Source organism: Xyrauchen texanus, chromosome 8 (assembly GCF_025860055.1).
Source record: "Xyrauchen texanus isolate HMW12.3.18 chromosome 8, RBS_HiC_50CHRs, whole genome shotgun sequence".
NCBI lineage: Eukaryota > Metazoa > Chordata > Actinopteri > Cypriniformes > Catostomidae > Xyrauchen > Xyrauchen texanus.
This window is the reverse complement of record NC_068283.1, coordinates 18,964,065-19,252,422: the sequence shown is the minus strand read 5'-3', so window position 1 is coordinate 19,252,422 and position 288,358 is coordinate 18,964,065. Positions and strand designations below refer to the sequence as shown.

The 288,358-nt window shown below is 38.6% G+C and overlaps 4 protein-coding genes across 11 annotated transcripts; 2 read left to right on the top strand and 2 right to left on the bottom strand.

The window, feature by feature from the left end:
• Positions 1–46,657: 46,657 nt before the first annotated feature.
• LOC127647333 (voltage-dependent T-type calcium channel subunit alpha-1H-like) lies at positions 46,658–161,837 on the top strand. Of its 4 annotated transcripts, XM_052131508.1 has the most exons (35): positions 46,658–46,703; positions 84,803–84,904; positions 88,249–88,382; positions 88,721–88,818; positions 94,618–94,777; positions 96,043–96,358; positions 102,044–102,136; positions 102,244–103,018; positions 115,367–115,722; positions 132,514–132,665; positions 133,470–133,655; positions 133,958–134,075; positions 136,689–136,844; positions 138,761–138,848; positions 139,873–140,078; positions 141,164–141,311; positions 141,399–141,541; positions 143,573–143,673; positions 143,758–143,875; positions 144,724–144,792; positions 144,879–145,063; positions 146,313–146,439; positions 146,661–146,786; positions 147,010–147,099; positions 147,829–148,042; positions 150,614–150,765; positions 151,028–151,137; positions 152,039–152,172; positions 153,242–153,312; positions 153,616–153,694; positions 154,274–154,395; positions 154,519–154,824; positions 156,309–156,477; positions 156,870–157,027; positions 157,113–161,837. In XM_052131508.1, exons 2-35 carry the CDS (start codon positions 84,812–84,814, stop codon positions 158,091–158,093), a joined length of 6,534 nt encoding a protein of 2,177 aa, XP_051987468.1. In that variant the 5' UTR covers positions 46,658–46,703; positions 84,803–84,811; the 3' UTR covers positions 158,094–161,837. The 4 variants fall into 4 exon arrangements, with proteins under 4 accessions (XP_051987468.1, XP_051987467.1, XP_051987465.1 ...); XM_052131507.1 differs by having other exon boundaries at positions 141,164–141,541; positions 147,829–148,021; XM_052131505.1 differs by lacking the exon at positions 46,658–46,703 and having other exon boundaries at positions 84,772–84,904; positions 141,164–141,541.
• A 3,340-nt stretch (positions 161,838–165,177) lies between these two features.
• On the top strand, positions 165,178–171,990 carry ccdc97 (coiled-coil domain containing 97). Of its 2 annotated transcripts, none has more exons than XM_052131515.1 (6): positions 165,178–165,506; positions 166,117–166,287; positions 166,385–166,712; positions 169,294–169,533; positions 171,081–171,204; positions 171,445–171,990. In XM_052131515.1, exons 1-6 carry the CDS (start codon positions 165,402–165,404, stop codon positions 171,566–171,568), a joined length of 1,092 nt encoding a protein of 363 aa, XP_051987475.1. In that variant the 5' UTR covers positions 165,178–165,401; the 3' UTR covers positions 171,569–171,990. The 2 variants fall into 2 exon arrangements, with proteins under 2 accessions (XP_051987475.1, XP_051987474.1); XM_052131514.1 differs by having other exon boundaries at positions 166,114–166,287; positions 171,445–171,984.
• A 2,839-nt stretch (positions 171,991–174,829) lies between these two features.
• Positions 174,830–231,279, bottom strand: LOC127647334 (lethal(2) giant larvae protein homolog 1-like). 4 transcript variants are annotated; one of them, XM_052131510.1, is made up of 23 exons: positions 231,060–231,279; positions 228,224–228,321; positions 202,478–202,559; positions 202,196–202,326; positions 200,527–200,670; positions 195,362–195,524; positions 194,489–194,624; positions 193,107–193,161; positions 192,862–193,016; positions 190,298–190,518; positions 189,791–189,858; positions 189,447–189,600; positions 187,814–187,918; positions 186,919–187,211; positions 186,498–186,651; positions 184,588–184,729; positions 181,479–181,762; positions 180,165–180,429; positions 179,946–180,060; positions 178,998–179,077; positions 178,507–178,630; positions 178,121–178,222; positions 174,830–176,364 (listed from the first exon to the last, which is right to left on the bottom strand). In XM_052131510.1, exons 1-22 carry the CDS (start codon positions 231,138–231,140, stop codon positions 178,144–178,146), a joined length of 3,129 nt encoding a protein of 1,042 aa, XP_051987470.1. In that variant the 5' UTR covers positions 231,141–231,279; the 3' UTR covers positions 174,830–176,364; positions 178,121–178,143. The 4 variants fall into 4 exon arrangements, with proteins under 4 accessions (XP_051987470.1, XP_051987472.1, XP_051987471.1 ...); XM_052131512.1 differs by having other exon boundaries at positions 178,998–179,074; XM_052131511.1 differs by having other exon boundaries at positions 190,298–190,515.
• Positions 231,280–234,961: 3,682 nt separating this feature from the next.
• Positions 234,962–287,963, bottom strand: LOC127647758 (unconventional myosin-XV-like). Its single transcript, XM_052132206.1, has 65 exons — positions 287,881–287,963; positions 287,586–287,649; positions 287,247–287,356; positions 287,043–287,117; positions 286,331–286,421; positions 279,242–279,345; positions 279,030–279,093; positions 278,504–278,617; positions 278,211–278,372; positions 278,010–278,123; positions 274,553–274,611; positions 270,887–271,010; positions 270,684–270,779; positions 270,455–270,586; positions 270,228–270,353; positions 270,042–270,119; positions 269,788–269,942; positions 267,770–267,815; positions 267,550–267,674; positions 267,298–267,415; positions 266,918–267,093; positions 266,702–266,786; positions 266,564–266,617; positions 266,402–266,483; positions 262,340–262,470; positions 262,099–262,194; positions 261,773–262,008; positions 260,070–260,248; positions 257,544–257,616; positions 256,549–256,740; positions 254,674–254,780; positions 254,474–254,556; positions 254,238–254,241; positions 253,722–253,847; positions 252,358–252,558; positions 252,161–252,225; positions 251,971–252,081; positions 251,335–251,410; positions 251,104–251,245; positions 250,788–250,878; positions 250,210–250,348; positions 249,971–250,086; positions 249,791–249,850; positions 248,908–248,983; positions 248,695–248,810; positions 248,255–248,373; positions 247,775–247,916; positions 247,570–247,681; positions 246,990–247,064; positions 246,216–246,421; positions 245,978–246,120; positions 243,088–243,160; positions 241,951–242,023; positions 241,762–241,835; positions 241,558–241,640; positions 241,337–241,467; positions 240,846–240,940; positions 240,696–240,773; positions 240,493–240,589; positions 240,220–240,380; positions 239,938–240,071; positions 236,466–236,599; positions 236,250–236,383; positions 235,301–235,441; positions 234,962–235,119 (listed from the first exon to the last, which is right to left on the bottom strand). Exons 1-65 carry the CDS (start codon positions 287,961–287,963, stop codon positions 235,018–235,020), a joined length of 7,164 nt encoding a protein of 2,387 aa, XP_051988166.1. The 3' UTR covers positions 234,962–235,017.
• Positions 287,964–288,358: the final 395 nt, after the last annotated feature.

Sequence of the window (288,358 nt, the reverse complement as noted above, 5' to 3'; positions counted from 1 at the left end):
GACAGACATTTAAATGTAGTGGTGTATTCTGATGAAATAATAATTTTGCAAGTACTTAATAAGTACTTAATTATCAGCATTGGATTAGTTACTCAAAAAGTAATCCACTATAAATTAATAATTACTCTAAAAAAATGTATCGGATTCATTTATTAATTACTGCTTTAAATAAGTAATCACATTGCTAATTTCTTTACTTTTAAATGACATTCTACAAATTAAAAAGTTTGTTTTTCCCCTTAATGATTTCAAAATAATGTCTGTATTTCCTCCTTGTTCATTGTCACATGCAAGTCACACACACAGCACTACTTGCAATGACTCGTTCTCTCTTACAATGACTCTTTGGAAGTGCACGGCCTTCAGATATGCAAACAGAAGTACACATGAACATTTACATTTATGCATTTGGCAGATGCATTTATCCAAAGCAATTCACGGTGTATTTATTACAGGGACAATCCCTCTGGAGCAACCTGGAGTTAAGTGCCTTGCTCAAGGACACAATGGTGGTGGCTGTGGGGATCGAACCAGCGACCTTCTGATCAACAGTTATGTGATTTAGCCCACTACACCACAACCACTCCACATAATTCATGTTCCCCAACTGTCGCTCACTCGACGTTGTGTCAATTGTAGTGACACAAGGGGTCTTTCTTGACAGCCTCATGTACCTCTGGATTTGAGAAAAGGCCAATGAAAAATTGGCAGACAGAATTTGCATGTCCCGCTCCCAGACATATGGGTATAAAGGGAAGCGGACGTGCGTCTGTCAGTCAGATTTTTTCTACGGAGCCGAGCGGTTGTGCAGCAGCAAGCTGAGTTTCACTACTGCTCCATTCACCTGTACCAGAGCATTGCTGTTGGATCTACAGCATTTCCAGTGGCTTTCTGCACGCTGTATAGTTCAAGCCCCTGGGCACTACTCTAAAAAGAGAAGTATTTTCCCCCTCTAAAAGAGAGTATTTTCCATTCTTAAAAGAGTAATACACAGCAGGCGTTGAACGTCCTTTTCTGTGTAGTTCCTGGATACGGTCGATATCTCTCCAAATCTGATGGTCATAGATGCTGCCTCATGTGTCTGAGCTGCGATCTCACCGAGGCAGCATTTGTGGATGGTGCATGTACTCACTGTAAGAATATGACCATGGCGGATTCGTCCAGTACTCCCCTCCAAAGCCTGTAGGATGATGTCATCTTTGACCTTGAAAGCCTACAGCGCCACTAGTAAGGCCGCCTCCGCCCTGCATGCCATGGTGCTCCTGCAAGTTCACCAAGCCAAGGCACTTAAAGATCTGCACTCGGGTAGTCCTGACCCCGACGTGCTGCAGGAACTGCGATCTGCCACCGACCTTGCTCTCAGAGCCACGAAGGTCACAGCACAGGCACTCTGGCAGGTGATGGCCACCTTCGTGGTCCAGGAACGTCACCTGTGGCTAAACCTGGTTGAGATGCGCAACATTGAAAATCCCCTGGGCTGTGGTACCCACATTGTCAATAAAAGAGCGATTTTCTCACTTCCCGGTTCAGAGCATCTCTTTTCTCGGCATGGAGTTAGACTCAGTCCCAATGACAGCGTGCCTCATGAACAAGCGTGGCCAGTCGGTGCTAAAGTGCCTCGCTATCTTCGAGCCCAGCGCAGTGGTTCCTCTAAAACAGTTCCAGAGGCTCCTGGGGCATATGGAACCCTTAGCCGTGGTCACGTCGCTCGGGTTGATGCATATGAGACCGCTTCAGCACTGGCTTCATACTCGAGTCCCGAGATGGGCATGGCGCCACGGCATGTACTGTGTGTTAATCACCCCTTACTGCTGGCAGACTTTCAACCCTTGGGCAGACCTCTGTTTTCTGCAGACAGGAGTCCCCCTACAGCAGGAGTCCAGATGTGTTGTGGTCACCGTGTGCAACGAGCAAGCAGCAGCTGTTTCCTGGAGAGGCCCCCTGCTGTGTTGGCACATCAACTACCTAGAGTTGCTGGCTGTATTCCTTGCTCTGCGGAGGTATCTCCCACTGATTTAGGGCAAGCACGTCTTGATCCGTTCAGACAGCACCACGACGGTAGCGTGCATAAATCGCCATGGCAGCGTGCACTCTTGTCATATGTCATAACTCGTCCACCATTTCCTCCTTTGGAGTCAGCAGCGACTAAGGTCGTTGTACGCCACTCATATCCCGGGCAACCTCAACATGGCAGTGGACGCGTTTTATAGCATATAGCGTTTATTCTCTATGAAGAGAAACATAGAGAGAGAAAAGGCCGCAGCTGGCCAGCTTGCTCCCATGATAGTCATGTTGCTGCTGGAAACCTAAGAACTGCATATGACACTTTTTTAGGGCGTTGGGGAGGGTTACGTGCAGCCGATACAGTTGCTTCTAGCATGAAGCAACTTTCTTGCACCTCTGTCAGCAGCTCACATATCACGGTTTAGCGCATGGCGTTTTTAAAATGGGACCCCTTGTGTCACTACAATCGATACAACGTCAAGTGAGTGACAGAAGAGGAACATCATTTGGGTCATCTAGCATACAACATACACTGTTGTAACCTCCGTTCCCTGATGGAGGGAACGAGACGTTGTGTCCCCCTTGCCTCGACACTAGACCTGCCACTGTAAACGGCCGGACCTTACTCTCGGCTCCTCAGTGCAAAAACCTGACTTACAGAAGCACGTCCGCTTCCCTTTATACCTGTATGTCCGGGGGTGGGACATGCAAATTCTGTCTGCCAGTTTTTAATTGGCCTTTTCTCAAATCCAGGGGTATGCGAGGCTCTCAAGAAACAACGTCTCGTTCCCTCCATCAGGGAACGGAGGTTACAACAGTACCCATGACGTTTTGAATGTGTTCTTAAAAGATAATTGTATTTAAGAAATGCCTAACTCAAGTATTGAATTTAAAAGTAATTAACTAAACTGAAAGTCAGTAACTGTAATCTGCCTAAAATAATTAAAAATGTAATGTACACTGGTTTTTTTACTTAAAAGGAATTAGATTACAGTTAAAAAAAATACATTTACATTTACATTTATGCATTTGGTAGACGCTTTTATCCAAAGCGACTTACACTGCACTTATTACAGGGACAATCCCCCTGGAGCAACCTGGAGTTAAGTGCCTTGCTCAAGGACACAATGGTGGTGGCTGTAGAACCACCAACCTTCTGCTTACTAGTTCAGTGCTTTAGCCCACTACACCACCACTCACAAAATACATTTTATTACTGATAATACCGTTCATTTTTATTATGTTTGTCAGGTTCCCGATCACTTTGACAGCTGGAATCACTGATAAGTGAATAGTGCCATTGGTTGAACCAATCAAGTTCTTTATTGTCATGTACACAGATAAACTGGTACTGTACATTATCCTGTACAATGCAATTACACTATGTAATGTCTGTGCACACAAATATGGATTATGAGGTAGTGTAGTAGTGTATAATGAGCAAAAAGTGCAACGTGCAATGTATATGCATAATCCTTGTAGTCAACAAGTCAAAAATGCATACTTAATCCTCATAGTGCAACAATAAAACCATCTAACCAATTGTTAAATGAGTAATTAGTACAACATTAGGCCCATGGCTAAGTCTTAATGATAATAGTCTTAATTGTGGTGAAATCAGTGCAAAGTCAAACCTCAAAACCTCAAATAAATGGACATGTATCCCCCTACATTTCCAAGCAATTAAACCCTCCATTCCCATATGGTATGCATCCTCCACATACAGCATTAACTGAGCATGACAAGTACATAGCAGTGCCAGTGAATCAAATCCGCTCACACTATCAGTTGTTCTTGATGTTAGGGTATAAATATGCTGGTGTTGTATTTTTTCCCCTCATCAGTTCAGAGATCCTCTAATCCAGATGGAAATGATGATGTACAATTCATTTTGTGCATGACATGTGATTCCACATTTGCATTTTTTATTTCAGAACAAGGGAGATGTGTGATATTCATGTATTACCACTCATACAGTGGCTTTAGTTTCAATGTGCTCTGCCTGTGCCCAGGATTCTTAGCACCTTGCTTGAAGCCTTTGGCTACTTCCAACCACCACTGACTGTGCGTGTCATATTATGTAAGGTCACAGCATAGAACTGAGAGTGTAGTGGCACTAGCTCCAACTAGCACAGTGACGCGGGCTCCAACTTGTAATTATTTTACGGTCTGCCATTTTTAAAAGGTCTGTAAGTAAATGCAATTTGAATCCATCTAAATGCATCTTCTGACAGGTCTTCAGTACAAGTTATTAAGTATACAGCACCAACAGCTGCTTAAATGTACTGAGAGTGGCAGTTTCATCTTGAGTCAACTCAGGCTCATGAAGAAATAGCAATTTGTTATTTCGATACAAATTCACAGTTTTTCCATGATCTTAAAGGGGAACGTAAGGAGAAAGTAATTTGTTCATTTTAAAGCATAAAACACATGAAGAAATAAAATTTACTTTTGAATAATATGTTTTAAATCACGTACACATAATTTGAATACTCAAGTCATGTCAGTAGCCTAAAATGTTTTTTTAAAATTATTTTAAATAAAACCTTTTTCTTTTGCATAATGCCGCATCCACCCCACTCAGTCTCAGCATAAGTCCGACATGACTGCCAGATCGACCAGTGCAACATATGCAACATATTACTGAGTGCACCCCAAGAAATCACTTGAAAATTGCAGTTCCCCTTCTGTCACTCACTCAACGTTGTGTCGATGTAGTGACATTAGGGTCGCCCTTGGGAGCCCCAAACACCTCTGATCACTGAGAAAAGGCCAATGGGAATTGGTGAGTGGAATTTGCATGCCACTCCCCCAGACATACGGGTACAAAAGGAGCTGGATTGCAACCTCTCATTCAGTTTTCCTTTCGGAACCGAGCGATTGTGTTCAATGAGCTGAATCACTCTGCCGATCCATTCACCTCTGTATCCAGTGAAGCCAGGGCCGGCCCGACCCAATAAACAAACTAAACATTTGTTTAGGGCCCCGTGATTGGTTCGGGAAACATAGTATGTTTCATTTCGTATATTTTTTCTAAATTAACTAGAATTTTCTAGAAACCTGTAGGGCCCCATACACAATTTTTGTTTAGGGCCCCCAAAACCCTAGGTCTGGCCCTGTGTGAAGCTTTTGGATTTATGGTGCATTGCAGTCCCCCTCTTGCACCGGCGTTGTGCAGAGAACACCCTTGGGTGCTTCAGCAGATAAAAGAGTATAATCTTTCCTCATAAAGAGTATATTTCCTTACTAAATGAGTGGCACTTACGAAAGTGTCTTTTTCAAGATGCCTTTTGTTTGTGTATTATTCCTGGTTGCAGTCGCTATCTCTCCGCTTCTGACGGCCACGACCGCTGTCTCACGTGTCTGGGCGCTACCCACCCGGAGACATCTTTCATGGATGGTTCATGTCCTCATTGCAAGAACATGACCATGGCAATGTTGCAGTCACGGCTTTCTTTCGTCAGAGGGAAAGCCACCCCAGAGGCTCCCCGCCTCGGTCCTTCTACCTACGGGTAGGAGGAAGAGTCGGATAGCATTGGGGGTGATTTGGGGACTTCAATGGGAGCTTCTCTGCTGGGAAACCCCCCATAGACCTCCCATTCCCCAGAACGGTCGTATGCCCTGGTCTTTTGGAAACTAGCTGCTATTGGGCTACATTCAGATCAGTTTTGTAATGGCAGAGGTCCTCCAGTGTGTCATAAATGAAGGGAGAGAGAGATGGTGTTAACAGGGCCCTGTGCTTCACAAGCCTCTATCCCCAGCACACCCACGCACTGTCTTCTCATATCTGACAGGAAATGGCTTCTCTTACTGTGATAAAAAATCCATCTCTCTCTCTCTCTCTCTTTCTCTCTCTATTTTCCGTTCACTTGCTGATTTTCTTTCCTTCTGCAACAAACCATGGAAAGACTGTAAATAAACTAAGCAATTCTGTTTTCCAAAGGAAGCAATCGATTTTTTTATCCATTTTAAAACATTATTTATTACTAAAAGGATCGTTTTTCCAAAAATGACAATTCTGGCATTATTTACTCACCTTTATGTTGTTTTAAACCTATATAGCTTTCTTCACTATTCACTGCCTCAGTCACTATTTGCTTTCATTACATAGATTTTTCTGTACATTGAAAGTGAATGGTGACTTAGGCTGATATTTGACATGAGGGTGAGAAAATTATGTCAACATTTTCTTTTTTGAGTGAACTATAATTTTAAAGCATTTTGTTTGAGCAGAAGAACATGTCATTTTTCTAGTGCATATGTTGCAATAGAAGGCTAAATCACATATGCATTCTCAGTTTTGCTAAAAATAAAAGATGAATTTCACATGGTAGACGGGAAGGAAGGAAGAACCTTTAAGCATTTCAGCAAATGCTGCACTCACGTGCAGCTGAAACTGCAGGGGTGGGAATGAGCGTGGAGGGGCTGCCTGACCCATTTTGGGTCTGATTGGTGTAGAACAAAAAGTCAGGGCCAGCAGTGCACACAGAGCAGAGGAATGTTTTGCTGTGGAAGAGCTGCTAACTCTTGTTTATTTCTATTCGTCTTCAAGACACTCTTGTCTCACATTTCATCACAGTAAAATTAAATATTTAACCTATGACATTTTCTTGCTGGTGCAACAAGAATGTGTTATTTCATGACATTTTTACATTTCCCATTGTGAGTTCTCATATGCACATTACCTGCATGCTGAAGAACTGTTAGCAGCAGATGTCAAATGCTTAAATGTGTAGGTGGGTTGTTGACAGATGGTCTGCGCAATGCCAGAGACATTTCTCAAACATTCCCAAGATAAAATCTTAAAGACAACAGTCGTAACTGTAATGTGTCAATAGTGCACATGTAAGGTTTAATATTGGGTTTTTTCCTAAAGAGAAAGTTCACCAAAAATTACAATTCTTTCATTAGCCTACTCTGTTTAATCACCCTCATGTTGTTCAAAAACCATTAGGGATGGGCAGATCAATCCTAAAGTATTGATACTTCAGATACTGATATCGTAAGGAGAGAGGACATCTATCATATAGATGTAGCCGGTGGGTTGCAAATAACCACACAAAACTTTTTTGGGGGGTTTTATTTGACGGAAGTTCAAAAAACAAAACAAAAACAGCAGTCGATGAGGATTGTTTTAAAAAGAAGAAAATAAAGCATAAAGAAAATGCAAAAAAATAAATACAAAAATGAAATAAGGTACAATTAAATATGGTAGAGGCTAATGTCAAATCCACTGCCCTAATCACTTCCTAGTTATCCCCACCAGTATGTCATTCCCTCATTTAGTTCCCTGTGTATATATACCTTGAACAGTCCATTACCCATATGCTTCAGCATACATCACATTAATACATGTGTAACAAAGTTCAATGGAAAGAATCGGCTAGACAATATAAATAATCTTTTAATAAAACAAAAAGACACAAACATATGAAGGGCAGCTGCTGTAATTCTCTCTCTCTCGAACTGCCGCCTTCGGTCACATTTATCCTTCTCGATGTCACAGTTTGTCTCCTCAAAGACTCTTGTTTTGAAGTTTTCTCCTGCACTACATTTCCCAGAATCCACTGCCCTAATCACTTCCTCAGTATCCCCATTCCCTCATTAGGTTCGCTGTGTGTATATATATATACCTTCTAGTTTTGATCATTAGTTGTCGGTCCTTGAACGGTAATGTTTGAACTGTAATGTTAGAATAGTAATGTTTGATTTGTGATGTTTGAATGGATATGTTTGTGAACACGTTAGTGTCCAATACAGTGAATGTCCTACTCCTGGGTTTGTAATTAAAAGATTCAAAGACTCTACTCCTGCGTCTCCTCTACTACTCCTTGGGCACCAAATGTTACAGAAGGATTGAACCAATAAACACAGAAGAATACGGATTCACTTGCCAACGTCTTCCTCTCCTACTAAGCCTCAATTCAAGCACCTCACTTAGCATGGAGCCAACAGTTTTATTTTTGGAGCTTTTCAGGCTGGATCTTCCCCTGCTGGAATACTCAGCCAGGTTCCTTCACCCCTCAGCTACTACAGACTTTTCCGTTGAGTACCTCAAACCCATTTATGGTTTGGGATTAAACTTTAACCATACAACAGCACCTCCTGAGGTGGGGAATCTCTCCCTGGTGGAGTATGTTGCCTCCATTGGCTCCTCCCTCAGCCCTGCCCTCTGTGTCTTCTGTGGCTCCGCCCACTTCCCCCAGAGATTCCTCCTCCAGAGGTTCCACTTCCTGACCTAGTCCTTGCCCTGCGGCCAACTCCCAGGCCTCCTGACCCAGTCCTTGCCCTGCGGCCAACTTCCAGGCCTCCTGACCCAGTCCTTGCTCTGTGGCCTCCTCCAGACCCAGTCCCTGCCCTGTGGCCGCCTCCCAGGACTCCAGTCCCAGTCCTTGTTCTGTGGCCGCCTCCCAGGCCTCCAGATCCAGTCCCGGCCCTGTGGCCACCTCCCAGGCCTCCAGACCCAGTCCCTGCCCTGTGTCTGCCTCCAGATCCATTCCAAGCCCAGAAACTGCCCCCTAGGCTCCCAGATCATCCTCCTGGGATACTCCTTCTGCGTTTTCCTACCGTCATCCGTCTTGGGGCACCATAAGTCACCTTTTATAGGAGTTTATATCAACTTTATATCACAGTTTGTCTTCACACATATAATACAATTTATAAGAATTTTGTCCAAAATTTGACTAAGAATTCTCTAACAGTGAACAAAACTGGGAGCTCTCCTTCTCAATGCATGCTCTCACCTCTCTAACATGAGAGAGTGCTGAAAAGCAGGTGTCTCAAAACTCCAGTGTCACAAAACATTTTGAACTACATTTGAACTACGTAATTTATGACTAGAGTTCAATTACATGAAATTTCTTAATTTTTCTACATAGATACTATTCTTTTTTTTGGTGATTTTATTATTTATTTACCATGAAAACTATTGCATGTCATAAGATTCAAAGTGAAAAATAATGTACTTTTTAAGCAAACAGTTTGTAAAGCAGTCAATGGAAAGGAGGAGGCGAGAACTGGCTTGACAATATTAATAATATTTTAATGATAAACTTAAAAAGACACAAACACACACATGACGGACATGTCTGTAAACTATCTCTCTCTCCCGCACAATCCTCCGCAGTCGGCCTTTATCCCTCTCGGAGGCTTGATTAGTCTGATAAGTGACCAGGTGTGTATAATCACGACCCGGCCCCACCCTCCGCCCTGCCACACAGTTGTATACGATTGGATCTATTTCCTTTCTGCTCATCTTAAGGCACAGAAATGCTCATAAACAGAAGCTGTCGCAGACAACGCTCCGTCACAGTGCTTGTTTGTTGTAAATTCATTTAAATTAAAAAGTATTAAAAGATTAAAAATGTTGAGTTGATAATAAATGACCAAAATAAATGTGTGATAATATGCAGTTTAGACTTAAAATATAAAATATAAAAGAATGGCTTTTAAGTATAAGGATAAATGGCTAAAATTACCCATTTGTCCATACAAAAAAAAAAAAGGCATTTTTATCTGCGACATTGGCCTTAATCGTACTACGTATCTGATCAGAAAGAAAATATGTGGTATCACTCATCCCTAAAACCCTGTCTATCTTCCATGTAACATCTGGAAAGAGATCTTAGGCAGATTGTGAAGGACTAGCAGCCTCAGTCACCATTCACTGAAAGTGAATGGTGACCATGTTGTCATAGAACCATCTGGTTAACTTAGCTTTGTTTGTTTCCTGGATACGGTAATGCTGAAAAAACATTGATTTCCTTTGTCAGCTGTAAACACACCTACCTGTATTTCCAACACCCATCAATTGCATGGAACCCAAGTAAACACATATCACACCATTTACGGCATGGTATTACGTATCTACACCCACATCAACATTTGTATATATTCCTAAATGGATAATATTACCTGTGAAAAGGAAAGGTATATCAAGGACAAAAGTTGCTAAGCAACTTTGGTTCACATTTCCTGCTTTGCCGTACAGTCACAATTTAGCAGGCAACCTGGCTGTGTATTACTGCACCTTTCCTACCCGTAAACGAAGCTCTAACTGCTCTTAAACTCTCAACGACATTAAAGCTCTGTTCACCACACCACTTCACACTCTCTTATGCCCACAGAATCAGACAGCACTCTGCTGAGTATCAGCTAGATTTTCTACTTAAATAGGCAATATAAAATAACTATGGAATGCACTGTACTGCAAAAGTTTGATTTGCAACTTTTGAGTTGACCCATTGACATGAAAGGAGTCGCTATGGTGATACTGTATTCCCATGATCCTCTGTGGAGATATGCAGACGCATACTTCGGTGAATACTAATTAAACCAAAGTGAAGAATATTACACTTGAGTAGTGGTGCAGTGACAAGCAACTACTCATGGTGACAGCATAATGTTGATCACATGATAGACAGGCCAATAAACAAGGATTGCTAATTGCATTCTGGGTCATGAGGTTCTCTGGACTCCAATGCTTGCCTTTAAAGAGACTGGTTACCTTCCTATCTGTATGATTGAGGGCTGACCTCTTCCTTTTCCAATAACAGTCTGTTATGAGAGGTCACATGGCAGAATTGCACAAACTCTAGTTTACTGTTTCTTTAATGGACACAGATGTTACTTGAGGACACAGATTTGAGACTGAATATCATTATGTAACAATAAACAAAATGTTGCTAAACCATCCATCCATCCATCCATCGTCAACCGCTTATCCTGTGTACAGGGTCGCGGGGGGCTGGAGCCTATCCCAGCTAACATTGGGCGAAAGGCGGGGAACACCCTGGACAGGTCGCCAGTCCATCGCAGGTTGCTAAACCAAACTTTTTAAAATAAATTACTATAAATCCAGCCGGATCTCATGAAAATGACATGAACGTTAGAACATTTTTGCAAAATGATATTGTGTGGTTCCTTAAAGGGATAGTTCACCCAGAAAATTATCTCATCATTTACTTTCCCTCATGCCATCCCAGATGTGTAAGACTGTCTTTATTCTGGTGAACACAAACGAAGATTATTCGTTGAATATTTCAGCTCTGTTGGTCCATACAATGCAAGTGAATGGGTACCAAATCTTTATGGATCTTTTCTAAAAAAAAAAAGGTTATACGCCTATTTATTTTGCTATTATGACCTATCATGATTATATGATTAGCTGCATTTTATTGTTTGAAATTAGCATATTTTTATTTTTTTTGTGCTGTTCTTTACCCTGTCTGAATATACCCAAGACCAATTTTTGCCGCACAACCCACCCGTTGACAACCAGTGCTCTGAATCGATGCCTTAAATGTATCCTGCTTTAACTCATCTGAGCTCTCAACATAAAAACGTGAAAATTATGCACTCATGACTATCAATAAAACCGAAAATTTGACTGAGATGGCACTCTGAAATTGACACATCATAACAGATCATATCAGATGGGTCATAGTTTGAAATGGGGAGATTCATCAAAATGTAGCTGTGAAACTGTGTAAACAGAAATGCCTACCGCATTGTTTTGACAGCATTTTGCATTATCAAGAATTTCAATAGCACATCATAAATGATCCATTTGTTGAACCTGTCAAAACTATTCTTGCAGATAATACAGTAAGATAAAAGCTGTCACTAAATTAACAGCATGAATACTCTCATGTTCCACAGGCGTGAACAGAATGGTGTGTTTACATAAAGAATTGCTTGTTTTCTCACTGCACAAGGCCAGTGTCTCTCAAACCGTCCTTTCTGTGCCGACTTCTCGTACTCTGTGAAATCTCCAACTTGAGACAGCTCATGAAGACACAACAGTTCACAGTATCCCTCCCTCAAATCAACAAGTGGCATAGTGCACACGTACAAGCAGGAAACCAAGGTGTCATTCTGAGGGTTTATAGTAAGATAGGAAGACAAGGTATTTATCATCTGCTGTATGCTGCAATAACCTTGGTGATCATCCTCTGAGGAGGCTCATATAGGCCACGCTTGAGCTCCCTGTAATGTCGATTGTTGGACGCTCTTGGGCATGTGTCCCACAAACAGGGGCAGTCCACTGAGTCAACAGCTGATACACCAACCGCTTGACCAGATGCCTGCTTAGCTCTGCCAACATAACAGATGCATTTAGTACATATGATTATTGTCACTGCTTTGCTGTGAACGTGGCACTTCAGGAATGGGTGTCAAAACAAAAACTTTAGGATACACTGGGTGGATAAATTAGGAATTGAGATATTTCAAAGCAGTGTTTTTCGATTATTGTTTATTTTTAGAACTTTTAAAAATGATGTGTATAATATTTTTGATGTTAAAACCACTTTTTATTATCCTGGTTTAATATGCAGAGACAACCATAATTAAGTAATTAATATGTTGATTGCCCTAAAAACCTAAACACCAATGCTATGATTTGGGGGCAGGCGGAGTAATCAGGAAAAAAGTTATTATTTTTTGCAATTCCATTTGAAGATGCCAGTGGTGCAGAAATTACACGTTTCTAAATGTCCTTGTACTTGCTACTACATTGATAAATATTGATGTGTTTCTAGCTTTTCCCATCATGTTATGCTGTGGTTTCTGACAATATAATCATCTAGAGTCACTATCACATTATTGCAATCATATTGCATCACTCAGTCGAGTAGATTTCCTTTACTGCTTAGACCGTGTGTGATATTTTCACATGTTAAGCACAGGACTGGAAAAAATCATGAGTGCCCCCTCGAAAGGTTTGCAGTTCTCCTTAGACGTTCATGTCGCACATCAGTTCTTGCCATTAGCACACACTGATGCTGGCAGGTGTAAGTATGTACAATCCGTAGGTATATGTTGCAGACCACAGTGTTAAGTCTCTTCAGGGCAGTGGCGGCTGCTGGTCTTTCAAAGAGGGGAAGCTCATTTTCGGCCTACATTATAAACTTATTTACCCTATTTTTTGCACTTAGGTGTTGATCTGCCCTGCTGTTTAATTCTAATTTTTTCCTCGTAAGGAAGACTTTCAAATGGCTTCGCCAAAATCAGGTCGATAATATTAGCACCGTCTGCCATCGTGCGCAGTTTCACCCGTACGACGCTAGCCTAGCCTACTGTATGAATGAATGAATGAACGAACGAACGAACGAACGAACGAACGCTCTAAAACAAAATATATTAAACTTGGTAAAACTGAAACAAGGAATGTGGTGTATAATTGTGTGAAATGTATTATGCAAATTGACTAGCAATTTCGCCAAACAAATATAAAGAAATAGGTTGCAGCAGTTCGTCTTTCGACTACACTTGAGAAATCCGCGATGGGACTGAGCGCGAAATAGCTTCAGTGACTTCTTATAGTACAGATTCTCTGTCAATCAAAAGGAGATGCAGTCTTTCGACAGATCCTCCAATCATCACGCGGAAGCCCGGAGTCCGGGCCAGCCCACTCCTCATTCACCCCCAGAGACGCTGAGCGTCCGTGGGCGGGACATAATCGCAGCATGTATCCAATGACCGTCTATTTTCGGAGCACTGAAAAAAAATGTTCAGAGCAGCCCCGTTGAAGTCAATGGACGCTCGGCTTCAACAGGGAAATGCACTGACGCTACGGGAATGTATGAGAAGTAAATCGAGTCAGCCTACCTGCTATATGTAATGTAGCTGATTCTGAACGAACTCGTCTTCGAGATGAACGTGTTCTAACGCATTTTTAGTCAATAAATTGTTTACACAATAGTACATATTTGACCATTATTTTTTTGACATTATAGGGGAAGCTGAGCTTCCCTTGCAGTCTTAAAGAAATCCCCACTGCTTCAGGGGACATGGCTTTCTGGAAGAGTAGGTGGGGTGAATACCCTTACAAATGAGACCTTTTGCATTGAATTGTTTAAGCCAAGTGCCACAGGAGCAAAGCATCACGTAGAAGCCCTGCTGGAAAATTCTGCTTAAACTGATGCATGTTTCAAAAGCTGTGTTTTGAAACATGGTAGCTGGTTTCTGGCTGGCCTAAGCTGGTGATTAGCTGGAACAAGCTGCTCATTACCTGGTCCAAGCTGCTCAATTGTTGGTCAAAGCTGATAATTAGGTGGTCCAAGCTGGTCATTAGTTTGTCCAAGCAGGACTTTAGCTGGTCATTAAGTGGTCCAAGATGGTCATTTGTTGATTCAAGTTGGTCATTAGCTGGACCAAGCTGCTCATTAAGTGGTCCAAGATGGTCATTAGCTGGTCTAAAATGGTCATTAAGTGGTCCAAGTTGGTCATTAGTTGGACCAAGCTGGTCATTTGCTGGTTCAAGCTGGTCATTACGTGATCCAAGATGGTTATTAGCTGGTCTAAGATCATCATTAGCTGGTACAAGCTGGTCATTATGTGGTCCAAGATGCTCATTAGCTGGTCTAAGATGGTCATTAGCTGGTCTAAGAAGGTCATTAAGTGGTCCAAGGTGGTCATTAGCTGGTCATTAAGTGGTCCAAGATGGTCATCAGCTAATCTAAGATTGTCATTAGCTGGTCTAAGCAGCTGGTAATTTAGTGGTCCAAGATGGTCATTAGCTGGTCTAAGATGGTCATTAAGTGGTCCAAGATGGTCATTAGCTGGTCTAAGATCATCATTAGCTGGTCTAAGCTTTTCATTAATTGGTCCAAGATGATGATTAGCTGGTATAAGCTGTTCATTAGCTGGTTCAAGTTGGTCATAAATTGGTCCATGATGGCGATTAGCTGGTCTAGATCATCATTAGTTGGTCCAAGCTGGACATTAAGTGGTTCAAGTTGGTCATTAGCTGATCTAAGATCATCATTAGATTGTCAGAGTTGGTCATTAGCTGATTCAAGTTGGTCATTAGCTGGACCAAGCTGGTCATTAAGTGGTCAGAGACGGACATTAGCTGGTCTAAAATCGTCATTAGCTGGTCTAAGCAGCTGGTCATTAAGTGATCCAATATGGTCATTAGCTGGTCTAAGATGGTCATTAGCTGGTCTAAACTGGCCATTAATTGGCCCAAGATGTCGATTAGCTGTCTGAGCTGTTCATTAGCTGTAGTAAGCTGGTCATTAAGTGGTCCAAGTTGGTCATTATCTGGACCAAGCTGATCATTAGCTGGTCCAAGACGGTCATTAGCTGGTCTAAGATCGTCATTAGCTGGTCCAAGCTGATCATTAAGTGGTCCAAGCTGGTCATTAGCTGGTCTAAGATCGTCAGTAGCTGGTCTAAGCAGCTGCTTATTTAGTGGTCCAAGATGGTCATTAGCTGGTCTAAGCTGGTCATTATTTGGTCCAAGATGGCGATTAGCTGGTTCATGTTGGTCATTAGCTGGTGTAAACTTGTCATTAGGTGATCAAAATGGGTCATTAGCTGGTCCAAGCTGATCATTAATTAGTAAATGGTTTGTTGCTGGTTCAAGATGGTCTACCAGCTTTATGGATCCTTTTTACCTTGCAAAGTTAGATGCCAGGACATATAATTTGTGATGCTACAATGTGGTCACTCTGATGGACATACAGTATTGTGCAAAAGTTTTAGGCTATTGTGAAAAAAAAATATCCATGTACATTGAAAAATCCATGAATATTTTTTATTTATCAATTAACTTTATACAAAGTGCAGTAAACATAAAAATGCTAAATCAATATTTAGTGTGCCCATTCTATGCTTTTAAAACACTACCAATTCTCTCAAGTCTTTCAAGGTTGTTGGCAGACAGGTTATTCCAAGCATCTTGGAGAACCTGCCACAGTTCTACGGTATCTATTTAGTCTCAATTGCTTCTGTCTCTTCATGTAATCGCAGACTGACCAAATGATGTTGAGATCTGGGCTCTGTGGGGGCAATACCATCTGTTGTATGAATTTTCCATTCTATTCCATTTGAAAAATTAATGTTTGGAAATTTAAAATTTATATTTCCTATTGATACACTAAAACAGTAGATACTGTATAAAATAACCATCTTAAAACCATTGTTTTTGTTTTAACAAAGAACATATCCAAACAGTGTGGGGTGATGCTAACCCTTACGAAAAATCCAAAGTTCTGACAAATGTGCCGAAAATATTCTGTAAACTTGCTGCATGTTTCCCACTCATTATTTTTTTTTTTACATGCAAATGAACTTCTGCTTCACAACAAATGTTTGCTAGAAGTTTGCAGCTCTTCACCGGTAGTGGTTTACCTGTAGAAAACCTTTGGCGACTATGAAAAGTTTGCTGCAAAGCTTATTTGCATGTGAAAATAATGACTGGCAAGTTTGACAGAACTGTACATTTTTGTCCAAGTGTGTGATATTTGGAGCTGGGAGTCTGCAGCATAAATCACTGCATCTCTTTGTCAGAATATGACCTGAGCATTAAATTATCTTGTAAATTGTTGAAAGGAAGTATAGTGCTGTCCTTCCTCATCACATAGACAATAGACTCGGGCCCAATCCAGTAAACAGCCATCACTTGCCACAGTCGCTTTCAGCTTGCTCACTGGGGTTATTAATACAATTATTATTTAATTACTTTTTTTAAACACGATAAACAATCGTATTTTATCTAATTACACAATGATGATTCATCAACATTATAGACATTACAGTTTTATCGTCTGTTAATGCTTGATCTTCTATAAAGCTGCTTTGAAACGTGTGTTGTGAAAGGCGCTCTACAAATAAAATTGACTTGACTTGACTTGACTTAATCTAAATGGAAACTTTATGTATCCTATTTACTTTTAGTTCCCAGACTATTAAAAGGACATTTATTGACAAATAAAATTTATATAACATTATATTAAATGAATTTTAATAAGCTAGCTATCTCCTACCTCCCTAATGAAAAAGGCTTTTTGAAAATGTATGAACTACACTAGTCAAACCATCACAAAATCATGAATATACACCAAAAACAAAAAATTTTTTTTAATGAAATTGTATTAACTTTACCATAGCAATCTTTACCAACTACCTAGAAACAAATGAGTTACCTTAGCATTGGCAAATTGACAAGCTTGAGTTGTCACAAACTAAAGCCATTTGACCAGCACAGTTAAGCATGGTAAGCTAAACTTCAAGAGATCCGGGCCGAGATCGGTTTGTAATCGTGCTGAACCATGCTCATGTGGATGTGCTACTGAAACCATTCCTCACCATGCTCAGAACCGTTCAGCTCATTGGTGGAAAAGCTTCTAATCGTTCGACCAATAGTATAATGGAGGGATGAGGACAGCTGTTTGTACAACCAATGAAAGAAGGGGGGAGTTTTCTGTAATCTGTTTGAAGAGTGATTATTTGGTGCCACTAGTGCAGCAGAAATTCCACCCTTCAGGTTTAAAGGGGTCATATCGAGTTTTGAGCTTTGAAAATTTAATTTGTTGGAAACAAGCATCAACAAATTACTTGCTCTGAACTTTCGCAACTTTGTGACGTTAAACATGGCTCAAATAAGCTCCTCAATGACTATACATATTTGGTGTTCAGAAACTTTGCTCGCCTAGTCACGGTAAGGTAATAAGGATTCAGTAGGATAGAATATTTCAGATTGTCACAATGTAATACAGGCATGGCAAAGAGGATGTCATTGATGGATGAGGTAGTTAAAAAATATGTTGGACACGAAAGCAAACTTTCAGCCGTTGTGTGACCACCAGAGCACAGCAATCAGCACTGTTTAATTACTTTAACAGTATTTCCTTAACTATAATAATTCATAGCAAACAGTTTTATCCATCTCTGTTTGACCTGACTAGTTGTGATTGACCATCATTTCTGTTGTTTTTTGTATGGAAGACATTATTGTGCCCTTCACATTATGTTTAGCCAACACCTCAGGAAGACATAGTTAGACCAGTCTGACTCCATCCATTTATTAAGCATATGTTTTTACAAAGAATGCCCCACTGGTGGTCTCAAAGCTTTCCATCTGCTCATCACAAGTACCGATTTGCAACTGCTGTCCAACCCAGGCATGACTAACTGCTGTGACAGAGGAAAGAGGTGACTCATGTGTATCCTGACAACTAAGTCTTGCAGTGATAAAGCGAGTGATCCTCTGTTGATAATTTATCCATATTAAATTTAAATGTGTTTTGCCCCTTCATATACACAAATCCATGTAAGATTGATCAGGGAGGTATGACGAAACAATTCATTCAAGCCAGGTACGTTGCTTATATTCACAGGGCCAAGGGCATATTTTGATTTAAGATTTAAACGATTTCCAAAATAAAAATTCTAATTGGATTAGCCATGTTAAACCTTTGTAAAACTATAAATCAACACCTGTAACTGCACATTCTAAATGTGTCAGGTAGCCATATTGCTAGCACAACAGCCTGCAGTTACACTAAATAATTTTTTTTTATTCATTAATAAGTAATAACAAATGCATTTTGCCACTTTTACCATTGCTTTATAAAAGTAAGAAGCCAGCCATCTATGCGCAATACAGAGAATTTACAGAGAAATGTTGGGGGGGACAATAAACATAACAATTCTCAAGAGCAATTTTTGAAGGGGACTTCCAAGGTTTTTTTTGTTGTTGCCCGTTTGCATTTGTATTATTTTATTTCTTAAACAATTATTTTAAGAATATATCATTATATTATTTACAATACACATATTTTAATGATTTTAGGGGGGGACGATTTCCGCCTATGATGCAGTAACATGTTCAATAGAGCACTCCTCAATACCGGGCTCTGGGAGGACCACCCCACATTAGGATAACTGATTCCAGGCCCTTCTACCTCTTGATGACAGTTTTTGATTTAGTTCCATCATAAGAGTGGGTAATAGCTTGTGTAATACACAGTTTCACAGCTTCTTATCATTTTCAAACAGCTTCCCTAGAGTTCAGCAGAAAGATTTATCATAGCTTTCATGGTGCCCAGAACAGAATCTAAAAAAATCACAAATAGGCTTTATGAGGTGTATAAATATGCCTCTGCTGAGAAACATTTAGCCTTTGCCCCTACTGTTCTTAGGGGAAATTAGGTGCTATTGTCAAAAACCAAGAGATTGAAGCACACTGTTCTTATTTGTAAAAATTGCATCATGTCAAGTCCACCAAAAGCAAGAAAATCATCCTGTTAAATTGGAACCCTGCTGGATCTTTTGAGCTGCCAGCTTTAACGTCAACAAAGAGAAGATAAATAAGTATGTTTACAAGACTATTAAGAGTGTGGGTGGAGTGGAACTCACTTTGTCAAAAGAGCCTTGACATGCTTGAATAGAAAAGGGCCCCATCCTAATAAAAATGTTACATGCTTGACTTTATGCACCTGTTGGCAATGTATATAACCTGTTTATTGGAAGGGGATGTTCACATACTTATGGCCATGTGGTGTTTTACTTTAAGATGTCACCAGTAAGATCTTGGAAGGCCACTGTATTTTATAAAACCATACGGACTATGGAATGTGTGATCATTTAAATTGTGACTACATATTGCTAACGGGGGACGGTTGCTCGGTAGATGAAAATCGATTTTAGACTCAGTCTTTGCCTATTTTTCTAACCTGTTCTTCTAGCCACAGCTTGTTACAGAATCAGTAATGGCCATTCTCATTAGCAATGTTTTTCTACCCAGGGAAGTATGAAAAGTGCCTGCCAAGCTTGAAATAAATCATTCTGTCCACAGATGTTGGCATTATGTCTTTATTGATGATATTACGTCTGGCAGATCAGAGATCTCTTTCAGTAATGGTAGATTAAAGCATTCAGGACAATCAAAACAACAGAAAATCTGCATGACCTCTATTTTCAGATTCACACACTGCATAGATATTTTTGTCTTTTTATTTATGTCCTCAGTATTATCTGTGCTTCCTGTATTGCTAGAGTTAAACAGGCTCTGGACAATAGACCACATTCAGATAACCACAGTGAGGGAAAAGAAATGGGGCACAATGTCCATAGCAGTTCATAGAGGAGCCAGGTGTGAGAAACAAGCATCGCCAGATCAACCTTCTTGTGAGCAAGAACAGTTGTTTTTATTTGGCTACTGGTTTCCATTCAGTCAATGGGTTTTATTACATCCTATCATCTCAGTTTTTCCTTATATGAAAATTAAATGATTCAGATGTATTCTTAGGTAACGGGAGGCGATAAGCTCAAACTGGCTTCCGCGTTATGCTGAACAGGCCATGACTGGTTTAAGAGGGCCGCAAAATGGCGCTGTGAGACGCTGAAGATGACAGCGACAACTTTAGTGCATGCGTATCATTACTAACTCATTATTAACTAGCCATGAATCCATGACTTGTTAATACATTATCATGTCATGACTTTATTTGGTGGGGCACATCATTATTAACTCATTGATTACTGCTCATGAACTATCATCAACTGCTGGCTTGTTAATTAATCAACATGTCATGTCTTTACTTTTTTGGGGCACAACATTTTAAACTTACTATCAACTACATGTACTACACTAGTATTCATCCCAGTTAAATCACATATTGTTAAGCATCTTTTGGTTTGACATGAGGTAAATGCTGAGATGTGGTCATGGCCTAGATATGGATAACAAATGAACTGAGTTATAGGACCCACAGTGGTAGGGTGAGTATGAAGGTAAATGAATGGAGACTCACACAGAATGGGTTGAGATCAATTATGATTAATAATAATAATTATTGGTGGCAATCGTTAAAGGACAAGTTCACCTAAAATTTTAAATTCTCTCATCATTTACTCACCCTCATGCCATTCCAGATGTGTATGACTCTTTTTTTCTTCTGTAGAACATAAACAAAAATTTTTATAAGAATATCTCAGCTCTATAGGTCCATAAAATGGCGAATGGTGACCAAAATGTTTAAGCTCTAAAAGCACATAAATGCAGCATAAAAGTAGGCTAATCCATTTGATTGTAGTGGTTTAATCCATGTCTTATAAACTTGTCCAGTTGGTTTTCGGTGAGATCAGACCAAACTCCTTTTTCACAATACATTTCCTTGGCCATCATTATTTCAAACTCAATTACACTCCTTGCACCATATGGCACTCTGTGCATGTGTCAAGCACTATAAAGTGTAATTGAGTTTGAAATAAAGATTGTGCCTTAAGACCGCAATGGCAAGATGTACAGTAAAAAATGAGTTAGATTTATTTTATGCTGTTTTATGTTCTTTTTGGAACTTCAAAAATATGGTCTCCATTCACTTTCATCATTCATTGTATTCTTCTAAAAATCTTCATTTGTGATCTGCAGATGAAACAAAGACATACACATCTGGAATGGCATGAGGGTGAGTAAAAGATGGGAGAAGGTCTAGGTTACTATTGTAACCCCTGTTCCCTGATGGAGGGAACAAGGCGTTCTCTCGAATTAAGCCACACTAGGGGTCTTTCTTGAAGGCCTCGGTTACCTCTGAACTTGAGAATAGGCCAATGAGAAATTGGCAGACAGAATTTGCATGTCCCTCCCCTGGACATACGGGTATAAAAGCAGGGAATCTGTCCATTCAGAAAATGGCGCCGTGGTAGATCCTACCTAGCGAGTGAGGAGATGCTACAAACACAGCAACCGGGGGGCAGAGGGGACTGCCCAAGGGGGACCGTTCCGCGGAAAATACACATAGGGGGATTTATCCATGATGGCCAAACCCTGTGGAGCATTTATTCCAGTACAGAGTAGTTAGTACCCGTATTGGGTCTGGTCAGGAATTCCTCAGCTGAATTTGCGGACCAGATGGCTAGGGAAGAAAGACATCCAGGGAGCACGATTTTAGTGGACTCTCCTGGGAGAAGGTTAGGGTTAGGGTTACTGCTCGAAGAGTGTGCTCAAACTCGCAAGGGGGCGGACACGGCCTGGGTCTGATAGGCCAGCCATGGTGTTGACGACTCAATGGGCAACCTCTGTTGGAGTCAATGCCCCTTTCCACTGTCTGCCACAGCAAACAAAGAGCTGCCCAGAACATCTCAAGCTCTGCATGCAGTCCACATAGGTATGCAAAGCACACACTGGAGTCATAGGACCCTTGGGCACGTAGCCTAGTCAAGGTCTTAGGATGACGTGAGCATCTGCCAGGCAACTCCAGGCAAGTGTCACTGACAGAGAACGCTGCTCCCAAACCCTCTTGATGGAAGTGAGCGCAATCAGGAGGGCCGTCTTCAAGGAAAGGGCTCTAAGCTTGACTGACTCTAGCGGCTCGAAGAGGGGTCTCTGACGGCCCGAAAGTACTATGGAGAGGCATGGCCTGGGAGAGTTCAGCCTCCAGGCACCTCTAAGGAACCTGATGATCAGGGTATGCTTCCCTAAGGACTTGCCGTCCACTGCATTGATGTGACCCGGCATGGCAGCTACATAGACCTTCAAGGTGGAGGGGACAGCCTCCCCTCCTGCCTCTCCTGCAGAGCACTGACCCAACTGCGCATCTATGCAGGTCTTCAGATCGGGAAGAACACCAATTTGTGAACAAGTGCCACTTCAGGGTGTAAAGCTTGATCTTGCTTGGTTGATCATGTCTACGACAGCAGGTGGTAGGCCACTTGGATCTTCCATAGCCCGTCCGAGGGCCAGACATGGAGGTTCTAGACTCACTGGGGGAAATGCGCATTTTATTCAGCCCCCAGGGCCAGCTGTGTCCAGCTGTGTGCCAGCACATTTGTCCCGATGGAAGCCTCCGTTAGGGAGTACCGGAGTGGGCAGTGGGAGGTCTCTTGGAAAGCAAACAGGTCCACCTGTGCCATGCCGAACCGGTCCAAAATTAGCTGGACCACCTGGGAGTGGAGCCTCCACTCTCCGCTGAGCGTGCCTTGTCGCGACAGCGCATCCGCTGCCGTGTTGAGGCCCCCCGGGATATGAGTGGCGTGCAGTGACCTGACTCCAAAGGAGGAGATGGCGGGCGAGTAGTGATATGTGACGAGAGCGTACAGCACCTTGGCGATTTTTGTACGCCACCGTCGTGGTGCTGTCTGAACGGATCAAGACGTGCTTGCCCTGGATCAGCAGGAGAGACCTCCACAGGGCAAGAAGGACAGGCAACAACTCTAGGCAGTTGATGTGCCAACGTAGGTGCAGTTCTGTCCAGGAGCCAGCGTCTGTGTGCCTATTGCACACCGCGCCCCAACCCAGTTTGCAGGCATCTGTGGTGACCAAGACGCATCTGGACACCTACTGTAGGGGTACACCTGCTGTCTGGTGGCAGAAAGAGATAAACACACGTTATGAAGCCAGTGCTGAATCAGTCTCACACGCATCAACCCAGCGTGGCCACTGCTGAGGATGTCATCTAACCCAGGAGCCTCTGGAACTGCCACAGTGGAACCACTGTGCCTTGTCTGAGCGAATTTAGGCAGTTCAGCACCAGCTGCGTGCACTCGCTTGTGAGGTGCGCTGTCCTTAACACTGAGTCTAACTCCAGATGCACTGGAACTGGGGAGAGCTTGCTCTTTTCCCATTTGACCTGAAGCCCTAGACGGCTGAGGTGCCTGAGCACCTGGTCCCTGTGGGTGCACAGAGACTCTCGAGAGTGAGCTAGAATCAGCCAGTCGTTGAGGAAATCGAGTATGCGGATGCCCACTTCCCTTAGGGCAATGGCTACATTTAAGTGCCTAAAGGAACCAACTGTGACAAAACACCTGATTGAACAGTGTGATATAGGTGCTACTTGAGTACTTTCTAGCTGAGGAACATGTGATACGTCTGTACAGAAGAAAGTCTTTGAAATACAGGTGAAACTCGAAAAATTTGAATATCGTGCAAAAGTTCATTAATTTCAGTAATTCAACTTAAAAGGTGAAACTAATATATTATATAGACTCATTACAAGCAAAGTAAGATATTTCAAGCCTTTATTTGATATAATTTTGATGATTATGGCTTACAGCTTATGAAAACCCCAAATTCAGAATCTCAGAAAATTTGAATATTACATGAAATCAATAAAAAAAGGATTTTAAATACAGAAATGTCGGCCCTCTGAAAAGTATAATCATGCATATGTACTCAGTACTTGGTTTGGGCCCTTTTGCATTAATTACTGCCTCAATGCGGCGTGGCATGGATGCTATCAGCCTGTGGCACTGCTGAGGTGTTATGGAAGACCAAGATGCTTCAATAGCGGCCTTTAGCTCTTCTGCATTGTTTGGTCTCATGTCTCTCATCTTTCTCTTGGCAATGCCCCATAGATTCTCTATGGGGTTCAGGTCAGGCGAGTTTGCTGGCCAATCAAGCACAGTAATACCATGGTCATTGAACCAGGTTTTGGTACTTTTGGCAGTGTGGGCAGGTGCCAAGTCCTGCTGGAAAATGAAGTCAGCATCTCCATAAAGCTTGTCTGCTGAAGGAAGCATGAAGTGCTCTAAAATGTCCCGGTAGACGGCTGCGTTGACTCTGGACTTAATAAAGCACAGTGGACCAACACCAGCCGATGACATGGCTCCCCAAACCAACACAGACTGTGGAAACTTCACACTGGACTTCAAGCATCTTGGATTGTGTGCCTCTCCATTCTTCCTCCAGACTCTGGGACCTTGGTTTCCAAATGAGATGCAAAATTTGCTCTCATCAGAAAAGAGGACTTTGGACCACTGAGCAACAGACCAGTTCTTTTTTCTTTAGCCCAGGTAAGACATTTGACATTTGAAGCCCATGTCCAGGACCCGTCTGTGTGTGGTGGCTCTTGATGCAGTAACTCCAGCCTCAGTCCACTCCTTGTGAATCTCCCCACACATTTGAATGGCCTTTTCCTGACAATCCTCTCCAGGCTACGGTCATCCCTGCTGCTTGTGCACCTTTTTCTTCCACACTTTTCCCTTCCACTTAACTTTCTATTAATGTGCTTTGATACAGCACTTTGAGAACATCCAACTTCTTTTGCAATTACCTTTTGAGGCTTTCCCTCCTTGTGGAGGGTGTCAATGATGGTTTTCTGCACAACTGTCAGGTCAGCAGTCTTCCCCATGATTGTGAATTCAACTGAACCAGACTGAGAGACCATTTAAAGGCTCAGGAACCCTTTGCACGTGTTTTGGATTAATTAGCTGATTAGAGTGTGACACTTTGAGCCTACAATACTGAACCTTTTCACAATATTCTAATTTTCTGAGATTCTGAATTTGGGGTTTTCATAAGCTGTAAGCCATAATCATCAAAATTATATCAAATAAAGGCTTGAAATATCTTACTTTGCTTGTAATGAGTCTATATAATATATTAGTTTCACCTTTTAAGTTGAATTACTGAAATTAATGAACTTTTGCACGATATTCTAATTTTTCGAGTTTCACCTGTATGTACAATTGAACAAATAGAACATCTGGATTCTTTCTCACTTTAAAAAAATCTTGAATAGAAAAAGAGATCTATTATAGTATTGGATAATGTTTGCAAACATTGGTTGTGGTACAGTAAAAATAGTTAAAAGTGAAATGTGTAATTTCTGCACCACTACTATCAGAATTGTAAAAATAAATGCTGCTTTCAAATGCTGGTTTCTGGCACACTCCCCATTCTTCTATTGGCCGGTCAGGCAGATAGCCCCGCCCTAAACTCACACCATTGGTTGAACCAATGTTTCTGTGTCAGGCTGATTAGGATGCAAATAAACAGAGCAACTTGTAGTGGTCTGTGCATATTAAACTTGGATAGAACAATACATTATTGTAGCAGAATCAGATGAGTAAAGAATATGAGTAAGAGTATGAGTATTTTAACAATACAAAAAGTGTATTAAAAAGTCAAAATGTTGTTTATTTCTATATTATTAAACATAAGCCTATTGCCCACAGTCCACAGCCATCTATTTTGGAAAAACAGTCAGGGCTGTTTTCACAGGATGCATTCTTGTGTTCCTGGGCTATTTCTGTTTATTTACACGTATCAGACGGACACTTTTGGAGCATTTCACTGTGATTGTGTCACGTTTCCTGGTTTTCAATAGCTCTAAAATTCATTGTTATGGAATTTAAGCTCAGAGGGAATGATTAATTGTGATACTTTGTTAACTTGTTTTTTTTTTTATTTTATATAATGAATCACATTGAATTAACACATTAAATCAGCAGACTTAACCAAAAAATATTTTGAAAATAAATTCCAAAAAGCACAGTTGCAGAGGGCTTACATTTACTCAAACAATGAAAGAAGGGATGGAATGTGGAAGCACAGAGACGTGAGATAGGACTGCCCCCCTAGTCTGCCCATTTTACCAAAGTCCACGGTTTGTTCCTGGCAGGCAGCAGATGTCCTAACCCTGCCCCCACCCTAATCTTAACCAAATGTTGCCTACAATGCAGAGTAGCCTGCCAGGAACAATGGATGGCACCTTTCTCCCATTGCTCTCTAGTCTCAGCCTCAGACGGCACGCCCATGGACCGCACACAGTCCGTGCTAACCTTTGACTTTACTGTTTAAGTCAAAGGTCTGGCTACGTGAGACTAGTGCCCAACCAGAATGATTGACATGTCGATAGTGCTGCTTGCATTTCCCCTGTCAGTCAGCACAAGTCTTAGAATGTCACTCCACAGATATTGAAGTAGCTTTAGTTGATACATCACAACTGTTGGAAGCTCACAATCTGTTGCGATCCCTTGGCCCCATCAACAATCACCGGTGTAATTTAAGACACACCTGTTTGGGTACTTGTTGATAGATCTTTTGTCTTTATCCTCTCCAATTAATGCAGTGATGGTTTGGAGTTAGATGCAGCTGAGCATGTCATTAATGCCTATTAATCTATTGATCTTTTGTCTTTATCCTCTCGAATTAATGCAGTGTTGGTTTAGAGTGAGATGCAGCTCAGCATGCCATTAATGCCTATTAATCTATCTATCTATCTATCTATCTATCTATCTATCTATCTATCTATCTATCTATCTATCTATCTATCTGTCTGTCTGTCTGTCTGTCTGTCTGTCTGTCTGTCTGTCTGTCTGTCTGTCTGTCTGTCTGTTTGTCTCTCTGTCTGTGTGTCTGTCAGCAACATTGGCTCAACCAATGACGTGAGTTTGGGGTGGGACTATCTATTTTTTCAGACCAATGGCAGACGTAGGGAGTGTTTAGAAAACCTTTTTGGTCATTATTGTTGAAATTCCATTTGGTGGCACAGAAATTTCACTCTGCACCTATAAAAAGATTATGCCATAACTTAATAATATAATGCCTTAAATAGAAAAATGCAAATAGTTTGATGGGAATATAAAACATAAACAAATGTTGTTTTCATAGCTGAATAGTTGCAAGATTTTGGAATTGTAAAAGGGACAGCTCAACCCAAAATGCAAATTCTGTATTTGTTTTCCCCTGAACACATCGATGTTGTTCCAATGTGTGACTTTCTTTCTTACATGGTTTCTTTCCTAACATCACTTTTACATACAAAAAGAGATGTTAGGCAGTATGATAGTCTCAGTCACTATTTCATTTACCTTATATGTTTGGAACAAAATGAGGATGAATAAATGATTAATAAAAATGTTTAGGTGAACTATCCTTTTAACTGGCAGATAAAATTATGCATAGGCTATGATGTTGATATATTGTGAAATCTTTGAATTTCAGCAGTGACAGAGCTAATGTGATAAGTCCTATTCTACCTCATGTTTTTGAAATCATGTTTTGCTGTACTCATTTCCAAGATAAGTTGAGTGTGGAAGGAAAGAATGTAGACTTGCCCACTGCCTCTCAATAATGCATTTAGTCCATATATATTTCACAGCTGTTGTACAGCACATGTGCGATCTAAATCCAGCAAAACCCCAGTGCTGCTGTCGGTGGGGACCATATGCTTACCCCAAGCTTAAGGGGTCAATTTCTCCAGAGCATTGTATTGATTATCTCAGGGACATAATTGATCTATTGGAAGAGGCTTTTTTCAAAATGACAGTTCATTTGCTGAGCGTTTCAGATACCATGGGAACAGTGAAACTGTAAGCTGTAAAAACGCCTTTCTTAAAGCTTTTGCAAGACATACTGAGAGTTAAAGAATGTCTAACTTTTGGAGGCAATTTTAAATTCACACTGCAAAAATAGCCTGTTATTCAAAAACGGGGAAATAATACAGAGATTATTTGTGATATTGTGTAGAAATATACAGTATAAATGTGTAAAATTCTAAACATTTGTTCACCTTTAAGCGCAAAGTCATGTTTGACATCTTAAAGCCACTCACATGAGAAGAAGAAAATAAAAAACAACAACTGCGAAATTCTCATTCAATCTCAGTAATGATATACTATAACCTACAATTCTGTTTTTTTAAAAATTTATATTTGCAATAATTTTCTACTATTATATTATTTTGCAAGATTTTAGTTATATTATAAGATATGTAAGTGTATAGTTTACAGTCTCTTTTATTTCTACACTTTTTTTTACTTTTTAACGAAGGTGTATGTTTACATTTAAAAGACTTTCCTCCATAACCATCTTATGATGGCGAGTCATAACGGAACTCCTTTGATGACACGAGTGTCCAGAAAATTGCCATGTGAGTGAGCAGAACAGATACATATGTCTAGTTGAAAAGACAGCTACTTAACGCGGCATGTTTTAAGGATATCTAAGGATATTACATATTTAGAATAGTGATAAAATAGTATTTTAAGTAATGCGGGTAAAGCCTGTGAGTTCGTGTCTCAAATGAAGCATCACGTGCACGCGCTATCCGCGCGCTGGAAGTTTGGCGTGTCACATCAAGGGAGAATCCCGACCAACATAGATGCGCCAAATCTTTCCTTTGGATAATTGCTTTTCTGAGATGTTCAGAGATGTTTTGGGATAAATCCTTGGATATTTTTTCATTTTAAAGACAATTAAAGGACTTCCGCATCGTTCAGAGGCAGAAACTGAATTTGAAAGAAACAAATGGATCTCAACGAGTATCAGTCCCTCTCCACAACGGATTTTTCGGAGGTACACTGAAAGTAAAGGAGATGCTTATGGGAACCTCTAATTCCTTATCTAAAAGGTAACTTGTTTATATATATTTTTTGTATAACCTTGGACAGTTTAAAAGTTGTGTTTAAAATATATTTTTGATGGAACATGGTTTTAATATTAATAGGCTAATGTACGCAGATGTATTGCCTGTTTTGCGCACAGTTTTTCTTTGTAATCTAAAAATTATTTTAATCAAAACGTTCACGCAAGTCGATTCATACTTAGTCTACTTTGCCTATAAACCAAAAAAAAAAAAAAAACTGTGATGAAACATGATACTTTCTATTTAATGTATTTGACAAGCGCATCTGACAGTAGAAAACCGTGTCAATAAACTAGGTTATCCTTTATTTCACACACACACACACACACACACACACACACACACACACACACACACACACACACACACACACACACACACACACACGTTGGTCTACCTATCATTATGAGGCCTTTCCATAGACATAATGATTTTTATATTGTACAAACTATAGATTATATCCCCTATAAAACATAAACACAACCCCTAACCCTCACAAAAAACTTCTTGAAAATGAAACTTTCTGCATTTTTAAATTTTCAATAAAAATATTTTAAGCTATTTAAATTATGGGGACACTAGAAATGTCCTCATAAACCACCTTTATAGCATAATACCCTTGTAATTACTATTTTGTAACCTAAAAAATTGTCCTCGTAAACCACGTAAACATGCCCACACACACACACACACACACACACACACACACACACACACACACACACACACACACACACACAAACATTGTCTGCTTGACTTATTTATTTGTAATCTGTAGGATACCATTGTCAGACGCTTTATCATGACTGATGGCGAGGGGAGAGAACACTTTCATTACTTGGAGAGAGGAGAGGTAAGAGTTCCCATCTCTGTGCTGTACCGGGTGCCCGGTCACAGTGAAGAGATCGGGGATGAGGAGGGAAAGAGCAGCACACGGATCCCCGTCCCTGAGAGCACTCAGGCACAGGGGTCCGGGGCCCGGGACCCCACACCGGAGTTGGTCTCTGATGAGGAGGAGCAGCCACCATATCCTGCGCTCGCGCCCGTGGTGTTCTTCTGCATCAAACAGACCACTCGTCCACGGAGCTGGTGTCTCAGGATGGTTTGCAACCCATATCCTTACTGGTCCCTGGTTTCTGATGAAAAATATATTTTGATGTGTTTCTTAAAGATTAGCAATATGGTGCTGAATGGGGCATTGATCACAACCGATAATCAATAAATTCCTTTACTGACTGCAAAAAAATGGTCCCAAAAAATTCACCCAAAAATGAAGATTGTCTCATCATTGACGCACCCTCATGCCATCCTAGATGTGTAGGCTATGCCTTTTTTTCTTTTGCCGAACACCTCATGTGATATAACATTGTTGGAAACGAACACTATGTGTGCAATATTAGATATTTATTGACTTTCTTTCTTCTGCTGAACACAAATGAAGATTTTTAGAAGAATATTACAGCTCTGTATGTTTTGAATCTCCAAAAAGCACATAAAGGCAGATATGATGGTGTGGGTAAGAAACAGATAGATATTTAAAACCTTTTTTATTATAAATCTCCACTCTTACGTTCACATCCACATTCTTCGACTTTTGTTTTTGGCGATTCGCATTCTTCATGCATATCGCCACCTTCTGGTCAAAGGTGGAGATTTATAGTAAAAAAAGACTTAAATATTGATTTTCATCTCATTTCATTTTATACAACTTCTTTAATCCAGCAGTTCCGTTTGGGCACAAAATTAAAACAACAGACAAGACAAACAATAACATCTATATAATTAAAAAATGTAGTAACATGATTATCTGAAAATTGCAATACTTTCTACATTAAGGATCTGTATAATGGGTAAACTGGATAAATGGGTCAATAAAATTGTAAATACGTGACCGTTTCAAAATAACACAGTTCTCAATTCCAAATGGCTATCACAAAGTTACATTTAGATTCGGCTGAGTACAGGCCTTCTGATTTACCATATTTAATAAACGGATAGCACCCTGAACCTGTAGCCTATGCTTTTTGGATCTTTAAAGGTCTGATCACCATTCATTTGCATTGTATGGATCAACAGAGGTGAAATATTGTTCTAAAAATCTTTGATTGTGCTCTGCAGAATAAAGAAAGTCATACACATCTGTGGTGAGTATAGGGTGAGGATAAGTAAATGATGAGAGAATTTTAATTTTTGGGTGACCGTTTAAATTAAAGTTATTTACTAATAAGGGAAAAAGAAAGACCACACAGGCTAAATAAAAACAATTTTTTTGGACCTGACATACTTTGGTCTCAATTAAAACGTAGGTGTCTGCTGCATGGCTGGCTGGTTGCCATGGCAGCTTGCTGCTTCCTGCATATTTTGACAGGAAACTTCAACAAATAAGAGCTGATCTCCTTCTCCCACCGGTATAGGCTTCCCAAAGACACGTCCTCTTGGCATTGTTGCAATTAAGAGCAGTAATTTATAAATTACTTCATTAGCTTTAGAGGCAGCTGAAGCTCAGTGCCAAGTCTCTTTAGAAGTGAATCACAAAATGTTGCATGCACTTTAGATGTTACTTCATGATCTATACAGAGATAATATTAAACTAGCCTATTTGCCTATGATTCTCTATTTTTTTGATAATGGACTAGACTTGTTGTATTTTTTGCAATTTCCTCCATTTTGTGGTTTGCTTTGGGCTGCTTAGTCATAAAGCAAATTGCACTTAGTGAAATAGCATTCCTGTTGGGTTGTTGTGGTTTTCATATTACATTTATGATGGCCACATTGTGGTTTGAGCTTTGTGTATTTTATCACGTACAGATTGGCAAGGCAATCTGTACGTGATATATTTATCTGTACAGATTGACAGCTGTAAAGAGAGCAATTGACCCGTGATTAATGTACATACCCTTAATGTGTTTGTGTTTTTCTCATGTAATTCTGCTTGTACATGGAGAGAACATGTTCCACTCTGTGGAACATTTGGAGGATGTGGAAAACCTCAGTACAATTTGTATTAATTGCCTTGCACTTTTGCTGCTGTGTTGTGTGCAGTTTGCACTTTGCTTTCAAGTCTCCATTTAATGGGTTTTTCAGATTTATTTTTATTTTTTTATCTTGGAACACTTTTGTGCTCATAAATGACCACTTTTATTGCTTAAATGTCTCTTGGAGTCAACATTGTAATCACCAATGCACTAAGCATGCTGTTCTGTGGGCAACATTAGAGAAATGGTAGTATGCATCATTGCATCATCCTGTTGATTATTTAGACGAATGTACTGAACAACTGAAATTGAAATGTCGAGTGCATCAGCCATTTCTCAACCGTCATCAAAGAAGACAAAATGTAATTAAAAAAACAGCTAGTTATTCATTTTATCACTATTCATAAGCGAGTGTCATTCATATTCCTTTATCTCCCTTGATTAGTCATACCTGAGCTTTCCTGCCCTTAGGCAAGTGTTGCAAGTGCCATAACACCTATTTAATGAGGTGATGATGATTAATGTGTGCTATGATATTTTGTAGAAATCAATGGTAGAACTGGGACAGTGTGTACATTATTGTGGATTGTGGATGTTGTAGTTGCATTAATTAAACATGATGACATCTTTTATTATTGTTATTATTATTAGCAGCAGCAGCACACAAATTGCTGATCTTTAATGTATCTTTTTACATTTGCAGTGGTAAATAAGGAGATTATTTTATTTTCTGTTACACATTCTCTGTTCTGACTTTGGCTTTTTTTAAAAAAAAAAAAAAAAAAAGAATAGTCCAGCCTAAATAGATCAAAATAAATTCTTTCATTTTCTTAAAACTCAAAAAAGGGGGTTGCAATCCCTTTCACAAGTTTTCCATTAAGTTATAATTGTGTTTTACAAGAATAGAAGGGTTAGAGATGTCTAAAATAATTGGATGTGACGCTAGCTATAGAGCTTGTGCTTAATGTTCATGTTGCCATGTCTGCTATGTGAGGATCCTATTGCGATGTACATCTGGACCACAATGTTGCCATGTGTATGTCTTGACCTAACCTGTCATGATGCGCAATGCCTTGAGTAAAGACATGTTATGATCTTAACTGGGAAAGAATGTTTTGCTGTGTGCAATTGGGTGGAAAATTGAGTTTGTTTTTATTAGTTTCTGTGTTTATGCAGAAATATTAACAATTTGAAGTGGGATTTTACTGTTGTGATTTGAATAATCTCAGATTTTACTGGAGTTTCAACATTGTACAAGGTGCAGATTAGCAGTGAAACCTGGAAATATTTTCCTGTACACTGGCTCTAAGCAAGCTTGTCTCAATAAAGGTTTTATCTCATCTGCTCAGCACAACTTCTCAAAATTAAATGGAAGCATGTATTCACGGTGTAGATCACTCAGTTTAATGGTGAATCTTTGAACTGTGGGATAGGTCATGGGTTGTGCATCACACAAAAGCAAAGAAAGTCTGTGCTGGCAGTCTGTTCTGAGATGCAGAGAAAGGGTGAGAGACAGAGAGAGAGAGAGAGAGAGAGAGAGAGAGAGATTGCAGTCTCTCAGCATGTTCTTGTGGTTAATAACCCACACAGGGCACAGAAGAGACATGAACAAATGCATATAGCTTCATTTTGTACAGTAGCAGTCTGTCAGTGGAGGCAAGAAAAGCTGAGCCTCCTCAAAAACTCATTGAAAATGAACTCTATTGGTCAAATTATCAGTTGTTAATCTACTTACTTACTGATGTGGATATTCAGATGCAAATTATGTAAAATAATGCATTTTTTTCTTTCATGTACCCCAGATGACAGCTTATAGGCTCATCTCATTAGTAATGACCATTCAGAATAGATATTCAAGCGACCCAACGTGATTTGCTTTCATATAAAAATGTGCCCAAAAAGGCAAAAGAGAAGCATACATTATCAAGCATTATCAGAGGTAGATAAACCTTCTGGTTAGTATCTGTATCTTGTATACACATTGTGTTGAATGGATGAAATCAGAGCAAAGGTTTGGATATCTGATGTTGTTGAAGACTGTCCGTGCACGTGACAGAAATTTACGAACTGTTTCCAAACTGTTGCATGCACACGTTGCATGGGTTAGGTAGACTGTAAACGTTGATATGTGTTTAAGCTTTCATACTGATTCTCAGGGGTGGTAAAAGTTCTAACTGGACTTTTTATGGTGGTCTGTGCCTGTGCCTAGATAATGATAATGTGTCTGAGCCTCAGGTTTAATAAAAAAGAATGACAGAGCCAGCCTATTGTGTCAAACCGATTTGGGGGTTTGTTGTGTAGACTATACTTGTAAGTTTACAAATGTTAAATGATACAGCAGATGGCAGCCTGTTCCCCAAAGCTTTTTGAATGGTTTCCTATTTTTGGGTCAAGATGACCAATATTGTCAGCTCTAGACTGCTGTTATAATGTTGCTTGATGAAATGTCAGTCTTTCATGTGGTTTAGAGCTTTTGTATTGTCGAAGAGACATTTACTGAGCAGGAAAAAGTGTATCTTAGCAACCATTTTCTGCATTGATATGTGTGTAGAATTTGATTTTGTAAACAAAGTAAGCTGCAAAATTGCAGGGATGTTAAGCATCCATACTTTTAGACATTTTGGAAAGTTTGCACCCAACACAGTTTGGAAAGGTAATCATTATATTTTATTTAAAAGTTTATTTAAGTTCTACGACTCAAAATCTTCTATTGTGCTCATTCACTCAACAGCTGGTAATGAATATCATACGTGTCTCCAAGGTGTTGTTGGTCACAGTTGTTATTGATTTGGTCACATAAGGCGGTGGCATAGTGGGCTAAAGCACATAACGGGTAATCAGAAGGTTGCTTGTTCGATCCCAACAGCCACCACCGTTGTGTCTTTGAGCAAGGCACTTAACTCCAGGTTGCTCCGGGGGGATTGTCCCTGTAATAAGTGCACTGTAAGTCACTTTGGATAAAAGCGTCTGCCAAATGCGTAAATGTAAATGTAAATAAGGTGTTGTACAATAGACTTGTGTGATTTATTCTCAACTGTTGGTTATGAACAAAAGACAGAAAAGCAAAAGGCATAATTGAAAATTTAAGTGACCATCTAGTTTGAAGCCTGCCATGGACTGATCCCTCTGGTGAACCTCAAATCCACCTGGCTCTAAGATGTGTTTATATGAGGTGAGAACAGAAAGGATGGGAATTGAGTGGCTGGTGGGAGGTGGCTTTTGAGGGAGCGGCAGCCAGCTGGAAACCACTGAATTTGAGGGAGAGGGATATTTTCTCAAAGGGCCAACAGTTGCATGGAAAAATGTTCACATCCATGAAAATAAAAAGAAAGCCTTAAAGAGAAAATTCACACAAAAATGAAAATTCTCTCATTATTTAAAATCTGAAGGGCCATACCTGTATGTGAGTTCTTGCAGTGCAGTCACTTAAAATCCTTGTTTATATAACATTTACATTGCCTGTTGTCACAGGAGCCCCTATTGAAGCATCAATTCCCAAATCCAAGCCTGCTGGAAAGTTGCTTCACTATTGTGTTGATTCAGCTGCCATCACACACTTTGTGAATTTAGACCACACATAAATGACTGTGTTAAATGCTCATGATTATGTGTTGCTAGAAGTTTAAAATGGAGCATTTAGAGCAGTGGTTCTCAAACTTTTTTTGACAAATGCCCCCCTACTTCATTACCTTACTTCAGTTTTGTAATTATAAACAGTAGACCTACTATAAACACATGTAAAAACAAAAAATACAAAATATTAATATTTATAAGTTGTAAAAAATTTTTTTTATATTCCCTCACTCCCCTAATGTAGCCTATTACAAATGTAATAGGGCTGAAGTAATGATATGATAAAATGTATTATCAGTCTATTTTTGCCTAAAGTACAGTTAATGTTACTATAGTAAATTCAAGGGTGGTGATGTAGAATTCTGTGCCGAATTCGAATGGTTTCCGATTCTTTCTCTGATTACCTTGCTTCTCACTGATTCTCACAAAACAGCGAGTTTAAGTGCTTGAGCTTTTAGAGCTTTGCACTCACGCTGCTCTGTCCATTGAGTCGTATCCATCTACAGAACCATACAGGTGCATTAGGCAAGGTTGTGCCTCCGCCTGTGTATTTGACACTGTTCAACCAGATACCTCAGATGCCTCGCTAGACTTCAAAATCAGATGAACCGTGGTACAAATGCATACCAACCCATATAATTGAGAACAAACTGATATACACCAAGTCTAGATAAACGTTTTAATGCAAAAAAGGAACTTGACGATAGATTCCATTATTATGACTGATAAACAAATCGCTGTGTAGCATGAGCTTCCCCGTGCTGTGAGTCTCTGTGGTGTCATGCACAGTGAGCCACATGATAAGATGCATGGATTCACTTTCTGGCCACACCTAAAGATGAGTTTGGTAATGCTGCTCTCATATTTTCACTCATCTACCTTTGTTTGTCAGTGGATTTCAGTCTGTATTATATTCTTTATGCCTTCTTTTTTATATTAAGAGATTTTGTAAAGGATATTATCTTGACTTGTTGTCAAGCTATGAAATTGAGATTCATTTTTAAAGATGCCTGTGTATATTTTGTAGTCAATAGAATAATATTATGCTCCGATAAACCTTTACCGGCAGAGATTTCAAAGAGAAGAGTGTGAAAATTAGTCCATACCCATATTTCCTGTTGTGATGAAATTTCTGGGCATCTGATATTATTTCCTCTGGTCTTATTCACAAATTGAATTATTAACGAACACTGCACTGCTTATTTGAAGGAATGGTTCGCTTAGGAGCTCAACCTTTTGGCACACATTAGAGGGGATAGAAAGTCTAATGTGATTCAGAGCTTATCTTGCATTTGCTGTCAGACAGATTTCATTTTTGCCCCTCCAATTTTTTAAATCAACATTTTGGTAACACTTTACAATAAAGTTTTTTATGTTAACATTATGCATCCTGAACTAACATTGAATAATAATATATAAAAATTTATAAATACTGTATATTGTTCATTGTAAGTTCATGCTATTTAGTCATAGTGCATTAAATAATGCTAACATATACAACTTTTAATGTTAAAAATGTATTAGTATATGTAGAATGGTGGATCAAAAGACACTAATAAAAAATATTGACATGTATTATATTATAATAAATTGTAATAGATTTATTATATCATATAATACATATACTATATATATTATCTGAATAAACAGTTCTGCCAAGTAATATAGTTCAGTATCTAGTATCTTAACAACAGGCTAGAAACATAGCAACCTGACACATTAAAATAGAATGTGCAGTCACAGGTGTGTGCTTATACTAATTTAAAATGGCTTTAAACGTGACTTATCAGATCAGGAGAGTTAGAACTATTTGTTTGTAGGTTAATGTATACAACCTTAGTAGAAAATGTTACCAACACTTTGAAATGCCAGGTTCACAATTGTTTAAATATAGTGTTTTCTTGCTCATATTTGAAAAGGCTCAGTGATTTCATAGTAAGATGCAAACTATGAATAATGTTCTTTGTTGGGCACCGTTCCCCACCTCTTCACACCTGCATCAACCATTCTTGTTGTTTTATGTGAGCCATAGCTCCTGCCTGGCTGTCAATCATATGAGTTCGTGCTCTGCATTCTCTGAGCACGATACAAGCACAGAGTGCTGATGAATAAATAAAAACTGCATTGCAAAAACTGGTGCTAACAGCAAGGTCTTTGTCTGTCACAATAAGGTTGTCATGACAATGTTGACTGTCAGTTAATATGGGGCCTATGAGGCATATTCTCTGAACAGAATCATATTTAGCTGCATGACAGCAAAACAACAATAGTTCCATTCATAGATCCATTTTAAATCGTGGCGCATTCACCATCTACCATCATGACAGAAAATAAAGTTTGGGAAATTTAAGGCATCCCATTTGAGTTAAAACTTTTCAGAAGGTGGACTGGTTATGAGCAGTATTTGTATATATTTGTATTTGTTTGTGCTAGGAATGAAGTATTGGATAGTTTCATAAAAGGTAAGTGGGGAGGGGCCTTAGGGCAGCACTTTCAATGCATTATAGTATATGGGATTTCTCTGGGGAGAAGCACTTACTAGGAACTACCTTGTTGCCAGGCAACAGTCGAGCTCATGCCTGACACTTCAAGATCAGAGTACAGCACCCCTTCCAAAAGCATGGGCTTTGCTGAGTCAATACAATACATTATTAATGATCTGGGTTATGAGATGTTGTAGAGATGGGGGTAAAGGGGAATTGGTGTGGGAGATGAGAGAGTGCAAATTTAAAATTCCATTTGGAACCATTTTTATACCAGGCGACTTTTACTGTATTCCTTTGTTTCGATCAGACAAACAATAAACTGCAGTAGATCCGTCAAATTTGAAGTCTTAAAGGCTCAAAAAGGAGTCAAGAGTGTTGTTTTGTACTTCAGTTTTAGTATTGATGTGATAATGTAATGTCAGACGTTTTACTCTAAAACAAACTCTATTTCATCTGCCTGATGTGTTGATGGTGAAGCCTAGTGGAGCTAATAACCATAAAACTGCAGCTTCAGATCCCAAAAGAAATGCTCATTGAGTTAGATGATCATTGTTACCTTGTGCAAGGCACTTAACCCAAGTGTGCTCCAAGGGGACTGTCTCTCTCAACTTTAATGTGATATCACAGGAACAAATTCCAGCTATTGTGGTCTTGTGGCAATAAAAACATGTAGTTGTTTACACATGATATTAACATCCATTTTCAGTACACAGGTTACACAGCCCTTAAAAAATTATACTTGCAAGGCAGTTGAAAATGCACATCAAGATGACCACATCGCATTTGTAGTATAAATGGTCATCCATCCTGATATTTTCCCAGACAGCATTGAAGTACAATTTACTCTCTGGTCAATCAGACATTGTGCTAAACAAGGATTTGAAATATTGCCCATTATGCTTCACAAAACATCCTCAGTCACATGCAATGACAGACAATTCATAGATTAACAAGTCTTAATTTAATGCAGGTACTCAATTAAAATAAACAATGAGCATTTTTTGTGTGCAAATGAGCAAACTTTTGTGGCGAGATTGAAAATCTGTTAAGTAATATGTGAGAGCAACGGTCTGCCGTTTTTTTATATACTGACATAGTGATTGATGTAAAATATGTAGTCATAAAATCAAAGACCCTTCCCTTGATTAAATTCTATCACAAGTGGTCTCAGGAGATGCATTTGTTATGACAATGTGTCTCAGCTGACCACTTGTGATCAGATAACCCAAGATGGATGTTAATCACAGGCTTAAACTGGGCCTTTGGTTTTTAAGTCTTCTGCAATCCAAAATGTTGTTAAAGTACAATAAATTATTGCTTTGCTTGTTTTACATTCCTTTGCAAATCAAGTAGCTATGCTGCTTTAGTAAAATGAATTAAAAATGTTTAGCTCCGGTGTGTACTTAGCCAGAATGTTGGCTCACCGGATTTGAAATGTAAGGACAGCACTTATGCAGGGTAGGCTGTCCCACAGAGAGACTTGTGACACCTGGCATTGTGTGGTAACTCATTGGTGTTTAAATTGCCATTTAAAAGTGCATTAGCTAATGTCAATGATGTAATGAAAATAAATGTGATACTTATTGCCCTTCTAGTAGGTCAGATGGAGCTTAATTATCACTGAATTAAAGAGCTTTCATGTGCCGGCTCAGTCCACCATATTCTACTTTTTGAAATAGTTTGTAAAACAAAACAGCAATTATACCATAAATGGCTTATTTTAGCCAGAGTAGCTTCCAACTCTTTGTAGATGTGTTTGAACAGGCAGCAATGCGGTCATCTTATCTGTAGAGACAACTGAGAGAGCAACATTGATGTATCGCATAGGGATGAGGTATGAACATACATTAGCTTAACTGACAGGACGCCTACTCTTATGCCCTGATCTTGTTTGTTCCAGTTCATTGCCCTGGAGTCAGTTCAGTGCTAACAATTCCTGTCTTGACCTTGCACCACCCATATCTCTGTTTACAGAGAGAGATGGCCAAAGTTAATGATCTGCTTTTAAATGCAACAAGGAAGACATCACCATTTTACTTACAGCTAAAGGCATGTTCTAAAACCTAGTGATCTGCCTCAGTGTGTACACAGGAAGCTGCCTTCTGAGAAAGTATCCTAATAGTGATGGAAACTCATAATTGACTAAACTGGAACACTCTTAATGTGCAGTTAAACTCTGTTCAGCATACACATAGTACTTCAGACAGTAGACTAGAGTTGCAATGTATGAGATTTTCACGGTATGATAACCATCTCTGAAAATATCACGTTTTCAAGGTATCACGGTATACGGTATTACACAATTACTATTATTAGTGAAAACAGAAGGGTTATTTTATTTATTTATTTATTTTTGAGCAAACACTTTATTATAATTGTAACTTGAAACCATTTATTTTATTGAAGTATGTGTTACACTTTTAAGAATGATGCGGTGTCCACTCTTGGTACATATGTGTAAAAATAAATAAATAGAAAAAATAAGAAAGCTAACAGAATTATAAACATGATAAAAAAATATAATGTAACTATAACATGTTATATAACTAAAGCATGTTAGTTTTCATGTTATCATAGCATGTTAAATGAAAAATAACATCAGCTGTGTGAGCTTTTGAAGTATTGTCCTATGATTATTAACAATTAACATATACTGTATGTGCGTGACAGCACAGCCAGACTGCTCATGTCTGTACCTTTAACTCAGTGGTTCTCAACTGGTTTTGCTTCAGGATGCAGATTTTACATAGAACATCAAGTGGTGACCTGCCATAGATTAAACATAACCTGTATTTAATGTATCCTGGATTGCATTTCCTTTTATGTTACATAGTTTTGTTCATGGATTTCCAGTACAAGGACATGCATCATGTGATATTATTTTTGTTGTTGATGTCAACATGTACAGGAAGTTGTCTATCCCCCTTTTAAAAATTGAAGAGCATATTTACTTATATGAGCCCATTATTATCCTGTTTGTTAACTAATATTACATATTTATACACATATTACACAGAAGGAAAGGCTCCTCATTACCATGGTTAGGTCAGTGTGCTAGTCTTAAATAATAGTAATAATAATAATAAATTAATGTATTTATGAAAAATAAATACTAGCTGAAACACATCTTGAAACTTTAACTACAACTGCCACTGTTGATATAAAATGAGGTCTAATAGATTCTACCTTAAGATTATTTCATATGAAACTATAACATTTTGTCAAAATATTTATAGTTTCTTTTACTCATGTAAAATACTGAAACAAATTTGTAAAGGTGATGTGTGTAATTATTAATATTTTTAACTATTTTGGTAAAGGGGCCACATCGGGCAGTAAGTAGTGCATGGGGGGCCACATTGTATTCCTTTTGAGATACAATGTTCTGCATTGATTTGGTTTTTGTATCTTTTAAGCCCAGAAATATTTGTGTACTCAATTTTCTGAAGTGTATCTGTAACTAGTGAGACTATTCTGCAATTGCCTAAAGTATTGTATTGCTCTACAAAGATAGATACTTTTCTATCAGGCATTAAAAAAACTGAATAAAGGCTTATAAATGTATTTTACCACCTCTACTTCCCTGTTAATTTATTATTCAGTTTTAATAATAATAAAAAAAAAGAAATTTATAGAACTTTTAATGTTTGTCGCAAAGCTGCCGAGTTTACTTATTTTTTTTCTAAAACTTTACCCGTTTACATGCTAAAAGGGTCATGATGCGGGTCTCCTCGATGGATTGACTTTCAGCAAACAACTGAATAACACAGGCTGCATGACTATGATAAATGATTACTGCAAGAGTTAGAGTAACATACAGGCGTGAAGGGACTTCAACATTTCTAAATTGCCCAAATAAAAAATAAATTTACATATTCGTCTCTTGCTTGCTTTTGCTTGCATGTCAATGATTATCCCTCCATGTGTCAATGATGCCGAGATCTACTTTTATATTAATTTAATCACTGAGAATGTTTACCTGCAAAATTAGTAGCACCAAACATCACAAGCAGCCTCAAGAATGGACACAGAGTAGCCGTATAACACTTTTCCTTGAGCAGAATATTGCACTACAGATGGCTAAATTTGTTCAAAGGGGAAAGCCAGATAGAAATAGCGCACTCGCATGCATGGTTGCCAGATTGCACAAAATAAGTATAACAGGCCGAATATTTCCAATTTCCGCAAGTATAAATCTCAAACTGGGGGTGTTTCGTCACTTATCTGGCAACCCTGAGCATGTTAAATGCTTGTGGAGATGTGTTAGGTCCCAATGCAAGTTAACGGAAATATTCAATGAAAAATAAAAACGCTTTTACGATAAATGAGCCGCGGGCCACATTAAACCATGCGGAGGGCCTGATCTGGCCCGCAGGCCGTATGCTGCCCATGTCTGCTTTAGCTGTTTGCGAGATTATCATTAAATCTATGTCGGCAGTCCTAAATAGTCTTATCACTTGGGCGGCCGCCGAAATATTTTCAATGGGAGAACCATGGCATTGTTCTTTCCCTGCTGAATAGACCAGTTGAGAAACACTGCTTTAACTCACACTGCACACTCAAATATTTGTTAAAATAGTAAAAAAAAAATGATAATAGTTTTACTAAAAGGAGTGATGTAACTAACTTAACTTAATTTTTCAGTAGAGTGACAGTAGCTTGGCTCGTTTCACAATAGTGTAGCTTTTTCAGTTTCACTAAACAGTATATTTGTCACATTTGAATGCACACACAGTAGTGTGGCTGAGGTAGTAATCAAACATGCTCACTAATCATCCCCTCTCATAGGTACCGCTGGGAAATCCAAATCATTTAATTAATTGGTTCTTATAGAGAGTTCATGTAAATTAACTGGTTAAAATAAACTTTTCACTTATACCTCGTTTTGGGAACTCCATTTGATTGTAGTCAATTAGAGTTTGAAGTTTCTTATTTTTTTAAATGAAATATTTTGTTAATTGGTGCTGTTTATTTCAATACTTCGATTAAGTTATTTAAAATATCTAAAACAGATATTAGATAATAGAAAATAGATAAAACAAATACAATGATTTTTAGTTTTATTTGTTTACATTTAATGTACTTTTATGTCCAATTTAATGTTCTCACCCTAATTGTTTTATGTTACCAAATTATACATGACAAACTATATGTTTAAAAATATTGTCTTCGATAAATAGCCTCATTGTTGTTGCCTCACTGTTTTTAAGAATTTGTGTTATTGAATATTATGCCACAATTCTGTCGATTGTGCATAATTTGTATTGAACCTGGAGTAGTCCTTTAAGAATAAGACATGACAGCATTTTATTTCAGAGTAGGTTCACTGTATTATATCAGTTACACATGACGTCAGAGCAGTGGACGTTTGTTAACCTGATTATGAGTGGTTTAACGAAAATATCCTGTGAAGCCATTTCATAATTCATCCTAGCGATGTGAGTAACGAAAATGTCCTATGGCAGCGAGAGCTATTTTTATACAGCTGTCATATTTGCTCGCATTTGAGGATGTACTTGCTGTACCTCACTGGACTCTTCCTTGCTATTAGTAGAACTATCTCTGTTTGAGTCTGTAGCCCGTCACCTTCACATGGCATAGCCAACCATCATTAGAAACAATAACCTGAAAACGATGTATAAATAGCACACATAAGGCCTATTTATAATTACACAAGTTAATGACTTATGGGAGATACTTTGTAGGGTCTATGAAACTGATTTATTGTGGTTGATTTTAGAATGAAGGGTGGCATACGGCGCTAAAGGGCCACACAGGTAGCAGATGGACAAACCTCAGTTGGCACCCTTCCTTGATGGCCCTATAACGTAATTCACAAGGTTTACAGTGGGACCACCCCAGTGGCTTCAGAAAACAGATCGTAGCAGCTCAGGCAGCATGTTTGCAGTTGCTCGTGTCAGGGCTGTTTTTACGCACGTGTGTTTGTTGTTTACCACCGAGCACGACTGGGTGTTTGTGTGACCGGCAGGATTCAGTTCCTAATTAGGTAAATTATCGGAGCGTGCTAGTGTGTAATGAATGTGTAATGCCAAGGTATCAGGAAATAAATCTTCCTGTGTTTTAAATGATGCATTCCTTTTGTCTGTACTGAGTGCAGAGTGTTAGTGTTTGTAAGCATTCCTCCCCCAAGCACTCTGGCAAAGACCTATACAGACTGACCAAATGGAGCCGACTGCACCGGCAGACCTGCAGTCCAAAAAAGGATAACGGACCTCAAAGGGATAGCTCACCCAAAAATTAAAAATCTGTGATAATTTATTTAACTGATCTCACCCTAATGGAAACCCACTGACATCTCCTATTGTGCTCCTTCCTGTGGAACACAATAGGAGATATTTGGCAGAATGACATCCTCAGTCACCATTCAATTTCACTGTATGGACAAAAGATGCAATGAATGTGAAAGGTGACTAAGACTGTCTTTCTTAACAGAATTAACATTTTTGGCCAGACTATCCCTTTAAGGCGAAACAAATATTCATCAACTCTTGTTAATGTATGATCTGCATACATGTAACAATCACATGACTGGTGAAATATGACATGCTCTCATTTTCTTTTAACGGCCCTCAATTTAAGCCCACTCATCTCTAGAGAACTCTCAAGTTTAGAATGCATGTCATGCTCAGTTTAAACTTGCATAATTGAAAGGAGTCAGCTCTCGGCCAGCGCTTGAAACTTATGAAAGACTATGAGTGAAGACAGAGGAACATTCCCACTGTGTTTATATCCTGTGAATTACAGTTTGTTAATGTTCACTGTGAAGAATATCTCTGTTATGACCCAATATTTATAGATTTGTATTGTCTTACATGAACAAGAGTAACAAGGCATTAAAATATTGGATCAAGTGCAGGGAGGTATTGTATAGGGTGACAAATAAGATAATTTATCTTTACACACTTTTGAATGGCCTCTCCTTTCAGTTTGATTACCTTGTAATGGAATCCTTAAAAAAAAAAAAAAAAAAAGAGAACCCTGAATGATGGTTCAGAGTTGCTGTGACGGCTGGATCCTGGCCCAGAACGGGCCCATGATATTCCTGGATTGCTCTGAACACAGGCTTTATAGATTATTCCCAGTACTTCTGTCATTAAAGTAATCTCGGGAGCAGACATGCTTCACAGTGAAGAGGAAAAACAGTGTTAGAGGCCTGTGCAGAAGGACCCAGCAGACCGTTTTTTGTGAAACAAATGTGTGTAATTTTTCTCTGTGCAATAGGGCCAAGTTGTGAGTAAAAGTGTGCAGAACGACGTTGGTAGACGTAACAGGTGTAAACAAGGCCAAAGATGGCTTGTTTTTGTTGATTCTGTCGACTTTGATCCTAAAACACCTAAATTGGGGTTGTAGCATTGAAGGAGAATCCAGTCTATTCTGGGATGACCTGTTCTCCAGATGCAAAGCAGTGAGTCAGTTGTCTTCAGAAAGCACTAGGAAGCACTTTCTGTTCTTTCTGGTGGTTACTGAGTTCCCGTGGTGAACTCGGAACAATTACATTTTGGTAAGTAATGGACTTCAAAAATGACTTTCAAAATGCTCTTATTCAAACATTGGGATACATGATAATGGGAATTCCTTATGGAGACTGGGCAGAATGCTTGTATCCATGTTTGGTCCAAAGCATCATGTGCAGCACTCCGCTTAATGTCAGCTCTCATATCCAGAATGCTGCCAACTGCGTAAGTTTAGAGCTGATTTAAATAGCACAGTCAGTTGCAGGAAGGATATTCTTTGTGTCAACTTGTGGTAGACTTACACATGCAGTGAACCCAAAAAGTTTTTGGACACTTAATCCGAGTCCTTTCGACTTAGACTGAACTCTTTATTATGCTAAAGAAAATGTTGACTTAGTGCAAAAAAATAAAAATAAAAAAGAACGCTGGTCTCTTGAGAGATGTTGATGTCCTTTTAACTTGACACAGTGTCCTAAATAGCAGAACTCTTACACGAGATGCTAAAAAACCAGTGATATGCTGTTTACATCAGACACGAGCGGCGCATTGTGTTGCATCATAATCATAGCTTTCCCATTATTATCAATAACGCTGTCCACACTGGCAATGTCCATTGCGGCACCAATAGTAAACATAAGTCCCGTTCAATTTTGTGCTGTACGCGCTATTGCTACACCTAACAACAAGACAAATAAAGGCTTTAAAATATTTGCTACAACACGTCTGGTGTAGACAGCCTCAAGCTGTTATGTTGCTTTGCGTCAACAGTGTAGACGGTGTGAGGTTTTGTGCCATGGTCAAAGATGTCTGTCAAGTGCATGTTTATATAGAGTGGTGGTGGCGTAGTGGCTAAAGCACAGGGCTGTTAATCAGAAGGTTGCAGGTTCTAACCCCACGGCCACCACCATTGTGTCCTTGAGCAAGGCACTTAACTCCAGGTTGCTCCGGGGGGATTGTCCCTGTAATAAGTGCACTGTAAGTCACTTTGGATAAAAGCGTCTGCCAAATGCATAAATGTAAATGTAAATATAGAAAAATTCTTGAAAAACACCATAGACAGACACAAAAATTAATTCAGGATGAACAGCCTCTTACTGTAGATGGCTTAGTTACTTACTAATTTTTAACCAGTAATGAACAAAAGGAATGGCTGGAAATCCCTAGAAACTCCTCATTTAGAAATAATCATGTGCAGTGCAGTGGAACATCTGAGCAGCACCATACCTCCTGCCGTGGAAATGTATTTCAGTGGCCAGACTCTGCTGACTCTTATAGCTTCCTTCTCTCAAATCTCTATTTCATGCTCAGGTAAACTTAAGCATTTATTTTGTGTTGGTTAGGGCCAGTTGGGTAATGAACACATATAACATAATTTGAACTCTTGACATTGTTTAGGAGATGTTTATAATTGTTTGTGTTTTGCTACAAAGTTGTTTTGTTGTAAAGAGCCGCAATACATTAAATGAAGTACACATGTTTGTTTTAACTTCCTTGCTCAAGAGGTAGTTTGATTAAACTTGGTTAATTTATGCAGTGTTTTGTGTTTCAATGGATTGGAAGTGCCAGGCAGTGAACTATGTGAGCACTCTTTAATGCCTATGTGACTATGTTTTGAAATATGGCTTGAAAGTCCTTTAGTTATGTGTACCTTTCACTACAATGTCAGATGGCTCTTCTGGTGACTGCTTCCTGCTGCACTTTAAAGGGCTTAAGAGGAGCACTCTATAGGAATTCTCATTTGTCATTTTACTCTCATTTTCATTGTTTAGTTGCCCGTTGAGTGGAGTTAAAGCATTGGAAGCTCTTGATTTAAAGTGTCTATACTCTCCGAGGACATTAAAGTTGAAGAGTTTTATGAATTCCTATGCTCTGAAAACATTCTGCTCAAGCTCACATTTAGAAAGAACAATGGAAAGAGAAATGTTTTAAATATTTTATAAAAAATAATAATAATTATGTCCCAAATACTGTACTGTCAGAGATCCCTGAAACAGATGCTATGAAATATCACACCTGTCTCTGTAACAGCCCTATAGCCTCTGTAAACAGCTGGGGGGAAAATGGTGGTCTGTGGACAGATTTTTTGTTACCCAGTGAAAAGATGATGCACTTTCTGCCTTTGCGTTTGTTTGAGAGTTGTTCCTTTGTCATGTGAGAACGCTATTTTGCTTCTGTTGCTTTTGACAACTAGCGTTCTAGTACCTGTACAAGATGTGTAATTATTTGGGTTTGCTGTCATCAAATTGCATACTTATTTTTCTTACCTTTGAAATTAAAGTCTTGCTCCATTTCTTATTTCAACTGTCTTCAAGCGTGTAGTATGTTTGTGTGTGTGTTTTGGAAAAGGGGTGTATCCAATTCAACAGCTTAGTCTCGTGGAAGATCCAGAATGGCTAACATTGCATACAGCACCTTTAATAGGTATCGTTTGTTTGTTTGTTTGTTTTTATTTGATATTTAAAAATGTCAGTTATACTTAAAACAATATCAGTTTACATTAGATTACCACAGAGTAAAATTGCATAACATTTTAAGTTTTGGTGAATGCATCTTGAAGATAAGTATGTTCTGTCTTATCCCCTAAAAGCTATTTTACCCCTGTATAATGTAATGTTTGAGCACTTTTGTGGGGATTATGTTGAACTAAGAAAAGTATTTTAAAGGGAATATTATATACTTTAGCAGTATTTTATTTATTTCCACCTGGAATCCATTTATAATATTAGTGAAGGCTTCTTGCACCAAAAAATTTCATAATTTAGTTTCACATGGCTATTTTCCACCCTTCAATTTCACCTTGGAATTAAAGGTTCTGTAACTTTTTTTTTTTTTGTTATGGAATGATATGCAGAAAAATTATTACCTAAAATATATCACTGAAATTTGTGTCCTGAGATAAAAGACTGGTCTCTGTGACAGCACTTAACTGCCCACAGCCACATTCTTTGATTAGCCAATCAGAAGACATGGGCAACATGACCTAAACCTTATATCACAGGATCACTATGATAACACATGATATAGTTAAAAAAAAAATAATAAAATGGTTTATATATTAAATAAACATATTGTAATGCCTATTTTTGAAAAGTCCAGTCATTGAATTAAATACTGTATAAATGAAAACTACACCCTCTTATATAATTTTCTCTTTATTTTGAACTTGACAAACAGAGAAAAAAAAATTATTGGTTGCATTCAAAAAGTTGTAATCAGCCTTACCACAATGCTAACTTTCACATTTCAATCTGATGTTGTTGAATAGTATTAATATTAGAAAACACTTCATTAATGGTTTAAGTTATCTCTGTAGACAATATTTGAATATCTGAAAGCAAAGCTGGTTTGTTTTCTAATATTGAGCATCATTCAGACTGAATTTTATTTAGGGTGATGATGTATAGTTTAAAAAATCGGCATGACAGATGACACAATTCTTAGCGCATGCACATTTGTTTAGCTTTTTTCCTCGTCAGTGTTGGTTAGAATGTCAGACTCTCTCGCCTTTTAAGTTGTTTGAATTCCTCCATAGCGCTTTAAGGTAAGAGCTCAAAACTCAAATTCAAATGGGCCACACAAGCTTTGAAGTTTGTGCCAAAATAGAGAGAAACCAGGTTCAGTAGCACAAGTGTCCAATTAAATGAATCTTGTAGAAGTTCCAGAACAGCTAAAATTGCTTACAGCACCATTAAGCTGTCTGTTATTGGTACCGTAACTTTATGACTTTGAAATGTCTTCTGCATGCCGGCATATATCACTTCTTAATTCATCAAGGTGGACCAAGTTACAGAATACTGATTAGGTGTCAATATGCAAATGTGGGTGGTCATATGTTATTATGCTCAAAGTTATGATGCCAATACATGACGATTTCTGAATGACTCCAGTGCAGCATAGTTTTTCCAAATGGCTTGAGGAGTAGAGTTCTATGTGTTGTAAATATTAGAATATGTCTGCATAATACCGTGACCTGTTTTCTATGAAGTGGCCACTTTAAATAATGCAATAATGATGTGTGCGGTAATGCAGTTGGCATGTCTAGCTCGGAGTCCCTTACTGTATGTGTGGAGTGCGGGAGGCCTGTGTATCTTACATCTGCTGCTCTGACAGGCTTGTCATGGTATGGACACCAGCAGTTCTAATGGTGATGGGGGAATTCTCTGCACCTCTGAAACCTTTAAAGTAAGCTGCTTTAATTGGACCCAAGGTGGGCGTAGCCTGAGTTGCCCTGATTCAAGCATCTGAATCTGGCACCACTGCCATGGGGCTCGTAACCAAGGCAACGTTTGGATAAAAGTCAGGGATGGAGCTCACATATACATAGAGAATGATTTTCAGCCATGATAGCTACGAGTTCTCCATCTGTGTAAGTGGTTTAGCTGGAGGCCATTTGAGAAGTTCACCTGGGCTCGTGTACAATTACTCAGACAGTTGAGAGCATCTTGAATGCACTTGCGTGTGTCACCGCGTCTGCTATGGATGAATGCCAGAGAAGAGCCTGTAATGACTCAACTCTCGGTGGATCGCAGACTCCAGATCAGCCACGTTTTACTTGGCTAAAAAAAAAAAAAAAAAGCCAAGAGGCAAGCCTTTCTCTATTTGTTCTGGAAGCACTCACTCTTAGAATTAAATATACAGTACATAGACGACTTCTCAAGAGCTGTATCGTTTTAGCTCCTAAAGGGATGACCTTTGGATGAGGCCTTGTATCTTCCTCACAGCATCCTCAAATTGTCTACATCCTTTTGTAACAGAGTAAAATCAACAACCTGGCCTTACAGAATCAAGTTAGTTACTAAACCTACTAAACTACATTTTTGCTAAATAATTTTTACATGGCTTTTTAGAATTGCGGTACTTTCCTGGTGAAACAAACACTAAATGAGGCCTTTCACGCAAATTACAAGTAAAATTATCAGATTATCAGTTAATAAACACTTATTTTTCACCCTGTTCCTCAATACACAATACTGTCCTATGACAGTAAGACAGTTTTAGGTTGCATTTTATTTTACAGTACGTGTACTTTCAGTATACTTACAGTGTTCTTACCCAAGAAAGTACTGAGTAATATTAGGTAACTTTATGTACTTAATTTGGGTTAAGGTAAGGGTTGGGATTAGGTTTATGGTTAGTAACTAGTAATTACTGTAGTTGTTGTAATTATATAGTACTTCAATGTAAAACAGTACTGCAAAATAAAGTGCTATTTTATTATAGTGCATAGCTTGTAAGGCAATACATTATTTTATATGGTTATATTATATAACCAACTATATTTTCAAGCTTGTTCAAGTACAAGTAAATTACACAGTTGTTCATCTAACAGAGCATTGCACTTATGATGCGAAGGTTTGGTGTATGAGTCCCGCTGAGCACACAAATTGCAGGTGAGCTGAAACAAAAGGGCACAAACAAAAAATTATGCAGGTTGCTTCAGAAATTTTATTTTTCATCTCACATTAACTTTTTCTGACACTATCGGTTAGGTTTGAGTTTCAGGTTTAGGGTAGGGAGGTAGGTTTTGTTGATTTAAAACTCGATAGAGCAGTAACCAAATAAAAGTATCTGTTTGGGAAAAATGTAACACTTTTATCGCCATACAGTGGGCATTTCAACTTGGAACTGCCGTGAAGGAACATTATTTTTTTTAGATGTGTAAGGAACCACATACTGTAACAACATTTTGCAAAAATGTCACCACAGTCACGAACCTTTCATGAGATCATGCTGAAAATTAAAGGGAAAGTTCACCCAAAAGTGAAAATTCTGTTATCATTTACTCACCATCATTTCATTCCAACCCATATGACTTTCTTCCCTTTGTGGAACATAGGGAGATATAAGGCAGAATGTTAGCCTTAGTCACTATTCACTTTCATTACATAATTTTTTCCATACAATGAAAGTGAATGGTGACTTTTGAGTCGAGTTTTATGTTTTAAATAGTTTTTCACATTCAATTAAATAAAGCAGCTGGTGTGAGGACTAGCAACACATGTTTTATAGGGTCACATGTTTGCAATGGTTCTCTGTAAAAAACAAAATGGACGGTTCGCCACCCACGGTTCGGGTCAGTTCAGTTCAGGTAAGTTCACCTCAGGTTTAATTATGCATCTGGAGCACAAGTTTTGGTCAAGAAAACAAAGCATCAAACAGACAGGCACAGTTACAACCTCCGCTAATGTGCCCGAATGGATATGCTCCACCTGTGTTTCACATGGATCAACTTGACATCGCTGTTCTGCAAGCATTGTGTGTAGTTGAAAATGGCAAGTTGAGAAAACGAAATGCGGATAGAGAAGCCCCTTGCGTTTCTCCTTTCTGTGAATTTTTTTTTGCAGTTAATTACAGCAGTGGTGGTTAAAAGACGTTTCCAAAACGGGCACTGTTTTCAGACATCACTCGACATGAGTGCTGTATACTGGTAATATAAGCAGGCACTCAGTGCTAATTCGGACAGACATGAAACAATAACTAAAGCATATGAGGTGTTCATGTGGGATTTCCATGTATGATTAAAATACTCAAGCAGCATTATCAAAACATCCCTTCTTGTATGGATTCTAATACAGAGGTTATTCCTTTTATAGTGATATACAGCTTTCGAATATTGAAAATGTTGAGATGAGTTTGAAATGCACTTTATTTTGATGCATGTAGTATTAGTGCAGGTATTAAGTTAAAATGTTGATTTAGTAAATAGAGAAAATGTTTGTTTTTTTAGTTAAATACCCTGGCAAAAATGAACCATGGTTTTACTATAGTAATATTGTAGTAACATGACTGTTGTCACAAGGATTTTCTGAGCAGAAATCATGGTTTTGATACAATTAACATCATGGTTACTGTTGTAACCTCCGTTCCCGAGCGAGCAAATGCCAGACAGGTTTTCACTGAGGAGCCGAGAATACGGTTAAGGCACATTACATTGGTAGGGATAGTGACGTGGCAAGGGGAACACACAGACAGAGAACGCTTGCAGGTCCCCAACCCTCTTGATCGAAGCAAGCACGATCAGGAGGGCCTTCTTCAAGGAGAGGGCTTTGAGCTTGACTGAATCAAGTGGCTCGAAGAGGGTCTCTGAAGGCCCGAGAGGACCACTGAGAGATCCCAGGAGGGGAACAGGCTTGGCCGGAAAGGGTCCGGGCGCCTCTTAAGGAACCTGATAATCAAGTCATGCTGACTAAGGGACTTGCCGTCTACTGCGTCGTGGTGGACTGCGATAGCAGCGCCACACACCTTCAAGATGGAGGGGGACAGCCTCCCCTCCAGCCACTCCTGCTGGAATGAAGCACTGACCAAACTCTGCACCTCTGTGGGTCTTCAGATCTGGAAGAACACCAATTTGCGAACAGACGCCACTTGAGGGCGTAAAGTTGCCTGGTAGAGGGAGCGCTGGCTTGGTTGATTGTGTCTACAACTGCAGGTGGTAGACCACTTAAGTCTTCCGCATCCCGTCCAGTGGCCAGACATGGAGATTCCAGAGGTCTGGACATGGGTGCCAGAGGGTGCCCCGTCCCTGACAAATAAGGTCCTTCCTCAGGGGGATTTGCCATGGAGGTGCTGTCGCGAGGAGCGTGAGATCCGAGAACCAGGTCTGGGTGGGCCAATAAGGAGCCACCAAGGTGACCTGTTCCTTGTCCTCCCTGACCTTGCACAGCATCGGTGCAAGAAGGCTCACTGGGGGAAATGCCCCCTTGACTTGTGTCAAGTTGTGGAAAATTGACACAAACTCGTCAGCTCATCATGCACTTCCGGGAAGAAAGGTACCACGGGGGGCGTGGCTATGAGCGGCGCCCTGGCCCGCGGAACCGATCGAGTAGCCATGAAGGGGGGGCGGAGGTTTCCAGTCCACCTCGCGCTCACAGCGGGCCAAGAAAGCCCGAGGCTCAGACTGGGCGAGCGGACCCGAAGGTGGCAGCCCAGGCGCGTTATCAGCACCAGACGCCGCTGTGACGCTCTCCGATGCAGCGGTGAAATCGTCATCCAATTCCGGGAGCTCGAAGGAGAATGCCGTCTGGCCGCAAAGCGAGCCGCATTCATCCCGAGCTCGTACATAAGCAAGCATGCCGGGGATCGGGTGGTTCCAGGGGTTTTACCCGGTGAAACCGAGCCCGTCGTCATCCCCAAATCGCCTTCTATGCCAGCCGGGTCGTCCTCAATCCTGTGGGAAGAAGGAACGACGCGGGGGGTGGCTGAAGTGGCTTTCTCTCGTGAGAAAAGAAAGCCGCGTCCGTAATGTTGCCATGGCTATGTTATCACACTGAGAACATAACCATTCAGAAAACGCTGTCTGCATGTGCTCGCACACAAGGCTTTTATGACCATCAGAAGTGGAGAGAAATCGACCGCACCCAGGAACTACACAGTGGCAGAAGGGCATCTTTAAAAAGACGCTTGCTTGTGTATGTTGCTCTTTTACCAGAATCAAACCAGAAAGTAAACTCTTTCAGAGAAGTCAACTCTTTTATAAGAGAAGCGCTGTCGAAGCGCCCAGGGGCAGAGGCTGCACGGCGTGCAGAGAGGAGAAAGCCGCTGGAATGTGGCATCAGATCCAACAGCAAGCTCTCTCGCAGAGGTGGGTGAAGCAATCGTGTGTCACACAGCTCGCTGATCACACAACCGTTCGGCTCCAAAGAAAAAATCTGTCTGGCATTCACTCGTCCGCTCCCTTTATACCCGTATGTCCGGGGCGGGGCATGCAAATTGTGACTGCCAACTTGACATTGGTCTTTTCTCAAGTTCAAGTTCAGAGGTATGTGAGGCTCTCAGAAGAGACCCCTTGTGTCACAACAATCGACACAACATCGAGTGAGTGACAGAAGGGGAACCATAGATTTATAACAGCAATACTGTAATTTCTATATAGTAACCATGATTTTAATATTTATTGTAACCATGACAGTAACCATGTTTATATTGTGTTTACTATGATTTTACTACAAATGCCATGTTTAAACTATGGTTACTGTTGTAAAACAACGATTGTTATTTAAGTGCAAACCTGTTGAAGTGCATACCAAATAGATTATTCTTTGGATTTGGCAGTAATGTAATTTTTTATTTTTTTTTAAAAAGCAAATACTGAACCATACCGAAACGTGACCCTTAAACCGTGATACAAAAATTTCGAGAAATTCAAACCGTTACATCCCTAATGTTTGAGGTGTCTGGCAAATTTATTATTTATTTATTGTAGTTTTTTTGAGATTTGGAGCAGAGAAATTTAATATTTGACTATACAGAAAATATATTTTGCAGTAAAAAAAAAAATAGTATTTATTGTAAATCTGCTCTCATATCCCAGTTTGATTGCAGATAGGAATGATTTTGTGAGTTATGGAGCAGAGAATTCATCATACATATTAAAAATGTAACTTGGTCTGCTTAGTAAATGTAAAACTCAGAACTGTCTGGTGTTATTTCTCATGCATGACCACAAGGAAAGGGTTGCACTTGGAGAACAACTTGAACACTATGTTTGAGAGGACGGGAACAAGAAGTGAGAAAATATCACTTTCTGAGAAGTATGGGGGAAGCTCTAAAATGTTAAATCCAGTTGACAGAGGGAGATACCTCTGTGAATGGATCCAGCAGCATCTATTAACACCGTCTGAACCTATGGCTGTGCTCAGTGACTGATAAGGTTTTATGAATCTGAGAATGAAGCAGTTCTGTGTGTGAAGATGTGTGATAGACCCCATGATGGCATGAGAGATCATGATTATGAAAAAAACACAAATCCATTCTGCCCCATTTGACTTAATGGAGACATACAGTTTCTTTACAGAACATAACACTTTATCAGTGTTAAAACTAAATATATTTGCTTGAGAAGCAAAATGTTTTATTTTTCTTGATAAATTCCTATATTGGCAATTTTTGTTTTAGTTATAAACCTCTTTGAATTTTGTTTAATTATTTCTGCTTAAAACACAACAAAACTATTTGCCAATGGGGAAAGAAAAATTTACTTTATTCAAGATATATTGGCTGAAAGCAAATTTTGTGTGTGTGCAATTTTGCTTTTCAAGTAAATGTATCTTGAATTAAGGTAAATCTGTAGCACTCTGTTTATGCACCATTTTGAACATTTGTCCTTTCTGTATTACATATTTATGGTTTCTGGATTTTCATTAAGACACAAAAGGGAGCAACAAACAAATGCAATCAAGTGGCAATGATTACATCAGCAAAAATCTATTAAGTTTTGAATACTGTTGTACAGTCTTATTGCCAGATACTATGATTATCAGCCTATGGCCTGTGCATTTAATGGTATGGAAACTGTTTTACACTGCTGCCTGCATAAGGGCTTGAAGGAAGTAAAATTATTTGAAATGTATTTATTGGTGCTGAATGATCCCAAACTGCATCAGTGCACATAATGTCATTATACTAAAATGTGTATGTAATAGCATAGCCTAGGAGAAGCATTTTTATTTTTGAAATAGAATGAAGGGCTGATTTTTTGAAAGGTTGATTGTGTTTAGTTTTTGTTTTGTAGGTGTGCAGAAACGTGTCTGCTCTGATTAATCCCAAACTGTTTGGGGCATTCTGACAGAACTGACCTTTCAATGTACTACACTGATGTTTTGTGCTGCTGGAAGTCTGTTTGTTTGGGTGGGATGGTGGGTTTTAAAGAGAGAAAATGTAAATGCTGTCACTTAAATATTGATGTTCTAGCTGTGGCAGCTGAAATTAGGGAGGGGTGTTCTGTCTAGACATTCCTCATGCTTTTAGACTACTGTGCATGCTTATATAGCTTTGAGTACAGCATTAGTTCACCCAAAACTGAAAGTTCTCTCATCATTTGCACACCCTCATGCCATCCCAGATGTGTATGACTTTCTTTCTTCTGCAGAACACAAATGAAGATTTTTAGAAAAATATCTCCATTTAATACAATTGAATGGGGACCAAAACTTTGAAGCTCCAAAAAGAAGATCAAGTCAGCCTAAACATAATCCATCAAACTCCAGTGGTTAAACTCATGTCTTCTGAAGCAATCCAGTTGGTTTTGAGTGAAAACAGACCAAAATGTAACTTCTTCTTCACTGTACATCTTGACAGCAGTCTCCTTGACAATCATGATTTCAAGCTCACTTACACCTCCTATTGTCACCAGAACTGGACTGGTAATCTGGCATGCCAGGCAATTTCCCCGTGGGCCAACTCACTTTGGGGCTGATCGGGGTGGACTGGCCATCAGGAGAACCAAGTGGGTCTTTGGGTTGGCCGCGAAACTGGCCGAATGTGCCGCGATAGGCTAAAATGAGCCACCGCGTTATACACAACGGACCACAAAACAGCGCCGTGAAATGCAGAAAAGGCCCGAGCTGGACAGGCTAGTCGACGGCCACAGGGAACAGGACAGGCTCGTCAACGGCAACAGGGAACACGACAGGCTCGTTGACAGCTGGCCTGTTCTTACTCCTCTGTTTATGGGTCATAAGAGGACTGGGGATTGGGCTTGAAATCATGATCGTGCCTAGAGCAAAAGCAAGGTGGGCAGTAAAAAAGGAGTTTCATTTTTGTTTGTTTTCACCCAAAACCAACTGGATAATTTCAGCAGACATTGATTAGCCTAGTTTTATGGATAACATTTAAGCTGCCTCTATCTCCTTTTTTGGAGCTGCAAAGTTTTGTTCCCCATTCACTTGCATTGTATGGATCTACAGAGATACTTTTCTAAAAATCTTAATTTGTGTTCTTCAGAAGAAAGAAAGTCATACACATCTGGGATGGCATGGGGGTGAGTAAATGATGAGAGCATTTTCATTTTCAGTTGAACTATCCCTTTAACTGAGAACTGCCCCAGTGCTGCACACACACACAAAATCAAACAGCACAGACACATCATCAGAGCATGTCCTGACACAATGCATCTGCTCTGGGAACATTAGTGCTCAGTGATGCTTTACAGTTTATGCAAGGACATTTCCATTCCAACACAGTAAACAATGCAGTCTTTAAGCTTGCACAGCAACAGATATATAATATTTTTGCAAAATAATAATAATTTGTAGTGGGCACTTTCCAAAAATACAGTATACTTTGGTTTCCTGTGACTTTTTAAAGCATTAGAGGCCCATATCTCATGTTTTTGTTGCAAGACTGATCAAACTGTAAATTCGGCAACAATAGGTTAAAGGTAGTGCTTATTAAATCTATCTATGCTTGCCAAAATTCACATCACTGACCCCATTATATGAAGCTGAAAATGTTGTTGAATGTATAGCCATGGATGAGCTCAAGTTTCTGGATGAAATGTCCACAGAGTGGTGGCAAAAGTGAGTAGTAATATAATATAGTAATATAGCCAACAGGAATTAAGATTTTATTAACTCTACCCCCTTACTCAAACTCTAACCCTAAACTTAACCATCAGTGGTGTAAACATTTAATTTATGTGGGAAAATGCAACCTCTGTATCATGCTCACCATTGTTTATGTGAACTTAATTACTTCCTGATTCCAGTGGGACCAGAATCTGTGTCTCAGAGGTAACGCAGGAGTATTCACGCCTTGATGCAAAAAATGTCTGATGAGATATGGGGCTTGTCAGTAATTACTAGGAGTGTAACGCTTTGAATTTCTCACAGTTCTATTTGTATCACGGTTTAAGGGTCACGGTTTCATTACAGTTCAGAATTTCCTTTGTTAAAAAAAATATATATATATATTACTGCCAAATCCAAAGAATAATCTATTTGGTATGCACTTCAACAGGTTTGCCCTTAAATAACAATTGTTGTTTTACAACAGTAACCATAGTTTAATCATGGCATTTGTAGTAAAATCATAGTAAACACAATATAAACATGGTTACTGTCATGTTACAATAAATATTAAAATCATGGTTACTATATAGAAATTACAGTATTACTGTTATAAATCCATGGTTAATTGTATCAAAACCATAATTTCTGCTCAGAAAATCCTTGTGACAGCAGTCATGTTACTACAATATTACTATAGTAAAACCATGGTTCATTTTTGCCAGGTTCTTTAACAAAAAAACAAACATTTTCTCTATTTACTAAATCAACATTTTAACTTAATACCTGCACTAATACCCTACATGCATCAAATTAAAGTGCACTTCAAACTCATCTCAACATTTTCAATATTCGAAAGCTGTATATCACTATAAAAGGAATAACCTCTGTATTAGAATCCATACAAGAAGGGATGTTTTGATAATGCTGCTTGAGTATTTTAATCATACATGGAAATCCCACATGAGCACCTCATATGCTTTAGTTATTGTTTCATGTCTGTCTGTGTGCCTGCTTAAAAATTGGAAGGGAGTACGTGCAGTTTTGGCTCACCTGCATCTTAATGACATTAATCAAAGTTTTGACATGATAGATTACAGCCACATTAGGAAACAGTAAGAACTTGCGTGCGCATTTTAAATAAACCCTCACGCGCATTATTGATATATATTACCAGTATATGGCACTCTTAAATATCAAACAAATGAAGAAAAAAAATTATTTAGTTAATGGGAAACCTATCATTACAACAAACCAACATTTGGTCAGTCCAATTCTAGTTAGATACAACCCTGTTACCCATTCTGGTGTTTTTTTTTTTTTTTTTTTATATTAATTTAAATGTTTGTTTAATGTTTATTGCCAAAAAAACAAAAAAAAGTAAAATGACACAAATAAAGATTTTAAACAAACTGTATTTAGACATGTCATTAATTTAGGTAATTCATTGCAAACTAATATTGCAAACCTCCTATAAAACTAATATTTTGTTTGACCTGATCCAGAATGCTTTAAAAAAAATATTTTTTAAAAATATATTTTTAGGCCCTATTTTGTACACTTTTCATGGAAAGTGCCAGTGAGTACCATTGAGCAGCTTTTGAATAAGAATGTAGTTAAAAGCCATAGAGGAAAAGAGATGAGCATGGTTAGTGCAGATTTACATGCCACATTTACGCTGTCCTCTCTACCCGGTCTGAGCTGCTCTTTGTTGGAGCAGCGTTAAATAACTGCGGGCCAGATCTCCACAGGTGATCCTCTGTAGATCTGAGGTCCTGCGCATGGTGCCGCTGAGTGTGGAGGTGGCACGATGCACCGTCGCTATGCCTCACACCCATAATTAACCTTGCAAAACGAATGACCAAACTTGACCACCCATACTATTTTGTGTGGGTTTTGTTGGATGCAGTGGCTAAAGGTTGTTTTACAAGTAATTTCTAATTGGCTGCAGAAATCATAGTGCTAGCATTACATAATGTCTGTCACTGTGTAGTTGCTACTGAAGACGACCGTCTATCAGAATTTGAGATTAGATTGTGATGAGTAGTGAGCCCCATCCATTTACATTTACATTGGTTTTATACATTCATTCATTTCCATAAGCCACAGAGAATACTTGCTGAATTGTGCGTATGATGAACTGTTGTACAAAAACTTATTGTACAGGATACATTTTAATCTATTCAGTGAGAGTATATCTGTCTACCCTAAAGCTTTCATGCACAAGAGGTCTTCTTAAGCTACAATGCAAATCAAAACTCTTGCATGAGTCAATCCACAAGAATATGTTAATGGAAATCCTTAAGCACCTCTTGTAGGGTGTTAAATAAATGTTTTGTGACAGCTCCGATGAGTTATAAGGCGCTGGAGAAGAGGTGGCTTTTCTGATTGCATGAGTGGCCTTGCACATAAACATGGGTCAATCCATCAAATGAGGTTTGAAGATCTGCTGTGATGGACATTTGGAATCCTGTCGAGAGAGTAATCAGACAAATAGTGCCTGGGGAAACCATGTCCATCTGAATGCATTACAGTGTCTGTCTTTGTGTTGAGCTGCAGGATATGACCTGTGTGTACTGGCCTCTGGTACAAAAAAGAAAGTGTCGAAACACAGACCACTGAACATGGCACATATTTACAGCTATTGTATGTTCTGATTCATCAGTGGATAAAAAGGGATAATTAAATCATGATCTTGCCCACTGTTGTCAAATAAAGAATGACAAACAATACTATCAATAAGAAACTGTGCACATTTAGTTGGTAAATTGCAATAATATAATGACAATCAGTCAAATGTTAATTACTCAGGACAAGGTGTTACAAATGCTACTACTGCATATTACGATTTCCAAAAATGTCTAACGATATTAATCTGAAAAATAAAAATACTACTGAAGATTTACATTAGTCAAAATAGAAAATAGTGTAATAGCCTACAAATTAACATATTGCTTTATTGGCTAACATATTGTTTACTTATTGTAACTTATTACGCTGCTTTATTGATTACTTTATTCTGATTTTGCCTGATTCTGCATCCTGACATCAAATATTTTGGTATAATGACCACTAAATTGTTTAACCTCCTGAGACCCGCGCGCGACATGCATTGCTGTGTGCATTTTACCTTTTTGATTTGTTACTAGTAGCTCCTAACAAACATGCTTAAAAAATTATCTTAAAGAGCAAATCGTTTTCTAAAAACTGATGTCCTCATATGGGGTCAGCGGGCCTAAGTTGTGAAATTTTGAATAATACTAAGCTATAGAAAGTATGATTTTTTTTTAAATCTTTTAATCATATAATTTATTATGTTTCCAGGCATTTTGGTTATTTATGTTTTTGAGACATTGCAGATATTACAGCTGATTTTCTGTAAAGCTGCTTTGGAACAATGTTATTGGGAAAGCACAAATAAAATAAAAAAAATGTTGACTCTTATGTTACAATGTTTTTTTCTACTTTGTTAAACAAAATCTCAATGTTCTCTCTTTGCACTGTTAAACAAACAAGTAATAGCCAGTGGTGAAGCATTTTACCAATAAGAAATTAGCATATATATAATTCTAATTCAAAATAATGGCCAGATTCGTCCAATCACTGCCAACCATGTTAAAATAAAGTACTAATTACCATTGTCCCATGTCTACCAACCATGTGGAGCGGTCCAAACATCATCTACAGCCTGAAACTGAACTTTTGGTCGGATGTTAGGAGTGAATGCACCTAGGTTCGTAGGAAATCTATAGGATGCCCCCCTTGCTCTCTATTTAGGGACTAACTTAACCTCTTTTAAGCTAGTTTAATGTCTCTTGCATTATTCTGTGGTCTTCTTCTTCTCACATAATTTAAATAAATAAATTGAAATTAAACTCAAATCGATAATTTATGTCGGTTTACTTAATTATTTGCAGAATAATGTACAGTCTAAGTGGGATAATGTACAGTCATCATCATGAAATAAACATTTCATTCATTAGTTGGGGCTTATTTTGTTATGACTGGCTGACTTCACATTATTTCTTCCATATAACATATTTTTAAGATTTTATGGCTCCAGAGTTGATCCCATTTTTTGTGAAGACATCAGATGATAGCAATTTATCTAATCATATTTTTAGATATAAGCACTTTTAGCACTTGAAAGCCCTGCTGAACAAGTTTAGAATTAAGTTGCAAGCATCAAAGTAAAAGACAGACATGTGACTGCTGACAAGCTCTGCATAAACAATGATATTCTGTTAGCTTTGCCTTTTAAGTCTTTATCTCATCAGAATTTCGACAGTTAATCTCAGCATTTTCTGGTCAGTCTTTTTTCTTTGTTTTCGAAGAATGCATAAAATGTCTCATTTAACATCACAACAAATGATGTAATAATGTAATAAAGGGCTGTATCATCACCCTCCAGTCCACAACTGAGAAGTTCTGTGCCATCAGGAAAATGTGTGTATGTCTGAATATACATACATTTACAAACGCATAAAAGCATCTTCCCATCATGACACATTTGTGTCCAGTATACAGCAATGTAATATGACAGACGAGGCCATGAGAAAGTTAAAAGCTTTGCGCATTAATCACAGGGACGTGCCACATTCTACATTTTCACCTTTGCACTGACTCCATATTTTCATATTAACACATCATATTGCTTCTTGTTGGTGAAACAAACTACCTAAGATAAAGAGGTTGAGGAAAGAGACAGAGAAATGAAACACATATATACTGGAGGCTATGTGAGTGCAAATATTTGATAAAGGCCATAAGTTATTTATTAATCTTGTTTCACTGCTGTCTAGAACCCACATCATTCAGAAGCTCATTAAAGCAGAGCCGTGGTGCTGCAATAAGTTTATGGAAAAAGAGACAGTAGATAGTCCACCCACTGAACCAAACCCACCCGAGATCAGTGGTGTAGGTTTCATTTGAGCATGTGGGGCCCAGCCCTGCTTATGGTTGTTGTTGTGGGGGGCACCACTGGTTGTTGTTGTGGCTGACTTTGTGCTTTCAGCAATATGATTTGTGACCAAAGAAAAAAAATGCTTTTTAACTACTGTGGCAGAACGACCCGCCCCCTCTTCATCGTCACAATGGGAGTTGGGCAAGAGAAGAGAAGAGGTACACAATTAATAAGCCTCATTGGTGCAGTGTTGATGAGGCACACCTGAATTGGATAGAGCCTCATCTGCGCTGCTATAAAAATGCAGAGTGCGCTTCTTCTTGGGAAACCAGCATCTATCCCCTTGTGTGCACACACTGGCATGCTCTCAAATGTAAATGTAAATGTGCGCTGTGATGCGTTTCTTTTTTTTTCCAGCACCTTGTGGCATTAGCGTTGTATTCTGTTGTTGTACTATAGGTCTAGCTGCTTTTAAACACAAGAATGTGTCCCATGTGACTAGCCTCTAAGATCATTATCTTTCATTTTATTTAATTTTATATAATACATTTTTAGAAAAGATGATTCTCTCAGTTCAGGGGAGTGCCCAAGTGGGGGTATCATTTTATCAGCTCCATTTGAAACTCAACCTATTTCGGGCACCAGTCTCCCTCAGCAGTCCGCAGAGCCTGAAAGGGTAGTACTCCGGGTGATGATGTGTTTTTTTTTTTTTTAAAGCCAACGGCAGCTCCTCTGCCCTCTCTTCTTCTGGTGTGGCTTACAGCTGGAAATGACCTCAGAAAGCTACTTATCCCGACAGGCATGATGAGGAAGATGGTGAGATACTGCCTGGGTCATCAAGGCAGAGCTGTACAGAGAATGTCTATTAGACATTAGGCTATTAGACACTCCAAGGGTTTCACTGTTATGAAACGGACCGTTCAGATTCAGAACCAGATTCAAAGTCATAGTAAAATTACTATAAATTCACACCTGTGGCTGCACATTCTATGTTAATGTGCTAGTTGCTGTGTTGCCCGGCAACCGCAAACCACCCACTCAAAAAATATTTCAGCCTACTTTTAAGATTTAAGCATTTAAATTCTATGAGAAATTTCCATGAACATGAATTTAATAATCTTTAAATGTTATTAATACTTATTACATAATTAGATCACTAAATAATTCTTTAAGAATTAACTAATTAATTAGTTGATTAATAATTTAATAAGTAACTGTAGTGAACTTGGTGGAAGAATAGTGTATTCCAATTATACATTTTAAATAACATTAAAGGATTGTTCCTGGTTTACTACAAGCTCAGTTGACAGCTTCTGTGTCATAATGTTGATTACTACTAAAAAAAAAAAACTATAACGCAGCACTTACAATGGAAGTGAACATGGCCAGTCCATACATGTTAAATACAATTTTAGAACTTTGTTGTCATGTAACAGGGTAGCACTTGTAAAATCATGTTAACACATAGGTTTGAGTGTTGTGGCTCTAATTTTGAAGCAGTGTGTATATTCACATTGATGGACTGTCCCCATTCACTTCCAATGTAAGTGCCTTACTGTAACCATGATTTTTGCTCTTCTTTTTTTAAAATAAACAAGGGATTCGTCAAAGTATTTTTGTGGTAATCACAATTATGCTACAAATACTGACGATAAAGATGAACTTGTATATAAGCCTGGAATATTCCTTTAAACAACACTAATTAATATTGACTAACACTAATTAATATTAATGTCTAAGAATGCCCCATACCTGTGGTGAAATCATATTAAGGCTCTATTTAAAATGGCTAATTGCTTTATTTGACCTCTTTAGCTTAATATTTTCTGCTGTACATGCATGTGAATGTGTGTGTGCTCCCTGAGGATCAAGTGAGGGGATTTGTTGGCTTATTAAGTATTAGGTATTTAGGTCTCTAGAAGGAGATGTATCTTTGCTAAGTCAGAGGCTGGGGCAGTACATTAAGGGAAGTAAATCATTGCAAATTACATTCTTAAAGCTTTAAAGCAAAGGGGAAATGAAGGAGAACGTTTTGGCAGATTCCAGAGCTCCAGAGTTTTATTATCTGCAAGAGTACAATCATAGATCTGGAAACCATTTTGAGGGGAGAACTTTTAGAGAGTATGGAAGAGTGCTGTAAAATGACAGCACCTGCCAAACGTTTCTCCTGGGCAATCAGCTTATGTGTGCATCAACTGGAAGAGAAACCCCAAGCTATGCTTTATGATTAATACATTTGGAGCCGCTGTAAACGGTTATCCTCTTTTCCTTTGGGGACTGAGGTACATACAATATGACTGAACGACAAAATAAAAAAAGGGTCTGACTGTTTCCTGAAGCCACAGACTTTGATTAACTGTCAGGGTGATAAAATACACAGAGGAGCTTTCAAACAGCTCAAAAGATACGTGGGTGTTTTAACGGATTGTGGAAACGTAATTTCTCATTCAAGCAGATGCACAGTCACAAATCTCCATGGCAACCAGGAGTCTATTTGTGTGATGATGTGAATGTGATTCCCATCCTGTGCACTAGTGGAAGTCAGAGAACTTGCAGCAGTAACATAGCTCTGGGCCAATCAGATTCTGAGCACTGGATGCAGTGGACTGACCATATTACTGAGAGAGTCTGTTTAAATATTTACACAATAATCATTATCCAGTTTCTCACAGTTATGGAGAAAGGTGCACTTTGTTTTAAAGAGCAGCGCTTGTTGTATATGCATGACTTTTTGCCTTTTGCAAAGACCATTACTGCAGGGTGGATGTTAATAGAGCCAGAACTTTTGTTTTATAATGAGGGGTTGGTGGAGGTGCAGAACATAGATTTAGTTCTTGCTTTGAGTACACAGGGTGCTGGCAGTTTTTCTGATAACCAGCATGAAAGACCACTTACAACCAATTTTACTTTCATAATCTGACATATTTCCAGGGGATACTCAACAGGAAATTCTGTGTGCATCTAAGTCAGCTCCCTAGTTCAGTATTCAGGGCATATTTCAATCGCAAAATCGTTCCAATGCATTGAAACCCGCAAAAACCAGGGAGCATCATTCCTCACTATGTTCCTTTACTGGAAACGTTGCCATGTCATCTGAAGTCTTTTAAGTTGTTAGAAGATGAGCACAAGTGTAAAACTATTAAGTCAAAGCCTTATTTTCTCTTTAAAAGAGATATTGTTTGTAATATTTTTCATCCATAATGACCATAAAATGGAAACAGATACTGATTTACAATATAGGGATCTAGGAATCTGATTGAGATCGATGCACCACCAGTTATTTTTATTTATGTATTTTTTTATTTAGTATGATCTCCTTCTTCTGAAAGTGAAGCACCTCGGTTTACTGACCAGTTGTTGAAGAAGAAACTAAAAATGTATTGAAAAATGCTTCAGACTGTTTTATACCCTATTCATGGAAAGTGCTACATTTGTTATTGCAGTTTACTTGCAGTTTGAAGCACAGTATACATATAGTCAGGGATGGGAGGTTTGCTTTTGAAATGTATTCCACTATAAATTACAGAATACATGCTGTAAAATGTAATTTGTAATGTATTCCATTAGATTACTCAAGGTAAGTAACATATTCTAAATAATTTGGATTACTTCTTCAGCACTGCTAGATTTTTTTCATTTGTTTTAACTATAAAAACTCTGCCAGTACAGTAATACAAAATACACATGTTAAAATACATTCACTGAAAAACCTAAATCTTATGCAGTGTTGCATAAGAAATTATGATCCAATGTGAATTTTGTTGATATAAACATATGATTGTGTCTGGTAACATGTGCATGTAAATTGGCTAAAAATAGCATTTTAGCTTAGTGTAAAGCTGACAATTTACACAAGATATATTTCTATTTCTTCTGCTCCAAACTTACTTCAAACTTACTTCACTGTCTGCTTGTATGAATGTAACACATCATAAGAAAGTGTTTCACTGCTGCTCAAATGCACTTTGGATCACATCATTTATGTCACGTTCCTGTGTTGTCTGCCCCGTGTTTTCTGTTTCACATGCCACTTTTCACATTCCATGTCACGTTTTCCTTGTTGTCCGCCCCGTGTTTCACTGTCTGTGTAATAAAACTACATTTCCCATGGTTCCCGGCCCTCATCACCACTGCCACAGCGTTATTGCCTGAATATCGTTTGTTATCTTCCTGTGTCGCTGTATTTAACCCTGTTTGTTTCTCCATTCCCCTGTCGGTCTTTAATTTTTGTGGATGCTTGTTTCCGTGTTCTCAGTCATTGTTTCTCCTACCTGTTTAACCCATCGAATGTCTTCCGTGTTGTTTTGCTTTATTTTCCCCATCGCGGGTATTTCCTTTGCTCCTGTTTTGTCTGTTTCTATTTTTTGGTTCAATAAAGACCACTGCAACTAGATCCTCGCCCCTTGTCTGCCTTCACCTACATTCGTGACAATTTATATGTATAAATGTTTTCCATCTGAAAGGACTAAATATTAAATGAAACAAATGACAATAAAATGCAAAGTAATCTTTCAGTAATCAAAATACATTAAATTGTAGCTGTAGTGGAATACAGTTACTTATATTTTGTATTTTAAATATGTAATCCTGTTACATGTATTCCGTTACTTTCCAACCCTGGATATTAGGAAAGTACCATAGCCCATATGAAACCACTCTTGATAACTCTCAGCACTGACTATGTTTACATGGGCAGAAAGTGGCCCATTGTGAGAAAGCATGATATCCGAGGAAGACTTTGCTATTTTATTCTCTGTTTGTTTCACTTTATTTCCAGATATTCCCAAGTTGAGGCTGTTTATTTCCTTAACTTTCTATTGCGACCTGCAACAGAATTGAGATATAATAGTGGGGTTTCCCCAACAAACAACATACGCAAATATGAGGGACAGTCGATATTTTACATTGGTGTGTATAAATGGTCACAGCATATAGTGTATTTGCTTTTCTCCCTATACTTCTAGAAATTTTGAATTCTTTCCGCTGTGTTGTCTTGTTGTAGGGCTCTATCCTATGACGATTGTTATCCGCTCTGTTCCACACACATGCGTACTCCTCAAAAATGTGTACTCATAAAGTGTATTTGCTTTCCCCCCCTATACTTCAATGTTGAATCCTTTCCGCTGTGTTGTCTTGTTGTAGGGCTCTTTCCTATGACGATTGTTATCCGCTCTGTTCCACGCACATGCGTACTCATCAAGAACTGGCTATAATGCTGCCATGCCTATTTACATGACCACATAAGCCACGTTCTCCGGGAGAAATCCAGGTGTGTTAAACCACTTTCTCTTAATCCCTTAAGCAGCATAAACAAAATTTTGTTCACATGATGTTTTAGTATGCTGCTTTTCTGCTTTCTTAAAGGAATATGCAGGGTTCAATTTGGCCCATCCCTCCTTTTCTTTAAAAACAAATTAAAAATCAATTTTACAGTGAGTCACTTACAATGGAAGTGAATGTCGACAATTTTTTGAGGGTTTAAAGGCAGTAATTTGAAGCTTGTTATATTATAAAAGCACTATTAGTAATTCTTCTATTAAAACTCATGTATTATTTGAGCTGTAAAGTTGTTTAAATTGTCATTTTTACAGTCATTTAAGAGTTTTAGGGTTTGTTGACATTACATTGTCATGGCAATGAAGTTTGTTGACTTTACATCATCATGGCAAAGAAGTTTCTAAAATTGTCTAACTTTACACAGAAAAGGTTAGTACGTGATTTTATCACAGTAAAATCATGTTTACACACATATTGTTTATGTCTTGTGGCTTTCCAAAATTTGTATTTTTAACCTTCAGAAATTGGCCACATTCACTTCCATTGTAAGTGCCTCACTGTAACACTGATTTTTGCTTTTTTTTAAACAAAAGGAAGGGCAAGTCAAAATTAATTTTGTGGTAATCAAATGCTGTCGACTGAGCTTAACTTGTACTGAACCCATAATATTCCTTTAAGAGCCTGTAAAAGGTCAATATTTAAATAGGGCTGTGGTGGTTCTTCCATCTGTGTTGTTTTAGACACAGCTTTTTGAATACAGTGTTGACAGATGAACAGTGTGAAGGACATTAGACAGCCAAGCACTCAGGGTGCAGAAGATTATAGGCCTGTTATGTGAAATTGCAGCGTTGATGAAATCAAATGCTATTGTTTACACTGTATAGATGTAATTTGATGATTTAATTATTAATGTATGCAAGCTGTGGGGCATTCATATGAAAATAGAATAAATAACTACTGAAGCTGAAGAATACTGCCAGCAGGAATGATGTGGACTTTTTAGACAAAACACAGAATATAAAACTTTGTCTGCTTGTAGAATTTTGCCTGCAATGTGAGACACAGTATCGTTTATATCTCTGTATGCCTAATGGATACTGTAAAGTGGTTTAAACAAGCAGATGTTCAACTAATACTTTTGCTCTAGCAGTATTGATTGACACAAGTAAGAGATGAAGTCATTGTGATGCCTCTTAAAGGTGTTAAACTGTCTATCTTAATCCAATATTAGGCAGGATAGGTTTGTGGGGCGGGCAAGCAGCTGAAACACTTTGGCATGGGCCCTTAGGCAGACAAATGTATTTCTGTGGAGACAGCCAAAGTGGAAACAAATTTGATTATATCTTTCTGTTCTCCTTCTTCTCTCCATCCCCCTCCTATTTATATATTTTCTTCTCTTTTATAAAAGGGGGTAATTTCAACCACATTTACTACTCATTTACTAAGCTAATATTTCTGAAGAATTTCAAGGCAATAGGTAAAAGTGCAGAAAAGTAAGGCAGACCAAAGGATTTTTTTTTAGGCACAAAACGGTTGGCTAATCACAGCTTGTAATCACAGAGTGCCTTTGTCATCATAGTGATTATGTTTGTCAAATAACTTCAAATGAACTGGATTTTATTATGGCTAATCTTGTACCCAAAGGGATGATTTTAGGTTTAGCTGAAATAGTAGAGGATTTGACGATTGAATATGACTGAATTAAAAGTGAATTCTTGAATTTGTCTTTTATGAGATCGTGTGATGTCATTACCAAAGTAATCTTGCCATTTAAACCTGACATTGCAGAGATATATTTTAATTCAACATGGTGATTAACCTTACCAACAGGGCGGTTTAACAAAATGTAGCCGGTGGGTTGAAAATAATCACCGTGCTATCATAGTGACTGAATCCAACTTCATCCTGGGAAAAAAGATGTTCTGCACTGGGGCGAGCTTGTTCTTTTCCCAGCTGACCCAAAGCCCCAAATGGCTGAGCAACAGGTTCCTGTGCGCACAACATAAATCTCGAGAGTGAGCTCGAATCAGCCAATCGTCAAGATAATTGTGGATGCGGACACCCAATTCCCTTCCACTTACCCACTCATTGGCCGGGCACAGGTGCACTGCAATCGCCTGCTTCATCCGAGGTACCTCTATGTACCCTCTGGCCGCCCCACCATCGAGGGTAGTGAGAGCGGAAGACCCCAAGAAATGGGACCGGGCAGTAAAAAGTGCCCACCATGACTCTGTGAGCTCCTCATGCACTTCTGGGAAGAAAGGAACTGGGCCAGACCAGGGCTGTGTGCGATGCTCTGAGCCCAGGAACCAATAACAGGCGCAAATGCTCAGGGTGGGGTGGAGGGTTCCACTCCAACCCGACGCCTGCGGCGGCTGGGAAGTATGGCTGTTAGCCCTGTGGCGGCCTCTGACTTGGCACGCTCTCCGATGCAGTGATCGATACCTCATCGCGAGCCCCGAATGAGACATTAATTCCACTCTAAGGTGAGCCGCCTGACTCATCCATGAACACGACTGTTGGAAACGAGCGTGCTGGGGGAATGGAAGGTCCCCGGGGATTCACCTAGCGGAAATGCTCCCATTAAATCGCCCCCAGTGCTAACCGCCACGGCCTTGTGCATGTAAGCAGAAGGACCAGGACAGGGAGTGACTGCAGTGGCTTTCGCTCTATAAAAGAAAGAAATACGCGATCGCAACATTGCCATGGTCATGTTCTTGCAGTGAGAACATGAGCCACTGACTGTGGCCGATACACATGAGACAGCGATCATGGCTGTCAGAGGATGAAAGACACCGACCGCAACTAGAAACTGCATGTAGACAGAAAGACATTTTTAAAAAGACGCTCTCCGTCTGTGCTTACTCTTTTAGAGAAAATATCCTCTTTTATTTCTCTCAAGTGTGGCTGCTGAAGCCATATATATATATATATATATATATATATATATATATATATATATATAATGCTTGTAGTGCTGCTTTGGCTCACATCTTATTCTTTTAGATTTTGTTTCATATAGCGGCTGTCATACAGAGAAACAGTAAATGTAAATTATATTTGCTAATGCAATTAAGTGATTTTGTGCAAAGACATAAACAACAGCATTGCTGTCTCTTTCTTTTTAATAGGTAACTGAGACTAGTAGTCTAGGTGGGCTGGATCTCAGATGCTGATCTAGGACTGTGTAAAGTGTCAGTCTGTGATTCCACTCTCTGCTCCTTAATACATAATTTCTCTGTTGGTGTGTCACACCGCAGATGGTCTGTCCCATCAACAACTGTTCCTGTTGTTTCTAAGCAACCAGAAAAGCTTTTTGTCATGAGAAATCTAATCAGTGTAATCAAAAAGAAGTGTCTCCATGTATTCTGTGCTGAACATTATACATTATTTGTTGCCTTATAAGTGTTATACTGTGCTAATCACCACCTGTCCACTTTCAGTCCCCATTAATTGGTAATGTTCTATAACCTTTTCTTGTCACAATAGAGCACAACAGTGACCGGACACTTTTTGATTGCCCTTGGATGTATTTATTTATTTTATAATTTTCTCCATAAGGATTTCAAAATGTCCTCAGTAAAGTGATATAAGCCATGAACCAAAAACAGGTCTGCCACAGCAATTCTAAAGAACAGAACACAACTGTGCACAATCACCAAACTTACAAAACTGTCTGAAGAGTTTATAGTCGAAGTATAGTCGAAAAATAGATGCATTTCTACGCCCGGCCTTACTAATTTTTTTAGCCTAAGTAGGCTACTCAATCAAACTGAGAGAGAAAACGTAATCAGTTATTGGCTTAACTGACAGCGTTTATGAATGAATGGAACTCCTATGCGAACTGGTTTCAGGACAGTTTGAAGAGCAGCTTATTTTCATCCTACCTCTGTATGCAGGCTCCGATGGCAGCATTTTCCAGTTTTTGGATGCAGCCATAGTCAGAGGAGGCTGAAGGCAGCCACACTGTATCCTATCCTAACTAGCGATGACGAGCGACAGTATTCTGTCGTTCGCTTGGTTTCTATTTTTTGGAATAGTGCTGTTAACTGTCACCAGTCCCAACATTTTCTCATAACAGTATATTGAAGCCAGCATATCATGACAGTTACAAACTATTTTATTTTGGCTGAGAATGCCACACCTACCAAATGTTTCCCTGAGGTATCGCTCTCTTTAGATGGAGAACAGGTGACAGACATTCCCGCCTAGTCTATCTCTTTGCTTGATTGAATACTCTGGTTAAAAAATATACGGCTGTGCATATCAATGCATCTATACTTGGACTGGAAACTCTTCAGACATAATTTGTTAGTTCTGTTCTCTGGTTTGTGTGCAGCTGTGCTGTTTTTTGTTCTTTAGTATCACTGTGGCGGACCTGTTTTTAGATAAACACAATGCGTTTTCACTTGAATGCCCCATTTCGCCAGCGGGCTGTGTGAACTACTGGTCTCATGAACGAGCAGAGGAAAGCAATGGTCGGTCAACAGTTTCACAAAATAATCCATTCGATTCTGATTGTTTGATTTTTTCACCCCAAAACTTATCGGATGTTTTCATAACAATCATGAGTCTCATGGAATAATTTATTACACTTCTGAATTATAATTTTGTACTTTATTATACTTTTATATTTCCTGTTTGAAGAGATGCCATATGATGCATCACTGAGCACAACATTTTTTCACAATTTATCCTTTTGTTATAAGAAAAAGAAAGAAAGAAATTTGTGTTGGTTATAACAACACAGGTGTGAGTAAATTGAAGTTGAAAAATCAGTCTAATGCATTATTTTGTGAAACTGTTGACTGACCATTGCTCTCCTCTGCGCATCCATGTGACTGCACGAGACCAGTAATTCACGGAGCCCACTGGCGAAATGGGGCATTCAAGCAAAAACTTGTTTTGGCTATCTAAAAACAGGTCCGCCTATTCTGTCCTTCGCTTGGTTTCTATTTTTTTGCATAGTGCTGTTAACTACCACCAGTCCAAAAACTTCATAACATTATATATTCTCATAAACAGCATACAGGTTGTATACAGTATCCAGTATCCACTGAGTAAAAGTAAAGATACCTACATGGAAATGGACTCAAGTTAAAGTTAAAATAGCTCATGCGAAAATAACTTAAAATAACTGAAATTAAATGTACTTAAGTATCAAAAGTACAAGTAAATTGCATAAACAGAACAGTTAATAAAACCCATGGCAACTTATTTGATTGGTGGTGCTCATCATTTACTCACCCTCATGCCTTCCCAGATGTGTATGACTTTCTTTCATCTCCAGAACACATACAAAGAGTTTTAGAAGAATATTTCAGCTCTGTAGGTCAATTCAATGCAAGTGAATGGTAGCCAGACATTTCAAGCTACAAAAGCAAATTAAGGGAGCATAAAATTATCCATGCTACTACAGTGGTTAAATCTATGTCCTCTGAAGCAATTCAGTTGGTTTTGGGTGAAAACAAACCAAATTATAAAAAATGTTCACTGTATATCTTGCCATTACAATCAATAGGCATGATCTTGATTTCAAGCTTGATTTCACCTTCTAGTGCTTGACGCATGCGCAGAGCCCTAAGTGGCGCTATAAGAACTGCAGTCGAGCTTGAAATCCTGATCGCCAAGGAAACTGTTAATGACAAGGTTTATAGTAAAAAAAAGAAGTTATATTTTGGTCTATTCTCACCCAAAACCAATTGGATCTGTTCAGAAGAGTGTTATGGATTACACTTATGCAGCATTTAAGTGCTTTTTGGAGCTTCAAAGTTCTGGCCACCATTCACTTACATTGAATTAACCTACATAACAGCTTGTGATAATCTTTTTTTATTTTTGTTCTGCTGAAAAACAATTAAAGTCATACACATTTTGGATCGAATGAGGGTGACAATTTTTAAACGAACTATCCCTTTAATGGCACATTCAAGTTGCATCAGAATTATCATATTTATGGGATGAGTGTAAATGAAAACCACAGTCCATAAAAATTGGAACACTGAAGGAGAGAATTGAGAACAGAGACTTGTGGGGGTGGGCAATTTTCATTTGGGCCAATAAAGCAACCACCCAGCAACCACCCAGAACACCCTGGCAACTGCATAGCAATGTGCTGGAACACAGTAAAATGAGCTTAACAACAGCATAGCAACAACCTGACAACCACCTGCAAAAAACACACCAGAAAGCAATAGCATAGTTACAACTTGGCAACCGCATACTGTAGCAATGTGCCTTGCAGCAGAAATCACTTTGACAACTGCATAGCATGCCCAAGCAACCATCCAGAAAACATTAGTTAAATATGCTACAGTATAAATTTTCTCTTCAAAATGTAGTTAAGTGAAAGTAAAATTCCAAATAAATATTTATACTCAAGTAAAGTACAAATGAAAAACTGTACTTAATTAGTATTTGTAGTTTGCTACTAAACACCGCTGGCAGCATCTCAGCTCCGAGACGCAGTAGAGGAGCGCCACACAAGACTTGTTTAATTGCTGCTGGACGTCCGCTCTTAACAGTTGTAGGTTTGGCAGAGAGGACTTTAGTGAAGCCAGTGGTTGACTTGAGGGTCTGCAACTCCAGGTGCATCACTATTCCTGGATAGCTCAGGGCTCTCGCACACGTGCGACTTTCGCCTTGGCCTGGTCTCGATCGTTATAAATGACGTGAATCCACACATGATGTATATAGGTGTGGAGCAGCACATATCCTAAGGGTATGTAGCTGATAGCTTCAGCATTGTCCATAACAATTTCAACTCTCTATTTGAAAAGTGAAGAATGTGAACCTTTTGTGAGTAAAATTCCCTAATTCTCTGAATTATGCTGCATTAATATGAATGCTTTGCCAAAAGTGTTGTCACAGAACTCATCATAGATTGTATGCATGATTCAACCATCAAAATTTTTATCTTCTTTTGAGAAAAGAAGATTATTTTTTTTTTGCAATACAATTTTGTAAATGCTGGACATAAGTCAGTGTAATTGATTTTGAAAAAACTGAAAATGTTATTGAAATAATGCATAGATGCTGTGGAAATTGATCTGTTGTCATCCATACAGATAAGTCTTTTATTTAGTCTGAGACGTTTTGAAGTTGTTGTCAAGGTTTGCATTTTATGCACCCTGCCGACAGCCAAATGTTTAGTGGCAACAGTAGCTAAAATGTGTTACACATTTTTAAAAGATTCCTGTAATTGTTTAAAGGACCTGTGCATGGAAATGCAATAAGACGTGCTGTTAATTGGGATATATTTCATTTTACCACACCATGACACCACTGAACTTTATTGAATTAAAAAATAAAGCTTAGGCAAACTTGCAAAAAAAAACCATGCATTTATGAATGCGATGCATGCTGAGATATTTTAAGTCACACTAGTTGTAGAAAAACTTTTTAAAGTTTTTTGTGTCACTTTACAATATTAGGGTGACTTTGCCTGTCAATCAAGCTTTGTGACCTCTATTCTCTGCACTTAACATCTTGAGATTCTAGTTCACCAATGATTGACAGTTTGAATTTGTCTTTGCTCCAGGGACTCTTTCTCCTTATTGTTCCTGCAGATGAAAGTGTTTAACAGCAGCATGTTGTGGTGGCTTTAGAAGTGATGATAGTCTGGACGTGATCAGCAGGTTGTCTAGCAGGACAGCTGCTTTGGTGCTGTTTTGAGATCCACTTGATCTGTTTGTGGGGTGTTGGGGGAATTCAACAATGTAAAAATGATAAATGTGTCGTCTCTTGAAACTGCGTACTACAAACGTTTTGCTTATGGATTTTGATAATTAAAAACCACTTTGCTTGTGGAATCTGGTAGTTTATCATACTTCCTGCTCTAAAGGCCAGCTTAGATCAGCATGAATTTACATGCTGGTCTCTCTAACTCTGATGGTTTACCAGCATGTTTTTTCTGGTGAATTTCTTGCTAACCAGGGTACATCTTTGCAAATAAGATGGTTAAAAAGCCTGGTGGAGACACCAGCAGACCAGCATTACATACAGGGACCAACATCCAAAACACAGCAATTACTTGGAGAAATGTATGAGAAAATGTTATGAAATATTTTAAGAAACTGCATTTAGTAGTGAGTGCAATGTTGGAAATACCTTGATATATTTGAGAAAGCTTACAAAATGATGTCAAGATTGTGATGTTTAATGGATCATGAGTTTTAATTCAGTTCAGTTAAATGTATAAATAAATATTGTTTCGAAGGTGCTTTATAGAAATGTATTTTGTACAATTTTTGTACTGTGATAGGTCACCACTTAATGTCCAATGTAAAATCTGGGTCAAGCAAAACCAATAAAACATTACTTTAGACCATAAGTTGAAGTCTCTCTGTGCAATCTCTGTCTCGAACAACAATGATATTAAATGTCACTCCCTGGGGGTCTGGATCTTCTGACCCTACAGGAGAATGTTATTACAGATTGCCTTGATTAAATTTGCTCTCTGCTAATGAACTTGAAACAGAGAGGAGCATCATGGTAAAAGTTATGTGCACTGTTGCATTGTGATGAGCTGGCTGAATCACAAGAACCCAGTCACCCTCATGTTAGTGATGTGCATTAGTCTAGGTGGCAGGCTGTGACAGTACTTCAGGCTTACTCAACGTGATAGCTTCATTAATCCTGCTCTCCTAAACCTGCAACAAGCAAATAATCCAATTGTTTGCACTGCAGTGACAGTGAGCAGTGAGACTTGCAGCTTTTGTTACCCCCAGTTCTTTTTTTGGAGATTGTCTTGATGCTGCCATGTCCAGGTGAATCCAATGCTTAGAGAAAATAAATTTTTCATCTTGAAGGGTTTTACAGAAAAAGGGGGAGCTCTGGCTGAAACGTTAGTTTTACACAATATTTGCATTATCTAAAACCTAGAACAGGGAACTTCACCCTTCTTCAGGGCAAGGCCCCCTGGTTGAGAGAGAAACAGGTGAGAGAAGGGACCCCCTGTTAAATATTTGTATCTAGAATGTGTAAATAAAGACCTCTGTTAATGATGTGTTATTACTATTGCTTGGACCAGCAACTTCCATTTGTGCTTAATTAAAATGAATAGCATGGCAAAGATTAATTTTAATAATAATTAAATAATATTAAATGATTTACAATGCTTAAACAAAAATAAAAATAATAATATCATCAGGTGACATCCCTTGGGCCCACCACCCATTGGAGAAACTGCAGGAGTCGGGTGCGCTGCCATATGGGTGGCAGTGAAGGCCATGGGCCTCGACGGACCAGACCCGGGCAGCAAAGGCTAGCTCTAGGGACATGGAACGTCTCCACACTCAGGGGGGAAAGAGACGGAACTGGTGAGGGAGGTGGAGCATTACCAGTTGTATCTGGTGGGGCTTACTTCGACGCACAGTTCTGGCTCTGGATCCGTACTCCTGGATAGGGGATGGACTCTATTCTTCTCTGGAGTTTTCCAGGGTGTGAGGCGATGGGCGGGTGTGGGGATACTCACGAGCCCCTGGCTGAGTGCCGCTATGTTGGAGTTTACCCTGGTGGACGAGAGGGTCGCCTCCCTACGCCAACGGGTTGTGGGGGGACTCTGACTGTTGTCTGTGCGTATGCCATCTCCCAGGCCATCTCCACACTGGCCTGGGAAAGCCTCGGGGTCCCCCAGTCAGAGCTGGTTAATATGGCTCGGGAAAGGGAAGTTTGGGACCCCCTGCTGGAGCAGCTGCCCCTGCAACCCGACTTCGGATAAGTGGTTGAAGATGGATGGATGGATGGATGGAAGGATGGATGGATGGATGGATGGATGGATATCATCAGTTGAAGTTATAGTATTCAGTGTGTTTTGATGGGGAAACAATATTTTGTTTTGTGTGCTTTTAAGAGATTTATTTATAAGGTTCTAAAGAAAGAAACAGAAAAACTGAGATACTCTTTTAAACTATAGAAGCATTTATTTTGTTCACAGCTCATACTGAATGTAAAAGGCCAGTTTATGTAATGTGACTCGTTCTGATTTTTAAAACAGCTGTTAAATAAAAAGCTGAAAGGGAAAAATAGAGAGTAAAAAACAAATTTTGAAGAAACTGAAAAAAGAAAGATATTGAAGGACAAGATGCATCGAGAATCATTTTATAATCGAATCGTTACCTTTTGAATCATAATCGAATCGTTACCTTTTGAATCATAATCGAATCGTGAGGCCAGTGAATGCTTCCATTGTGAAGCCAATAAGATTTGTAATGTACAGAGTCATATTCTTTTACATTGCATTTTAATGTGGAATAGACAAAGAAACTTTTGCTCCTTTAGCTTTCACCAACTGTCCTGTATTATCTGGACTGTTCCCTATTTTGGCTGAAATTATGCCATTACTTACCCTCCACTACCATGCCCCTGCCAGATGGCAAAAGCTCGAAGGGGATCCCCATAGCATGTCACAATGCATGAAATGTCAACTTACCAAAAGTATTTCATGTCAACTTCCCATTTTTATCAAACTGTTATATATTTTTAACATTGGCAGCTGCATCATGCAGCTAACAGAAAAATGTAATAAAATAAAATAATGGTAATGTGAACAGCAGTGCCAAAAACCCACATTAGCACCTAGAATGTGTAAATAAACACCTCTGTTAATGAAATAAACACCTCTGTTAATGATGTCTTATTACTATTGCTTTAATAGCTTAAGAAATGCCTTATTTGTGCAGTGACACAATGCCAGCAGCTAGAATAACAGGGATTTGAGCTTTTCCAGTGAGTCATGCATTTGCATATTAGTGGGTTTCAGTACGGGCGGTAACTGCTGTTTCCGCAGGAAAGAGAAGCTGAAGGCTTGTTCTAACACACAGATGCATGTTTCAATGTAGCCATATGGCAGATGTTCACGAGAGTGTGATAAAGGAGCCAGTCTGCCGTAGCTTTGTCCCAATGAGTAGTTCTTTCAAGGACAGACATTCTATTGCACAAAAAAAAAAAAAAAAAAAAGTTTCCTTTTAGACATCAAATTAATGCAACTTTTCTGTGATGCTGCAGAAAGCCCAGTAAATTACTGCAATAATTCCCATTTTTGGAGCTACCTGGAAACAAGAACTGGAGGCTTTGTGTAAAGTGCAAAGGCAAAAGACAATTTGAGAAATTGTATGTGTCATTGCTAGTTAGAAAACATATTAATTAAAACAGGTGTGGGGAACCTTTTTCCCTTTAAGGGCTGTTCGAGTATATACTCAATTATCCACGGGCCATTCATTTGCTTACAATTTTTGATTGGTTAAAATGAATGTACACATTCCGTTACAAGCTCACGCACCAAGAAAAAAACTATTAAATGTATGTCTATTATACAATATTTTGCATTGAAATCATATAAAAATGATTTTTAATAATTATTTTAATTGTATTTTTATTTTAGTTTTTACTGTTAATTGAATCAAGGCCATTTTATTGCTTTTCAAATTATTTTTCAAAAGGCTTCGCGAGCCTGGTAAAAGGGTCTTGCAGGCCTTGTACGGCCCTGAGGCCTGACGTTTCAATTTAATACGTTTAATAGTTTTTAGAAATTGCCATGTTTGCAGCAATAGTACTTTGAAAAAAAAGAAAGAAAAACACACATTCTAAACAGTCAAAATAGTCTATTCAAAACTGGGCAGGGATGAGGACATTGGGGGCCCAGAGACAGCCAAAGTAGTGGGGTCTGGGGGATTTTCTACCAAAAGATTCATATATTTCATCAAGACTTCATCAGTCAAGGGCACTTGGATATGAATATTAAAAGATAAGATCAACGGTTCATTTTGAATCTAAATGACAGCAGTCCAGTTTTTGTTTCAACCTTTTTATGGATAAAAATACTGTATGGGGGTTCAGGGGTATACCCTGAGGTTCAACTACAGTATCGCCTTCCAAAACGGTCAGAAATCTAGGGGTAACCGTCGATAACAAGCTAAATTTCACAGAACACATCTCAAAGATGGCAAGATCATGTAAATTTACACTCTACAATATCAGGAAAATAAGACCTTTCCTCTCTGAACATTCCATACAACTGCTTGTTCAGTCACTTGTCATAACTAGACTGGACTACTATAACTCTCTCATTGGTTTCACTTTGCTTCATTTTGGTTTTCTGCAGTGTGTTTAAGCGAAAGATGCCAGTAGCTGTAGAACATGTATAGTGAATCAGGCTTTATGCTGCGAACACTCTGAGAACAGGAATAAAGCCCGTTCAGCGCTAGGGAATAGTGTGGTGCTGGACATGCTTTATTCCCGCTCCGCGTGCATACTGTATGCTTACACAATCACTTAGCCAGATGTCAGATAACTAGCATAAAGATTTAGATCTCGGTCTGGACTGAATTGTCCTTCAGTCCGGATCCAGACAGGAGTCTGCCTATTGAGTACCCCTGTTCCAGGGGTCAAGGAGCGACTGGTTATCATGGGGGCTTAGCCTGTAAGGAATGCTAAGGGATAGCTTTCTAGGTATTTCTAGGTATTCTCTTGCCTGTATATTCTATTGCTTTTGACATCTTGTCATAATGTTGCAAAAATATGAAGAATAAAGTGAATATAGTAGAAATAGGGGGAAGAAACAGAAATGTGGAATAATGAGAGAATAAAGGCAGGGACAACAATAAACATTTTAGCACACTTTTCAGTGATTTTTTTTTGCCCTCTCCCTTGAGTTAGCATGGCTGGAGTTGGAAAAATCTTATTTAAGTAGTAATGCATTTCCATGTTCCTTTTAAGGGAATGGATAGATAGATTATCGATTTAAGTCACTCTCACTGTAGATGGTATGTGGGAATTTTAGCGTGTGTCACTGCCGAGTGATCCCAACTGTACTGTGTGCCCTTCAATTCTTTTAACCTTCGACATAATTAACAAAGTGCCACTCTATTTGTCTGCTTTCCCTAGAAGGTGTAAGTATCTTGAAGTATGCCATAAAGTGCCTAAGGAGTGGGATTTGGTACTTGGATACTTGGAAGCACTTTGTTGGCTGTGCATGATGTGAGCTTTGGCCCAGCTTCTGAGGAACACTATTTAAAGTGTTCCATATCCTCATTTACCACTGGCCCCTGGGCAGCCACTGTCCATCACTAACACAAGGGAAATCACGTCTGACCTTAATTTTTCTCCTTTGTGTGGCAGTTGAATAGAAATCTGCCCTTAAAGAAAAAGTTCACCCAAAAATGAAAATGCTGTAATTACTTTCTCACACCAAATATGAACAAACCTCTATGACTTTGCTTATTATGTAGAATAAAAATATGTATATTTTTAAAGAATCTTCAAGCTGCTCTTTCAATGCAACAACAGTTCATAGTTGTTCATTGTTGTAATTAACAATTAACAAAACTTAAATCAACACAAACGCTGAACTGAAACATGACCACAGACGTCAAACACACAAACACACATCTCCATGTGTATCTCTCTCTCTCTCTCTGGCATCCCCAGCTCCTCCCTTATCTCTCTCCCGCTGATTGCGCAACTCAGCGTGGGGGGCATGCATCCTCATGGCCCAGCCAAGCCCTCCTCCTCATCACACGTGCATACTACTGCTGACTGGAAGCGATGATTAATATCTGTTTTGCACAAAAAGCGATCATATCACTTTAGAAGACATTCATTTAACCACTGTAGTCGTATGGATGACATTTATGCTGACTGTCTTTGCTTTTTGGAACTTCAGAGGTCTGACAAGGTCACAAAAAGTCTCGCAAGAGTCATTCACTATAGAAACCTCAATGTCCTCCTCCATTTTATGATGACTTGAAAACCCTCTGGGTTCATCAGCACCTGATTTCCGTCACCACCGCTCCTTTGTGAAGGAACAAAATGTTACGACACCAACAATCCCGAACACCATGATAGCTTATGGAAATTAGGCAGCAGCCCTATTCAAGTTTCTCATTTCTCTGTAGCATAGCAAGTGCCCATCATTTGCCCCACTTAGAGGAGCAGACTTGCATAAAACATGAGGTTATAAGCCCTCGGTGGAACAAGGCTGGCATTTCAACCCTAAGGAAAGAAAGCTGATTGTGTCCTCTGAGGGATTAAGCTCAGATGTTTAATATATTGCTGGATTATCAGAGATGCTCTCTGATAGGCTGGGTTTGTGCACTCATGTACATTGCCTGTGGGTGTTGCTGGTGTTGATTTGCTGTATGTGAGTAGAGGAAGTCCATGTCCTGTGGTGAGAAGATTTGTGATGGCTGCTGGTCATGATGGACATGTTGGTCATGATCTTCAGTGTAACAGACAGCGTCAATGGAGGTGCTAATAGGTCATGCTTGTTGACAGTGGCAGCAGATTGTTTCGGCCTCGCCGCCAGAGGTGTAGTGGTAAAAAAAGAGGTGGGTAAACTATAAATTCTGGTGGACCACGACGTGGTCACCCGGTAAGGTGGGCGACTGCCTACCGGTGTATGTGTATGCTGATGACATCGCTATAGGCTATCATTTCATGGTACTACCAAGGGTATCACTGGTTGTTCCCTCATCATAGGTCACACAATCACTATTCAATTCATACATTCATCTAAGTTCTTGTTAAAGAGACCCAAGAAGGAATAATATGGTTGAAATCTATAAAGTTTACTAAATGACAAAACAGAGAGAACAAAAATATTTAAGAGAGATAGAGAGGGAGATTTATATCCAGGGCTTCCAATGCAATGCACTTGTACATAATGATTAGGGATTTGGGATTATTTTCATAGTCGATTAATCTGTTGAATATTTTCTCGATTAATCAATTAGTTGTTTGGTCTATAATATGTCAGAACAATGTGGATCAGTGTTTCCCAAAAGCCCAGGAGGATGACGTCCTCAAATGTCTCGTTTTGTCCACATCTCAAAGATGTTTACTGTCACAGAGGAGAGAAGACACTAGAACATATTCACATTTAACAAGCTGGAATCAAATAATTTTTTACTTTTGTCTTAAAAAATGACTCAACCCGACTAATTGATTATCAAAATAGTTTAGATAGTAAAATAGTGCAGATTAACGACAGAAGAATGAATCTGGTGCCACATATTTTAATTTTAAGAAAACTCAGTTTCTGTAATTAACAGAAGAAAGACAATATAAGTTCCATTTTGAACACAAAATAACCACACATTGATTTTCGATTTATTTTTTATTTTTTACTAAGCCTATTTAAAATCGTATTTGATTGCAGAGAGCCGTAGCGCATTCGCGCAGCACTAGGCTACCTCTCGCTCGTCCCTCTCTCTCTCTCTCTCTCTCTCTCTCTCTCTCTCTCTCTCACACCCGTACCTCTCGCGCTCTCTCTCCGTCATGGAACACCGCTGCATAAATCTGTCCAACACAGCACTGTCAGTTATTACTTATTAGCCAGCATGCAAGGAGCCTAGCTAATAAGGAGAGCTATTGTTAGAATACAGCTGGATTTTTGAGGTCAGCACGCTGTATATAGCTGGTAGTAGTCAATATTGATGCACGCGCATGGGAAACACTGGCAGCAGCGCATTATGAAAGACTTCGTCTTAGGTTTAACATCCTATGAAACTAATAATGAACAATATGAAACTACAACGACATAAGCTTAATTTAAAATGGCTTAGGAACTATCTATTTAGAGGTGGATAAACGCAATTTAAAGGTGGATAAACCCACTTTGGAGGTGGGTAAACGCTATTTCCGAATTTTGGGAGGTGCGTAAACGGCGTTTACGTGCGTTTAGCCTCCACTACATCCCTGCTCGCCGCTGATGGTTTATATGCTATCTGACAGATGGAAATGGAAACAAAAGATGTGCAGTTGAAACTGACATAACTCACTAAATATTTCAGCAAATAATCAGTAAAGAGAATATTTTATGGCTCTTGAGCTTTTTGGATTCTTGATATGGCTGTTATGGCTAAAAAGTTTATTGTTGGCTGAAGATTTAGTCCTCAATTGGCAGAAATGTTTTACTTTAGCCGCATTTCAAGTCAGCCTTTTATATAACACTGATTCCACAATGTCAAACAATGTTTATACTGTGTATATACTGTATATATATAATATTTTCTAAACAGAAGAGAAAAGAGAACAATGTTCACTGCACACTGCCTAACTGATTCTAACTCCTAACAGAGGAAAGAAAGTTTTGACAGGGTTTGTGAAACACACAGAAACAGAATCGCTCTGAAAAGAGTTTCTGACGACACCTGGTGACGTATCCATTTATAGCCTGGCCGCAGGTGCATCTAATGATTACATCAGCCGAGGCTATAAATTCCGGTCAATGTTCATTGACGTGTTACACACACTATTTCAGCTCGGTTCACAGCTAGAGTTGTTCCCACGTAGCGCTTAGCAGCGCAGCATCGTAGTGAAACTTTTTGTAAAGGGAACAATCTTTTTTGTTATTTTTACCAGTTGTCATTTTGTGCCAAACATTTATTGCAAACATTTATTCCAAACATTGATTGCAACCAATCTAATAAGATTTAGCAATTTAATTAGTTAGTGCCTGTGGTTTGTTAAACTTTATAAGATACCTCCAGACTGATTTATCTTGAATTCCACCTGTGTTGTTTTTAGGTCTAGAAGAAACCAAAAACTCAAATTAAAAGAGACAAAAAAGTTATTCTTAATTTGCATTACATCTGTAAATAATAGCTTTGCACTCCATCACAATTGCTTCTGAAATTTTATAATTAAAAATCAGTCAGAAGGAAGAAACATTTAGCAATAATTCCCTTGTATTTTTTGCTAATCCATAGTGTTGTTGGCTCAGGTTTGTTAAACTTGTTTGGTCTGAATACCAGAGCAGTAAAATCAACATTCTTGTTTGTTCTATGTTTCCTTCTGTTTCATGGAAATGCATTTTAAAACTGCAACACACATTTACTTGCACATGGCTGATAAAAATCCCTGTTGTAAAACAGATGTCATGACTTTGAGTTTGTAATATGTGCTGTTTTGTATTTCCTTGACTCGTGTGCACATGGTTTGAGCATGTGAGTATGCTGGTCATTCTGCTAAACTGTGTGACTCTGGGCATGTTCCAGCCATGTGAGGACCTCAAGTGCCAGTCTGAGTGGTGTATCATCCTCCAGGTAAGTCTCACTCTATTACACCATGTGGGAGGAGCTCCGCTTGCTCATAATGTGATTTGTTTATTCAGCCAATTACTTAATTGACCCTTCGCTAAGCTCAGACAGCCTTGGTTTTGGTTGCTCGTTCTGACAAGCTCTGCAGAACTTCCTTTAGGAATGGATGAGAGAATGCCCTGAACGGCACGTTTTTTTGCTAAATATTCTCGTAAACGGAATGCATAATATTATTGATTGGGCTGTAATGAACAGTAACATTGCATATTTATCTGAAATTGTTTGTAAAAGAAATTGTTAAATTACACAGAAATTTTATTGAAAACTGCAGATTGTGAATCAGAATTGAGGCAAATGATCATCACAGTCACATAAAAAAAGAATAGCGTCATTTTATAGTGATTACACATCAAAGTGAAGAGAACTGCTAATTACCCCTTACACTCACTGTAATGCCGTAAACTCTTCTTTACTATGACCTGAATCAACACATCAATTCATTAATGTTAAGTTATTAGATTTAATTTTCCTGGAAGCAAATGTCAAAAGCAAAAACTGTCCCATCATCGAGTTCGATTTTATCCCATGTTTTATGGCATACACAGATTTCAGGGTTCAGCGGAGGCTTTGCCAGATATGCATTTTACTTCTGTCATTTTCTAATTCTCTGTGACCCTGCCCCACATGTGTATGTCCAAAAGAGCCTTCCAGTAGCATCAGCAGGATTGGTTAGCTTAGGCCAGAAATGGAAATTCAGCAAAACATGGACATGAACCATAGCTGATCTTCTCACACTCTCCTTGTGAACTGCTTGAATGATGCCCAATTTTATAGCTGTAGGAAATAGCTTATAAACTCATTGCATTCTGCATAAATTGGTCATAAAATATATCTGATCTTTAACTGATCCACTTTAGAAACACATGAAAACAATGAAAACATGCAGGATCATTGTTTGTGTGTTTTATGAAGCAGACTGTGTTTGTTTACTTGTGTGAATTTAAAGGAATATTCCGGGTACAGTACAAGTTAAGCTCAATCAACAGTATTTGTGGCATAATGTTGATTACCACAAAAGTTTATTTCAACTCGACCCTTCTTTTCTTTAAAAACAAAAATCGAGGTTACATTGAGGCACTTACAATGGAAGTGAATGGGGACCATTTTTGGAGGGTTTAAAGGCAGAAATGTGAAGCTTAAATGTTATAAAAGCATTTGTTATATAAGTTTTTTAAATTTTCATTTGTACAGTCGTTTTTAGGGTTCCCTCTGTCACTCACTTGACATTGTGTCGATGAAGTGACACTAGGGGTCACTCTTGGGAGACCAAGACACCTCTGATCTTTAATAAAAGGCCAATTGGAATTGGCGAGTGGTATTTGCATGCCACTCCCCCGAACATACGGGTATAAAGGAGCTGGAGCTCTCGAGCTCAGCATCGGAGAGCAGGCTCATCCAGTTGGACATGGAAACCTTGGCTGGGCTTCCCCCCTCGGGTACGGTCGCCAAGTCACAGGTCAACGCCGAAATGACGGACATGCTTTTCCTGGCAGCCACGAGCGTCAGGCTAGAGTAGAACCCTCCGCTCTCCCCTGAACCTTCATGGCTCGATGATTTGTTCCTGGGCCCGCGGCGTCGTTCACAACCACGCCCTGCCCTAGTTCCTTTTTTCTCGGAAGTGCGCGAGGAGCTGACATTGTCGTGGGAGGCACCTTTTACTGCCCGATCCCGATCTTTCAGCTCCCCTGCCCTTGAAGGTGTATGCTATAGCAGCACATCATGACACAGTGGACAGTAAGTCCTTAGGGAAGCACGACCTAATCATCAGGTTCTGAGAGGCACCAGGAGGTTGAACCCTGCCTCGTTCCCTCATGGGACCTCTCTGTAGTCCTCCAGGGTCTACGGGGCGCCCCCTTTGAGCCTTTGGAGTCAGTTGAGCTTAAGGCACTCTCTTTATAGACTAACCTCCTGACTGCACTCACTTTCATCAAGAGGGTAGGTGACCTGCAAGCGTTCTCCGTCAGTGAAACATGTCTGGAGTTTGGTCCAGCCTACTCTCACGTGATCTTGAGACCCCAACCGGGCTATGTGCCCAAGGTTCCCACAACCCCATTCAGGGATCAGGTGGTGAACCTGCAAGCGCGGGTTCAGGAGGAGGCAGACCCAGCCTTGACATTGCGGTGTCCGGTGCACGCTTTACGCATATATTTGGATCGCACAAAGAGCTTCGGAGTCTCTGAGCAGCTCTTTGTCTGCTTTGGTGGACAGCGGAAAGGAAGCGCTGTCTCCAAGAAGAGGTTCTCCAACTGGATTATTAACGCCATAGCTATGGCATATCACGCCCCGCAGGGCTACGAGCCCATTCTACCAGGGGTGTGGCGGCCTCCTGGGCCCTGACCAGTGGCGCCTTTCAAAAAGACATTTGCAGAGCAGACAAGTTTATCGCTTGTGAATAGCACCTTTCACCCCCACTGAGCTAAAGACGTGTACTGTTGACTCCCAGCCCTGTGGCATTTTCTCCTAGCCCTTTGGCAGACGAGTTTGCGGAGAAACTTGCTGCCGGCTCAGTACACGTGCTAACTAAGCCCTGTACTGGGGTAGGTGCTCTTCATGTGCTGGTTCCCCATAGGTAACCTCATGGGATGTATATCTTCCGCTATCTTCGTTTCCCTGTTGGTAAACTGCATCTTCCTTGGGCAGAGGCCCCTCTGCCCCAGTCACCATGTTTGTAGAAGCTCCTCCCCCGCTGGGTAGGACCTACTATGGGACTTCTCCACAGGACATACTTCTGACAAAAAATAGTCTGCAAGACCCTGTGAGGTATTCCACTCAAAATACCCGGAGTGTGGTCTCCCCACGAGAGGTGTCTCAGGCTCCCAAGAGTTACCCCTAGTGTCACTTCATTGACACTCGTCTCGTTCCCTCCAACAGGGAACAGAGGATATGGAATTAACAAGGACGTTTGCTGGCATTTTATCTTGAAAAAGAAATTGGCCCCATTCACTTCTATTGCAAGTGCCTCACTGTAACACAAATTTTTGAGGGGGGTGGGGTGGGTTTAAGAAAAGGAGGAACTTGTTAAAAACTATTTTTGTGCTAATCAATATTTTGCCACAAATGCTGTCGATTGAGCTTAACTTGTACTGAACCTGGAATTATTTTTTTTTGCATAGGGTCCACATACTTTTTCCAAAAACTGTCTAAACACACATTTGACGGTTTTAAACAATGTCATGGTTTTTCATTTTTCATTGTTTTGAGGGTATGTGGGAAAGAGTATCTATTCTGCCTCCCTAGTAATGTGTCTGTCATGCTATTTATCTAGATATTAATGTAGTCTGTGTCCACAGGTATTTGATGACTGCATCTTCGCCTTCTTTGCTGTGGAGATGGTCATCAAAATGATAGCCCTGGGGATTTTTGGATCAAAGTGTTACCTTGGTGACACATGGAACCGCCTGGACTTCTTCATTGTCATGGCAGGGTGAGGAATCCTGCCTCTTTTCTCACTTGTCAGTCATTCAGCTATTATCACCACAGTAAAGCTACTCAGGAGGGACTCACTGCTCAATTTACAGGGGCTCAGTTGGGAAAGAGAATTACCCTGAGCCTTCTCGGCACTTCTCATTTAACATAAAAAAAAATCTTGTTTAAAATGGCCTTTAAATTGAAGCGAATTATATTCACTTTAAGACTTTTAAAGTGCCTTTTAATATCACTTTACTTTTGTTATCCTCAAGTAAGATTGACAAATGGAAAGGTTACTAGAGTATGAACTTTAGTGTTTGACGCTTGCAGTTTCTGCTGCTCTGCTCCCTTCAGGATGATGGAGTATTCATTGGATGGTCATAACGCCAGCCTGTCAGCCATCCGGACTGTGCGAGTGCTAAGGCCCCTGCGAGCCATCAACAGAGTGCCCAGTAAGTGTCCATCCAAAACCAGCTTCTGATGGTAGCTGGTCATTTATGGTCATTAACTGGCAAGCATGGTCCAGTGAGGCCTCAGGCATCAGCCTCATTGGAGGCTTTTGTGAGACTGTTGCAATTGTTGCAAAAATGTTGCAATTGAGAGATTTAATGTCCAAAAACACTACCCAGTCAGTCAATAACTCTGACTGATTGGGTACCCAGTACCCTCACTAACCAGTCAATCAATAACTAGGCAGCGATTTGCATTTGAAGGCAGCTCATTAGGATGCTGGTTTCAGGCAGCCTTTCAAGGCACCATTTCAAGTGAGCAAATATTTATGCTTTTGGGATATTAAAGCTAGCATATGTTGGATTTATGCTGCCTTAAAAAAAACTGACCAGATGAAGGTATCTCAGTAGACAAGATGTGATGCAAATACTGGATTCGGATGAGTCTTGATGCCGACCTGAGAAAGTTGAGTATGGTTAGCTAAACATGCAGAAAATTCTGGGCAGAGAAAAGTTTATTATCGTGCTGTGCTGAACCGTGCTCAATTGGAAATGCTACTGTAACCATTCCATACTGTGCTCAGAACAGTTCGGCCCATGGTGAAAAAGCAGCTATTGTCTTGCGTCCTTTCATCTGCAGTCAAACATGAAAAGAGCTGCCAGGTAGCAGCTGGTGCCTTCTCAGCCAATCACATGATTAACTTCTGTGGTAGAAAGACAACTTACAAATCACTTCCTAGTGCATACATTACAGAGCAGAGCATGTCCTACAAAATGGTAGGGACTTATTTCTCACAGATATGAGTCTCTGTGTGGAGGAGGGACAGTTATATTTGATCACTTATATCCTTGTCTATAAGAATTGAGTTAACAAGTCCTTTAAATCAGAAGGCAAATACAGTTTTCCCGTGTCTCTTGTTTCTACTAATGGAGATCTACAGATCAGGAAGTGTCATCTGCTCTTTTTTTTGAATGGCTCATAGATTTAGAGTATGGTTAAGTCTTCTCCACCACATCAGATTTAATGAATCTGCTGTTGCCCAGATGGAAGATGAGATACTGTGATATATTGGTCTGAGTGTTGCCACAAGTGCAAGTGCTTTTAGTATGGAATTATATTATTATGCACTGAAGTGAATTGTGGATGGTAGTTTGAGTTCATGTGTGCATCTGTGTGTGTGTGTGAGTTTGTTATTGCTGGGATGCAATCTCGCACCTGGTGCTGTAATTCAAATACCAAGCTAGAAACCCTTTTCAGCTCTATGCTAAGTATGCGGGGTTCCCTGCTACACAGTATGCAAAAATCATTACATCAAATGAGTAGGATGTCCAAAAGCTCATGATGCAGTAGGCGAACAGTACCTACTACTGAGGAACCATCCCAGAACAGTTAACAGATGTGGTCTCCATGATGAAGTGTTCAAGTTACAAGCTGGACATTTTTTCTCCACGCCTTCTTAAAGAAGTTTTCATTCCAATCAGTTCTAGTGTGACAGCTATAATGAACAGCTCATTAGCAAGTGGAGTGGTTCGAAGTAGTTTTAAACAGACAATTCTACATCCTTTGTTTAAAAAAAACTTTTTTGGATTTGGCAATACACAACAATTACAGACCAATCTCCAAACTTCCTTTTATTTCCAAGATTTTGGAGAGAGTTGTTTATTCACAGCTCTACTCCTATCTAAATACATTTAACATTTTAGATACATTTCAGTCTGGTTTCAGACACTTGCACAGCACTGAATCTGCATTGGTGAAGGTCACTAATGATATTTTACTCTCCATGAATTCAGATATCAGTGCTGAGTTCGACACAATCAACCATAATATTTTCCTCAATCGTCTAGAATGTATGGTTGGCATCCAGGGGATGATCCTCCAGTGGTTTTCCTCCAATCTAATAGAAAAGACATTCGCTGTGAATTTAGGTAATTAATCTTCTACTGCGGCTCAATTACAGTGCGGTGTCCCTCAAGGGCCAATCTTAGGACCCTTGTTATTTTCACTGTTTATGCTTCCTCTGAGCTCTATTTTTAAAAAGTACAGCATATCTTATCACTGTTATGCTGACCATTCCCAATTTTATTTCCCAGTGAGTGTACACAAGAATCGTTCTTCTGAGAAGAAGAGTTCTGATTTTAGGTTCCACTCTGTCCTACTTACTTGGCCTAGTTGCCCAGTTAGGTCCTCTGTCGTCGAATGTACAGGATCATGTGAGGAGTCTTGGAGTGATTGTAGACTCATCATTACTTTTTAATAAGCAGATCAGTGCTGTTGAGTAATAAGAAGATTGTCAACCTTAGTTCTATCGCTAAAATAAAAAAAATTATATCCCTTAAAACTTGGAAATTGTGATCCACTCACGTTTTTCTTCAAGGTTAGACTATTGCAACTCATTGTACATTGGTATGCCACAAACTGCGTTATCCTGCCTACAACTTGTTCAAAATGCGGCAGCTAGGATTTTATCAGGGTCAAGAAAGCGGGATTACATTTCCCCGGTTTTAGCATCTCTACACTGGCTTCTGGTGAAATGCAGGATCGATTTTAAAATTCAGAATTTTGTCTACAAGGCACTATGTGGTCTCGTACCCAAATATATCAGTGACATTCTACACCCTTACTCCCCCACCAGAGCGCTCAGTTCTTCTGATCCTTCTATTGAATGTTCCTCATGGCCGCTATAAGACTAAGGGTGACCGTGCCTTTTCTGTGATAGGTCCTAATCTATGGAATAGAGAAAATGTTCTCCTTCTCTCTCCACTCAGACAGGACCATTTAAGGCCACTCCTCCCCACATCATGCCCTTAAATTATATCAGGAATACACACCCACCTCAAACATATTAGTCACACGCTTACACAGGATACATAGCCACTCTCGGAGGGCACTTACCTCGATGATGTTTGCTTATGTTTTCCTGCTCTCGGAGTCAACCATACAGTGTTCACTGTTCTTTGCTATTGTTGTTTTGTTGTGTCATATTGTGTGTGAGTGGATACAATAACACCCGGGAAGAAGAGGTGCGGCTACCTTTGTGTGCATATATGTTAAGTTTGTACATTTGTACAGAGATGATTTAACCTCTAAAAAACTCAACTGTGCCAAAAAATTACTAAAACAGCAACTGTGTGTGGGGTGGCCAATGAGGTGTCCAGGCTTCAGCCCATGGTGGCCACGGCCACCCCAGGCCACCCCCTAGCTCTGCCACTGGTTCACACTGGCATTATTAACACTGAACCTAAAGATAATAAACAAAAGGCTTTAGGAAAAAGTCTCAACCTGATTGGACAGCTTTTATGACATATATTTTGTGATGGAACTTGCCAAACATCCAAAAAAATGCTGGCTGCTGTGCTAAATGCGCTCGTTTGATTTATATATGTATATATGGTGGCATTTTTATCAGCTGAGAACAAACGAAGAGCTAATAAAATTTGTAAAGGAGTCAAAACAGTGCTAGCAATTCCTCTGTTGTACACACAAACGAAGATATGCTGCAAGAACGACTGAAGACAGTTCCAACACATGTACCAACTATAATGTGCAACATAGCTCCTATGATTAGAAGAACCAGGTATGCTTGAGGTCAGCATTAGGCAAATTACTACCTGTTTTTGGTCCGTTTAGATGTCTTTTGTCCATATTGCATTCATATATCAATCTAACCGCACCAGAGTTTGTTTGGAAGCGGACCGAGACCCACTATTCAGGGGGTATTGGTCCACTTGTTTGGTGTGCACCAAAGTTCGGATGGCAGCTTTCACACTTGTTCAAATGAACCGCACTAACAGAACAATCGCACCAGAGTTTGTTTTAATCTAACCAAACCTGCCCAGTGTGAAAGTTTATTTAAAGAAATAGTTCACCCAATCATTTTTATTCTCTCAGCAGTTACTCACCCTTATGCTATCCCAGATGTGTATGACATTCTTTCTTCTTTTGAACACAAACAAAGATTTTTAGAATAATACTTCAGCTCTGTAGGTCCATACAATGCAAGTGAATGGTGATTAGACCTTTGTAGCTCCAAAAATTGCATAAAGGACACATAAAAGTAATCCATATGACTCCAGTGGTTAAATCCATATATTCAGAAGTGAAATGATAAGTGTGGGTGAAAAACAGAACAATATTTAAGTCCTTTTTTATCTAAATCTCCTATTTAACTTTCAGATGTGAAAGTGAATCAAAACAGGCACCACATGTGACTTTCAGATGTAAAAGTGGAAGTGGAGATTTACAGTAAAAAAAACATAAATGTTGATCTGTTTCTCATATAACCATTTAAATTAAACTTGTTCAGACAAACAGTGACAAACACGTTACTGACCTTTAGTAATCTAACGGAATATGTTACAAATTACATTTTACAGCACGTATTCAGTAATCTGTAGTGGAATACATTTAAAAAGTAACCCTCACAACCCTGGAAAAACATCCCTTAGAGTTTTCCTATTATGGTAATTCTCAGTGCTACTCTGGCATTTTTACATCCCCTATTTTTAAGATCACATTGGGCCACATAGTAATTGAAGAATCTTGTCTGCATTAATACATAGAATGAAAAAGAATTTGCCAATTTGAAAAACGTTTTGCAGTCATGGATTTCAGCCAGGCTCACAATGGGAGTGGGCTGGAGAGTGAGAAGAGGTGCACAGTTAATAAGCCTCGTTTTGACAGTGGTGGATGAAGCACACCTGATGTGAATAATGCTTCATCACCCCTGTCTTTAAAACGTAGAGTGCACCTCTTCTTGGGGAGCCATCTTCAAATCTCCATGGGCACACACTGGCATCCTCGCATGCCTAGGACCAGTGCGGGGAGGGTTCGGACTAATTAGATGCAATGCCGGACCTGCTTTGCGGACCCCCGACATGAGTTAGATGTGTCGCAGGGGGAGAACAGCACACGTCACGGCCGGCGGGCTATATCTGTCATGGGCCTGGGAAGACCAGCCGCTAATGACGACGACGTGCCACAGATCCAGGAACTCAAGCCTGGGCCACTCCATGGTCATTTAAGACATTTAGTCTTAATTGTCCATTAAAGTCAGACTCAGCCAGTCTCTTTGGTCCCTCAGCAGTGCACTTAAAATATGCAATTTCTCTGCTCTGTCAAATATTACAAGGGACCAATTTAGGTTAGAGGTGTCCTAGAATCTGAGGTTTATACATATTAAAAAAACTCTCAACTCATAAATGTGCCCCTGTATCGTATGCTTCTTTGTAGCAAAGCAATTTTACATAGTTAAAAAGAATACTACTTATATTATTATGACTAATGTTACCAACAACTATGATCATTGTTATTGTATGTATTATTAATAAAGCACTTTATTTATACTACTGGTCAACCGATATGGTTCTTTCAATGGTAGAGTCTAAAAACACATAATTGATTTAGCAAATTCTTAATGCAATTTTTTTAAATTCTCTCAAAGCTAGAAAAATAGAATTGAAAAAGTCCCACACACTGTTATAATCTGTTATAATTTAATAAAGAATTGCAAGCTACATGATAGTGTGACTATTTCGAATCTATTTTTCCATTACAGTGTCTTTTGCTCCTGCCCTTCAACCTCCCAGGTGTACGGGGGTACTTATTCAAAAGTTGTTGTTTTTTTACAACTCTTAAAAAAAGTTCCTACAGTATATTTTAAATATTGGCCAATTAATTGGTCTGCTTGATATATTAGTCAATCACTCATTTATTTGTCTTTTTTTTTAATAAAGCAAAAAAAGTAAGTACTGTGTGTACAACAATTAACATGATGTTGCCTCTGTTTCTTGTTTCTGCAGGTATGAGGATATTGGTCACTCTGCTTCTAGATACTCTGCCTATGTTAGGCAATGTCCTCCTGCTGTGCTTTTTTGTCTTCTTTATATTTGGCATTGTTGGGGTACAGCTCTGGGCGGGACTTCTTAGGAATCGCTGTTTCATGGCAGATGACGTTAAAGCGTAAGTACTGCCTGACTCTTATCTAACTGCCAGCTTTGTCCCTTCTTCTCCTCATTTCCCCCTCTGTCCTCTGGGAGCATGTCAGCACCTCAGATATGATCCAAAGTGGCAGTCAACTGTTGCCAGCAGCAATGGCATTTCAGCTGCTGACAGGTTTGTAAACTGAACATTACACCCTGGCAGAAAATCAGTGTTCAGTGAATCAGCCTGCGAGTACTGTAGGCACACACACACAGCTAATGCCCTGTGCACAAAGGTATAGGGGAAATAAATCTTGAAAGTCTATCATGAGTACACACTGTGATCATCAAAATGAGTTGTTTTAGAAGTCATGTATTTTTATGTAATGGAACAAATTAGTGCTCTGTAAGTGCTTGTGTTTGTGTAATGGCCCTTGTTGTTCAGATATGCAAGAGCAACAAGATTTTCTTATGTCATGTCTTATTTAGCTCTAAAGCTGAACTGCCTTGATCTTAAGTTTTTTTTTCTTTCTCCAGATTGTGGTGAAAATGTATTATTATTTTATTTAAAGTACTGCAGAAGATGATTCTTCTTGAAGAATCACAGGGATTTGATGGCCTTTACTCACATAAAGTTGATTTAATTTTTGAAGTGGATTAGCAGTACATTTTTGACAATATATTCCAGATATTGCTGACTTCAGGGTATGTTTTCTTATGTGTGGGTGTTTGTTTTTTTTTTTTTTGTTTTATATAAATTACTGAGTTTATAAATTATATACACTGAGTTTATATATATATATATATATATACACTACCAGTTAAAGGTTTTGAGTTTATGTTTCTAGTGATCTTTTTGTTGACAAAGATAAATTGTGCCTATGCACAGTATGAATGTCTTTACAAAACAAAAATAATTTTAGTTTAAATCGGAAAATTTAAATCGGTTTGTTGGACCGGATAGTGAAGAAAGAGCAGTCAACAAGTGGCCGACGTGTACATGGGAAATCCGTGAATACTTTTAAAAGCATATCAGGTGGATCTCAGAGAATGCCCAGAGTGTGCTGAGCTGTAGCCTAGACAAAGAGTGGTTTCTTTGAAGAAGCTAAAATATAAGATAGCTTTGATTTTGTTCAACATTTTGGTCTGTATATAATTCCTATACTTCCATTTGTGAAATGTCATAGTTTTGATGACTTTACTATTGTTCTAACATGTGGAAAATAGTAATAATAAAGAATGAGTACTCTAGGTAGATGTGTTCAATGCTGTGAAGCAAATGCAATGTTCTTTGTCTTTCCACAGCCTCTATAATCTGTCATTCATGAGTCCATACTTCATGCATGAGGATGGTGAAGACAACCCCTTCATCTGCTCCACCAATAAGGAGAATGGCATGCTGCGTTGCCATGAGGTGTCTCCTCTTAAGGAGGGGGATGTGGAGTGCTCTTTAAAAGCACCTCCACAGGGACATGCCTATTTTGGCCTGGATGGACCCAGCAAGAACAGCTGTGTTAACTGGAATCAGTATTACAGTGTGTGTCATCCTGGGGAACTCAACCCCCATAAAGGGGCAGTGAACTTTGATAATATTGGATATGCCTGGATTGCGATATTTCAGGTAAGTGTCTCACATTGTGGATTAGTGATGTTTGTAATACAAATCACTGCCATATCAATGGCCTTTTTGTTGTAATGTGCAAGTTGACATATAAGAAGGCTGTGGAAACAGTGCATTAGAACAGGGGTCTAAAAACTTTAGAATATTAAATTTTATGCCTGGCATATAATAACATGTAGATAATACCATATAATTGTATTTACATACTTCATGATGCTTACATTGCAAAGCCATTCAAATAATCATTAATGATGTACAGAGTCATATACATGTATATTACATTTAACTTGTACTTAGTACATTTGAATGAGGGTGGGACAATGAAACATTTAGCTGAGCTTCAGCTTCTTGACTGGAGTAAGACTATCTAAATCTTAAAATTGTATATTTAACAAATATTTTCATTTTCTATCAAATTAGTTTAAGATCATCAATAATTGGCAGACCCCCGGCAGTGAGGCCACCAGCCTAATCACACAGTGAAATCGGAAAGAGTAGGTCGACTTTTTTTGTGTGTGAAAAAAACAAACGGTATGTGCTTACCGAAACTTGAAACGCTGCCCCCAGTGGCCAAAGTGGTAAATGTTGTAGGGCATATAGACATGTGTAAGCTCTGTTTATGTCTAGGAGAAGTCGCCAAAAGCTAGTTGTGAAGCAAGTACTTTTCAGCAGTACAGGGTGTAATACAGTGAAGAGGAATGCATATTTTATGGACTGTAACCCCCAACCCAAAACTAAACCTAACGATTAGTCGAGTAAAAATGAAATTTTAGGGGGAAATGTGCAACCTCCGAATCGCACTTGTCACTGATTAAAGTACTTCCTGATTTCAGTGTGAATATGAACCCTGGTCTCTCAAGCTGCTAACGCAGCGTGCTGCTGTTCATGCCACGTGGGAAGGTCAAGTCAAGTCATTTTTATTTGTATAGCGCTTTTCACAAAGCAACTTTTCAAAAAAATCATGCTTTAACAGAAAATTTAAGAATTGTATTATCTAAAAAGTCTTAGAGTCATCATTGTGCATTTTTATTAAAATATGAGTGTAAAATGTGTTTCAAAATAAATAAGTAAATAATTATTGTATTTAGAACCCCTGAGAGCATTTCAAAGGTGACTGTGGCAAGGGACACAAAACTCCATAAATTTGCCTTTGGAGAAAACAGACTCACTGTGGTGGCTAGTTCCCCTCTGGGTAAACAGCATAAATATAATGCCAATATTGGTTAATTATGTGTAGTGCAGGTCATGGTTTAAAATTATTAAACTAAGTAAGTGTTAAGGGCCAATGTTTAAACAACAATATTTTGTACAAACTGTAAGATGAATGACTAATGTCTTTGAGGACATTAACTGCAGAAGTTCAAATGGATGTATTTTCCTTTTTTAGTTGGCTGATGAAGGCTTTTGTTGGCAACTAATTGCTTGTCTATGCATTCCATTTTAAGAGTGTAGTCCATCATTAGACCAAGGTGATGCAGGCAGAAATCAGTGAGGCGCATCGCAGTTCAACTAGCAGGTAATTTTGGTGAGGTCTATCCTAAGTTCAAGTTTCAGGCAGTGGCACATGCAGTATCCCATGTCTTATGGTTGGAGTTGGCATCAGATCATCCTCTGTGAAGTTCATCACCATAGACTGTAGTGTATCTGGCTGGCACAAGATGCAGTTGGTCGTCATCACTCATCAACATGCCGCAATGGGAGTCAGACACCAAGCAGGAACGGAGGTGAATCTGGCCGGATATCTGATATGAATCCCGAGGTTGGGACAGGGAAACAAATAGATTAATATTTGCGTTGATGCCATTCAATTTATTGCAGAGTTATAAAATATGAGAATTGTTTCCGGTTCCAGCAGATCTAACTAATGCAGCATAACTACGAGTTGATGGATAAATTAGGTTCATGCCTGGCTGAATAGATGAGTCTTTCATCTAGACTTAAACTGAGAGGGTATTTCTGAGTCTTGAACAGTGTGAGGGAGACTATTCCATAGTTTAGGAGCCAAATAGGAAAATTATCTCAAAAGAGTTGAGAATATCGCTAAATGCGTATCACAATGTGCCATTTTCATTATCAATGTGAACGTTAAAGTCACCAACTATTAAAGCTGTATCCACAGTAACTACTAGATCTGATAGAAAATCTGCAAATTCACTAACAAATCAGAATAAGGCCCGGGTGATCTATATACTGTAGCAAGGGCAAAAGACGACAGAGATGTTTTATTTATATCTGATGATGTCACCTTAAGCATTTTAGTTCAAAAGACTTCAACTTGTATACTGTTCTGAGTAACACCAAAAATGTCACTGTAAATTGCAGCATCACCTCCTCTTCAACACTTCAGACAAGGCTCATGTTTATAACAAAAACCTGGGGAAGTAGATTCATTTAAATTAATATATTCATCCGGTTTAAGCCAGGTTTCAGTAAAACAGAGTGCATCCAAACTAGTGCTTTGGCTGAAAGAGATTTAATGTTTAGTTGCTTTATCTTTATATGATGTTTCTTTTTTTTATTTATTTTTTGTTATTTTTCATTTTGACCTCAATAAAAAAATGTCTAAAGGATTTTGTTAGGGGTTTGTGTTTGGTAGTTTGAGGAACAGATAGGTTAAGCCATTGTGTCTGCTTCCTGACCTGGGCACCAGTTAGTGAAATACTATCTCTTGAGACATTGAGCCATGTTGCTAGAAACGAGAGCGGCACCTTCCCTGGAGGGATGGAGTCCATATATCTTTAACAGGTCAGGTCTATCCCAAAAACTCTTCCAATTGTCTATAAATCCTATCCTATTCTCCAGACACCACTGAGGTAAACATGCTGAAACCGATGCAAAATTGTTTGATGGGAAATTTTGCAAGTCAGTGACTCGGCATACTGTCGCCGATCTTAGGATACCAGAACATTCGGAAACAGCATTATGTATGATCATATTGTGGCCATGGACCCCCCAGTTGAAGATCCCCTGCATTAAAAAGTGCCAAAGCCCTAGTTATTCTAAAGAAAGATGAGGTCTTTTTACAACTTTTAATTGCTAGAGTTTCTTCTTGGTAAGCAAACTCCAACCACTCCTGAATCTCCTTTAAGCAAATGTCTGTTTTTGTCATTTATGCCCCCTATTTGCAAGACACTCTGAAAAGTGTCTTGCAAAGATTTTTTGATGGGAAAGTGGTATCATGTATCATTGTCTATTGAAATCAAATAAAAAAAGAAAGAGCGTCTCATTGCTTATTAACTCATCAGCACATTCAATCCATCCTCATCAGCAGGTCTAAATTATTTCAGATGGATTGGTGACACAAACCCCTGTCTAAGAATACTTAATATGTGCAGACATGTTCCTGGTTGGGGGCGCATTGGGCCCAGCGTACAAACACACAATGAGACATTTGCTCCATATTTTGGAAATTAATGTCATTCTTGTTTATCCAATCGTCACAAGTGGGTCAGTCAGATGGTGTCCCTGTTGGCTGGGTTAATGACAGCACAGGGTTTGCAATTGTATGTCTGGAGGGTTTTCACCTGTGTCAACATAAGATCTTTATTGGACCTCGATTGCTCTCATAAGATGACACAATCAGTAGCAGGCTGCTCTAAAACTCAAAAACAACGTTTATGCATAAGGAATGTTCACAGATACAGTTGCCTGGATTTACCTGTATTTTTGTATAAATTGCTCATACAGTAATATGTGATCTTCCTTCATACTGAAGTACAGTAGTGATATGCCAAGGTGATGGGATCCACGAACCAGTGGGCCATCCTCTGTTCCCGGGCCAGTGCTTGCAGGCTCACCAACTGGTCCCTAAAAGGAGTAGTGGGAACCTTGGGCACATAGCCCGGTCGGAGTCTCAAGACCATGTGAGAGTATGCTGGACTAAACTCCAGGCATGTATTGCCGACAGAGAACGCCTGAAGGTCCCCAACCCTCTTGATGGAAGTTAGCGGAGTCAGGAGGGTGTCTTCTGGGAGAGGGCCTTTTGCTCAACTGCCGAGCGGTGTCCACCATGGTGGCGGACTATCTGCCCGAGAGTCCGCACCATGACCTTCGTCACCCGCAGGTTGAGGTAATTTAAAGAGACATTAAACTTGCCCTGGGGCGAGCTACCTGTCTCATCCCAGAACTCGACTGGGGCAAACGAGTGTACTGGGGATGGGAGGTCCGTGGGAGTTCACCCAGTGGAACCGCTCCCATTGGGGTCCCCAAATCACCCCCAGCACTAACCGTCGGTAGAAGGACTGGGGCGGGGAGCAGCTGGGGTGGCTTTTCCTCTGAAGAAGGAAAGCAGTGACTGCAATGTTGCCATGATCATGCTCTCGCAGTGAGAGCATGAACCATCCAAGAATGCTGTCTTCACGTGGCTACAGTCCATACACATGAGGCAGCGATCTTGGCCATTAGAGACAGAGAGATAGTGACCGCATCCAGGAACTACACCCAGATGGAAAGGCATCTTTAAAAAGACGCTTTCCATTATTGCTCACTCTTTTAGAGGAATACGCTGCCGATGCACCCAGTGGCGTTCTTATCCGTGCAAGAGGGGAGAACCCACTGCAATGCACCATATATCCAACAGCTTAAAATGCTTTTTTTGCTTCAAGGTGAATGGAACAGCAGTGGAGTGCATAGACACCGCTCAGCTCCAAAGAACAAATCTGAATGAGTGGTTGCAAGCCAGCTCCTTTTATACCCGTATATCCTGGGGAGTGGCATGCAAATTCTACTCGCCAAGTTTTATTGGCCTTTTCTCAAATATCAGAGATGTTTGGAGCTCCCAAGGGTGACCCCTAGTGTCACTACATCGACACAACTTTGAGTGAGTGACAGATAGGGAACTTTATTTTCAATGTAAATTTCATCAAAACTTGATGAAAAAACATTTGTTATAGTAGTTGAAGGAGTGAGGTCATGTTTATTCTTCAGCCAAATCTTAAGAAAGAATGTATGGCCATATCTTAAAAATGTTAATTGAATATCCTTGACTATTTTAATGCAAATAAATGCATATTATTAACAGTGTTTGTTTTTCATGTTAACATGATAGTTTCAATGAAAGTTTTAGGTAAGATAAATACTGAAAAAAGTTCATCTTTTTCATCTGGATAATGTGGCCCTTGCAAGAAAGTGGTTTTAAGAGCCCAGCCGTATAGTATAAACCCCCAAATGTATTTATTTATTTTTAAATACACATATGTTGTGAATAAAAGCAGTCACAGAGTATCATTTAGTTAAAAAAATATAGATTTTAATACCAACAATTCCACTACAAGCACTGGGACAAGTCATAAAGTATAATTCAGGACATGCTTTTATGTTCCATCTGTGCTATTTTATAACTGTTTGACTGTGTCATAATGTGATAGATGAATGTCTTGGGCTAATGCAGTGCATCTTGTTGGGTTTGTTTTTTTTTGCGTTTCACACCTTGAGCACCATGTTTATAAGACACATTGTCAATTTATAAGTAGTTTAACTTTTCACACAGAGCAGAGAATGTCAGTTTTAAAACAATGAACCAATTAGATGAAACTAGAGGCAGGATAAGCATATTTACAAAAATGGACAAGCATATTGATTGTTTATATTCGCAATGGCTTATGAGCCTATAAATGACCCTTCTGTCGAATTCCATGGATTTGATCTTCATTTGATCTAATTTTCTCTTCTCTTCACTTTTCACAGGTTATCACTTTGGAAGGATGGGTGGACATCATGTATTATGTTATGGATGCCCACTCCTTTTACAATTTTATATATTTTATAATGCTTATTATAGTAAGTATGCTCAATTTAAAAATATTTCACAATCTTTCTTATAAAGATAAAATGATCTCATGGATTGGTGATTGGTTCTTGGTGCTAAGGTCCTTTTTGTCCCTCAGGTGGGTTCCTTCTTTATGATCAACCTGTGCCTGGTTGTAATAGCCACCCAGTTTTCTGAAACAAAGCAGCGTGAGAACCAACTGATGCAGGAGCAGAGAGCACGCTACCTCTCCAATGACAGCACGCTCGCCAGCTACTCCGAGCCAGGAAGCTGCTACGAGGAGATGCTCAGGTACATCAGCCACCTGTGCCGCAAGGTGAAGCGCCGCGCTTCCCGCATCTACCATGGCTGGCAGAGCAAGCGCAGAAAGAAAATGAACCCCAACAGTGGGCTGGGTGGAGGAGGAGGGGGTGGAGGTGGGGCTAATGGTCACAGCAGGCACAGAGGTGGTGGCCACTGGGTCCGCTCCATACACAATCTCATCCAGCAGCACCAGCGTCAGCATTGTCACCTCAGCAATGGCAGCCCCAGCCCTCTTGCTGCTACGGGGACTGGCGAGGCTCTAGAAATGAGGTCCATCACAACGGGACCACAGCTTACTGTGTCCTCTCAGCTAACCACTGTGCAGAATCTATCTTCCAGGACTCAATCTGTGCACAGTATCTATCAAGGGGATTTTCACGTGACCCCGCAAGTGCGAACGAACACTGCTGGTGAGCCCACACTTCCAAGATTAAACGGGGGCATGAATTATCCAACCATCTTGCCCTCCTTCATCTGCAGCTACACTGCCAGCAACCCTGCAGGTAAAGGGAGAGTGGAGTCCAACACCAATACAGGATGTGATGCGATATATCCCTTCGAGAAGCTGCAACAACTCCTGGGAGAACACAGTAAGTGTTATTGGCCCAGTGTCATTTAGAATTCTCAGTTGTTTTTAGAGGAGTACGTGTATTAAGTGAGCTCTGGATGTGCGTCCTTCACATGATGTGTGTCACTGTATGTTGATATCAGGCATGAAATGTTATATATGAAGTCTTGTACATGTGAATATACGTGTGTGTGTATATATATATATATATATATATATATATATATATATATATATATATATATATAAAATTATTATTTATTTATTTATTTATTTATTTTTTTTAGGGCTGTCAATCGATGACATTTTTTAATCGAATTAATTACATGGTGTAACAATTAATTAATCGCATATACAAATATTTGCTTAGAAAGCCCCTCATTTAACAATAATTTAATATATAATGATAAAATAATTATACATAGTTATCTTTAAATATTAAAAAATTATATATATATAAAATAAAAAAATGTTCAGATAATTAAAACGCATTACATTCTTGTAGCAGAAGAGTTAATCATTGATAAAACAATATAAAAGTGGCTTTAGAATACAATGTATTGTTTACTACCATATTATTGAACATGTGTCAATCATTGGCATCCAGTTCACAGCAATCCATTTCACAAGTGAATTTGTCATTCAGTTGGAGATTTATTATGAGGGCTTGTTTAAGAGCCCGTCAATGAACAACTGCGTCAGATATTTTTTAGATACAAGCCAGGGGTATACATAGTACACAATACTACAGATATATATTACAATAATGCCAAGACATTATATTCATTACATAGTGCAATGGTTTTCAATGCTTTGGGGTTGTTGGAGGTACAAAGAGTATTTAAATAATATATTTAAAAACAATTCTCCAAAATAATACTGCGTGGGCACATTCCCAAAAAAGATGAGGGGCAGATTCATCTACAGCATTACAGAAGGAGTAAAGTGGATCTATTTCAGGGAGCATGTTTCTTAAATAAAGATTGACTGGGTAAAAACTGTTACACCGTTTTTACCCAGTCAATCTTTATTTAAGAAACATGCTCCCTGAAATAGATTTGGTCTGATCTGTTCTCGTTCCTTCTCATTCATTATGACTGTAGAACTCCTGACAGGTGTAGGTGTCACTTTCACCAGGAGTTCACTTTTGATGAGGTCCACAGATGCTCAGTTCCTAAGCCAAAGCCAAAGCCATATTAACTATTTTTTATAGTGGTTTTGAAATTAAAGTACGATGAATTAAAATGATGCCGAAATAATAATAAAGATAAAAAATTATACAGACAAAATTGAAATGCGGGACACTGCTTAAGACTTGCGGGACTTGGAAAGCTTCCAATTTCGGGACTGTCCATATGGTCACCCTACCATACGACCTGCGTCAGACATGCTTGTGTCGTGTCTTGGGTGTGTTGTGTCATAAAAATAAAATATTTAGGTCACTGTGTCAAGTTAATATAGTTTAATACTAAATCTTTAAACACATATTGTGATCCCTTAGTTCATATTTGAACCCTTAGTAACGCATATCTGTGTTGTTTTCTTCACTGTATATATACAGTGGGTACGGAAAGTATTCAGACCCCCTTAAATTTTTCACTCTTTGTTATATTGCAGCCATTTGCTAAAATCATTTAAGTTCATTTTTTTTCCTCATTATTGTACACACAGAACCCCATATTGACAGAAAAACACAGAATTGTTGACATTTTTGCACATTTATTAAAAAAGAAAAACTGAAATATCACATCGTCCTAAGTATTCAGACCCTTTGTTCAGTATTTATTAGAAGCACCCTTTTGATCTAATACAGCCTTGAGTCTTTTTGGGAAAGATGCAACAAGTTTTTCACATCTGGATTTGGGTATCCTCCGCCATTCCTCCTTGCAGATCCTCTCCAGTTCTGTCAGGTTGGATGGTAAACGTTGGTGGACAGCCATTTTCAGGTCTCTCCAGAGATGCTCAATTGGGTTTAAGTCAGGGCTCTGGCTGGGCCATTCAAGAACAGTCACGGAGTTGTTGTGAAGCCACTCCTTCGTTATTTTAGTGGTGTGCTTAGGGTCATTGTCTTGTTGGAATGTGAACCTTCGGCCCAGTCTGAGGTCCAAAACACTCTGGAGAAGGTTTTCGTCCAGGATATCCCTGTACTTGGCCGCATTCATCTTTCCCTCGATTGCAACCAGTCGTCCTGTCCCTGCAGCTGAAAAACACCCCCACAGCATGATGCTGCCGCCACCATGCTTCACTGTTGAGACTGTATTGGACAGGTGATGAGCAGTGCCTGGTTTTCTCCACACATACCGCTTAGAATTAAGGCCAAAAAGTTCTATCTTGGTCTCATCAGACCAGAGAATCTTGTTTATCACCATCTTGGAGTCCTTCAGGTGTTTTTTTAGCAAACTCCATGCAGGCTTTCATGTGTCTTGCACTGAGGAGAGGCTTCCGTCGGGCCACTCTGCCATAAAGCCCCGACTGGTGGATGGCTGCAGTGATGGTTGACTTACTACAACTTTCTCCCATCTCCCGACTGCATCTCTGGAGCTCAGCCACAGTGATCTTTGGGTTCCTCTTTACCTCTCTCACCAAGGCTCTTCTCCCCGATAGCTCAGTTTGGCCGGACGGCCAGCTCTAGGAAGGGTTCTGGTCATCCCAAACGTCTTCCATTTAAGGATTATGGAGGCCACTGTGCTCTTATGAACCTTAAGGGCAGCAGAAATTTTTTGTAACCTTGGCCAGATCTGTGCCTTGCCACAATTCTGTCTCTGAGCTCTTCAGGCAGTTCCTTTGACCTCATGATTCTCATTTGCTCTGACATGCACTGTGAGCTGTAAGGTCTTATATAGACAGGTGTGTGGCTTTCCTAATCAAGTCCAATAAGTATAATCAAACACAGCTGGACTCAATTGAAGGTGTAGAACCATCTCAAGGATGATCAGAAGAAATGGACAGCACCTGAGTTAAATATATGAGTGTCACAGCAAAGGGTCTGAATACTTAGGACCATGAGATATTTCAGTTTTTCTTTTTTAATAAATGTGCAAAAATGTCAACAATTCTGTGTTTTTCTGTCAATATGGGGTGCTGTGTGTACAATAATGAGGACAAACAATGAACTTAAATGATTTTAGCAAATGGCTGCAATATAACAAAGAGTGAAAAATTTAAGGGGGTCTGAATACTTTCCGTACCCACTGTATATATATATATATATATATTATTAGATCTTTATTGCACTTTTCCAAATGTTTCTTTTAAAGTCACCCACCCACACTTGGCAAAGTTTAAAACCCTTGGCCCTGATTGACTAGTGTGTTGCTGGCCCTTTAATGTTGTTCGGGACACATCAGGTTAGATTAGCACATTGCCTTATTACACATACCTCAGATCTAAGGTTTTGATTTGATTCAATTCCAGTTCATAAGCTCTTGATTCGATAAAATTTTTATTTGATTCTGATTCATTTGGGTATATTTTATTAATAAAGATGCATTTATAATGTAATTTTACATTAATTCATTATGTAATTTTGCTTACTTATGAAATTCTCAGGGAACAGGGGACCTTCTAACTCGGTACATTACAAAATGTTAATAAAAGAAATCACAATCATGGATTTGCAACTATGCAGTTCAGTTGTTATTTGTTTAACATATATAAAAATGAACATAGCCAAACTGAAGTTAACTTTAAAGTAAGAGTAAAAGATTTATCTTGGGATTTTAAGAATCAAAATTGGGATTGTTTAAATGTTGACCGCAAATCATCTGAAACGTCTCGGGTTACATGTGTAACCCTTGTTCCCTGAAAAAAGCGGAACGAGATGCTGCGCTGCTAAGCGCTACGGGGAACAACTCTAGCAGTGAACCGAGCTGAAATAGTGTGTGTAACACTTCAATGAACATTGACCAGAATTTATAGCCTCGGCTGATGTAATCATTAGATGCACCTGCGGCCAGGCTATAAATGGATACGTCACCAGCAGTGACGTGCGGTGATGTCTTAAAGAGGCTAGGCACTGAGTTATGAAAGCCAGATTACCTGATTTATTGTTTAAGCTAATAATACGTAATAACAGTGAACGTTACACACAAGCGCGGCATATCAAGAAATGTAAAAATCAGGATGAATTATTTGTCAATAAAAAAAAATAAAAACAATCAGGACGTGTACTCTCTCTCTCACACAGACACACACACACACACACACACAGTGAACGTTACGCACAAGCGCGGCATATCAAGAAATGTATGTATTTTATATATGTGTTATAATATATACGATTTTGTTAATATATCTTCATTAGATATTATTATACAAAATTCAGTAGTCAAAACACAGAACATATAACAGAACATAAGTTGTTTATTTTTTACAACATTATGTGCTTATTTTTTTATGTGCAATCTTCATCTTTATAACAGAAGATACAATAAAACAATCCTTTACCTTTTCATTGTGGTAGGTTATATACAGCTTCCTTTGCTCGTCAAGTGCAAGGTCGATCCGAGATTTTCCAAAGGTTTTCAGTGTAATTTGACACTGGATGTGAGCTGACGACTTTTCATGCTTGGTTAAAGCTGCGGGCAGGTTGTTCAAATCACAATATCCCGCTGAAGTCCAAACAGTCTGACTGGTTAAAAAAAGCAGGCAGGGATAGCAGTACAGCCGCTGATTGTTAGCACAGCCACATAGCCAATCTTTTCTTACATACCAATCAGTTTGAAATGATCGGATAATTTTTGTGCCCTTTTGCTGTACTAGTCAATCTAAGGCTGGCGTAGACCTCCCTCTTGCAATTAACTCATATTTGGAATTAAAATCGAGCTTGGAAAAAATTCTTAATTCCGTGATTACGGCCGGTGCTGTCATTTTGATTTTGAATTTGGCGGGATTAGGCATGTACGCTAGCTGTGGTGTAATGACGTTAGCTACGCAAATGTCCAGGAATATCTCGATTTTAATTGGTCCATGTCTGATACGTAACGGAGATGATTACGGGCATAACATATTTACGTCAAAAGGCACAGCAAATTTGTGCTTTTTGCCGTACATGTTAAAGAATACAGTATCGAAGTCGCGATGCGCAACATGGGTTTTCCGCGTGTCGTCTGCAATGAATGGACCGTAAAAGCACTGCTTATTCTACCATTTGTTTTTAGTTGATTATGCGTAACTGCTACATTTGTCATCATAACGTCTAAACAATTGGAATAACACACATATTGCATATATAAATCACAAGAATAAAAAGTAAAAATACAAATACAAGTTTTATTATTTAATAAACATTTTATTTGTGAATTTTGGCTGGGTAGGCAGTGCCTAGTTTGCCTACCCAGACCGCACGTAAGTGGTCACCAGGTGTCGTCAGATACTTCTATTTGAAGAGCAGTCCTGGGACGTCCCAGTGCAGCAAAGCAGCGCAGCATCTCGTTCCACTTTTTTCAGGGAACAAGGGTTACACATGTAACCCGAGACGTTCCCTTTACAAAAAGCTTCACTACGATGCTGCGCTGCTAAGCGCTACAGGGAACGCAATACCCACGCCGCCGCACTTGGGGCTGTCCGGACCCCTACGGTTGTGCAGTGTACTCACAAAAACGCGAGAGGTCTCAGACATGAGCTTGAGATGTCGACTCAAGGGCATAAGAGCCCGGAGTAGCATAAACATCTAAACCATTCAATTTTGATGAATGTGTGCGGAGAGGACCAGCCTGCCGCATCACAAACTTGTTCAGGCATGAGCTGAGATGTCGACTCAAGGGCATAAGAGCCCGGAGTAGCAAAGCATCTAACCCATGAAGTTCGATGAATGTGTGCGAAGAGAACCCTATCGCAACACAAACTTGTCATAAAAACTGATGAATGTGAGCGGAGAGGACCAGCCTGCCGCATCACAAACTTGTTCAGGCATGAGCTGAGATGTCGACTCAAGGGCATAAGAGCCCGGAGTAGCAAAGCATCTAACCCATAAAGTTTGATGAATGTGTGTGAAGAGAACCCTATCGCAACACAAACTTGTCATAAAAACTGATGAATGTGAGCGGAGAGGACCAGCCTGCCGCATCACAAACTTGTTCAGGTATGAGCTGAGATGTCGACTCAAGGGCATAAGAGCCCGGAGTGCAGAACAACCAAACTAAAAAAGTCCAATGAATGTGTGCGGAGAGGACAACCTGCCGCATCACAAACTTGCTGCAGAGGGAGACCTCTAGCCAAGGTTTTAGAGGAGGAGAGCCCTCTGGTAGAGTGCACCCTAAAACCTACTGGCGAAGCTTGACCGCGCGCCTCGTAGGCCCGGGCAATAATGAGGATGCCTCTTTGAGGGCACCCCGCCCACCAAGCCGTGGCAAAACGCAGTGGCCACATAGAACCTGGCAGTGGTGAGGCAAGTGCCCGCTGACAGTTCTTTCTACAGAAAATCCAGAACTGAAGCAAACTGGCAGTAAGCTGGTTCTGTAATAAGAACTTTAGTAGAAGGAAACGCATGCAGGCGCATTTGTGCTATGTATGCGTTACTACGATCAGCCCCTCCCGAGGGAGGGGTGGGGGGTCTGGGTGACTCGGGGAGAAGTAGAGGAGACATTGCACTATCAACAGAGGCGAAGAGGTCCTCTTCTGCCCTGTAAAATCTACCCAGATCAGTTCCAAGTGGAGGGAGCCCTAGCACTTGAAATGGTCTCGATAATCTCAAGAGAAAACCCTGTGAACCTCATTTGGTACCCTTAGGGGCCAGACATGAAAGGTTTCACAATTCGGGCCAAGGATGAGAAGGTCCTCCCTGTTCGGAATCGCCCAAGGCGAGCCGTCGAGGAGAGGAATTAGCTCCGAGAAACATATCCTGTTCGGCCAGTGCAGCGCCATTAATAGGAGGCAAGAGCCTTGCTGGTGAACATCGCCAAGACTCCCGGGAGCAGAGAAACCGGGAAAGAAATGCATACAGACGCATTATGGGTCATGTATGTGTCTTAACATCCAGACCCAAGGGGGCTGGGTGATTTCAGGGAGAAGTAGAGGAGACATTGCGCTATTCATAGAGGCGAAGAGGTCCTCTTCTGCCCTAAGATCTCACCCAAACTTGTTCCAAGTGGAAAAAGCCCAGCATTTAAAGAGGTCTCGATAACCTCAGGAGAAAGCCCTGTGTCCCTCAGTTGGTACCCTTAGGGGCCAAATATGAAAGATTCCACAATTCGGGGCAGGGATGAAATATTTCCCTGTGCTTGAGATAGAAGATCCTTCCTGTTCGGAATCGCCCAAGGCGAGCCGTCGAGGGAAGAGATTAGCTCCGAGAACCAAGCCCTGTTCGGCCAGCGTGGTGCTATCAGTAAGAGGCAAAAACCCTTGCTGGCGAACTGGGCAAATACTACCTTAGGGTGGAGTTCTTAACTCTCCCGTTGGTATTTTCTGTCTGGACCATAAATCTGCTCCCGTATACGGGCATCCAGGGATATAACTGACCTGAGTGACAGGAGCTTACCCTGGGCCCTAAGGAGAATCTGACATGTCAGAAATACAGCTGACAAAAACGTGGGTCTCCTTGATGATTTATGTAAGAGGCTACCGCTGTATTGTCCACCCACACCAAGACATGGCAGCCTCAGGAGGAGGTATTTCAGGGCCAGAAATACAGCCATCAACCCGAGACAGTGACTGTGACAACCAAGCTGACTACCCTCCTATCCCCTTAAGCTGGACGACCACTTAAGGCCGCTACCCCGCCCGTCAGGGAGGCGTCTGTCGTTAGCAGTCTGTGACAACAAGACGCACCTAGAGTGGGACCCAAGGCAGAAAACCGGGGTCTGAACCACATAGAAAGGGAACAAAGCCTGAGGCGTGTAACCCTTTTTAGCCTAGGGGTTTTGGCCCTTGGAAGAAATCCCCTGGCTTTTGGCCACAACAAAAACGGTCTCATGAGCAGAAGGTCCAGAGGGATCACCGTGGATGCGGTCGCCCTGAGACCTGGAGATTGACAGTGCAACCTTGACCTAGCCTGACTTTGCTCAGGGTGATCTGAATGGACTGAATCCTAGCAGGAGACAGTTGTGCCCGCATTGTGATTGAACTCCATACGATGCCTCGATAGACAGTGTTCTGAGTGGGAGAGAGGATGCTTTTCTTGGCGTTGAGCCTCAACCCCAGAGAAACAGATGAGCTAAGACGATGTCCCTGTGCTGAACTGCCTGTTCCTGGAACTGCGCTAGGATCAGCCAGTCGTCTACATAATTCAGAATTCAGATGCCCCGGAGTCGCAAGGAGCCAGCGCTACATCATGCATTGTGAATGTGCGGGTAAAAAGGGCTAGGCTGAGTGAAAGAACCTGACCCTGGAAGACTTCGCCCCCGGAAGTGAACCTCAGGAACTTTCCATGTTGTGGCAGAACTTCTAAATGAAGTATAGAAGTGCATCATAAGATCGATGGTGACCAGCCAAACGAGTTGTAGGGCTTGAGACACGACCGTCTTGACAGGCATCATCTTGGACTTGAACACCCACGGGTAGTTCAAGCTTTAAGATCTAAACCAGACGCCACCCCTCACCCTCCATGGGAAACGGGAAGTATTTAGTGTAATAACCTAACTCTCTCTCTGGAAGGGGAACACATACCATGGCCCCTTTAACCAGGAGATTGAGGTTTTTTTTGTTTTTACATAAAAAGAAATCCGGTTCACGGTAGTGAGAACACGGCGTTGAAACACGGAAAAGCGGCGAGTGAATTAAATCCTGACGCCCTTATAAGACCCACAGAAAAGAATATATCCGGCAGAAGTTTCCACGCTGCCAGGATCTCTGAGATGGGTATTATATTTTAACACTTCCTGTTGAGGGGTTGTCGAGTGTTTTGCGTCCTGAATAAAATGCAGGAACAGCGAAAACACCCAATTTTGACGGAAGCCTCTGCAACCCGAAACACCAAGAGGTGGCGGGAATGGAGGGGCTTCGAGGGGGTACCAGGAGGGGTGAAGTGAAGCACGCGCCCCGTCCCTAGGGAGCTACCCCCTAATCTAGGCGCAAGACCATCAGGGTTTTCTCTTACTAGAATTTATAGTCCTGAGGTCTTGCTTCGGGGGCTGGCGAGGGCGGCGAGACTGTCCCCAATCCCTGGGAGGAGGAGCACTACTCGCCACGCTTTGCTTTTGAGCCTCCCTTCAGCCAGGACCGAGGCGGGTCTGAGGCTTGCTCGTCAAGCGCAGAACCCACACTCAGGTCGTCCAGGAGGTCAGCCTGGTACGCCTGTAAAACAGCATAGTGTGCAGAGCAGCACCAGCCTGACCTGCTGCTTGATAAGCCCTTCCCACTAAAGTGGAGGTTGTCCTACAAGGCTTTGAGGGGAGAGAGGGCTTCTTAAGTGACGATGCCGAGCCCGGCGAGAGATAGCCCGCAAGCGTCTCTTTGACCGGCGGCATCACTGAATACCCCCGTGCCTCAGCACCCACGATAGTTGAATATAATGACGTCGAGGGTATGTGAACACGGGAAGAAAATATATATATATATATATATATACCCCTATTTTTTTTTTAGGGGTTCTCCATGAGCGAAAAAGCTCTTCATGGAGGTTATCAAAGAAGGGAAGGGACCCATGAGGCATTCCCTTTCTTAGATTGGAAGATAAAATCTATCCCCTAATTTGGAGCGTTTGGGGGTCTCTTTTTCGCGTGGCCAGTCCAATCTGGCAACCGCACGAGTAACAACGTCGAGCAATTCCTCCGTAAATTTTCTATCGTGGATGGAAAGCTCGGAGGTGGGAAGAGAACCGCAATCCACCTCATGATCCGAAGAAGCGTCGGAATGCGCTTCGAGATCATGTGAAGGACCAGCTGGGTTTGGGGAGAAAGTGAGAGAAAGGTAACAACCCGTCTCTTGCTCCTCAGCAAAATCCATGCAAGAGCCCCACGAACTATCTTTTTTTTTCGTGAGTGCTGACTCCCGGAAGCAAGCGAGGCGAGCACGACGCACTCTGCCTGTTAAAGCAAATCGCAGTGCTCGCACCCGCCCTGCTGCAACGCGAGAGCAGCGTGCTCTTACCCCCAAACAAACAGCAAAAACTGATGTGTGTCGTCTTCAGCTATAGAGCGAGAAGAGGGGAACACGCACCGTTTGCGGCTTTCAGTCATTCTCTCTTTTTTTTCTTTCTTTTTTAGAAATATATATATATATATATAATATTTTCTAAACAGAATAGAAAAGAGAACAACGTTCACTGCACGCTGCCTAACTGATTCTATCTCCTAACAGAGGAAATTAAGTTTTGACAGGGTTTGTGAAACACACAGAAACAGAATCGCTCTGAAAAAAGAGTTTCTGACGACACCTGGTGACATATCCATTTATAGCCTGGCCGCAGGTGCATCTAATGATTACATCAGCCGAGGCTATAAATTCCGGTCAATGTTCATTGACGTGTTACACACACTATTTCAGCTCGGTTCACAGCTAGAGTTGTTCCCCGTAGCGCTTAGCAGCGCAGCATCGTAGTAAAGCTTTTTGTAAAGGGAACTCATATTTTTATTCAGCCCAGCAGAATGTGGTTGATGTGGACAAATCTTCAGTTTTGAACTCAGTATGCAGAGTCCCTTTTCAAATGGCTCACCCGAAACAGATGATAATACCATGTTTAAAGCAGACAATTTTTTCCACTTCACATCAGGTGCAGCTGAACTTACTTCACATGGCCTGTACCAGGATATGTGCGTGGTATAGCAGTCTCGCTATTAAACTAAAATCTCAATTGTTTAGACTTATATCTATTTATTCTAAGATTGTGGGCCAAATGCTTGAGCCAAGTTTTCATGAGTTGTACATGACAAAAAAATTGTCTCTGACAGGTAAAATGATGTCTGACACTTCTCATATTCTGTATGAGGAATATCAACTTTTGCCATCAAACAGAAGATTTAGAGTAGCATATGCTAGAACGAACAGATTACGGAAATCTTTTGTTCATCAATCTTTAAAATAAATAAATCAGAATTGGTGGTCTAAGTAGGCCTCAGGATTCTGAAAAATATAAGGACCAAATCAATTCACTGCAGCTGGTTGTGCAATTACATACTGATATGTGGGATTTGCATCAAGTGGTAGTTGTTGTATTGTGTTTATAATTTGACATGGATGTGTATTGATGTGAATTAATGTGAGACAGTAAACGTTGTGCAACGCTGTGCAAGACCATTTTTGGAAGAGATTCCAACAATAAAGTGGAAATTGAATTGAATTGAAATAATGGGAAGCATCCCATGAGGATGTGACAGAAAATAATTCCTCAAATGTTAAAGTTATAATCACGATCTTTAAAAGAGTGAGGCGACATGTAGCACTCCACAAGTGACTGTGGCTATCAAAATTACAGAATGGATGTTATTTCAGCCCTGAAAATTCTTACAGTCCAGCAACAAGAGTTAATTCCCCATACTCAAAATACTCTATCATTGTGGGGGGCAGAGGGGTGGGGATTATAGAGTATACCTGTTACACAAACATTTAAATCATGTAATTAGTTTCTAACCATTATGTCGTTTTGAACCCATATGACATTCTTTATTCTGTGGAACACAAAAAGAAGATTGTTAGAGCTGGGGTTTTTTTTTTTTTTTTTCGTTCAATGAAATTAACTTGCAATACAATTTCCATTTAAATGTACAATTTCCAGACAATATAGAAGAAGGAGCTTTCATATTTTGAGGAATATTCCTTTAACTGTGTAACACGGCAAGAACATATTTGCACTGGAGATGAATACAGCAAATTTGGTTTTAGCATTATTCTGTTTGTCCAGCAACACAAAACTAGATAGATCCTGCTTTTCATATCCAAGTCTGTTTTTTCCACTTCCGCCTTTGAAGAATGAATGTCTGAGGATTTCTGTCAAAAAGCATATGAACTTGATTTTTACCTCAAATCCACTGCCTCTGCCAGCAGTAATCTGTGATTGCTGTTTGAGTCATCTCCACTTCAGCTCAGTACCACAGGATAAAGTGGGCCACTGTGTATGATTACATCCTCAGGAAACACATTAAAATAAGAGGACAACCATGGACATACTGTGATTAGAGTGATTTGTTTTATTTGAGGTTATGAGATCACAAAACCAAGTGAAGGCAAAGCAATTGAACACAATACATGGGGCACTACCAATTTCTCATTGACCAAGGCTGGAAAAGGAAACAGAAGTAAAAGTAATAGTAACTACACTAAACTAGCGGGTAAAATTAACCTAATTAGTTGCAACTGATACCTGTGTAGTCATTCAAATGACCTTCTCAGCTTCTTAAAGCAAATGTTTTTGGCCATGGTTTTCCATCTCATTTGAATTAAATAGAAATGTATGAAACACAGTAGCTGTTGACTGACTGTGGTTTTCTATGTGTAGGTCACAGTCATGTGCTGCTGCAGATGGCTGGTGTGGTGCCCAGTCCTCTACTCTTTGAGCTCTTGAGCTGCCCGTTTTGTGTTAGGGCTCTGGAAAACATGGACCTGGAGCTTAGTGATTCAGACTACTCCAGGTCAGAAGGGGATGTGGTGTATGAGTTCTCCCAAGGAGCGGAGTTTAAACCCAGCTGTTCATCCCGTCACAAAATACTGGAGGAGCGTAACCACTTGCCGCAGTACTGGCATGACTTCCGGGACAGACTGAATCGCATTGTGGATAGCAAATACTTTAATCGAGGAATTATGTTTGCCATCCTCATCAACACTTTAAGTATGGGGATAGAATACCATGAGCAGGTGAGTGGAAACCTGGAGTCCCTCATACATGATTATAGTTTTTGCTGGCATTCCACATTTCACACTGTATGATATTTGCCACAATTATGACATCCAAGACAAATTTGTTTATATAATATGCAACATAAATCTATCTATTTTCCATTCACATTATGATTGACCTATCAAAATTACTTTGATTTCATTTTGAAGAATGAATAGTCCACAAATTCCCTCATCTGCTTTTTTCAGAGTTTGTTGGGCAAAATTGACTGTTTTTGATCGCTTATTATGACATTATGTTCATGGCCAATTTATTGCCTCTGTTATGAATCTTAAGCAGATTGCACATTGGACAAGCCACACTGCATCGCCAGTAGGACAACGCATAGATATCACACATACCTGAACACGTTTGTTGTGAAAGAAAAAAAAAGGTGCAGCTGTACAAACTGAAAGATTAGAAAGGGCGACATTTATTATGCAATTTCTCTAAATTAGACTAGACTTTATTCAAGCTATCAAACCACAAAACAACAGAGTTGTTACTGAAAATACATTGTGTAGACTATATTAAAGAGAAATGTCTTTCAAATTTAGGACATATTTTCTGTAAAGCTGATTTGAAACGACGTGTGTTGTGAAAAGCGCTATACAAATAAAAATGACTTGACATTGTGTGTTGTCCGGCAGACGTGGCTGGAGTACGATCCCCTTTTGCCTCCAATGAAGTTCTGACATTGTCCAAAATTTTGGGTAGCATTCCATTGTAACAGCTACTATGACAGCCATCTAATTGCTTACCAATGAGAGAACACCAATTGATGATGTGTGCATGTGTGTGTGTGTGTATATACATATATACATATTTATATATATATATATATATCTCACACACGTCATCAATTGGTGTGTTCTCATTGGTATACATATATATATATATATATATATATATATATATATATATATATATATATATATATATATATATATATATATATATAAAATATCACATGAGCAATATAGAGTGATATATGGCCCTATATCAGCAACTGGCTCATATTACACACAAAAATTACACCACCTGCTGGCTTACATATGTAATGTAAAAAATAAAGACAGTAACTCCTAACAGATCTGCACTACTCTTACATATTAGTTTTGAACAGCACGAACACAAGCAGAGAGAGACACACACAGTGAAATGTCTGAGTGCTGATGCTGTCAGTCCATCAGTGCTCATAAAACGTCTCAGATTTGAGGACCGGAACTAACTGTGTATATACAGTATATATATTATACATCATGATATTTGCATTCCTTTCTCACTGTGATTGTGCTATTTACATTTATTCGAGTTCCCTCTGAAGAATGAGCTCTCCACAAATGTTATTTTTCGCCAAGCTATGATCAACTCCAGACACTCCGACTTTTTGTTTTCTTTTTCAGGTGAAAAACATTCCCAACAAAGACTTCCTCGGGGTTGTGCCATTTTGGTGTGGAAATCAGAACATGACACAATTTATGTTAAACACCCAGTCAACACTGTCCTAAGATGTATGTCACACATGAAAGATTTTTTGCTAATGTAGCAAAGTCTGCCTTGGCTTTGACCCAAGATTTTATATAATTGGGTTGTATCGTACAATATGACTAGCAACAATTGTAAAGCACAAAACAAATTTCATAGTGTATAGTACACCCAGCTGATATAGGACTTAGATTGCTTTAGTAATGATTGTTCATAAGGTAAAACAACCCATAGGAGGAAACACAGTCCATTTGCTTCAAAGGACAAGTAAAACTGCTGACTTATGCCTGGCTTATATCAAAGTCTGAACAATGTATTTTTCAGCAGAATTGCATTGGTGTACACACAAAGGTTAGCACATTATTTATTTTCATATATAAACAGTGGTGTGGATTCATAGCCTTATTGGGCCAATAGATCCCCCAGGTTATGTAACGGTATTATGCCACAATGCTTTAGACTGTACCTCTATCTCTATCCTGGACTTGTGGGGGGAGGGGGGGTGCTACACAAATGTTACACTTGACAGAAACGGCCGGGGGAAAGATCAAGTAAGGTCAATGACAATCCACGCTCACCTTCTGTCATTCTGTCATCCATTAAATGCAAAGATATAGCATTCGAGTGCATGATAATCGTTTCCCACCATTGTGGTTGCAAAATACCATGCACCTTTTCATGACACAATTGCAAAGCAATGTATCAGAAAGTGACTCTGATGTTGAGAAAAACTGCAGCGCCTTTCTGTGTGGAGTTTGCATGTTCTCCCCGTGTTTGCGTGGATTTCCTCTGGGTGCTCCATTTTCCCCCACAAGTCCAAAAACATGCAGGTTAAGTGAATTGGAGACTGTAAATTGACCATATGTGTTTGAGTGAGAGTTCCCCTGCCACTGGGTGTCAGGAACGGCATCTGGCATACAATTAAAAGAGAGTGAGATGGAAAGCATGTTTTGTTAAGCCTTCAAAATGGATACGTTTATAACAAGGAAAAAAGCACTTATCATTAAAATATTGTCTCCATTGATTGCAGCTTCATTCTTAAGGCAAAAGGTAGTGTTTATTAAAAGTGAAGATTGATTGAGATTTGTCCTGTATTTGGCTGGTAGAAAGTTGGGAACCCTAGTCACACTTGACTTTACATTATTAAAGAGCAATCTTCACTTTAATAGATAAGTATGCTAATAATAGATCTTAAATATAGATGCAAGCAGCAATGCGATTCCTCCTCAAAATGGCAAATCGTTTAAAATTGACCAGTAGATGGTTGGGGTTAAACCCTCCCAATGGAGGAATCCATTGGTCAGTCTTTCTGTCTGAATCCTAAAAGAAAAATGTTCAGTGTACAGGAAAATCCATCATGCCGGACTTTATGGATCCTTGAGGCTTTTTTGTTTCCAATGAGAAATTAGTTATGTACATAAAATTTCAGAAGAATTGAATAAATGGGGTGGAATCTTTGACATCACTTTGAAAATAGGACATTTGGGCATGGCTTGTAGCGCCCCTAAGGGTGAATGTGGGCCATTCTTGGTGTAGGGTTTCCTGTTGTCCTGTAGTATCAATGTACACAATTAGAACGTTTTTGACCAGAAAATATGACTTTTAGGCATGGCCTGTAGCGCCCCCTTAGGGCAAATGTGGGCCATTCTTGGTTTGTGGATTCTTGGTGGCCTGTAGTATCAAAGTACCAAATTATAATTTTTTTTTACCCGAAAATGGGAATTTTGGGGGTGGCCTGTTGCGCCCCTAAGGGTGAATGTGGGCCATTCTTGGTGTAGGGTTTCCTGTTGGCCTGTAGTATCAATGTACACAATTAGAATGTTTTGACCAGAAAATTTGACATTTAGGCATGGCCTGTAGCGCCCCCTTAGGGCGAATGTGGGCCATTCTTGGTTTGTGGATTCCTGTTGGCCTGTAGTATCAATGTACCAAATTAGACAATTTTTGACCAGAAAATGGGAATTTTGGGTGTGGCCTGTAGCGCCCCCTAAGGGCAGATATGGGCCATTCTTTGCGCAGCACTTCAGAGTGATATCATCTTGAAGCATTTTAGGTTTGAAAAACCATCAGTCAAAATTACATTTGATTTATTGACACATATATATTGATAAAATGTGGACATTTACATGAACACGCCCCTTTAAGCCATTCTGTATCGTATTCATTTTTGCTAAGTAAAGTTTTCAAAGACATAAATTCTACACATGTGTACCAAATTTCAAGTCAATTAGAGCTATGGTTCAGGAGAAGAAGAGTTTTGTAGGTTTTCCCAAATTTTCACTGTACAGGAAAATCCATCATGGCGGAAGTTATGGGTCCTTGGGGCATTTTTGTTCCCCATGAGAAATGAGGCATGTACACCAAGTTTCAGAATAATTGGATAAATGGGGTGGAAATGACACACTTTGAAAATATTTTTTTGGGGTGTGTTAATGTTGACTAAAGCTTGGCTTGATGAATACAAATGGGCCCGCAGATCACACTTCTGTTTCTGAAGTAAAAATCGACTTTAATCGTTATGCTACTTTAAAAAAAAACTCTACCACTTGTTATTGTCTATGTCTAATTAACCAAAGATTAAAAAGATTTCATCCGTATTACAGAAACAGAAGAGGTTGTTATAGTAATGTTGGGGGTTTGGAAACTTCTTTGCTTTAAAGGAACATTCCAGGTTACTTTCAACTTGTCTGTTTATAATTTTTTAGCATGATGTCAGTTTCCACATACAATAATATTGCACTTTTCCTTCAATTGTAAAAACGTATTGTTTACGATAGACAAACAATTTTGGACATTGGTTCTGCAATAGCACCATGAAAACCGGACTTTAAATACCTCAGTGCCGACCCACTGTTTCAAACACACCAGCGGAGCCCTTTTTCTGGGCAGCCTGTTTCAAACACACCAGCGGAGCCCTTTTTCTGGGCAGCCTGCAGCCGGAAAATGAGAAGGAGTGCCGGCGTTCTCATCAGACTAAAACATAGTGTAAATCAACCTCCGCTATCCAGTATTCTACTGGCAATATTCAGTGTCTGGACAACAAGCTCTGCAAGCTGAGAGTGCGGATCTCAATGAGAGAATAGGGACTGCTGCATTTTCTGCAGCAAACAGAAACTTGGATGTCTGCAGAGATTCCAGACTCACGGGGTTCTCCGTGCACCAAGCGGACAGAGTGAAAGACCTCTTAGATAAAAGCAGATGTGGTGGTATATGTTTTATAATGACAAATCCTTGTGATCAGAGGAACGTACATTCTATCAAGTCTTTCCGCTCTCTTGATCTGGAATTTCTCATGCTTCTGTGTTGACCATTCAGGCTACCGAGGGAATTCACAGCGGTCATTATCACAGCTGTGTACATCCCGCTACAAGCCGGCACAGACCAGGCACTCAAGGAACTGCATGGAAGTATAAGTGAGCAGGAAATCGTGCACATGTTGATTGTGACCTGGGACTTTAACAAAGCCAACCTCAAGTCAATAGCACCGAAATACTACACATCAGCTTCAACACACGAGGGGACTGGGTTTTGGACCATTGCTACTCTCAATTCCGGTATGGCTACAAATCCCTCCCCCGCCCATTATTTGGTAAATTGAACTACTCTTTCATTCTGCTTCTGCCTGCTTACAGGCAGAAACTGAAACAGGAAGCACCCGCACTCAGAACGATCCAGTGCTGGTCAGACCAATCAGATTATATGCTAGAAAGTCCATATTATGGTATTGTTTTGATCACGCGGGCTGGAAGATGTTCCGGTCTCCCTCTGATGACAACAGCTAGGTCTATGCTGATAGCGTAACATGTTTCATCAGGAAATGCATAGATGACGTTGTACCAACCAAAACTATACGTTTCTTCCTGAACCCGATGTTCATGAGACACTTGAACGTGAAGCGCAGACCTCCGCTTTTAATTCCAGGAACGTGAAGGAGAATAAACAAGCTAGTTATGCCCTCTGCAAAACTATCAGAGCAGCCAAACGCCAGTACAGACAAGATTTAAGAACAGTTCAACACCACCAACTCTAGAAGCATGTGGAAGAGAATTAATATCGTCACAGACTTCAAAGGGAATAAAATCCCTGCCATGAACACCACTGCCTCTCTCCCGGATAAGCTTAATACTTTTTATGCTCGTTTCGAGGGAAATAACACCATCCTTACAGAGAGCTCTCGCAGTCGAAGCTACAGAGGTTAGTTCACTCTCTGTCTCTGTAGCAGATGCAACCCGATCCTTCCAACGGATGAATATCCGTAAAGCTGTGGGTCCAGAAGGCATTCTGGACCACATCATCAGAGCATGCACGACTGGCTGGTGTTTTTATGGACATTTTCAACCTTTCCCTCTCCTTGTCTGTGGTCCCCACATGCTTTAAAACCTCCTGCATTGTGCCTGTACCAAAGCAATCCAAAATCACTTGCTTAAATGACTGGAATCCTGTTGCTCTGACCCTGATCATCAGCAAATACTTTGAGAGACTAATCAAAGACTACTTCTGCTTTGTGCTGCCTGCCTCACTGGACTAACTACAGTTTGCATACCGCCACAATTGCTCCACTGATGACACCATTGCATCTACACTCTACACTCCACCGGTGCACGAGGGGGAGAAACCGCTGTAATGCGCCATAAATCCAACAGCTTTCTTGAGAGGTAAACGAATCGGCAGAGAAATTCAGCTCACTGAGCACAACCGCTCAGCTCCGAAGAAAAAATCTGAATGAGAAAATCAAACTTTATGGCTTATCAATATAGGTGTTTTTCAGTGTGATGCTGAGTGCTGCTATCTACTGGAATACCCTATCACCATAGTTGTTATTGAGGGAAGATTACAGTAATGAGATAAGGCTGGCTGCATTGATCTATGTACTTAATGTCTTAGCACAGCTGGGAGAAAGATCAGCAACTCAGCAGAGTCTCGGCACTCTCAAGTCAATCAGCCACCTAATCGGATTTACATGGGGCCACTGACAGTCTTCATTACAGTGTCAAAGTCAGTCCAGAGCCCATGTCACTGTTCACCCTATCACTGAAGCCATAGGCATTTGGTTTTTCTACAGTCACGACTGCACAAATTGTTGTTTCAATTTAATAAATGATAGGCATGTTCATAAGCTCTGAGGCCAATGATATTTGAGTAGGTCCTGCAGGGTGATTTGCCATACTCCATCTAAAACTATTTTAAACTGCAATTTGCTAAAATGTTTATGTTGATCAAAAAAGTCCATGCGTCAACCACCCATTTACAAAGCAATTCTGCATCTCATCTTCACCCCACCCATATTATCATCACAATTACACATCTTTTTACCAAACACAACATGTCTTCAAATGCATTGATTGTGGCTTGTCACTGTATAGTTTACAGCTGTGAAATGATGTGCGTTGTTTCAAAGACCATTGGAAGTCGCTGTTGTTTTCATTCCTTTTGCCTTTTCTGATTTGAGTTGTTCTGCTTCGGAGGTTTAAACCCAAGTGGGGGATGAGGAATGTGTGCTATGTTGAGGCATCATGGGATATGGAGGAATGGGGCGGTTAAGAGCATAGTAGTCGACTCCCTTTGGAGAAGTGCTGCCGTCCTCTCCTAACACCACTCTGCCATGATGCCGTCACTGAAAGCCCAGTATCCCAACATGCATTTTCACTGTCACTGCTGTTCCATTGCTATTTTTCTCTGTCCAACTAATGTGCCTGATGCAGCAGCAGTGGGAATTGCAGCTTTGCACTCAGGGATGTTATGTTTAGCAAAGCCAAGTTGAGGATTCAAATTGTTTGTAGTGTACAGGGCAGAGTTAAAGATCCCATTACCCCATTTTTTTGTTTTGTGCTTTTTATTTTTGTCCAATGTATATGTGACTAACACAGGTTTTTGAATTTTTTTTCTTGTTGATTATGCTAGCTTGTACAATGTACTAATACCATGTTAAATTGTTGATTGTTAAATAGGCCTTTTCAACACATCAGTGTATCGTCACATTCAACTCTGATAGTTAGATTTACAAACTTCTGCCATTTTTTTGTCAATAAACCTGTCAGCTTAATACCTCTAGGTAAATTCAGCTACCTCAGTTGAAGTTGCCAATAAATCTGTTTAAACATTTTAAACAGTTTTGTTTAGCTTGACATGTCAATTTACTATGGCCCCAGTTACACCTTGCATTAACGTGTTTTAGGTGATCAGATTGCTATTGTATAGCACTTGACCACATTAAATGCCAGGTGTAAATGTACCCAAGACGCATTGTGATCAGGTAACTGAATCTACATGTGTGGTGGTTAGGGATAGATTCACATTCAAATGTGTAAATGTAAACGCATTTTTATATCTGGATGCTACGTAACTAATTAAAAATGTGATTAGGTTATTGTTATAGTCATCCATTTTTGTGATGTGTTTCTTTCCTTTTTTTGTTTATTCTGCTATTGAAATGGTAAGAACAGAACAGCCACTGCCATCTTGCAATTTTATCACCCAAAAAAATTCTAATATACCATGAATTGTTCGATTGGAATACGTACACTTGGCCTATCTCATCTCTCTCCTCAAATCCCCTCTCGCTCGCATCTCTCTTCTGCTTTCTAATTACTATGTGTCTCGCATGACACTCACGTGAAACCAGGCTTCACTTGCGCATTTAAGGTTAGAAGCATATTTAGCACTTACAAAGGGCTGAACGTGAGATGATTATCAATGAATTTGCTTCTGCGACCTGAAATAAAGCTTTGGTGACCGCCAAAAAATTTTAATTAAGGAAAAGCTCTGACTTTCAAACTTATGGAAAGCATTTGAATTATCTGTCAATGTTTCTAAAAGACCACAGCCTCTTACAGTATGTAATATTTAAGTAGCATTGATTTATGTTGCACTACACAGATTTTTTTTGTCCAATCAAATGCTCTCAAGAATGATTATGTACTTCTGCCTGGAACTGACTAGCAAGTTGCAAATCATGGTTCGTGGCTGCGACATAACTAAAGCCTATTTGTTATTTAAAAATAAAGGAACAAGCCCTTTAACATGTCCGACTCCCAGCCGACTCCATGCGTCCTGCCTCTATCGGAAATACATCAGCACAGGACAAAAATCTGCGCTCACCAAGCGATTTCATGGGGTCTTTAAGGGTTTATTGAAGGTGAGGAGGGATTTTGTTGGTGTAGGTGTGGCAGTCTCAGATATAATGTTGGGACTCATTATTTTTTAATGTAGAAATTCACAAATTTTCTGTCATTGGAAAAAGGACACCATTTTATTGGAAAACATTTATGCATAGACTGTGAGATTGTGTTTAGAATTAATCATGACTTAGCTCGGGTAATGGCACTGCATAAAACTCTTCATAGGTCTCTAATTACTGTTCAATATTATAAGGAACATTCCAGTAAACAATGTTTATGCATGTTGGTTCAGAGTTGTTCAGGTAAATAAGGATCTATAGATTACTGTGTAGTGAGGTGTCTCACTATGGGATACACCCCTTCTGTATATTCCTAGAAGCCCTATTACATTACGCAAGCCCTTTTTGTCTGGCAGAAGTGACGCTTGTGTCAGGAGGAGGCTCCGCTTCCCAGTATAAAAGGGTTGACACAGTGTCATTACATTATTCAAAACAAGCACTCCTCTTTCTCACATCACACAGCAAGGAGGATGATCTGGTGAGACATCACTTAATGCTATCAGAGAACCGAGGTTACACAAGGAGCCTATAGTCTTACTGGAATATGCCAAAGAAATAGCTTCCACTATCCAGTGCGATATGCGCTGTTTGGTGATTGGCTTTCCCGTGCTCGGTTTCGTCCAGGAAACAAACAGCTAATCACTTTCCCTGAATTTTTCAGTCCTTTCTGTATAAACGTGCAGAGCAGGCACTGGCATAATGCATTCGACCTCTGCTGCTTTAACGAAGCAAAGGGTGGTGGACAAAAAGCCCTGCGTTCAATAGGAACCATAGATTTATTAACTTTGGGCACGAATGGAGGATTTGGTTGTAATAAACCCCTGTATCCCCTGGCATAAATTGCATATACGCAGTGTATATGCAATGTATAGAAAGTGGTTGTATCTCACTGACTCGTTTCGCTGAAGCCAATGCTATCAATAGTGCCGTCTTGACCAACAATATCTTGAAATCAACTTGTCCAATGCCTCAATTGGAGGCCCTGAAATAACATAAAGCACCATCGCTAAATCCCATGAGGGAGAAAACTGTTTAGAAAGTGGAAGAGCATGACGCGCACCCTTCATATAGCGACACACTAATGGATGCTGCCCTACTGTATTACCATTAAAAGCCTACATGACATGCTGATATAGCAGCCAGAAACACTAATGGTTGAGAACACTTTCCCCTTATCTATCAATTCTTGTAGAAATTATAGTATAACCACCACTGAGCATTGCTATGAAATCTTGTGTTTATCTGTGCACCAACGCTCAAACACGCCCCATTTACACCCATACAAAGATCTAGTAGACAATGCTCTAGCATTCTGTATAGTCCTAATAACACTATGGGGCAACCCAGTTGCATTCAAATTAAACCACTCAAGGGCCAGGCTCACAGTGGCAGGTGCTCTCCACAGCAGAAGATGCCACGGCTGTTCATGTAGCATATGTATGATTTCTGCCCGCCAATACTTCCCCGGCCAGCACAGAGCTATTAATATCATTTTCAATCCCTTCTCCCTTACTCTGGTGATGGTTGGAGATATCAACGCTGTTGGCAGGAACGCATAAAGGAGAATGTGAGGCCATTCATGCACCAGCGCATCTATTCCCAGTGGTGCGCTCTGATCTTTTAAAGAAAAGAACAGAGGGCACTGAGCTTGCTCTTGAGACGTGAACAGATCCACTGTCGCCCTGCCGAACCGGCTCCAAATCTGCTCGACCACTTCTTTGTTCAGTCTCCACTCCCTGTAAAGAGGATTGCCCCTCGACAGCAAATCTGCACCCCAATTCATAATACCCTGTACGTGCGTCGCTCTCAGGGATAAGAAGTGGGAATTACCCCACAGAATCAGTTTGCATGCCAATGTGTGTAGAAGGAGTGATCTGAGACCTCCTAGTCAGTTTATATATGCTACCACTGTAGTGTTGCCGTTCTCTCAAGAACATGATGCCCTTCCAATAAGGTGAGAAAATGCTTCAGGCTTAAGAAAACCACCAGCATTTCCAGATAATTTATATGGTGATTGGTCAGATGTCGACCCAGTCTCCCATTTATTATTCTGCCCTCATGAGTTCCCCCAACCGGACAGTGAAGCGTCCATCGTAATTACTTTTCTGACCTGAACAACACCCATGGGGACCCCTTAAATCAAAAAGGATGGGTGTCTCCAATGGCTCAATGCCAACACTGATATCGATGTCACCCTCACTCTCCTCCAAAAGTGATGTAACGGGTCCAATCACAGAGAGGCTACCCAGCGTTGAAACTGTCTCATGATTAATCGGCCTAGTGGAATGACTATCAAAGCCGAGGCCATTAACCCCAAATGTCTGAAGCTCATGCGAAAGGAAACCCTCTGAAACTTTACAGACATTGAGTACATTTTATTACTCTCTCCTCTGACAGTCATGCTCTGAATGTGATCAGTGACAACCCTAGATACGTAATTGATTGTGTGGGGATTAATGCACTCTTCTCTGTGTTTAATCTTAAACCTATTTTTTGAAGATGCTCTATAAGCACTGCAGTGTGCTCTCTCATGTGTGCTCTGATTGAGTTGTCACAAGCCAATCATCTATGTTTGTAACGAGATGAATGCCTCTTTGTCCAAGGGGGGTTATAGCCACTTCCATACATTTGACAAAGACCCTTGGGCGGAGAGCCAGGCCGAAAGGTAGAACTAAATATTCATATATTCATCCCCTGAAACGCAAACCTCAGGAATTTAAATTGACCTCTAATTTAGAATAAAGCTCTAATTTCTTTCTGATCATTCTTTTAATATAAAATGTTTGGTTATTGATTACTCTGAATCCTCTTAATATTCATTATCCTTTCATTCGGGTCCCGATTGATCAGAATAAACAAACATTCCTAAAAATAAAAGACAAATCAAAGAAAAACATAACTTACAATGGAAAAACTACATGCAATTGCAAAGTATGGGAGATCTGAATACAGATTCCTAAAATTACACACATCAATGTGTTGTGGGTGAGATTGCGTTTTATGGTCCTTGCTGAGAAGGGTGTGTTTATTTATGTGGGGATGTTCTTCTGTGTGAGAGCTTTTATGACTTGGTTCTCGCAGATTTGCATAGTCATCTCAGTACTAGCAGCCTTACACCCGACAGACTAGCTTGGGGTGCTAGCCTGCACCAAAGGTTCGTGATGAAGCATGCACAGTGCTCACACTATCGGAGATTGTCATTTGCCGCTTGGGCATTTTTCAACCCAAGACATGCAGAGCAGGCCTGGTGTGTGTCCCTGCATTAAAATGTATGCATTGCTGCAGCCATTTAGCTGGAGGGCTAAGGAATTCCTCTTTGAGCTGGAGTGCAGATTGTAGGAAAAAATCGAATATGGCATGGTGGCCAATAAATCGACACAGCAGCTCAGTACCGGGATAATAAATCAGTGACCAGTGTGGAGATCTGAAAGGTAATCGTCATGGTTGTAACTACCGTTCCGTCAATGGAACAAACATCACAGGGAGTTGCCTGAAAAGGGAATTAGGCCTGTGGAGCCCTACCCCAGTACAGAGCACTTGAAGCGCATAGTGGGTCTGGTCGCAAATTCCTCCACTAAATTCGCCAGCCAGAGGGCTAGGGAGGAGTCATTCAGGGAGCCAAGTTAGAGGAATCTCATGGGATAAGAGCGCACGTGTTCATCTCAGTAGAGGGGAAAGGCGCTGAGTGCAAGCGGTACACATGGTCAGTTGTTCCGCATTACCGAGTTCGGTAACGAGACGAGACCAACTCAACCCTGAAATTATAGAATCTCAAAAAGGTATTGGGTGTTGCCCAGCCTGCTGCTCTGCAGATGTCTGCTAGGGTGGTGCTGTTGGCCAGTGCCCACGAGGATGCCAGACTTCTCGTCGAGTGTGCTTGAACCCGCAAGGGGGCGGCCACGGCCTGGGTCTGGTAGGCCAGGGAGATTGCGCCAACGACCCAGTGGGCTAACCTCTGTTTAAAGACAGCATTCCCTTTCCGTCGTCTGCCAAAGCAAACAAAGAGCTGCTCAGAACATCTAAAGCTCTGCGTGTGTTCCAAATAGATACGCAAAGCACGTACCGGACACAGCTAAAAGGCTGGGTCTGCCTCCTCCCGGGGCAGCACTTGCAGGTTCATGACCTGGTCTCTGAAGGGGGTCATAGGAACCTTGGGAACATGTAGCCTGGTCACGGTCTTAGGATGACATGAGTATCTGCCGGACCAAACTCCAGGCAAGTGTCGCTGACAGAGAATGCTTGCAGGTACCCAACTCTCTTGATGGAAGCTAGCACTATCAGGATGGCCGTCTTCAAAGAGAGGGCCTTGAGCTCTACTGAGTCAAGCGGCTCGAAGGGGGTTCTCTGAAGGCCCAAGAGGACCACTGAGTGATCCAGGAGGGGAACAGTCTTGGCCAGGGAGGATTCAGTCTCCGGGCACCTCTATGGAAACTGATAATCAGGTCATGCTTACCCAAGGACTTACCGTCCATTGCGTCGTGGTGGGCCGAAATAGTGGCTACATACACCTTCAAGGTGAAGGGGGACAGCCTCCCCACCAACCTCTCTTGCAGGAATGAAAGCACTGACAAAACTGCACATCTCTGTGGGTCTTAAGACCGGGAAGAACACCACTTTGCAAACAAGTCCAATTTAGGGCATAAAGCTGCCTGGTAGAGGGAGCTCTGGCTTGGTTGATCATGTCTACAACCGCCGGTGGTAGGTCACTCAGATCTTCCGCATCCCATCCAAGGGCCAGACATGGAGGTTCCAGATGTCTGAGTGTGCATGCCAGAGGGTGCCCTGTCCCTGTAAAAGAAGGTCCTTCCTCAGAGGAATTAGCCATGGAGATGCTGTTGCGAGGAGCGTGAGATCCGAGAACCAAGTCCGAGTGTGCCAGTAAGGAGCCACTAAGGTGCCATGGTCATATTCTCACAGTGAGTACATGTACCATCCACAAACGCTGCCTCGGTGTGATCGTGGCCCAGACACATTGACCATATCCAGGAACTACACAGAGGCGGCAGGGCATCTTTATAAAAATTTATAAAGTCCTGCTGTGTATTACTCTTTATGAATGAAAATACTCTCTTTTAGAGGGGAAAATACCTCTTTTTTTAGAGGATATACGCTCTTTACAGAAGCGCTGTCGAAGCGCCCAGGGGCGTGGACTGCACAGCGTGCAGAAAAGGATAAGCCGCTGGAAACGCGCTGTAGATCCAACATCAATGCTCTGATAGAGGTGAGTGGAGCAGTAGTGAATCTCAGCTTGCTGCTGCACAACCGTCGGCTCAGAAGAAAAAATCTGACTGACAGATGCACGTCCGCTTCCCTTTATACCCGTATGTCCATGGGCGGGACATGCAAATTCTTTCTGCCAATTTCTCATTGGCCTTTTCTCAAATCCAGAGGTATGTGAGGCTCTCAAGAAAGAACACTTGTGTCACTACAATTGACACAACATCGAGTGAGTGACAGAAGGGGAACTAGGCTTCTGAAGAGAAGTGAGAAGACGTTTTTGTATAATGTAATAATGCTGTACCGCCCGTTATATACTGGGAAGCAGAGCCTCCTCCAGACACAAGCATCACTTCTGCCAGCCAATAAGAGCTGGTGTAATGTAATAGGGCTTCTAGGAATACGCTAACTTTCCATGTGTAATTATTCTTCCCTTCAAATCCAATTCAAGTCTAATCTAACATTGCAATAAAAAAGGATTAGTGTAAGTTTTGATAAATGATTTACTAATCCATTACTAATCAGTTGTTTGTTCTTGTTTAACAATGAATAAGTGACTTCTCCAGAATGCTTAAATTCATTGATTCATGTGTGTACTGTAGATCAATGCAGGCAGCAGGGGTCTTGGAGCCCCCCAGGGGTGACATGTCAGGTTTTACTGCATTTACAGCAATACAGATACTGCATAAAAAACAGTATATAGGTTCACTTGCAGAAGTTTATGTTAACAAATGTATAATATAATTATGTATATATTTTATATACTAAAATATATTTATATATATAAATATATATATATATATATATATATATATATATATTTATATATATATAAATATATTTTAATAGAAACTTAGATTTAATTTGTATGAGTCTCCTAAAACACTAATATTCAATTAAGAGACAATAATATGAGAAGTTGTGAGACCCTGTAGGCACAAATGTACAATGATTTTATCTTTTTAAATTAAATTGTTTAACACAGTGACTTTCAACCTACCCGTAGCGAGGATGGTAGTCTTACAGTGTGATTTACTGATTTTATAACAGTATGTTAATGTGAAAAGTAACAAGGTGATTGCTGAGTGTGGCTGCTCTTATAATAGGCAGCAAAACACAGACGCTCATGCAGTTTATAGGTGCTTTAGGATGTCTTTATTGATTTGTATTGGAGAACTGAATGTAGTGGTAATTTCTGTCTCCTCACAATTAGTTGATGCAGTGTGCATCAGCAAATGTAAATAGATTTGAAATTGCTTATGATGGACAGATTAATGTCTGTCTGATTAATATGTGCTTGCTGCATTGCCTTGCTCTCAGTAAAAGGGTTTATAGTATTGCATAGGTTTTCAGTTTGCTAATCAAAGCTCAGCAAGGGATGTATTTGTGTAAAACTGATCAATTGTAATTGCTTTGTAAGTATGCTGAAATGTCTTAATATAATTTGGCACATAGGCCTAATGTTATATGATCTGTGCGTTTATCAAGATGTCCTCCATATTCTTGCAGTTATCTGTGTTTATCTATTATAAGTACAACCAAAGTTCAAGTAAATCAGCTTTCTCAGCATTATGGCTGGATGATATGGCTTAAAATATTACCACATTCTCTCTCTCTCTCTCTCTCTCTCTCTCTCTCTCTCTCTCTCTCTCTCTCTCTCTCTCTCTCTCTCTCTCTATATATATATATATATACTGTATATTAATGGGGAAGGAAATGCAATCCACATGTGTGTTACACCTCAATAATGAATATAAACATAACACGTTTGTTTAAATGTAAACTCTGGATGGTAAGCTAACTTTTAATTTGAAGTTCATGAAGTATACTCAGTTCAGGATTTAATCTTGCATATGGTGTGTGACCGCTTTTCACCACAATGCCATCGTCTTCAGTGGACGTTTGACTCTCCTCATGGTCATTTATTTTCAAATTTCGAACAATTTTCTTCTTCCTGATTTTGCCCATCGTGTGTCAGCTATGTAACCTATACATGACGTAATTGCTGTAGCCTAAAACCCAGAAATGAGGAAATAATCTAAGATTTTATCGAGATTGACTTATGGTCATCTTGCTATTGCAATGGACATAAAGAGCACTGCATATTATTTAAAAGTTTATCATTGATATCAAGGATGTTTTTTTGATTAAAAGCAAGATCGTTTTATTGCATATCCCTACTCGGCAGCCATCTTGGTAACATCTCCGGTGTAGCCTATTACTCCTACTTGAAAGGGGAATATCTAAATCTCCAAGATTACATTTCAATAATTTAATTATTTAAAATTATCAATAAAATCAGACAATATATATGTCATACATTTTTGCTCAAATCTATATTTTTCAGTCTGTGCCAGCTAATGTGTTAAAACATTTTTAGAGTAAACTAACAAGCAATGACTCTATCAAAAATGTCAGTTGTATTTTGTAACTGATAGGTGGGACTCTGCTGAGAAGAGAAGCATTTCCTATGCTGGTCTAGGCTGGTTTATACTGATTAGTGTAGTTTGGTGCTGGTTTTGCAACCTACTTGGTGAAGCTTTAAAGTTTGTATATTATAATGCTGTTTTTTCAAGGAAGCTATGCTGGTCACCTGTGCTAAGTTTTCTTTTCTTTTTTTCTGCTGGGCTTAATTTCCAACATCCGCCATATTGAGCATTCGGTTTTTCCATTATTTTTTATATGAGTGGGCTGTCTCCTCCTCCTACACTCCCTTTGGTACAGCCTTTTGGCATTTAATATATTGTTGTAAGAGCAAGGGTGTGTGAAGGTGTCATGATATGGGTCAATGATTAAGGTCACTCATATGTAGTATTCCCAGCAGTATCCTGGCATGACTTTTACCTGCAGAAGTTAATGAGGTGTTTCCCTGTTTCCCTGTTCACAGCCTGAGGAGCTGACAGACATTCTGGAGATCAGCAATATTGTCTTCACAAGCATGTTTGTCCTAGAAATGCTCTTCAAACTGCTGGCCTTTGGTATCTTCGGCTACATCAGGAATCCATACAACATCTTTGATGGGATTATTGTAGTCATAAGGTAAGATCTGGTCAGGAGGACAAATTTGTTTATATGGGTATATTTCTTGAAAACTGTTGAGGAATTCTAGCAGGGCTTTTTCTAGAATCAAGATTAAAGTTCACCCAAAAATGAAAATTAGATCAATACAAATCTAAACCCAAACTAACCAAGCTACTGTACAGCATCCCTCCTTCTCACTTGGAAACAGAGCTGCTCTTCCGCACCAAAAGCAATTGTGTCGATTAGAAGACATTCATTTAAAAGCTGGTGTCATATTGATGACATTTATGCTGACTGTCTGTGATTTTTGGCGCTTCAAAAGAGAAATCTCCATCCACTTGCATTTTAGGGACCAGCTGAGTTAATATATTTTTCTATTTTTCTTCAAATGTATTTTGGTGAAGAAAGAAAGTCATACACACCTGGGATATCATAAGGGTAAATTATGAAAGAATGAGTGAACTATCCTTTAAAGACCCTACACACAAAGATTTGAGCTTTGTGGCTTTTTGTCCATGTGTGTTAGCTATGAGGCCATCTACATGCTAGTATACCTCTAACAGTTAAAAGAATATACACATTTAAACTAAAGGGTCCTTTAAAAAAGTGTAAGTCCTTGGCTATGTCCTGTCCAATCTTACCCCTTTCATAAGAAAAGCATCAACACAGGAAAGAAAACTGAACTTGTCAAGCAAATTCAAAGTGTCTTTAAAAGTCACATTGTATTTAAAGTGCATGTACAATAGGAATTTATGTTGAATGTTGAGCTGAGTCTGAGAACATCAAACATGACTTTGCTTTGCATGTGTCTGTCCTTGACAGTGTGTGGGAGATCATAGGACAGGCAGATGGAGGTCTTTCAGTGCTGAGAACATTTCGACTTCTGCGTGTCCTCAAACTGGTGCGCTTCCTCCCTGCACTTCGCAGACAGCTGGTGGTCCTCATGAAGACTATGGACAATGTGGCGACATTCTGCATGCTGCTCATGTTGTTCATCTTCACTTTCAGGTGCTGACCACACCCACACCACATTCAACTAATCAGAACAAAGCCTGGTGCCCAATGCCACAGAGATTATAATCTTAACAGTTTGCTTTAGAAAATACTGTAAGTGGTTATAGTAATTAAACTAATTGTAGGGAGTTTTCATCGTGTTGAATTTTTGTTATTATCTACAGTAAATCCATGAACATTTCTACTGAAGTTTCTGTTGAAGAATTATGGACAGAATTATGTTCAAGAACAGAGCTTGTATATTATTATGCACTTACATATTTATGAATTGAATTTTTATGTTATTGTTAACACAGCATTCTTGGAATGCACCTGTTTGGATGCAAATTCAGCCTAAAGATGGAGAATGGAGACACAATTCCAGACAGGAAAAACTTTGACTCCCTGCTGTGGGCCATTGTCACTGTGTTTCAGGTCAGAACAGACTGTGTTGCTCTTTCTCTTGTGTAACACCCCGAGGGGTGATCTAAGACTACGCCACCCCTCGATTTTACCTTAGGGCTGAGGGGAGCTCTAGTAATTAAACAACAAGGGTTATAGGAAAGTTAACACCTTTATATTGTAATATATATTTAAAAACATTTACTGTTATATTTAAGCCAACCAAGATAAAAAACTGCCACTTCCCCTGTTTGAACAACCTAGAGAACCACTGAGCTACACATACACATGTGCTAATTTCACTGCATATCATAAGTGTATACAGCAAGCCTTAATCCCTAAACACCCACTGAAGATAGATGAATCACACTGGTTTCACAGCCAAATATAAAGCACCATACTCACATCAACCGTGTGACACCCAAAGCTCAAATAATAGCCCCTTAGGTCACTAATGGGCTATTATTTCCACTACACAGTACCAGTTCGCCTCGGCTCAACTCGACTCGACTTTGTTTGGTTTTCCACTGTGTAAAAGTTGTACCTGTACCTGCTTTCGGGTACTTTTTTCGTACCACCTCCGGCGAGGTTCTGAGCGGGCTGAGGCGATACTAAAATGTGACGTAAAAACAATGCCGACTGCTGATTGGTCAGAGAGAATCGTCACTATTCACTGCGTCATCATTGCGCGCGCCAGACGGAGTATCCAGAATAACTCCGCCATTTTTAAATAGTTTGCACATATATAGCCTACAAAACTATTATTATGGCACAGCGGGAACGCCATTTACAGATGGCACTCGATGATGCAGCACATGCCCGAGAACTCGAAGCGGCTTTAAGGAGATTGCTGCAATGTTAGCTATGTTAGCATAACTTACCCTCTTGCGTCGGCTTTGAACGACCGGATTCGTCTCGTAGTCTGAACTCTGTAGTAATTCCCAAACTCTCCTGTTTTTTTCAGCAGTGTTTCGTTTTGCTGCCCTCAGCCTCTCATGAAACAACGTTTGTCTTCTTGCTGTGAGAAACAGCCACATCCCGAGGATCAAAAACAGCATACACTCGATTTCCTCCATTGTCCTGTGTGTGTGGGTAGCGGATGTGTGTCGCGTATAAGATTGCGTCACGGCAGTTTCCTGCGGTGTCGCTATGACGACCGGGTATTATTTGTGGCGGTACTGTCTGCAATGGAAAACGGAGCGAAAAGCGAGCCGAGTCGAGGCAAGCCGAGGCGAGGCAAGCCGAAGCGAGCTGGTACTGGTAATGGAAAAGCGCCATATATGGGGTGGGCACTCCAAACTGCCCTGGTTATAGGCAAGGCCTTTAACACAATTAAAAAAAAACAATTAACAATTATATGAAAAAAGATAAATCAAACCAAAATACCACTCACCAGCAATTATCCAGTAGTCTACTACAAAACTCAATGCTGGCTAGGAAGGGGAAAAAAACAAAAACAAACAACAATACATTCAAAACTGGGAGAGGCAGTAGTCCTTCACATGCCAAAATCTAACAAACTGAAAAGGAAAGACAAAAAAACAAAACAAAAAAGATCAGTGACTTGCAACAAAAGTATCCAACACCTTATAAAGCACCAGCCTGACAAACAAATGAAGATAAACTAGCTCAGTCAATCAGGCAGTGTTTTTGTATTGTTTAAAACACAGCTCTGCCTCAGTTCACAGAGTAGAAAAGAAGAGCAATTTTTTTGAATCTCTAGAATAGAACCTGTATCATGTAAAAATGTGAAGAATGTAAAGTATGCAGCCAATAACTAATTTTATATTTTACATTTATGCATTTGGTAGACTAATTATTTTAGATTTTGGATAAACATGAATTTACATCCCTCACAGAATTGTTTGTATATATTCAGGGTTAAATAAATATTTAAATAATATAACATATGTTAATTCTATATGTAAATAAAAATATTTAGCTAATATTAACTACACATTTACCTGTAATTTTAAATGTAACATTTACAGTATATTTAAAATGTGAAGCTATATTTGATATTTGTTAATCCTTTAAATTTATATAAATACTTTTCATGTGGATTTAGGATATACCTTGTACATAAAGATGTAGCATTTTGGAATATTTATGTAAGCCTTTCTTCTTTTTTTTAAGTGACATTTGAAACAAATGTTATTTCTTTGTGCTAAATCTGGTGACATGAAATAGTTTTTGCAGCTCATTTAGTTCTACAATTGACATCCTGGTAGTGAAAGCCTGTTCATTTCATCTTGCATCAGCACAATTTCCTGTGATAAAGCTGAGCTGCTGAACCTGCATTGTAACTGCATAGTAACATGCACATTTAGGGCACCTATTCTCACTTGATTATCTCTACAGCATTTGTGGTTTAAAAATACTTAATTGCTGTACTGGGACAGCCAATTACTTTGACTTCAGGAAGCAGAAGAACTATATAAAAATAAATAATTTTTGAAGTTTCAAGGATATACACCATCAATTACTGTTTGTTTCCCCCACAAATCAAGGTTTACTGGAATACACATACACAAAACACTACTCTATTACACATTTAATTAATATATCAGTTTTTCCCCTGATTTTACCTTTGTTCTGCTGCTCTCTGTCCTCCTGTATTTCTTAGAGAAACTGTTTGTGTTTCAGATTCTGACTCAGGAGGACTGGAATGTGGTTCTCTACAATGGAATGGCTTCCACCACGCCATGGGCTGCTCTTTATTTTGTGGCTCTGATGACTTTTGGGAATTACGTGCTCTTTAACCTGCTGGTGGCCATCTTAGTGGAGGGATTTCAGGCAGAGGTTACGAAAAACATTCTCTTTAGTTGGCTCAATTTCATTAATTTTAGGGATGAATTCATTGCAGAGTTAAGCCACTGTAGTGTCCAGTATTTCAGCACAAAAACATGCCTCATATTCAACCACTGTCCAGTTTAACCAGGCACCAAATGCACTGCCATAACAGTGTGACATGAGTATTTAAATTAGCCAGCATAAACGTACTCTACCTTCTATCTATGTAAATTAGGCTTATTGTAAATTTTACTTTTTCACTAAACTGAGTGCTTTTTGCATGTTGCAATTAAAGGGTTAGTTCACCCAAAAATTTGAATTATCTCATCATTTACTCACCTTCATGGCATCCCAGATGTTTATGACTTACTTTCATCAGCAGAACACAAACAAATATTTTTAGAAGAATATCTCAACTCCATACAATCCAAGTGAATGGTGATGAGCACTTTAAACCTCCAAAAAGGACAGACAGTCATATTAAAAGTAACCCTTTGGACTCCAGTGGTTAAATTATTGTCTTCTAAAGCGAAACGATTGCTTTGAGAGAGAAACAGATCAATATTTAAGTCCTTTTCACTAAACTTGTTTACTTTTGATCACTCTCCTATACACGTTCATGAGAGAATCCAGTTCACGCAGCAGATCGCAGTAGTATGCTGCATCCACAACAACCGCTCAATAATGAAGGGAATTGTGCAGTGCAAATTGCATTCAGCACAAGATTTTTGGCCGTGTGCTTTGTTAATTTGCATGATTGGTTAATTTGTATTCATTTCTAATTTTTCTTTAGTAGATTGTGTGTTAAAACCATTCAGACAGCACATGCAAATAAACAATGCTATTCATTCTTATTGATATCCCATCACAAAAGGAAGTTTATACATTTTGCTTCTTTCTTAAGGATGCAGGTTTATGCACACTCTAAGATTCTGTCTTCACTCTCTGGATAGTCTAGGTAATTATACTGCAATACTGGTACTGTGTTGCAGTTCTTAGGCCCATCTGTCATGCTGGGGGCTGTGTGAATTGTGAACTGGTTATGAGTAGGTGTAAACCTGCAAAGGCTAAAACAAACACTAACTTAATGTAACCGGTGGCTCGCGACACCAGTTATGAAAACACTTGTCTGCGTTGTGAAGCGTTGTGGAGACAGACACGGGACAACAGGCGGCGGTTTCACTGTGTTTACTGATACACAAAACATACAAGAGCAGCGTCTGAGTAAATCGCCCTTATATTGCTCTATAAAACAAATGTGATGTACATATAATCAACATGTGCTTTCACATATAGGCCAAAGACAAAAATACAACTTAATTATGGTAAAATGATCAAAATAACCACACAGATAATTAAAATAACATAATACACATAACTTGCAGTGAAGATATTGACATAAATGCAACAATTAAAATAAAGATTAATTACGATTAACAGGAGCCACAAATAACTCACCTCTTCTGTGCATTAACAATGCCAAGAGGAAAAGGAGGAGACAAAACAGTAAATTGTGTAGGCTCATGATGACATCACAGCAATTAAAGGGGAAAAACGCTAATTCTTTAGGCAAGTATACCAGATATATATGAAAATAAACATTTTGTGTGAATTATAATAAATAATACATATGTTTTAAGTCTTTTAACAGTACACTTTCTGTCCCTGTTACATTAACACAACCCTAACAGAAACACAGATCTAATAGTCAGAACAGTCATATTGATAGCAGGGGCACCTCAGCTGTCTGTATGCACAGCAGGCTCAAGCTGAGTGAAGGGCAGTTTGTTGTTGATGCCAGAGGCCTGCGTCCTCAGAGAGAGTGACTTTTGTTTGGCTTCACTGCAGACTGAATAACACTTTAGTAGGCTGAGCATTTATTAAAACACTGTGTGCTGTCCACAATAATCTCTTGCGCTTTGCAGGGGGATGCTAACAAATCGGACGTGGATGAGGAAAAGAGGTCGGTGAAGTTTGAAGAGGAGAAGAAGATGGGGGAATTACGAGCCACAGGTTACTTCCATTTTTTGCATCATAAAATGTTCTTCAAGGTTGAAAAGTTAAATTACTTTAATGCGTGAGTGTACACATGCACTTTTTACACTACATAAATTTATTTTGACCATAACATGCTCTTTCATTCAGTTAAATCAGTTATAGTCTGGGCAATAAAAAGGGCAATGGCCCTCCAGAGTCACATTAAAGGGATAGTTCACCCAAAAATGAAATTTCACTCATGATTTACTCACCCTCCTGGCATCCCAGATTTGCATGACTTTATTTCTTCTGCAGAACACAAATGAAGATTTTTAGAAGAACATTTCAGCTCTGTAGGTGGATACAATGCAATTGAATAGGTGCCAAAAGTTTTAAAATCCATATAACGTCAGCATAAAAGTAATCCATATGACTGGTTAAATCCATGTATTCAGTCACAATATGATATGTGTGGGTAAGAAACATATCAGTATTTAAGGAATCTTTGGTCATAAATTCTCCTCCCTACCCAGTAGGTGGCGGTATGCTCAAATAATGTGAATCACCAAAAAAAGGAGGAGGAGAAAGTGAAAGTGAAAGAAAAAGGACTTAAATATCTGTTTCTCACCCACACCTATCGTATCGCTTCAATACATATGGATTTAACCACCAGAGTTGTCTGGAGTACTTTTATGTTGCCCTTATGGGGTTTTTGGAGCTTCAAAGTTTTGGCACCCATTCACTTGCATTGAAAGGACCTGCAGAGCTGAGATAGTCTTCTAAAAATCTTCAAACGTGTTCTGCTGAATAAAGAATCTGTTCTGTGTTCTGCTGAATCATTCACATATGGGATGGCATGAGTGTGAGTAAATGATAAGATAATTTTCATTTTGTATAAACTAATCAAATTACCCATTCCACATATGTGAATCTATTGGGGGAAAGCCCTTTTATGTGTTCTTCTGCCATTTACGTTGCTTGGCAAATATATATATATTTTTTTTTAAGTAATAGTGATGGCTTTCATCAAATAACCCATAGTTTTCATTTCCACCAATAGAATTGAAGATGTACTCTCTGATGATGTCAGCGAATGGCCATGTGGATCCTCGAGGCACTTTGCCACCACCAGTCATCATGCGCACTGCCGCCACACCCATGCCCACTCCAAAGAGTTCTCTTGGCCCTGAATCAGTGCTTGGTTTGAAGTCAAGGCGGGGTAGTGGGGTCTCAATAGATCCAAATGCCTTTGATCAGAAATCCCTGGTAAGAAAAAACTTTGGTTATCCTATATAATCAATGTATCAACCTTTGTCAGTCCATATGTCAACCCATTTCAGTGACATTGTAAAGACGGATCGATCGAGCATGATTGTGCAAAGACAATTGTCATATTATTCATTACATTGTTAATGTTACTGGGATGGTGGCATATGTTCAGGGCTGATAACCAGAAGGTTGCTGGTTCAATCCCTATGATGAGCGAGCCATGTCCCATCCCCATTGTACATCTGAGTTAGGCACTTTACCCTAAGTGTTCATAAGTGTACTACAAATCACTTTGGATAATAGCATCTTCTTAATGACTACTCACTTACTGTGTATTTACTTACAGTAAGTATGCTTAATATATAATTATTTTATATTATTTTGTAATTATTTGTAATTACAAATTGTTAGTGTTATTGCTATAGTACTTATTTGAGGACTCACATTTATTTTTTAATGATTATGTTAATGACATCTAGAGAACAGGGTTGCCAATTAATGCCTACAGTACAGTATACTGTATTTATAAAATACAGTTTCATGATAGCAAATAAGATATACATAGAATTGCTGAATTTAAACACTTATTTTATTCAACAATTACTCAAAATTCACATTATATTATCCTTAAAAAAAAAAAAAAAAGGTGATTTTAGAAAAGATTATTTTGGTATTTGTTTAGGGATTATAAAATAATAATAATAAAAAACCTAAAGGCTTGGTCACATAATGAAATTCTGCAATCGAGGAAGGCGTGATGCTGAGTGAGTGTGACACATGCAAAGAGGACTTGTCAAGCAGTCTATTTTTATTATTCAGTGTAGCTATGTTGGAAGCACTGCCCACACAGAGGTCAACGCCAAACCAAGCAACTTTCTATTGGTCAATGCTGCGAATTTGCGTGTAAAATGTTCATACTTAAATCAAATTTAATCCCTGCGGTACAAAGGTAAATGTGAGTGAGCTTAACCCAAGTGTGTAGAATAGTATTTTGGCTTGACTAAGCCAAAGAAATTAGCTACAGTAATATGTGTAATGGACCCTGTGTAATGTGGTAAACTTGTATTATTTCTCTATCCCAGACCAGCCCAAGAAGATCTCCCTGCCAGCCCCGTGGCTCAGGCAGCAACTGGGGAAGCCGCAGGTCAAGTTGGAATGGTTTAGGGCGAGCGCCGAGTTTGAAAAGGAAGGATGCATCTGGAGAAAGAGAGTCTCTGCTGTATGGGGAGGGTAAGGGCAGTTTTGAGGATGAAATCTCAGAGGGCGAGAAAATGGGCAATACCAGTGGGGGCTCATTGCAGCACCCCTGCTCTCTAGATATCCCTGAGCTGCACCAGAGCCTCAGCTTGAGCCCGTTAGGAGAGTACCATGACTGTAATGGAAGAACTCGGCACCTTCCCACTGACCTTCCAACCACCCTTGGCAAAGAAGACTCTCTTGCAGAGGAAGAATTGGATGATGTAAGTATATGGTATAGGTTTTGTTTTGTTAAGTCAGAAGGGGTTAATGCCCATTTTTCCAAAGATGCCCTCCCAGGGGTTTATCTTGTGAGGAGAATAATTGTGATGCTGTAATTGATTTGGCTTGGTGGTTTGAAAACTATAATTGTTTTTCTTGGTGAGGGGAACGTGACCTTTTGTTGTCAGTGTGATGAAATCTAAGCACACAAGAGACTTTGTCTTGAAATTGAGGCTCAAGTGCTGGAAAATAAACAGAAAAAAACAGGCTGCTTTTCTCTGTTAGATGAGTAAGGGAAAGGAGGTTTGTGTTTGGATTAGGGATTTCAATTTTCAGACATTTTCATAATTGATAGCTGTGGAAATTTATAATCAATTAATCAATAACATTAATATCGCAAAACTCATGCGGAGGACTCAAAATAATATATGCATGTAGCCTTTTGTTTAAATATAATTTAAATTAATACACTTAAGGAATACAAGTGTTGGCATTTTCCTGTTAAAATATACCTAGTTGAATGTATTTTAATTCAGTGTAATTAAAAAAAAATTTGTTTAATTAGTTTAATTACTGTTAATTAGGCTACTGTTAAAAATAACTTGTATACAAAATATATCATTTGTATACATATTTGAGTTCTTTAAAACTTCATATTGTGAATTGTGAGATATTTCGGACCTTTGGACTTCCAGTATATTTTTATTTGAAATTATGTCAAATCATAACATGCTGCATAAACATAGTACATGGCATACTTTCTAAGGTGATGGTGAGATATCAGCTGAATGTGCTTTAGTGCTTTCCCGTTGATCACTGACATACTTGTAGGTTGGGATGAAATGAGGAGATCAACAGTGCTTGTTGTCATGTTGTAATTCAACACACTGTGTGCTGAAAGCATTAATGTTCATTTATGGAGGAACGCTCCAACACTGCTACATTGGGCCCGAAAGTATTTTCAGCTGTGTGCCTTCTTCTGTGATTTGGATCAACGTCTGCTTTCATGATTTCTGGATGTATTTGTCCTGAAAATAATGAATCGACGGTTGATAAGCTTAATTGATCAAATTATAAACAACAATTAATACATTTTCGATTCATCATTAACATCCCTAGCTTGGATTAAGTGGTTTGTGGCATAAATTCTTTGACAATTACGATTGACAATTCTAAGACACATTCAATGTCATTTTTGGTGTTCTTGAGCAGTTCCTGGAATGATTACAATGAAAATGCCATGATATAAGAAATAAGAAAAGATCCTGTACACTGCTGTAGTTTGCAGAGAATACTTAATATTTATTGACACTCCAACATTTTGGTCATATGCCCACCTGCTTGTAAAATATGAGGTGTGTGAGGGGTCTTTTGTGTTTCATAATATTGCAATGCAAGTTGTGTGTTCATTTGTCTTCTTTTTTGTATCTTTTCTTGTCACAGAAATAGGAGTTATGCATCATGAAGTAGTTATTACTTAGTTGTTAAATAAAAACTGACTTTAAATTGTAGTGTCAAAAGGTACAGTGCGGTGTTAATGGAAACATAATTGACTGCACAGAGCACTTCCATAACACAGACAACTTGAGGTTGATTGGAAATGTTTTTCTAATGATTTCTCACAATTACATTACCATCAGTTATCATTAATAACAGCAGGCTCATGTGTCATTTCTGCAAATGACTTACTAACCGAGTTGCTAGCAAATCAATTTGACGTTGAGACAAAATTGACTTTAATTGTGCAAAATGTATATTGGAGAAAATACATTTGCAAAATGAATGGTTAAGTCACCTCGACATGATGTTTCAGTAATGCAATTCATCAAAATTGTATAAGCATGCATTTGAATTTTCTTCTTCCACACTTAAAAAATAGAGAGCTCATCCTTCATAATGAATTAAGGCCATTAACCTAATGCTTGGAGGTACAAAAAAAATTCTGTAAACATCTCAGTGTTCTGTAGAAGTTAGTGGCTAGAGCTGTAGACACTTTTCTTGTTCTCTTTTCTGAGTTTGTTCTTGTGTTACAGAGCTTCTGTTTACGTCTAAAGAAAACACTGGAAGCATTTAAACCTAAGTGGTGCAAAGATCATGAAGATTGGTCACTTTATCTGTTATCTCCTCAGAACAAGTAGGTATTTCCCATCTCATAGCATCTACTGACCAGTGTGTCCTTTCAAAGTTCACTTTTGTAAACATTATACAATTCCTCTAGGTTTCGGATGGCATGTCAAAGGTTAATTTCTCACAAGATCTTCGATCATGTGGTGTTGGTATTCATCTTCCTGAATTGTATCACCATTGCTCTAGAGAGGCCCAATATTCAGTCATCTGTAAGTGACTTGTCCTTAAAGGGATATTTGTCTCAAAAAAAGAATTCTGTCATAATTTACTCACTTGTTCACAGTGGCTTGCTAAAATCAGCTCAATTTGTTGCATGAGCACTCAATCCACTGTAAGGGTGCACTGGAAAACAAAGAATTGTTCAGCAAAATCAAGGCAACGTGATGTAATTGTCTTAATAATTGCCCTCAGTAACATTGGTCAACATTTAGTCAATATGAATTTGCTTGTTCACACAATTATCTATTCACAATAAAAGAACATTTTGATATTGATGCCATTTAAATTACTTTTACATGAAGAAGGCAGCACGTACAATTGTTTGACACAGACACACAATAGACCTCAAGCCTTAACATGCAAACCTCAATAACGGTGAAAATCAACAAATCTCATTAAAGATGAGCTCTTAACATTACCACACAACAATTAATTAACAAAATAAAACAATAACAGCATTATTAAAGTCAGCAAACAGCAAAAAAACAGTATATATGCAATGCATGCTGGGAACTCGCAAATCAGCAGTATTGTTCAAAATGAAATTATTCTTTCAGACAACTCTCTTAGGCTTGTTGAGACAACATTTGGTGGAATATTGTTGGTCTAAAGTGTGTTTTTATGTAGATGCAAAGTAATTGACATTTTGTAGTAACTGTGACTCAATATACCGCATAAGCTGGATAAAATGCAATTACATTTTTTACAGTGCAAGTAAATTATGACAGGTTCCCTCATTTTTATTCCTTTAAAAGTCATTTTTTTATCTAGTGTTTGTTATGGCCATGCTTGTACAGAATGGATGATTTGGTTAACTCCCTTTTGTTTTTCATTTCAGGAGCGGGTATTTCTCAGTATTTCTAATTATGTTTTCACTGTGATCTTTGTTGCTGAAATGACTGTGAAGGTATTGATGATGTAGTCTTTTTTTATATGTAGAGTGCATTAATTATCCAAAGTCATCTCACAGACTCAATATGGCTTGTCTTAAAGGTGGTGGCCCTTGGCTTCTGCTCTGGGAAGCACAGTTACCTACAGAGCACCTGGAATGTTCTGGATGGTGTTCTAGTCTTCGTCTCTCTCATTGACATTCTGGTCTCTCTGGCTTCCACGGGTGGGAACAGAATCTTTGGCATCCTAAGGGTTCTTCGTCTGCTGAGAACTCTGCGGCCTCTCAGGTAAGCAAACAAAGGTTGCAACCCTCAGTAAGTACCTGTCTCACTGAGCCGCAACCAATCAATGAAATCCATTGCCCCTGTTAAGGATTAAAAAAAAAGTTAATTATGTGGTCGTATTAATTCTAGACTACACACTGAAAGCCTGTTCTCTCAAAGCTTTTGACTAAATCGTTTCAAAATGCAGGGCAGTTCTGCGTGCTGCTCATGTACATAAATTCATAAATTTAACAGAATTGTCCTATAGGCTAAAAAAAGACGTGCATAAGTTACCCAGTGGTTTACAATAAAAAATAAAATAAACATTTAAAATAAAAACATCATAACTAACTAAATTGATCTCGTAACATGAAGTTTAGCTTCATACGCAAACGCTGTCATAGAATAATGCATTTATTTGATAGTTTATAATTAAATTATAAACAAAGCATTTCACTGCTCAAAATATCCTAATATTTTATTGAGCATGGTTGAATGTTGTGAATGGTGGACAAATGCTGTAAAAGAATGTATATTAAGCAGCTCGTCAATGCTTTGAAAATAGTCAATCAAAAAGTTACACAGTTAATTCATCAAGCTATTATGGAGCAGTTCAAGCTGACAACACTGTGTGGACCACAAGAGACTACAGATGCCTACATGTGTAGATACATTATGCTTAAAAAGACTTAATATCCAATAGTAATACTATTTTTATGTATTTTTATTTCGATATGCTGTTTTTAGTAAACTGTGGGAGACATGATGTGGGTGACTTGACTCAATGAAATTCTTGATTTTAAGTTTTTAACCACGATGAAACCGCAGTGCGAGCACCGTCTTGGCTGCACAAACAGTACACACAATTTGACCAGTTGTCAGGTCCTGTGTCATATAAAACTGCCTTGTTTAGTTTCTATTACATTGGAGACATACCCGTCTTTATGTTTTTGTCATGCCAGCAACCTCTGTAGTCAATGTATACATTGGTCTCTGTAGTAACATTCTATCATATTGGTTGACTGATGAGTGTGCCAGCGCATGTGTGTATGTGTGTGTGTGTGTGTGTGTGTGTGTGTGTGTGTGTGTGTGTGTGTGTGTGTGTGTGTGTTTGCTTAAACACAGTGAAACATCTCTGGCTACTTTTATGACTTCAGAGGCTAATACAGCTGCATGCAGATAGAGATATGTTCATTCGTCTCTGTTTTGATATTTATTTATTTATTTCATTGCATCACAATGTTTTTTATTTGTTTGTTTTTCACATAAATAGAGTGATTAGTCGTGCTCCTGGACTGAAGCTGGTAGTGGAAACACTAATAACATCTCTTAGGCCCATTGGGAACATTGTGCTGATCTGCTGTGCATTCTTTATTGTCTTTGGCATTCTTGGAGTTCAGGTAAATGCTTTAAACACTACAACACTAAAGGGCATGGGTTAGATACCTAGGGAAATGCACATACTGATAAAACGTATAGCTTGAATGCACTATAAATCCGCACACATAAATGTGAATGTAAAGCAAATGTCTGATGTAAAAGACGCTACATAATTTTTAACACAAATATGAATGATTGTTTTGTTTGTTTTTTATAACAGTTTCAATATTATCTATTACAGCTCTTTAAAGGAAAGTTTTACCATTGTGAAGGTCTCAACACCAAAAACATCACCAACAAGTTTGACTGTCTTCAAGCAAACTTCAGATGGATTCGGAGAAAGTACAACTTTGACAATTTGGGACAGGTAATTATAATTCACCAGAAATTATAAATTGGAAGTTGTTAAGCTGAATGAAGCATCTGGCTGGCTGAAAAAGTGGGGTCATGTTGCCTTTGAAATTTATAGGATCTTCAGAAAGCGTTTTCTGGTCTAATATGCTTGAAATAATTCCCAGATGGCTATTAAGAGCCCCATAACTGCACTGAATGAATGATGGTTTCGTCTGCACTGTGTCTCTCTTCCACAGGCTCTTATGTCACTGTTCGTGCTATCCTGTAAGGACGGATGGGTGAATATAATGTACGACGGTCTGGATGCTGTGGGGGTGGACCAGCAGGTTTGGATTTGCTTTGCTTAATCAGGCCAATGATGTTACAATATTTGGGTAAATTACAAATAAGGATGTCCAAAATACTAAAAATTAGATGTCTAGTTTATATGCGCATTCTTAGAAATCGTATAAATGTTTTCATGATGATTTCATATATTTTTAAAAAACATTTACCATTTCCAACCAAACATTTATTTTAATGAGATAATAGAAGAGGTTGGGTAGTTAACGCATGTGACCATGGACATTTGTTTTATCAATATCAATATTTTAGTTTGAAATTTATATAAATTAATAAGGGAAAGTGTATATTTTAGGTCCTGTAACTGTCAACATATCTTTTAAGTTTTTCACCATTTCTAATTTCATTAGATCATTTTAAATAGTCCTGTATTGTGACAAATGAATTTTGAAAAGTGCAAATATTTCATGCCATCTCAATTGATATGAAGTCATAAAATCTGCCTGCATAATAATTTTAAAAGATTTGCAAAATGCTGCTTAAAAATAGTTTTAGATTAAATCTAGCATATCACACGACAGGTTTCCAAAAGTATCTTAAGTACTCAGGAATTGCATTTGCAAATTGCAAATGTATTTTGTCAGATTCAGACAAAAAAAAAAAAAAAAACACATCATAGACCTATTTATCAAAAAAAAAAGAATCTAATTAATTTCCTAATTTTTCATCTAATGGCTGTGTCTCCTTGTTCCCCATGTCTGTCTCCATTGCAGCCTGTGCGCAACCATAACCCCTGGATGCTCCTCTACTTTATCTCTTTCCTCCTGATTGTCAGCTTTTTTGTACTGAACATGTTTGTGGGTGTGGTGGTGGAGAACTTCCACAAGTGTCGACAGGACCAGGAAGAAGAGGAGGCACGTATGCGCGAGGAGAAGAGGCAGCGGCTCCTGGAGAAAAAGCGCAGGAGTAAGGCGAAATGCGGGTCTGGTCGGTAGTCTATTTTTCTGAGCACTGCCTGCTTCCAGAGCCTGAGAGAGAAAGCTAAACAGATTTATAAAAAAAAAAGACAGTAATCAAAAGGCTGAAGAAATTATAAAAACCTTGCACATCTTGGCTCGAATCAGATGTCAGCCTTGGATTGTGATGGACTGCAGCATGCTCTTGCATGAGATCCCTGCACCACCAACCGCTGCATGAAAAGCAAGAGGAGTTTGCATAGCACATATTGGGTTAGCGTCATGACCAGACCGGTAGTAGCATCATTCTATGAGTATGTAGTGGATCAGGGTAAATGAAGATAAACACAGTGTGCATTATTGTTTGTTTAGTGAAAAGTCAAACATAGATATGGAAAGGGGAGAAGAATGTGTCCAAAAGGGTACTGTTAGAAAATCAAAGGGGACGTAGTGGGTATCGGTGACATTTAGATGCATTAGGGTTCGTTCAGGGCAGGGTGGTGACTTTTTATTTTTTATAAATTTCTTTTTGTTTCAAAATACACTTTTGGCTCAAAAATCAGAGGGTGCATTATGCTCTTGGGTTGGTGTTGATCATTTATTCTAGAGCGCAGAGCTTCCAGTTCAAACATGGGAAATTATATAAAGCTAAGTTATATCAGTTTATCCATTATTAAATAAATCATAGGTGGAGATTTCCATTGGTTACTCTCTGAGTGGCAGTCTTTATCAGTTTTGCATGCAGAGGGCACTATTAGTGTTGTCTGGTTCACTTCTGTGTGCATTAAAGACTCAAAGACAAATAAATGTGAAGAACTGTGTTCTTTGTTTAAGCACCATGCATGGCAGGGAAAAGCTACCTGATATATGGTCTTGAGTGTAAAACCTGACAGTTTTATCTACGTTTGTCGCACTCGGCTCCTCTAGCCTTTAATGCAGTCTGGAATAAATAGTGCATGTGAGTCTGACTTATTGCACTCATAGCTGAGTCTATAGCAGTATAGTTTTATTTTCCTAAATCTATTCAAAGTGTGCCTCAATCCATTCATCTGGGATAGATCTTAGGACATATCTCAAGACAGTTCTCACTACTAAAAGAGTGAGTTCAGCAGGACCAGGAGGCAAATATTTGTATGTCTGAAATATATCCAGTTATTTGTGGAATGATCCATTATACAGGCCCACTTGGAATCTGTGAACACAGTAATTGCATAATTGGAATGCCCAACATTCTGTTCTGCCCTACACATTTCACGATATTTAAAGAAATAGTTCACCCCAAAATGAAACTTCTGTCAATATTTATTCACCCTTGTTCCAAACCTGTATGACTGTCTTTCTTCTGCAGAGCACAAAATAATAGATTTTATAGAATGTCACAATCACTGATTTCCGTACAATGGCAGTTGATAGTGCCTCTCTTAAAGCTTATAAAGTCCCCAAAAGTGTCATAAAAGTAGTCCATGCAACTCATGCATAATATTCCAAGTCATCTGAAGGCATACGTTTAAAACTATGTATGATGAACAGGCCAAAATTCAAGTTGTTATTCAGCCTAAAATCAAATCAATTTATTGGTCAACTCAAAACAGTGATCAACCTCAAATCGAATTTAGTGACGTCAATGGTCACGTCTATAGCTTCAAACATTTGTAATTTTTTTACAAATTCAGGGTTTTAATTGGGCCGAAATGTTCTGAAGAAAAATATATATAAGTAATGGCAGTTTGTTTGTCAATCCATTCCATTTCTTGTATGCTCCTTTCCAGTTTTGATCCATTTCACACATTCTGTCACCATTTAGCGAGTGTACTTGCTTAAAAATCATTCAAATTTATTACATTAAGCATAATGCTTCACTCTTGTCAGTTGTGGACCCAGGTATATTCAAGAGCAGTACGTTCTCTAGAGCAGCACGAGACCCCCTGTAAACAGATTCCATCTGTGCTTGTCATTATCCCATCATATTGATAGACTGATTCTATGTGCAACTTTACAAAATTGTCTAGATGTCCATGAATGTTATATCTACTAAGGAAAGTTATTAGATGCATCGTGATGCTGTACTTGCATGTTTAAGTCTATTAGGTATTCAGTAGCTTAGAGGCTTCTCTCTTGGCATATGGTGTTTACTAGAAAACATGCTTTTATGGCAGACTCAGAAAGATGGATTCAAACAAAAATCAATTTTATGGTTGTTGTCATGTCCAATATATCGCCCACGAGACAACTAATCAATGTACATTCACCTTTAAGCTCTCCTTGAGAAAAACAAAGTAGAGTACGTCCCCCATACCCTGTGCCACACAAAGAAATCCTTTTATGTTTTCAGCACAGCATGTTCACCCAAAGCAGCATGCTTTAAGTTCATGAAGGCACGAGTGCTGCATGAGAGGGCTTTTGGTAAACAGATCTCTTTTAAGCAAATTATCACAATAATACCACATTATCACATTGATAGTAAGGTTAAATCCTGGTCCTCTCTGTAGTAATCATCTCTTCATATCAGTGCCTCTTGCCTCTGCATCAGTGTATTGGTTTGTACATGTTTACCCTGAAATGACCCTTGCCATGCTGTCTTTTTGTGTGTCTGTTTCAACAGAGGCCCAGCAGAGACCGTACTATGCAGACTACTCTCCAGCCCGCCTGTACATCCACACACTGTGTACCAACCACTACCTGGACCTCTTCATCACCTTTATTATCTGCATCAATGTGGTCACTATGTCTATCGAGCATTACAATCAGCCTTTGGTGAGTCTCTGAACTCTCAATTAACTTTTTGCTGATTTGTTACAGTTGCAGGAGAGGCTCATGGAACAAAATGTGATACTTGTGCATATCTTGATTTTGTTCAATTGTACTGTAGGGCAATTCATATGTGCTCCTGGAGGGCCAACATCCTGCAGATTTAGTTTTAACCTAACAAAAAATGTTGTTGACCCCAAAGGGTGAAGGGCCCTGTTGTACTGCATTAAAATATATGTGCTAACATCATTACTTCTGTCTCCCACAGTACCTTGAAGAGGCACTGAAATACTGTAACTATGTCTTTACCATCGTCTTCATTATTGAGGCTTTGCTCAAACTTGTGGCTTTTGGCTTTCGGAAATTCTTCAAAGACAGGTATTGTGGCAGGTCTATAGATGTGAAAGGACCTTATTCAGAATAATGTATGAGAATGGGAATGAAAACGAGGCTGTGCAGGATATAAGTACAGTCACTTTGTTGTGTTGTAATTAACTGTTGTTTAAATTGGTGTTGATAGTTCCGCTGACAAAGCACTGAAAAAAAATGTCTTTCCAAAAAAAATTCAGAAAACAAATACTAATATACTAAATATTGAAAATGAGATGTTTTCAAAAGTTAACTGTGGCACATCTCTGAAAAAAGTTTAGAATAAACAGATGGATGAATGGATGCAAATCTATAATGAACCAGTTTATACTGGTGTTATAATCTAATATTCTAAAGAAGATTATATATTATATTATCTTGACAATTATGGTTGTCAAGCCATATTCTTTTTAACAAGTGAACAGCGGGGTGCATAAGGTGCTCTTTAAATAGCATTATACGGGCTATATATCAGAGGTTTTTTCCTCACAGGGCCAAAAATCAAACTTGATTGTGGGCCATGGGCCGAAATTAAACAGTACATGTATTATCACAGGATAACTTCTCTAATACAATAAATGTTGAAAACAAACTTTATAATAAAGCATGTCAGTGTGATTAAGTCTTGTTTTAATACATTGGATGTTATGAGATGCACGGGAAACTTGGTGAATAATTCATTTCAGTTTAAGGAATCATGATCAATTAAAAGGAGTCATGATCCCCATTAATTATCAATCTCACATTAGTACATGTTCAGGTGCAATCAGCCGTATGCTGTTGTATTTGCAATATGCTTTTGAATCTGTGTAGAGTTTGTGTGCTCAGCTTGCTTAATGTTCAGAAAAATTAAACAATGCACATTGAGGGTTGTTGTGTTTTAACTGTATAACTTTTATTGCACCTGCAGATGGAACCAGCTAGATCTTTCCATAGTTCTGCTCTCTATCATGGGCATCATGCTGGAGGAGATCAAGATGAACGCAGCATTGCCAATCAATCCCACCATCATCCGAATTATGAGAGTGTTGAGGATAGCCAGAGGTACTGCAGTTTTGCCGCTGCATGTATCAACAATGTTCTTTAGTATCTCCTCCTATTAAAGGGATAATTAACCCCAAAATTAAGATTATTTGATCATTTACTAACCCTCATGTTTTTTCCATATCTGTAAACTTCCTTTCTTCCATCGAATACAAAAGGAGATGTTAGGCAGAATTACAGTCTCAGTCACCATTCACTGTAATTGTATGGTAAAAAGATTAAATGAAAGTGAATAGTGACTAAGACTAACATTCTTCCTAACATCTCCTTTTGTCTTCCACATAAGATTGAAAGTCGTGGTTTGGAACAACATGAGGGTGAGTAAATACATTTTCATTTTCATTTGGTGAAGTATTCCCTAAAGCACAAGGACGTTTCTTCAACTTCAGACAATTTTAATTGCCAGGGGATGATTTTCATTCAAACAAACCGATTTAAACTTTTATATTATTATTTAATGTATAGTAAATAATAAATGTTCTTATTGTTTTTATTTTACCAGGCTGATTTGACGGATTTAGCCTTGTCCCAAACCCAGACTTTAATTTCAAACTAGAAAAATCCCTAAAGAATATTTTAGATTATTACATAAGGAAAAAAGAACCAGGTGTGCTCCAAAGCTGTCAAAAAAGTATAGCCACATTTTATGTAAAAAGCGAAAAATCCAAGGCATTTATGAGGTATGGACAAAAAAAAAGCCTTTATTGAAAAAATATTTTATTTTCATCACCGTCATTTCCACCACAGAATTAAATTAAACGCAATACAGTTTTTGATATGTGGTGGGAATTTTAATGACTTTCATTAATAAAATGGCTAAAATGCCATCTCCTGTGAAACATGTACATACTGTACAATGTTGGACATTGTTAGTAGACAAATAAAGTGTGGAAAAATATTTTAACAAGACTTTACTCTCTAGACGTCCACAGTGCTAGAAGTACCTGATGTTGAATAAAAACACCCACAAATATCCTGGGATATGTTTTCTGCGCAACTTTAGTGCCATTTTTATATACGTGTAGAAATGAGTGGGAATAAGGTGTTCTCATTACGCTTTAATCAACAGTACTGAAGCTTTTGAAGATGGCTACTGGCATGAGAGCCCTGTTGGACACAGTAATGCAAGCTTTACCACAGGTAACTAAAGCTGTGCAAATCTACATACTGTATATAGGCCTACATAATACACAATATACTGTATATACAATATACAGAACACATGCATGTGTCTGTTGTGGGTATATGTGGATACAATTGACATATATTGGCACGTGGTTTTGTTTTAGAAGGGTAAAGATGTACTGTAGTATTGCAGTGCGCAATGTGGAAGACATGGGGGAGGACAGAGAAACAATTGCAGAGAATCTATGTATAACACATTCTACTTCCCATGATTGATTGTTTAATAACATACTGTGATAATGTGCTTCATCTCTTTAGGTGGGAAATCTGGGCCTGCTGTTTATGCTCCTCTTCTTCATTTATGCAGCACTTGGCGTGGAGCTTTTCGGGAAACTAAGTCAGTGCTGCATTCCTGCACTGTTCATACCAAGCTCTCCATTTGACAGTTGTAGCGGCTTTGCTCTACCTTAGCTTAGGCTGGAAATGTTGATCGGAAATTAAATGTTGATCGTAAATTATCCTTAAGGGCATGTTTCCCTCACAGAACTCTCCTTAGACTACAGTACTATCATGATAGGAGAAATTGGCTCTGTTGATCTTTGCAGCTTGGTCCTGCAATAGCAGCGTTTTGTGAGAATGCCCCTAGGCTTTAAAAAGACATTTCTATGCTACTTACAGTATATCCCTGTGAGAAGTCTCTTGAACAGGAATGACAGTATTATGCTTTCTCTTAAAATGCAAGCCCTCTAATTACATTCATTAGCCTTCAGCTTTAGAATCAATGCTAATTATTGGGGCAGACATGTCTGAGAAGCATTTGCTTGGCTCGTTTGCTTCTTTAATGGTATGCAGAGGACTCAGTCATGTTACTTCCACTTTTAGCAACACATTATAGTGTCTAAAACTGTTCTCTTTAGGATGTGATTAACAGTGTTTAATAATTGTCTCCCTTTTGTCAACAATTATTTTCATCTAGAATGCAATGACAACAACCCATGTGAAGGATTAAGTCGTCATGCCACATTTGAAAACTTTGGCATGGCCTTTCTAACATTATTCAGAGTGTCAACAGGGGACAACTGGAATGGTATAATGAAGGTACTAAAAGCTAGTTTGGCATCTGACAACTCTATTGCACTGACTGTATTAAGGTGGTTTATAAGTGGTGCAATAGTATTCTCCCTGGTTATTGAATTTCACTTAAGTGTTGTTTGTGTGTAGGACACTTTGCGGGAGTGCACTCCAGAGGATAAACCCTGCCTCAGCTACCTGCCCCTGGTCTCCCCCATTTACTTTGTCACATTTGTGTTGATGGCTCAGTTTGTGCTTGTTAATGTGGTGGTGGCTGTACTGATGAAACACTTGGAGGAGAGCAATAAGGAAGCTAAGGAAGATGCAGAAATGGATGCTGAGATTGAGATGGAGATGGAAATGGCTCGGCGTCTCAGCAACGTCTCAGCAGCGAGCTCTACAGGGTCTGATGGAAGGGCAACCTTTGTAGGACTACACCCAGATTCACCTGAAGAGGTAAGTAAGCCCAGTTTTCCTTAATGACTCAAAAGCTTCTTAAAGAACAAATGTTTGTCAGAGATGTGGCAAAGTGGGCTTTGCATATGCTCAGGACATGTCCTGTAAGATTTTAAGATGGCTCAGGACTCCGGTTCGAGTCTGGCCTGAGTCAAGTCTATCTCTCACCCTATTTTCAGTCCAAGCTCTATCTTCCTGTAAATAAAGGCAAAAATCCCAAAAGAAAAATAAAATGTTGAGACTAGGGTTGTCACAAAACCATAATCATATCTTACAATACCAGCTAAAGTATCACAATACCAAGTAGTGTCACGATATCGCACAATAGTGTGTTAATTCTTAACACAATTTGTCATAGCAAAGGTGGTTCTTGGAAATTCCACTTGTTGCTCCAGAAGTGGTGAAACTGACTAATTTGTTGACTAATACATTCTTAGTTTGATGTAAAAAAAAAAAAGTATCTTCGCCGCATCAAAACAGCCATGAAGTAACACCTACCTGTGTGTATTCAGAGGGATGTGTCTGAAGGTGTATAATAAGGTTGCTGGTCTTTATCCTTTTGGCTTGAAATCTCTGTAGGCATTCACAGCAGATGGGATTTCCCAATATAATTCAAAATCCCGCTACTTTAATTGTGTAAAAAGCTTCTCACTCTCCAAACTGTACTTAAATCCATATTATCCATTTGGAGACACAACCGCCAAATTAACATGCTGCGATTCAGACGTGTGTGTTTGAAGCATGGGAAAACCACTCATTGAAAAATAAACAACACCATATAAGAGGCAAATTCTAAACAGCATTTTGCGCTCTAAAAAGGGCACTGCGTGAAGGGGAAGCTACTCGAAAAGACAATATTTTTAATGTTATTGCAGACATAGGTCTGATTTAAATAAAGGTTTTAGCGAAAATAATATTTATACTGCACAGACATCATAACTTATGGTACTACCGTATTAACATTTGTACCGTTTATAAAATACTTTGGCACTCCCAGTATTTTGAAGCTTTAATATCGAGATACTACTGTAGCACCAGTCTACCGTGCAAGCCTTGTTGAGACGATTCAAGCTGTATATTTATGATAATAGTAAAATTAACTGGCCATAATGTACCAACCATTGTCCCACTTGTTCTCTCTGTTTAATTAAGTTAGCAAATATTGTGCATCATTAACTCTATAAAAAGCAGCCTGAGTTAGCTGCAGGGAACAGTATTGCATTTGTTTTATTTTTTTGGGTGCTGAGTTGTCACAATACAAAGAAAATATGCTGAGAGGATGAGGTCAGCAAGAAGTGTGGCTCTGTGGGGAGGCCAGGAACATTTGTCACCTCTCTTGGGCTGCTCTGGCAAGGAGTCTATTTGCTTTGTCAGCTGCATCAAGCCGATGAATGAGCCCAGCTAGCTTAGTTCTAGGTGTTTATGGGTTTTGTGAATTTATGTATGAGGGCAGACAAAAGATGCAATACATTTCTCTTTCACAGGATGAGGGGATGCACAGAACCCAGGAGAATATGCTCTCTCCACGAAAAATCTCAGTGTTAAGGATGCACTCTTTGCCCAATGACAGTTACATGTTTCACCCTGTGAGGCCGGCCAGTAATCCATATCTGCTTGAAGAGGTGGAACCCAGTCAAGGGTACATTGAATTAGGTACTAAATATTTTCCCCCCACTTTGAGTTCATGTCTTTGTGATTACTGCCCTAAAAAGCCAAAATGCAGTAACTACGTAACACTGAAACTGAAAAAAAATTAAAAACATTTATTATTTATAATTATTTTGTATTATTTATTGATCATCCAGTCAAATGTGGATTATAAAGTAGTCTCACACCATTTTCTAAAATCTGAATATAGTTGAGGAAAATCTGTTTGTCAGAACAGATCATAGATTTTATTTTGATTATAACTCAAATTTGGCAAAAATGTGTAGTTACTGCTTTTTGGCTTTGCAGGGCAGTACTGTAATTACTTTATATTAACCTCTAAAGGAAAAATATCTTATGGGCTTATAGTGTAAACACACCCTTATCCTTTCCTGTAGGCTCCATCACCTCGGTTCATTCCCAACTATGTGAGGGCCATTCCCTGCCCCAAGTCCCTGGTGTTCCTCCCCATTCCCAGTTCAACATCTGCCTCCCCAGAATTCCCCCTCCCAAGCCCTCTCCGACCCACAGTATAGGAAGGACTCTACACAGACAGGTAGACTCTCGCTCATCCCCTCATTATTAGGCAATTCATTTGCAAATATATGTGCTTTACATGTTATGCTATTTTATTATTTCAGGAGGCAATGAAAAATGACTCAATTGATGTGCAAAGTTTCAGCTCCAAAGACAATCTTCACAGACAAGCAGGAATCACTACAGGCAGCTTGACGCTGCCTGTCCCACGGATTTACAGTCCCAGCAGCCCCCAGGTGTCACCCTTACCACGTGGTCCGAGCGTCCGCACCTTCCAGCACCCCCACAGCCAGCACAATATCTCCTCTCGACCTTCCAGTCAGGCCAGCAGAAGCACCAGCCCCAGAGGCTCTATGTTTGACTCAGCTGATCCGACAGATGAGGAGGTCCGCCACATCAACAGCACAGCACAGCTGTGGGCAGGGGTCCAGCCAGAAGCCCGGAGTCACTCACTGTCTCCTTATGCCACCTCAGGGATGCTGCTTCCAATCCCAGTGAAGAACTGCAGCAGTGCTGCCAACTTAGGCGAATTCAAAGATAAAGACCCGAAGAAGTGCTTCAGTGTGGACACTGAGGGTTTTCTGGAAAAACCCTTCAGTACCGATGACCATCGTAGACACTCGATTGAGATTTGCCCCACAGTAGATGATAAGCTATTTGTTCAAGAACTAGGTGAAAAGAAGTATCCTCCAACACGTGGAAAGTCCTTGCACATTCCCAGGAAGAAAAAAATGAGCCCTCCTTGCATCTCCATAGAGCCCCCGTTTGAAACGGAGGCTCCTGGGTCTCTTGCATCCATGAAAAAGCTGTCAGAGAGCAGCATGCTACTGCGGAGGAGGACACCATCCTTTGACCTGACCCTGCAGCGGGACTCTCTGGGTTTGCCGGAGAGCCAGCTGTCCACCCAGCCGCTCATCAAAGTAGAGCGTCATCCCTCTTACTGTGCCGAGTATTTGTCCCTGCCGCACCCCACTCCCATGGGCGGTCTGGCAGGCATTCTGTGCGAGAGCACACAGCCACCCCCCTTCGATAGCAGATTTGAAGAATCCACAGACTTCAGCTCAGTAAACAGGACAGCCCAATAAGAGACATCACAGGAGAAATGTGGGTGGCTTTATCCAAATGTTACCGTCTGCACTCAAGGGTGTGGCAACTAGTTGAACGGGGGACATCAACCTCTTTCTGTAGCCAAAGTTTATTTCTTTGTTTCTTTTTCAAATGTAATATCAACCGACAGCCGATCCTAGTTGGGACCGCTTTTGATTCGACTGTGATTGGGCAAGTTGTTGAACATGGGATATGCAATTTCAGGTTTCCAAATGGAACTCTGGTTCTTAATTTAGTCCCAGTGCTCAATCACATTGATTTGAGTTCAGGATGTGTAGTGTTACAGTATGTTTCCTCTGTATGATATTTGTCAGTCCTTCCTCTCTTGTCATGAACATTGCTAATGTTTTCTGTACAGATAGAGTATACAGATTAAAAAGACTAATAAGAACTGTACATGTTATGTACTTTATTAACTCATGGTGTGTAAAAGAGAACATATTGTATTAGTGAAGAAATAAGCACTATTCATATGCACATATTTTTTATAGAAATCTATACTGTTTTTGCACATATCCGTTTGAACTTCAAGTTGAATCTTCCTCTGTTGTCTTCTTGTGAATGTAAATTTTTTTAATCAAATAGCTGTGGTATCAATTATAGTCTGTTTAGGCCTACATATATTGAGAGGATTCTTATTTTTCTATTGGGAGGCGGGGGTCTGTCATGTATAGATCCAATGAAAACCAAACTTCCAATGATCTGTAGCCTGAGTGCAATACACTATAAATGTTTCTGTAAGTTTACCCAGTTAGGTTAATAACTTTTTAACCCTTGTGCGACCCTCGGGACATTTTTGTCTTTTTCATTTTTGTTTTTTCGATCATTTTGTCTGTTAATGCCAATGGCATTCATTTTGCCAAAGGTGTGTACTTTTGGGGGAATTTTTATATTTCAACCTCAGTTCCTATAATATATCTATAATACACTGTGTACACAAAATAGCTACACTCAGGACCTTAAGGACAAAAATGTCCCCATAGAAACCCATTAAAACTGCAATATTTGATCACAGTGCCATTGAAGCATGAAATCATGAACTCTATGAAATTATGCTTTCATTCCGGAGCCCTGGTTTCAAAATGTACGTTTTTAATATTTTTCACCAGATGGCAATTTTTCTCATGTTTTGGAGCAAATGCATGCTTTTTTTTCCTATTTTCGGTTTCCTGTATTATAGAGCACTGCAGGCCAATTGAATAAATGATGCAGCTAAAATTGTGTGTGTGTGTGTGTGTGTGTGTGTGTGTGTGTGTGTGTGTGTGTGTGTGTGTGTGTGTGTGTGTGTGTGTGTGTGTGTGTGTGTGTGTGGGTGGGTGGGTGGGGGTGTTAAAAACAACAGTGGCACTGTGTCAACAAACTGGCATTTAAAGGGTTAAAAATTGAAAATGAATGAATATTCAGGACTGATGTTGGTTAAAAATTCAGTGAAAGTGGAAAATAATATTAATCTAATTAATTTTTATGGCAGTTTTTTGACATACATTTTTGTCCTCTAAGGACCTCTGAGTAATTTTTTTTTTATTGACGCACAAGGGTTAACTGAAACACAGCCAGTAAGGTGAATCCCACACATACGCAACCCTTTACCATGCTCAGGTTCATCTCAAAATGTATATTAAGATTTCCATCACACTCTACATTATGTCCTAATTTAACAGCAACATAACCTTTTTTAACTTTTTTGTGGCCCTTGGCTTTGGCACAAGTTGCATGTGAAGGACAGAGTAATACAAATGTAAATGTGACCTTGTTCTGTTTCTCCCGTAGTTCAAACTTTATAACTGTCATAGGAGAAGAATAAGGGAGTTCATATCAGCACATATCTGATCTCCTTTTTAATTTATTCAGCTTTGAAATGGTACATCTGGGTTTGTGTCCTCAGAAAAGAGTGAGGCGCAGTGCTCGAAGTGGGGTGGTATGCAGCGGTACAACACTTCTCAAAGTCTCCTGGTACGATGTAATATTTTTATTTAATGTAAGTCAGTTATTTGATCTGCCAATCACTTTTATCTGAACTTCCAAATGATTTTGATCAAATTGCGGTAAACTCCCAAACGCTCTCTGCACAAAACTTAGCGGTGAGTTTAACAACACTCGACACGTGCAAAAGCATCGGTGCTCGTTAAACGATCCGTGGTCCAGTTCCACAGGAGTGCGAGTGAAGCTCGTCTGGGCAAAAAAAAAAAAAAAAGCTTGTCTGGGCATAGTTCAGCCTCGCTCTTCTCCAAAACATGAACCTGCAACTTTTGGGTGAGCACATTTTATCGCATCTTATTCACTCAAATGTACTTATGCAAATTGCTTAGCTGCTGGGTGCAGTCAAAACTACAGACTTTAAAAAAAAGGCTGTTACAGAAGTGATGTCGGCTCATATGCACAACTTTTTTTTTTCACAAGAGGCAAAACGATGATGAAAACAGAACCTTCATAGAAAATACACGGGAAAATGTGCTTTTATTCTCAAAATAATTCTGCAGTGCTCGTAAAAAGATTATGTGAAATGTCACTGAACTTGCTTCTGTGTGCATCCTGACAGTGTTTGATTCTACATCCTCAATCGTTCTCAATCCTGAACATCATCAAATCAGTTTTTTCACCATTTCTATTGATTATTATCTGCACAAGTATCTGGCTCCAGTGTGCAAATGAATGTGTGCAGGATAAGGAAAGCAAATTGTGCCTAGAAGGGAGGATAATTAAAAAAAAAATGTAAGAAGAAAAAACAGACATTATGCTCTTTTTCAGTTTTAGGCAACATTTATTTTGTGTAAAAGATAGTTCTACATTAGATTGCCATTGTTCTCATATGTGTCTTGATATTGAGAAAGATACAGACTTTAGCGCATCTAAATATTCTTTCTCAGCTTACAGAGACAATAACCCTTTGTATGTTTTTATTTTCAAAGTACAGCTAATCAAACCCTATCTGTTAGTTGAGGATGTAAGGCCATATTTGTTCTTCAGCAAGATCTTAAGAAGGAATTTACGGCCAGACTTTGAAAATGTAATTTAAATACCTCTTTTAACGTAATTATATACTACTTTAATGTAAATAAACACATTATTAACAATTTTGTTTTTACATGTTAACATGATAGTTACAATAAAAGTGAGGAGAAAAAAATCATGTTTAATACTAGCAAGGAGAGTACCTGCACTTTTTTTGAAAGAAACACAAAGGAACGTTTTGGTTCTTGAATTTTGAAGAGGTATCCGTGTTATTCATGTATAGATCAACTAAGCCACTGTTTTGGCAAATCACAAGTAAAATCCTCTTATTTAAAGTGATATTAGGCTAATGTGTGCATTGTTTCATTTCCTAAAGAGCCACAGTTTTGCAAAAGGATCGTTGATTGAGTTTTTTTTTTATTTTATTTTTTATTACTGTTGGACAGAGCAGTATCTTAATGCTAAAAGTGTTTTTAAACACTTTCAGCATGATATTATTAGCTGTTTATATATATAAACATGAGCTTTTGTCATCTAGCAGCCTAATGCCCTTAACCCTTCAATAAATACTCAAAGTGTTTTCTTCAAGCTTTTATGATGACAGTCATTTCCTGCTACTAAAACATATTCATTTTAAGCAAACTGTCTGCAATAAGTTTGATTTTTTTTTGTTTTTATAAGACTTGGTTGATAAAACAGAAGTGTTTGAAAAGCTATACAATTGTATTGTATGTTTTATTCTGTAATGATCACAAGTGATCTGAGGGATATTCTCTGTGTGATACAGATAAACATTTTTATTGCAAAAGTAAGATGTGTAATTATTCCTTCAAGTTTATATAGACAGTTCAGTGATCTGTTTCATTTTAATTTAATGTATTGAACTGTCCTACCAAAAGTGCTTTCAACTAAATGCACATTTGTCTTTTGTCTATAACAAGGGATACATTCACATATCTCAGACAGTGAGCGGTTTAGGTCAGAAACCAATAGCCAGTTCAGACCTGGCAGTAACCTTGAATCAGTTAAATGTCTAGTTTAAAAGTACAAAGGCTGTGACTTGAGCAGGAATATGATCACATTAACAGCATTAAATATGGTGCTACTTTAACTAAGGTCTATCACCAAGTTACCAAGATTCAGGCATGTGCAGAAGGGGTGGCTCTAGGGGGTTTTGCTGAGGTGCCCTTCAGAATGAGCAGTGGCACAGCAAATGCCACCTAAAATAAAAGCTTTCACGCCCAAATGAAATTACCTTTTTATATTTAACAATAGTATGTAGGGTGTAAAATGCATCACTATAATGCTGAAACGTTGATGCATTGATAATGGAATTTAATAATCAATTGTAATGACTATAATACACAATGTGTTAGAGAGGCTGTCTCAGATTACACGCGCACTCTTGCAACTGACGCGGGCCGCGTGACTGAGGAAACAAACACACACTTTAAGAAAGTTTAGCTTGGATTTCTGCCTCATTGTTCATAATTATGCACAACTTTATAAGCAAAATAAGATAATTGTTGTTCTTTTCTTACCCACTTATGATATGTTATGCATATTGTGGAATATTTGGAGAATACAGTTGAAAGATAGGTGATACTAAGCCTCTATTTGTGAGCATTATTTGTACTAAACGTGTTACACACCGTTATGTTTTTAATTCTGTCAGTCTGCTTGATTTAAAGATCAGACTATCTGCCTTTATAGATGACAGATTTTATTTATATTTCAATTGTTTGTTCAGTAATTGTTCCCATGATGATATGCAATTTTATTATGCATAATTAGCAGTCTACTTAAAATCTGTGTGCTTAAAGTTTGACAAGACGCTATTATCCTTTATTCATTTTGACTTAATAATTACCGTTAGAGGTTGACCGATTTATATCAGTTTTGCCAATTAATCGGCACTGATAACAGATTTCTGGAACTATCGTTATCAGCAAAAATCCACACCGACACTTTCTTTGTTGCGTCCCGTGTTGGAGCGGCTGGGAAGGTTCTGCTGTCGTTATACTGTATGAGAGCGGCCTCTAGAGGTGAAATAACAACTATCACTTCACTGATGCCTTGTGGTGTTTGTTTTGACACGTGAGACTACACTCTGCATGGGAGCGAAAGACTTCAGACTTCGGATTTAAAGGCATGTATACAGTCCACTACAGTACACATTGTCATATCATTATAAAGAAATGAATTTTATGACAAGATGCTGCATTAGTAGAGAACAGTAGTATGTTTGCCGACAATGCTGAGAGGATGCTAACAATAAAGCTACACTCAAGCTGTTAGAACAATGTGACAAAATGCACGCAAGTCCTACCCAAATGTTTAAATGTTACGATAGTTACCATATATTTGCATAATTTTATATCCAGCTGACATTTGTTAGCCAGCTAATTTGCATATTTAAAACTAGTGACGTTAGAAAGCAAAATAATATCACCATGCAGCCGAGAGAAACATATAAATAAATCAGAATTACAATCTTATTACAATAATAAAAAGTATAATCACTGTAATACGAATACTTAAGATTGATCACATTCTTGCGCTAAAAAAGGCTAGACACAGCACAACAAATACAGTTTAACAGAAAGTCTCAATATGCTTTTAAAGTTAATTTTAATTAGACTCATCATCTAAAAAACAGTGATTCTGCACAAGATGCTGAATAAACAAAACAAAGGGAAACAAAGGTGTTCATCTAGCATGCGTTTACATAGAAAAGCAAATTGATGGTTGCAAAAGCGTTCAGTGTGAACAGCCCATTACAGTTGGTGGAAGTCTTTGGCCATTGTGTCTTGCTCTCTTATAAGCGTTTCTCAGATTAAGCAATGAGTTGTTTAAATGTTTTGTCAGGAAAGATATTCAACTTTGAAATGTGTCTTGAGATTATCACGTTCAGTTCCAGTTTGTTTGGCTTCATCTGAACAGCCCCTTGCCTGGGCTCATAGTCTGTTCAGCCGAATACCACAGCTATCTGTGAATATTGTTACTACATACAACAGTACTGAATAAAAAAACAATGCAGTATTTTGCTGTTATTATGAAGCTTTATTCTGGAGTAGTACTAATCAGTTCAAGTGTAACACCATGTGAACTGTTTATTTTATGCACATTAGTTGAAAATAAAATGCTCTTTTTTTAACAGCCAGGATAGGAATGTTCTACGCAATAATATAACGGTGCTGAATGATTTATGTATTTATTGCGCCCTCTTGTGAACTAAGGAAACTAATTCAATTTAAAAATCTAAATTAAAAAAGACTATAACATTTGAATTTGAAGTTCATATATATATTAATATTGATATATTTATTTAATTTAAAAAAGTACAACACATTTTCATGGTTCAGTCAGTACTGTTTTGTAATAAAGTTCAGCACTATTTTACTTTGAGTGTTATTTTTAAATTCATTTAAAATTTTTAAAAACTATTGGTTGATTATTTGGTTATCAGCAGGTACAGCCCAACTTAGTTATTGTTATTGTTAAAATCCACTATCGGTCGACCTCTAATGACCATAACAACATTTTTATTTTTATTTATTTAGTATGAACCAAACATCTCTGTACTCTTTAAATACAAATAATGATCAGAAAATATTTTTTATCTTCTTACATCTTTATCTTGTGCATTCTTCTGTTCAACACAGTGCATTATGCATTCATTTTCTAATCCACATTTTTGTAATCTAAACCCACTGTACATTTTACTGTATAGTACAAATCATCCCATCATTTTTATTTTCGTCTTAAACATATTTTGGAAAATAATTATGAAAACTATATAATTTAGTCAAATGTATGTATGACAAATTATTAAGCCTAATATGTTGACACATTAACATGCCCACCTACTGAAAAATCTTAATTTGTGTTCAGCAGAAGAAAGAAATGGCATGAGGGTAAGTAAATTATGAGAGATTTTTCATTTTTGTGTGAACTGTCCCTTTAAGACATCCGTTTGTCTTCAAGATTTATTTCTGAACAGTGTGTGGCTCCACTGAAGTTTCAGCGCCATCTGCCGGATGACTCAGAACAGAAACACGCAGAAGAAACGGAACTCCGTCGCCTTTACCATGTTTCCCACGGAACTGACAGCGTGACTGTACCGATGAACGGGACGTTGAAGTGTTGTTGTTTTTATAACGTTTAAAAGGAGTCATGTGAAAGTTGTCTATTAAGAGGCACGGGTATAGCCGTAGTCATAGAGTCATGAAATGTATCTTCTCACATGAACGCCAGTAACGTGGACGGATTAAATTAAAAGACTCATTATACAGTTAAATAGTAATACAACAACTGTTGGGCAAAAGACAGAAATGTGGGGAGAAATTGAGCCATGCACAGAACCCAAGGAGGGTCAAAGGACTTTCAGCTTCGGGTCTGGGAGAGGTGCGAGGTGCCAAGTCTCTCCAGATATAAAGGTAAGTGAGGTATCATTATCCACTTCTGCTTGTATCATGTAAATCCAGAAGGGTGATTTTCACTGTCAAGAAAATGTCCAGATTTAAGCCCGAATTAATAAATATATATAAGAAAACAAAGCCTACATATAGGACCATGAAGATTATGTATTTTATTTATTGCATTGTGACTATTTCCAGGACACTTAAGCTTATTGACCCCCGCCCTTCTTGTCTTAATTTATTTTATTTTTTTGTTAATATGTTGTACACTGAGGTTTTAATTAAAATGACATATAAATCAAAGGCAGTACCTAAGGAGTATTAGTATGATGTTTAAATACTTAATAATTCAAATAATATTTATAACATTATCATAATCACCATCTTGTTTGCATTACGTGTAATGAGAATTGGGGGTAATAATGCCATGTTTAAGATCTGAATGGCCCTAATTAGTTTTCTATTTGCAAAATATTATATATATATATCTATATATATATATATATATATATATATATATATATATATATATATATATATATATAGCCTGACAGCTTTTGTGAGAATCACCCAAAAATGACTGTGACCCTGTGTATATCCCTGTTGACATTTCTATCTGCTGCAGAAGACAGTAATGTGGGGAGAAATTGAACCATGCACAAAACCTGAAACATCTACCAAATGCGGTGAACCTACACCTGAAAATAGATGTCCTGCTAAGACACATGTCGAAGAGGGTTCAACCACTTGCAACTCTGGGACAGGTGCAGGTTCCCCAGACTTTCTTTTGAGTCTAAAGGTGAGATGTCATATTAGACTTAAATTCATCTCATGTAACAATTATACATGATTCTAACCATGTTGCTCAATTTGTTGACTCTACTTGTGTTTCTTAGGGTGAATCATCCAGCAGTCTCAAAGCCATGATAGAGACTATAGCAGCCAGTGGGAGTCCAGTGAAAAGCCAACAGCTTGGAGAACCAGACTTAACTGTAGAGGAGAAGAAGGAGGTCCTTATGGAACAGTACAAATCCAAGCCCTTAGTCTTCTTAGAGCGTTATCAGGCCCATCTGAAACCAGAGCACTTAGAGGCTTTCTCTCACATGAGTAGTGACTGCAGAGCTCAGTATTACTGCAAGGTAATTCAGAGGCGGGCAACCGGCACAGCCAACCGGACAAGGATCCGTAACAGTCGTTACGCAGCTCTCCGTGTTCTTCAGAAGGGTAAGCAGCACAGGTTGTTTTGAAACACCTGCTTGAATTAGAATCTGGAGCACAAAAAAAAGCCATTTCAAACATTACAGCTGACAGTTGCAGTTAAAAGGGGCCATATTCTACACTTGTGTGTCATTATTTGTACCTTAAGTCCACTTACAATGTTAGTCAAGGTTTCTTGCACCAAAACAGTCATAATTTTGTTTTTTTATGACAGTTTCCACCTTTCCGATCAGAGATTACTATTCACAAGCTCTCGATTCAATTCAGATTTGATTCCTACTCACAAGATCTCAATTCAGTTCAGATTTTGATTCGATTTCTGTTCTCAAGCTCTCAATTCGATTCAGATTTCAATTTCTTTCTATTCACAAGCTCTCGATTTGATTGAGAATTCGATTTCTATTCACAAGCTCTCGATTTGATTGAGAATTCGATTTCTATTCACAAGCTCTCAGTTTGATTCAGATTTCTATTCGATCTCTATTCATAAGCTCTCGATTCGATTCCAATTTGTTTCCTTTTGACAAGCTCTTGATTTGTTTCCTATTCACAATTTATCGATTAAATTCAGATTTAAATTCGGTTTCTATTGACAAGCTCTGAATTCGAATCGATTTCTGTTCACAAGCTCTGAATTCGATTCGATTTCTATTCTCAAGCTCTCAGTTCGATTCAGTTGTTATGCGCTGTCCGGAAAAGCAGCAGAGGTTGAAAAGTCCTTGTTTGTATGGGAGAGTAGATGTAGTTTGTCCGTTTTGTTAGGAAGAGAGCGGAGATTTGCTAGATGAATACTTGGCAGGGCTGTTTGAAACCCGTGCCAGCGGAGCTTGACTAGCGTGCCTGCTTGTCTCCCTTGCCTGTGTCTCTTGAATAACCTAGCTGCGCCTTCGACTAAAATGTCCAGCAAAGTGTCCGAATAGTCAAAAACCTGGTATATGCTGCCGAATGTTCAGCAGTTCGTCCCTGGTAAAACTGAATGGAAAAAGATTACTAAACACAGGACAAACAAACAAAAACAACAAAAGAATTGGAGCGCTCACACCGAGGCGGCCATCCACGGCGCAATCTTGATGTATATCAATTCATTTCAATTCAGTGTCTATTCACAAGCTTTCAAATAAATTCAGATTTGATTCCTACTCACAAGCTCTCAATTTAATTGAAACTTCGATTCCTATTTGCAAGCTCTCTATTCAATTCAGATTTCGATTCGATATCTATTCACAAGCTCTGAATTTGATTCAGATTCCGATTCGATCCCTTTTCACAAGCTCTTGATTCAATTCATATGTGATTTCTATCACAAGCTCTCAATTTTATTGAGAATTCGATTCATATTCACAAGCTCTTTATTCAGTTCATATTTCGATTCAATCCCTATTCAGAAGCTCTCGTTTCAATTCAGATTTCGATTCAGTTTCTATTCACAAGCTCTTGAGTTGATTGAGATTTTGATTAGGGGAGAGTTGCAAAAAACATTTTAGACTAGTTAACATTTTCAGTCAGTTGCATAAAAACTTGATCGCTCTAATTTAAGACCAAAATGTAACACCCCATCTACACCAGACGCAAGCACCATGTTGCGTTGCATCAAAAACAATAGAACCCCATTATAATCAATCACACTGTCTACACTGGAAGCACCTGTTGCAGCACGTCCATTGCACTGACAATTAACGGGTGTTGTGTTTCATTTTGCGCTGGCACTGCTACACAAATTAAATAGTTTAGAACGTTCGACAGCCTCAAGCAGTTGCGGCGTGTCACGTTGCATCAACGGACGCACCTATTGTAGACGGTGTATTCATCTAATTAGCAAATATTTTCAGCGAATGAAAACTGTATTGAAAACTTAGTTAAGACAACTGTGAGCTTGTTTTATGCAACAGGAATTATGTCACCTTTAGCTAGCCAGACTTATTGTTAGACAAAGTCTTAAGTTAATGTCTATGTTATGCAACCGACCCTAGATTTCTCTCAGCTAATGCTGTTAATTACACAGGGGACCTTCTAACTCATTAAGAACATATTGATTTTACAAATCAAATTTTATCATTAGTTTTTCTTAATTTTGGTCACATTTTAGCTTTTAAAAATGTACAGATTCCATGTATTGCTTCAATTGCTTCGATGAACAACAGTGTTTTTTGGGGTGCTATGTACATTGGTGCTGTCTGTGTATATATTTAAATGTTTCTATTTTTCTTGTTTCCGATTAACAACTGACTGTAAAGAACAGAACGTATATTAAAAGAGATATTAATCCATGAAAAAATGGATTGCGTGGATCTCGTCTTAATATCGGGATCATTCACGTGAAAATGTTTTCGCTAGTGTACTTTTAAGATCTCTGTATGTAAATGACCTCTTTTGACTGGCTAACCATGTGGGCCAGAATAGTCCATGACAAGTTATGATTTTTGCAGTTTAGTTTACATAGATAATTTGAGCTTTTCTTTTTGAATTCAAAGCAGCAAGGAAAATATATATTCTTTAATGCAGCATGAACTTAAGGAATGCTTAAATCAATAATAACATATTGAATTACTCAGAAGAGACTTTTCTCAGCATCTTTGTCCACTTGCAGAGGGCCAGTACTTCAGCGAGGAACAGATGCGTGTGCGAGATCCTCTGCTGTACGAGCAGTACATCGGACAGTACCTCAGTGAAGAGGAGATCCTTCAGCGCTCCGAGGAGGCCATGCGGAACGGCCCAGGGGGACTCTCTGACCTGCTTATCAACTCCTACCAGGAGAGACTTATTCAGAACCGTCTGGAGGAGGAGCAGGAGAGAGAGCAGTGTGCAGTGGAGGAGTCTGATGAAGAAGGTGAGAGTCCTCATAACTGCTGACTGACTGGTTATGATGTCATGACATGGCAACGATTTAGCTCATGAATAATAATTCAGGGCTCAACATTAAGCATTGTCTTGTGCTTGTCCTTCAGTCAAGTAAATTGATCATTCACTTGTCTGAGTAAAGAAAATTTACTTTTTGTCTTATTGGCTTTTCTTCGACTAAAGAAAAGCCTCCATCATCATCATTTACACCTTAGAACCATTAAGAACGCAGTGTAGAAAGACAGTAAATCATTACTCACCCTCAAGCCTGTATGTAACTAACATTAACAAATGGAACCTTTTTGTAAAATGTAACCAAATTTTCATTTTTGAGTAAATCACCTCTTTGAGAGTACAAGTCAATTCTCACCAGTTGCATTAAACAGCTGTTTAATATTGACAAAATGCATAAAAAATGTTAACAGATATAATAATCCTGAGAGAACATTGCTGCAAAATAGTTATGTTGTATAGTAAAAAAACAGATATAAATATTAAAGAGAGATAATGTGTTTTCATTGTGTGTTATTTAATAATGCTATAGTGTTAATATTAATATAATGTATATTATAAATATATAATGTATATTAAGTATGTTATATACTTATTAAAATTGACTAATTCACATGGCAGAGGAAATACCTCGGATACATACATTAGGTGGAGCTCTAGAAAGATGAGTGATGTAACGGGTGCATAAGTGTTTTAAGAGTTTCTCTTCACTCTACAGATGGTATTATTACACAAAGCATTTTTGCAATTTCTTCTCTGAGGGAGCGCCACGATGTGACGAGACAAAATGAGCTCTCTCCAACATTGCTCGCTTGTGATGAAGACAGCTTTGTTGATTATAAATGGGAGCAATAGTTTTATCGGTCGCTTTAGAGATGTGGTACAACACCATTCGCATGTCCAGTTAACAGTTTTATACCCATTTATATATGTAAAATCTAAAGTTCAGTAGATACGTGCACTGCTTACACTCACAAGCTGCTGAACACTGTACGAGTGAAAGCGAGAGGTAGAGAGGGTGACGCGATGGAGGGAATTCTCGACATTTTGCATGTGAAACATGTGGGAATGATTAAAATTGTGCTCAATCCCCACAATCCCTTGCGATTGAGCTAACATTTGTTATTGAGATTTGAATCAGTCTACTTTTCTGGTCAGCAAGAAAAATTCTCTTTAACGCTTGTCTGCTTGTCTGGGACAAGTGGAAATTTTGAACGGGCAAGTTAATGTCGAGCCTTGTAATTAGGCTGATACAGGACTTTCCATTCATGTAACCTAAATAATATTCATGAGCCAAGCAAATGTGCTTGAGTGGAAAGGTCTACAGGACATACCATGCTAACTTGAGGGCAAAAAGACACCTTTAAATGTGCTAAATATTATCTGATGTTAAAACTATAGCCAAATATAGTCTATAACTGGAATTAATTTTAATATAAGCTGACCACTTGTCCTGACTGAATGAGTCATAACTGCGATTCTGTTAAAAACTGTTTGATGGATGAATGCATATCTGTGTTTTAGACTGTGATGAGCCCAGACAGGCAGAGTGGGAGCCGAACCCACAAGAGAAAGCCATGCTGAGGGAAGAATTCCTGAGTCAAATGCATCAGCGATTTCTGGATGGAAAGGATGACTTCAATTACAGGTTAAACAGTAATACATTGCACCTCTAAATTACCTCTAAATTTTAATCAGACTTTTTCATATTCAGTGTACTTTGTCAGTCAACAGAAATAAATAGCCTCATTATAATGCAAGTCAAACATCTGTTATGCCAATGCTCAATACAATCATAAAACTGATTGTACAATTAATATTGAATCAGTGTTAATTGCCAATATTTCAGCTCTTAAATAATTGAATCATGTTAATATTCACATTGCAGTGAAGTGGATGAGAACCCAGATTACGATAACCTTGATATTGTAAGCCATGATGCAGAGGAGCGTTACTTTGATGAAGATGATGGTGAGGAGGAGGAGGAAGAAGAAGAGGATATGATGCAGTAGCCCTTCATGTACAGAATGGTCTCCAAATAAAAATACATTTGTTTCAATTCTCCGTAAATCCTTAAAAAAAAATCCTGGTCAGGTTTTCATTGTTTGACATTTTGCTTATGTAAATGGGTTGATCTGCAACAAAATGTCTTTAATAAAGGAGTACTATTTTTCAATCTGTGGTTGAGAACACTTGTAATGAATTCTCAACACTTGTAAAATATACAAGACCCAGTTGCAGGTCTTACCGAAGTGGTTTAAAAGTCAAAAGACTTTACTGTAAAGAAGTTGTTTGTTCACTTAATTTGCTGTGCTGTACACACGACTATCAAATGTATCCCTTGAAGAGTACGGTACAACAGGGCTAAAGGCACCCCTTAAGGAATTTTTTTATCATGGTCACAAAATGTATCAAGGTTATATATATATATATATATTTTTTTTTTTATTTTTTTATTTTTTTGATGGAGCAACATAATTTGTGTGGGGGAAAAAATACGGAAAGTTGTTTTGATTAAAATGCAGTTAAAAAAAAAAGTTGATGAGTTAGACTTTTACCCCAAGTGTAGGTTAAAAGACCCCTAGGGGTTTAAAGTGATAATGTGTAAATTCTGGTTGTAGGGCACAATTTGGGACTAATGCAAATCATTTTTAGACCACAGGATGCCTAGATCATTAAGATGATGTTTACACAAAATAAGTACTTCAGAAAAATTCAACAATTTCAGACACATTTTGCATTTTATTACTTCTTAACTAATCTCTATTAAGATTGGATGAGTCAATGTGAGCCCACTGAACATTTTTCATAACAAATCTATATGCCCCAATTTAAAAACAAAATGTGTTTTAGGGGCCTTTAGCACCAGCAACAACCCCATATACTATCCTTTCAGTTTTTTTTATTACCTTAAAACTGAAAATTATAAATAAGTATTTTGTCTCAAAATAAATGTGTTAATTTTCAAAAGCTACATACATTTGCAACATTTAAAAAAATATTAAAGATTAGATCAAATTGCTTCAAAATCAAACTTCAGACAAACGCATTGGTCTCATGGATCAGGAACATTTTGTAGTGCACAGTGACAAACAGGTGTTTATGAAAGTGCGTTGGCAGTTTCTGTTGCAATTTAGTGTTTTGGGAGAAAATAAAATCAAAGGAACCTTTTGTCCCTTGTACCCTACAGTATTTAGGAAGCAGAGCAGGACATGCAGAGAACACAAGATTCAAACTTTCTATATTTAAGTGTACTTGATGCTAAATTAAATAATATTTAATACATGTGTCAGTTATTTAGAATTAATTTGCTAGCAATGGAGCGCAGTCAGGGTAAATCCCACATTTAAAGGCTGCCGGAAGAACAGTGTCAATCGCTGTTTAAAAATAAATAAATAAATATCTTTACAAAAAATGTCCTCGTTAGAACCGGAAGCTAGTAGGCTACAACCAACTTATCAGACTGCACATCTATCCCTCAGTTTTTATTTGTTTCAAATTAAATATGGTGTCCAAGGGTTATTAAAGACATTCCGCCCTGATTTTTGTATTTTAATGTCCACCTTCAGAAAGTTGACGCTTTTTCTCGTTTCATCCATACATTTCATTTTAAAAGTCTTAAGGGCATCTCAGTGCTTGCTCAAAACAACTCTGTAAACATTAGTAAATGAGCTACATCCGTCATTGATTTCACCTAAAGATAGAAAAAAAAAACACCTTTTTTTAGTTTGACTTGTGACAGTGGAAAGGCTATTTAAACCCCAAGTATCTTCACTGCAAGTTCTATTGATCTTAAAAGACATTTATAATGGGTCACCATGTAGCCTACAAAGACTAGACAACTTCGTGACACAAATGAGATAACTCGTATTGTACAGCCAAGGAAAACAACTTGGCTCCATTATCAGAATCAGAATCAGTTTTATTGCCAATTATGCTTACAAGGAATTTGTCTTGGTGACAGGAGCTTCCAGTCTACAACAATACAAACAATTACAATCATGGCAACTATAGACGTCTTTACACAACCAAGTTAAGGCTGCTCTGTACCTGCTCAAGTTTCTATGTAAAGGCACGATTATGCATAAAATCTAGACAAAATTAAGCATGCGATGACCATCCTAAGCCTCCGTAGACCTTATTCACGCTAGCGCCATCTTTGATTTTTAATGAGAATTGGGAATGACAATGAGGCTGTGAGGGATCAGTCTCTTCGACGGGTTGTAGGCTACTGCAATTTAACGTTTTTTTTATTATTGTTCCACAGACAAAACATTGATAAAATATCTGTCCAAGAACCTTCAGTATACGAAGAACTCCAGACAACATGAGTTGTGGAAAATCAGATGAGATCGAGGAGCTTTACCGTTCATGCCATTGAAGAGACTGGAAGTCTATCCCTCAGCCTCATTGTCATTCCCATTAAAGGGTAACTAAACCCTAAACCAACTTTTTTTTAGTTAATGATCTGTAAGCATGGGGCTTTATTAGTACTGGTCATTGATTCAAGTAATTTTTTTGACATTTGTGTATAAAGTGTTTTAATTCTACAATATATGGTGTAAAAACGTCTGAGTGCTGCCCTCTTCAGGTTGAACGGTGGCTACTGCAGTTGAATTTTCCTATTGAATGTTGCGGTACTTCGTGACGTAAGCAGGTTCCAGCTCACCACGCCAGATTCATGTACATGTCGTCTTGCGACCGTGTGAGGAATAATAATAACATAGAGTCTGACAGCAGCTGTCAATTAATCCGTCACTACGAGTCTCAGGTGCCCCCAGTGGGTGGAGTCAGACTTTGAACAGGTGTTTAGTTACCCTTTAAAAATCAAAGATGGCGCTAGCGTAAATGAGGTCTAGTAGTATCAAAAACAGTTCTGATGCTGCTTTGATTTTGCATTTCATTTGCTCAGCACAGAACCAGAGCAGCCTTAAACTTTGTTGTTGTCATGATAGAGCATATATTTTATAATTTAGTTTCATATGTAAAAGTATATTTTAATGTTTTCCATTGGTTTATATTCATTATTTTAGATTTTAAATATTCATCTCATGACATTATGCATTTGTAATTGCGGTGTAAATGCATTTATGCCTGCTCTGAGCAGCCTTAAACAGTCTGTGTAAATACAACTAAATGCCTCTTCAGATGTAGCTTCTGTGCCACCTTTGCCGTGTAAAGACAGCTTAAAAGAAAGAAATGGAAGTCTTCTAGGAAAATATGGCCTGGGGTTTAGTTTGAGAACAGACAACAACATTTCAACGAGATGTGGAGTAGATACTTTATTAACATTCAAGATTTTTATTTAGCATTGCCATATCTCAAATTAAAATTCTACACAAGAAAAATAAAACTTAAATACAGGTTCACAGGATAGTTGCTGAATGGAGCAAGGTTAATGGCATCAAAAATATACAAACATAAAACGACTACAATTAGTGAGGTCCTTTTGAAACGTATAACAGACTAAACAAATGCAGGTAATACGTAGAGAAAGGTCACTGATATCAGGGAAATTATTTATGTGCAATTGTTTTCTTTGTAGTTGATGTAAATAAGCATGTCTATTTACAAGTAATTTTCTTTACATAACTAAAAGCCCACTTACTGAAAACTGCATTATCTGATCTGAGCCAATCGTTTCCCAAATCATTTAAAATGTGACTGTGCTCCACACTCATCCTATTCCTTCATAATCGATTCTCTGTCTATTCAGTAAACTAACCCCTAACGTTCACGTAGTAATTACTTGAAACAAAATGCAGTGTTATAAATGCCTCGTTACCTAAACACCAGTGACAGATCTATAAAGTACAAAATCCCAACCCTTCTAAGTCATATAAAATTATTCTAAAGTATACTGTGTAAATAGAAAAAGTAATTAGCTCAATCATAATTTGTTAATGCAAACACATGCGTAACATGAACTTACACATATTCCTTCAAATTATAGCCTTCACAGTAAACTGCCAGAATTGCATACAAATGGCAAGTGGTTATGGGACATTATTTAAAAATAATTATAATAACGACGACTGAAAGGAAAATCTCTCTTATCAAACCCACAGGGTCCATAACTTGAACTTTTCAATAGACTCCTGATTTGTGTTCAGAAACCATCACAGTATCACAGATATTGTTGAAGAGGCTGTCAGGAGGAAAAAAGTAAACACTTCATACAGACTAAACACCTTTCTCCTACTTAAATGAGCAGGGCACTTAAATGTTCAAACTTCTAAATGAGTTCTGCCTTAATTTGACTTTTAAAGATATTTTCCTTGGTGCCACAATAAACAACCTACACAAGGCGCAGTTGGTAACCCAAACAGATATTATTTGACTGTAGCATCCATGTATTTTAGGAAATTAACTCAAGAAGCAAGATAAAGTCAAAACTTTAAATACATGTATTTCCTATTTGATTTAGCGTAAATTAATTAATGTCACCAAGTGAGACGAGAGGTGACATGGGGAAAAAAGGAATGTTAAAAAGAAAAGAAATACTTCATGGGGTCACTGTAAGCTCAAACAGCCCCCTACCTGCAAACGGACATTGTGCAACATATCTTGGTCGTTTTCTTCATCCAATACCTTTAAAAGTCACTTCTTCTCAAATGTACCATTTTATGAGGGGAAAAAAAATGAAACTGGAGTAAAAGGTGAAGGAGAAGAGTATCACAGAATGAATCATTCAGTCTTTTGGCACAGGGAAAAGTGCGACATTCCCATTGTAAAATCTTCATGGTGCAACGTCAGGTCCCAATTAGAAGTAATGAGTTCAGCTGATGAGTTGTTCCCATAACTGCCCCTGAAAAGGAACATCTTCATTAAATTTTTAAATTCTGATGCAATTATATTTAACTGCAGGCACTCATCCAAACGCTCTGATCTTATCAGCAGTAAGCAGTATTACTCCATACAATCCATACAATCAAAGTGAATGAGGACTGGTGCCGTCAAGTTCCAAAATGAAAAGCGTAAAAAAAAATATATCAAAAAGTGGTTCATATGACTTGTGCATTATATTCCGACGACTGACATTTCAGTCTATTCCTCTTACAAAGTTGGCTTCACATGACTTCAGAAGAATAGAATAAAAGGGTTACCCATCGTAGGTGTATATGACTTTCTTCTTTCAGCCAAACACAATCAGAGTAATATAAAAAAAATATCCTGGCTCTTCCAAGCTTTATAATGAGAGTGAATGGTTCCTTAGATTTTGAAGCCCAAAAAAGCGCATCCATCCATCAAAAAAGTAATCCATACTTCCAGTAACGGCCGTCCTCACATTCACAAGAGAGTAGAGTTTCAGCGTATGACGTAGGAGTAGCGTAAGCTCCGGTGAGAAGTGAATAACGTGTTTTTTACAGCAAAGGAAAACGACGAAGAGTGGTTTTAGCTATAATGTAGATTTGTATTAGTCTTAAAATGGTGCGTTTGTTCATGTATCCAGTCATTCCAATAGTCCATTCATGGCAGAAAAACACTCTCAGCCTCTGTTAGCATTATCTCGCATTTCCAGCGTGAGCACCACCATACTCTCCGTATACCAGATTCTTTTGTTTGTGCTGCTGCTGTATGCCGCTGATGGATTAAAATACTCCATCTCCCGGAGTTCCTGGTCGGTGTACACTGTGTTTTTTAGCCCAGCCCTATTTGTTTGAACCAATCTCCTCTTTTCTTATATCGAAATCCTCTGACATTTTTCTTTAAAAATCCTCATTGTTGTCTTTTAATTTGTGATGAGCGTTTTGTGTTGCTTTATCCTCTGCGCTTCCACGTTCGTCACATCTCACCGGAGCTTATGCTACACCTACGTCATACGCCAGAACACGACTCTCTTGTGAACGCGCGGATGGCCAATACCGGAAGCCAGTGATTACAGTTTATATAAAAAAATAAGGATATCTTTCTTACAAAAGCGCATCGTTTCACTTCAGAAGGCCTTTATTAACCCCCTTGAGCCGTATGGATTACTTTTTGATGGATGGATGCACTTTTTTTGGGCTTCAAAATCTAAGGTACCATACACTCCCATTATGAAGCTTGGAAGAGCCAGGATATTTTTTATATAACTCTGATTGTGTTTGGTTGAAAGAAGAAAGTCATATACACCTATGATGTTTGAGGGTGAGTAAATTATGGGATCATTTTCATTTTTGGGTGAACTAACCCTTTAAATACCTCTGCAAGCGCTTGTGTGTCATTTTGGAGCTACACAACTTCATTTTGTATTTTATGAGTCATACAATTTCGATACAAAAAGAGTGAGTAAATGACAGAATTTTCATATATGTGTGAACTACACCTGTAAGTCCACAGTTTTGTCTCTTTAACTCCTACTAGTATCATCAGCCTGCTGGCTTGATACTCTGGCCAATGCCTTAATGGTGCACACACCCCCAAAAGAAAATTCTTGTGCAAAGTTAAGCACGGATGTACACATTAAACAGGCAGACTCAGTGGGGGTCTGTTTCCTCAGTCAGGCACGCCTCCCATCTGTATCCAATAACAAATATCCAGTCTAATCTCCACAGACCAGTCCGTCACAGCTGGTTCCTCACCTCAAGCTGTCTGCCAGCTCGTCTCAGCTGATGAGGATTCCAGGAGGCCTTCCATCCTCTTCACTGATGTTCCTGAAGTTATTCTCAGCTTCATCCACACTCCTGAAGAAGTCAAAACCCAAAATACACACAGACAGGCAGCTAAAATGAGATTATTTATTTTACATATCCCAATCAAATCAGTCTAGTTATTTTGTAGACCATATGTGGTTTGAAATCCGATTAAAATCATGGCAGCTTATGAAGATATACCAGTTATTGACTACATGTTTGAACAAACAGATCTGATTGAATCACTTGAAAAATGCAAAATGACCGCACACAGTCAATTTAAAATGTATGAACAAAGCCTAATAGAAGAGAACAGTTAAATAAAGAAAGCTCACATTAAGTAGTCTTTGACGTCCTCCATGGTGAGCTCACCAGTGGTGTCCAGATTGATATCAGCGCTGCTGTTTGGAGAATCAAGGACAGGCGAGGACAAGGCACTCCGCATTTCCTCCAACAGCCCTGACAGAGTGACATCACAAATCATTATGATATCAGCTGACTCATTGACACTGTATTTGAATGAATAATGGGCCTGTAGCTTGAGTAATACAGTATCTTATTTACATTTTTTGGCTTTTCAACCAAAGCAATGAACTCCTATTTCATGAGAAGTGAAGAGTTCAATTTTTTGTGATTTGCATTGTCAATTTACTGCTGCATGAGTCATTAAACCAAGTATTGGTACATAAATTAGACTTGATAAAAAAGACAAATTATAAACCAATTTCCATTAAAACAAAACCACACAAATTCTGGGTAATTGAAGTTATTTGGGGGAAGAAATAAGTTTATTTTCCTGTTAAGACTTTTAAAAGCAGAACGTTACCTTCAGCTTCCACAGACTTGCCCTCTGCTTGTGTCTTATGTGTTCCATTAGCCTGTGTTGGGACTGTCATGCTAGAACTGCTATAAAAATAAAATAAAAAAAATTACATTAAATGAGTCAAAAATGCAGATCTATTATTTTCTGAGCATTCAAGACATAATTAACCCCTAATTACATGAAACGCTTCAATGTGAATTGTTCGTATAACAAAATTAGCAAAATTCCTCAACAGTGCATTATCGACAATCACATGTTTGAAATGTCCAGTATTCCTGTAATCAGTTGTGAACTTACTGATGGCTGACTCATTTTGAATCGCAGAGAAAGTGATTTAAGCTGCTAATCTGAGCTCCAGTGTTCAAACCCTTTTTGTGAATCTTTTCAGTCGATTCATTAAAATGACCCAGGTAAACGAGTCATTTGTTCGTTAATCAGATATCAAGGCTCACACTGTTTGTTGTTGCATAAAGACACATCTTTAATGCAATTCATTAACACAAAAGATGATATGACTCAACCGCATATAAAAATTATACTGATTTTACATTATTGATACAATTATTTATTTTTTGTTGCATTTGCGACCATTTTAGTCACAGTTTGGAGCCCTGCCATCCCCATATCTATATGATATTTTTTATGAAAATGTTTGTTCAAATCCCCAACCCTTAGTATGAGCAATATTATCATTGATGCTTACCCTAGCATCACTGTTTCCAAACCCAAGCATACAGAAGCCCACAGAGACGATGTATATGCATTATTATTATCATCATCTCTTGCTTTACAAAAGATCAAAAGTTACTTTATGGCCTTTGTGAGCTTCCATATATTTGGGAATAATAAAAAAAAAAAAAAAAATTCTAATCCATTTGGTGCCACCAGAGGCACAGAAATTACACTTCGGCCTGAAATTGAAAATAGTGGAATCAGTCTCATGTTAAGTACCTGTGTTCAGAAAGGTCATGAGGTCGCTCCACATCCACCTGGCACAGTGGCTCTGTGATCACACGGGCAGACAGCGAGAACCGCTCATACTCTGACGGCGAGATCAAGTAGAATCCTGAAAACATTGAAGATACCATGACTGAATTTCCTTGACATTTAAGAGCTCAGAGCTGGAAATGATTTAGGAACACGTCTTTTGAGAACACACGGTCTACTAACCTTGTCCAGTCTTGGTGAACACACAGGAGGCAATGCCACTGATGTCTTCTTTACGGATGCAGTCATAGCGTACTTGTGGTCTCAGTGCTGGCACACTAAACACGTGGATGTCACCGAGGTTTGTGAGGCACACTAGCGTGTTCTCGGAGTAGTCCTCAGAGGTTACGCTGGTGAAGTTTGACAGTGCCACCTTCCGTACTCGACAACCTTCATGGGCGGTCAACTTGAACTTGGTCTTTGCATTTACCTTAGGCAGCATGAACACCTATAGTTTGCAAAAATAATGATGTTGCATTTGTTTTCAAGTATGAAGATTAAGCATGTTCAATAAAGTCTTTATTATAAATATAGAACATTCCTTTAATAAAAAAAATTATCCATCTCTAGCATATGTGGCATGCTGATTAGTGTTACCACAGAAAATAATACACAATCCCCGTTTTAAAAACAAAAGGAGAAACAAGTATACAGTAATGGAATTTGGCAATAGAAGTCTCTTTGCAGTTAAAGGAATATTCTGAGCTCAATAGAAGTTATGCTCAATTGACCGCATTTATGGCATAATGTTATGTTATTAGTTATTTATTTCAACTCCGATCTCCCAAAAAAAAAAAAGCAAAAATCTGGGTTACAGTGAGGCACTTACAATGGAAGTGAATGGGACCAATCCATAAATGTTCAAATGTTTCAAAAGTATAGCCACAAGATTATGCATGTTTACATTATACTAATTAAATAACATTATCTGTGCTAAAATCGCTTACTAACATTTTCTGTATGAAGTTGTATTAAACTACATTTTACAACTTTGCTGAATTGACAGTATAATGCCATAAACTCTAAAATGACCGTAAAAACTAAAGTTTAAACAACTTTACAGCTCAAATAAAACAGAAGAATTAATTTTATAAAATTATAAGCTTCACATTTCTGCCTTAAAACGCTCCAAGAATGGGCCTCATTCACTTCCACTGTAAGTGCCTCACTGTAACCTCAATTTTAAGGAGGGATGAGTCGAGAATATTTGTAGTAATCAACATTATGTCACAAATTATGTAAATTGAGCTTAGCTTGTATTGAACCTAGAATATTCCTCTAATGACTTCATGTCCCCTTTTGCAGGTTGGCAAGCATTTTTTTTTAATTAGTCTCATATTAACATGTGTAATGTCAAAGTGTATTTTAATGTTTATTCCAGTGTAATGCCTTGCCCCATTATTTTCTGTGGCAACCAGCAGCATGACAAAAATGTTGTTCAAAGAACCTGGAACATTTTTTTTATATAAATCCACCATAACCAGTTCACGTTCCCACCTTAAACTGCTCCTCAGAAATAATAAGAACAGAGTGGCTGCCCTGCATGTCTGGTGCTTTGGCCAGATCTCTCGAGACTTCGTACGGCTCAGGCAGAGGGTTCCCTCGACCATCCAGAACAGCAATGGACACCACTGGAGCCCTGTGCATCAGCTGGATCTCCTTACCCAGCAGGGCCTCCACGCTCTGCTCCGAGAACTTCTCTTGAGAGGGGACGTCCAGAGCATACGCGTAAACCGAGCCAGAGTTTGTGCCAGCCCACATGGTAGGACCATGGTGTGTTCCTGAGAGACCAAGATGAGGAAAAAACTGATCTGATCAGGTGGCAGGCATGGTGAGCACAGATCATAAACCTTTATCATACACTTTAATTGTTTCTCAAACCGGTTCGAGTAATTATACTTTACATCTGCCTACCTACATTAGTACTTCATCATCAATGGTCAAGTAGTAGTAAGGGAAAAGAGCTGATGTGGGTGCATCAGAATAGTAAGAACTTCAACAACGATTCAGGTGGTTTAAAACACCACATATTCCGTCCAGTAGTGTTGGGCATTACAACGACATACATCGTGGTGATGATATAAAGTGCCAATCGATAGATATTTTGCATCAGTGTTTCATTTGAGTGTCACTTGCACTTTTTCTGGAGCCGGTGCAAGTCCAGCCACAGCCTTGATATTCACAAGAGAGTGGAGAGCGCGATCACTCGTACTACCCAGTCATTATTGACCCAGGAAAAAACATCTTTACAGAACGGGATAACTCCCAAACAAGTCAAGAAAATGAAGAGCAGGTCGTAATTAATTTGATTAAATTACATTTTAAATACTCATAATTGGACTACAGTTACTTTTTATAGATTACATGATTACATATTAACAAGGCAACAGCAATAAAAAATTTTTTATTACATTTATATTAAAGTAATTTATAGTAAAGTAATATTTTATTAAGCATCCTAATCACTCTTTTTTTCTGATTGTTTCATGTTGATGTTCATAAAATTGCTATTGTTGTATGCACTTAAAATGAACTTGATATCCCAGTATTTTGAATTATAAACTTTAGCCATGCACTGTCACTGATGTTAGATTTAATGTTTATTTCATAAAAATGTCATAAGGAGCTCTTTTTGTTAGTAATAAAGTAAATTTTCATCTTTGAATTTTAATGTTAAAATCTTTATCCTACTCAAATGCCATTGAAAGTAATCCAAAAGTAATTGGATTATATTACCCCAAAATGTCATTATGAGATTACATTACTGATTTAATTTTTTACAATGTAATCATTATCTGATTTGACAGAGTGACAGTCTGATTTGAACAATTCACAAGTAATGCGCCCAGCACTGGGTGTAGGTTCATAAAAGCCAACACAGAGCAGAAAAAGTTAATCTGCAAACTCTCACACGACGATAAATCACTTGTAATACAAACAGCTTGATTTACCTCCTAAAAACGAAGCAGACAAAATAATATTATGAAATCAAAGATGTGCTTTGCATTAATTCTGTCATTTTTGTAAATAATTTTCCAAGAAGTGTTTATATGAATTTATTCTTTATTTTAATTGTTTAGATAACAAAACATTTTTCTACATAAAGGGTTAGGAGTTTTTTTTTTTTTTACTTGTGCATTATTTTCTTTGTTGAATTGCTTTGGGAAGATCTTTAGTTTATAATAATAATGTTGGTCAACAACATATTAATTTGAAAAGTGACATAATGTGAAATTATTATTAGCATTATGGTAAGAATAGTTTAAACAAAGTTGAGTTATTTTGAACTATGACTATTGTCAAGTTACAAATAAAGAGAAAATGAAATAAGAGTATATACTGCAAGTATTTAATTCACTGATTGGTTATGCAAATATAGTCATTACAATTTGCTTATTTAAAATATAAACCAATTTTTATTGATTTTCCAACAAAAATATACTCTTATTATATAGTGTTATCGTGATATAGATTATTCACACTGTGATTTAAGCTTTTGGTCATATCGCCCACCCCTACCACCCATGTTTGTAGTGAATAAATGTTTCCCCTATTTAGTCAGCACAGCCGTTTCAGACAATACTAACCTGGCCTGACCTATTAAAAGTTCCAATAACAAACCACACACACATGCTTAAAGGCAAAGATATTTTCCCCCCATTATTGTGCATTATTTAAATCCAATATATTGCACTGATAAAACAATACTGCTTTGTTCAGAAATTCCCTCTTGGAGAATTCCCCTCTCTCCAAAAATGATTTAATCACTATTGTGGAAGTCTATTTGAGTTAAGAGCTCAAATATATTTGCAGAGCAGAAAAATGAGGCAGGCTTGCTTTGTGCTTATGTGGCCCAGACCATGCAGACATCATAATATACAGGAACCGCATAAATCACTTACTTTAATATCACAAACGTGGGTGAGTGTGTAACAGCCTTGATCAGGTTTTAAACTAAATCCACATCAGCAGAATCTTCAGGGACAGCCCACACATTTCACACAGAACAGAAAAAACTAAACACATGTAAAAGAGGGCATTTCTTTTCTCTCTAAACTCACCATCTTTCTGATGTAGTTTTTCTTTCTCTAGTCTGATTCTGACAGAATAAAAAGGCCCTGGTGGGAACCAAATATAACAACCAAGAATGAAATTAATTGAATTTTTCAAATCAGTAATGAGGCTAACTCTTTTTTTTTTTTTTTGTAATTTCCACATCAAAGATCGACAATCACAGAACATTACTGCATGCTCAATCACTATCAAATGCAACTCAAAATGAAAAATGAGTATACATTATTTTAATCAGTTATTCAACCCTAAAAAGGGATTTAATTATTTGAAAGTTTGTGAAAACATTTTTCATAGTATCAGTATCCTATAATCAGGCCCGCTTGTAATCTGTGCTAACAGAAATCTGCATTTTCAAAGCTCTACAAATCACTCTACACTCAACTCTACAAAACAAGCGTGCGTGTTTGTTTATATTAAAAGTTTTTGTTTGGAGCTACCAATAAAACTGTTGTACTCTCAGCTGCAATGAAACATTTACTGTACCAAGTTTAAATCCATTCATCTGAATTTTCATTAATTTGTTTATTCTCACCATCTCTGAGGAATGTGTCAGCGAAGCAGAGGCAGCGCACCACACCAGACAGTGAATCATCAACAGAGCGGGGCTCAATCCGTCTCTGAACCGGTGTCACCTCCGCATCATGCTCTGCCAAATGTGCATTAGCCTCCTGCACCTAAAGCAAGAACCATGAGGATCTTTCACAAAATAAACACCAACAAGATTCTAATTGCTTAATATCAAGAAATCCATATGATATTCTTAATGAAATCATGCAGAAAATCAAACTCAAATTTTTAAAAACCAGGGTTTCTGCAGGTTTTATGAAGCTAAATTTAAGACTTTAAGACCATTTTAAGATCAACTAAAGAACATTTAAGGAATCAATGAAGGGGGTCCCTCGTTTAAAAAAAAAAAGATCATAAAAATTGCATTTTGTTTTTATTTAGTACGGCCCCACAGAAGCTATTTGACATTACACATATTCCACATGACAAAATAGATACTGAATTAATACACATGATCCTGTTTAGAAGTTTACCTTCCCTTGGTTTCTAATATGGTGTGTTGCTTTCTCGATGATCAATGACTGTTTGTGTAATAATTGTTCATGAATCCCTGCTTTGTCCTGAGCAGTGAAGATGTCCACTTTCCTTAAGAAAAAAACCCCAACTACAGTAAAATGATTTGGTTTATTTGCATCTTCTGCACATTTCAGTTCTTCCCAACATTGGCTATATATGAGGTCCAGATTTTGACAATTGAGGGAGAAATACACAACTATTACAAAAGGTGCAAACAACTATTGATGCTCAAGAAGGAAACACAAGAACCATGGGGTGCAAACTTTTGAACAGTATGATGTGTGTAAATAAGTGTACATTTTGTGTTATGAAGCTTTTGAAGGGCAATACTACATAAAAAATAAAAATGTAATCTCTTATAGGCTATTTTTATACATTGTGAAAGGGGTGTGGAAACTTATAAAACAAAAGGATTACCGGTATGCAAAATGTTGCACTTAACTGTATAGGCTATATAGTTTGTGAAAATTGACATTTTATTTTAGATTTAGTTTTCACGATTCAACCATATTTTAGCTTTTTTTTTTTAAATGTACAAATTCCATGTATCCTATCCTATCCATATGATGTCATATTGCATGTGTTATTATGAAATGACTTCACAAAATTTCTAAATACAACCCCCACATCCGAACATAAATGCTTGTACTACGTAAAAATGCAGTGTAAATGTGACATTGTCTGATTTACCTCCGTGCTCAAAAGGAAATTAAAATTTCAGAAAAATACTCGCTTGAATATTCACGTGCTGCACGAAGACATGGATCGGGTTCTTTCAGCTCGTTGTTGAAAACACATTTTTATAGGTGTATTTTTACTTGTGCTGACTGACAGGATGACAAAGAGTGCGCGCCAAGCGTATGAAGTTATTGTTATGGTATCCAGATACATTTCAGCAGATTTGCAGAAAGACAAGAATGAAAGTATCGTCAAATCAATGTGCAAGGCTTTGAAATTGCTTCTCTTCTCTGCAAACAATACCAAAGACAATAACGAGAAGGAAAAGGAGTACACCAAATGTAAGCAGAAAAAAAAAATTAGTGAGCCTAACAGCTGAAACCAGGACATAATTACAATGTTTAGAGAATTGTCCGGACACCAGGATACACCCTACTTAAACGCAACAAGAAAGAAATCCCTCATACAACATTTAATGACATGACCTTATGAATTAAAAACTTGTTGCTCTGATTTAAGAAGCTTTTTAAGGCCTTATTTTGCAGAAGGGCGAATTAAGACTTTTTAAGACCCGCAGAAACCCTGAAGAATCTATGTTCACGACTTTCAAGTTCAAGTACTTTCCATGCCATTATTGATTTATTACTTTTCCAGGCCTGGGAATATCAATTAGGCACTCACTTTACAGGTGGGACTATTAACCACAGCACGTTTCTTTCCTGAAACTCTGCTCTTCCGGATTCTTCTGAAGGATTGCCGTAAGGATTTCTTTAGAGACTTCACTCGCGAGAGAGGGCCCTCCATAGCCAGAGAATCATTGGGGTGTAGAGTGCACCTACAGCAAAAACACAAACCTCAGTAAGTGCATAACCCTCAAAATCCTTATTGAATCACTCAAAAACAAAAAATTTTATTTATATCGTATAAAGCTATCATGCAATGTAATTGCTGAAGGAAATGCACATTCAGAATATATTAATAATGTCATGGCAAATTAGACTACTCTTTTTTTTTGAAGCCGAAGCAGATAATGCAGCATTAATAGTGGTCCTGAACAACAATTTGGCAAAGTAACAAAGCCTCAGATGGCCCCCTGATTTACCTCGCCAGCACTGGACTTCGCCGATGGTAGTCAAAGAGGCCAAACCCATGACTAGTGCCAAACGCAATAAGGTTCCACTCAGCATTCAGAGTTACCGCGGTAACGGCTGCGGGGGGCATGCACTGCACCAGGACGACTGGCTGGAATCCAGGAGCAAACACCACAGAGCCGCTCTTAGGAGGCAGCCGGTCGTGACCCTTCCACGTAAAACCCTCCCGGTCCTGGAGAAGATCCACTGTGGCTACATCAATCATGTGATCAGACTTTTCATCACCAAGAACCATAACTATAACCTGTAAACAAAAGCAATGGTTATGACTTTACTAATACTGATTGTTCTGAGAAAAATAATGAATTATAATTATTATTACTATGATTTATAATTACTAAGTTAATGTGACCAATTACAGTAAACAGATCCAACGCTGTTAAATAAGGTGCACTTTTACACTTTTATTTCACAATACATCCATTATGTTCTGTTCTGTCAGTGTCCTAAAGTCAGTTTGTAGCATTTAAAACATACACAACCCCACAGAGGCAAAAGGCCTTCTTAAGAGCTAAATTGAGATAAATCAACATTAAACTTTAACAAGACTAATTTGCAGGCTTTGTATGGTGGAATTGTTTTTAAAAACTGAGCAAGCATGAACTATCACCAATAAGAGATACACACCATGTAGCAGAACTTTGGCAGACTAGAATTGCAAAAAAATTGGTTACAAATATGAATGAATGAATGAATGAATGAATGCGCACACACACAAAAAAACTTTCATTAAATTGCAATAGCAACTGAAAATGGTAATCTATTGGTAGTCCTAATAAATATTTTTGCATAAATCATAAAAAATAATAAAACAATAATAATAATAAAAACATTTTGTGACCATACTTGTCCAGCAGTGCCAGCCACCACCATTTTCCCACTATATTTACAGAGGCTGATCTTCTGGATTCCTAGTCTGGGATCATCACTATATGGGTCAAAACAGCCCACCTGGAAATAAATTAAAAGCAAACAGAAATTGTTATTCTTTGTTATTATATTTTTATAGATTCTTGAGGCTGCACAAACATAAGAGCTGCAATATCCTATTCAAGAAGAATTAATGTTACAAAAACACACCTGAGCCAATGAAGTACATTCTTGCGGTCACAAAGAAAAACAACAAACCTTCCACACCTTGTCAAAGAAGAAAAATAAATAAAAGACGTTCTTGAGTGGTCTTTTATGGTCAACAGGCCAAATCTGAACACTTTTGGACACTTAAGTCACACATAAAGTGTATGATTGTCATTGTACCAAATAACAAAACATCAAATCAAGTGGCATCTTCAAATGAGTTATGATCAAGAGTCAGTTGTGAATGTATGATATAATATCTATTGTATCATTTCAAACCTAAACCTTTAGTAAAAGTTTTTCTTGAAGAGTGCTTGTGCTATCTTTCTTTTAAATAAATGCCCTTTTTTCATTTAGTTATATAGCACAAAGACATTTTCATACATTGTCTTACATTATAAACCACAGCCTTACAGAAAGAAAACATCACATGCTCATATATCTACACTTACATATATGTGATGAACAATATAATACATGAACAATACAAGACTATATTTCCTTCCCCTCTAGACACATTGACCCTAAACAACATGTCTGCTCCCAGCCCCACAGCTGCGGTCAAACTACAAAGAAAAAGGTAGAAACATACATGTTATGAAAAAATATCAGTAAAACAGGCAACGCAGAAGTGCCATTCAGAGCAGAAATGTGCTTCTTCAGATGCTAGCGAAGCAATTCAGCCCATAGACAGACAGTCTGATTTGAATTATGGTGCAACAGGAAATGAATCCAGTGTGAATCCCATATGCTAAAATGGGCCACATGCCAGACTTCAGTCAAACACTACATTTGTGAAGCAGAAGCAGATGATAAGGTGGGTTAGGAAAACAAAAAGAGAAGAGAGAGGTTAAGAAACTTTTGAGCTAAAGTTGCCCTTGAAAAAGAAAAACAGCAGCGTAAAATAAAATCAAGTAAAACATCACCACGTCACCAAGAATTCAGGTGACGCGATTCATTTCTGAAACACTAGCAACACCAAACATAATTTGATTCTGATAATTATTTATAATTGTCTCTGCACATTAAACTGGGACAGAATTAAGTGTTGAAGAATTGAAATTACACACACTTCCCCTTTTTGAAGAGATAGTTCAGTCAAAAATTACTATGTACTCACTATTCACCCTCATGTTGTTCCAACCACATATGACTAGCAGAATACTCTTTCAGAACTGCTCTTTCCAAATAAATGGTCATCACAGCCGTCCATGGTCCCCATGGACTTTCATTGAACCGAAAATAGCTGCTTGTATAATACAGTTCTCTTTTTGTGCTTCAGAGAGTCAGATTGGGAACAAGATGACAGTAAGCAAATAATGACAGCATTTTCATTTTTGGGATGAACTATCCTTTTGTTTTAATGGTGAAAAACAGAATAAATCTCCCATAAATCCCTGACCTTTCTAAAAGGAGGCCATTCCTCCTCCCCGGCCTGGGTCAGGCTGTCGTTGTGGTCACAGTCGGTTTGAAAGATGTTAGCCGTGCCAAGTTTGTACAGTGGTTTGAGCGACACTCCAGACGCATCCCAAAAACGCACTGTGCCATCTTCGTGACTAAAACAATGAAAACAAAGTACATCATTTTGACATATGATCTAAATAAACAGAATGTTATCCGATTCAACAAGGCCTATAGGATGTTTCATCTTGACCTTTAATAAACATTGAAGCAAATAAACTTATTTAATTTGCTATGATTTGCAATGAGACACTGGAGCACAGCAATAAAAAGAAAAACACTCACCCAGTTAACAGCAGTTCTTTCTGCTTTGGATCAGGTGCTAAGTTTTTCCCTCCACATATCGGCCAATTCTGTGAAAATATATAGAGGAAACATCACCACATTAACAAAAAGGGGAAAAAAAACATCTGGCATTTAAATCTTTAAATTTACTGATGAAATAACAAGGACTTTGATGCTGGTTTATGTTTTATTGACAGTCGTTAAATAAAATCCCTTTCAGAATGTCACACCATTGAACTGTTAAATCTAAAAATACAGTATGAGCTTATGGTATTAAACTGATTCATTTATATAAAACAATAACCTAAAATGAAGAGTGGTGTTCTGGGTGGGGGCTTGTCATCGGTGTTCGTTTTCCAGAAACTGCTTGCATTATCTTAAGCATTAAGTTGAGATCTGACAACTCCGGAAAATGGCTCCAGAGCACCAGATCTTAGTCATCAACATAATCACAACTTAAGCTCCGCTTACGAGTCACCTGTGAAGTCCGAGCTCCCATTCACTCACCTCAAAGTTCTGCAGAGGACACTGTTGTTGGCCAGCATTGATCACTCGCTCCCACAGCTTGGGCGGCACATTTGAGATGTGGCATGAACAGGTGATGGCGGAGGAGTGTAGAGGAGCCAGGTAAGGAGCAGGTACTGTGGGCCAGCCAGCCATCTGAAGGTCAATCACCACCAGCTCTTCTTCCAAAAGAACAACAAGGGCTGAAGGGTCATCAAATTCTACTGGACAGAAAAAAATTGCAACTAAGGTACATGCACAGGAAACAAAAGTTGCCATATAACAGAAGAAAAAACAATTATCAATGATTTAAAGTTATAATAGATAAAATGTCCCAGGAGCAACCTGGGGCCTAGTCCCATGCCCAAGGGCACAACAGTAATGGCTTGTAATGGCTTAGCCCTTGTGGGGTTTGAACCAATGACCTTTTGCCAGGGTTCTGACACTTTTTGACTGATGAATTTCCCCATTACCTTTCCAATCATTTGAAATTACTGGACAAGGACTTGATTCAAATCATTTTGATTCAGACCGATTCACTAATGAATAATTTAAATGGATTTGTAGAAATAGAAGAACAGACTCAAAAAAGGACTATTCACTCATGAATTGCGAGCCAGTTAAACTCAAAAATACTCAGTTTGCTACATAAAGCTAGTTTAGAGCAGAGCAAAACTCAAAAAAACGAAAATGGTAACACTTTCGTTTTGGGATCAGAAATTAGACCGTAATTAATTACTAATAATTGGACTTGTAAGGGACAAGTTTGGGCTTGTTTGGAATTAAAAAGGTATTTATTAGCCCTTTGTTCAGTTGATTTCTTACCCTCGCCTAATAGCCTCTTTACATTTGTTTTTCCTAACAATTATCTTATTAGGTAAAAACAAAAGATACCTAATAGGTAATGTGCAAAATACATCCTTTATAGGTTGTCATTACACGATGTGAATGTGCAACTGATAATTATAAAAATAAATATAGAAGGCAGAGAATTTTGATACTTAGTGTAAATGGCAAAAAAAGCATCCTCTTTGCACTAAGGGCAAATAGTGTTAGACCCCCCATTCAATTTTACCATACAGTTTATATAGGGTCCCACAAAAACCCTACACCAACCACTACCCCTAAACTTAACCCTAACCTTCCCTGCTTTTTGAAATACTATATGCATTCTACGTGTATTTCATACTTCTAAGCCGTACAGTAACAATTACGGAGAACCTATAAAGGATGCATTTTGAATCATACTAGCGATTTATACGTTTTGTTTTTATCTAAGAAATTCATTGTTATGACAAAAGAGAACTTAGGGGTCATATTTGATATCAATCTGTCCTTTGAAAATCAAATTACCAATGTTTGTAGAACAGCATTCTTCCATAGCACGTTATTATTGCTAAATTAAGACACATGCTCTCTGTTGCCGAAAAACTAATTAATGCGTTCATGACCTCAAGACTAGATTATTGTAATGCCTTACTGGGAGGATGTCCAGCAAGATCAATAAATAAACTTCAATTGGTTAAAAATTGCAGCAGTCAGAGAGCTGACGAGAATAAATATTTTATCATCGTTACATTGGCTAACTGTTAAATTTCGCATTCATTTTAAAATTATTTTAACTACATTATTATCACAAAATTCTGGCTTGTTAATAATTCCAAGAATATCAAAATCCACAAAAGGAGGTAGATCCTTTTCATATTTGGCTCCTAAACTATGGAATATTCTCCCTAACAAGGTTCGAGATGCAGACACACTCCCTCAGTTTAAGTCTAGACTCAAGACTCATCTATTTAGCAAGGCATACACCTAATTTATCCTTCAACCCACAATTAGGCTGCTTTAGTTAAGTTAGGTCTGCCGGAGCCAGAAACTGTGATCGTGATCTAGAACTCTGCAATAAAATGTAATGCATCTACGCTAATATTATTCTATTTGTTTCCATGTCTTCATTCATTTCCCGAGGTTACCAAAGCCTGCCAGATCCAGCTCCGTTCCTGCTTTGTGTCGGACTCCACTCCTACGTGTCGCTGAGAGATGATGACAAACTACAGCCGGTACCAGCCAGACATCACTTCAGTCTTTTGACTTCAGAGGATGAACTGATGCCAACTCCAACTGTAAGCCATCGGATACTTCATATGCCACTGCCTGAACCTTCAACTTAGAACTGACCCCACCAAACATCACCGAAATGACCTGCAGGTCGAACTGCAATGCACCACATCAATGATCTCTGCCTGCATCACCTTTGTCTACTGATGGACTACACTCTTGAAATGGAATACATAAGCTATCATTTTATTGCCAACAAAACCCTTCATCAGCCAACTAACAAGGACAATTGCATCTATGTGAACTTCTGCAGTTATTCTAGGATGAACTTCAAAGACAGTCAGTCTTATTTCTGATCCCCAAATTAAAAATTATATTCACAATAGAAAGGTCCATGACTTTATATATACAATAAGAAAAAAATAAATAATTGAGAACCCCCTTTAGTTTATCAGCCCAGGTATTTAACCACCAGGCAACCCCATCCCACACAAGCATGGCCTGCTCACCCTGATCTCTGTCTGTGCAGTGAATGGTGAAGAAGTCTATGACACGGGAGGTGAAGTCAAGTGTGACGTGGTTGTGGTCTTGTAGGATGGTTAAGCAGTGTCTGTCTCCATAGCTCGCTCTGGGCATACCGCCACTGAACAGCACTAGAGGAGCTCTGCAGAGAAATTAGGAGATCTTATGTCAGACAGGCAGAACCGAAACATGCGATTAAAGGATTTAATTTTTCACACACTACAGCACGAACCCTGATTCTGTTGTTCTCCACAATATCTTGTTCACGGCTTTGCAGGGAAAAGGGCCTGAGATGAGTAACACAGAGGGGAAAAACCATGAGAAAGACAGTTGGACAGAAACCATTCAAAATCTTGGCAGAAAGTAGTAAACATGGAAGAGCAAAACACAAACTGTTTGGGGTTCTATGGATATTTTCCAATTTTTAACGTCTGAGTCAACAAACCATCGGCTAATAGTGAAGTTTCTTTTCATAAAGAGGTTTATGATCCCTTTAATAGGTCTGGAGAGGGATTTGAATGGCCTATTACAAAAGTCAAATGGACTTGAAACTTTACTATAGAACAACATTTTCTTGACTTTGTGTCAGTTAAACACACATTACAGGGTGACCAGGCGTCTAAGAGTTTGTGGCTACTGCAATAAATACACTAACAATCAAAAGTTTGGACACACTTAACTGCATTCATGTTTCTTATTACCTCAAATCAAAAGCTCATGCCAACGCTGTAAATTAGATTTGTTGACAAATAAATTGTGCCTACATCATACATGGGATCTACTTTAACTGTTTAAAATGCATCTTAGGATGCAACTCATGAAGTTGATTGACTAAATGACCAGAGTGTGCAGAGCTGTACTCAAGGCAAAGGGTGGCTAAATTTTCATTAAACTGTTCCAAGATAAAACAAAATCACATGGACAATGCTATCCACATTAAAGGGACAGTTTACCCAAAAAGGAAAATTCTCTCATCATTTACTCACCCTCATGCCTTTTAGAAGAATATTTCAGCTCTGTAACTCTACAATGTAAGTGAATGGGTGCCAAAAAAATTTAAGCTCCAAAATCCACATAAAGGCAGCATAAAAGTAATCCGTATAAATGCATGAAGAATGTGAATCACCAAAAACAGAAGGAGAAAGTGAAGTCATATAACTTCAGAGGATAACGATTTAACCACCAGAGTTGTCTGGAGTATTTTTATGTTGCCATTATGTGGATTAAAATTTTGGTCACCATTCACTAGCATTGTATGACCCTACAGAGCAGAGATATTCTTCTAAAAATAAATCATAATTTTTGCTCAGCAGAAGAAATGTATACACATCTGGGACACCAGGAGGGTGAGTAAATGACGAGAGAATGTTCATTTTAGGGCAAACTATACCATTAAATTTGTGCTTCTATCACCTTTTTTTTTTTAAACTTCCATTTGTTTTATTTCACAGTTGACTTCACTATTATTCTAAAATGTGAAAAGTAGTCATAATTAAGAATGAATAAGTGTGTCCAAACATTTGACTGGTATAATACATTTGCACATCAATCAGCCAAAAACACTGCTAACAATAAGAAAGAAAGAAAGAGTAACTGGCATGGCCTGTGGCTCACCATATGGTATGGTGGAAGAGACGGGATCATGAGTGCAGCGATTGCTGCTGCTGACAGCCCACACCATGTATCCACCATCACTATGGGAACTGACAAAGCTGTTCCCCGAACGTTCCCAGACCAAACTCTCCAGCTGCTGCAGGAGTGACAGTCCAGCACAATACGAGACATCAAAAAAGACAAAAGATGATGACACAGAGCCAAAGGTTTCAAGTTAAACCATCTGCACATGAAACTTGACATCAAGAACTCCTGATTTAAAGATGTAATTTAAGCAATCTTTAACAGATATCTTGACTTAATGATTTTGAAAGCTGGTGCTTCTCTTTCCAAAACCACTAGAGAGCTGAATAAAAAGACTTATGCAAAGGCTCTTCTAAAAGGTAAGCAACTAAACTAAAGTGACAAACTTACAGAATGTAAATTACAAACATTATACTTGTATTTCAATCAATACTGAAAAATTTGTATGAAATATAATTAAAAATAAATATATATTAATTTACCTAATATTAAATAATGATTATGCTACATATTTCTATGCTTAAGAGTATCACATTTTAGTTTATCAAAAGGCTAAATGTGAAAATCTGATTTTTAAGAATGCTTCAAATACATCAATTATGAAGTTCCATGCTGGTTAGGATGCTGCCTTGCAGGACAACAGCAAGAGCAGTAGCTCATTAGGTTTTGGTAGTTTGAGTGTGCACTTTCTAACAATTATTTGACATCTGCAGACAGACCTCAAAACCCTGATGTCTGCATTTCTATTTTTAATTCTGTGCAAAAACCACATGAACCCACAGCGTGTTGAAAGCCACTGGAGAGACCCTGAACTTGCATACACACAGACATGCACGCGCACACACACACCTGTTTTCCAAGGAAGACATTGTCTATGTGTCGACTGTTAAGGTCCCAAAGTACAACCAGACCTCTGCTGTATCCAATGAGGATTTTATCTGAGTCCTTTGGATGTTCCTGTAGGGACTCCACAGGCCCCAATGATTTCCCACACTTGTACTTATCTGGAACGCTGAAGAGGGGAATACCAAGAAATGTGAAGATCATTACAAACAGAAAGATTTTATTCATCTGGAGTGAAGCACAGGAAGATACAGAAAAACAACAGGCAGATGAAAAAAATAAATAAAAATGGAGCACAACGCTGCACAAGGGAACATTTGGAAGATTTATTCTCCTTGTAGTGCTGCTCTATTGCATTTCTGTTTGCCGAAAAACCAAATGTCTGAGTACACACCACTTTGCTCTCCAAACACTGAACTGAAGTGCACAATTGAGGCTACAGAAAGCCTCAACATTATCACAGCAAAACTTCAGTCAACACTTTTATTCTCACCACAATCAAACAGGATTGTGTGGAAAAGAATTTCAAATAGAGCATTTAATAAAAATGTGCAGTGTGTGAAGAACAAACCAAACTCTAAGCTTTCAGACAATTTGTTGAACATTTGGTAACCATTACTTTGATTCATGTTTGAAAAAAATAAATAAAAGGGTGAAATGGAAAGAAAATATGAAGCTCAATAAAGTTATTTTTTTTATATACATAAGCTGTTCATATGTAGAACACTGCAGAAGTTGACATAATATTATCAGATGCTGACAAGCTTAAATTCAGTTTGAAAACCAAACAAAAATGATGACCAATCCAAAGCCACAATCCGGGATACCTCTGTGGCTGTGACATGGATACAAGAGCTGGAATGTGCATGGTATACCCACAGAGGCATGATGAGATGTAACCATGAAGGGGGGGGGGAGGGGGGGAGGAACACATGGAAAAGATGGACTGGAGTAGCTGTTGGGTGGCTTGGCTTTGGATGAGAAAAGCCACAAGAGACCATTTTACACAAACACACAAATTTAAAACTTGAGGCTTTTAAAAGGAACATTCATCCCAAAAATTGTCAGGGGAAGACATTACAGTGCTTAAAATTGACTGTTTGATACAAACCAATCATAATTCAGTTTGCGAATATAACTGGTAACAAATCGTTAGATCTAGAACATCAAACATTTTGTCAATTAAGCAGTCAAACATTCTGTCATTCATTTAGTGCATATAGATGCACAGTGGGGTTTTGCAGACACAAGAGACCAATTGTGATTAGCGTGTATACTTGATGGAAGCAGAGCTAAAATTGCATTAAGTCTGCTAGTCCGACTTCCCAAAAATCTAACATTTTCCAAATTATTGGTTTAGCCTGATTGAAGAAAAAAAAAAAAAAAAAATGGATGTACATGTACTCCGTGAGAGACTCACCCTCATGAAATCCCAAATGTGAATGTCTTTCTTTCCTTCTGCGGAACACAAAGATTTTTAATAGAATATCTCAGCTCTCAGAGCTGAAATATTTTCTATAAAAGTTTCAGTTGTGTCCATCAGAAGAAAGAAAGCCATGCACATCTGGGATGGAGAGTAAATGATGAGAGAATGTACATTTTTGGGTGAACTAGCCCATTAAATTTAATAGAATTTATGAAGCTTTTAAAAATGGAAAGTGCACAGCACACCTGAAGGCTGAACTTATCTACTAAAGTTCAAATGGAGTCTGTTATGTGGATTGTCTTCCAAACTGTAATAATAGAGGGAAGTTTTAGATTATATTTAATAGAACAAGTAGTGCAGACTTAACAGTTTCAGATCAGCTTGGCTTTCCAATACCCATGGTCTTCTGAGAGATTATGCGAAGATGTTTGGACCGCAGCGGATGCATATTAGGTTTCATGCTTACAAAAACAACAAAAGTCAATCTAGTCAAGTCAAGAAATGTTTATTTGTGTAGCGCTTTCACAACACCTATCGTTTCAAAGCTTTACAAAAAATTATACTTTAATTTCTATGAAGTCATATTCATCTTTGTGTAGTTTGATAAAATATGATTGAGAATGGTGTTTATATACAAGTATGTATTTAGAGTCCCAGTGAGCAAGCCGAAGGCGACTGTGGCAAGGAATACAAATCTAGGCGTATATAATACCTTAAAGATTCAAAAAACAACAATACTTTTACAAAGCCAAAAGAGCAATTGCCAGCATCCTGCTGATTCCCAAAGATGAGTGTGCAAAGCTTATATCCTCCATTTTAAACGCATCCTCGGCTGGGGCCCAAGAGTTTTGGCACATGGTACAATAGCATTTTGTTCAACAGTTTCCTGGCTGACACATACTTATTACCAGTGCCACAGATCGGATGCCCATTACTCTAAATTGTACTCCGTTAATGAGTAGTTCAAGGTCTCTCAGAAGCAGATGAAGGCCACATTTAACCATCCAGGCTATATCTGCAAGAGGGCACACTGGCAAAGCTGTAATTTCTCTCACAGTTAAACAACATCTTTAAGAGCGTAAGATGACTAGCTAGTGTGATTCCCTGCCTTGAAATAGGCATAATTACAGGCAACTGGAAAAACAGACTTCTTAAAGGCTGACATATTAAATATTTCTAAATATTTGTATAATGACAACTGAATAGTTAATTTAGCTGACATCTTAAAATGTTAGGAGCAAACAAAAAAGCCATCAAAAGTGACACAAATGCCCCAGATATTTAAGATGACAGGGCTGGGAAAAAATATTGATTTTCAGATTAATCGCAATCTTCATTTAAATGACCATCATTGATTATTAAATCCCAAGATCTTTTCCTTCTACTTTAAAGTTTACTTTAGTTTTTGGTTGTGTCAAGTATTATGCCCATTCAAAAAAATAGTTTGGGCCCTGTTGGTTCTTTTTAATATGTTTATAATGTACCAAGTTAAAAGGATCCCTGTATAATTTACAACATTAGCCGAGAGATATTTATTTAATATGTAAACAAAATGATCATTATAACTGAAATATACCCAAAAAAATATTTTATTGCATAGTCATTGATGACCATTTTCAATTTTGGTTGAACTATCCCTTTAAGTGTTTGACAGACACAACACACTGAGCAATATGTAAAAAAAATAAAAATAATAATGCCATCATAAAAGGTAAAAAGATATACGCCTGTAAATAAATTTTTGGTTGCAAATATTGCCCATTAGTGAAAAAAAAGTTTCTGCCACTGGTTATACATCTCATTGAAACAGCGAGATAGAGGCAATTCCGAACTGCGAACATCTACCCATTGAGGAGTGAACTCAGTGACTTGAACTTGAGCAGTATGACGCTCTCCTGACAGAGTAACAGAAGGCCACAGCTGGGGGCAAGAAAGGACATTTAGCTTTGAGCGAATCAGGAAGGCTCCTTCCCTAGTTCAAAGTGTCCATGAGCATATGACAAAAGCACCCTTGGAGCATAGGACCAAAAGAGGAAAAGACAATAAATAAATGGTCCTGGTGCAATTTCATTAGCCTCATGTAGTGTCTTTTCAGATGGGAGGGAGTCCCCAAATGCTTATTTTATGAGGTAAGCACACAAGCTATGGAATCTGGGTCCTGAGCCACAGAGGCAAAGATTGGGGGGTGGGAATTTTGCCATGAGATGCAGAAAGTCTATTTGAGCGCAGTTGTGGAAAGAGAGTCAATGTTTTAAACGTATAGCACACACAAAAAAGCAAAATGTCACTAAAACTTTCCGTAAGAAACTTAACTGAATAACAACTTAAATGTAAGCCTTTTCCTCACACAAATCTCTTGTGTTGCTTCAGAGGACTTGGAATTTAGTGCATAAGTCACATGGCCTATGATTGTTATAGCACTTTTTGGAGCTTTACAGCCAATGGTCTCCATCCACATTCAGTGCAAGGAGCCTGGTAATTTTGCATACATTTTGTACCACAGAAAAATACATAATTCAGGTTTATGGTGATTTGAAGGTAAATAGAAGATTTTTTTATTTTTATCCCTTTAATACATGTTTGGTTTCACACATACACGGCTGGGTGGAAGAGAGTAACAGATGAATGTTGCAACTTCGTAGTCAGTCAGCAAATTTACTAATATCAGTGTGAACTGATAATGTATCAAGTGAGGAAGACAAGGGTGATTGGTAGGGATGGGACAATATGGTTCTCACGATTCAGTTTGATGTACGATATACGTAAGGTTAAGGATTCAATATGATCTCGATTCTATATAACACTTACTGTAAATGAGAAAATATGACAGAAAATAGCTTTTATTTTTTAGATTTTTTTTTATTTTATTTTTTAAATGCACATTATAATTTCTCATCAAAATAAAAGGTCTTTGATCCACAATATAAATGTTCAAAGTTCAAATAACAGAGTTTCTAATGTACATTTCTCTATAAGAAAAGATCTCAAATTAACCTTCAAAAATAGTTGGCTACATTCAGGCTGATCAGGTGCATGACAAGCCATAAAATAGAACAGGTCCTCAAAAAAAATAAAAAGTGTATATATGTCATCATTATTATAATCCCAATTTACCTTTTTAAAAATATACAAATTCTGCATTCTATCAATTAATAAAATAGTCTATATAAAAGTAATGAGTTGTCACTAAGAAATAATGTGCAAAATTTACAATTACATTTTTTTATTTTATAAAAAGCGCTAAAAATGGTACAGTCTCTTTAAGAGTTCAATGAACATCTCACAGTATTCCGATTTAGCTAACATTAACGAGAGAGTAGTTGTGCCATGTGCTATTGATATTAAGGTTTCTTTTTAATCCAACAATTGACTGTAAAGAACAGAAACTATATTAAAAGGCAAATTATTTAAATTAATCCAGAGAGCGGGATCTCATCTTTGATGGACACGCATTACACGGAAGAAATGGTCAGTTTTAATTTAAGCATTTTCCAACAAAACAAGGTGATTTTCCAGTACTTAAACTTTCTGAAAGCTAAATTCAAGCACTTCAAGCATTTCAAGGACAGAGAATTTGATGTTTGATGGGTCATTTCATTAATGATCACATGGACAGAAAACAATGTTTAAAAATTCTAAATATCGAGTTTTGCCTCAAAGTGGTTCGTTTTTCCTTTTGGTTCATGATATTTCTAAATTCAATATATTGTCCCATCCCTAGACATTGATAAATGGCGGCCCTTACCTCTGCATAATCTCATCCTGGAATAGTGACTTGTTCAGCAGTGTAAGGCTGGGCAGCTCCAGGAAGTGCACTCCACCACCTTCAGTGCCCACAGCAAGAAGATCACAGCTCAGATTCAACAGCATAACGGTCACACGGGTCGCACTACAGAAGAATATTAAAGACATCAGCATCATTGCCTGAACAACATGGTAAAGGGCAACACAAAGCAAATAAAATTAAAAATATATTAAATCATTTCTTCTAGGAGATTAAGGTTTCATAGGCTTAAGCTTATAGGCTTAAAACTGAAAGTTTTACAACTTTGATGTGGACATAAACATAAAAACTGAAAAATGAACATTTGCTTAACCCTATAACACCTAGTGGCTAGAGGTTATTTGTGAAAAAAATGGTTTTAATGTTTTAAATCGGTCAGTTAAAAAATGGCGACGGACTTGCGTGAAAAGTGACTATGTTTGGGTAAATGACAGCTTATTTAAAAAGTTCAAGGTAACATTACAATTAAAGTTAGACATTTTTAACAATAAATGTTTGCTTTATGAGGCAAGCCTATCGTTTTGTGAGTGTGTATACACACACACACACACACACACACACACACACACACACACACACACACACACACACACACACACACACACACACACACACACACACACACACACACACACACACACACACCAACAACCGCCGCCATTCACCACTAAGTGGTGGTGGTGGTGACCTAACCACGGCGCTCGTACCAGGCTATATGCACGTTTAGGCCACATGAAGTGTTGAACGCCCACAGGCAGGTGGTCACGGGACAGATCAAACAGGTGACACAGGTCGACTGACTGAGATGACTGGCTGATGCACCACCTGTGCCCCCTAATGTTCCACCTTGATGTGCTTTAGCCACCCGGCGCTCTGCTCGTTGTTGCGAGTGTCGCTCCCCTGCCCTCCGTTATTGTTGGAAGGTGACTGCCTCCAACTGGCCAGTAGCATCCTTCACAAGCCTCCTCCAAAGGGGCCGATCTTGACACCGCTGGTACCAGTCATCGGCAAGTCCACTCAGCTCCACATCCTCCTATACCACATCACTCCATCTCTTCTCCAGCCCGTGCTGCGCCTGCTTAGCCCCCTCTATCCGGCCGAACAAAAGCCGTTTAGGCATGCGGTGGCCTGGCATGCGGGCTACATGACCCAGCCAACGCAACCTTGCCTGCTGGAGGAGCTCACCGATGGGACTTTGTCCACATCTTTCAAGGATTTGTGAGCTCTTAACAGAATCCAGCCTGGTTAGACCCAGGATGGATCTTAGGCAGGCTAGCCTAAATGTTTCTAACTGGCGAGGTTCCATTAGGTGGGTCCACGTTTCGCAAGCATAAAGAAGTGAGGGAACGACCGTGGCCAAGAATACCTGTAGCTTTGTGCATGAAAAACTGGGTAGCTTCCACACAGCGTTACGCAACAGATGAAAAGATAATGCCGCTCGACTGATTCGGTTTTTATATTTTGTCTAAACGGTACTAAAAAGAGTTTAATGTCAAAACATTACAATTTTCTGACAGTTCTTTCATATGTCAATTTGTATCAATCAGTAACTAGTACAGAGTGGTATTTGGATGAGGATGGTCAGTCTAGAAATGGTAATAGTGGTCAGTGGTAGTATAAAAATGCTGACCTAGTGCTCTCGATGCCTGGCCTTCCAGGAAGCGTGAAGCTGTGAACCTCTACCAAATGAGAGCGGTTTTCTCTCTGTATGATCTCCCACAGGTGAATGGTGTTGTCATCCAACAGAGAAAGAATCCTCCCCTGTTAATACAAAACAAAACACATGGCAAAAATCACAAGTCCAAACTACCTTTCAAATCAATGCTGTCAATAAATTGATCACCAATGCCTACTGTTAAAAGCCACAAATATATAATTATACACAACATGAGTAAAGGGTTGAAATGCTTACCTGTCCATGAAGGAAATGTATCTGTGTGACAGCAGCAGTGTCTTTATGAAGTCCAGTCATCTCCACTGCAGGGGCACCATATCTTCATGAGCAGTCAAGGAATATTAACAGATTTGCATATCTCTTCTTAGTTAATTTTTCCCAAAGTCTCCCCAAAATGAAAATTCTGACATAATTTACTCTTTTTCTTCATTATGCAGAACACAAAAGGAAAACTATAAAAGAATATCCCTGTCTGCCTTTTCAATTCAATGGCAGTTAATAGCAGAGGTCGATCGCATACGATAACTAAGGTGGTGGACAAGGCCGATAACAGATTGATATGTTTTTAAAAACTAACAAAGACATAGAGGCTACAAGTGTCCAAAATGAATAAAATCCCAGACGCAGTTTATTAGTCAACCAAAATTCCAATATTAACCAGACAAAAATGAAGATTTGGTGCATAATGTGGGAATTTGAACTATAAAGAAGACACTTCTTTTGCAATAACTGAGACTTGGCTTTGTTAAAATCCTCTATATTTAAGTATTTACCAAATTAAGCTTTTTATAGCGAATATATTCACCAGATGAAGTGTTTTGTATGTATGCATGTATATAGCGGACATTCGATGTATGTGCTGAATTTCCATGTAAAATGTTTCTTAGCATGTCCTCGCTTTAAATTTAGAACAGTTAATTATCTAATTAAAATTCTCAAATTATCTAATATTAGCCAATTAAAAACTAAATATTAATTGCAGTAATGGTAAAATAAATGAACATTGTCATTGGTAAAAGATTTAGAAACAGCTTATCTGTAAAAGCCAATCCAATATTTCAGTGTACCTCCAGTTTACAGTGAGAGAAACTTGTTCACAGTGGCACACATGGTCACATGTTAAAAAATATTAGTCTAATATAAGACTTTGGATATGATGCACAAGCCACATGGACTACTTTTATAATACTATAGAGTGCTTTTAAGTTTTAATGTATTCAACTGCCATTATGTTGAAAACACAGGGGATATGCATTTAATACATTTCTCATTTTTGGGTTCCATTCTTTTATGCTTGTTTCCATCCAGTTAAGCACCAGTTAAGCATGTCAATCAATGCTAAATTACATGTGTTGAAAATTACACGTCAAGCAAGCACAGTCTAAAGACTTCAGCTCATGAAATAAGTCCAAGAGTTTTCTCTGTGGGGATTGAGAAAACCCAAGTAATTACAGCCATATTATGCTCATTAAATACAGCCCACCGATCTGAATACAATAAGAAATTTGATGAAATCAAACAAAAACAAAAGAGCTCTGATTGGCCCACACTCAATCTGATCACAGACGTCTCTAGAATCTAGAGAAAAATCATTCACATCTCTTTTAGTTTTGGCATCAACAGTTGGCAAAGCCGAATGGGTGTTTTTGAACAGGCTGTTTGCTCAAATGATTTCTGGATGGCTATTGTAGTCTGCTTTTCATTACCAATCTGCACAGCCTTCCACTCTCATAACAAAAGGGTGGATATCTAGGTCAAATCTGATCCACGTAAGGCAATACAGAGAGAAAGACACATCCACAGAATAACTGAATTTAGCAGACTTTGTTGAAAGAGAGCAGCTCTTTAAAAGTTGTGTAGATAAAAAAAATAAATAAAAAAACAATGGGTAGGTTTCAAATGGCATACCATTTTTTTTATGCTTTATGTAAACATTAAGCAAACTACTTGGTATCCAACAATGAAATGAAATCAACCTGACCTTCCATTTAGTGCGTCAAATGACCTTGAAGTGATGAACCATGGTTTTAAAATCTGCCACGATGCATTATCATGACATTTAACTTTTTAGCACAGTATAGCCAAACATAATGAAAGTTCTGTTACAATGACTGGACATTTTCCCCCCTCTTCATGCCATGACAGACACACTTAAGTAAACAGAGATATCATGTATGCAATGACAAAATAGGCCTACTTTAAAGTAATTTGTTAAGAAATGTATACATGTATACAAGATATATGTATCTTGGTGAGGGACTGTGGAGAAGCGTAGTTTTAGAGCTGTATGATTATTATATTTTTATTGTTATTTATTCATTCATTTATTTTCATTTTCTGCGTTTGTGTGTTTAATTATGTAAGACCACGGGATATTCGTTTGGGGAGGGGTAGTAGTGGGAGTTCAATGTTGACTTATTGTATACATGTTTTGTTTTTTTTGTCATCTGGAATCAATAACAATTGTAATCTTAAAAAAAATTCAGAGCAAAGAGATAGATGCTGTTGTGGTGGGGTGACTGGAGCTAAAGACACTGTCAGCTCGCCTTAACCAAGAACAAAAGTGCAGACTGTGTAGCACTGGCACACATCACCAATGCCACCTCACACACACCGCTCAGCGAGACCCACTTCAGCTGGTGCCTAATCAACCCAACTCTCGAAACACCACCTCTGATGAACTGCTCCATTATGAAGTCCCCTTGGTTGCCATGGCAGCATTTCTATTATGTCACACGGGAACAGGCATTCTGTAGTGTGCCCATTTGCAGAGGGGGCTCATATGCCCCACAAAAAAATGCTACATAACAAAAAAAATTCCAAGCTGGGAAACACGTAAGACTGAGTAAAGCTTGCTTTCCCATAAAACCGAAAACATGCTTGCCCATAAAACATAACTCAAACCATTAAAAAAAGCAACTTTATCAGTTACTGCCCAATTTGATCGCCACTGAGCAAGCCTACAAATGTAGTTGGTTATGTAATACAAACATTAAAATGAAAAGGCTAAAGGTTATGTTTTGTAGTACAAGTTTTTTTTACATCATAAGATGGCACCGTTTTAAAATTGGGGTGAAAAAGAACATGTTTGTGAACTGATTATATGCCATTATACATGTAATTTGTGTGGAAGTGAATAAAAGTAATTGTTGTTGTAGCACCTCTAGTGTTCTTTTCAACCAGGGAACTGCCACGACACGTACAGCAAGCACGTAAACATAATTTGGCAAAATTGTAGGTAGCTCGTTTCTATGAGACCAGGTTGAATAAGTGCAATAAAGACAGCTGGGGATTATTGTAAAATAGCCGCCTTCTGGAGGACACAAAATTTTGATCCTGATCACCTGGTTTATTTTGCAATAATGGCTGTACATTATCCCTTACTTGCATCATACGCCTGCACAATAGCAGAAAGAAAGAGACCGAGATAGGTGGGTGAGATGATCAAAAGAAAGCAAGAGCAAGAAATAGAGAACAGAGACAAGAGTGGCGAAAGAGAGCACGAAAATGGTTCATGAAAGCAGCACAGAAATGTGTATGAAGCATGCTAGGAGAGCTGGGCCCCTGTTCTGAGTGCAAGAATAAAACATAGAAGCCTGGACTAAAAAACATCTGCAGAATTCTCTCACACTCAGTCCTGATTACTCCACAGGTCATTAACATTAACAGAGAGGCCCTGTCAGTTTTTCCCCTCAAACTCTCCCTAAACACAGTAAATATAGCAGGAACTCAATCCTCCCACAAATTCTGTTTTTTAGTCCCATCTGTCCACTTCAGTGCATTGCTAATCGAGCAGAGAAATCAGAAACCATGAGATGGTTGAACTCCGAACAGGGCACAGCACACTCAGAAGTGGAGGCAACTGAGACTTGTCCTCCGCCACCAAGATTGAGGTGAGTAACCGTGCCACCATGAGGACCTACTAAGGAGTGGGAATTGGACATTCCAAACTGGGAGAAAAAGGCATACAAATTAGAAAAAAAAGAAAAAGAAAAAGAATGAGATATAAAGTGTGCATAAAACAATGCATAACAACCGTGAAAGGGTGATCTTGTGCAGGGTGACCAATGCAGTACACAGTAGTGCAAATGGAGAGCCAAGGGACACAGAGTAATGATGATAGTACAGTCTACAATGCTGGAGTGTATGCTTGTGCAGAGCGGTACATGGAGACATACAGTAATGTATAATATGATCAGTTTGAGACCAGCGTAACTGATAACTTCTAAAGTGCAAAGCACAGGAAGATGGGGTGGGGTGATGTTCTTAGATTGAGTTCAACAGTCTGATGGCCTGCAGATAGAAGCTGCGATACCATCTGCCTGAAGTTAACAGCGAGTTCACCCCACTCCATAGGTGTCATGTTGATGGTGATAGGGGTGTGCTCTCTGTCCGGTCTTCTGAAGTCCACCACAAGCTCCTTGGTCTTTTTGATATTGAGAGAGAGGTGGTTCTCCTGGTACTAGTGTGTCAGGGTGCGCACCTCCCCTCTGTAGGCCATCTCATCATTGTCAGTGATCAGGCCCATCACCATTGTGTCATCAGCAAATTTCACAATGACATTGGAGCCATGCAGTCAAGTGTGTACAGGGAATAAAGGAGGGGGCTGAGAACACAGCCCTGTGGAGCACCAGTGTTGAGGGTCAGCGGGAAAGAGATGCTACAGCCCATTCTGACCACCAGGAATCTACCTGACAGGAAGTCCAGGATACAGCTGCAGAGGGAGCTGTTCAGGCCCAGAGCCTGGAGTTTCAGGTCAAGCTTGGAGGGCACAATGGTACAGAATGCTGAGCTGTAGTCCACAAACAGCATTCTCACATAGCTGTTCGTTTTGTCCAGGAGAGAGAGAACAGTGTGTAAGGTATATGCAAGAGTATCATCAGTGGGGCGGTTTCTATGGTAAGCAAACTGCAGTGAGTCCAGTGAGGCAGGCATAACAGAGCAGATGTAATCTCTGACTAGCCTCTCAAAGCATTTGCTGATGATTGGGGTCAGAGCAACAGGGTTCCAGTCATTTAAGCCAAGTGATATTGGTTTGCTTTGGTATAGGCATAACAGTGGCTGTTTTAAAGGATGTGGGGTCCACAGACAGGGAAAGGTTGAAAATGTCATAACACCACCAGCCAGTTGGTTTGCGCACACTCTGATGATGTGGCCTGAAATGCCATCTGGACCCATGGCTTTGCAGATATTCACCGGTCGGAAGAATCGGGATACATCCGCTACAGAGACGTTGAGTGAACTAACTTTTGTAGCTTCGTCCACAAAAGCTCTCTCCAAGAGGGAGGTGTTGTTTCCCTCGAAACGAGCATAAAAAGTATTAAGCTCAATTTTTTTTATCCTTCTATAAGATTTTCTATTATAGAAGTAACAAGTAGACACTCAAAACAGAACCTGATATTCCCAGGTCAAGCCAAAGAACATGAATTCAAGTCAATCGAGGTATCGTCTCAGTTTTCTGCCCCATCGAGTAATCAAAGAAAACCAACCAAACCATATAAGAATGAATGAATATAAATTTATATTACTTTGACCTATTTGATCAATTTTAGAGCAAAAGAGGTTACAGCAATTAAAATACAAACAGTTCCCCCGAAAACACATATACAAAGAATTTCCAAAGTATTTTAATGGAACAGTTCACACAAAAATTAAAACTCAGCTCTCAAATCTCATTTGCGCTTATCATTAAACATGGCATGTCATGAACTAATGCCATGTGGTGTAATTGACATCATTCCTGGCACAATGTTTATATAAGCACGAATGCAAAAGAGATTTGATATGTGTGGAAGATTTCAGTGAGCAACAACTTAAACCAAGTAACCTAAGTGAGTAATTTTATATCATAATTACAAATAATTTTAGCAAAATATTTCTAGAACATCAATAAAAAATATTTTACTTAACTAACATCCTAATATCAACCTTCATTTGAACAGAATTTTAGTTAAGGTGATGTATAGTTTAAAAACCCTTTAATTTGGTGTATGACACAGTGTTGTAGCTGTTTTTCTGGTCAGTGGTGGTTAGAATTTGAGATGTTTGACTGCCTTCATTCCTTCCTCCATGTTATGTGGTCTGCGCTGCAATATTAAGAGAGGAGCAGGACAGAGTAGCACAAGTGATCCTGTTCTACGCTCTCCTGTCTCTGGAGCACAAATATCTGGAAGTCTTCTGGATTCACACGCACTTGCAACCACCAGTGATAACGTGTGCAAAACTCAGATGAGGGAGACAAATAAGCAGTAGATTTAATGCTTAAAATTCTTTAATTCTCAGTCTCATGTGAAGCCCTGCCAGAAATGTCATTTCGAGGTGAACTATTCCTTGAAAGCCCAAGACGATGGAGCTTTCAACAAATACAAATGGAACCCAGCCATCAAAAATCCAAAGTCTTTCCTTTAAGCTGAAATCACTGCAAAACTAGTCCCTCAACACACAAGACTATTTAGCAGAGACTGGTAACTTCTATTAAAATGAATGGGAGAAATTGGAATGCCCGACGGTCAACAGATGAAGGAAGTAAGTCATGCCTTACATGTAAAAGAGCAAATCACTTTTCAGATACAGACATCACCAGTCAATTAATGAGAACATGCATGTGCATTAGCTAGACAAGCTGTGAAATTTTGTTTTTCAGCACGGGAAACAAGTGTTGTCAGATTTTACTGCTGATTTGAAATATGTTCTTTGAATATGATCTTGACAACCCATTTTGAGGTTATGATCTTTCACCATTCAAGCAGATAGGAGCTGTACTGGCATGGCACTCGTTTACACAGAAAAATAGCTGCCAGAGAACTTTCCAAAGATGGGCACTGAGTGACCGAACTTGCTAAAAAATACTTTAATTAAAAAGGCAATACCTAAATACTCAATCACGGAGGACAACTAAGACAGTATGTTTGAAGGAATCGGATTTATCTGAACAGTTGTAGTAGCACGTTTGTGGAAGTTTTTCAATACAAATTTATGACATGAGCTCTTTGATCTCTGTGCCATAATAAGGCTGCTCTCCTACCTCTCTATTGCCTTTGAGTTTAAACATGTCAAAGTCATGTTACAATTAGATCTGCAACTAACGTTTATTTTGATATTCGATTAATCTAACAATTATTCGACTATTCAGCGATTATTGTAACGATTAATAATTCGCTCTTAACTGATTATTCTGCTTGTGTCCCGACTTAAAATATTGTATTAAACATGCTTACTAACAATAAAGAGAACAAAATCATTCTAAATTACATTCACTGAATTAAAGGGAAACTTTATTAAAAAGGTGCAATATGTAACAATTTCCATGTAATATTCGTCTTTTTTGCCAATGTGTGAACGGCTTGTAACGCAACTTAAAAAATGAGCCCTTACCGGACTTCCTAGGTTTCCTATTAAAGCATGTAAACTTATTTTCATGCGAAGGGAGCAGATCACTTTTGCAGGGAAAATCCAAAGTATGAGATGTTTATGTGTGCTCCCGAGAGCCTTGCCTCAGTAATTGCTTCTCTTTCGCATCTACAGAAAGTCTGCAACAGTAGGTAATATCTTAGAGATGGAATCCAGCAAACGTCTGGCTCGCAGCATAACACAAACTACGAGTAAGCCAAAAAAAAAAAAAAAAAAACACATTTATTTACGGAATCCTATCTGGCTAAGTGGGAATGTGATCGTGGTCGAGTGAAACTAGAGTGAACATCGGCAGGGCATTTGATTCCTGGAGGGACCTTCGTTTGGTTTTGGGGATCAAGCGGACCCTGAATTGGCATTCTTTTTATTGGACAGGTAAGCTTACATAACTTCAAAGCATGTGAAATATTGTGCCATAAGGATTGATCTGTATAATTTTAGCCTGCTAACACTGATGAATTGCAAGCTACCTAGCTTTGTCGCTTTCAAATAATTTCAACAATCTTCTCTTTATACTAAAGGTCAGGTATACAGGATCAAATTTAAGCAAATACGCTGGTTTCTTATTTGTAGTATATAATTCACTGCAAAAAAAAATATTATTGTCAAGTGTTTTTGTCTTATTTTCCATTTAAAATAGTCTAAAAATCCTTAAGATAAATTTAATTGAGAAGCAACATATAAAATATTTAGACTAGCTTTAAGAGAATGTATCTTAAATATACAGTAAGTGTATTCTGTATATAGGTGTATTTTTTCACTTGTTTATACTTCTGCGAGTGCAGTAGAGACAAAATATACATTATTCAATATCTATTCTCTAACAGCAGGTATAAATATCTTACATGCTGCTCAGGTGAATGAATCTTTTTTAAAAGGATTTTTAGATATTCTAAAATATTAGTATTTTTAATATTATATTCAACATTCTCAAAATATTTTTTTTTTCTTCTGCAGTATAGCTGGTAAAGAAAATGTATAATGGAAAAGAAACCAAAACAAAAACAAATATTTTTTTGCAGTGTATAATGGGGCGAAGACTTCCGCTCTCGATTTCTTTGTTCACTTCAATCCATCATTAACTCTCAAAAAACAAACTCTTATTAATAAAGCTGTGTATTGCCAACTTCACGATAAGAAATGCACAGTGACATATACACTGTATAATGATTCGATAAGTCGAGCCATCACATTATAATCTAGCTGCATTAAGTGTGCACACTCGAGGGACGAGCGTCCCCGTGACAGAGTGTGCATCAGCCGGATGCAGTTTCAATCTCTCCCCCTTATATCGGGACATTCACGCAACTCACACAGAAAAATGCCTGATTCAGAGTTTGTAATTATTTACAGGATCTGCTTCCGTATTATTTGAACTTTAATAAAGCTATAATGCATTAAATATAACTGCATTTAAGATGTAACGTTGGGGTGTTTCCTTTAAAAGACGCTCGGCATGCAAGTTTTGCTTCAGTGGAGCGGCAGCTCCAGGTCCACTTATTCCACAACGCGAGTCCTTCTGTATTTAATTATTTGGTATTTTTGTATTATAATTCACTAATGCTTTGTAATCTACATCATCTGAAGCCATTTGGAAAGTTAAGACTGCATAGTTTTCCACCTCTTCTTAGTCAGGCCGAACTTCAGTGCTGCTCTCGTGTGTCATCATTAGAGTTTAATGTGATCTCATGTTACTTTAAATGAGATCAAACATTTTTGTTGACAATTTTTTATTGTCGAAGTTGTCAATAAAGTCGACTAATAATTTCAGCCCTAGTTACAATCAGAACTCCCTTCCTGAGCCCCAGTCTGCTCTGACAGCACAGGCCAAGCACACTCTCTGAGGCCCTACACTGGCATCTCCTCTCCACATACTCTCTACAATGCTCTGCAATTACTCACTCAAGCACTAACAGCAAGTTTGTAAGGATAATGCAATTTCACGGTCTGAATAGTGACAAACAGCAACTCTAATGCAGTAAACATACAATGTCCTATATTGAAGATAAACCAACATAAGCAATTATGGTGGTTTTCTACAAAAAAAAACACTAACAGCTTAGTTGCCTGTTGAAAATAGCCAGACTATTAAAAAGGAATATTTTGGTTCAATACAATTTATGCTCAATTGACAGCATTTGTGCCATAATGTTTAATACCACCAAAAATAATTTCAACTTCTCCCTTCTTTATTTAAAAAAAGGAGCAAAATCAAGGTTTTCATCCATCTGTTCAATCCAATTGTGGATTCCGAATGTACCATTTATATGTCCCTTACATTTTGCAATCCAATACACATATTCGTTTGCATGTGCATTACATGTATTCCAAACAAAACTAGCTGAAGAGCGTCAGTCCTTGAGTTCTGACGAAGTGGAGAGAAGTTGAGAAAGGGCACCAAAGTTCTTAATGATTTGCTGAGATATCTACCGGTAAAAAAAAAAAAAAAGAAATCCCAGAAAAGCTCTCTTCTTATGTTACACACACTGCTCGGCAAAAAAAGAATTAGGAGTAGCATCTAATACCCTGTCTGACTGAACCATGTTTTTGCTTCATGCCAATTCCTCCTCCAATCTTTTAAACAGATTTTTTTTTTTAGGTCTACACCACCCCCTTCAATCAGATGGAAATTTCATTCTGATCCAGCTCAACCAGATCATTTTTGATTTTACATGCATGAAAGTGAATGAGGCCAATTTTGGGAGGATTTAAAGGCAGATTAAATTGTATAATTTTATAAAAGCAATTGCATTAATTCATCTGTTAAAACTTGTGTATTATTTGAGCTATAATGTTATTTAAAATCATCATTTTAGAGTTTAAGGGTTTGTTGATGTTACATTGTCATTGCAACACAGTTGTAAAATTGGCTCCTTTAACCATCAAAACACTGACAAAACATTTGACATACAGCAGCTCCTGCTGAACTTTGGCTTTGTTAGCATTTAAAAACTGTAGTTCTAGTTTCAGAGAATGAACAATGAACTTTGTTACCCACAGAGTGCACAACCATTTTCAGTTAATGTCACAACACATTAGGCAGCAACCCTATTGACAGAGATTTTCAGTTCCTTCATCTGCCTTGCTTATTTTCAAATCCAAGCCAAGCAAAAAAAGCTCCTTACACCACTAGCAAACACTTTCCCCATCCAGTAATATGCCACAATTAAACAAAAGGAACTTTAAGTGAAAAGGTTTGGCAGAAACTGAATTCAATGACGCCTCTTCACAATTCTTGTGTTACTGGATTCAAAGGGTCTATAGATTGCTATTAAAAACCTGAAGTGTGTTACCGGGGACAGAAGTGGATGACGGGGGGGGGGGGAGACTGATTTTGAGCTCCCTGTGTGTGTCCCGAAACCCACAACAGAATACTAATGGCTTCAGTCTGAGGAAGCAACACATGAGGAAAGATATGCAAAGAGACATCAAATTATATTTAAAATCATTAGAAAAAGTAACTCCAGCAAACGAATGAGCAGTTATGAACGAACCGATGAAGGCGTTCAAGTGTTTCCTCAGCTGTGTTCAAGCAAAACAGAGGATACACCCCCACCGTGGGAACATGAAACATGAGAGTAACAGTCTTTTGTGATGCAACATGCCAAAGTAAAAATGTTGATATGGCTATGCCTTCAGACCAGACATATTTTAGAGATTGTGCAGTGGCATGGATGCAAATTCCCTGGCTAAAAGTAGAGAGCTGCAACAATACCAAAGGGAGACCACTCACTGAATACAGACAGCAGGCACACTAGGACAAGACTCTGTGCATATAGAGGAGTCACGTGATGCCATGCGAGGAGCAGACGCGTGAACGGCAAGCTCTGCACACTTTGCTAGTTTTTAATACTTTTTATGTCATAAACCAGTGAGATTCAATACACCCAGATTCTTAATTGTGTTATGAAGACAATATGTCAAAGAACTCCAAATCCTCTGGCTCTGGAGATATTAAAAGGCACTTACGTGCTCAAGCTGATACCCCAGACAGGGCTGCAGACCAGGGACTCATTTTGACGGTGCGGTGGGAGAAATTCAGCGGCAACTGGTGAGCATGTCTGCAATGCTGCCAAAAGTCATCACAGACTTTGAGGACCTGGCTGTAATGCGTCGACTGATCACTTCCATGGAGTCAAAATTCACTGAGTTGGTTAAAAGACTGTCGGACATTGAAAAACAGATCGATTATCTGGAGTAATCGGAGAGGGAATTAGCTCTGGAGGATTTGGAGAAGCGTAATCGACAAAACAACGTCTGAATTGTTGGAATTCCAGAGCATGAGGAAGGACAAGATATAGCAAAATTCCTAGATGAGCTCTTTCCGATCTGCTGGACATAACAGGCCATAAGTTGGAAATCAAGCGAGCTCACAGTGTCCTGGTTCGGAGATCCGGTGAAGGAGACATGCCCCGATCAATTCTGGCCAAATTTCTGAGATCATCTGATAAAGACCTCATGTTACTCGTTGCGATGAGCAAAGGAAAGCTTTCTTGGAAGAACTACAGCATTTTGTTGTTCCCAGACTTGCAAATTCGACAAGAGAGAAATGTGACCGATTTAAGGAATGCAAGAAACTGCTGGTTCTGCTAGCGGCTGGAGCTTGTTCTGTGGAGAAACACACCTTCGGGACATTTATGTGGATGAATCTACATGTTATTTGGGTTTATTCTGCTTATTAGCTGGAGTTTGTTCAATAGACAATTTTTTGCAGTGTAATTCTGTTTCACAAAATTTGACTTTACCACGTGACAACATTGCCGTCAGATTGCCAATCTCGTAGGAGTACGTGAACTGTTTGAGTTTAGATGGATGGGCACCGGTTGGAGCTGTGGTGCGTGGGGTTAATGCGCACATCTTTATTCTTTTTGTTTGGTTCGGGGGAAGTTTGAGGTTTGATTGTTACACTAATGTGGTCTTTATAATATTGTTTTTGACACAATGTATTTTTTTTTTATATGTCAAATGTTAATGAGTGGATTAGCTCTCTCAACGTGGAATGTGAATTTATGGGGTGCCCCAGTCCAAAGAAGGAAGATTATTTATTTTCTTAAACGTTAGAAATACAATAAAGTGTTTCTTCAGAAAATGCATCTTTCCCCACAGGAAGTTGAAAAATTTGGGAAGATATGGGGTGGACATGTTTTCATTAGTGCGGGCTCAAGTAAGAGCAGGGGAGTCGTTACATTGATAAGTAAACATCTATAATTCAAATGACTCAAACAGATTAAAGATAAATTAGGAAGAGAAATTATTGATTTTGCAGAAATTCTGTGGCAAAGGTTGATTTTGGCAAATATTTATGCACTCAACACTGGTGATCAAGGCTTTTTTATAAATCCTGGAGCTCGGATTTTGCAAGCCGCTGGCACCCCTCATGATATATTATTGGGAGGAGACTTTAAACATTTGATGGATTCAGTCCTTGATCATAGTGAAGCAAAAGTGTGTAAGCCCCCTAGAGCAACACGGACACGTCACAGGTTGTGTAAAACTCTTGGCCTTACAGATATTTGGAGACTTTTGAACCCATCTGGTAGTGACTACACATTTTTTTTTTGCCCATCCATAAGATTTATTCTAGAATAGATTATTTTATATCTAATTCCCTCATTTTTTCGGTTGTTGATTGCTCAATTGGAAACATCTTAAGTCTCATATAACGCCCCGGTGAGTTTAGAGGTGCTATCACATTCGGAGAAATATAAATTATATAGTTGGCACTTTAATGTATCCCTTTTGCAAAATTCTAAATTTCAACAAATGTTAAAGGTCGAAATTAATGTTTATATGGCGACCAACTGGTCCTCAGTATCCTCTGTGGGCAGGGCTTGGGAGGCACTTAAGGTGGTTCTTAGAGGTCGGCATTAACAATGTTTTAAAAAATGTTTATCTTGATCTCTATAGTTCCACGTCTTTGTCTATGATGATGATATTAGAAACATTGTGGAACAACTAGAACTCCCTAAACTGATGACTAAGCAAAACAATTCTGTTGATTCTGAGATAAACTTGGAGGAACTTGAGGAGGTAATTAAGGAGTCAGATGGCTTTGCCACCGAATTTTTTTTTAGATCTTATGCTACAGAATTGGCTCCACTTTGCTAGAATTTTATATGGAATGGAGAGCATCCGCCAAACATGACACAAGCCCAGATCAGTCTGATTCTTAAAAAGGACAAAAGATACAAGCGAGTGTAAGAGTTACCGTCCAATTTCCCCCGATCCAGCTAGACATTAAAATATTATCTAAAATTCTGTCATGTCTGGCCCTGGAACCATTAGCAGCCACGATAAGAAAGGAGAATGATTTTCCAGGGCTGGGGGTGAAAGGTATCGTGCATAAGCTTTTGGTTTAAGCAGATGATTTTATTATTTGTCTCCGACCCAACTAGATCTATGACTTTGCCTTCACAGAATTATTATTTTGAAGTTCTCAGGATACTTGGTGAACTTATCCAAAACTTTGTCTCTTACAGCATACTGCCCAGTAAAGGCTTTCAAGCCGGGTGCCTTCCAGTGGCCCAAACAGGGCATTAAGAATTTGGGCATTTTAATCCCAGTTAATTTGTCTGATTTAGGGTTAATTTTGACCCCTTAATAAAAAGGTTACCTCCTCCTTGCCCATCCTTTACCTATTACAATTATGCACAAAATGGAATGCAATTGACACGTTTCACGGTTAGTTATTTGTGGCAGCTGCAATTGTAATCTCGATTATTTATACGGAAGCACTTTTTACTAAAATTTGAAGCACATCCTGATTACCAGCCTGCTCCAGTGGTGCCCTTGGAAACCATTTCAAAAGATGTCTTTGAGACAAGAGCAGGCAACAACAGCTCTGAGGAATGTCCTCTTACTGCAGTGGGTGAACTTGGGGGCACAGCCACATACATTCTTTAGGAATGAACAGAGCATATTTCTAGCAGCTCCTCTGTCCCAGTAGTATCATTACTTTCCACTCTGCCTCGCTAAAACCTATAGCTTTCAAATATATTCCCCACCCCAGCGCCTCAATTTGTGGTGGCAACAGAGACACATTTATGATCAGACAAGCTCATATTGCATTGAATGCTCCCCAAGCGGAGGCCAAGAAACAAAAGGCAACAGTAAACATCATAATTTAAGATGCAGGCCTTGAGAGGGTCATAAATGGTTTAAATTAATATATATATTTATCAGGGTTTCCGATAGCCTGTAATTACTGATTTTTGACTGTTAAAATGACCTTATATACAACAAATTCAAATATTGTCAGACACAATATCTGGTAAACATATTACATGAATAGTCAGCAAACACTTTAGCTGATGCCACAAGTGCACAGTGTGCCGCCATCCCACTGATCAGCAGTTTGCCTTTAAGCTTTCAAAGGTGACAAAGTCCTATTCCGTGACTAGAAATGCGCATTGTAACCCCACTGTGAAGCGGGTGGCATGGCCAGGCCAGCTGAATCAGCCGAACAGCAGGAGAGCAAGATAAAGGGGAGCTGAAGGTGCCAGTTTGAGAGAGAAAAGGAGATGCACGCAAAAACGTTGCATGGGCATCTGTGTTTGTTTACGTTTGGTTTAAGTCAAGTTTGACATTAAAACTTTGTTTACTGTTAAGCTGGTTCCCACCTCCTCCTTGCTCAGCCTTAAATTGTTACACCCACAAAAGCAGCCATTATTACCAGCTCATGTGCCCGCAGTGAGAAGCTCCTCACTTCAGAATTAGCCTACAACATTACAGAGTTGTCATCTTTTGGAGAAGGACACCAGGCTTACATGAATGTCAAGTTGTATTGAAACACTGGACACATTTAACTTCACTTCATCAGCAAAATAAATTTGTGCTACGAAAATATGAGAAAAATAGTCATAAAAATTAAGAGGCAAGGATATTAGCCAAGGTGAGAACTTATAGGACATAACCTAATGATTTGTTAGTCTATTGTAATATTTTTTTGAAAACGAAAGGATGAGTGGCAACTTGCAGTTTAGTTTATAGCATTACCCCCTTTGCGCCTGTTTAAAGTTTTTTTTTAATTTAAATTAGACGCCATTTCCAGGACAGCTGGATGTAAAAAAAAAAATATATATAAGAATGTAAAAGCAGCCATCAGGGCAAACCGTAAAAGGGCAAAAATGTATGTGCGCTCAGTTTGTTTACACCATTTATGACATTATCCCAATAATGGAAAACTGTTTTAAGGTATAGTCCACCCAAAAATTAAAAAATTCTCTAATTATTTACTCATCCTCATGATATCCCAGGTGTTTATGGCTTTCTTCACCAGAACACATTGAAAGAAATATATCTTGAGAAATATTTCTCTCGATAATTGTTTTTGCTTTGAAATAGCACAATTTTTGTGGTTTTTTTATCAGAGGAACCATTATTTCATCTAAACAGCCACTTTAGCCATGAAGAATTCATATTTCAAAGGCATTAAATACAAATTTATATAAAAATGATGAAGGCATGTTTTCACTAAATTAACACAAGGGATTGTAAAATGTAATAATTTTCATTGATTTGCACATTTATACTTATATTTAATATATAATCATATATGGAATCTTAATAAACCTCTTATTTACCTTCATATATTTTTACTAAAACATTTTTCTTTGCGAATGAACAAGGTGTTCAAAAACTACATATTTTTTGGAAACCAGATGAATATTGCATCATACTAAAATATTAGTCTGGAACCCAGACAAGTTTCTTATGATAATATTATGCTAAATTATTATTATTTTCAGGATAATATTTGTTAAAGATAAATTTATATATTTCTGTCCCATTTACTAAACTAGGATCATGAAATTGGTCTACTAATGCACTCTATGAAACTTAATGGCCAAATAAAAGGCTAATTAAAATCATCGGGATATTCGCGATAGTCAAAATTTATATCATCAGCAAAATCATTGCGATTATATCGTGGGTATTGGATGTATGGCCTAGCCCTAACTGTCAGTGATTTGTGTAGCTTCTAAAGAGAAATTGCCATTCACTTGCATTTTAAGTACCTACTGAGCGATGACATTTATATATTTTTCTTCAAATTAAGAAAAAGTCATACTGGGATATCGTGAGGCCGAGTAAATAATGAAAGAATTTTAATTTCTGAGTGAACTAATCCTTTAAGGCATTTTCATGACCTTGAAGGTTGTCAGCTTATCAATCATATTCGTTTTAAGAGCATACATGTTAATGCACTCGTTGTTAAACAGGTAAACCCACCTCAAACCAGAGTCAGAAGTTAACATGATCGCTCAACCAAAAGCAATGTTTTAAAAGCACCACAAAACCACAGTGTTTACACTTTTAAGGAAGTTAACAAATGGCATGGTTGTCTCTGCATATACAACTAGTATGAGAGAATGTTTTAAACAAAAAAAGTAACACTTTGTGTGTGACACAAGAACTACAAAAAAGTTTGAAACACTTCAATGGAATGGTTTATTGAGTTGTTAAAGAATAAATTAATCCAGCAGATTTGCTGTTGAATTGGACAACCTGATGACAGCGCCCTTGATCAGCCATGTGCTTCAGACTGGGCCATACCCTTCTAAGGGTACTGGCGTCTGAAACAGGATGGCTGGAGCTGCAGAGCTATGCAGATCAGAGCAGACAGCACTTAAGCCTTTGATGTGCAAGCCAAACATCTGGAGCTGGAACCAAACCAGATAAAATGGAGAAGTTTATCAAACAACCAACAGTGCAGGTCCAGTGTTTTTTTTTTTTACTAAGAACTTGGTGCTTTCATTAGACAATAAAATACAGGATAAATGTATCCTGTATTAAATTTAGAAGTTATAGATCATTAGTTTAAGACGTTTCTTGCATACGTTTTTTTTTTCATACAACAGGATATTGATTTAGCAAGTGTTGTTTACGCATAGCCCAGAGATAAGGACAGAGGGCACGAGTTTGGAGTCTATGGGTCTCTACTGCAGAGAAAGAGGAGCAGTTTGAGGCCACATTTACACACCAATAAATCTTTGGGTCAAAAATAAACATTTTTTAGACTCTGATTACTGTGAAGGAAAATACAAATTCCAGTTGTGAATGAGAGGAAGATGTAGCAAAAACAATGCATTTTTAACTGAAAATGTGGATGTTGCCATCCTCAAAACAATGATTGAATGATGAGTTTCTAGAGAAAGCGGTTTCTTTTTTGCCATAAAATTGACCTTAAGACAAGTGGCAACACAAAAACAAAGACAGTAATTCATTTAATGAACTAAATGGCTTTCAACTGTGTTTGATATAAATGGCAAGTGATTTTTTCTAGTACCAAATGATCACTCAAGGATAAGGTGTTGGAGTGATGGCTGCTGGAAATGGGGCCTGTCTAGATTTGATCAAAAATTACTTTTTTCAAGTAGTGATGGTGCGGTTTTTTTCCATCAGTAATGTCCTGACTAAACTTTGTGATCAGTTGAATGACACTTTGGTGAATTAAAGTACCAATTTCCTTCCTAAACAGCAAAATCTGTACATTATTCCAAACCTTTGACCGCCAGTGTATAATATATATGTATAATATATATATATATATATATATACACACACACACACACACACACACATATACATATAGACATATACACACACACAATATTGTGCAGGTCCTCCTCGTGCTGCCAAAATAGCACCAACCCACATTTCAGAATGTCATTCAGAGATTATATTCTTCTCACCACAGACTTGTCTGATCATGTAGACTTTGTCATTTCAAACCAGTCTGGCCATTCTCTGTTGACCTCTCTCATCAACAAGGCATTTCCGTCCACAGAACTGCCAATCTCTGGATGTTTTTTTGTTTTTGGCACCATTCTGAGTCAATTCTAGAGACTGCTGTGTGTGTGAAGAAAAAAAAAAAAAAAATTATATATATATATATATATAAATAATCGCAGGAGATCAGCAGTTACAGAAATACAGTTACAAACCAGCCCGTTTGACACCAACAATCATGCCATGGTCCAAATCACTGGGACACATTTTTTCCCCATTCTGAATGTTTGATGTGAACATTAACTGAAGCTCCTGACCTATATCTGCCTGATTTATGCACTGCTGACACGACTGGCTGATATGAAAATCGCATGGATGATTGTTGGTGCCAGACGGGCTGGTTTGTAACTGTATTTCTGTAACTGGGATTTTCACACACAACGGTCTCTGGAATTTACTCCGAATGGTGCCTTGTTGATAAGAGAGGTCAACAGAGAATGGACAGACTGGTTAGAAATGACAAAGTCTACGGCAACTCCGAATAACCGCTCCGTACAATTGTGGTGAGAAGAATATTATATCAGAATGCTTTTCTGAGATGTAGGTTGGCACTGTTTTGGCAGCATGAGGAGGATCTACACAAAACTAGGCAGGTGGTTTTAATGTTGTGGCTATTTGGCTATATGAATATAACAATCAATATAATTATAAAGCATTACATTTTTGAGGCAGATGAGTAAAGCATTGATTAGACAATAAGAAAAGAAGCTTTAGAAGGCAATATTCAACCCCCATTGTTTGAACATATGCCAATCATTGGCCTTCAGTCCACAGCAATCTATTTTGCAATTGCATTCTTCAATTTGTCCAAGGTTGACTTATTATAAGGGAGGATCTCTTTGGTTGTGTCACATCATAAACAGTGTTTTTAGGACACTGCATCAAGTGAAATGTAGTTTGAAACCTTAAAAAAAAACACGAGTCAACACCCCTGCATTCGGAGATGTGCTCCGTCCAGCGGTGTTTGAAGTTGAACACAAGCATGTCTTTACCATGTGCTGTATGTTGCCCAGTGAGTGTGGTTTGTTGCCTGCACAGCTGTATTTGTGCTTACTGCCCTCTACTGAATGAGACTTCTAGAAATATGAGAAATATTGAAGGTTGGTACTTTAAAGGTGCTGTAGGGATTTTTTTATGAAGACTCTTTTAACACACATCTATTTTCAGTAGTAGCAGTGACATACAATAATAAAATGTAATCTGCACATATTATGGCCATGTACAGCATGTTAGCTCATTCGCACAATTAATTTAGAATGAAAACAAGACAATATACACCTTATCTATGGCAAATATATTACTTGAAACCATCGAGCAGTTAAAACACCAATCATGTGTGAATTCTACTCATAGAATGATTTGATGACACATATTTATGTATTTTGAGTTAAAGTGTTCCTCTAAATGCCTCCCACAGTGGTGTGGCCAGTGTCAAACAGTATGTCATTGCTCAGCTGTTTTGACATTCTTTTTGGCTTGGAGCAAAGATGCACTTCTCCATAAGTGTGCTGGGGCCATAAGTCTGAATTGCTTGATGGTAGTAATCAGGGACCAAAAATGGTTCAAGGTACGAAAACTGAAAACCAAAGAATTTTCTATCAGAACGTAACTGAAATCCGGAACATAGTGATTTCAACTGTTCCAGAGCAATCAACAACACAATTCTTACACTTATTAAGCCACCGATTTGTTCCTCTGTACATCATTACAGGCATTCTGGAAATCATTATATTGAAATTTTGGATCCGTGGCCAGGCAACTCCCCGGATCCTAATCCCATAGAGCACCGGTCAAAGTATCCTCAAAAGGCGAGTGGACAAGCAGAAGCCCACAAATCGTGATCAACTCAGAGCACTAATAAGGCAAGAATCAATCGCCATCAGTCAGGATTTGGCACAGAAACTAATATCCAGCATGCCAGAGTGAATTGCAGAGGTTATGAAGAACAAGGGTCAACACAGTAAATACTGACTCTTTGCATATATTGAGTGTTTTTGCCAATAAAAGCCTTTAAAACTCATGAAATGCTAATCATTGTTTTCCAGTACACCATAGAAACATGTGAAAAAAATAATCTACAAATACTGAAGCAGTAAACTTTGCAAAACACAAAATTCAAAAGTCACTGCCAATACTTTTAGCCACGGCTGTACTCTTGACCCCATCCCAACAGTTGTTCTTAAGGAATGTTTGCCATCAATAAGTCCTCTCATTTTGAACACCTCGCTTACTACTGGTAATGTTCCAGAAGCTCTTAAATTTGCAGCCATTACACCAGTCCTTAAAGACCTGGAATTGATAAGTCAGATCTATCAAATTACAGGCCAATCTCAAATCTTCCCTTTCTTGCTAAGATTTTGGAACGTGTCATTGCGACACATCTATACTCACACTTGTCACTCAACAAGCTTTTTGAGCCTTTCCAATCTGGGTTTAGGAAGAGACACAGTACAGAGACTAACTTGGTTTGAGTCATGAATGACCTGCTTGTATCAGCTGACTCTGGAGCCTCTACCATCTTGTTGTAGTTTACATTTACATTTAATGCATTTGGCAGACGCTTTTATCCAAAGTGACTTACAGAGCACTTATTACAGGGACAATCCCCCCAGAGCAACCTGGAGTTAAGTGCCTTGCTCAAGGACACAATGGTGGTGGCTGTGGGGATTGAACCAGCAACCTTCTGATTACCAGTTATGTGCTTTAGCCCACTACGCCGCCACCACCACTCCACTTAGATCGAAGTGCAGCATTTGATACGTTGTGCCACTCAATTCTGCTTAATAGACTTGAGTTGGCTTGGTATCTCTTATAGTGCTTAAATGGTTTAAATCTTACCTTACTGATCGTTCCCAGTTTGTTGTTTTGGGAAACAAAAAAATCTGACATTGGACAAGTCGGTCATGGTGTTCCTCAGGGATCTGTCTTGGGTCCTATATTGTTTAGCATTTATATGCTTCCTTTGGGGCAAATAATTAGGAATTATGGCTTAGGGTACCACTTTTATGCTGATGATACTCAGATCTATATCAGCTCCAAGTCCGTATATTAATGTTACCTCTACAATTCAACAGTGTGTGCATGAAATAAAAATGTGGTTGCACCATAATTTTTTTTAACTGAACTGCTCAAAGATAGAGGTTCTTCTCATTGACAAACCAGCAGCTATTCATAAAGGTAGCAATTTCAATTTGCTTATGGATGATATTATCATAGTTCCATCTACTCATGTTCGTACCCTTAGTGTGATTTGTGATGCTTATTTGACATTAGATTCACACATTAAGAGATAATAATAATTAAATCCTTACATTTATATAGCGCTTTTCTAGGCACTCAAAGCGCTTTACATAGTATAGGGGGAATCTCCTCAACCGCCACCAGAGATCACAAAATCTACATTCAATCACCTTAGAAACATTACTAGAAATAGGCATTTCCTTACATTGCTGATGCTGAAAGGCTTATTCACGCAATTGTTACTTCCAGGATTGATTATTGTAATGCACTATTTGTTGGTCTACATGCCAAGTCTATCAAACGGCTACAGTATATTCCGAATTCAGCAGCACCTGTTCTTACTTCTACTCCATCACGTCAGCACATCACAGGCATACTTTATAGTTTGCATTGGCTTCCTGTTCAGTCACGTATTGATTTTTAAAACACTCACTCTAACTTACAATGCTGTGCATTGAACATCTCCTTATATCTGTGACTTGGTTATCCTTTACATGCCTTCTCATTCTCTTCATTCTGCTGATTCTTTTACTATTCAGCTGCCTCCTTGTAGACTCAAATCTATGGGTGAGAGAGCTTTTTCAGTTGCTGCACATAGATTATGGAATGCACTTCCTCTTGCTGTTAGAGATGCTCCCACATTAGACAGTTTTAAGAAGTTGTTAAAAACCTATATTTTTAAAATTGCTTTTATAGATTGAGATCACTCGTATTTTATTGTATTGATTAGTTATGTTGAATTGTTTAGAATTATTTGTTTTGTACTGTTTTACAGAACTTTTGTACTTTATTTGTTTTATTGCCATTCGTTTGTAGCGTTTTGGGTACTAGAAAAGCGCATTATAAAATGTATTATTATTATACATGCATGGCTAATCCAGATACAAGAAAAACATTATTAGAGGTAAAAAGTACATTTCTCAGTTGTTTCCAGGTTTTCACTGAAAATTACGCACAAAGTACTGTCATTTTGAAAAGAACGTTAATAGCCATTCTTTTATTTTGTTCTAACCGGTAACCTTTTGGAAAGGAGGCTGCGGAACTTCTGAACCGGAACATAAAAAATAAAGTTTTTGCTCAGAACGAACTGAAATGAATTTTTTTTTTTATTTTTAGTCCCTGTAGGAATATTCCTTATTACGGCCCGGGGGAATTATTCATGGCATTAAATTAACAGATTTTGTAAATATAATTAAATCACAATGAATTAACACCTTAAATGGTTTTCCTTTATCAGGGTAAGGAAATAAACCGGTTAAGCACAACCTGAATCTGCACACCTAGATTTTTGCCCATTACTTTAATTGCATGTAGCATGTAAACGTCTTCACCAGCATACTTACAAGCATATCCAGTGTTGTGCGCATGCCAGGTAACATGATTTGAAGTCTCATGTAAATGCAGTTCTCTTGCATAAGCAACTTTAATAAGCAACTGAGCATGCAAATATCTCAGCTCCATTTAACACATTTAAAAAGTTCCAATCTACAGATTTTCCCCCAAAATAAGCAAAAAATGTAATTGATGTCTGCAGATTCTGCCAGGGCCTAAACATAAAATTTAAACAGTGTGCAATTTTATTTGACAACCTAAACAGAGGCTCTCTACAAACAAACTGTCGAAACACCACATCAAATAACTACTTGTTAAAACATTTCCATGAGGAAACCTCTCACCAGAACCTATAAATCTCTTAAAAAGTACACTAAATCCCAAGGTGTGTGTGTGCAGGGGGGGGATTGGCCAAGTCTAGGCTAATGCAAAATAGGATGTGAATGAACTATATTCCTAAACGTCAAAGACATTCAATTTCAAGAGCAAGGGAGTCAGAGTAGATAAACGATCCTCTGATCTCTCAAACTCTAATCACGCCCCCTTCAACACCCAATCAGAGGAAATGCTTCCAAAGCCAAATCACTCATTACTCAACCTCAAAACACCCCAATTATTTATGGCCATCCAGTCACTGTCCTTTCTCAATCATAATTCTTCTTGTCTGATGGATGAGGCATTAGCTGCTAAGTGCTGACAGATACTCACTCAGATCTAGTGAGTGGCAGGTTGTCAGATCGGTCCACATCTAATGCACCCTCCCCTCCCCTGAAATGAGTCAAGGCTGCAGACTTAGCATCTCTCAGCTGCTGGACCGTGCCTGACACTACCAGCCTCTTATGACCAGCCCTGACTACAGCTTAAAGATCAGTACTGTACTGACAAAAATAAAGCTAGAATGTGAAGGAACAAATCCAACATTCTACGCTATTTTGCTTCTGTACTTCTCTTCCAGTATAAGAGCACTAGATGATAACAGCTCACAAAGGGAGTCTCCAACACATTATTTGGATAAGAGATTACCCTGCTAAACATTCTTTCAACCCAATGGATTTAAAGACTCAGGCCTGGACAGTATCAACAACTCAATTGTTAAAGTACAAAGTTTTATAGGACCAGAACAACATGTGTTATGTCACATTGTGCAGAAAAGGCAGATAATTAATCTGGTCTCGACATGAATTTGAATAAAAGCGATTCAACACAACAGAGCCATACATTCACAGCAATTAAGAACCATCGATGAATGAATCATAAAGTAGGGCATTCTCTCACGGTTTTTAATCATTATTCTCAATAAAAATGACCAACTACAAACCTATTTAAAAATGTTATGATCCAGAGACAGTATAGCATTTTTTCAAGTTTAACGGAGTGTGACTGAATATGAAATTGACCTGAACTTGAGATATATATATATATATATATATTTAAAATAGTTTAACATTGCGTATTTTTGTATGTTTAAATCAGGGCTGCATGATTATGAGGAAAATCTTATTTGGGTTTAATTTCCCTCGATACTGTAATTGCGATCATTCCTTTCGAACAATACAATTTACATTTCAATATTTATTCCATATTAGGGCTGAATGATTAGTCAACGTTATCGACAATAAAAAAAGTCAACAAAAATTTATGCTGTTGAATAGTTGTTTGATCTCATTTAACGTAACACGAGATTACATTAATCACTATTGATGACATGCGAGAGCAGTACACGCCTGACTGAGGAGAGGAAGAATGACACGGATCAGTCCAGATGCACTCTAAACTTTCCAAACAGCTTCAGATGATGTAGATCACAAAGTATGAGGGAATTATAATGCAAAAACACCAAATAAGTAAATACAGAAGCACTCTCGTTGTGGAATAAGTGGAGCAGCAGTTCTGCTGAAGCAAATCATGCGTGTCGAGGGTCTTTAAAGGAAACACCCTGACGTTACATCTTAAATGCAGTTATATTTAATGTTTTATAGCTTTACTATAGATAAAAAAATATGGAAGCAGATCATGTAAATATCTACAAACTCTGAATCTGGCATTTCTCTGTATAGTGAGCACCTCTTCTATGAGTTGCGTGAATGTCCCGATCTAAGAGGGAGAGATTGAAACCGCACTCGGCTGATGCACACACAGTCACGGGGACGCTCATCCCTCAAGCGCACACACTTAATGCAGATAGATTATAATGTGATGGCTCGCGGCTTATTGAATGAAAATATATGTCACTGCTTCTCAAGTAAATTTATCTTGTTTTAAGGATTTTTTGACATTTTTAAAATGGAAAATAAGACAAAAACACTTGACAACAATACGACGTTTTCAGTGAATTTCTTTACTGAATTATACCAAGTATATTTTTTTACACTTAAATTCAGTGAATGTCAATTAGAGTAAATTTTTTAAAGATGATTTTGTCATCTTTATTGTTAGTAAGCATGTTTAATACAACATTTTAGGTCGGGGCACAAGCTGAATAATCAGTTAAGAGCCAATGATTAATCGTTGCACTAATCAGTGAATAGTCGAATAATCGTTAGCTTAATCGATAATCAAAATACTCATTAGTTGCATCCATATTCTGTATAGGGCAACCTCATGCCATATTCTTTATTATACACATATACAAGTTATACACAATCTGAGTTACCTATATCCCTTTACAATAATTTAAACTCTGATTTGCCATTGCATGCAAATTCTGACAAATAAGAAAAGTGACAGAAGACGACCTAAAATTAAAAACCTGCAAGTGACACGTTTCATGATTAGTTAAGTTAATTGTTGCTAATTTTATGATGAAATGTGCAGCCATAATTCAAATGTATCATTACTGATACTTCACATACACCTACCAAACATTCTGCAATTGATGTGCATTCAAAAATAAATGCAGTACATAAGGAATAGATAGACAAAAATGAAAATTCTGTTATCATTTACTCACCCTTAAATTATTTGAAAACATATGATTTCTTTTTTTTCTTTTTACTGTAGAGCACAAAAGGAGATGTCTTCATTCTACTCTGTCTTTATACAATGGAAGATCGCAAGCTGTCAAGCTCCAAAAAGAAGGAAAACTAACTTTCTAGTAGTCCATGAGACGCAGTTTGGAACAACATGCAGGCGAGTAAATTACAGCATTTCACATTGTTGGTTGAGCTACTTCTTTCCTTCCATTTATGTTAAACTTGCACAAAAGGATACATTTTGATGGCTCCTGATTTAGTTCCAATAGCCATAAGCTGCAGTTTGGGATCATAGGCCAGAGCACTTGGCTGATTTGGGAATCCATGTTCAACTGTCTACAAAAAAAGGAGAAGCAAGATCTCATATTCAAAAGTAATTTTCAGCATATAGACATTGACATTTGAAATCAAGCTTTATGTAACTGAGTTTAACATCATACTTCATTGACCTCCAATGAGCCCTGAAGATACAATGAACAATATGATTCAGTGCAATCCGACAGGAACAGGATTTGCTTGTTTTAGCAGAAAACACTAACACAGAACCAGAAATAGCAAGGAAGGAGTTGCAGTAGATTTGACAGAGAATGCCATATTCATCTTTACACAAGCAATCACAAAATATTTGCAGAAAAATGTTTTTAGGACAATTTCAAAACAGTCACTTCAATTTAACACACAGTTATGCACAAACTGAGCCTGAAGTTTCCAAAAGCTGCGTCTCTCCCTCTCTTCTCAGGTTGACAAGGTGTGACATGATAAATAACAGGACCTTCACGTGACATTACACAGTGTCAAAGCTTTATCAGACACCCCCATTCTACCAAAACCATATGTGGCAAAATTTTATCAGCACTCTTTGTGAAATGAACAAGAACTGGAATTTTTAAATACTAGATGTGCAATATGAGATCTCCAATTTCATCATGTAGGTCTGTAAACTGAGGAGGAAGGGTAGAGTTTGGTCATCAGTGGAGGGTCTGCAATCAAATCCTTTGTGTTTCTGGCAGGGGAGCTGTAACATGTACATTTTGATTTAAGATTAGTCTCATTACAATACATTACAAATCCCTTACAAACACCCTGCTTCTGCCAGCAGCACTTAAGGATACCGAATGCCAAACATCCAATGTTACTTTTGGGAGTTTCTTCAACTTCGGGCACATTCACCACTGTGAACTATAGTTAGGTCTTATTAAAAAATGTCCACTCTCATTAGCTCATTTAATTTGTCAATTATGTACGTGTGAGATTTGTCCATTTTTCCAAAAGTATTACAAATTCCAATCGCAGTGGTCATTACAAATCCCAAACACTGTTTTGTAGGGTTTTCAAACTGGGGTCCGGGAGCTGTAGACATTATTGGGAATTAATACGGTTTCATTCCGAAACCATGAGATCATGATTATTTTATTGTCAGCCATAGTTGTGGACTATAAGAAATAAAAGCAAATCTGCATATAATTTCATATATTATGAAAAAAACATTTCTAGATGTGCAATATTACAGCTCCCCATATATATATATATATATATATACTTTAAAAAAATGTATCCCCTTTTCTCACAATTTGGAAGGCCCAATTCCCACTACTTAGTTGGTCCTCGTGGTTGCACAATTACTCACCTCAATCCAAGTGGCGGAGGACAATTCTCAGTTGTCTCCACTTCTGAGACCGTCAAACCATGCACGACACCGCAGAGACTCACAGCATGTGGAGGCTCATGCTACTCTCTGCAATCCACACACAACTTACCACACGCCCCATTGAGAGCAAGAACCACTAATCGTGACCATGAGGAGGTTACCCCATGTGACTCTACCCTCCCTAGCAACCGGGCCAATGTGGTTGCTTAGGAGACCTGGCTGGAGTCACTCATCACACCCTGAATTCGAACTCGCGAACAGGCGAGGGGTGGTAGTCAAGTGTCAATACTGGCTGAGCTGCCCAGGCCCAATGACACTTCTATCGTTTAAAAAATAAAATTGCCAAAACATTTGTCTTGCTAATGCTAATTTTGTAGATAACGGTTATGCTACTTAAATATATATTTTTTATATATAATTTGGCTAAATATCAGCTTGATTGGAAATGGCAGCCAATAATAGCCTGCTCACAAGAAAGATTTTTGGTCAGGTCAATAAAAAAAACAATTGTCATGCAACAACTATTGAAATGCTTTTTTTTACTACTTTGTTTAGATTACCATAGTTTTAATCCTGTAATAATTTGCATTTTTTAGGATTTTCATGGTTTAATTCTGAAAGGCTGTGACAGGGACAAGGCTAAAAAAAATTTTTTTAAAATCTCTACATAAAAATATGCATTTCAAAAGCACCAAAAAAAATGTAACGAAGACATGGTAAAAAGTTTCCAAGTCAATTTTAGTGTGAAAATCAAATAACAAAAAGAAACATTTTATAAACAAGATAAATAAAAATAAACCACTGGGACATGAGAGTGCACGAAGATGAAGAAACACCCTTCTACAATTTAAGGCAAAACAATGTTTCATGTGTGCACAGAGACCAGAATAGGGAACGCTGAAAGAACTTCAGATTCCTCCAATGCGTTTCGTGAAGCACATAAGACCCTATTGGCTGAAATATGTTAGTTTTAATGATTAAAAACAAATGAGAAAACTTTTTGGGGTCACTCACAATAGACAACGCGCCTGATCTGGTGAGCCCCATTGATGAAAATGATTATCCCACGCAAACACAGACTCATTGTCTTACAGTACACAGCTATAAACATCCGACTGTGCATCAACAACGACAAAGATTTCAAACACCAACAGTTTCAAACAACTTTGCTGCGCTTATTTTGGCATATCTGACCCTTGTAGTTGGACAGCATTGCTGTACTATCAATTGCATGTAAATCAAGATCAATTTCTCTGCAATGAAACCGTGCACGTTTACAATAAACACAATCATTTCCCGCAAGAAATGTATGCGCTTGGGTTAACGATCTCTCAGTCGATTTCAATGCAACCCGAAACCGCATGCATGCTCAGTCTCGGGGGGGAGAGAGAGGTGACTATTGAACAACGCTATGCGAAACACATACCTTATTGAATGCAAACAGATCCTGCTTGATTTTCTCACGATGAGGGTCATTTCCCTGCCGTCTGAACCGAAACTTCATCATCCTGTACCAGAGATGTATCACAACCCGCACCGTCTCAGACTGATATAAATTCCGTTAGGCGTGAATCGGTGCAGAGAAACAATGTGATCCTTCATGCACGCTCCAGTTTCTTTTCTATCCACTCCTCAATCCGTGCAAGTTTTCGGCTGTATGTTTATGCAGTTTGACCACAGGGCAAATTCACAGGAACCACGTCTTCAGAGAGCCAATCAGAAGGCAAGTATCTGTGACTAATTCACCAAACCACGCCCCCAGCCATCATGCTTGTGGAAAACACGGATCCGGATCTTTCTGGATTGGGTTTAGTTTTTCTTTCGTTTGACTAATTGAAATGCACGGAGAGACTTTCACTATTTAGTCAGAGCAATCATTCAGTTTGATCACTTTAAATTATTTCAAGAATTTTAGCATTGAAAAATATATCACAAGTCAAAATGATTCAATAGTGCAGCTACATTATTCCCAAGAAAGTAACATCTAGGCCTGTCATGAAATAAACTTTTGAAGAAAAACAGTACAGTTCAGATTTCTTATTTTATTTAGAATGAAGACTTCATATTTAAACTACATTCAATTGTACTTTAGTACATTGTGCAAGATATATTGCTTTCCGGTCCACATCCAGATTGTTACAATGACACATAAATGCACACAATATTTAAATATTCAAAATGCATCATGCACCCATGTAGTGCAAATTACTATACCTTTAAAATATGCAGCTTAAAAAATATATGTTTCTCTCTCTCTCTCTCTCTCTCTCTCTCTCTCTCTCTCATACTATGTATATATATATGGAAACAAAATTTATTGGTCTAAATCTAAAGCTTTGGCTCTGACAGCATACCTGCCCAGAAATAGCTTTTCAGCCGGGCACCTTCCAGTGGCTCACACATGGCATTAAGTATTTGGGCACTTTATTCCCAGCAAATATGTCTGATTAATTAACAGCTTTTAAGAGCAATTAGTAGTTAATTTTGACCCTTTAATAAAAAGGTTTTCAAGCGATGTGGGAAGGTGGGTTTCATTACATTTATTGATGATCTGAAAGGTTAATGTTATTCAATTTAATTGTATTCCAAAATTCAACTTCCTGCTACAATCTCTCCCTGTAGATGTACCCCTCTCTTATTTCAAGCAGTTTGATTGCAGCAAAGTGCTTCATTTGGAATGGAAAGCGTCCCAGATTACATTTCAAGTTGCATTGGTCAATTGAAAAAGGTGTTTTAGGCCTACCCAAGATTTTGTTTTATTATTATGCATTCGGTCTCAGACATTTGGCTCATTGGTTGCTTCTACCTGAGAGATCCCTCTTGGTTTTGTATTGAACAGGAAGTTCTTGCCCCTATTTCACCCTTGCAAAGCCTATCAATCTAATCGGAGAGTTTAAGTTGCACCCCGTTATCTTGCATTTGCACTCGGTATGGAAAAAGTGTCCAGACTGTTTAACTCGGACATTTATTTAAATGTTGCCTCGAGCATATGGCAGAACCCAAACTTACGTGTTAATAAATCCCCTTTTCTGTTGGTTATTGTGAGACGGGTTACTACACTCAGTGATCTATATGAGAGAGGGGTGTTGAGATCTTTTGAGAATTTGGGTCATCATTTTGGGATTCCCAGATCTCAGTTTTGTAAGTATTTACAGCTGCGCCACCTGCTCTGTACTATTTTTGGGAGTAGCATACACCCCCCCCCCTAAATCAGCAGATACTCTGGGAGAGGTGATTACTGGTTTTGGAAAAGGTCATGAGGCATCAGTGTATTACTCCCAGCTAATTCAGAGTCTGGGGGATGGAGCTTCAACTTCCCTCAAGAGAGTATGGGAGAAAGATTTAAACTTGGTATTGGAGGAGGAAGTGTGGGCTAGGATTCTAAATAAACATCAGGTCTGCATTTAGAGATGCAAGGGTGCAATTCAAGATTTTACATAGATTCTATTGGACCCCCTTTAGATTGCATAGGCTTGGTCTTAAAGACACACCCACCTGCTGGCGATGCCAATCGGAGGATGGAGACACAGCCCATGTTTTTTGGTGGTGTATTGAGATCCAGGAATTCTGGTTAAAGGTTCAGAGTTTTGTGTGTGGTGTGTTTGGCACTCGGGTTTTGTTTTGCCCCAGACTCTGTGTTTTGGGCAATGGGGCAGTCATAATGTGGGGAATAGTCACATAAAGAATTGGGTTCTGACCAGTGTGATGATTGCTAGGCAGATTATTTTGAGGGGTTGGAGGTCAACTAGTGCGGCCCTATTTCGGGAGTGGTACACGGAGATAAGGAGGGTGGCGGCATTTGAAGAGGTGTCATTTGGAAGACGGGGTAAATTGGAATTGTTTGTTGGGAAATGGGGCAACTATTTAGAGTTTTTGGAGGGCTCTCGGGGTGGGGCATGGAGAGAGTAGTATAGTTTTAATGATTATTATATTTTTATTTGTGTGTGTGTGTGTGTGTGTGTGTGTGTTTGTTTGATGTTTTTTTTTTGTATTTACTCATGTGTGACCTGAGGGATGTTTGTTGGGGGTCGGGAATTGGGAGGTGAAGGGGTGGTTGTGGGGTTGAAATGTTGATTATATTTATATATGTTTTTGCTTTTCTTTACATTGTAAGAATGAATGAAAAATGTTAATTACAAAAAGAGACCACTGCAAAATTATCAGTTTCTCTGGATTTACTATTTATTTACTAGGTATTTTTGTTTTATTCTATGAAGTACTGACAACATTGCTCCCAAATTTTGTCATTTAGAGCATTTATTTGTAGAAAATGACAACTGGTCAAAATAACAAAAAAGATTGTTTTCAGACCTAAAATAATGCAATGAAAACCGGTTCATATTCATTTTTAAACAACACAATACTAACGTTTTAACTTAGGAAGAGTTCAGAAATCAATATTTTGTAGAATAACCCAGATTTTTCAGAGCAGAAAGAAGCAAGTTTTCCTCCAGGATAACCTTGTCTGTGGCTTGATTCATGCATCCTTCACTGCTTCCTTCTGCTCTGACAATGTTCCTAAAGTCTAAGGATTGTTTTTTCCAGCAGGACAATCCTCCATGCCACACAGACAGGTCAATTAAGGTGTGGATGGAGGACCTCCGGATCAAGACGCTGTCATGGCCAGCCCAAACTCCAGACCTGAAGCCCATTGAAAACATCTGGAATGTGATCAAGAGGAAGATGGATGGCCACAAGACATCAAACAAAGCCAAGCTGCTTGAATTTTTGCACCAGGAGTGGCATAAAGTAGAGACCATGCCAAGACGCATGAATGCTGTGATTGAAAATCCAGGTTATTCCACCAAATATTGTTTTCTGAACTCTTCCTAAGTTAAAACATTAGTAATTATTATATTAGTATAGAATAAAACAAAAATGTAAATTTTACTCAAACACATATAGTAAATCAAGTGAAACTGATCATTTTTCAGTGATCTCTTAATATCTATATATATATATATAAAACAAATATATATATATATATATATATATATATAAAACAAATATATATATATATATATATATATATATATATATATATATATATATATATATATATATATATATATATATATATATATATATATATATATATATATATATATATATATATAAACAAATATATATATATATATATATATGTAAATAGTGTCTTGCTGAATATGTATCCAGAACCAGTGGTAGTAACGCTACTATTTTAAATTCTATGGTAAACCTAATGGAATGCATGCTATCTGGTATTTGATCTGCTATTTGGCTTTGAAATCCCAAACAGACACATTGCATTATCAAAAATGACAGGAGGTTTTTCGATGGGAAGGACTTTAATAAGTGTCTGATTGCCATAAAAGCGGTAATAAATAACAGCTGTGGGAAGGGGACTAGAGCAGGGTGATTTCACTGGGAGGCAGAGTGAGCCTCTTCTCTCGTATAGACAGCAGGTTCTCCATATGCATGGCGATGACATGGCACAGCTCGAGACTCTGTAAAGTAAAACACACTGGAATAAGTTCCGCCCAGTTACTCACATTGAAAATGACCTACTCATACAAACAACACACCTTAAAAGGTTAAGGTTAAATTAAAATGACCAGATATGACATTAGAAAATGTTGTGATATGAAATGAAGGTTTACACTCCACCAGTTAGTTCAGAGCCCATACCTTGTCCAGCTGTAACTGTGTAATGCGTTGAGACATTAGGTCACCCAGCATTATCTCCACATATGGGTAGCTGGAGCCAGATGTGGGCCTCTGTGTACGCGACGACTGCACCTCTTTCAGTGGAAACCTTACCATTGGCTCCTGGGGAAAATTGAAAACAGCTGTGGGTGAACCCTATACAAATATACTGTATAGAATATAAAAGACAAGGTTAAAAATTATGTTGGGTAACAGGGACACTTCAACAGTGCTAAAAACAGATGATGTTTAAAGACCCCATGAATTTGCTTAATTAGGACAGTTTTCTGTCCTGAGTTTGAGGCGGGACAAATCAAAGAGCTTGTTAGAGGCAGGGGGTGGGACATTCTCATTATAGAGAACATTTGTTTAGACCCAAATCTGTGTCATGCAATACGAGTCATCAATATTTTGGGTCAATATTTTCCCAGAGGACACAGACTGTGAATTTTAAATGCATATATCTGAATTTTGTCAACTGTTATGAGTACACCAACATATAGATAACCTCAAAAGAAACACAAAAAGCCACTAAAGTGATTTCACACAGTCTTTAATCACTGAATTAAACATCAATGTAAAGATAAAGTCAACGTGAAATGCCAGGTGCAACTGATTTTACTTCCGTACTCAAACATATTTCAGAGTGAAACAGGATATTTAACGAGAATACATGTAGGTTTGATTTTATCCTTCTTGAATTTGATTATTTATTTGATTATTTTTATGTATTTGAATTTATTTGATCATGATATGAGGCTGTCAGCCGAAAAGGCAGAGCAAGTAATTCAATTTTGATAAGAGTGCAAAGACACACTTTTTATGTGCATTGATGGACTGTGCCTTATTCCATTTTAAGGCTCACTGTAGTTTACAACTTTAAAGACTAAGCTGTTTTAATAACGATCTAAAAACAAGAGGTTAAGCTTACATGAGTGTCTTTGCTTAGAAAGTTCAGGCCATTTTGATTGACAGCCAGTATACATGGGGTGTCAATAGCATTGTTGCTGCTGCTTTGTATGTAGAAGAATGATGAGCCAAACATGGGAAAAGCACTGACGAGCCCTACAGAGACACAAGCACAACAATCAGTCTTGAGAGGAAATGGTTATATGTCTCCAGCTGTGCTCCTGAGTCAACTCCTCACCCAGAAATTGTGCTCTGGCCTGATGAGGACTGAGAACCTGGATCTGCTGGTTATGCTGGATCACCATGTTTAGCCATTGTTGGGGCCGCTGGAGCCCAAAAAGCTGGGATGGAATATACTCCTGAACCTCATGACTGATGGCAGAGTACAAGAGGAGGTCAGTCTATAGTAGGGTCAGAAATTTAGCAGGGCTCAGGCAAAAATGCTACCAAAAAATAACAGAAAACGCCCCAAACTTCTAAATGTGGGGCAAGAGAATCAATCTTGAAGATTTCTGTAATAATGAAACGATTATGTTGAAGTATTTTACATAAACGGGCGAGACACAGTTCACGTATAAAATGGTTAGAAAGTAAATATGTCCTCACAAAGGTTAAAAAAGTCAAATAAAGAGGGAAAAAAATTCCCCTAATGTGAAAGCTAATTTCTGACACTGGTCTATAGTCTCCAACATATGTGGTTTCCCGTCTGTCGCTCATTTTGACATTGTGTCAAAGAAGCGACACTAGGGGTCACTCTTGAGAGCCTCATGCATCTCTGAACTTGAGAAAAGGCCAATGAGAAATTGGCAGACAGAATTTGCATGTCCCGCCCCAGGACATACGGGTATAAAGGGAGGGAAATGCGTCTGTACATTCAGAATTTTTTTTCAGAGCGGACTGGTTTTGTGAGCAGCAAGCTGCGATTCACAAAACTGTTCACCTCATCTCTAAGAGCATATGCTGTTGGATCTATGGTGCATATCAGCGGCTTTCTCCTTCTCTGCACGGCAGTACAGCTTTGTCCCTGGGCGCTTCGACAGCGCTGTCTAAAAGAGAATATTGTGAAAGAGTTTGATTCTCTAAAAGAGCAATACACAGTGGTGTTGAACTTCCTTTTCAGGACGCGTCTTTCTAAAGATGCCCTTCCGCCCCTGTGTAGTTCCTGGATGCGGTCAAGTTCTCTCCGCTCCTGATGGTCACAGGCGCTGCCTCGTGTGTCTGGGCCACGATCAGACCGAGGCAGCGTTTGTGGATGGTTCATGTTCTCACTGCGAGAACCTTACCATGGCAACGTTGCGGTCGCGGGTTTCCTTCCGAAAAAAGAAAGCCACTCCATCCACCCCCCGCGTCGCTCCTTCCCACGGGATTGAGGACGACCCGGCTGGCGATGGAGGCGATTTGGGGATGGCAGCAGGCTCGGTTTCGCCGGGTACATCCCCACGAACCACCCAGCCCCTTCGTTGCTGTGTCCGGTACGTGCTTTGCGTATCTATTTCAACCGCACGCAGAGCTTTAGATGTTCTGAGCAGCGGAAAGGGAACGCCGTCTCCAAACAGGCTTTCGCACTGGGTGGTTGACGCTATAGCATTGGCCTATCACACCCAGGCCGTGCCTGCCCCCTTGCGGGTTCGAGCACACTCGACGAGAAGTGTGGCATCCTTGTGGGCACTGACCAAAGGCACCTCCTTAGCAGACATATGCAGAGCAGCGGGTTGAGAAACACCCAATACCTTTACGAGATTTTACAATCTCAGGGTTGAGTCGGTTTCATCCCGTGTTTTCTCAGGTCCGAGCCGGTAGATCTCGGTAACGCGGTAACAACTGACCGGGTGTACCGCTTGCACCTAGCACCCTTTCCCTCCACTGAGGTAATATCATGGGCTCTTATCCCAGGAGATCCCACTAACTCGGCTCACTGGATGACTCCTCCCTAGCCCTCTGGTCCGTGAATTCAGGAATTCCCCGATCAGACCCAATACGAGTACTCAAATTACTCTGTACTGGAATAGGTGCTCCACAGGTCGGGCCCCCGTGTGGACTTGTCCTCCTGTGTGTATTTTCCACAGTACGGTCCCCTTGCGAGCGGACCCGCGTCTCCCTTGGGCAGTCCTCACTGCCCACCGGTCGCCGTGTTTGTAGCAACTCCTCCCTCCCAATAAGGTAGGTTCTACCACCGCACCATTTTCCACATACAACCTGAAATCCCATGTGTATTGTATTTCATGTATTTCACCACTCTTTACCTCCCCCAGCCTGGGCAGGTGTGGTCTCCGCAGGGTCTTTCTCCCCCTGAAAGAATAGGAATTGGGAAAGAATGCCTTCCCCTATGCGTGTGATAGCGTTAAGATGGCCCCAGCCGCTTTAACTCCATGCTTGGCACGTCGCCTTGTTCCCCCATATCGGGGTGTAGGGAACCAGAAGGTTATGACGATCTTATGGGGTGTTGGGGAAGGGTACGTACAGTCTGACAAAGCCTGTCGCTTTGGCACGCAACTGCCTGCCTACACCTGTGTCAGCAGCGCACGTACACGGTTCAGCGCATGGCTTGATTAAAATTGGACCCCCAGTATCGCTTCTTCGACACAACGTCGAAGTGAGCGACAGACGGGAAATGTCTAGGTTACTGTTGTAACCTCCGTTCCCTGATGGAGGGAACAAGACGTTGTGTCCTCCAGGCCACATCACTGAACCGAGCCACTGTTACGGCAAAATCCTGAATGAACAGATGCATTTCCCTCCCTTTATACCCATATGTCCAGGGGGGACATGCAAATTCTGTCTGCCAATTTCTCATTGGCCTTTTCTCAAGTTCAGAGATGCGCAAGGCTCTCAAGAGAGACACCTAGTGTCACTTCTTCGACACAACGTCTCGTTCCCTCCATCAGGGAACGGAGGTTACAACAGTAACCTAGACGTTCTCAAATGTTTCCCTTCAGGAGACATTACTGTGTCTTGTGGCTATACTTTTGCAACAGTGAGTTTTTTAACATTACAGATTGGACCCATTCCTTCTGTTTTAAGTGCTTCACTGTTTTTGCTTTATTTTAAGAAAAGGAGTGACAAGTCGAAATGATATTTTGTGGTCAACATTATGCCACACATGCTGTCGATTAAGCTTAAATGTGCAGTAAGCAATTTTAGCCTTCTGAAGCTTTCAAGTGATTGAGCCGTTAAATTAGCCACGCCCCCTCACTCCAAATCCCCACCCACCAAAGATCATTTTGAGACCAAAGCCAAGCACAAGAGCAGCATTGTTTGTTCCTATTGCTGTCAAATTCAACAGTGGCACAATAGCACCCTCAACTAACAATCATTATGAATATCCTCAAAGATCCACTTCAAATACAACCACTATGAGAATAAACAAAATGGCTGACAGGTGAAAAGCATCAATGTGCGCAAACAAAATTTAGTTTGCTGTTTACAAAGTCTACAGCTGTCACAGAGACTGTGAGATATCTCAGGATACTTATCTCATTCATATCTTTAAGGGAGTAGGAAAATTTGTTTGCATACTTTTCCATGGAAAAATAATCACTTACAGCAACTTTAACATACACTGAAACCAGAATATTCCTTTACAAACCACTGTCCTACATTGTTCAATTTCAGCTAATATGTCCATTCTAAAAAATAATTGGCTATTGAGGAATATGCAACATATTTTAACTTTGGTTGATTAAGTCAATATTCTTGATTTATGGCATTACAGTGTAGGGAGGTAGATTGAGTCCTTGGCACGATGTTGCAGAGCAACCAGTTTTGACACTTGCTGAAGTTGTTGATCACTGGCCTTACCCTGTGGGATGACATTGAGCAGCCCTTTCAAGTAGTCAGGGGAAACCTGCAAAACGTGAACAAAGATTTTAGTAGCTTGAAAGGAGAAAACCTAGAACAAAACATGACCAAATACTTCAGATCTTTGGTAACCGATGCAATAAAAAGCATAAAACATGAATATCTGGGAAACTGAATCAGTCAGGATGACGTGCCTGATTGTAATGCATAGTGACTCCCAACTCATTGTCAAACTTTAGTGGCTGTGTCCAGATTACTCGTCGAAACCATAGACTGTAGTTGCTATCAATCTGTTCAGCCTCTGTAGCAATATCCAAGATGTACTCCCTTTTGTTTAAGGGGCGGACATTCTGACCTGCAGAGTGAGTCATTGGATGCACACAGCTGACTTGAATGACTAGCAAAATGACACTTTGCTAAAATATGTGAACGACCTTATCAGCTATTTTGACATAAATGTGCATTACCTCTGTTTGTGACCCCAAAAATAGCATACTCGTCCAAGGCCTCAAGTTTATGCAGAGCCATCTCGTAGCACAGCTCTTCAATGGCATCCAAAGCCACCTTCACAGTCAAATAACCAAAATGAATTTGTCCTATTAAATTAATTACTTTACTGGCTGAGCTGCATTAAATATTTATGAAGTAAGATTAAAATAAGTTATCTTACTGAGCAGGTTTTGATTTTTAGGTGCCGTTCAATTCCACCAGGAAGCAGAAACAACTGCCGTTTGGAGCTCCGTCCAGCCTTGCAAATAATGACTAAATTAAGCACAGATTGGAAAAATACTATAACTTTATATTATAATGAGCAACTAACCAGCATAGCCTTCAGCTCCATGCCATTAGGATACTCAACACGCCCACCAAATTGGAACGTCTTCCTTAGATTCTGCTCACAAGCCTTGGCAATACCTGTCAACATTAAAACATACATACTGTACAAACCTACCGAGGAACCTCTGATTTTCTTATTTTTTAATCATTGTGAAATCAATAGCTGAAATCCCTACTGGAAATCTACATTAGACTGGTCGCTGTGTTTAAAATAAAAATGGTAACTGGTTTCTAGCTAATCTAAGTTGGTTATTAGTTGGTCCAAGCTGGTCAACCAGCCACCATTTTCCAGAAACCAGCTGATTTGGTAGTTTTTTGCTTCTGGTCCAAGTTGGTCTATCAGCTGACTAGCTATTGACCAGTTTAGACTAGGCAAAAAATGACCAGCTTGGACCAATCATCATGTTCCAAAACACAGCTACCAGCTTCAGATGGATTTCCCACCAGGGACATAAAGTTATAAGAGTATTCTACCTTGAAAATGTATCCCTTGACTTGCACAGATATCTTGGAGGTATTTAAGCAGGTAAGGTTTGAGCACCTCTGAACATTTGTAGTATGCAGTGAGGATGTAGAGCAGCCTCCAACCCCTTTGGCAGCTCTCCCTGTGAAACAGGCAAAAAAAAAAACATTAACCCTCTGCCTAGCACAGCCAGATGAGTCTATGGGATTTTCCTACTCAGAAAGAAGCTTACGTCTTGGAGCTGGTGTTCCCAGTGATCTGCTTGAGCACTTGGCAGTAAGCTTCATCGCTCATCAGTCCATACTTTCCACTCAGCTGCAAAAGGAAGATTGAGCTCATGTCAAAGTTAGGCATCAAAACATTAAGCATATTCCTGCCTTGTGTATGTAAATATTTAATGATGAAGGCTTGGTGGGTTATATAAAGAGTAATATACCCTCAGGAAAGTGCTGACAATGTCCTGCTCAGACTGGCCTTTCATAGGGTAGTCCCCCATAAACTTCATTATAGCTGAAAAATATAGAGTATTACAGTGGAAAACATAATGGATGGATGGATGGATGGATGGATGGATGGATGGATGGATGGATGGATGGATGGATGGAAGTGGGATTTTCTCACTTACCAAGAAAAATCTCTGCAGCTACTTTGTTTATATTTTCATCAGTGAACTCAATCAGAGACTCTTGAATAGGGGACTACATAACCAAAACAAAAAGAATAAACAGCACAGACATCAAAGAAACCTTTATGAGGACTCATTTCATGGCCAGATAACTCAGTGGCGGATTTAGACATGGGCGACATGGGCAGTCATTTTTGGGTGAATTATCCCTTTAAGGGAGTAGTATTCAGCTGGTCATGTGATTCTAACATGGCAGCCCCCCTGAGTGGACCCTCTCAATGTAGAATAAAACAGCTTTAAAAAAGTTATTGATATATTTAGTCTTCATCTCATGTTAGTGCTCATGATAAAAATTACTATTTGAGCTAGGGTGAGTAATCCACTATGAAAACATAGAGCCCATCCTCGCTTCAGAGATGTCTAAAAAGCCACACCTCCCCATCACACATGAACCCACACACACACAGAACAGAGTCTAAGGGGGGACCAAAGGGAGAGACTCATTACATTAACAAAATATAACAAAAACAAATCATAATCATCAGTTTCCTCCAGTGTGGAAAAGCAATGCCAATGTTAATTCTACTTTTAGCACACACTTGGTCCAGACATTTTTTCGTTGTAGAAGTTTCTAACACAGTCTTTCTTCTCTTGTTTCCTTTTACTGCTGGTTCAGGAGGAACATCATTTAGCTGCGGTTCACCTTCCATTCTCGCGGTTGCTCTGCACAGCGTTAAGGAACCCATGCAGCTGACGTGTGATTGTCTGCACAAACAAGTTGTGCGGCGGTATGCAAATATAGATTGACAGACAGGAAGGACATCCTATCATTACATTCGGACCGAGTGCAATGATTGGTCGATCCTTTTTTAGTCCTGTCCCTTCCACAGAAGATATATATATATATATATATATATATATATATATATACATACATACATTTAAACCACTTAAATTATTGATTGCTATCAGGATGTGAAGAAACTTTCAACCAGTATAACAAAAAATGTTTCTGGAAAAGATTGCACACCCTAGCTTTAATGTCTTTGAGTGTAAAACTTTTTTAATGAGAAAAAAAAATACTGTGTGAACCTTTGGTCAATTCCATTCTGATAAATGGTGGTATGCATTCTTTACCTTGGAATATTTCACCATTTCTGATGGTTCCCTGGCATCCTTTCCTTTCTTCGACTTTTTCTTATACAAATCACTGCAAAATACAAGCAAAATGTCATTTTGACAATTACCATTTTTTCTTTATTGTACAGAGTAGCTGTGAGGATAAGAGCTCCTTATAAACGTTGATATATCTTAACAGCGATGACCAGCACCATAATTCTTAGATCAACCCTGATGTTTCATGTCGCCACTTTGCTCTTCTGAATTCTCATTCCATCTCTGATGAAGCCTCTTACCTCAATGAAATAATCACTGACAATAACCTTGATATGTTACTACTTGTTGAAACTTGGCGAGTACCCAATGATTATTTGCAGCTGAACCTTCTTACACCAGATGGATATAAACACCTGTCCAGACTGTGGTTACATGGCAAGGGGGGTGGCCTTGCTGTCATCTGTCGAAATGATTTGCGTTTCACCCAACTTGATTTCCACAACACAAATACATTTGAATTTATGGTATTGAATGCTGATTCTCACTGTCCTCTCACAATTATTCTACTATATTGTCCTCCTAAGGCTCAATCTGACTTTTTTCCAAACTCAGTGAACTGTTGACTCTTGCCTGTGCTTCATCATCACGTATCCTCCTGCTTGGTGACTTTAAAATTCATTTGGATACAGTTTGCTCTAATTCTTCTAAATTATTGTCTGTTTTTGACTCAACGGGTGTCTTTTTCTACTAATAATCATGGTTATATTCTTGATTTAATCTGTACACATTTGGGTTTGATATTGCTGTAGTGTCTCCGTTTGACACTGGCATCTCTGATCATAAGCTTAGTGAATTTAGTTTTAGTCTACCTGCTTCCATCGCTTCCTCTGCAATTTCTGATGTCTCTGTTGTCTTCTATCCTTCATTGATACTTTCTAAGTACCACTCTGTTATTTCTGAAATTTTGCATGAGCATGATCCTATTCTGTTCCCTCCTCCCACACTCCCCCTGGTATACACCTGAGATCCAGGCCTTAAAAGTCACTGGTAGACAGCTTGAGAAGCTTTATAGGAAAACAGGTCTTACTGTCACCATCTAGCTCTCATTGAACACCTCAACGCATACAAAATTGCTCTGAACTCTGCACGGTCTAACTATGTCTCTGCAATTATCAATAAAGCAAGCAATAGGCCCAAGGTTTTGTTTGACACGATAAATAAGCTCACCTAACCTCCAGTTTATGATGTCCATGCATCTGATGAGCTTTGTTTTTCTTTTGGAATTATTTCCAGGAAAAGTTGAATGCTGTCTGCCAGTGCTTTATAGATGAGGCTTCAGATTTAAGTTTTATGCCAGACCACTCTTGACAATATTTGACACTCTTGTCTAGTATTACTCCTACAACACCCTGCTCTATCAGTGACTTAATACTGAAGTCTAATCCTTCTTCTTGCCGACTTGATCCCGCTCCCATATCCCTCCGTCATTCTGTCATCTCTGCACCTATCTCACATTTCATAAACAGATCTCTAGCTTCTGCTTCTCTCCCGTTACCACTTAAAACTGCGGCTGTAACTCCAGTACTTAAAAAATCGAACTTGGACCCAACTGTTCTTTCTAATTTTCGACCTATCTCTAACCATTCATTTAAAAAAAAAATACTGGAAAGAGTTGTTGCTTCACAGTTACAATCTATCCTTGTTCAAAATGTTCTTTTTGACCCCTTTCAGTCTGGCTTTTGCCCTCTTACCAGTATTGAAACTGCCCTTGTAAGGGTTGTCAATGACCTACTACTCACTGGTGACTCTTGTTCTCTCTCCATTCTTCTATTACTTGATCTTAGTTCTGCTTTTGATACTTTTTTGCCATGAATAACTTCTCTCCCACCTCTTGGATGTTGGTGTTACTGGTGCTGCTCTCTCCTGGTATTTCAATGCAAAATTATCAGTCACCTATTGTTTCCCTGATATTAGGTGTCCCTAAAGGGATCAGTTCTTGGACTTCTACTATTTATTATATACTGTATATACTTCCTTTGGGTCAACTCATTCACCACCACGGTTTCAGTTACCACTGTTATGCTGATGACATTCAAATATGTGCATCTTGTGGATCTGATATTGATGGCACTTTCATTAAACCATCCAATACTGTAAAAAATGTAGGTATCATCTTTGATCCCTCCCTCACTTTTGAAGCTCATATAAAATCTGTATCTAAAATTGCCTTCTTTCACCTTCGCCGCATTGCTCGCCTTCGTCCCTTTATCAGTCTCAAAGACACTGAAACAGTGGTTCATGCATTATATCCTCACCTCTTGACTATTGCAATGCTCTCTTCATTGGTTTACCTGCTAACTCTATTGCTAGGTTGCAATATATTACAAATTCTGCTGCTAGAATTCTTACACATACAAGTGCTCAGGTCATTCCTGTTTGAACTTCACTGGTTACCAGTTTTGTTTCGCATCAAATATAAACTAATCCTGCTTACATTTAAATCACTTCATGGTCTGGCACCTCACTATCTTAGTGAATTGCTTCTCCCCTACAACCCGATCCACTCACTTCGGTCTTCTTGAACCGTACTCCTTTCTGTCCCTAGATCTCGTCTCTCTACTGAGAAGATCATTCAGCATAGTAGCACCCAATATATGGAATTCACACCCCTCTGACTCTTTTCAGCATCTCTTCTATCTCTGAGTTTAAATCTCAGCTTAAAACATTCTTGTTTTCTCAGTGTTATTTATCTTAACGTGTTATGTATTCACTCTCAATGACTGTACTAGCTGAACTGAGTTTTTGTGACAGTTCTCTGTTAAGGCATCCTTGAGCTCTGGAAAGGTGCTTCATAAATTTAATGTATTATTGTAATCATTATTATTAATGCTTCAGGATGACATCAACTGACCCGCCTTTCCTCAGGGCCCCTCTGAAGTACTTCTTGGCAAACTCTCCCATGTTGTATTGGCTGTTCTGCAGGATTCTCTCATCAAGGTCCATGTCAGAACTGCTAGCGTAGGCCTCTGCATAGTCACTGACTGGAGATGCCACCTAGAGGTGAGGCACATCAATACAATGGCACTCTGAGAGATCTGTAGCAAAAAGGATCAAGAATTCCAGTCTATATGCTTAAAGAGAACACAAACCTCAATGGAGCGGTCCAGTTCATAGGCTGCAGCGGTAGACCCAACGGCCACAGCCACAGCAGCCGAGGCAGCCACACGACCCTGCTTATTCTTGGGTTCCTCTTTCTTATCCAAAGGAATGTTAATGAAGTCTGGAGCAGCCACTGGCTGTACAAACTCCACAGGAAAAACCCCAGATCGCCCATGGATGGCACCAAACTTCCAGCCTTTTAGCAAAACAAGGACATGGTATGTGTGAAAGAGTGGTGGTGGCGTAGTGGCTAAAGCATAGGGCTGTTAATCAAAAGGTCACTGGTTCTAACCCCACGGCCACCACCATTGTGTCCTTGAGCAAGGCACTTAACTCCAGGTTGTTCAGGGGGGATTGTCCCTATAATAAGTGCACTGTAAGTCGCTTTGGATAAAAGCGTCTGCCAAATGCATAAATGTAAATGTAAATGTAAGAAAGGGACACAGTCTCTATCCATGCATTTAGGGATGCATGCTATATTGGTGATTATATCGGTATCATCAAATATTAGCATTTTTTTTGTTAATTATCACAATTGGTCTATTATTAAAATCATTGGGCATAGCATAAAAATGAATATTGGTTATCATATTAAACAGGATGTCTAAATTGGTGCATCCGTTCATGCAAGTGACATCAGATGAACACCAGATATAAGACTAACAAGTCAGTTGAAATGACGCTGCCAAGTGCAGTGCATAACAGTCAAACAGCACATCAAGAATCAAAATAGCACTTCATGCAGGTGTCACACACCGACCCACCAAAATCAGGTGTGTCTCTTTTTAATTCCTCAAGTCGAATCACCTTCTTTTTCACTATGCAACCATAACACTGCCCTGTGAAACAGTCAAATTTGATGAACAAGTTATGAGCCTTTAAACTTCAAACAGCAACATCATTTACACCCTAAGTATACTATTTGGTTGTAATTATTAAACCATTTAGTAGTCGATAACTCATTAAAACAGTAAGTATATATGTGGATTTTAAAATAACTAAATAATAATACATTTTATTTGTATTGAACCTTTCATTCATAAAATGCAGCTCAAAGTACAATTTGTGCCAAGTTCTCAGATATCTTTTTTTCACGCTAGTTTCTAACATTTTTATATACTTGATCCCTGTCACTGTTGAAGTCCCAAAAAAAAAAACATCAAAATGAATTTTAATTCAGGGAAAATTAAAACTCCTAGGGAATACACAATAAAATGTATACATTGAATCACTCTGGATAAAAGAGTCTGCCAAATGCATACATGTAAAATGTAAAATATAGCTAGTTCTTGCTCAAGGATTGTAACAAACTTCATAAACACTCTTGGATGAAAGCAGTCTCACCTGCGTCCAGGCCGTCCATCTTTTGTAAGCGTATGATGTCTCCCTTGTGGAAACTCAGCAGTGTTCTGTCATCTGTTATGTAATTACGTACAGCAACTACATAGTCTGAATCCTTAAGTAGGAAAGAGCACAATTACTCACTTCACAGCACAGCAACCAATAATCTCTGAAGTGACCCAGTGTGGCAAGACTGTAGGCTACTGACCTTTTTCAGATCTGTGATGAAGTAGTCAATCATGGTTTTGACCTGAGGAGCTTTGGCAGAGAACAGAATCAGCTTCTCATTGGTGAGGTTGAACTCCAGCATGTTTTTGGAGGGAATGGTGACAAACATGATGTCTGTACAGCTGTAAGAGATGAGACATGATCACAGAATCATCCACAACTAGCTAAAAAAGGATCATGTATGTTGTGCCATTGGTATCAATATTAATCCTAATAATTTCAATTATTTAAGAAAATGCAAATACTGTCTCATTAAAGGAATAGTTCACCCAAATATGTCTGGCCACCATTCACTTGCATTGTATGGACCTACAGAACTGAAATATTCTTCTAAAAATCTTTGTTTGAGTTTTGCAGAAGACAAAAAGTCATACACATCTTTGATGGCATGATGTTGAGTACATGATGAGAGAATTTTCATTTTTGGGTGAACTATCCCTTTAACAGCCCTTGACTGTACCTGTAGGGTCGCAGAACTCTGAAGTAGTCTGGGGCTATTGCACTGCTCCTGACCATCTTTAAAAGCTTGATCCCTCTATGAGAGACTGACAGCACCTGGACACCTGTTCCCACACTGCCCTGTGTGAACCAACAGACAGTTTTTTACTAGCAGGTGTAAATGGCATTATGAAGTAGAATATCCCTGCTGAAAATACCAGCATATGTCATGTTTTGGCCCAGCATGGGTTGCTGGTTTCCCTCACTAGCTTAACCAACAAGACTGAAAAACAGCTTTACCAGAACCATGCTGGTCCACCAGCTTAACCAGCTTCACTATGGCTATGATAACTAAATAGATTAGCACTATATCCAACATAAACCAGTCTGGACCAGTATATAAATTCATGCTGGACTAGGGTTGGTCTTTTCAGCAGGGTTAACCAGAGCAAGATTTCTTACGGATGCTGGGAAGAGGCGTGAGAAGTAGATATCCCAGGTGTCTTTTGCTGCAACTACAACCTTCTTCTTAACATTCTCATCTTGGATTGCGGCATTGATGTCAATGCTGTGCTCAGCTGTAACCATGCACAAGACACAATAGAAAACCAACCCTCCTCATAAGCAGAGTTAAAATTATTATATGACCTCAATGTATACATAAGAGAATCATACCAAAGAGAGATTTCATCTTCTGCCTCTCCTCTGTTGTAATGCGAATGCAAGCTTCTGAGAATGTGTCATGGACAATCTGAGATGAAAGATATAATGTAATTATGGATGTTAAGCTGTTAAACAATAAACCTGAATACCTTTAAAGGGATAGTTCACCGATTTACTCACCTTCATGCCATCACTTTCTTTCATCTGCAGAACACAAACAAAGATTTTTAGAAGAATATTTCAGCTCTCTAGGTCCTTACAATGCAAGTGAATGGTGACCAAAAAGCTCCAAAGCACATAAAGGCAGCATAAAAGAAATCCATACAACTCCAGTGGAAAAATCCATATCTTCCGAAGCAATCTAATCGGTTTTAGGTGAGAACAGACCAAAATGTCACTCCCTTTTCTCTATAGATCTTAAAATCAGCAGTCTCCTTGGCGATCATGACTTTAAGCTCGATTGAACTTCCTATCACCATCTAGCGCTATGTGCATGCATCAAGCACTAGGAAGTGTAATCAAGCTTGAAGTCATGATTGTGCCTAGAGAACACATTTGCAAGATGTACAGTGAAAAAATAGTTACATTTTAGTCTATTCTCACCTAAAATCGATTGGATCATTTCAGAAGACATTGATTAAACCACTGGAGTCATATGGATTACTTTTATGTTGTCTTTTGGAGCTCCAAAGTTGTATGGACCTACAGAGCTGAAATATTATTCTAATATCTTTATTTGTATTCAGCAGAAGAAAGAAGTCATACACATCTGGGAAAGCATGAGGGTGAGTAAATGATAAGAGAATTTTAATTTTTGGGTGAACTATCCCTTTAAGATAAGACTTTCAGAAAAGTAACAAAATACACAAAGTGAACTGAGAAAAACAAATCAAACCTGTTTAAACAAGAGTTCTAGTAACAGCGGGTGATTGAAGCTGTCTTTTGGATAAAAAATCTAAAAAAAAGAAAGAAAAGAAAACACACACATGCCACCCTTTTAAAAAAAGATAATGTTTTAGTTGAAAAAGTACTTTATCCTGTTGACACCTCACTTAAAAGTACACAGTACACTAACCTCTTTTCTCAGATAAATTTTCCAGGGCACATTGGTGTAGGTGTATTGCTCCTCACTGCTCCTCTTGTGCAGCTTAGTCTGAATATTCTCCTCTTCTACTGGAAGTTCTCTAGATACTGTAACACAACATACCACAGTGACTTGTTATAGCCACACCAATGTGGTCTCTATATTGAGCCATGAACTTAAATGAGATGACATAATCAAATATTTTTATCACAGAGATCACTGTAGTTTACCAGGTGCAGGGGCAGGTAATCTCTGACTAACAGCTGGCACAGGAGGGGATCTCTTTGTCTTTATGCTTTTTGCCCCACCATCATAATCAAATTCCTTTGTGGATGATGAGGAAGAGACTGGAGCATAGGCCTTCTTTCTCTGGTTGTGTGTGACATAAATACACATTGAGCATTAGTCACACTGATAATACAAACAGGGCGAATACAGGTGAATTGAGACAATTTTTGCCTTTCATCTCAATGACAAAAAGTATCCCAGTTATTCTATATTTGCCCTAACTGACAATTCTTCACATAGTTTTAATTAAAATGACATTCAAATGAATAAACTCCTCTCACACACTAAAGTGGTCATGGGCAGGTGTGTAGGACACTGACAATACAATGGATAGAACAGAAAAAGTCCTTCTAACTTTCGTAAATGTTTCTTAGCAACATTTCAGTGAAAAATCCTTAACACGCATTTTTAAAGTAATAGAAAATGTGGTTTCTTAAGGCACCTTTACTATTCTTTACATCTAATATGATATTACACTAAGCATATCTGTTGACTACGAGTTAACAAGACTACGTTCTACCTGTGAAGGTGCAGCATTCATCTGGTCTTTTAGAATCATCATAGCTTCATCATGGGGATCTGGTTTCTTCAAAAACACTTTAGCTTCCCTTCTGTAATACAGAACAGCCCAAAAAGACAATGCAAACACATGTTAGAGCAAGCTGTTTGGCCTATGTTTAGTTCTAGATCTGAATAGAAATATATTTAATTGCAAGATGTTAATGACTATTTTATTGTTGTTTTGTTAAAAGATCAGGGTGAACATCGGTTTATCATGTCCTTCAACCTTAAGATGTGAAAAGGGCTTGTCAGATCTAAAATAGTTAATTTCTCACCTGGGAATCTCTGCTGGTTTTACAGGGTTACCCTGGTACTGTTGGATGATGTCTTTGATGTTGTGACTCGGTTGTAAATGTTCTGAGTTTGAGATTGTGCCTCTCACTACATCCCCTGGTGGTGGATCCCTTCTAGTTGAGCCTTTGAAAACATATCAAAACACTAAAGAATTAGTCACTTTAAAGAATAAAATGAAGCCAGAAGGTAAATGGCCTGATATAATGACATACTCTGCTGTCGCTGTGGTGATCTTTGTGTGGAAACATGAGCTGGTTTGTAAGAAACAGGTCCAGTTTCTTGCCTAGTCTTCAAATAAGATACATGTATTGATTAAAATCATAACAACAGCTTTTTCAAAAAAAAAATTAAAAAACTGTTTATCGTTTTATGAGAAAAATAAGCATGAAAGTCCATGACAATACAGTGGCGTTCACAAATTTCATTAGACCACTAGTGATGTTGCTACTATTTTTCTCATTTAATACCAGATGTTTCATTTCCAATTCTATTAGCAGCATAACCATTTGAATGAAATGTTGAATCAAACTATTTACACAAATTTCTGAATTTTACATCATAACATTTCTTTAACATTCATGTTAAAGAAATTTCACTTTACAACATCCTAAAACTTTGTTTATTTCCAGGTTTAAATTAGACCTTGAATCCCAGTATTTTATTGTGGTCTCATACTTTTGGACTACCAATATATAAGTGCATAAAACATGTCCATTTAAGACTAGACAAGCTGTAACTTTAAGTTCTGTTTAACTTCTGCAGGTTTTATCTTCGCAATATAATCAATTCGCTCAAATCTTGATATTTAAGGTAATGAGATCTTGTAATCAGTGCTAAGAGATACTCACAGGGCTGGACTGGCTGGAGCGGGGAGCAGGCATATGCTCACTGTGTGTGTTCTGTGATGAATTATACATATGCTGCTGGAGGGCCATGGCTTGCATTGTCATCTGATGAGCCTGTGCATATCAGAGTAGCTTGGTATTAAAACACATTCAGTTCCAAATTCGAGACGTCTAACTTGCTCTATGTACTCACCAATATGATGGCTTGCTGGTTGATGATGGCTTGCTGTTGCTGTGCTAAATTAGCTGGATCTACACCTTTAGCGATTTATAGAGCCACAACATAAAGGAAATGAAGTAGGGCATGTAATTATCACAATAGGAAAACGCATGCCAGAGAATCAGTTAGTCCCAAGCACCATTATTTAGAATGATTTACAGTGTCCATACCTGACATATCAGGCATCGGTGGCACATTAGGGAAAGGTGGCATAGCAGGAAAAGCTGGCATAGAAGGCATAGCTGACACTGAAGGCATTGGGGGTACTGAGGGCACGGAGGTTGGGATGGGTGCATGAGGTACAGTGGGCATAGCTGGCATAGGTATAGGTGGCATCATTTTTCCTCCCATAACAGGTAAAACTGGCACAGCTGAGAACAGTAAATATGGATCAGCAAGCAAAGACTGCTTTAACAAATCTTTATGAAATAACTGAATGCAAGCTTTGATCAGATGAAGCCTGATCAGCTGTGCCAACTCCATAAATTGAAATAAAAATTATCAATACTGCTGAACATGGAATAAACACCATGAAGTTTGTGGCACTTTCCACAAATAGGTTACATTATGAGGCCAAAAACGTTTGTATTTTTTTTTATTTTCAAAACTAATTATAGAAAATAAGACAACAAAAAACAAAAAAAAACAAAATTAGGCTACATTTAGCTATCGCTCAGCAGGGGCAAGCTAGTTTTGGACAAAATGCTGGTTTTTCATTATTGATAAACTTACATTTGCCTTAAATTAAATTAAAATATTTATTTGATCGTTTTGTTTAACAACAGGATTGAATGGACGAGCTTGACCCTGCCATGAGACATTGAATTTAGATTTTCTAAAGATTTAGTCACAATTTGTGCTTTAAAGATCTCATGAAATTAAAATTAGATTTTGGTTTTAAGTCCTTGTTTGTTAGCTTTGAAGCCACATAAACAGGGTTGAAAAATGTAGCTTGACAAATGCAGTCAACACAACTTTGTAAAAACTGAAGAAATGGAGTCAGATTTTTTGCTTTTCCTTCCACTGTACTGTAGAATAGGGTAAAATGTTGCCACAAATTAAAGAAATCTTACATTTGTTTATACTAGGTGGGAAATCATCTGTCTTGTGAGCAAATGTGGGACAAATGTTGTTTGATTTATGCCTCTAATGCTTTACAAAAAGAAAAATGGGACACCAAATTGTATCCTATGTGAGGAAAGTGCCTTGTATGGCTCAACATTTACATTTACATTTACAGAATTTCCTGCAACTCCAGCAACTGAAAGTCAAATCATTTGCCTACGCAACAGAATACCAATCACCAAAAGCACAGTCACTTAAAATCACCAAAGCAGTAAGTCACTCTAAATAATCCAAAGATCATTTATCAAGCAAAGCTTTAGCAACAAAAAGTGTGGTTGGAAATAATTTGCAAGTCTAAATGTTTATCCTGCAATTAATTGCTTTTAGGTACCAATTGACCCTGGAGTATCCATGCATAATTGATGGGAGGTATAGAAGAGCGTAGAAAGAGAACAGATGCAGGGCTCACCACCGGGCTGCAGTCCTGGGGGATATGGCCTGCTTCTGAGGGGCTTATCCATGTCCTCAACCTTCCCTCCAATTCCACCCACTCCCTTCATACAACTGGATATGCTGAATGACTTCTCCATATCCCGAAGTGCAGATAAGGCAAGGCAAGGCAAAGCAAAACAGGCTCTCACCCAGGTTGGACCCTTCTCAACTCAGTCAAACGAGAAATCAATCTCCCCACGGGAGTACCTTATACTCTCTAAAAGGAGCATGGCCCATTTACTATTGCCAAAAAGAGAGAGAGCTGCGCTGGCTTTGCCCACAGAAATCAGGCTTTAACTTTCCATTCTAGAATGTTTAAGTGACCAAAAATGTATTATTGTTGTGCTATTTGTGCACTTTTTTCAGCTTTATGGTTTACATGCTTATTTTTACAGGTGGCCTGAATTATTTCTTTGTTTGCAACAAGAAAAAACATGATTTAGTCCATTTAAATCCCACTGCCATACCTCTACAGGAGTTTAAAAACACCAGACATTCTCTCAAAGGCATAATATTTTAATGTTATTGGCAAAAAAATAAAAGTGGAATTTAATTCTGTAAAAAATACTGTAAACAGATAACTTAATCACCTTCAATGCAGGAGGCCTGGCGCCAACAGAGTACATTTGATACACTCAATCACTTACAATCTGAAGATGAAATGTCTTGGTCTATTATGCATACATTTATGTTGTATTTTTAAGCTGCTTCCCCAAATATTTGACTTACCCCATCAGACAGCACTGGGTCAAACAGACTGTCAAGATATCTGTCCATGCCTTTCTGAGTTGGAGCCTCACTGAAGTCTGATTCTATTGGTTGGTCATAGTTATTGGGAAAATAACAGAAATCATATAATTTGGATATGGAGTATATGCATAAATAAATAAAGTATAAAAGCATCTTGAAAGCAAGTATAACCAGCTGACCATGGCTGTAATATCCATCTGAATCGGGGAGGCTGGAGCTGGCCTTTGCCTGAGGCAGAACAAATGAGCTGTCATCATCGGAATCAAATCCGCTTCCAAACAGAGCCCTGTGAAAGTTCATATTGAGGGCAAAATATCAGTTAACACTACATTAATACAATAAAAACTTTTCGCACCTTGGACACTTTGAAGTTACATATTCCACCATTCGTGCCTTAAAGATTTATACTAGGGCTGTCAATTGATAAAATATTTATTAAAATTAATTATATGATATGCCAAATTATTAATCACAATTAATTGATGAAATAATTCCAAACAATTCTATTTAAATAATTAGAAATATATATATATATATATAATATAACAATTCACATAATTAAAATACAATACGTTACTGTGGCCATAGGCGGAAATCGCGGGGGGTCGGGAGAGTCAGGACCCCCCCTATCTGAGGGTTGTCCCCCCTAAAATATCATTAAAATATGTGTATTGTAAATAATATGATGATATAAGAAATAAAATAATACAAATGCAAACGGGGCAACAACAAAAAAACCTTGGTGTCCCCTTTAAAAATTGCTCTTGAGAATTGTTGTTTATTGTCCCCCCCAACATTTTGATGACATTTTCGCCCCTGACTGTGGCAGATGAGTAAAGCATTGATTAGACAATACAAAAAGTGCCTTTAGAAAGCAATATATTGTTTGAACATAAGCTTATCATTGGGCTACAGTCCACAGGAATCCATTTTGCAACTGAAATCTGTCTGAGCTAGACTATTACAAAGGCATTTCTTTGATGTGTGCAGCTTCATTGCACTTACTGCCCCCTGCTGAGTGCTGACTGAGACTCGTAAAAACATGAAGGTAGTACTTTAAGCATGACTGCTTGGTAGGAATATTCCTTATTACGGTCAGGGTGTATGATTAATGGTGTACATTTATTACAAATAATTGTTTATGTAAATAATTGTAACACGTTAATTTGACAGCCTTACTTTAAATGTCTATTCGCTTTGAAAGCATATGCCAATATACTCCCAAAAGTTGATTTCACTTTCAGTATATATGCACATTAATATACAGTATTCCTCTTGTAGGAAAATGGACCAAAAACATCCAAATCAAATGTCCCTCCCCTGAACACCAAATGCAACAGACAATCATGACTGTGACATGGGGTGAGAGCACTAATTCTAAGCATAATTATTGTTTATTGTAATTTCGCCAAACCCACTTGCACTTAGACTTAGCGCATACTTGCATGAAAATACAAACACTTCACGGCCATGGCTGCTGATTTTGCGAATGTGACGGATGCTTATAGTTTACTACTTTTAAAATAGGGCCAGTAAAGTAAAACCTATTGGTTATTTTTCTTATAGGGTACAAGCCCATTGATATGTCCCAACTTAACTTCCTCTTTCAATTGGATATATCTCAACACAGGAAATAAAAACTGCACTTGACAAGCAATATTATGGTTTTTTTTTTTAAGGGTGAAGTGTTTAATTTCTGCGGCACTAGCAGCACCATACAGAATTGCAAAAATAATGATTTCTGATTTCAGTGTTTTGAATACTCATCCCATCTTACATTATTTGGAAAAATGGTAGCCCAGCCCCATACTCACACCATTAGTTGAATAAATGTAATGTTTGGTCCAGCTGGTCCGCTCAAACAAACAAATTGCAATTCCATTTGGTGACACTAGTGCAGCACAAATTACACACTTCATCGTTAAGCAAGCAGAGCAGGCCTATTTAAACACAATTCGTACCTATGAACAGTGCACATAATCCATTTCCAGTGTTAATTAATCTAGATTACTCAAATGAGACTAAAAATGAGGCAGTATTATACAGATACTGACAGACTGGCATTGGGTCTGGTTCTGGTGGGACTCTCAGCCGAGATGATGAAGTAAGACTTTTGCTTTGGAAAATTTTTCATCAGCTCCATGTCTGCGATCAAGTCCATTACGTAATCGTGTCCTGCAAGCTCTGCCCACTGTCCATGCTCTTTCATGATGACTGAGCAACCCTTCCAGGCCTCCGTCACACCCCTGTGGAGCCAATTAATGGAACTATTCATTTCAGCTAAATTACAGATGGCAGAGATACTGAAGGGCTCATTATATACTCTACTTATCCCAACATGCTTGAAAGAATCAGCCATGCACTAATGACTGGAATACAGCATATGAAAAGTCTTCTAATGAAGACTAATACATGGAAATATTACATAACTTAAACAGACTAAAATGTGACAAGAGAAGAGTTCTTGGGTTAACTAGATTTTAACATGACATTTTTACAAACTATGTGAGTGGTGCTTGCCCATGCAAAACTCACCGGTATGATGCTAGGATGTTGTGTGTGGATGCCATTGCCATGTGGTTTCTGTGTTCTGAGTGATTTTAAATGCATTGCTATGTGGTTGCTAGGGTGTTTTGGGTGGTTGCTAGGGCATTGCTATGTGGTCTCTTACTGACCCAAGTAAAAAGAGCCCACTTATGTCTCTATGTCATTCTGTCCCTATATGTGGCTGGGGTCCCTCTCCTTTAGTGAAGGTTTATTGTTTTTTCTTATTATACATCAGGCAAAAATGCACCATCTCTTCATATGAAATAGTAATAGAAAAGTTTACCAAAATAAACTAGGCCCTTGCCACAAATAGTGAGGGATGATGTATGTGCTAAAGTCAATACTAAGGGTTAGGTGTTTAGAAAAATTTGCAAGTAAAATTAGTTAATGAAACAGAAAATATGGTGATAAAAAGACAAAGGTGTTAATATGGTGTTTTGTGGGAACTGATTCACATACTGTAGTATTTTAAATAGCTTGATTAGGTTGCTTGGTTTTGTACCTGTGTTGTAGAATATCTCCAGCCAATTCCTCCCCACTAGTCCAGGAGTGCACGGGGCACAGGAACGATAATCCTGCCAATATAACATGACGTTTAACAGCTGAGGTTAGACAGGCATGAGTGAAGACAACAAGCAAATGTCTTTTTTATATTCTGTTTAACACCAGATCAGGTATCATCAGATATAGCTGAGCTTTACACAATTGTCTCCAGAGGGTTTAGAGATACAAAGGAACCTGCCAGGTTGATTTATGAAGATTATAGTGATGGAAGAGCATTTATAAAATACTTCATTTGGTGTTTGCAAGCTATTGTTTCTTTCTTGCATTATGTAAGTGTGTGTATCTCTTCCATGCTAAACAAGGCAATCTCAAAAGATTTGTTCTCCAACATTCCTAATGAACAATGTCTCATTCATAGCCTAATTTTACACCCACTATGCCTCAAAAATCTAATTTTATATTTTGCTAGGCTTTCTTTTGATACTTACATGCATACATTTTATTTTGTATTAATTAAATCAATATTTCATGAACATTATTCATATTAATAAAATAAAGAAATTATATTAACATATGATAGTGCTGTAGCACTTTACAATATATATTTAATGAACAAATATTGAGCAAGTTTATTTTTTGGTAAATGTTAATTTATGTTAATTCTACTGTTCATTGTTATTTCATGTTAGTTCATAATACATTAACAAATTTTAACATATACATTTATGTTAAACTTTTTGTTCATTGTTAGTTCATTTTAACTAATATAGTTAACTAATTTTATCAAATTAAACCTTGTCGTAAAGTGTTAAGATGAAATGTAAAACTGAGGCTTGGTTACACCAAAATAACTAGTTTTGAGCCAAGGATTTGTATGTAGATTTGATTTGAATTCAAGTTTAAAGTGAATCCCTTACTGAAATTGAAGTCTGACTTTAAAGTAATCATGCAACAGGATTTTGTGCAACAGGAAGTTTACCGTAAAGCTAAAACCAGGATCGAAATGTACAGTTGAAGTCAGGAGTTTACATTCATCTTAGCCAAATACATTTAAACTCATTTTTTCCACAATTCCTGACATTTAATGGTAGAAAACATTCCCTGTCTTAGATCAGTTAGGATCACTACTTTATTTTAAGAATGTGAAATGTCAGAATAATAGTAGAGGGAATTATTTATTTCAGCTTTTATTTCTTTCATCACATTCCCAGTGGGTCAGAAGTTTACATATATTGTGTTAGTATTTGGTAGCATTGCCTTAAGCCATTTTGCCACAACTTTATGATCACTGTCCATTTGGAGGACCCATTTGCGACCGAGCTTTAACTTCCTGGCTGATGTCTTGAGCTTCAATATATCCACATAATTTTCCTTCCTCATGATGCAATCTATTTTTTGAAGTGCACCAGTCCCTCTTGCAGCAAAGCACCCCCACAACATGATGCTGCCACCCCCATGCTTCACAGTTGGGATGATGTTCTTTCTTGCAAGCCTCACCCTTTTTACTCCAAACATAATGTTCGTCATTATGGCCAAACAGTTAAATTCAAAAAGTAGCATTTTTGTCCCCATGTGCACTTGCAAACTGTAGTCTGGCTTTTTAATGGTGGTTTTGGAGCATTGGCTTCTTCCTGGCTGAGCAGCCTTTCAGGTTAAGTCGATATAGGACTCGTTTTACTGTTGATATAAAAACTTGTACAGACGTTTCCGCCGGCATCTTTACATGATCCTTTGCTGTTGTTCTGGGATTGATTTTCACTTTTTGCACCAAACTACATTCATCTCTAGGAAACAGAATGTGTCTTCTTCCTGAGCAGTATGATGGCAGCGTGGTCCCATGATGTTTATTCTTGCGTACTACTGTTTGTACAGATGAACGTGATACCTTCAGGCGTTTGGAAATTGCTCCCATGGATGAACCAGACTTGTGGAGGCCCATATTTTTTATTTTTTTAGTTCTGATTTCTTTTGATTTTCCCATGATGTCAAGCAAAGAAGCACTGAGCTTGAATATAGGCCTTAAAACACATCCACAGGTACACCTCCAATGGACTCCAATTAGACAATTAGCCTATCAGAATCTAATTGCTATTATGCCAACTAATTGGCTAATTGTCTAAAGGCTTGACAACATTTACTGGACTTTTCCAAGCTGCTTAAAGGCACAGTTAACACAGTGAATGTAAACTTCTGACCCACTGGAATTGTGATATAGTCAATTAAAAGTAAAAAAATCCTAAACAATACATGTCATAAACGACTTGCCAAAACAAAAGTTTGCTCAAATTAAATCTGTGGAGTGGTAAAAAAATGTGTTTTAATGACTTCAACCTAAGTGTATGTAAACTTCTGACTTCTAGTGTAACCTACTGTAACCCTGACAATATTTAACAAGTTTTAAAGTTTGTTGCATCTAAAAGATAACTAAACCTCGATTTAATCCAAGTTCAGTCTTACTCCTTTTTGGTGCAACCCAACCTGGGAGTCATTATTGGGAAGCACTGTGTAAAACTCTGATACATACCATCAAAACAGTGCACTTGCAAAACCATGTTTGCTTTCTTTCTATTAGCTGTCCATTCCAGCAGTGACAGTGGGTAGGTCCTCGCTGTCTCAGGTCCATAAAGAGACTTCTGCATGGCTTGTATTAGCTTGTGTTGGCCGACAGCTTTGAATGCATTATAAGCATGGTCTGAAACAAACCTAAAACATATACAAAGTGATAAATATACCAGTTTAGCTTATTACAATTTGGCCCATATAGAACTGCAGAATATTTAATGTTTATTCAATATTTTGATGAATTTGATTATTGTTTAAGTTATCAGCAAGAGTGTAGTATTCTCATCTCTATTTAAAGGGATAGTTCACCCAAAAATTACAATTCTCTCATCATTTACTCACCCTCATGCCATCCCAGATGTATATGACTTTTTTCTTCTGCTGAACACAAATTAAGATTTTTAGAAGTATTTCTCAGCTCTTTAGGTCCATACAATGTAAGTGAATGGGTGGCAAAATTTGGAAGCTCCAAATCCATAAGGGCAAAATAAAAGTACTCCAGACAACGCTGGTGGTTAAATCCATATATTCTAAAGCGATTTGATAGGTGTGGGTGAGAAACAGATCAATATCGAAGTCTTTTGTTTTACTATAAATTCTCCTCCCTGCTCAGTCAATTTCCACTTTATTTCACTTTCTTATTCTCCTTTTATTGTTTTTGGTGATTCACATCCTTCTAGTATATCATCCCCTACTGGGCAGGGAAGAGAATTTATGACAAAAAATGACTTAAATATTGATCTGTTGCTCACACACACCTATTTTCATGGTTCCGGCGTTTGCTGGTTCATTCTGTTGTTTGATTTCTATCCCTCCTGTTTCACAGGTGGAGTCGGTGAGCGTGATTGGTATTTCCATCGGAACGCTGATCGCTCATTGAGAGGCATCGATTAAGTTCCAACTGTCTTCCTCTGATTGCATGCCCTATTTCATCCCATGAGTTTCCCATTTGTTTGCTGGTTTATTATTTGCTGTACCACTCACCTTTGCCTCCTGTTTAGTGTGGAGTTGGTCGCGCTGTTCTTGAGGTGGTGTTTACGCCACAGATCCCTATTGCCCTATTGGTCACTCCCGAGGAGGATTCCCTGAGTCTAGGGCGTTGCTTCACATCTCACCAATCTTCAGCTGATCTTTCCGGACTTCCACTACAATACCTACTGACGAACACACTATCCTCGCTCTCCTGGCTTTATTATTTTGAGCTCAACCGAGCTTGAGCTGAGCACTCTTTATGTTAATAAAAGACTGACATTTATCTGTTCTGCTCTTGGGTCCTGTTTTCCCCAGCGTTTGTGACACCTATCATATCGTGTCTGAACAAATGGATTTAACCACTGGAGTCATATGGATTACTTTTATTCTCCGTTTATGTGGAAAAATATTGGTAACCAAAATTTTGGTAACCATTCACTTGCATCGTATGGACCTACAGATCTGAAATATTCTACTAAATAACTTAATTTGTGTTTTGCAGATGAACGAAAGTCATACAGTCATCTGGGATGGCATGAGAGTGAGTAAAGGATGAGTGAATTTTTAATTTTGGGTGAATTATCCTTTTACCAAATAATTTAAAAAATGTCCCCCCTAAATAAGTGCAGAAAATGCAGTATCCGTCAGGGCCTAATTAGATAAGCCAGACAGGCATTCTGGTATGTTGATTACTTCAGAAGGTATTTCTCTATTTTGGCTGATGGTGCAAATGCACTCAGGCAGGCTAACAGCAGCATCCATCCTCTCTCTGAGTTTTCTTCATTGGTATTTCTCCAGACCTGATTGGCAATTTGACACAAGATTTCATCCCGCAAGCCAGGGTTGGTGAGCCCCTTCTGGATGATGTAATTTCCAAATAAATTCTCCTGAGCGCCATTCAGATGAGGGTCACCCATAAACCTCAAGATCTACAAAGTGGAAGGGTATAACTTTAATGCTAGAAGCATGAATAATAGAGGACAAATGAAAAAGCTTCAACAGTATATAATACAGTGTACCATAACAAAAACTTCTAGAGCCTCATGTGTAAAATCATCATCAATGTGGGTTAGTGGTGTTTTCAACGGTGCCGTTAACATTCCAAACTTTGTCTCCTATGAAATGAAAGGAAATCAATGTATTAATCACTAAAAATATGTCACTTGTTACACAGCAAACATTTACAAAATATGTCAGGCCCATGTGAATATGTGAGTTTCTATTTGTGTTCTTGGAATATATGACCGTAACTTGTCTTACTTTGAAGTGAATCTGGATGAATTTTGAGATGGTGTAGTTGTTGATGTCAAGAGGTAGCATGAGCTGAGACTCCACCTGAACTGTGGGAGCCTGAACAAGAGCCAAGCAATCAGAATGAAGCTCTGTACCACCTTAAAAACAAAGATGATCCAAGAAGTTGAGAGGTGAGGTAGTAAGTACACAAAGTTTAAGTTACATGCATCATTAAGAAGATAACTATATCCAAAGTGGCTTAGTTTTCAGAGTAAGCTAGAGTAGAGCAGCTCCCTGCCCCTTTAGACCTGGCCATGGCTTGAACAGAAGTGAAAATTCAGAAAAGTGGCAACAACAAAAACAGAAAGGGATTTTTTAATAAAGTTTATTTATAGGGAGCACAATTGTGTATGGTTATGGTTTAATTAAGTGCTTGTGAAAGAGGCGTTTCTTTATTTCTTGAAGGTTGTGATGGTCTCAGCAGATTGGGTTGAGATTTGGGGGGAAAACTCTCATAATTAACTAAATATTTTTCTCTAAAACATGTTTGCCACAATTATTGGCATTCCTAGAAATTCTTATGATTAAAATATATCTGATGATTCACATTCATATTTTAAATTTTTTAGTACAGAAATTGTTCAGCCATGACTTCCTGTTTCACAGGGGTATAAATATGAGTTAACACACAGGCCAAATTTCCTTAATCATCAATCACAGTGGATTAGAACAAAGAATAAAGTTATGATGTGCAGCAAAAGGTTGTTGAGCTTTACAAAAAGTAAAGTGGCTAAAAGAAAATAGAAATTGAAAATTTCCACTATCAGGGCGATAATAAAGAAGTCCCATTCAACTGTAGATGTTACGAATCATTCTAAAAGAGGACGTGTGTCTATATTGTCTCCAAGCACAGTGAAGAAGATGGCTTGAGAAGCCAAAAATTCTACCAGATTCACAGCTGGAGAACTGCAGAAATTATTTGTGTCTTGGGGTCAGAAAGTCTCCAAAACCACAATCAGACATCACCTACTAAGTAGTTTGGGAGGGTTTGAAGAAAAAAAAGCCTCTGCTCTCATCCAACAATAAAGGCATCTTCAGTTTGCCAGACACAACTGGAACTTCAAATGGGACTGGATTATATGGTCAGAAAAAAAAATAGCTTTTTTGGTAGCAAACACCAGAGATAGATTTGGCGCACATCCATATGGAAAAGTACCTCACGGCCACGTTTAAATATGGTGGAGGATCTTTAATGTTGTGGGGTTGTTTTTCTGTCAGAGGTCCTGGACATATTGTTTGGATACATGGCATCACAGACTCTAATCAAATACCAACAGATAAAATAACTAAACCTGGCTGCCTCTGCCAGAAAGCTTAAATATGCCCCAGTTGAATCTTCCAGCAGGGTGATGATCCAAAACAAACATCTAAATCAAATTTGGCACAAATTACAGCCTCAAGCCTTTTTGTGTATGATGCCACAAGCTTGGCACACCTATTTTTGGGCAGTTTCTCCCATTCTTCTTTGCAGGACCTCTCAAGCTCCATCAGGTTGGATGGGGAGTGTCAGTGCACAGCCATTTTCAGATCTCTTCAGAGATGTTCAATCGGGTTCAAGTCTGGGCCCTGGCTGGGCCACTCAAGGACATTCACAGAGTTGTCCCGTAGCCACTCCTTTGTTATCTTGGCTGTGTGCTTAGGGTCGTTGTGCTGTTGGAAGATGAACCTTCACCCCAGTCTGAGGTCCAGAGCTCTCTGGAGCAGGTTTTCATCAAGGATGCCTCTGTACATTGCTGCATTCATCTTTCCCTCAATCCTCATTAGTCTCCCAGTTCCTGCTGCTGAAAAACATCCCCACGGCATGATGCTGCCACCACCATGCTTCACTGTAGGGATGGTATTGGCCAGGTGATGAGGTTTTGCCTTTTACTGAGGAGTGGCTTCCGTCTGGCCACTCTACCATACAGGCCTGATTGGTGGAGTGCTGCAGAGATGGTTTTCTTCTGGAAGTTTCTCCTCTCTCCACAGAAAAATGCTGGAGCTCTGTCAGAGTGACCATCAGGTTCTTACTCACCTCCCTGACTAAGGCCCTTCTCCCCCGATAGCCCAGTTTGGCCAGGCGGCCAGCTCTAAGAAGAGTCCTGGTGGTGCCAAACTTCCAAACGGATGATGGAGGCCACTGTGTTCATTGGGACCTTCAATGCTGCAGAAATCGTTCTGATCTCCCAGAATCTGACCAGATCTGTGCCTCAATACAATCCTGTCTCGGAGGTCTACAGACAATTCCTTGGACTTCATGGCTTGGTTTGTGCTCTGACATGCACTGTTAACTGAGTGGTGGTGGTGTAGTGGTCTAAGCACATAGCTGGTAATTTGGTAATCAGAAGGACGCTGGTTCGAGCCCCACAGCCACCACCATTGTGTCCTTGAGCAAGACACTTAACTCCAGGTTGCTCTGGGGGGATTGTCCCTGTAATAAGTGCACTGTAAGTCGCTTTGGATAAAAGCGTCTGCCAAATGCATAAATGTAAATGTAAATGTAAATGTTAACTGTGGGACCTTATATAGACAGGTGTGTGCCTTTCCAAATCATGTCCAATCTACTGAATTTACCACAGGTGGACTCCAATCAAGTTGTAGATACATCTCAAAGATGATCAGCGGAAACAGGATGCACCTGAGCTGAATTTTCAGTGTCATGGCAAAGGCTGTGAATACTTATGTACATGTGATTTTATTTGTTTTTTTTTTTTAATAAATTTGCAAATATTTAAAACAAACTTCTTTCAAGTTGTCATTATGGGGTATTGTTTGAAGAATTTTGAGGAAAATAATGAATATAATCCATTTTGGAATAAGGCTTTAACATAACAAAATGTGGAAAAAGTGAAGCACTGTGAATACTTTCCGGATGCACTGTATTTATCAAGGGTGCCAATATTTTTGGCCACCACTGTATTTCTGTCTTTCCTGTCGAAGGTGCTATATTATGAGCTAGCAGCATGATTTGAGACAAAACTAGATCACTTCAATGACGCACGCTTTCACTGACAGCTTAGTTGATTATGAACAGGATTGATAGTTTTATTATGTCATTCACTTGCAACGATGTGGTAAATTGGCATTTTCATGTCGAATTAACAGGCTTATATTTAATTTTAAATTTCAGCAAATATGCACCAATGCAATTCCTTTGCTCACTGAGTGAATCTGTTATTTGCATTTGTGGATCGCTGTATATGTGTGTGGATCTGTTATGTGCATTTGTGGATGGCTCTGTGTGTGTGTGTGTGTGTGTGTGTGTGTGTGTGTGTGTGTGTGTGTGTGTGTGTGTGTGTGTGGATCTCTTATGTGCATTTGTGGATCGATCTATGTGTGTGGATCTGTTACGTGCATTTGTGGATCGCTGTATGTGTGTGTGGATCTGCTACGTGCATTTGTGGATCGCTGTATGTGTGTGTGGATCTGTTACGTGCATTTGTGGATCGCTGTGTGTGTGTGTGGATCTGTTACGTGCATTTGTGGATCGCTGTATGTGTGTGTGGATCTGTTACGTGCATTTGTGGATCGCTGTGTGTGTGTGTGGATCTGTTACGTGCATTTGTGGATCGCTGTGTGTGTGTGTGGATCTGTTACGTGCATTTGTGGATCGCTGTATGTGTGTGTGGATCTGTTACGTGCATTTGTGGATCGCTGTATGTGTGTGTGGATCTGTTACGTGCATTTGTGGATCGCTGTATGTGTGTGTGGATCTGTTACGTGCATTTGTGGATCGCTGTATGTGTGTGTGGATCTGTTACGTGCATTTGTGGATCGCTGTATGTGTGTGTGGATCTGTTACGTGCATTTGTGGATCGCTGTATGTGTGTGTGGATCTGTTACGTGCATTTGTGGATCGCTGTATGTGTGTGTGGATCTGTTACGTGCATTTGTGGATCGCTGTGTGTGTGTGTGGATCTGTTACGTGCATTTGTGGATCGCTGTGTGTGTGTGTGGATCTGTTACGTGCATTTGTGGATCGCTGTATGTGTGTGTGGATCTGTTACGTGCATTTGTGGATCGCAGTGTGTGAGAATTGCACTTCAGTACCTGCGGCTGCCAGCAGCAATGCTCCGAGTTCAGCTGGAATTACCAGATGAGTGACATTGACCACTTCCCTTCTTGACAACTCCTGCAAATAAAGTATTTACTGTGTAAGTATAAATAATATACTAAATTGTGTTTTATTCACAGATTGAATGTCATTCCTACCATTTCTCGGATCCTTTCCTTCTCTTCTGCCTTCCTTCTGGCTTCATATCTCAGCTACAATAGTAAGAAGAAAAACAATTTATCATGGGATTGTAGCTTCAGCCTGATCACTAACTACTTAAAATGGATTGTTCTTACCCGAATGTATCTCTTGCGATTGACATACATATGAACCAGAGAGCGGAATTTCACCAGGCTAGCTCTCATTTTTACATATCGCTTTCTATAAATATCATATACAACATAACTGGATCATTCAATGACAAATATGAATAATTCAATCATATCATTATAGTGTAAGTACCTGCTGGAGCAGCTAAAGAGACCTATAGGCTGAGAAATGGTAGCTGGTACCTTGTGAGATAGCCTCGGCAAAGGGCCTGCAGCCATATGATCTTCATGCGAAAGGCCATGTAGCGTTTTCTCACAAAGAACATCCTGGTGTAGCGCTGCAGAGTCAGAGCAGCTACATGCCTCACTCTGTCCCTCTTACTCTCCAACAGGAAGTAAATGTCCTCTTTCAAGAACAACTATCAAACATTAAGAGGTACATTTAAGTACTAAAACAGAAATGTTCAAATTGAACTGAGCATTTTGTAACTATGGCTTTAAGGTATGTGCCTATACTGGAATTAAATAGACTCAACAGAGTAAATCTTGACTTATAAATGTGACAGCTAGCCAAGATGGAGAGAACCAAGGGCACCATAAAGTCTTTTCAGAATCATGCTCACTTTGGTGACACCGACTTGAAACACTCCTGGCCTCACAGGGCAAAGCTTGCTCAACGTGATGACACAGTTTTCACCATTGGCAGGGGGAGGTTGTTTGATGCCTAGCAGTGACTTGTATCTAAATATAACCAAATAATTGGATTAGAGTTTAAAATATTAACAGACAGAAAGTTGATGGGTAATGATTTCAGATACACCAGGGACAGCCCTGTGTTATCTCCTCAGCTTTAGTATTACATTTTTAGCTGTTACCTGAAAAGGAAGACATCAAAGGGCATTCTGATTGGATACCCCTCTCTCCTGATTCGAATGGTTTCCAAAATCCCAGAATAGCTCAGCTGGGTACTGACCAGATCCACATCAAACACACCAGGCTCCTGTAAGTTTGCACATTCTGTCAGTCGATTTCTATTCCAGATAAGACATTTTTTAAAGTTTAACACCCCTGAACTCAATGACTGCTGTTTCTTACCTTGTTTTGGTTTGGCTTTATGCACCGCACAAAATATGGATTAGATCTGTTAATTACAAAATTTAAAGTAAGTGTTCGATGAAAAAACTGACTTATTATGACTTGCTATGAGATTTACATAGACACTGCAATGCACAGTTAAAGGATTACTTAAGCCATAATAAAAATTCTGTCTAGATTTACTCACCCAAATGTTGTTCCAAAACCTATGTAACATTATTTTGTGTTTCGAAGTTGTTAACTCAAGAACTGCTGCAACCAGATCATTAAGTGAGTAAGTTGGACTGAAAAACTGGATTAGATTGATTTGTGTGCACATTATTGAAACCGATTTTGTGTAAAAATTAAACCATCCACTAAAATATTCAAATCAAAAGAATTTGGATGTCAAGATTTTAAATGAATAGTTATTAAAGGGTTAGTTCGCCCAAAAATTTTAATTCTTTCATCATTTTCTCACCCTCCTGCCATCCCAGATGTGTAAGACTTTCTTTATTCTGCTGAATACAAACAAATATTTTTAGAAGAATATTTCAGCTCTGCTGGTCCATACAATGCAATTAAATGTTGACAAAAACTTTGAAGCTCCAAAAAGCACATAAAGGCAGCATAAAAGTAATTCATACAATTCCAGTGGTTTAATCCATGTCTTTAAAAGCGATCCAAACGGTTTTGGGTGAGAAAGGACCAAAATGTAACTCCTTTTTCACTGTACATCTAGACAGCAGTCTCCTTGGCGATCATAATTTCAAGCTCGATTACACTTCATATAGCGTCATCTAGCAGAATGCGTATGCGTCAAGCATTAGGAAGTGTAATCATGTGTAGTCATGATTGTGCCTAGAGATTGCAATGGCAAGCTGTACAGTGAAAAAGGAATTATATTTTGGTGTGTTCTCACCAAAAAACAATAATTTTAGAAGACCTTGATTAAACTACTTGAGTCGTTTGGATTACTTTAATGAAGGCTTTATCTGCTTTTATGTTCTTCTAAAAATCATAATTTGTGTTCAGCTGAAGAAAGAAAGTCAGACACATCTGGGATGGCATGAGGGTGAGTAAATGATGAAAGAATTTTCATTTCTGAACTCACCCTTTAAATATTGGTCTGTTTCTCACCTACACCTAAACTATCATATCACTTTTGAAGACATCGATTGAACCACTGGAATCACATGGATTACTTTTATGCTGCCTTTATGTGCTTTTTAGGCCTTCAAAAGTTTGGTCACCATTCATTTGCATTGTATGGACCTACAGAACTGAAATATTCTTCTAAAAACCTTTGTTTGTGTTCTACAGAAGAATAAAAGTCATACGCATCTGGGATGGTTTGAGGGTGAGTAAATGATGAGAGAATTTTATGGTGCTTTTAGAACCTTTTTGAAGCTCGAAAAGCTCCAGTCCCCATTCATTTCATTGCATGAAAAATAGCAACCAGCAGAGTATTAAATGTATCTTTTTGTGCTAGAGTATATTTTACACATATATGTGGTGCAAAAGTGAGAGCACGTGAAAAACAGTGTTTGAGACTTGTAGCAGCATATTCAAGCAGTTGTAGTTTTGTACTTGTGTTTGTGCTAGAAAAATATCCAAGAAAAAATATATATTTGTGAGAAAATATTGTACAAGTGTGCAACTCTCGTTGGATGAATTCACATACTGATTTGCGGATGAGCAAAATTTGTCCATGACTTCAATTCTTTTGATTCGGGTGTGTGAATGTGTTTTGCACCATATTCACTGCAACAACTGTAGCAAAAATGTGAGCGTACAAGTTTCTTAATTTGTGATTCGTAGAAAAGGATTTGTGCTCCTGCAATGAAGAATTTGAGAAAGTGTAAAGTGTAAGTGTTGTGTTAGTGGGAGAGAAAATCTACAAGTTTGCAACTCTTAAAACATTGTATTCTGTGACTTCAAATTTACTGATACACATGTGTGGCTAATGTCTACAACTACAATTTCCACTGTCACAGGCGCTCAGTTGTTTTGCACCAAAAATACTTTCATAGTTCTACCTCTCCATTTTTTCAACAAGCTCCATAAGTGACACTTGGAACTTGGCTGCCACTGTTGATGCCTGCTGACGGCGTGTTACTGTGCTGTTTTTCCCAACCTGGGACCTCTGTTGGTTCAGGGCCTCCGCATAGCCCATAAACAGATATGCAACACTCTAAAGCCACAGCAAGAAAAGGTTCAGTTTGTCATTATTGTCATTAAATTCCTGTACTTTACAATATCTAAATCAAATTCTAACTTGCTCAGCTCTTGCCTTGTTCTTGCTGTGAATAAAAAGGTCAAGGACATCCTGTCGAACCTGATCATAGTTCTTATCCAGAAATTTATGGACCTGTGAAGCATGAAGTTTTCAATCACTTAAAGTTTGGTTTATTCCTCCTGTAACACTTTATTATGGAATAATTAAAAGAGATGACATGGACAAGAAGTTTAAACACACCTGATAGGAGACCTTCCCAGCATAATGCTTGATGGTAAATTCAGGCAAAGGCATTTTTGGCTTGGAATACAGTGGATTGTTGCCATGGTGATAGTGACATTTCTGAAGGAAGGTATGGTCTGTAGCCTATAGACATTAATTAATTAAGAAGCAAATCATGTAAACTAGTCGTGATAAACAGATAAAAACTAACAGGAACATCAAAGAGCATTAAGAAGGAATGACACCTGAGGAAAACCACTCTGATCATCTAGAATTCTGAGTATCCCATGGGGCTTTGCTGCAATGAGGTCAATGCAGGCCTGGTTATCAGAGAAAGGCACCTCTTCACAGTTGATTTGCTCTCTGTTGTATTCCTCCTTGGATATTCAAAAGAATTAATTTTTCAGATGCTTACCACAGGCAATCTACTAATCAACAATTCTCTCAGGATTAGTGTGAAGAGAGACGGCTTACTTGTTCTTCTTTGAAAATGACCCGGTTGAAAAAGAACTGAAGGAACTCATTTGCATAATTTATGCAAAGCTGTTCAAAGCTGTTGAAGGTAAGGTCCTACAAATCACAAAAGGTGTGATTCAGTCAATTGCAATACACAATGTAGCTTATTAGTTAACCCTTTTACTTTCATGACAATCAAGTCCTATACCTAAGCACTATACCTCAAATCCATAGATATCAAGGATGGAGATCGACAGAGCATCATTTCGGGGATAAACCTGCTTATTTATTCTATCTGTTAGCCAACTGAACAGAAGGGAGTACAGGATCTTGGCAACTGCATCTCTGTTATGTTTGTGAGAGAAAATGAACATGATTCAATGACATAGCACCCAATCAACATCAATATTTCATAATAGTGTCATGCACTTTTGTTTATTTGGATAAAGCTCTCCGAACGTCTGAATGGACACTCTAACTGAAACTGATGCTAATGCTAACATTTTTGAACATTCATTCCTACTGAATCTTTTTCAATTCCATTTTTAATTCTTATCCTGTCCTGGCCATCATAATTTTATTAAACTGATCCTATTCTATATTGTAAAATTCTGTAATTTATTCTGTTCTGGTTGGTCAGTTAATCTCCCAGTCTGACCAGCTGACAAATGCCCTAAACCCCTGTTAAAAATATTAAAACAGACTAGTCTGGGGGACTGGGTAGCTCAGCGAGTAAAGACGCTGACTACCACCCCTGGAGTTACAAGTTTGAAACCAGGGCATGCTGAGTGACTCCAGCCAGGTCTTATAAGCAATCAAATTGGCCCAGTTGCTAGGGTGGGTAGAGTCACATGGGGTAACCTGCTCGTGGTCGCTGTAATGTGGTTCTCGCTCTCGGTGGGGCACGTGGTGAGTTGTGCATGGGTGCTGCGGAGAATAGCGTGAATTCTCCACACGTGCAATGTCTCCGCGGTATCGAGGAGCCATGTGATAATATGAGACACGGAGGAAACTGAGATTCATCCTCCACCACCCGGATTGAGGCGAGTCATTACGCCAAGGACTTAGAGCACATTGGGAAGTGGGTATTTTTTTTGTTTGTTGTTGTTGTTTGGGTTTGGGGGGGGGGGGGTCAAGTAGAGAATTAACTTTACATCTTCATATGTGAACTTGCTGCACAAACTTGCATGACCATGGTTTATACCATGACAATATAATACCATGTTTTTTGAACATACAATATTCCATAGTGTTACAGTGGTAGCCTGAAATGGAGTGTCTATTTGCTCCCCGGTGTAAATAGCATCTGCCACACAGTGAAGCTATTTGCACACCAATAGTCTGGTGGAACCGCAGAAACATATGAAAAAATTTACCAATAGATGTTGCTGCATTGGCATGGGGTATAAAGACGGTTTGTGAATGTGTAGTGAGGTGCTAGCAACCGTGGTTCAAAATTGCGTTTTATCCCACCTGATTTCCTGTTTCCACTCTTAATATTTCCTTTAATGCTACTTAAAATAATAGATACAAATGAATATAAATGAAGATTTCATCACAGTGAAACCAAGGTTTTTCTAAGGTAAGTTTAAGGTTAGGTTTAGGGTAGAGGTTAATGTAGTGTCTGTGGGACTCTAAATAAACACAATAAACACACTGCAGTGATGCCCATATTGTATGTTAATATTTTAATATGGGTGAAAATAGTATCTTCCATTGTTTGCGCCAGGGTTAGCGTGCATATAATATCTGGCACAATTTGCACTGGGGTGTAAATAGCATGTACCATTTCTTTGCACCAGGGTGCAAATAGTATCTGCCATTCTTTAAAGTACCTGGGAGTGTCATGTAATTACTATGGTATATGAATATGTAATCATTCAGTACCAGCCAGGGTATATATCAAAACACCATGGAATCATCATCTGATATTTTTACTGTACCATGGTACCACCACAATAATGTGGTGTTGTATGCAGTAATTGCAAGTCGCATGGATAAAACATTTATTACATTTGTAAATATGAAGGTTCTTTCATCTTGGTTAAACTAAGGGCAGCACCACACTAGACGATTTTTCCAATGAATTTCAGGTGTGCACTTAATTAACATAGCCGCTGGCCAGGCTAGAGGTCTGCATGGGACTTAAAATGAAACCCGACCTGAGACCGCGTGGTCCGACCCTACACGGAACAAATGATACAGTCAGATTATAAGCCTGAATCCGACCCAAACCCGAATTTGCTCACTATATTTATAATTTCTTCTCCTAGCAAATACTGCTGCAATGGGCTGTATTTTAATGTAATCACATAGGTAACATCCGTAACAGTACTGGAACAGTTAACATAAAGCCTACAGCAGTGGTCCCAACAGGGTTGGGGACCACTGGCCTACAGTTTTAACAAGGCACAGTGCTCCCTCAATACACTAGAGCAGAAGGGGGGGGGAAGCATTGCCTTACCGTTTATGTGCTGAAACTTTGCTTGGTGCAGAACAATCTGGAATAATATGAAACAATGCAACAGCCCTCTATGTAGCCTGAACTTGTTCAGAACGTTGAATCTTTGTGACTCTTGCGTTAAAAACAATCTAGACTCAGCATAAAGTCTGAAACAGAGCGCAGGTGTCTCGACATCCATTTTTGAAAATGTGAAGTTATTTTTAACGTTTAAAAGTGCTGGTCCTGTGCGAGTCGCTAAAGAAACAGCGAGACGTGGTGCAACAGTCAAAGACATTTGTCCAGAATGTGTTTACATAGTAAAACAATGGGAAAGTAGAACAGACACGCGCAAAAACACGATCGGTGTGAAAGGCCTCTAACTCATCCGTTCGCGTGTGTATGCCAGTGAGATTGTGAAACAAGTTCAATAGGCCTGTTTATATTTTCATTAATTACAAACCTGAGTCTGACCCGAACCCGAAGTCCTACTTGAAAATCTGACCCGAACCTGGCCTGAAACCTGTTGGCCCCGTTGGGCCCGGGTCAGGTTGCAGACCTCTAGGCCAGGCAGAGGGAGACCAAGCCTGCATTAGTGTCTCTCAGTGGGAGGTCATTAATCATTTGACTATCAGACTCCCTATTAATTACCTATGAATTAATGGTTCCAGCAATGGAGGAGAACATCAAAACTGTTAGAAAAAAGTTGTTCGGATGGAGGCGGGATCTTGTGTTCATGTCAATTGACCAATGAGTTTCTTCTTTTTACTGAAGAACTGACAAGACGTTAAGCTGAGCTAAATGTTTTCATCGCACACTGCATATCATCAAAAACAATGATTGTAATCCAAAGTTGTTGTGTCACCAAGCGTTTTTCCTGCATTTTTTTTCCTTCAATAAAATGATATTAACACATGGTGTCTGCAACTTTTTGACAGATAAAAATGTGGTTTGTGTGTGGGTACGAAAGGGAGAGAGAGAGAGAGTTCCGTGACCGTGAGAACAGATTTTTTCAGTTTTGTCCATTTTGCAATATAACCTTGTGAAAGCGAACCAGAACCATAAAGAAAAAGCAACATTGTAACTATTTTAGCCTTACTTTCGGAAACAAATCAATCAAGCTGCAGGTCTGAAAATGCCCTAAAACACTCTATTGCAATTGTTGCTCATGCGGTACTCCTGTTGTTACAGTATTAGGCAAGCTCCACGTAACATAGAATCAAAAAGAGAGAGAATTGTGGTGAGTCTGTGTTTTTCATCTCTCCATCAATTTGTATCGACAAGTGTGTCTTAGCTCTGACTGAACAGAGCGAGATCTCAGCAAAACAGTCTGCATGTGTGACACCCTCAGCCAAAATCTAGTTGTTTTGAGTGTGCTAATGTGGCGCTGGCTTTAAGTTATATAAAAGTAGATAGAAATGTCTGAGAATATTTTTTTTTTCTTTACCTGGCATCAATTGCACTCTCAACAGTCAGGGGGGTGTAGATCTTCTCCCTCATTGTCTCCTATAAGAAAGAACAGAATAATCAGAAATACTGTTGGTAAACTTTCTAAAAATTGGTGCGCCAACTAAAAAAAATATTTTATTAGCAAACTATACAATTTTGTTCAAATATTTCAAAGGCTTTTGCGATTAGACGTTGCTGAGGCACTGTCTGCAGGTAAGTGAAACTGATATGGCCATTCAGAAGACCAACATAGTCCTAATGTCAGAAGATACACAAGCCAGCCGGCAAACCTAATCCTACTGATTCAACTGATCACAGTAAAGCCTTTTCAGAAAAATCTGTCATTATATAGTTTAACATTGTGGCAGTTAATCTTCTCTTCAATCACTTCTCTTCACTTAGATACCTGTCATCTGAAAGCAGGGTTTTAAAGCTTTTATCTCATAAGCCATGCCCGGTAGCATGAGATCACAGATCAATCAACTGGACAAAGGGAAATGACGTGAGTATGGGAGTACTCATGTTTCATAGGGAGTACTTGTTCCTCTAATTAGAAGAATGTCACACTTGCAGTCATAATGTAGTACATTACAACATGGCAATGGGGCCGCAAACACTGAGGAGCAAGACCAGTATGAAAGAAGACACCAAGTAAAGGATCATATAAAAGGACTTTTGATGAAACAACCGAAATCAGGAACTTAAGGGCTCTGATGTGAGTACTGAAGACGGACATGTTGATGATCTCCACCAGAGGAAATGGAAATAGAAGGGTGAGGACTTTGACACCACAAATGCAAAAGGACAGACATTATCTTGTTCATTTGGTCCCTGGATGCTTCACTATTTTCAGAAATTTTGCTATAATTCATTTACATTTATGCATTTGGCAGACGCTTTTATCCAAAGCGACTTACAGTGCAATTATTACAGGGACAATCCCCCCAGAACAACCTGGAGTTAAGTGCCTTGCTCAAGGACACAATGGTGGTGGCTATGGGGTTCGAACCAGTGATCTGATTAACAGCCCTGTGTTTTAGCCACTACGCCACCACCACTCCATTACGCCACCACCACACTTCATAATTCATGATGAAATGCTGGAACTCTGTAAGGGATGTTAGGGAAAATGTCAGCCTCAGTCAACATTCACTTCCATTGTGTCTTATTACCATACAGTGAAAATTAATGGTGACTGAGAATGTCAGTTTCTAACATTCTGCCAAACAGTTCCTTTTATGTCAAAGAAGAATAGTCAAATGGGTTTGGAACAACATAAGAGTAAGTAAATAATGACAGAATTGTATTTTATTTGGGTGAACTATCCCTTTAAGCAGGATTAGTACTGCGACAGACCGCTTGGTGGCACCCCTGCAGAGGGCTTTGATATATGTTACACACCGCAGAACGTTAACACGGGGCATGTTGGGAGGCTGACATTCAGTAGCAGAACAACACATTGTTGTCTGTTCCTGGCCAGGGTTTTCCCTTATTGGGTTACAATGGTTTTCATAGTAATATGGCCTGCTGCCACACCATAATCAACTCTCCAGCTTATTCTATCTGAGGGACTTGGGGCTTATACGCACCATTTGCGGCTTTCTTTCTGTGTCTTTGCCCCTGCTGTCAAAAAGTCAAATTGAACAGTGTTGGCATTTGGGTTGTATTTCAAAGGGACAGCAAAGTAAATGATGTAATGATAAATCCCCCACGTAACAGTGTGCTGATACTTGGTATGGGGCCTTGGTGTGAGGTCTGTCTGGAGTTCATGTGAGGTCTAGAGGTGACTCACCCCTATTGCTGATATTTAAGTACAGTCTTGTCAAACGGTGTCAGTGCATGTGACACACAATACAGGCCTATAACAATACACAGTAGTCCTTTGTTAATACTGTTAAACTGATGTTATAAATTTGGTATTGTTGTAGCAGTTAAATAAGGGGAAGATAAATTAGGGGGTTATGATCTTTTAATCATCAATGGCATATGCAATATAACTTGCACAGAAAAAAAACTAAATAAATATATATATATATATATATACACACACACAGTTGAGACAAAAACATTATGACCACCTGCCTAATATGTTGTTGGTCGTCTGTGTGCAGCCAAAACTGTGCCAACCCCCAAGGCATGGACTCAGCAAGACCCCTGATGGTGTCCTGAAGTATCTGGCACCAATTCATTAGCAGCAGATCCTTCAAGTCCTGTCAGGTAGGTGGCACCTGTTAAATTGACATCCATATGAATGGCCGGATGCAGTCGTCTTCTCACAGTGCATCCTGCTGCCATCACTTCCCCAGGTAAACGGTGCACACATGCACGGCCGTCCATGTGATGTAAAAGAAAATGGGACTCATCGGACCAGATGACTTTCTTCTACTGCTCCAAGGACCAGTTCTGAAGCTTGCGTGCTCATTGTAGGCGCTTTCGATGGTGGACAGGGGTCATCATTGGCACTCTGACCGTTCTGCTGCTACGCAGATCCATACGCAGCAGGGTGCGACACACTGTGTTGTGACACATTCCTCTCGTACCCATCATTAAAATTTTCTGAGACTCGTGCCACAGTAGACTTTCTGGCAGTTTGGAGCAGATGGTATAGCCTTCATTTGCCATCATGCATTGCTGAGAATTGGGTGCCCAACAGTTTGTCCTTAGTTTGTCTAGTTTGTCCCTCCTCGGACTACTGTTGGTAGGTACTCACTACTGCTGACCGGGAGCACCCCACAAGCATTACCACTTCAGAGATGCTCTGACCCAGTCCTTGCTACTGTACCACTTTGACAAGGGCAATAACAATTTAACCCTTGTCAAAGTCGCTCAGGTCTTTACTTCTGCCCATTTCTCCAGCATTCAACATGCTGACTACGAGAACTGATTGTTCACTTACCATCTAATCTGCACATACCTTGACATGTGGCCATTTTAGTAAATGATCAACGTTATTCGCTTCACCTGTGAGTGGTCATAACATTTTGTCTCATCAGTATGCAGTATATTATTTATTTATTTTAGCATTTATTCAGCAAAACATTTTGAGTGAAAAGTTCAGCTGAAAAAATTAACAGGAATTTGAGAATTTCTTAGTATTCAGTATGTCCCCTTTTGTAATGATGACATACACATGAGCTAGCATGGACTCCTCAAGTTTGTGCAAATCCATATGATCCATGTGATCCATCATGATTTGAGAATGTTCCAAAGAGCATCTTACATACTTTAGTGGTACAGTAGCAAGGAAATATCACCTTCTGCACAAAAAAAAACTTAACATGGTCAATGTCACAAATTCACTTATTTGATTAGTGTCCTAAAAAAATAGGCAGAATATTAAAGATTTCTTACTCATCTTTAAGTCAGAACGTTTCTTTGTTTTTATTCTTTTTTTAACCCCTTTTGTATTATTATTGATCTATTATTGAAAATGTTATCAAGCAAGCCTTTCTTACCGTGACTTTGAAAGTGATTGACTTCTGTAAGCCCTCTGGAGAAATCTGCAGAAGTTCAGCCACCACTCTGATCTCCTGAGCACTCACAACTGATGCCATTTCCTGAGATTCAGTCTATCGAGACATGGGCAAAAAAAATATAACTTAATTCTTGGCACCATTGAAGAAGCGCATCATTGCTTTGAAGGGAGTTTCATTCACCTCATATCTCTCAAAGAAGACATTTCCAAGGTGGAGGATGGAAGACAGGACCCTGAAGATACCGTTCTGGTCTTCGGCACTGAAGTGAAGAATTTCCATGGCACTGAGGAGCCTGCGGAAGTCCTCTCCATCACTCTTGCCAGTAATCTCACAGTCTCCACCCTTACAACCAAAAAGATCATCCACGAGAGATATAATAGCAGTCGGTTTTTCACTTTTGTAGGCTGAGCTCAGACTTTTCATATAATTTTTACTATAATAATCTAGATAATAATAGAAATGCAAAGCCTCACCTGATTGAGGTAATAATATGTTTCTGCCTCCTGAAGGTAGAAAGACTGTTTCTGTTGTGAAGGAAGGCCTGCAAGCATCTCATAAAAAATATGGTAGTTTCTTTCATCTTTGGCCTGAAATAGGGGAAATGAACCATTATATGTAAACTTAAAAAGCAACTGATTATTAAAGTCAATTAATAGTTTTTACACTAAGGTCCACTTTTAAGTCACAAATATGTTTTTATAGACCTTATTCACAGTAGTGACATTTTTATTTGTGCCGTAAATGAAAATAAGGCTGTGAATAATGTACTTTATCCAACTGTATAAAGCTCCTAGATCACATCTATTCAGTTTTTTGTCAACTGAATTTTCTTGGAAAGCTGTTTTTCACAGGGAAGAAAGTTTTGAGTTCTCTCACATATGTTTTCATAATCCAATGAACTCTAATCTACAAAAAAAAAATAAAGAAAAATGTGACTCCTTATGACCCCTTTAAGTTATGCATTTAAAATATCCATATGATGAGAATTGTGAAGAATACCTGAAACACAATCCTGGACTTTTCAAGCAGATACTGTGAGGTTATGGCACCACTGATTACCCCTCTGTTTGGAGCAGGAAAACCAGACAAGCATTAATATGTAATTTGCAACTTAACCCATGTAACATACATAACATGGCCAATCTCCTCTCCAATAAAGTGCTTCCTCTTGCTGGGTGTATCAGTAAAGTAAAATATTATATTCAACTTACTCTTCCATAAATATTTCCATGTATTTCCCAAATCGACTTGAGTTATCGTTCCGTACAGTTTTGGCATTTCCAAATGACTCTAAAAGAGGAGCTGCTTCAAGAATCTGTAGATGAAGCCAAAAACTAATGTATAAAGAATGTAGAATGTATGATAAACAGCTGTGATTTGTACACTACCATATTCAAAATAATAATTAAAACGTTTTTTTTTAAAGGGGACCCATTATACAAAATTCACTTTTACATGGTGTTTGAACAAAAATGTGTGTTGGCAGTATGTGTACACAACCACCCTATAATGATAAAAAATATTCACCCAGTCCTTTTTTTTTAAAAATCCCCATTAATCATAAGAACTGTCTCAGAACAAGCCGTTCGCAGATTCAGTACAAACTGACATCACTGCCCACGACTGTTGACGGACACTGCCGCACCTGTACACCAATTAATAAGTGAACATTACGCAACGTGTACAACATGTTTGTTTTGTGTGTGTTGTTTCGTTATAGCGCGTAGGAAACGCTGTAACAGAGTGTGTGTGTGTGTGTGTGTGTGTGTGTGTGTGTGTGTGTGTGTGTGTGTGTGTGTGTTGCTCATCCACCGAACTTCCTGGTTCATTCTCAAAGTTGTTACTTCTGCCCTGACTCCGGTTCAAAAATATAGGGCTGAACACCACTATTTTCGCTGTCAGTCATATTGCTTATGATGTCTAGTTATCCGAAGCGGAGAAGTCAAAACTCCGCCCCTTTCTGGATATGGGGCGGGGAGCACCAGCTCATTTGCATTTAAAGCCACACACACAAAAACAGTTCATTTTTATTCCCACCCTAAAATTAGCATTTTCAACATGGTATATTAAATGATCTGTAGGGTATTTTGAGCTGGACACATTCTGGGGACACCAAAAATGTAAATGACATCTTGTGAAAAGGGGCATAATAGGTAAAACATTCGAATGTTGATTCCTCGAAAAGTGATATCACTATGGCTCTGTGATACTATCAAAAAATTTGAAAGGTGCGCATCCCAACCAGCCTAACGCAGATAAATCATATTTATTTGTACAGCGCTTTTCACAACACACGTTTCAAAAGCAGCTTTACAGGAAATTATGCTGTTACAGAAAATTGTAACAGAAGATTGTAAATAATGACTTAAAAAACAAACTATATAGAGCACATACATTTATTATTTGGTTTATAAAAATAAAACTAAAAAACGTAGCTTAATTGACCCTTCTCTAAGCCCCGCCTTAAAAGCGCTTCTGAACAATCCTGGGGCACGTTCAAGTTTTTTTTTTTTTTTATTTCCAAAATTATATGACAAAACAGTAGATACAAATGTTTCACATATACTGTTCTAAATTATTACAAATCATCATAAGATATGAAGAGCATTAAAGATAACATTCATATCAATGAAATTAAAGAACACACATTAGAAAAAAAAAGAAACAACAACAATGTAAAGGAGGTATACATGTATAATTAAAATAAAGAAGAGGAATTTAATTCTTTGAGGATATCCATCGTTCTGGTTGCTTTGCGGTTTGAGAGTCCTTTCAGTGTTTCAAAATAAATCTTCATATCAGCTTTAAAATGGTAGATGTTAGGTATCCTTTCAGACCATTTACATTTATGTATGTAGAACTTACCAAGTAATAGGATCAAATTTAACATAAAATCGTGACTCTTGTCTATATCTTTTTTTTCATAATAAAAAAAAACATCTCTTTTCTCTATACTAATCTTAATTCCACTCAACATATTAAATAAATATTCCACATCAATCCAGAAAAACTTCACATACAAACATTCAAAGAAAAGATGTAAGACAGTTTCAGTAACCTTTTTACAGAATGTACAGGATTCAGAAAGGTCATTTTTATATATTTTTAGGAACTCATTTGTTGGATAGATTTTATGTATAATTTTAAAGTATATTTCGTACACTTTGTTATTAATACAGTATTTATTAGTATAGGTCCAAGTCGATCTCCAATTGATATTTCCAAAATGTTCATTCCAGAAATATTTATTTCGAGGTGTAGCAGGACAGTGAATCAAGCATCTGAAGAATTTATTATTACATTTACTATCTTTTATATCAACACCGTTTAACACAACCTGTTTTTTATCCATTGATTGCTTATGAGGTTCACTACTGCCTCTCAAGAGTCTCAAAAAACCTACTGGTATTGCATCAAAAACAATACTATATTCTCGTGGAGATATTGGAATCCCAAATATGTTTAAAAATTCAGTATATGTAAGTAAGAAACCCTTGTTATTTATCAATTGTGAGACCATTAGAATATCATTTTTAACCCAATTGTCGTAAAAGATTGATTTATTCTTATATTTAACCATTTTATTGTTCCATATTAACTGTTTGTGGGGGGAAAAATTATGTTTGTATATAAGAAGCCAACATAAAAGAGCCTGTCTATGAAAATTGAATAACTGAATGGGGAGCCTATTAACCTCAAAGTCACATTTTAAAAGAAACTCTATACCACCTACTTTTTCAAAAATAAGATTTGGAATTATATACCATAGTTTATCATTATGTTTAATATAATATTTAATCCAGTTCAACTTGAAAATTGTATTAGAAGTACCAAAATCAAGCACATTTAAACCTCCTTGATTATAAGAATTACATAAGATATTTTTATTTAAATAGTGTGACTTGTTTTTCCATATAAAGTTGAATAAGGTTGAATCAACTTTTTAATAAAAGATGTTGGTACATCTAACACTTTTGCAGGATATACTAAACGAGACAGTCCCTCCGTTTTGGACAAAAGAACTCTACCTTTGAGTGATAAATCCCTCATGAGCCACATATCAAATCTCTTTTTCGTTTTCACCATAAGAGGTTGGAAATTAGATTGCACTCTGTCTAACTGATTTTTACAGATATTGATACCAAGGTACGTAACTTCCTCCCTAACTGGTATACCTTCAAATTCAGTTAAATGAATATCATTGTCTTTAAGTGGAAAAAGAATACATTTTTTAACATTTAAAGATAAACCTGAAGCTTTAGAAAATATATTGAGACATTCCATAACTTTTTTAACCTGTGATATGTCTTTTAAAAAAATAGCTGTATCATCAGCTAGCTGACAACATTTAATTTCTTTATCCATAATTTTGATGCCTTGAAATGAGTCATTGTGTATATATAGAGCCAAAGTTTGCATGATCAGAAGGAATAAGAAAGGAGCCGCCGGGTCTCCTTGTTTTATGCCCCGGGAAATGCTAAATCTACGAGTAGTTCCCCATGGAAGTTTAACTGAACTATTACAGTCACTATATAAAGTTTGTATTGCCCTTTTAAAGTGTTGACCAAAACCAAAAAATTCTAATACGTCAAATAAAAATTCATGTTTTACAGTATCAAAGGCTTTGTATATATCTATAAATAAAATGTAACTATTATTGGTTATGTAATCCTTATAATCAATTAAATCTAAGATTAATCGAATATTGTTACTAATATGTCGTCCTTGCATAAAACCAGACTGACTGTCATCTATTATTGTATCTAAACATAACTTTATTCTTTGTGCAAAAATATGAGACAACAATTTCAGCATCATTATTAATTAAGGTTATAGGCCTCCAATTGTCAAGAAGCAAGCAATCCTTATTGGGTTTAGGTAACAATGTAATTAAGCCTTGACACAAAGTTGGGGAAGTCTACAAGTTTCTATAGCCTCCTTAAAAACTAATAATAAGAATTCAGAAATGTAATCTTGAAATACTTTATAAAATTCACCTGTTAGGCCATCATTCCCTGGGGATTTATTATCTTTAAGCTTACTAATGTTCTTTTTAATTCTTCTAGGGATATGTCTTGATCACAAATGTCCTTCTGAGTTTCATCAAGACCTTGAGCCACACTTTTTATACAGGAGAGAAAATATGAGCTCTGACAACTGTTGTGTTCGGAGTATAGTTTTTTATAAAAATCTTCCACAAAATTAGAAATTTTTGAGGGGTCTTCAGAGATCTGATCATTTATTTTGAGTTTATATATACTGTTAACACTAACATTTCTTTTTTCTAAATTATGAAAATACTTCGTATTCCTTTCACCATGCTCTATCCATTTTCGTCTAGAACGAATAAAGGCTCCCTGTGCCAGATTTTGATAGATATTGTCCAATTCAGCTTGTAATTCGAATAAAATATTGATGTCAGCTTGTGATTGCTCATCTTTTTCATAGATAGAAATTATTCCCTTGAGTATTTTATCTTGTCTCATTCTTTTTCCTTAGATAATTCTTTAGCCCTTTCAATGGCCATATTACGGATCTGAAATTTTGTATATTCCCAATGTTTGCCATATATTTTGTCTTTTTTTGCTTCTATCAAATTTTCATTTATAATTTTTTGGCTTTTTCTTGGAAGATTTTATCACTCAAAAGTGTATTATTTAATTTCCAAAAATTTGGTTTATATTTTATTGATTGATCCCTTATACATAGTACTAAAGTTATCAAATTATGATCAGAAAAAACTGAGGGCTCTATTTTGGTTTCTTCCACATTGTCTAGCAACTCATTTGAAATAAGCCAGAAGTCAATCCTGGATCTCTTAGATAGATTTTTGTTATTCCAAGTGAACTGGATTTGCTGTGGATTTTTAAGTCTCCATATGTCACAACAGTTTAAGGGGGCACGTTCAAGTTCAAAACGGTGCGCAACGTTTTGCTACGGTTTCCGGGTTGAACGTCATGTTTCCTGGAAACGGCGTGCACCGGTGTGCAACAGGGTTTGAGATGCGTTTTCTCTTGTTTGGTGGGTGTGTCAGAACTGCAGTCCAATCAGCAGCAACATGTATATAAAGCACGCGGAATTAAAGTGAACTCACACAATGGGTTCAAATAAAGTATTTTACAAATGTGTTCGATGCAGCTCGGTTTACGCATCAACTGAGGGTATTAGAAGACATGTTTGTCGTAAGTTTTATTGTAAAATATAGGATATCAACATAATGATGTAGTTGTTTAGGCTATATTTTTAGCTTCATTGCAAGTGTATGACATATGGTATAGAAATAAACAATGGTAATTAAGTGCTTTTCCTAAAAATGAGAAAGAAAATACAGGGTATTAAAACAGTATGAACTACAAATCAAGTCAGTATGTGAGGCTAAATAGATGTTTTAGTCTGAATTAGGTAAGATGTGTGCTTCCATTTCAGTTTCCACAAATCCCTTCACTCGATTGGGAAGTTCTCTCGTGTTCTGGGCGGCAAGTGCAGTAACTGTAACATCGGGCATATTTTGCAGTATTAAACACATATTTATACCGACTTCATCAGGCTCCGAAAATTCTTCACAAAGAATGGCCTTCTCAGCTGCCATAGTTGCAACTCTTGTGTCATCAGAACAGTGCGTTCAACGCATCGCCGTTTCTGTTTAAAAAACGTTGTGCAACGTTTTGTCGGCGCTGAACGCAGCCCTGTCTTTGCAACTGTTGCCCTGCCGCCATTTCTCTGACATACGTTTGCTATTTTCCAATGACAGCTTATGGGAGTTATGTGTGTTTGAGTACATAAGAGCGGGATTTTATCAAAATAATCAAAACAATTTAAAACATGTTGTTGCCGGGTATATGTAATAGTGAGTTACCCAGAGAGGATACACACAGTATTTTTTTTTTTTTTTTAATCTTTTTTTTCTTATCTTTAAATAAATCTGGAGAAGAGCATGTTATGGATTAAAACGTGTCAGCCATCATTCCCAAATGAACATTAATTATTAAATGAATGAATGAATGAACGTTACATTTATATAGTCCTTTTCTGTCACTACACTTGCTTTACACAGTGAACAGGGAACTCTCATCAACCACCACCAGTGTGCAGCATCCACCTGGGGATGATGCGACGGCAGCCATTGAGCGCCAGTACACTCACTACACCAGCTGCTGGTGGAGAGGAGAGAGGAGAGTTACTGAGCTAATTAATGGATGGGAATTAATAGGAAGCCATAATTGATAAGGGCCAATGGGGGGAATTTGGCCAGGATACCAGGGTTACATCCCTACTATTTTCGAGAATACATCTACAACATCAGCAATGACAGCTATATTTTCTCCAAGGTAAATTAAAGCTAAAAGCTGAATGTTAAATAATTGATATACTGATTTAAGATATAGTATGTACATGTAAATAAGCAGTTCACAGCATCAAAATGACTGTGTTATGAGACATTATAAACGGCTCTGTTCACTTACACTAATGTTATTAGATGTGTGATCGCTATTGAATGAAGTTTTTCTCTTTTCAAGTGACTGTAATAATTGTTTGCCTTGATTCTGATTCACAGTATCCACAGTTTTAATCAAATTACTGTGTGATTTAGCAATTCCTTTATATTAAAAAAAAAACCATAACATTAATATACATTACAATGTCACTCTTCATACCAGTGCACGTTAAAATATTATCCATTTCGTTTGAGAATATTTAGCCCAAAACCGCGCCGTTCACGGCAATCTCCAATTCATTCCAATGGGAGTTCTGCAGAGCTTGTCAGAGCGAGCAACCGTAACTCACAGGGCCGGAGCTTAGTGAAGGGTCATTTGACTTAAATAAATGCGTTTGGAGCAGGACTATCTGGGAAACATGTTTCAAAATATTGATTATTTTTACAATTCAGTTTGGTGACACTAGATGTCACAGAAATTACACACTTCACCTCTAACATGAACAACACTATTTTTGCATTGTTGTTTTAAGATGGCATTTGTTGTCATTTCAGTTGATGATAGCCTACTTCCTATGAATTAAACAGTTCTGTTAAACCATTTAATACTTTCTGTAAGGAACTAGAAAACTTTCAAACACTTGCACATCACAAAGTTCAACATGCCATACAGCTAACGGGTAGAAGCAATGATGACATGCAAATACGCACAGACAATCATAAACCAGTAGAAAATGCAAAACCTCAATCTGCATCAGAGCACATAAAATCAAAGTGGAGGAAAAAGTGCATAAAATGTGCATAAACAGATAGTTCTAAAAGCACAACTTTGACATGAACAAGAGTTCATGTGTGTTATTCATACCTGTTGTGTGACATTCTGTTTGTAATGTATTGCAGCTAAGTAGCGGAGAACTTGCTTTGTGGTCTCTGTCTTACCAGAGCCGCTCTCCCCACTGAAAGACAATAAGCACATTTAGACCACATGATGACTGCAACCCCCTCAATTACCAGCTTAACCCCTTAATTGCATCCAAAACTGGTACAGACCAACTTGGCATGAGTAGAACCGACTTCCTTGACTTTTGCTTTGCACTTAAGTGATAAGCTAGGTGTCTGATCATCAGACAGAGGTGAAATTAAATGCTTGAGTGTGACTGTCATGCCAGCTACTCTGAAAAGCCGTAGGTGCATTTCACAGAGACATGATCTGTTGGTGCAATCATGGCCCAGAAATCAGTAGTCTTTCCTTACAGGTATCTCCATCAGAGCTAGGTTTAAAGTGTTCCAGGCGATCAGTTGTGTCAAGTAGAACTGACACTGATGATTCCATCAGCTTAAAAGTTTTCCAGAGGTGACAGGACGAAGATAAGATGTTTGAATTCTGTAATTCCCTTTCATTTATTTTTCTGTAGCACATTATAATCAGTTTCGTTTGCTGAACAATGTTCCAAGAAGTATATTAAAATAATATTTAAACTGTATGTGATTTAAACAGAATATATTCTCCTACGTAGAATTTACATATTGTACATGCAGTACATACATACATTTAGATCCTCACGATTAGATCCTACCTGATAATAATGCACTGGTTTTCTTTGGCATCCCTCATTTTGGTATAGGAAGCATTTGCAATAGCAAATATATGCCTGAAAATAGGACAACATAAGGAATTTCTGTAAGGTAAAGAACATTTTTCTTACGTACCAGTCCTGGATGAATACAAAATTCAGGTCAATGTTGCAAAATAAGGGAAATTAATGAATGAATGAACTTACGGAGGATTCTCTCCAAGCGCATGACCTTTGTGTTGCAGTACCATGTCTGTTCCATAGATGTTGAACATCTTGTATGGGTTAACAGACACTAGGATACTTCCAATGTATGTCTTGGAATAAAACAAAATCGTTTTTTAAAATCTGTTTTTGGAAAAACTGTTGCCCAACATTTGGTTTTAAATTTAGAGAAATTTCTTTTACAGCAGAGTAGAGTTGCTGTAATATCAATATTTACAGAATGTTCTATTACTAAAGACATTTTCAATTATATGCTTCAGTGTTATTCATTAACATTGTTAGGTATCAATAAATATGGAATGGGCTTTGAAATCAACTTACGTATATCAAATTGCGTTCAAACCTTTTCTTCAAATTCAATAGCACAGTACCTTCATGCAGTTCCCTGAAAAGAGTGATTTGTCTTTTATGAAAGCACAATTTCTTTTGGAAGTGATCATACATTTTCAGAACTTATTCGTACTATGTTACATATGTTTAAAGCATATTAAATATGTAATTAATATATTTTGTAAAGGTTTACCTAATTCAACATCAACATTCATTTTTAGCAATACTCTAGTGTAAATTAGCATTTACATAGTCAAAAAATGTATCATAGTCAATAAATTCATACTCAAGCTGTGTCATGTCCTCAAACCCATCTTCCTCCGCACATTCACGATACAACATTGTGGGCAGACTTCGAATTGAGTACATCTAAAAAGCATGTTGTGGTATTATGTAAATAATAGTTCTCGAAAAACTGTATATAACCAATACAAGCCAATGTTTAACTTTACAGTTATTTATTGAAATGCATGATACCTGTTAGCTGTTTTACTATAGCTGGTGTGTCAGAGGTTTTTTGGGTTTTTATTGGACATTTTACATGCACTGACATTCTTCTGTAGTTTCGACCCATAGTTTTAAAACTTAAATTCAACCTTTTTAATAGCTTCAGCAATACCATTAGTATTGTCTTATTGGCAGATAAGTTGCACTCACGGCAGTCAGGAAATGTCATCTCATTATGAATACATCTGCTTTTCTAGTGTAAGAATAATTCATATTCAAGGAAACAAACTTAACATAAAAACTGACATATCCGAGAA

What these genes read in the sequence shown, in the direction of transcription:
- LOC127647333 (XM_052131505.1), top strand. Translation starts at nt 84,812, where the DNA reads ATGCTGGTCATTCTGCTAAACTGTGTGACTCTGGGCATGTTCCAGCCA. An exon ending in ATGGCAGATGACGTTAAAGC is followed by an intron (nt 94,778 to 96,042) that starts GTAAGTACTGCC and finishes GTCTTTCCACAG; the next exon opens with CCTCTATAATCTGTCATTCA. An exon ending in CCATTGTCACTGTGTTTCAG is followed by an intron (nt 134,076 to 136,688) that starts GTCAGAACAGAC and finishes TTTGTGTTTCAG; the next exon opens with ATTCTGACTCAGGAGGACTG.
- ccdc97 (XM_052131514.1), top strand. Translation starts at nt 165,402, where the DNA reads ATGTGGGGAGAAATTGAGCCATGCACAGAACCCAAGGAGGGTCAAAGG. An exon ending in AAGTCTCTCCAGATATAAAG is followed by an intron (nt 165,507 to 166,113) that starts GTAAGTGAGGTA and finishes TATCTGCTGCAG; the next exon opens with AAGACAGTAATGTGGGGAGA. An exon ending in ACTTTCTTTTGAGTCTAAAG is followed by an intron (nt 166,288 to 166,384) that starts GTGAGATGTCAT and finishes TGTGTTTCTTAG; the next exon opens with GGTGAATCATCCAGCAGTCT.
- LOC127647334 (XM_052131510.1), bottom strand. Translation starts at nt 231,140, where the DNA reads ATGATGAAGTTTCGGTTCAGACGGCAGGGAAATGACCCTCATCGTGAG. An exon ending in TGGCTGGCACTGCTGGACAA is followed by an intron (nt 187,212 to 187,813) that starts GTATGGTCACAA and finishes TTTTGTTTACAG; the next exon opens with GTTATAGTTATGGTTCTTGG. An exon ending in CAAGTCTGTGGAAGCTGAAG is followed by an intron (nt 178,631 to 178,997) that starts GTAACGTTCTGC and finishes TCACTCTGTCAG; the next exon opens with GGCTGTTGGAGGAAATGCGG.
- LOC127647758 (XM_052132206.1), bottom strand. Translation starts at nt 287,963, where the DNA reads ATGTACTCAATTCGAAGTCTGCCCACAATGTTGTATCGTGAATGTGCG. An exon ending in TGAATGCTGCACCTTCACAG is followed by an intron (nt 250,349 to 250,787) that starts GTAGAACGTAGT and finishes ACACACAACCAG; the next exon opens with AGAAAGAAGGCCTATGCTCC. An exon ending in CACGCCTCTTCCCAGCATCC is followed by an intron (nt 248,374 to 248,694) that starts GTAAGAAATCTT and finishes TGGTTCACACAG; the next exon opens with GGCAGTGTGGGAACAGGTGT.